This window comes from Girardinichthys multiradiatus, chromosome 23, assembly GCF_021462225.1.
Source record: "Girardinichthys multiradiatus isolate DD_20200921_A chromosome 23, DD_fGirMul_XY1, whole genome shotgun sequence".
In the NCBI taxonomy this organism is placed as follows: Eukaryota; Metazoa; Chordata; class Actinopteri; order Cyprinodontiformes; family Goodeidae; genus Girardinichthys; species Girardinichthys multiradiatus.
In genome coordinates this window covers 42,158,442-42,446,799 of record NC_061815.1, presented here as the reverse complement: position 1 = coordinate 42,446,799, position 288,358 = coordinate 42,158,442, and the positions used below count along the sequence as shown (strand labels likewise).

The following is a 288,358-nucleotide window of genomic DNA, read 5'->3' as shown; positions in this document are numbered from 1 at the left end:
AAATCCAGGCAGCTCTGATCCTCTTCACTTCAGGAAAGTAGTGCAGACAAATGGCTACTGTTTTTGTATTGCTTCCACCATCAGCATTGCACCGTTTCACCATATTAACACTGTTTTTAACGCAATTTGGCTTCTACCTGAACCGTTTATCATTGACGCTCACACAATAAATGACCAGAGACTTCCCCTAAGACGTCATTTCCAGGCAACTTTAAACTTGCAAAATTCTTCATTGAAATATGCTTATTTTGTGTCACAATTGTCTTTGATCATGTCTTAATCATGTCCTAATATCACGTCAATTTCTGCTCATTTCCTTCAATATTAAAATGAAAACATACAGGGCAGACTATTCATATTTGTATTTGTAAAAAAAAAAACCTTATGTAATTTTCTATTTTCCATTTTCTGTTGGTCTGTCACATAAAATTCCAATACATTTTAATTAACATTGTAAGGTTTGTGGTTGTAACATGACATAATGCAAAATAGCTCAAGATTTTAATAATTGTGCAATGCCCTGTAGATTTGACTAGAAGTATATTGGACTCAATGCGCTTAGGTATCTTTTTTTAATTACAAACAATTTTGAAATGTGTGACACTGTATTCCAACAAAAACATTTAAGTCTTTTTTTTTTCTTTTAAGTTTCTACATTGCAGATTCACTTGTTCTGAATTTGAGTTTTTGCTGCATATTATAGAAAACATTATTATAATATTAAAACAAACATGTATTACAAATTGACGAATAAAAGATAAAAAACATAGTCTATTTATTATATGTACCTGCTTAATACTTCTTTGCATTAGCAATCACAGAGCCAACACACACGCATACACACAAATCTCTATTTAACCTAAAATGTATGTTTTTTGACTGTCGAGGAAAATGGACAACCTGCAAACTCTACACAGTTTAGTAAAATTAAAGAAAAACAAAACATAAAATGAATAGAACAATAATATATCATTTGTATATAAGTTCAATTGCATTACTTTCTATACAAAGTTTGATAATTTTACTGTTAGTTATAAAAGAAAACACTTTTTTACTTAATGTATCTACTAAAGCATTAAGATAACAAAACTTTAAATACCTTAAATATGATTTGTAGACACCCCTGTCTCATTTAACATTTAACATAGCCAGCACAGAATCACAAGCTTGTTATTATATGAATCATAAACTGTGTTTTGTCAACTGCATGCTTTCCATTGCTAATTTCAGAACAAGTAAACTATTAGCTGAAATTAGTTTTATTTGTGTTTTATTTGTATATAATGTCAGAAATGATTTTGAACTGCTTTTGTAAAAGTAATATTAATTTGGGCATTTTGAAACGTGAGCTTATCAGTTTTGTTGATGTTGCAATGAAAACATACCTCAAAAACATAGACAAGATCATTGTTTGAAACTCTGTTTTCTCTCTTCAGGAAAGTGACATGATTGTTAGCTTTCAAATCCCTATGCAGGACTGTGAGTAAACCGTTAAATCGGCATTACTGTCAGTCTGTGGTCGTACAGCAGAAAACAACAGACAGGCCTCAGTATTAAGTCTGACAGATGATTATTTCATATCAGCACTGCTTTCAGCTTCAGCGAGTCACCTCTAAAAGCTGCAGCTCAGAAATGACACACATCGCTTCAGCTGTTCGGAGACTAGCCAAGCAGCCTGAAGGTACAATGTGAATCTGCTCTGTCTCTGGCAACACAATGACTAAGAATCATATTAAATGAAATTAGCTGTCATTAGAGTGTCCAAAATGCCCTTGTATGGACTATAGGCAACTATGAATGCACAGAATTCCACTGTGGCCTTATTTCATTCATCACCATTTTAATTTAGCTGTCAGTAAAAGAAAATCCTGTTTATTGGCTTTTTAACCTCCTTAAAAGCTATCGTGCTGTGTTGTTTTTTGTTTTTTTAAAGATAAAGAAATGATTAAAGGTTAAATGGATAAACAAATTTAGAGATAATTATTGTGACCTGGGTGGTGCCTAATACAACATGGCATCAAGATTAAACTCCTGTGCTGGTATTGCTTTCACTCTGCACTGGTTGTCTGGACTTTAAGGAACCTATCTGACTCCTGAAGATGCCCACCACCATATGTGTGGGTGGTGTTAAAAATGCAATGCACCCAGACAGAATAGATATTGTGTCCTTCAAAAAACTAATCAGTAAAAAAAGTCAAACATGAATGTTGAGATGTTTAGACTCCAGGATGCTAGAACAACTTCCTAAGGATAGCACCCTATTCATTTATTGACACCGTGGTAAAATATTTAAAATAAATGTATCTTTTAACGCGGCAGCATTAACTCACACTGAAAATTTAGAAAAAGCCGACCTTTAATTTGAGTCAGGTTAAGAAATATATATACATGTCCAGGCTCCTCTCTTATGTCTATTGTCTTTAGTGGATCCCACAGGTTATCTACAGTTATTTAGTTCTGGTGGCTGAGCTTTCCTGTGTTTTGTGCATTTAAGGTTTTTTTCACTCTCCATCTGGCAAGATAATATTTAAACAAAAAACGACATCACTGAGGTTAGCAACATGTTTCAATTTGCCATCAAATATATAATTTTTTTAATGTGCATTGCACTAATAAACATTAAACATGCTGAGAAATAAGTTCTACTGAGTTGGCTCTCCACCCATCTTTGTATGCTTACCAGTCCACTGTTTTGGGATAAAACAGTGGATTTGTCTTGGATTTGTAGTAACAGCAGTGGACATTTGGAATTATCTCATGGGCCAAATCTGTCCCACAGGCCTGATCTCGACACCCATTTCAGACTTGTAACTGAATGGATTTTACTTGTATTTCAAAGGCGTTCAATTAAGTTCAGTTTATCTATATAGATTAAACTTATAATAAATCACCTTAAGACATTTTACATGACCTGCAATTTATATACAGAAATATACAATCAATTCAATCCAGTTGAATAGACCAGTTTGTCAGCTGTAGGGTCACATTTTAAAAGTGGGAGGTGGACCTTTATGTTTGGGCCAAAAATGTTAAGAAAAAAAATGTGTGGATTCCTGTCTGTTTACATTCCTTACAGTAGGTGGTGATAATATCCAGTAATGCGAGTTGACACATAATGTTTCACACAACAGAAGATGACATGCAACGTTTGTTTACATATGCTACTTAAGCATGACAAAACTCAGGTATGATGCAGAATATATGGGATACCTTTTTCCTGAGAAACAAAGTGATAAGTACTGGATGCATGACCCCTTCATTATCAGCACAAAACTGTCATGTTGTCAAGCAATGAAGAGGGTCAGCTAGTAAGACTACCAAAAGGCCACATGCTGAAATCTGCATAGATCCTCTCAGACTGGGTGCTGCACTCCAGTAAGCATAAGTATCCTTTCTTGTCACTTGAGTTGTAAACTCCTCCTACCATTCAGCACTATGTTTATTTAGGAGTGTAACTTCTTAACTCTGGCTAAGCTGAAGACAAAACACAGAAACAGACTAGACACAGAGTGTTACCTCGGAGTGCCATTGTCTACCATAACTCCAGACTTTGAGGCTCTTATGAGAAATATTTTCTCCAAATTCAGGCTTATGATGTTAGTGTATTATACCCAAAATTTACAGAGTGCTGCTTAAGATTTTCCAAAGCACCTTTTTAATAGTATGCAGCTGCTGGGAGGTGATCAACAGAATTTTGATTTTATACACTTTATACACTTCATGCACTTTGTATGAAAAAAGCATCATAGTTTGTTAAACATTGCTCTTACTTAATGTTCTGATTGTTATGTCAGACTTATGATTATTGCTTGCATAAGTAACAGAATTTTAAAAATGCGGAGAAATTTCTTTGTCTTAGCTTATCAATACAAGGTGTTGGTGGGTTTCTGAGTCATTGACTTTGCAGAAAATTCTTTCCTGAAGCAAGCCTGTCATGGCATTAGACAAAACATACCACTTTCTGTGGGAGATAACCTGGCTAAAGGTTTTTTGTTTTATTAAAACTATGACAAACACTAAAACATGAATATGATATAAGATTACAAAGCACTCTTGCTGATTATCAGGAAAATATAAAATGAGGAAAAACTAAAAACATTTACAAAGGACTATATTAATTGATATCAACCATGCTTCCCATGTGTTTCATCACTGTTTTTGTGAACTTCCTTTTCTTTCAGATGGTTTAATATGCATTTGCTTCAATTCCATAAAGAAAACTTTCACCAACTCTACAGTCAACCTACCTTTTGCCTCACTGCCAGAGGCAATGTCCTATTAGCTTTTTTTCAGGAATCCAGTGAGACGTTCTGCCTAGGCTCTGCATAGTTGAAAGTTATTGTTATTCACTGTGTTTGGTGAGACCTGCACATATGGATACTGAGGTGCATCTGTATATGTACCTTTTAAAAAAGGTATGAAAATAAAATAAGAGTATGAGGCATCTTTGAAATAAGATGCCACAAACAATTTGCTGTAGATATTCCTTTGAGTTCTGACTTTGCACAGAGACTTTTTTTAAACTACAGAAAAGTGAGGCACATACTTTCAGATGTGCTTTCTGTAAGGTGAACCTCCAGAGACAGAAATACAACCAAACACCCAAATTTGTGTAAATGTTAAAGGCTTGCTGGAAAAACAGTTGTTGTACACATTATACACGCAAGTTTCAGGGCCCGAAATTTGATGGTTCAGGATATCTTTTAAAAACAGTATTTTATATTCAAAACCACCGACAAGACACTGTATAATGTACCTTGTAAAGGACAGCATTACATGGTCCCCAAAGAACCAATGACAGTCTTTTTGTTGACAATGTCAGTAAAAATATTTCAGTTTGACATTGTTATATAAACAAGGGCAAAAAGATAGACATACTGTATCAGCTTCAGTTACCAGATATCTATATTTGTATCTGCAGTCACACTGTTTCCTATGTTTCCATGTTGGCTGTTGGATTTAAGTATTAAGAAGTAAAAGGGACTTTGTGGAATATCAAGTCCAGTCAGATTTTTTGAAGTAGTAGTAGTAGAAAGTGCATGTGTATCGGGATAAGCCTGGGTAGGAGCAGAACTTCAGTGTTCTACTCCTTCAGGATAGGTAGATGTGTTTGCCATGATATCATCTCTCTCTCTCTTTCATTTTTAAGAATGAAATTCTTAGAAAGAAATTCCAGTGACCCATGGGTGCACCCACGTGTTCAGATAATAATCACTCAAATTAATTAAAACAAGCCTCAGTTTCCCTTTCAGTTACATGCATGCCAAGGTGACTGAAAATTCATCAGCACAGAGATCATGCTGTTGTTTGAGATAAAATACTCTTACTGAATCAATGCTGGAATATTAAGAGTTGCAGCTGGGTTGATTGTGCAGCAGTGGCACCCATAAACAGTAAACATGGCATGTGAGATCTGCAGTGCTTACACAGTGAAATTTTGAAAAGATTTAAAAAAACCTGTGGCAACCTGGCTGATGTGGTGGTAAGATTCTGCATGCTTCAGTGTCAAATGTGTGGTAAGGCAATGCTTCTTATGACTTGTGATGGTGTCTTCCTATGCCATCAAGATGAAATATAGATACTTACATAACTTTGTAAAATTAAATCTATTGTTATTAAACACATTTTTCTTAAATGAGTAAAAGCAACATTTCTCATAATTTTTATATCTTGCATAATTTTTTTGATTTTCACATGTTTTCACACAAGGCACTCTGTTTGAGGTCTTTCTTTAAGTGCATCGATATGTGTCCTTATTTGACTCAGATGTTTTATCAGAGGTTACAAATCCATGACATCATCATATTTCCAAATTTTCTAACAGCATAGTAATCTCAGCATATGCTACATTTCTTTTAAAAGAATCCTCTCTCACTCATTATTTTTTGACAAACACTAATCATTTTTATAATCCTAGGTGACCAAATCAGGAAAGTGTCATCTGATTTTAGGCAGACAGTGAAAAAAGGTCATGTTTCATTTTACCAATCCTCTAATCCATGCAGGGTTGCTGGGGAACTGGTGCCTATCTCCAGCGGCCATTAGGTGAGTGGCGGGGTACACCCTGGACAGATCACCAATCCATGACAGGGCAACACGGATACATCCAAGCCAAACAATCACACATGTACACACTCTTTACGTAAGGGCAATTTAGAGAAATCAACAGTAGGAGTGCACGGAGTAATCGGAGTGAACCACCGAATGCACAGGGAGAATATTCAAAATCCATGCAGAAAGAGCCAAGGCCAGGAATTGAACACAGGACCTTCATGCTCCAGGGCAGTTCCGACCATGTCTTCACGAGGACGGATCAGAAAATCAAAAGAAGGCTTTGGTGGAGGGGCTGGCAAGCTAGACTGCTTGGTGGGCCGTGGTGCACCATGCGGGGGTGCGGGTGGCCAGCGGGCTGGGGTTTGGGGATGGAGTTGGCGGGGTGCCCGGTAACTGGGACCGCCGTGGCCTTCTTCCACTGCTTCCTTCTGTGGTTCTGGCCCATGGTTGGGCACCGGGCTGCGGTTGGCGGTCGGGTGGGTGGGGCGGCGGAGCATGTCTTGTGACTGCACCGGGGCAGCTGGCGAGTTGTGCTTGGCCTGGAGCGGTTGGCCTGCAGGGCCCAGGTACCCGGCTGGTGCATGTATCCCTCTCGTGGACTGGTGGGCTGGGGCTGCTGGCGCTGTCTGGGGGGGTTGGGCGGGCTTGGAGGTGTGCTGCCCTGCTGGCTGTCATGTCCGGGAGGGGATCGGGGTCGGGGCGGGGGCTGGCGTGGAAGGGCCGCAGTCTGTGGGCTGGAGGGGTTGTGTCCACTTCTAGGGTGTGGGGTCACCGGCGTTTGGATTGGTTGGGCGGCGATGGTGGAGCTGAGCTGGATAGTGTTTCTCCCTGGGCGGTCGTTGCAGTGATGTAGTGTTTTTTATGGCTGAGGGGGGCGTGGTGGGGGACAGTGGCCCTGGGTGCCTGCCGCTGGCCTCTTGGTGGATGAGTTTGTCCCGTCATGGTGCGCGGTCGGGGGTCCTGTTGTGGGTGTGGTGCTCGGTGGGGTCTGCCCTGTTGCGCCAGTGGGCCGGGGTGTCGTTGTGCGGGGCCCTTGCCTTGCCGTTGAGGCATGCTGTGTGGTGGGGGAGCGAGGTGCGGCGGGGGTTCTTAGAGTGGGGCTGTGTGTGGAGCGTGCACTGTGCGGGTGTGGCTTCATCGGCTTCTCGGCAATGGCCCCAGGAGGGAAGGGGACCACCTCCTGGATCCGGGGGCTGGTTGCCCTTAGGGGGTACCGGCGCCTGGACCTGGGAGTATAGAATATGCATGGGGAGTGTGAGTGAGTGTATGACGTCCATTGTTGCTTGTCTTCACGTTGGGTGCGAGTGATTTTATGTGTACAGGTCCTTCTCAAAATATTAGCATATTGTGATAAAGTTCATTATTTTCCATAATGTCATGATGAAAATTTAACATTCATATATTTTAGATTCATTGCACACTAACTGAAATATTTCAGGTCTTTTATTGTCTTAATACAGATGATTTTGGCATACAGCTCATGAAAACCCAAAATTCCTATCTCACAAAATTAGCATATCATTAAAAGGGCCTCTAAACGAGCTATGAACCTAATCATCTGAATCAACGAGTTAACTCTAAACACCTGCAAAAGATTCCTGAGGCCTTTAAAACTCCCAGCCTGGTTCATCACTCAAAACCCCAATCATGGGTAAGACTGCCGACCTGACTGCTGTCCAGAAGGCCACTATTGACACCCTCAAGCAAGAGGGTAAGACACAGAAATAAATTTCTGAACGAATAGGCTGTTCCCAGAGTGCTGTATCAAGGCACCTCAGTGGGAAGTCTGTGGGAAGAAAAAAGTGTGGCAGAAAACGCTGCACAACGAGAAGAGGTGACCGGACCCTGAGGAAGATTGTGGAGAAGGGCCGATTCCAGACCTTGGGGGACCTGCGGAAGCAGTGGACTGAGTCTGGAGTAGAAACATCCAGAGCCACCGTGCACAGGCGTGTGCAGGAAATGGGCTACAGGTGCCGCATTCCCCAGGTCAAGCCACTTTTGGACCAGAAACAGCAGCAGAAGCGCCTGACCTGGGCTTCAGAGAAGCAGCACTGGACTGTTGTTCAGTGGTCCAAAGTACTTTTTTCAGATGAAAGCAAATTCTGCATGTCATTCGGAAATCAAGGTGCCAGAGTCTGGAGGAAGACTGGGGAGAAGGAAATGCCAAAATGCCAGAAGTCCAGTGTCAAGTACCCACAGTCAGTGATGGTCTGGGGTGCCGTGTCAGCTGCTGGTGTTGGTCCACTGTGTTTTATCAAGGGCAGGGTCAATGCAGCTAGCTATCAGGAGATTTTGGAGCACTTCATGCTTCCATCTGCTGAAAAGCTTTATGGAGATGAAGATTTCATTTTTCAGCACGACCCGGCACCTTCTCACAGTGCCAAAACCACTGGTAAATGGTTTACTGACCATGGTATCACTGTGCTCAATTGATCTGCCAACTCTCCTGACCTGAACCCAATAGAGAATCTGTGGGATATTGTGAAGAGAACATTGAGAGACTCAAGACCCAACACTCTGGACGAGCTAAAGGCCGCTATCGAAGCATCCTGGGCCTCCATAAGACCTCAGCAGTGCCACAGGCTGATTGCCTCCATGCCACGCCGCATTGAAGCAGTCATTTCTGCAAAATAATTCCCGACCAAGTATTGAGTGCATAACTGTACATGATTATTTGAAGGTTGACGTTTTTTGTCCCCTCCTTGAACCGTCACCTTAACGTGGTGGAGGGGTTTGAGTGCTCAAATGATCCTAGAGGCTATGTTGTCTGGGGCCTAAATGCCCCTGGTAGGGTCTCCCATGGCAAACAGGCTCTATCTAGGTGATGGGTCAGACAAAGAATGGTTCAAGAACCCCTCATGAAGAACAAAATATCGAGGCACGTGACGTCGCCCGGTACGGCGGAGCCGGGGTCCCACCCTGGAGCCAGGCCTGGGGCCGGGACTCGTCGGAGAGCGCCTGGTGGCCGGGTTGCTCCTCGCGGGACCCGGCCGGGCCAAGCCCGAACGAGAGACGCGAGGCCATCCCCCAGTGGGCCCACCACCTGCAGGGGGAACCGTGAGGGACCGGTGCAAAGAGGATTGGGTGGCGGACGAAGGTGGAGACCTCACCGGCCCGATCCCCGGATGCTTAGGCTGGCTCTAGGGACGTGGAATGTTACCTCGCTGGGGGGGAAGGAGCCTGAGCTTGTGCGGGAGGTCGAGAGATATCGACTAGAAATAGTCGGGCTCGCCTCCACGCACAGCGTGGGCTCTGGAACCCATCTCCTTGAGAGGGGCTGGACTCTCTTCTACTCTGGAGTGGCCCACGGGGAGAGGCGGCGGGCTGGTGTGGGTTTGCTTGTTGCCCCCCAGCTCAGCCGTCTCGTGTTGGGGTTTACCCCAATGGATGAGAGGGTTGTATCCCTGCGCCTTTGGGTTGGGGAGAGGTCTCTGTCTATCATTTCAGCCTACGGGCCGAGTGGTAGTGCAGAGTACCCTGCCTTCTTGGCGTCCCTGTCGGGGGTGGTGGATAGTGCCCCTCCCGGGGACTCCATTATTCTGCTGGGGACTTCAACGCCCACGTGGGGAACGACAGTGACACCTGGAGAGGCGTGATCGGGAGGAATGGCCTCCCCGATCTGAATCCGAGTGGTGTTTTGTTATTGGACTTCTGTGCTAGTCACGGATTGTCCATAACGAACACCATGTTCAAACATAAGGGTGTCCATCAGTGCACTTGGCACCAGGACACCCTAGGCAGGAGGTCGATGATCGACTTTGTTGTCGTATCATCAGACCTTCGGCCGCATGTTTTGGACACTCGGGTGAAGAGAGGGGCTGAGCTGTCCACTGATCATCACCTGGTGGTGAGTTGGATGCGCTGGAGGAGGAGAAAGCCAGACATACTTGGCAGGCCCAAGCGCATAGTGAGGGTCTGCTGGGAACGCCTGGCGGAGCCCTCGGCCAGGGATGTATTCAACTCCCACCTCCGGGAGAGCTTTGACCAGATCCCGGGGGATGTTGGAGACATAGAGTCCGAGTGGACCATGTTCTCTGCATCTATTGTCGATGCTGCTGCCCATAGCTGCGGCCGTAAGGTCTGCGGTGCCTGTTGTGGCGGCAATCCCAGAACCCGGTGGTGGACACCGGCAGTAAGGGATGCTGTTAAGCTGAAGAAGGAGTCTTATCGGCTGTGGTTGGCTTGTGGGACTCCTGAGGCGGCTGACGGGTACCGTGAGGCCAAGCGTGCTGCGGCCCGGGCTGTGGCAGAGGCAAAAACTCGGGCCTGGGAAGAGTTCGGTGTGGCCATGGAGAAGGACTACCGGTTGGCCTCGAAGCGATTCTGGCAAACCGTCCGGCGCCTCAGGAGGGGGAAGCAGTGCTTTGCCAACACTGTTTATAGTGGGGGCGGGAGACTGCTGACCTCGACTGAGGACATTATCGGGCGGTGGAAGGAGTACTTCGAGGATCTCCTCAATCCTGCCATAACGCATTCCGTGGTGGAAACAGAGGCTGGGGACTCGGGGTTGGACTCTTTCATCACCCAGGCTGAAGTCACAGAGGTGGTTAAAAAGCTCCGCGGTGGCAAGACTTCGGGGGTGGATGAGTTCCGCCCTGAGTACCTCAAGTGTCTGGATGTTGTAGGGCTGTCATGGTTGACACGCCTCTTCAACATTGCGTGGCGGTCGGGGACAGTGCCTCTGGACTGGCAGACTGGGGTGGTGGTCCCCCTTTATAAGAAGGGGGACCGGAGGGTGTGTTCCAACTACAGGGGGATCACACTCCTCAGCCTCCCTGGTAAGGCCTACGCCAGGGTATTGGAGAGGAGAGTCCGACCGATAGTCGAACCTCGGCTTCAGGAGGAACAGTGTGGTTTTCGTCCCAGCCGTGGAACACTGGACCAGCTCTATACCCTCTACAGGGTGCTCGAGGGTTCATGGGAGTTTGCCCAACCGGTTCACATGTGTTTTGTGGACTTGGAGAAGGCATTCGACTGTGTCCCTCGTGATGCCCTGTGGGGGGTGCTCCAGGAGTATGGAATCGGGTGCCCTTTATTAGGGGCCATCCGGTCCCTGTACGAGCGGAGCAGGAGTTTGGTCCGCATTGCCGGCACTAAGTCGGACCTGTTCCCAGTGCATGTTGGACTCAGGCAGGGCTGCCCTTTGTCGCCGGTCCTGTTCATAACTTTTATGGACAGGATTTTTAGACGCAGCCAAGGGCCGGAGGGGGTCTGGTTTGGGGACCAGTGAATTTCGTCTCTTCTTTTTGCGGATGACGTGGTCCTGCTGGCCCCCTCTAGCCAAGACCTACAGCATGCGCTGTGGCGGTTCGCAGCCGAGTGTGAAGCGGCTGGGATGAGGATCAGCTCCTCCAAGTCCGAGGCCATGGTACTCGACCGGAAAAGGGTGGCTTGTCCTCTTCAGGTTGGAGGGGAGTTCCTGCCTCAAGTGAAGGAGTTTAAGTATCTCGGGGTCTTGTTCACGAGTGAGGGAAGAATGGAGCGGGAGATCGACAGACGGATCGGTGCGGCTGCCACAGTAATGGGGACGCTGTGCCGGTCCATTGTGGTGAAGAGAGAGCTGAGCCGAAAAGCAAAGCTCTCAATTTACTGGTCGGTCTACGTTCCTACCCTCACCTATGGCCATGAAGTTTGGGTCATGACCGAAAGAACGAGATCACGGATACAAGCGGCTGAAATGAGCTTCCTCCGTAGGGTGGCCGGGCACTCCCTTAGAGATAGGGTGAGGAGCTCGGCCATCCGCGAGGAGCTCGGAGTAGAGCCGCTGCTCCTCCACATCGAGAGGAGCCAGTTGAGGTGGCTCGGGCATCTATACCGGATGCCTCCTGGACGCCTTCCTCGGGAGGTGTTCCAGGCATGTCCAACCGGGAGGAGGCCCAGGGGACGGCCCAGGACACGCTGGAGGGACTATGTCTCTCGGCTGGCCTGGGAACGCCTTGGGCTCCCCCTGGAGGAGCTGGAGGAGGTGTCTGGAGAGAGGGACGTCTGGGCGTCTTTGCTGAGTCTGCTGCCCCCGCGACCCGGTCCTGGATAAGCGGAAGACGACGGACGGACGAACGGACGTTTTTCGTATTAAAAACACTTTTCCTTTATTGGTCGGATAAAATATGCTAATTTTGTGAGATAGGAATTTTGGGTTTTCATGAGCTGTATGTCACAATCATCCGTATTAAGATAATAAAAGACCTGAAATATTTCAGTTAGTGTGCAATGAATCTAAAATATATGAATGTAAAATTTTCATCATGACATTATGGAAAATAATTAACTTTATCACAATATGCTAATATTTTGAGAAAGACCTGTATATAGGCCCACTGACTGATTACAAGGATATAGATACCTGTGATGCTAATTACATTGATTTAACATGTCCCTTTGGTCTCATTATTTTCAGGGGTACCATCATTTTTGTCCAGGCCTGTTTCATGAGTTTATTTTTTTAAATAATTCTGCTGAAGCATGTTTGGAAAGCAATGTCTGACTTTCATTTGTTCATTTTCATATTATTTTTATTCATTATTACCTTTGTCAGATTCAAGTTATTTCTGTGATCATTGTGGGTTTTTCTTTCATTAACCGAGGGGTACCAACAATTTTGTCCACATGTGTACGTTTTTGGTATTCCGCTACAGAAAATGAATCACAAAATAAGCTTCAGTCATCATTTTAACTGTTAGGAAATATTTGCCAGGGTTCTGTCCCCGAGAGCCTCAGCCCTATTTTACCCGTACAACAACTTGTAGAAAAGTATGAGTTCTGCTGGCATGAAGGTGTATGGTACCACAGGGCGAAAATGGAAAGAAATCAGCAATGGATGCCTAAAACCAATAGTTGCTGCCCAGCAATGTGTGAAGCATTATTGAGCCCCAAACTATCTGATGTCCATCATTCTAAAGACAGAAAGATTATTCACAACTGAACAACCCTTTGGGACAGCTGCCACTGTTCCCTGAAGTGGATGTCCCAGCAAAACTTAGATCAGACTATGCAATTGTTGCAGAAATAGACAACAACTCAGTCTTAGATTCTACAGGCCTGTTAGCTTGTTAAATGTTAAATTCACGACAAGTATAACTTGTTTGGAAGGGTTGAAGACTCTTTTCTCTAGAAAGAACAACTTAGGTTTGGAAAGTCGTGTATAAATTAAAAACAAGACAAGAACAATGTATTTTGTATAGACCAAAGTAGAGAAATTTGGCCATATTGTACAACACCATGTTTCATGAAAACCTATCATAGCATATCAGTAAAATACCTCATAGCAAGTATTGGGCATGGTGATGGAGGGTTGATGATAAGAGGTTGTTTTGAAGCCACAGGATCTGACAACTTGAAGTGTGTAAAAATTATTCCACATCAAGGTGAAATCTCAATTTAGTCACCGTTTTAACTCATAGAAAACCATTTTGCCATTCTGCTTTAAGACTGTATCACAACCTTTGAATTTCTTGGAAAATAGACCACTGCTTCTGGCGCAGGCCAATAAAAACAGGCCCCACAAATCACTTGGGGCTCATCATCACCTGAACTTTGTTTGTCTTTGCCTGCTACCTCTGTGACTCCTACAACATAATGAAGAGTTTGAGGTTTCATGCTGTTTTTTTTACCTTTCATGAAACGAACACTGTTACACCTCATTACCTCTTCTTCTCCCTGCTGAGGTTTGTCCTACTATGAAAGAGAAGGAGAGTGATAGAGGGCGTCTGTGCACAGGGAGTAATTAGAAACTTGAATAAATGATAGACACCTCACTAGAATCCTGACGTGTGTTTAACAAAAATAGAAAAATCCATTACAGTCTGGGCCTTCGGGGGATAAAGTTTTGACACTTAACAATCATTATCTAAGAGGGAACAGTCTGAAGTTCCAACTTTGTTTCACTGGGTGGTTGTGCACTGTGGTAACATTATGGTGTGTCGTTTGTGTCTAAACATAGCTATTGTTTTCTACAATTAAAAGGAGAAAGATGGAATTGGGAGAGTAAATTAAGGTGCAGGCAAACATGCAAGGACATATGGACAATTAGTTAACTTTATCTCAAGGAAATAAATGCTGCAGCTAGAACCTTGTTCCGTCCTTATAATTCTCTGGTGACTCATTGCAGATAGAAATCCCCTCCTCTTTTCTTTTTAAGTTATACTTTGCAGACATATTATGTAAATTCACTACTACACAAGCACATCTTTAGCTGTGAAAATCCTCATTAACCAACTCATCTTTAATTTTTTTCTGATCATTTACCAAAGATTGACAAAGGGATATGAGAGTATTTGTCCAGTAGAAGTATGAGCAGTAATCACTTGCAACTATGGTGCAATCCATCACTTCAAAATGTAGTTCTTTCCATGTCTTCTCAATTTTGCCAGGTTTCTGTTATATTGTCCCCTCCTCTATGCTTTCAGAATGATAATGTGGTCTATAAGTTATATAGCAGCTGTTTATAAAGCCTAAAAGAAAGTTGTAAAAAAATCCTGTCTTCACTGACTAACTTCTATAATGCTGCTTAGTTTACATACTAAAACTTACGCTATGCTATTCAGTTAAATTACAATACAATAAAGATTAGATATGGTGCATGGGATTGTGTTAAGCACAATGGTTACATGAACAGAAAGTCAGTGACTGTCAAATAAAAGTGCAGTTTATCCTAAAGTACTGTACAGTAAATCATAAGAGTCCAAGTCTGGGGACAGTGGGGTTCAGTTGAAAAATTCAGTTGAAAACTAGCCCCTAGCTTGTGTCTGTCTGGTAGTGATGTTTCTTTGCTTTTTACTTCTTTCCAGATTAGTAAACATTATTATTCAGTGATTTTGTAATTTTGTAATTTTATACATTTAAAGAAATAATACAAAGGGAAAAATTTACTTGTATGTTGACAAAAAGGCAATTTAAAGAACCAAGAAATTATTTCTGAATGAATGTATGGCACCCTCCTCCCTGCTTGTTGGCACCACCGGTGGAGATGTGTAATTAGCCTTAAAATAAATTATTCTTTTATAACAGTAGCATGACCTAACATTAGGTATACAAGGTATGTAGGTAAATATACAAAAACCCAACTTTTAACATACATTTATTGAGCAGAAAAATCCATCTGATATCATTGGTCCCTTTACCAGTTCATGTCAAAACGTAACTAAAGCATATTATATACAGGAACATCTAAAAAGGTTAAAATATTGTGAAAAGTTAAATATCTTTTGTCACTTCTTTCAGAAAGTGAAACTCATTTATTTTATAGATTCATTACACATAGAGTGAAATATTTCAAGCCTTTATGTTTTCTAATACTGATGATTCTGGCTTAAGATGATGAAAACTCCAAAATTTAGGGTGTCACAAAATTTGAATATTACATAAGTGCAATTTAAAAAATTATATTTTAAACATAAATGCCAGGCATTTGAAAAAAATTTCATTTCTATGCACTCAGTATTTGGTTTGGCCTCCTTTTGCATGAATTATTGCATCAGAGTGGAGTGGCATGGAGGCGATCAGCCTGTGGTTCTACTGAGGTGAAATAGAAGCCCAGGTAGCCTTGATAGCGGCCTACAGGTCATCTGCATGTTGGGTCTGGTGTCTCTCATCTACCTCTTGACAATACTCCATATATTCACGGCAACACCATGGTAATTGAACTAAGGTTTGGTACCTGTGACTGTGAAAACTACACATTGGACTTAAAGCAATGTGGACTCAAGCCTCTCCATTCTTCCTCCAGACTCTGTGCCCTTGATTTCCAAATGAAATACAAACTTTACTTTCTTCTGAATAGAGGAGTTTGGATCACTGAGCAACAGTCCATTTCTTTTTCTCCTTAGTCCAGGTGAGATGCTTGTAGCCCATGTATGGGATTCATATGTGTGTATTGGCTCTTGATGCGCTGAAACCTTTGCAGGTGTTTTGAGTGAATTAGCTGATTAGGGTGTGACACTGTAAGTTTCCAATATCAAACTTTTTCAGAATATTCTAATTTTCTGAGGCAGCAAATTGTGAATTTTCATCATCTGTAAGTCATAATCATCAACATCTCAAGAAATAAAGGCTTGGAATATTTCACCCTATATGTAAAAAATCTGTATAACTTTCTAAAATGAGTGACAAAGTACATTTAACTTTTTCACCATATTCTAATTTTTTGAGATACCTGTACCTGTATACTTTACTGACTGCCTAATAAAATCCCAGCAGCCACTTTATTAGATACAACTTGCTAGTGGAGCCATTTTTGCCTTCATAACTGCCTTAAGTCTTTGTTTCATAGACTCAGCAAGGGGCCATTTTGGTCCTTATTGAAACGATAACATCAGGCTGTTGCTGCAGATTGTTTGGCAACACTAGAACGATGCAAATCTGATGTTCCATCACATCTTAAGGTTCTCTATTGGATTGAGATCTGGTCTCTGTTGAGGCCATTTGACTAATTGTCATGTTCAAGAAACCAGTTTGAAATTATTTAAGTTGTGTGATAAAATGTGTTGTCGTGCTGGAAGAAGACATTGGTAGATGGGAACACTGTGGACATAAAGGAATGGACATGGTCGTCAACAATGCGGTGGGCTGTATTGTAAAGCATGGTCAGTTGATGCTGTGTAGATTTCACTACATAGAACAAGAGTTTATATGGATCAAAAAGAAAGAAAAAAGATTTAAACTCCAGGTCTGAACAGCTGCCAACAGGGACTATGCCTTGCAGGGCTATAAATAAGAGTTTTATGTTCTTTTATTGAAAAGTACTGCCTATATAAAGTCTCTGCTTGGTGTATACTGAGGAGCCTGTCACTATGACTACAGAGGTTGGACTTAAAATTAGATCTGCATGGGGTGTTTAAATTGCATGAACCTTCGTTGAGAGGAGCAGAGAGGGAGGTCTGAAAGATGAGAAGGTATGTCATGTCCTCTGGGAGTCCATATGAGTCATTCTTTACCAGCAAACAAAGCTGCAAGTTAATAATGAGGAATAAAGGGCATGAGGCCCATTTCACAAAGAGGACAAAACTACTAACACTTCTGGTTCTGAAAGTATGCAATTTGATGGTCAGCCTGAGATCATGTAATTGTGAAGGATAAACCTTTCTAATTTGTGAAATCATTAACTTCCTAACTAAAACATGTCAGACACACATTAAGTGGATATCACATTACAAAAATGTGTGTACTCACGTTTGCGCGATACTGTATATTCCCCTTTGGTTCTTCTGTCAATTATTTATATATATCGACAATTCATAATACATGTCGTTTCAAAGCACTTTCAATCAAATTCAATCGAATCATACAGATTTCAAGTCAGGTACATACATTCCAATTAATCCTATACCTATCCAACAGTGCAGTCGGATTCAGTTTATTATTTAAATTGGTTAAAAAAGGTTTTCTATTCAAGGAAACCCAGCAGATTGCATCAAGTCAGTGACTTTCAGCATTCACTCCTCCTAGATGAGCATGTAGCAATCCCTCATAGTGAGCATGCATGTAGCGACAGTGGAATGGAAAACCTCCTTTTAACAGGAAGAAACCTCCAGCAGAACCAGGCCCAGTGTGCATTGCCATCTGCCATGGCCGACTGGGGTTTTGAGAGAACAGAGCAGAGACAAAAAAAGAACACAGAAGGACTGATCCAGGAGTATTTTCTATGGGAAAGAAGTGACACATTAATGGTTGTAGCTTATTCAGTGGCTTTATCTAGGAGAGAAAAACAGCTAAGCCGAAAACTGAGCCAGTTTTTGTCGGGGTTCTGGGGATTTCTGTCCTGTTAGTTGTCATTAACCATTCAGTCACTAGGTGGAGCCAAGGACCTTGGTGAGGTGGGCACAGGTGTTTCCCATTGGTAATCTTCTCTGGAGCTTTAAAAGGGAGTTGCAGCCTGCACTTCTTTGCCTGACTGTTTGCCTTAAGTGGTAACTAGTCTGGCCCTCCTGAGAATTACTCTTGTTGTGATCTTCCTAGAAGTTTAAGCTTTCTTGTACTCACCTTCTGTGTGATCCTCCTAGGTTCCCGGCATCTTGCTTTCTGGCCCTGGAAGAGGACCCCGGTTCCGATCCAGTCCTCGGTACCTTTCTGGCTGATTCCGCGGATCCACTAAGACTGGCTGCCCTCCAAGCTCCAGAACTTCCGAACACCAGCAAACGAACCTGCCCACTCTCCAACGTGAGTCGAACAAACACCGCACTCAATTCCACTAACCATTCCTTGGTTTAAGGACCTCTGTGACGTAACGGAGAACTTACCACATCCATTCGGAGAGATCCACCTGCCCCGTTCCCTCCTGTGGCGGATTCCTAAACCTTCACTCTGTAAGCAATAAACTCCGTTAATAAATCCTCACTATTTTCATGAAGTCATCCAAACTCACCACTCTCTCTTCCTGTGCAGTTGATCCCCGCCACTTTCAAGCCCAGATCCAGACGACCTGTTTTCGTGTCAAAATAAACTAACTTAAGAACTGTATCACATTCTCCTGAGTCTTTCTGCATGTGGGTCAGAGCCATTAATGTTAAGATGACAGCTTTAAAGTCTAGAGTACATACATGCAACATACAGTTGGTCACAGTAAAAGCTCAGCCAGTAGAAGAGACACGGTTAAACACTGAAAGACAGGGCTATGTGTATCATCTGATTAAGGTGAGCATTAAGTTGTTGGCGCCAGAAGCTTGGCCGATGGCGCCTCCAGGAAGGTGCCACAGCTAAACACAGAGACAGGTCAAATGTAGCTTCTAGAAAGAGGAAAAAACAAAGTGAGAGAACATGGAGTTAAAAGCTGAAATAACAGCAAATATCGCATAATTGGAGAGTAGTATGATAATGAAAGTGGTCATTATGTCCTCCAGCAGCCTAAACCTATAGCAGCATAACTAACATAATTTAAAAATATTACTGTCTGTTTGAATTAGGATTTTTACAATTATGATAGTTTTATAAATGATGCAGTGATTGTTGTTGTAAATTAGAGCTGCACAATCTACATCTATGGGTGTAACTGTATCACACACTGGTGGCATTCAGTGCTCCTCCAGTTTGGAGGAGGAAAGCAGGATTTAGAGATGGAAATTAGGAGGCCTTTGATAATGATACTAAATATTTGTTATTGTTTACAACTAAAGTTTTGAATTGATATTGTGTTGTTTTAATATTGAGATATTATTACGCCTTACTTAGTTTGTCTACAGAAACTAAGAGCACATTAGTGAATTAACAACAACAAACTAGAATCAAAATATACCTGAACTAAATGTTTACAAGAAGTATTATGTGTATAATGGTTTAGTCATAATTTCACTCTAAAACAGGATTCACTCTATTTTACAATGAATAATCATAAAACTCCTTGCAAATAAACAACTTTTGGAATGATGTTGCAGTGTTTGGTCATGAAACTAAAGCATGTCTGATGAGAGAGATTTGAAAAGGCAGCACAGTAGACACACAAAGTACACTTCTACCACCATAGCCAGTGCAATTGGAATAATTGGCAATTATCTTTATTTAGCCATTGTTTATGGCCACACTTGGCATTTGACGTTTTGTTCTTTAGCGTTCCAGTTTACACGTGTGCAGCCATCTATCAAACACCAGCAGCTAATGCTGAGCCCTATCTTGCTGCAGCAGGGGCCTGGCATCACAGGATGAAGGCTGGCTTTGGGTTCATAGTGTGTTTTGTCTAAAGGGTCAGCGACTTGGAATTGCTTCATTCAGTGCACAAAACAATTGTTATCGACAGCCTACAGATGAACTCAGCTCTCACTGCACACACTGAGGAGAAAGGGAGGGAAAATATACCAAGAAAAGAATCAAATTAAAAGGGGCTATCAAATGGAGGGAAAGGGGCTATTTTTAATTAATGTGGATAATAAATGCAAAATCACTTTCAGAAAAATGTGAGTCTCATATTCCCACTGAAACAATAACCAGCCTTCTCTTTTTGTGATTCTACAGCTAATCAATCATCATTTTGCCTGAAACAACGCTTCTGCATGTACAGTTCCAGACATATCCATCCTGGTCTTGTTTCTTTAATTAAATCTGACTTTAATATCTACACTCACATCAGACTCACTCCAGAGGCTGTACATCACCAGCGGGCTCACCATGGGTGAAATTAGACCGTCAGTCTTATTTAACAGCTTCTGCCTCCTTCGGGCTTGCTGTGCAATCAGTCCATGCAGCCTGCTCACACAATATTTGCTTTCTGGAAGGAAAGATAGTTTATATTATTTAAATATTAAATCAAGTAGTATGGAAAGGGAGGTCTCTTATAATTCTGGATTTTCTCAAAGGCAAATAATGGAGGAAGTCATGGTAAAGAAAATCTTTGGACTTGGAAATAAAACCTATAAGTTCAGCGTAAGCTACTAGAAGTTTTAAACCACTGATAAATTTATGCTTTTGAAAACTAATTTTTTATTGTCTTCTTAAGTTGTCTTCATGAGAAATTCTCTAAACTTTATGAAGATCGTTCAAATTTAAAGAAAAAGAGATTCACTCAAGACTTTGGCCCAATATTCTCAAGATCTTGAAAATACATATGTGTTGGTAGAACTTAGAGATATGTATTTCAGTGTTTCTTGTGTTGACAGTGTTGACATTCAAGCCAGGTTCAAATATTATTGGCTGTACTTAGAGATGGACGTTTCAATCCATTAAGAGTCAGCAGCTATAGATGTAGCCAATATGCAGATTGTATCTGTTGACCCTGGCAGGCTGATTTGCAGGGTAATTTTTTTATTGACACTTATGTGACCCCCCTACCCCCCACACCTCCTTCCATTCCCATCTGTTCCTTGGGCAAGTGCCCATATTGCCCAAATATTAAAAAGCCACAGTAGCTTTACAGCTGTTATTAGCTTCCCAACCTGAATTGAAATTAACTGAACTGAACTTCCCATTCAGGGCAGCGGCAAACATGTAACCTATAATATACTTTTTTTTTTTTCTATAAACCTTTTGTTTTATCTCATAACGCACTGAGAAAGATCTCCAGACGTCCCTCACTTGCAAACCACCATAGTGGAGTGGTCATAGTAAGTGCAGAAAACACTACCAGGTATCATTTTTAAGTAACTTACTATAATTCTGTGTTGTACATTCTCTGCTCTCAACAGCCCTTCTTCTCTCTGAGCCAGAAAAAATAAAAAAGAGATCTCAAGACACATTTTTGTATCAGTGCAGACATTTCCCAATTAAATCTGTTTTAATATAACATATAGCTTTTCCGGCTTCCCCCCTCAGATCTCCCACACCAACTAAATATTTGATCATCTTTCTTTATCTAAAAAATTTTCTATTTTTAAACAGTCTGAGATATTTCTTATTGTTTTAGCCACTGACCAGTACTGTGACTACAGGTAGCGATGCATGTCTTAATGAGCTTTAAATGCACTGTGATCATCCAACACCCAATTGTCTGTTGTTGCAAAGAGAAGTGCTCTAAACAAATATGTCAACTACACCAAGAAGAGGTCACCTTCTGGATAAGAACTGACTGAAAGTGTTAAGATTAAACCACAAGAATGGCAATGCCACAGAAAGTGACATCAGGAGCTCAAAAAAGGCCTGCGAATTTACTGTTTACAGTATATAAAGAGATAAATATATTTTTGCTTGTTCATTGTTCTTTATTGACTCAATCATGATGCATGATTGCCAGCTCTCTCAGGCATGAATAGAGCGAAGCCTGAACAGTCGAGTCACAGATTTCCCATTCCTGCAGTTCCATTAAATTGACAATCTTCAATCCCCTGGGGCCCAATCAATATTTATCCCTAATAGGTCAGAGCATTGATCTGGCCTGAAAAGATTTTCCATAGCTCTATGGACCTTCAGTGCTGAGAGAAATAAACATTCTTATGGACACCGCTTACACATACATTTTACACTAAAAGAGACAAAGTACAATGGTATGTGTGATGCAGGTATAATCTAGTGAGTTTCAGTACACTAAATGTGAAGCTTACAGCGAGGATTTAGTTTGATTAATCAGACTTCATGTCATCAGTAGAAAATGAAGGTTTTGACCTTGGTTAGATGTTTAAACGACATTTTGTGAAGCAACAAACAGAATTTGTATGATGTATCCTTTATTTAGCTAACTCATTTTGGTTATCAATTGGTTACGTGATGCTTCATTCTTTGTGGGGTTGGGGACAAAAACTATTGCAGGTCCTGCTGCGATCTAGTCATCCTTTCTGCAGCCTTATTTTGAACAAATGTCTTGTCGCAAACCTTTTGCAATGACTTTAGGGAATTTTGTTTAACGAAGTTCCACTTCAGCATCTGAATCAAAATGATAAGCAAACTCCCTTACTTTGAAAATAAACACTTCTTTACTTCAAACATTTTTGTACAAGGATCAAGTCAAAGTTTATTTTTAGAGCAAACAACTGAAGCAGGATGAGTCAAAGTCTTAACATCTAATAAAATATTAAATAAAACACCTAATAATTGAAGCACAGATGTCAAAATCCGCATCTTGCACAAACATTTTCAAACTCATAATCTAGTCAAGGCCACATGTCCTCACCCTTATATTCCCACTCTTAATAAAGATGAGGCCACTCTTCAAAATGGGATAGTGAAGTTAGATGAGTGCTGATCTTCATACCTCTTCATAACTTTCTGGCATAAAGTTGTCGATGTCTACAGTCAAAGCACTTGTGGCACTAGTCACCTTTATTCATTAGTAACTGCTCAGGAAGAAGGGGAGAGAAAGAGACGCTGAAGACATGCAGCATATGGCCCAGGGCCCGGAACCAAACCCGGGACAGCTGCGTTGAGGACAGTAGCTTCAATATGATCATTTTCATCTTGCCACTCAACCCTGGGAAAAGGATAATAAGAGAAGTAAAAAAATATCCAATGCTCACTGGAGAACAACTGCAGTACAGAGCAATATTTTAGGGTCACCAAGTCCCCACCTATTAGATGCCATTTACATGCCAGCTGTTTTTTGGAATTCGTGCCATTAATAAGCCTTTTCTGTTCCGCCATCCCACCTAATAGACTAAGTTCTGTCATATTAGCAACATGGGTTGAACTAACTATTAAATGCAAGACAGGACATAATTGTGGTTCACATGATTGGATGAAGAAAAAACATTTCTTAACATGAGACCTTCCCACAACTGAATAGATGAGAGAATATGCTAGTGCAAAAATAGATTAATTTGTTCTAAGGCTGTTTACACATCTTTATCAGTGGTTTTAGTAGGCAGGTTTTTTTTTTTTTATCAGTTTTTGATGATTGGGTTTTAGAACTAGATATTAGACATCAGTGTGATACATCTGCCATATCTTACTGATTGATTAAAATGAACCTTGCTGACTGGCCGATTTGTTTCCCATAAATATACCAGATGTTTAGAGACAGTATCTGTCCTCTGCTTCTACCAGAGTGAAAATACATACAAGGGCATGTTGGACATGCAAGCTCACTGAGCCAAGAAACCATCTGGTTCCCTTTGATCCACATCGAAATGCACCAATCTGTTTACACAGATGTACCAGGGTCCAAATCAGATGTAAAACCAAAACAAGTCAGGGTCATTTCATGGGAAAAACCGAGTGGACAAAAGTGGCTGCTCCAGGACTGATTGCAGTCCTGAAGATGGCAGCTCATAACTGCAAGTGCTGGACCAAAAGTTCCCAGATTCAGTGGGAAAACTTTACGGAAATATGGAGCTTGACAGATATATGATGGGAGCTTCCCTTCTCTCTGAAATCATGCCAAATCTACATGCGTGCAAGAAAAATGTTTGAATCATTATTAATGTTTTTGTGTTACACAGAAGGACAAAGCAGTACTGAATTAAGAACAAAATGTATTTAGCTTCTGCAATAAATCATAATCTATTATCAGAGTTGCATCTAAAAATAGTTTGAAACTATGGTATTAGACAGCTTTTAAAAAGAATGAACTTAGACAGTTCATACATAGACCATAAAAGTGTTTAAGTGAAACACCAGAAATAGGAGCATGATTCTTTGAATTCTAGGTTACTGCATCCTCCAAAGCAATGAAAGTACAGCGAAACCTGTGTCTGGAGTGAAAAAAACAGTGTCACCTCACATGCCATATGAATTTAAGTACTCATCCAGGCTCCTAAAGGAAAACTAAGACAAAATAAGCAATCTGCCATGCTGCTGATTGATTACTGTTCTAATCCTCACATGGAAATAAGCTATTATTCATCGCTGAACAAACAGGATAACAAATACGAGTGGCAAAAACTGGACTTTGTCCAAACAGTGGCAGAATTTTCCCAGTAGAATGACAGCCAGTTGAGGTGGTTCCAGCATCTGGTAGGGATTCCTTTTAGACGACTCCCAGGGGAGGTGTTTTGAATATATCCCGCTGAGAGGAGCCCTCAGGGCACAGCATGGGAATGCCTCTGTGGCTATATGGAGGCAAGGCAATGTGGCTAAGAAGACAGACGTTTGGGAATCTTTGCTCACAAATTTGCCTTACAGACCCTAGATCCAAGTTTATAACAAAAGGTATCCATACAATTTTCTCACAATGAAAAATTTAGTCCACAATGGATAATAATTGCACATTGTGAGCATGGCAGTTAGACAAAATCTTTTTTCATTAGCTTATTTCTGTGATGCATCCATTCATCCATCACTTTCTTTCAGTTTGTTGTGTTCGCAGACTATAGTTCAAAGTCTGCCCACTATATATAGTTACCGTAAATTTATTGTGATCTTTATTATTTATTCTGGGCTGGGTCATGGAGGTAAGAGTCTGAACAAATATTCACAAACTTGTTCTACCAAAAGCTTTCCCAGATGGGTATAAAAGCATTTGAAGCCACGAGATGTAATCACCCCAGCACATCCTTAGTGGGCCTTAAGGCCTCCTCTCAGTGCTACTTCACCATGTGATAGAGAGATTTAGTAATTTATATTTTATGAATTTGAATCAGACTGTCTTGTATAATAGTTGCACTGATTTGGATTGTGGGTCATTTGAATTTGACTCATGGTAAATCATAATTGGACTGTACTGGATTAGATTAAATTAATTCAAATGAACTGAACTGAGATGCAAAAAAAAAAAAATTTCGCAATGGATCAAATTCAATCTAGGGCATTTAGAATAAATGACTTATAAATAAGACTATTTCAGAAAAATGCCTTGAGATTGAGTTTTGTTTTAAATAGTTGTGGTACAAATTAAACAGAACTGAATTTAAAAAATATATTGTAGTAACGATGATTAAATAAAGATAAACAGCTACAAAACCTCACTTATAATTTTAATGAGCACATTTAGCACACAACCAAAGCCGTGTAAAAGTGAAAGGCTGTAGAACGATGCTAAACACAGACATTTTCATCGAAAAAAGAGCCAAACTAGAAGACACAGTCTACAACAGAAGGCGATGCGAATCAGTAGCAAAATGCTAGGCATGCTATATTTAGAAAGGTATTCATTTGTGACGTTTTTACACGATTTGTAATTTCACAACAGAAAACTAGTCAGTTTAGGTTGACGACCATTACTTTGAAAGTTTGCAGTGGTAACATACTAATTTCCATTTTTAGATAATAGTTTGAACAGTGCTCTGGGAGATGTACAAAACTTGGGATATTGTTTTTTTCCTTTAATCTCAGTATTAATCCAGAACAGCTGGATTAATACTGAGATTAAATGAAAAAAAAAAAACAACAACTTTAATTTTCCTTCAATTTCATAGATATTCATACATTTTGTTGGTCTACATCGGGTTGCACGGTGGGGCAGTTGGTAGCAAAGTTGTCTAGTAGCAAAAAGGCTCTGGTTTAAATATAAACTTCTAGGCCCAGTTTTATAGCGTGCAGTGTACAAGCATCTGTTACATATTAACCATTCTGCTACCTGTGTTCAAATTGGTGTAGATTCTTTCACTACTCTTCAACTAAAGTTGCTTACCACTGAGACACTAAACACTATTGATGGGAAAGGAGTGTTTTCACACCAGAGTTAAGCTGTAACATTAAGTCCTTGTCATACATCTGTTTTCCTAAATTGTTCTATCCAATAAAATCAGAAAGCTGTGCTACTAACTCTCAGTTTTCCTGCAGACTGTGACTCACAGTTGATGGTGGAGCTGCAGTGATATTTATGGTTCGGGCCGAGGCAGAACCAGATGGAGAAATTTAAGGTTGGCCTGTTCGATCAATTGACTTTAGTCTGAACCAACGTTATACTATCTGCGTCATCAGGATATATATTTGTTGTGCTGTCTTTTTCCTGTGGGATTGCCCTTAACAAACTTTTCTGGATCCTTTGTGTGTGTGTGCCTTTGTTCGTGGTGATCAAAGCTGGTGCGTTTCTGGGTTTATTCACTCTGGATAACTGCTTGCATTCATCTGTTTGTAGAAAGAAATGTGTACAGTACCTCCTTTATTTTGCAGGCACTGCAGAATCCTGTCACATGTTCCCAGCAAATCTAGGAATACATGATGTTTTTCTATCCATTTTATGTGAAACAGCGAGCGAGTCATATTCTGATATTTAAGTTGAATTAAAGCTATAAATGCATTAAAACAACAAGAGAAAAGTAGGTCAACCATACATCAGCAATGGTACATCTACAGCTAAAGTTTGATTATCAGCTGATGATACAAATCTGCTGCACATGATAAACAAAACACGCCTGCCGGCTCCATAGGGTTTTGTACACACAAAATCCTCTTGGACAGCCAGAAAAGCAAAAATGTTCTAGTTTTAGCGGCTCTGGGACTTGTGTTGAATAAATCAAGAAGGTATGGATCAATGTGGAATACCTCTATTGACCTGCATCTTAGAAGGGCTGCCCAGAAGCTACACAACTGTATCCAGTTGAGGGTGAATTGAGGATTAAATTGTACCAAAACCTTGATTTGTTCAACCAGCTTCTTATGATTGAAACAGAAACTTAAATTGTCAAACAAGGTCAAGGTGAACACTTAACATCAATTAAAACATTTTTTAGACAATGCGGAACTCTGCCGGGTTGCATTTAATAATGATGTGAACAAAATGAAAATGAAAAAAAGATCATGCAGTTTGTTTTTTTTTAACTTTATTTTTCTCACAACTTTACACACAAACTCTTATTAAGCTGGTTGTGTTAAAATTAAATACAATTTTTTTTTAAAGTACTGGTTTTCAATCATATCTTAAGTAAAAACTCTTATGTTCTCCTTTTTAAATTTAGATATATGGTGATCAGCTACATTTCTGAATAATTTTGATCTACAGGTGCAAAAAATTATTTAAAAGTTAAACAATGAAATGCCCAATATTTTAACAAGCACACGAGATTTTGATTTACTTTTTTGATTAACTCATGTACCAAAAGTACCAATACCACCCACCCAGTAAAACTAATTTAAAAAGACATTCTCTTTTTGACGGCGAAGACAAAGACTAGGGTAAAGGGGAAAAAAGACAACCACTGTCATCAATGAGAACTTGGCAAAGACCCCGTGGCCAAACTCCTAAATTAAAATGAATTCTATTAGTGAACAATTATTATTAGGTAACAATTTTCAAGCATGTCACTTACTTTATCAAAATAAAAAATAAAAGCTGGACCACAATATCTAAATACATAAAATTTATATTTTAATGATGTCTTAATCATACCTGATATTACATGTCCACAAACAAAGCTCCTTTAGTGGAATATTCAAATGATGTGTTAACTAAGCTTAAGCGGCTCCTTGTTTATTTGTTATTGTCTGTCTCCATCTAGTGGACGGTTTTAAAAACAAATAATCTTTTCTCCGATTGGCCTAATTTGCGATGTGCTTTTCTCTGATTGGTTCTTAAAGGCACACTGTGAATTTGCAGTTTCCGTATGGAAACAAAAAATACTGAACAATTTTCTGCCATTACCTTAGTAAAATATGTTGCTATAATTATTTTATTCAAACAATATTTATGTATAAGCCTATTATAAAATATGGGATTATCAGCTAAAAACACCATTGAATTGAGTTTAGGAATAGTTCATAAACGAGGAGGAGTTCTTGTTTCTGGTCGGAAAAGAAAGGCGAAAGGAGTTTGGGACATCGAAGTTGTTCTGAGAGCTTCCTCCTGAGGCTGTTTTGACAAAATGAGCGGATTTAGAACATTTCTGGGCTCAACATTTATCTTCCTGCTGGTGGAGTACTGCCTGGTTGGTTGTGATATAACTGACGGAAACGCGGAACATCAGAAGAGGGAGCACTCTCTGACGAAGCCTTACCAAGGTAGGAAGAGCTAGCTAACCGAATGGCCAGATTGTTTCCTTCTCTCACCATGTTTCAGGTTTCCTGTGATCTCACCTGCTCAAAAAGAAACAGTTGTAACATGTTACATCTGCCATAGGTGCATCACAATAGATACGAGAGAATAGAAACAAAGAAAGAGCTCAAAACAGCACGAAGTAAATCTTTTGTAGCACAATTTGAATATTTACACCAGTGTTTTTTTTTTTTTGGACCCCGTAGTAAACTTTCTGAACAAAGGCTTAAATCATAGCAATCCACCGTGTATAGAAATGCAGTCTTGTGTCATGCTCACGGTATGTAATGATATAAATTCAGGTGTATTTCCTTGTTATTTCCCATTTTGACTATATGTTGACAAAATGGAGTGTAAGATTGTGAAAGCAAAATGTTATCTTCCTCCAAACAAATTACTCATGAAAAACATTCATTTTCTATCACCTCTTGAGTGGACTACCGCGATTATCTATATTTTTGACTTGGACACTCGTCTCTTCGTCGCTTGCAGTTAATTAGTCCAGAATATTTCCCATAAAAAAAATAATTTTTTTTAAATTATTTTCAAACTTCTTGTTTTTTTTCTCGTTTTTATCGCTTTCCTCAAACTTAAAGATTTGTCTCACCAGTTATTGCATCAAAACAGTCCTACTAAACAGCAGGATGATGCGTAACTACTTCCTAAATCACTGGATAGACATTTATGTCAACAGAATCTCAACAAAACGTTTGTCCCTGGTGAACAATATACAATAGTACATATTAAGTCATTACTACTTTTTCTCAACATGCATTTTTTGTGTGAATTTTTGATTTGAGCTAAACTGGAAAATTAAATTTAGCCAGACAGTAATTTAATCTTTCTTTTATCTTTGTGGCACAAGTCTGTATGATGTCGGTAAAGGTTATCAAAAGAAAGTATTTTGTCCTGTATAATAATTTAAATATTATTGTAATTTTTATCCTACTTTAGCATTTAACAATAAAAAAAAAAAAAAAAAAAAAGTAAATGAGCTGTGCCTTTTTAAATTTGCCTCACAATCAGGGCAGTTTTATACTTTTTAATTGTTTTTAATGTGCTTAAGAAGACGGTAACGGAACTACTTCTCTACATTTCACCTCTCATCTAAAAGGCTTAAAAGTGACTACAGCATGACAGCAGAAAAAAGACACTAGAGCCTAAAGAATGAAAGGAAAGAATGAAAGGTTGAAAGAAGAAAGGTTGCTGAGCATGAATAGCGACTTTACAACTGACTTGCATCATTTACTGTTGGTGCCTGAAGCCAATGCGTGGAATGCCTCATACTGCAGGAATCTAGTCTGCATACGTGTCAGATTGTGCAGACATGCATCAAAATGCAGTTTAAACACAGGATGTTTGTTTTATAGACACAAGGAAGTGCTGTTATAGAAATACACCTAAATCCTTTGTAGTGTTTGCTTTTTTGATAAGGTAAGTTTATGTAATTTTGTCTGTGTATGTACGTTTCATTTCTCATATCTGGTACTTTAATTTTCACAAAACAATATTTACTAAATCAGTCCTTTTAAAGTTTTATGAAATAAATGGTTTGTATTGTTTGTTGCAGTTCTGTGACAAACAATACAAAACCTTGTAAATGTACCAAGGTTTTGTGCAGGTTGACTGGAAACAATAGCAATTAGCTAATATTTACTTTTTGAGGGTTTTTCTTTTTTGTGTGCATTGCTTTTATACATTTCCTGAATTCAAATGTCTAATTGTTGCATCTTCCTTGATTCCCAACTTTTTCATATTTTACCTTATAAGACGATGCTTAAATCTTTAAACAGTCTGCAAAGGTAACAGCGAAGAAGTGACGCTTGTTGGACAAGAACTAAAAGTACATCAAGAGTTTAACTCTTCCATTAAAACTGTCATTAATAAGACAAGTTAGTTGTGCAATTTGATAGGTTGCTGCTGTGGCACTTTATTACTGGATCCTTTAAGAAGTACTTTGAAATAATGTAGCATTCATGTTTCATGTTTCATTTGTTGAAGTGAGGTTTTATTGACTTAATTCTGCAATCTGTGATGAACTGAAGCCAGTAGTGTAGAAGTTGAACTTTGCTATGAACAAAGGAACAAAAATACTTATATTATATAAAGTACAGATCCTTCTCAAAATATTAGCATATTGTGATAAAGTTCATAATTTTCCATAATGTCATGATGAAAATTTAACATTCCTATATTTTAGATTCATTGCACACTAACTGAAATATTTCAGGTCTTTTATTGTCTTAATACGGATGATTTTGGCATACAGCTCATGAAAACCCAAAATTCCTATCTCACAAAATTAGCATATTTTATCCGACCAATAAAAGAAAAGTGTTTTTAATACAAAAAACGTCAACCTTCAAATAATCATGTACAGTTATGTACTCAATACTTGGTCGGGAATCCTTTTGCAGAAATGACTGCTTCAATGCGGCGTGGCATGGAGGCAATCAGCCTGTGGCACTGCTGAGGTCTTATGGAGGCCCAGGATGCTTCGATAGCGGCCTTTAGCTCATCCAGAGTGTTGGGTCTTGAGTCTCTCAACGTTCTCTTCACAATATCCCACAGATTCTCTATGGGGTTCAGGTCAGGAGAGTTGGCAGGGCAATTGAGCACAGTGATACCATGGTCAGTAAACCATTTACCAGTGGTTTTGGCACTGTGAGCAGGTGCCAGGTCGTGCTGAAAAATGAAATCTTCATCTCCATAAAGCTTTTCAGCAGATGGAAGCATGAAGTGCTCCAAAATCTCCTGATAGCTAGCTGCATTGACCCTGCCCTTGATAAAACACAGTGGACCAACACCAGCAGCTGACACGGCACCCCAGACCATCACTGACTGTGGGTACTTGACACTGGACTTCTGGCATTTTGGCATTTCCTTCTCCCCAGTCTTCCTCCAGACTCTGGCACCTTGATTTCCGAATGACATGCAGAATTTGCTTTCATCCGAAAAAAGTACTTTGGACCACTGAGCAACAGTCCAGTGCTGCTTCTCTGTAGCCCAGGTCAGGCGCTTCTGCCGCTGTTTCTGGTTCAAAAGTGGCTTGACCTGGAGAATGCGGCACCTGTAGCCCATTTCCTGCACACGCCTGTGCACGGTGGCTCTGGATGTTTCTACTCCAGACTCAGTCCACTGCTTCCGCAGGTCCCCCAAGGTCTGGAATCGGCCCTTCTCCACAATCTTCCTCAGGGTCCGGTCACCTCTTCTCGTTGTGCAGCGTTTTCTGCCACACTTTTTCCTTCCCACAGACTTCCCACTGAGGTGCCTTGATACAGCACTCTGGGAACAGCCTATTCGTTCAGAAATTTCTTTCTGTGTCTTAACCTCTTGCTTGAGGGTGTCAATAGTGGCCTTCTGGACAGCAGTCAGGTCGGCAGTCGTAAGACTGCCTCCATGATTGGGGTTTTGAGTGATGAACCAGGCTGGGAGTTTTAAAGGCCTCAGGAATCTTTTGCAGGTGTTTAGAGTTAACTCGTTGATTCAGATGATTAGGTTCATAGCTCGTTTAGAGACCCTTTTAATGATATGCTAATTTTGAGAGATAGGAATTTTGGGTTTTCATGAGCTGTATGCCAAAATCATCCGTATTAAGACAATAAAATACCTGAAATATTTCAGTTAGTGTGCAATGAATCTAAAATATATGAATGTTAAATTTTCATCATGACATTATGGAAAATAATGAACTTTATCACAATATGCTAATATTTTGAGAAGGACCTGTATGTGTTTAAAAAATGCAGGTCATGTTGGCTTTTTACCATCTAGATTCATCCATAAATGTCATCAAAACATGAAATTAAAGTGCTGTAGGAGCAGCTTGTGTTCAGCCCACAATGCCATGATATCTAGCAGGTTAAAAAAATACATTATTGTTAGTTGGAAAACTCTAACTTTTGGCTCTATAAACATTATTGTTTTTGGAGGCACCTTCAGCAGTGGCTGATTTGTATTTATTTTTCCCGTGTTTTTCTTGAAGGTGTTGGCAGTCAGTGGGATTTCTGGGGAAGCACGCTGGTCACAAGCTCTTATGTCCGACTGACTCCAGATGAAAGAAGCAAGCAGGGATCCATATGGAATACTGTGGTGAGGAACATTTTAAAGTATGCTGTCTGAAATGAATTTTGTTTTACCCCATGGCTCTGATCAGTAGGAGTCACGAAAAACAAAACTCCAACCAACCAGAACAATAAGTGCATTTCAACACAAACATTTTTTATATGAATTAATTGATCATATCTGTTCATGTTGCCGGACTGTAAATGTTTTGTGAATATAACCTTAAACTAATTGAATCTTACATTAAGTAACGCTATGTCTGCTCCTCATTGACCAAGTATAAATTCAGTACAAGAATGTTTAATCAATCCACCTCATTATCTGTCAAATGTTTCTGTTCAAAACATGAATTCTTTCACTTCCTGTTGAACAATCTTCATCATATATTTAGATCACATTCCTCAAACTGCAGGGAGACCAGAGATATTAACAGCCTATCCTGGTAGATAAAACTATCTCCTAACTGGAGCTGTCTCAAACCTACAGAAGTACCATTATAATGACTAAAGAGACAGGTTTACAATTAACTGTAAATATACCTCAACAGATCAATGTATATTTACAGTTAACTAATCATGGATTATTTTAAAATGCTGTCTGAATTTGCAACTTGCTAAAAAAGAATTAAGCTTCAAAGACTTAGACAACTTCATTTTTGCGTGTAACAATTTGAGGTAATAAACGTTCATATTTTGGATCCTCAGGAGCACCTTTGGCATGGCAGGAGGTGGTTTTGGCTAAATCTAAAAAAGGCCTATCAAGGATATTTTTTAAATTTCAATTCAATTCAAAGATACTTTATTGATCCCCGAGGGGAAATTAGAATTCCAGTACAACCCATCCAAACATACATCATGACACAAGACAATGGGGGGACGGGTCACCGAGGCTTTGCTGCCCACTCACAGGCGCTGCCCTTGCTAGATGAGGAAAGAAGCCACATTAGGTAAGTAGAGGAAAAAAAAATCATATTTCACACTTTATCCTTAGCAGGATACAGCACAAAGAAGCAACAAATTTGCAAAACAACATCATGCCGGGAACGGTGAAGGTGGTGTGAGGGGTTGCACTGTCCTTGATGGTACGTTGGAATGTTCATCAACCGGCCACAAAGTTCTGAGCAGGTCCACAGATGTCCTCAGGGAAGGGAGGGGGCAGAGGGAGCAGAGCGTCATGTTTACATAACTTCCAGGAGAAGTTGAAGATAGCCAGCCATCAAGGCCGTGCAGGGGAGCCAGATTCAGAAAAACAATAATTATTTGGATCAGGCTGACTCTTAATTTTCCGTCAGCCTTGAGAGTCTCACTGGTGCTTCTCAAAGGCGAATCCAAACAGCCAAATTCTTGGTCTTTCGCCAGATCCGAGCGAACAACTTTCTCCAAGATTTATCCCATTTCACCCCTGAGTCCAGGAACCGCAACCTGTCTGCGATCCTGTGTAAGGATCACATCCAGTCTGCGATTCAGCTCACGTAACATCTCAGTCTGAGTGTTGATCGCTCTGAATATCCCATCACACATGCCAGGCAGCCTTATAATTGCCAGAACAGCTGCTGACGTTTTCCGAATTTTTCGACATGCCAGGTAACCGCAGAAATCCTGATATCAAACATCCACTAATATACACATCTTCCACATCCTCAACTGACATTATTGACAAACACACAATCCCCCACTTCTGCCAGGAGTCCATCGTGTATCCAGAGAAAAACGTCCCGTCCGGACAAGTTGGGCTCTCCTTCACCCTGTCTTCGCCTCGAGAAAATTTGATCAATTGCATTGAGAGACCAGCCGACCAAATTCATAACTCAGAATTGGAAGATTTGCAAAAAGAAGACAAGACACAGAGCTGAAGCAGGGCAGATATGGGAGGGGTGCGGGAGACAGAGAAAAAGCGTCCTCCTCCACCAGAGTAGAAAGAAAAGGAACTTGCTGAAAGCAATGTTATTGTCATTGAACGGTCAGAGCTGCATATTCGTTCTCACTTCAGTGTTTATATAAATTTCTTGCAGCCTTGTTATCTGAAGGACTGGGAGATGCATGTGCAGTTTAAAGTTCACGGATCAGGGAAGAAAAATCTCCATGGCGACGGCATCGCTGTCTGGTACACGAAGGATAGGCTGCATCCAGGTAAATTTAAATCTTACCTGTCTCTGCTGAGGTCCTCCGGAAGAAAACCACAGTTGAGCTTGCTTTATTTTCTTTTTGTCATTGTTGCAAGCATGTTTGGATTTAGCACTACAGAAATCCACGAATTATACGAACTGGAAAAACAACATTGATTTTGTGCTGCAAGCTTTAAACATATATGTTCGCTTATTCCAAAGAAGTCTTGAGATCATAAATAAACTATTTTATTTGCTGTAGTTTTGGAGAAGAAACCTGATTAGACTAACAAGGTCACACTGCTAACCATTACTTTAGGAATAATACATTTGTCTTTGAACATGCAAGAGGTTTATTACTGCATTTGATTATTAAATTCATAGATTGATCTTTAACTAAACGTGCCTGATATATAAACTTGCTTTAGCATTGATATTTTTGGAAAATCACCTTTTAAAAATGCAATAAAAATAAGCTCTTAAAATGTAATGGAGGGATAAATTATGGACAACAAAACAAAGAAGGTTTATCCATCCATCCGTTGTCTATGCCCATTTATCCCTGCAGGATCCCGAAGGGGCCGGTGCTTATCGCCAGCGTTCATTGGGCAGGAGGCGGGGTAGACATTTGTCTTGGTCATTTAAATTGAACTCCATTGTTAGGAACAAAATTAAAAGGGTAAAACTATACTTGAAGTGTTTTTACTAAAAGAAGCTGGTTTAAGGTGTGTAAAACATGTTAAGATTTTCACAGTATAAACTTTAAATTAAAAAATGTTTAGGAAGTTAAAGATCAGCAAATTGGAAGTGTGGTAAAATACAGAGACTTGATTATAAATCATTAATGATTAGCTTAGATGTAGCAATCTAAGTCCAGATTGTCTGTTTCCATCTGTTCATTGAATGATCCTCGCTTCCATTGGGAGTCCATCATGTCCTGGTGTTTGTTTTTATTGTCTCATAGTTCATAGTTGCTGTTTATGCAGTGTCTCTCGTTGTCTGCTCATGTCTCGCCTCATCTCTGCCTCCATCCTAGGGCCTGTGTTTGGAAACCAAGATCAGTTTCACGGCCTGGCTATTTTTTTGGATACCTTCCGCAATGACCTCCATGGAATGGATGTAAGTGTGTAGAGCCTGGCTCCAGTGGATTGATCCGCTTGTTTCTTTGCAGGACCTGTGTTTTCCAACAATGCTCACTTCCACGGGCTGGCCGTTTTTATAGATACTTACTCTAATGATGATTCGACAGATGTGAGTGCTTCCTGTCCGCATGCTCTTAGTCTCGTCTCAGGGCTGATTTTGATTTCTTTATTGTAAAGCAGCATGTTGTCAGAATTTGGAGCATGTCTGCATTTAAAACTCACAGTAAGTTTTTTTTATTTTACTTTACACAGGAAATTAACTGGTGTAGTTCAATTAAAGTACATGTGAAAATCTACCACTGCAGCTGCTTTTTGTTATGACTGTGGAACGAAATTAGCTCTGAAACCATTAGCTTAGTTCTGCATGCTGAAGTCAATTTTCAGTGCTGGAAAAGCACATTTTATAGGTTAAGAAGTGCCTGAAGTGTTGATTTGTTTCATATGCGCATGTTTTTTTGCACTCATTTGTTTCTCTTTTTTTTTTTTTTTTTTTTAGTAGTTTGACTGGATAAACGTTACTATTATTATTATTTTTTTTTTTCATCATTTGCTTCACACCAGCGCTCCTTCCCTTTCATCTCGGCCATGGTAAACAACGGCACAGTGAGTTATGATCATGGGAAAGATGGCCGCTCATCGGAGCTGGGAGGCTGCTCAGCTGACATCAGAAACAGAGATTTTGAGACATACCTCGCTATTCGCTACTCCAGAGGAAGACTGACTGTAAGTAGTGAAACTTAGTGGGGTTTTTCTAAAAGCGTCATAATTTGCATTGTAGCTAAATTGTGAAGTGATGGGCTGCCATTTAAACAGTAGGAGGTCTCTCTAGGTTTCTACAGGACCAGAGAAGTTCTTTCCTATAAACTCTAGTTTTGATGCCATTGACCTTCAAATAAACGGAGATATTTTGTAGATAAAAATAACATCATCTTGAATAGTTATTTTCCTAATTGTTTTCTATATGACTTTATCACTCACATCCTTGTGGAGACATGTTGGCCCATTATTTTTATTTTTTAAATGGTTTCTGTTTGTTGAGGACTGTAGACATTTGTTTCTGCACAGATTCTCAAATGACTTTAGATCTGACCTTGGTCCAACACATCAAATGGCTGAATGCCTCCTCAGCATACAGTGTCAGTGCTGCTGATGACCTAATTATTCGATGTAGATGTGTTAAAGAAGAGATGCATTTAGAAGTAGCAGAAAACATGAGCTTGAAACCCCTGTTTGAGCATATTTTGACATGCAGAGGAGTTCATGGCTGACTTATTGAGTGCAAGATGCCTGGGTTGTTTGGCTGCAAAGCAAGTGAGTCAAAGTTGTTTTGTCATGTGCTTTCTTTAAAGAGCAAAGGCTATTTCTCTGTCCTGTCTGAACAAACCTTATGTGATTAAAACTAAACAGCTTTAGGTTTGGATTTTGGTAAATTAATCTACCATGTCTGGGTTAAGCATAGAGAACTGCCCCTTCATTTTCTCCAGGTCATTTCTGTGCAATTTGCCTTTTTCTTTCTGTAAGTCAGTAAACGGTTTCATAAAGTGAAGACACTCTGGGGCTTTTTCAGAATAGTTCTCTTAAATTGGCTTCCCTTTAAACACAGAAGCAGCATTGTACTTGTATAAGGCTCCCGCAAGAATACCAGTGTAATGCCAAAGTTGATGTTCAATGTCCTTACATAAAAACATCCTCAAAAGCAGCTTTTCATTCTGACCTCATTGAGTTTCAAAGCATAGTCTCTATTCACGCATCATGGAGAACATCTTAGAACCACCTCTTTTTCTGTACCTAAACAATTTTCCTGTTATGACCTCTTTTTGTCTGCAGGTGATGGTAGACGTGGATGACAAGAACGAGTGGAAAGAGTGCATCGACATTGGAGGTGTTCGTCTCCCTACTGGATATTTCTTTGGAGCATCAGCAGCAACTGGAGATCTCTCAGGTCAGAACTGGGAAGTGTGACAACAAAGATGAAAATAAGTCTGGCTTACTTCACTTTTAAAGCAATGCTGTGGTACTTTCATGGATTTATTCTGGATGCCTTTTATTGAAATTGCATATTTATATTTTAAAGGTAACAGTCTGTCATAGTGTATACTCGTTTGTTCCAGATAACCATGACATCATTTCTATGAAGCTCTACCAGCTGATGGTGGACCACACCCAAGAGGAAGAAAACTTGGACTGGACTAAAATCGAGCCTAGTGTCAGCTTTTTCAGGTCCCCCAAAGGTATATTAGGATTTCAGAGTAAGAAGAAAAAAACAATTTATACCAGTTTTAAAAATAAAAATCGTTGTTTACACTTGTTTTCCAATTACCCGTTCAGCTGAATCCCAGCTACAGACTTTCATGAAGGACCATTAACAGTTCTAACAAATTCTGACTATCTTACTATACATGAAAGTAACACAAAAGTTATGTTTTGAACTAAATGACTGCTGACCTGTCCACTACATAATGGTTTTGCACTAATCAAATAATGACTGTTACTGATCATAGTTTTCTCAAAGAACCCAATGGCATCAAAACATTTATGCAGTGTTGGAAATGGTATTATTGGAGTATTTTTCTTGGTATTAATATTTAGTCTGAAATGGTAGCTTTGTGACACCTGTGGTATTGGTGCTTTACAATAGGTAGATATTTAAGAACTGCTTCCAAATTCTTTAACTTTACTTCAAATCTATGGATAGATGATCAATAGTTTGGGGTTTCAACAGGAGAATGATCTCACAAACACACATTAAAACTGGTTTCCCATCCTTAAAAGCAGGCTAGCATTAAGAGTCTTTTACCCTGCGTAAAATAGGTTGTATGTTCCACAATTACTCCTCTGTAAAAAACAAAGTTTCATTAAATCTTTAAAAATCATAAAATGGTGATATTCATGGCAGAAACATCTGACCAGAACAATCTAGAGGGTGAGGAAAAATTCAAACTGGAATCATTTGAAAACACAAACGTTAAAAGTAATTACTCGAGATTTTTGATATGAAAGTCAAAACGATAAATAAAACCTGAAGAATAAAAGTAAAACCAGTAATAACATAGAAGTAGAAGAAATTCAAACTAACAGTAGGACAGCACAAAGAAAGTATGTTGAAATCGTTCATTTCCCCTCTTCTGCAGACAACATTGATGATCCAACTGGAAACTTCCGTGGTACGGCCCTCACAGGTTGGAAGGTGTTCCTGCTCCTCCTGTGCGCTCTGCTGGGAATTATCGTGTGCGCAGTGGTGGGAGCTGTGGTTTTCCAGAAGAGACAAGAGAGAAACAAGAGGTTCTACTGAGCAGAAAGCTGAACCTCGTCACAGAGGCACAGCTTTGTTGTGGAATGAACTATTCCTAGATGACAGAACGAGCACATTCAATGTGAACTTTTTACTGAAGATTGTACAAATGTTTATACCTTTTTAAAGTACTACATTACAAGTGAATCTTGGTAGTAAGAAGGTGGAGGACAAGTGGTGACATCATCAGTGACCTTAAATGCTGATTTTTGTGTCCTTGTTCTTTTACTGCAGGATAAGCTAGATATAAACTGGGAATTCTGTCTTTAAAAGGTTGTTTCCACCAGCCTGTTGGTTATTCTAGTGTCTCTAGCCCCTTTGAGCCACCTGTGCTGCAGAAATGAATGGTGAAATCAGGATTTAGGTTTTTTTTTTCCTTTTGTCTTCCAACCATTTATACTTATTTTTGCAAACAATAGCTGTACCAGACAAGAAAACTTGCTAATTTAAAATACCGAAGGAAATTAATCTTGTAAAATTGATTGACCTGCAACCCTGATCAAGTTGAGAAGAACAAGTTCTATTTGTTATCAGGTTTTTTTTTTGTTTTACTGCCGTTCTCGTTCTAAGAACCAGAAAATCGGAATCTTAAAGTTTTGAGATTACGTTTTGTTTCATGCGTATCTGAGTTACAACAAACATTTTTGGCTGTCTGGTATTCTGATGGGTTTTCTTCTTTTGTCGCTCAAAGTATCAAAGGTGGAGGTTGTTTTGATAAGGTCTGCACTTAGTTGATTTTTTTTGTTTGTCTTTTTTCTGTTTGTTTCAAACCAATGTCAGACAGATATACAGTTAGGGCAGCACCTAATAACGCTGTAGGCGGCGTCTTAAGAAGAAATTAATCTTGAAAAAATGTAATCTGGAAAGAAACCATAAAAATAGATAAATATCTTACTTTGAAAGTGTTGTTTATGTTTGATCAAAACCTTTAGACATCAAAAATCCTTAGAGCTGATGTCAGTTTGCAATAATCACAATCATCTCATCATTTGATCTCTTTACTTTGCCTGTACTAATAGATATACAATAAATAGGATGTGTGTGTGTGTGTGTGTGTGTGTGTGTGCTTTGAAGCTATTTGAGTTAATATATATGACCATGTGTTGGCTGTGATTTACTTATTTTTTTAATCTAAATTGTTTTTTTTCTTCAGTATCGATGAAAAGAAACTTTTATTTTGAGAGTTTTGAATTCTTTTGAGTTTAAGAAAGTTGGATTGGTGTAAAACGTTTCAAGATTAGGTGTTAGGAGGCCACATACTGGACTCAATTTTGAGTTATATTTGTCTTTTAATTTTTTCCTATTTGTCTTTTTGTTGTGGTTGTCTGCAGTCAGCAATGCTAAATTCTTATTGGTGGATTCATTAATTAAAAAAAAACATTCACTGTCAAAAGTGATCTCCACAGTGTTATGAACTTCCAGCTAAAGATATCAGAGACTTAGGATTTATTATTATATTTCTGAAAGCTGAAGCTCATGATCTCTACATGTTCTGCTTTTCCTGCCACTTCAGCCGGGCTTGTGATGAAACTTGAAGCAGCTGCACTCATCAGAAATAATGCAAATAATGAATAAAAATGTTAAGTGTTTCTTGTGTGTTCATTTTGAAAAAAATAACTGTTCTCAAGTTAAATTGGGATAATTGCAATTTTCGTTTTTGTGTTTCTGTCCTGGTAGCTTAGGTAAACCGTAGTTTCCCTGTAGAGTCACTTGGGAGAAATACTTGATTTGTAAACTGTGCAAACCTGTTTGTGTAAAACGTAATTTGTAAACTTAAAAACATTTTGTTCTGAACTTCTCATACTTACAAAGGTGTGTTCAAATATCAAGACTACCTGCAAAGGAGTTTTTAATACATTTTGTTTTTTCTTTGTAGATTGTTACTGCAGAGTGACAAAACCCTGCCTCTCCTCAGTGCAGTCATTTTCTACTGAGGAGTACCGTGAAAAACCACAGAAAGTCACTTGTACTGAAAATAATAGGAAGTGAAGAAAATAAAAGCTCCCAATTATGAACATACAAAATAATAACGTGAATAAAAGAAAACCACAACAGAACCAATCTTGTGGATGGAGCTTCGGTCAAATGTACTTAAAATCTTTACACCCCCATTACACATCCCCATACTTTGGTAGCTTTACGGGTCAGCGAAGAAAACCAGTCTTTATGTATTAAAAACTTTTTCATGATCACTAATTTTCAGCTGAGTTTTAAATACCTAGTGTAATGGGTGATATGAAATGTACAACGATATGAAGAAGTATTTGCCTCCTTTACTGTTATTTTTCCTTTTTGGATCAGTGGGAAGCCTTCCCAGCCCAGGAGTGGCTGCCCAACCAAAATTACTCAAATAAGTAAATCAGCAACTCACCCCGGGGTTTACAACAGAATCCTAAACAAAGCACAGCAGACCTCACTTGCCTCAGTTAAGCAGATGGTTGTTAATTCAACAATAAACAAGAGACAGGGCAGAACTGGTCTATGAAGTTCCAAGGCAACCACTGCGGACCAAAAAGAATACAAAGGCCGGTCTTGCATTTACAAAAACAACTTGATGATCCCCAAGACTTTAGTAAAAATATTCTGTGGTCTCATGAGTCAAACGTGGAACTTTGTAATGCTCCCGATACATAAGCTGTAAAGCTTATAGCATCATACTAACAATAAAATATGGTGGTCTTAGTATGAGAGTTTGAGACCTCTTTGCTCCTTCAGGACCTGAACAGCTTGCTGTAATTGATGGAATGAAGAATTTTGCTCTTCAGCTGAGAATCTTGATAGTGAATGTATGTTTTTGACCTTAAGCTCAAGCACACTTTGTTTATGCAGCAGGACAATAATCAAAAACACACATGCAAGTCCAACCCTCAATGCTTAAAGTAAAGGTTTTCCAGTGGTTTAGCATGCTGTGAAATGACCTTAAACCGGTAGTTCATTCTCAACACCCCTGTAATGTGGCCCAATTAAAACGTTTTTGCAAGGAAATGTTTGCCAAACGTATTGGACGGCGATTTGAAGACTGATTGCTACTTATTGCAAATGTTTAAAGGCGGTTTCTGCAGCCAAGGGGAACACAACCAGTTATCAGGTGTACGAGGCAATTTCTTTTTCACATAAGGCCACTTTGGTTCGGGTAGCTTTTTCCCCTTAATGAGTGAAAAATTTGAAAACCTCATTCTGCTTTCACTCCGGTTATCTTTGTCTGATCTTATTTGATGGTCTGAAACTTTAAAGTGTGACAAACATGCACAAACCTGGCGCCTCTTTTACAGGCTATATTATCGCACAGCTTGTGTCAAACAAAAACTAATAGGTCAACAATAGTGTTTGAGAGTTGAATGTCTTCATTGGCTTCCATCAAAAATGCATTGACAGGGACCCCAAAACGGATACTTGAGTGTGTATTAAAGCATCTATTGTTATGGTTAAAATATATCATGCATTTTGGTGCATATATAAAATCTATATAAAATCATCTATACTGTAATAAAGGTTGCATCTTGGAATATTCTGAAGGCATATTTAAATACCACAAGAAGTCTTGCAGCACAATAGCTTTATAACAAATAGACTAATACAGTATTCCTTTACTAAAATGGAACTAGGGATTATTTAAAACATATTTAAATGGACTATGCTTATTTAAAAATGTCTTAAAAGCAAGGAGTGTCAGAGTCTGGTTCTCCTGTCTGCCTGCTGCTAACCCGTTCTCACCACTAGGTGCCGCAAGCTGGGAGACACCGGAGGGATGCAACAGGTGCGGGTCGTTATTCCATCAGCCGGGGAACTTTAAGAGGATGGATTGCCAGCACTTCTTTGCCTGAGCGTTTTGTCTTCTGCGGTATTACAATCTGGCCTGTTCTTGTCTAGAGAATTCTAGAAGATTGATTTCCGAGGAATCTTTGTGCTTAATCGCTTCCTTCTCTGCCTTCTCCAGGTGCTGTTTTCAGACCTGAACTTAGTTAAAACCTGAACCTTCAACTCGCTGTTTTGGAACTGTTTCCTAACTTGCTCTAAACCCAGCCCTGGACCCTCTGGAGCTCCTGCCTGCAACACAACCCCTGTCCACCTCCAGGCTCTAAATCCTCTCCCAGGCGGGTTACATGGCTCAACTAAGCACGCAGACTATTTCAAACCAAATTTTGAGCTTCGGTTCTCTTAGCTGTTCTCTCTCTCTCTGTGCAGTGTGTGGGGTCCCAGTTCCTGAGCTGTTCTAGGCCAGTTTGCTCGCTTTGCAATAAAACCAACTAAAACTGCTCTGTCGTTGAATGTCTGCATGTGGGTCAGATCGGGCCTTAAAACTATGACGGGTCCTATTTCAAATCCAGTTACTTTTAATCAATTCATTTTAGTCACAACAGTTACAGTAGATTCAGATTCAATACAATCACAGTTAAATTTAATCATGTTAAAAGACAGTTTCAAAGAACAATTTCCATCCAACAAGTAAAAAGCCAACATTAAATCATTTCCACTGAGCTGTTTTTCCCTCCATGCTGGTGTTCTTTAACATAATCTCTTAAGAGCCTGTGCAAAACTGACTTGTGATGCAATGTTTATTCACTTTGTTTATGCTCTAATGGTACAATAACTGATATTAGATATATTTAGATGTAAACTGCACAGATACTTCAAGTTCCTTCCATTTATGAACACTTTGAGTTCATTTTATTTATTTATTTTTTTGCTGTATTTTACCCACCAGATGGCAGGGTTGTATTTAAATTTAATCATTTTGAAAACCTAAAAATCAGACATGCTCTCTTTCTGTTTGTAACTCTAATAAGCCAGTAGTCCAAAGGTAATCTTTCTTTGACAATTGCACTCTCTTTTTCCACTTATAATGCTTGACTAGCTCTTATCCTACATAAACAGTTTATTTTACGGACACTCCTGTGGATGTAGCAGAGTAATTGTTGGAGAAGAGCTCAAGGCTGAACATTATGCGGCATTTATTTAACCCTGTCAGAGCAGTAAGACAGACACATTGATTGTAAATGTAGCTTTTCAGCTCATTACTGTTTCCTCTCACATACCCTCTTCTGACCTGGGGTACTCGCATGCCAGTATCTGCATTCTCCATTACTGCATTCAAAACTCTAAAGGTGTATTGAAGCACTTGATTGAATTTCTATAATGTAGCCTAGTACTCGTAGACTAATAATCCATCCTGTAATTCGTCAGTTATATATATATTCTGCTGTTCATGGGAGAAAGAGAGGGATGGAGACAACACTTTAAAAAGTCCATGGTTTATGCGTCCCACGTTCATACCTGGAAGCCATGATTGACTGGAAGCCTGACTGACAGACCAAGCTTTAGCCTCAGGTCGACGGCTTAAACCTTCCCACCTGAGCCACAGTGACATTTTAGTCCCAGCACAAAGGAGACACATGCTACATCCATAGCTTTAACTCTCATTTTCCATTTTTCATGAGTCTCTGAAACTAGGAGTAATGTAATCAAAGTATATTTTGTAAATATTAGTCATTTCTGTTACATGTCTGCTGGACTGTGTGTTTTTCCCTCCCTCCCCTCCTTGTGTCTCCTGTCTCTCACAGGTTCAGACTGCAGGGTGATGCCAATTTGCCTTGATTGCCTTGAGGGAGCCGATCAGGCAGCTCTACATAAACTGCTCACCTGTAGGGCTGGGGGTGTGGCTTCATCTGGCTGGCTTTTTGGCACATGCTTTGTTCTCCAGCATTGTTTCAAGGTTTGTGGTGGGAGTTTGTGGGCTAAGTAAGTTTGGGGTACCCTGTACATTTCCATCGTGTAGTATTTTTCCCTTTTATACACACTAGGTAAGTAGGTTGGTGCCACCCATGTAATGTTTTTGGCTTGTTTTGTTAGTCTAGAATAGCAGAGCTTTCTTTTCCTTTATTTCTTCTGGCTTAGTTTAGGTTGTTCAACCCTTTTGGGGTCTGTTTTTTGAAAAGAGGAAAATAAATCCTATTGTACCACGCTACCAGACTCTGACAATTTATTATGGTTGTCATGTGTGTTCTCCCTCCTTCAACTTGAGGGAGGGGGGGCGTAACAAGTGGGGGCTCGTCCGGGATATTAAATAATTCCTGAGCTGAGGACAACCACAACCACAGGTTTTTGTGATTGTTTGAAAATGAGCTTTGACTTAAAGGAGTTCATTCAGGCTCCTTGCCGTGAGAAGGTGGAGTTATGTCGTAAGAAGGACTTGTTGGCCATTGCAGACCATTTTGATATTTCTCTGAAGTAGCATGTTGTTAAACAGGAAATTAAGAGTATTGTTTTGCAAAAACTGGTTGAGCTGAAAATCCTAGGGGACTCAAGTGAAACTGTTCTGGATGTTTGTGATCGTAACAATCTCTTAAAGGGAAGTTATGTCTATGGTTTGTTCTTTTTCAGAAACCCATTCATTGATCTGGTCACTCCTTATTTTTTATGTTTTCATCTTCTGAAGCACTTTGAATTGTTTGTTGCTGAAATGTGCTATTCAAATAAACTTGCCTTGATTTAATTCTGAAACGGATTCAATGCTATAAGTGCAAAACACTTTTTTCTTTTACTTAAACTTGAGACCCTTTTGCTCTTCCAGTATTTTTTTAAAAATTATTATTTGATTTAAGTTGTGCAAAATCTGCTAGAGATGCAGATTGATGTTAACACATGACTTTTAAGTGGTGCTATTTGCTGTGAACTCAGCTCTATGCCCTGTAGTGCTCTACAAAACATTCAATTTTGTCCTTAGCGGATAGAGCAGAAATCTTCTCTTTATTAATACATGGTTTAATAATTCAGTGGGAGTCCACTCTGACTGAGCCAAGCGATTGTTGATGATTTGAAAAAATCTATTTGGGGAAATTTTTAAGGCAGAAGAAAGTGGAACTCAGTGTCACTGGACGTTTTCTGAAGGACTATTGAATGTTTCTTTAAAAACTATTTTCTTAAAGGTATTGGAAGTCACCTATACACCTCAAAGTAAAATAAATTATTTCTAAACCTTGACTGGCATTTTATAAAACCTCTGACTCCATGGTGTCAACATATTTTGACCTGATAAATATGCGATTGTGTTAGTAATGTCTTGACTTCGCTGGAAATATCCTATTCTACTTGCAATAATGTCACAATTGACTGCAGCTTTTGTTGACACTACCCCAGAGCCAGCCCATGGCACAACCTCCCATAAATATAAAAATTTTGAAACTGGCCATAAATCTAAATATTTTTATTTGTTTATTGAGAATGAGAAATTAATTAGAAATAATAACCTTTATAGCCTTTATAGCCAGAGTAGTCAACTACTCTGCTGTGAAACAAAATAAGCATATTTGCCCTATGACAAGCTAGAGTGCCAGTTGGTCATCATGGACTTTGTGGGCTGGTGTGAATGCAACCACCTGTGCTTTAACACCAGTAAGACGAAGGAGATGGTGATCGAGTCCAGGAGAAGGACACCACCTCAGTCACCAGTAAACATCCAGGGGGAGGACATTGAGTCAGTGGAGAGTTTTATGTCCATGATGGAAGCTCACATCCATCATGGACATAACCTCTTACCCACTACATCGTACTGTAGAGGTGCTGAGCAACTCCTTTTGTGGCCAATTGAGACACCCTCAGTGAACCATGTAGCGCTACCGCACGTTCTTCATCCCCACTGCTGTCTGATTTTTCAATTCTACCGTATAACAACTAGTGCAACAACCTCTGTATTTGTCAGTACCTGAAATCATTGTCACTTTAGCACAATCATCTCCGCTACTTATTGTACATACAATATTTTATTTTATTCTATTGTTACTGCACGGTGGCACAGTTGGTAGCACTGTTGCCCTGTAGCAAGAAGGTCCTGGGTTTGAATCCTGGTCGGGGATCTTTCTGCATGGAGTTTGCATATTCTCCCTGTGCATGCGTGGGTTCTCACCGGGTACTCCGGCTTCCTCCCACAGTCCAAAGACATGACTGTTAGGTTAATTGGTCACTCTAAATTGCCCTTAGGTGTATGAATGAGTTTGTGCTTGGTTGTCTGTGTGTTGCCCTGCGATGGACTGGCGATCTGTCCAGGGTGTACCCTGCCTCTCGCCCATAGACTGCTGGAAATAGGCACCAGCTTCCCTGTGACCCACTATGGAATAAGCGGTAGAAAATGACTGACTGACTGATTATTGTTACTACTTGTTTTTGCGCATTTAGCTTGTTTTTCTTTGATTTCACATTTCCCTAACTATCTGCAACCTACTTGTGTGTACTAAGAGCTTTTGTGACAAGTTATGAGATCAATAAAGTCTATATTTTCTTAGACTTTTCAGTCCAAGTATGCCACCATGGATAGTTGGACTGATCTCACATTAAATGTCATTGTAAAGTCAATTGTGTACATTTAAAAAGATATTGTTTATTATTGAGAGCAAAATGTACTAGAGTCAAATTTCTTGTTTGTCAGTACCATCTTGGCAATAAAGCTCACTCTGATTCTGATTTTTAGTTCATCTAAATTTTAGATATTTATAGTTGATGTTGGTACTATGTGAGCGCTTGAAACCGGAGTCAAATTCCTCGTTTATGCTTCTACTATAATTTTTTTTTTTAATGGAAGGAATTGGCAAGTTTTAACTTGTATATGTACATATGATAATCTTCATTGTTTGATTGTTGTGTTAACATAGTTACAATCTGATGCTACAAGTTTAATCTCTTCTTTGTGTTTGAGCTCAGCTTGTTCACAAATACATCTCAGCAAATACCAACCAATTATCCGTGATTGCTTTTAAGCTCACTCAATTAAACATGGCTCCCTCTCCCAGATTCCACTAATAACACTAATAAGCAGGTGGTCATATTGGTAGGCATGATCAGTGTAAGACCACAAATAACTTTACTACATCTAAAACTCCTGGATGCAGCAGGTCCCATATTACTTAGACATGTGGACTGGAAAGATTAGAGATGAAAATTTATTGTCATGTGCATTAGAAGGTAATTTATGTAGAAAAACTATCTACCTGTGCTATGATTTTATGAAACCAACAATATAATGATGGCAGAACATTTTTTTTGAAAGAGAAGCAACAAAAATAAATGTGGTTTCAAGGTACATTTCTGGCTGTGGAGAAAGAAACTAGTTCATGCTTATTTTTACCAGTTGAGAACAAGCTCTATCATTTACCAGGCCTCAACTCTGTGTTAATATAGCATCTTCAGGGTTTCTAATTAAACTTCAAATGTTATTCAACATTGTACATGTACTGGCACTCCACTAATGAACTAAAACACAGCGTTAAGATCTGGTCTATGGGCACTAGCGTAATGATGAAGTGTATCCCAATTTCAAAATTTCAGAATCAACTTAATGGGTTGTTTTAACAGGCCTGTGCCGAACCTAATGACATCGTGAGGAGGTATTCAGCATTGTGGTCTTGGTGAGACATGTAAAGGTTAAAGAACAACTTCTTTATGGAATCAATCAGACATTCTTTGCACATATGCAACTGGTTCAAAATACCGCAAAACAATTTTTAACTGGTGGATTTAGAGCCTCCTGGTTGACTTCCGAATACATTTTAAAATCCTGTTGTATGTTTTTAAATGTCTGAACAGGTTTGCCCCCTCTTATCTCTCTGATCTGCTGCAGTCATATGTCCCACAGCACTCTCCCTGAGGTCAGCCGATCAGATGCTTTTACTGATCCCATGCACATGATACGAGCTCAGGTGACGGAGCCTTCTCTGTTAGCAGGTCTAAAACAGTGGAATGATTTATCACAACATGTCAGACGGGCTGCCTTTTCTTATCAAGTAACTCTATTTGGTAACAATTTTTTAGATAAAGGTTTTGAGACCAACTCTTGCAACATTTGAGAGCACCTCAGGTGGTGAGTAGACATGTTTGACTGTGCGAAAAGTGAATGTACCTTGAAGGCAGACTCTCTCAGTATGGAAGAATGTGTGGCCTTGGCCTCTTTGTGCCCTGAAGAAAACATGTTTGTATGCTCTGTTATAGGTCTTCAACTAAGAAAAGTCCAGGCATGTAGAGAGATAGGAACTATCCTTTGTGTTTCCAGAAATTGTCAGACTGCCATACTATTTATAAGTGAAAATAAGTCAGCGCTTGAATGTTGAATGACTTCATCAAGATACGTGAGGGTAAACAAGCCAGGTTCAACAAATTGATTTCAGTAAGGGTAAAAAAAAAAGTTTAGCAATAAATGATCTGAGGATCAATAAAGCAACCCCCATCTTTAGAACTTTGTAGATGTTGACAACCTTTCTACACCTCTTGATCAGAGGATGCCCATTATTCACTTGCAAACAATTGTGACATTTGTTGGAATCCACACTGAAACTGTCTTGTTCAAATTCTACCATAGATAATTGTTTTGTAAGATTTATATTTGATGTCTAAGCTGGCCACTTTAGAATGTCCCCTGATCTTTTTTTTCTCAAGCATGCTTTGATAGACTTGAAGGTATGTTTGGAATCATAGTCTTCCTAGAAAGTCTGAATATTACTAAGGTTTATTTTGTCAAAAGAAGACATCAAGTCCCTAATAAAATATTTCTTCGGAATCCAAAATACAAGGTATACAATCAAGATTGCCAGTTTCTGCTACAGAAAAACATACCATTGGTCAGTGCTTGACCAATGGAATGCTAATTCTTTAGTCATAGGCCTGTCAGACATACCACTGGTCCTATGTCCAAACAGATCCATTCTGTAGAAGGCTGTAATCTTATTTGAATTCCTCCTGGCATGTTTTGGTTGATGTTTTCATGTTCCTTGTGGTCAGCAGTGTAGTGCATCTTGGATTCCATTAATGAAGTCCTTGCGTGTTTATTGTGTTTTCCCACCTATAGTCCATTACTTTGTTCTGAAACAGTTGATGAGTTAGTTAACTTGTAACATTTTCTCGTGGTTAGGTTTCTTTTCACACAGAAAATATTAATGTGTTTCTTGGTACTATACAGAAAAAAAATTGTACCGAATGATTTTAAAAATTCTGTCTTTTAATAACTAATACTCACATATTTCCACATTATTTTTTTATTTATCTCTGTAGGAGAATGTGAATTAAACCACAAGTAATATTGTTTTACTCATTTAACAAAAGGTATAAACAAAAGTGTTTTTTCTAGCTGTGGAAAAAATTAGGACACCTTAAGCGCTAATAGGTAGTGTTACCCCCTTCAGTGAGATGCTACTTGTGCCCATCTACCAGTCTCTGACTTCGGTTTCAGGAATGTAACCCTACTCCTTACTTTCACCTTTGAGATATATCATCTCCAAGATGCAAATGAGATGAATATGTATTTGCTGTATTGTACAGTATGATGTCAGTATCCATAGCCTAAATGGTCATCAACACCCATCTGTCTGTGAAGAACTTTGCTGGTGTGCTGCTATCTCCTCTCTATGTTCCGAATGCAGCAGGTTTTAGTGGTTGTCGCATTCCAGGCTGGTGCTTGAAAACACGGAACGATGGATTGATCTCCTAAGAAATGTGCTCCCAAGTCACCTAGGGAAGTGGGGGCCTAAGGGGCCGTTATGGGGGGCCTCAGAAAGGTTGGAGATGATGATTTAAAAAAAAACACTTCGTATTCTCAACAGTTTGTTAAATGTTATTCCGTGAGATTATAATTGTTAACATATTTTAATAATATTCTTACATCAAATAAATGTATTGATTATTGAATAGTTAATAAAAGACATTTTAAAACGTTGATGTTTCTGTGGGTTTTGCAAAAGGGGGTCCCCACCCAAAAGAGTTTGGGAACCCCTGACCTAGGGCATCAATAAATGGGTTAAAACATTAGATTTTCTGACAGGAGGCTTGTCCAGAACTAAAATATTATAATTCATAAATTTAAGTTTGTAGTCTAACCTTTCTTACTTACAAATAAATGTGCCTTGCTTTCTTTGTTTACACTGTGATCCTGGGACCAAATCTACCTTTCAACAGTCCTCTATTCTCCTCAACAAGCTTTTTTTCTCCATTTTGTTTTGGCCGTTTCACCAAATCAAACCACTTTATACATGAAGGCAATCACAGTAAAATGCTGACGGGTGAGTGTCCACATCAATATTAAATAGATAAAGTAGGAAAATTACAAGCATGGCGAGAATAATAATGAGCATGTAAATACAATACCAAATATTTTGATGTTGTGACAATTAATTTAATTTTGATAAGTTTCATCATCATGACTTAAACATTTCTTAATCCAGTCTAATTTCTATGATCAGTTTATTTCTCTCCATTGATTATTAGGATCACATTTGTTTTTTGTTGTACTTTTTTGTAACAATCAACCACAGCTCCTTGCTAAGATAAAAGTTTCCTCTTTGCTCAGAGTCGCTTTCACCAGGTAGCTGAATCACTCTTAAGCTAAGACTCCATGCCAGGAATTTTGAGGCTAAATCAGGAGCTCTCTGAGAAGACTCTGAGAATCTTTGAGAATACGGGCCCTGAGCTTTGACTCCTATTGAGGACTTTCTATTTCTCAATTCTCAGCTGGTCCTTGGAGGATTTGTTGGTATGTTTTTGGTTATTGTCATGTAGCAAGACTATGATGTCCTATGATGAAATTTTAAAGGTATTGCAGAATTCTCTTAGCATCATACAATTTGCTTTTTGGGTGACCTATCTCGATACCAAGACCTTGGTATCAAGATCGGTCAAGATGCTGGCAGTGTCGTGAAGCGACATCTTTGGTTTTGTTGTGGTCTTGTGTTTTCTATTACTTTGGAATTTCTCTAAGTTCTTTTAGTAGTTTATTTTCTATTATTTGTTATGGTTTTCTCGTACTCGTACTCGTCGTCTTCCACTTATCCGGGACCGGGTCGCGGGGGCAGCAGACTCAGCAGAGATGCCCAGACGTCCCTCTCTCCAGACACCTCCTCCAGCTCCTCCAGGGGGAGCCCAAGGCGTTCCCAGGCCAGCCGAGAGACATAGTCCCTCCAGCGTGTCGTGGGCCGTCCCCTGGGCCTCCTCCCAGTGGGACGTGCCTGGAACACCTTCCGAGGAAGGTGTCCAGGAGGCATCCGGTATAGATGCCCGAGCCACCTCAACTGGCTCCTCTCGATGTGGAGGAGCAGCGGCTCTACTCCGAGCCCCTCCCAGATGGCCGAGCTCCTCACCCTATCTCTAAGGGAGTGCCCGGCCACCCTACGGAGGAAGCTCATTTCAGCCGCTTGTATCCGGGATCTCGTTCTTTCGGTCATGACCCAAAGTTCATGGCCATAGGTGAGGGTAGGAACATAGACCGACCGGTAAATTGAGAGCTTTGCTTTTCGGCTCAGCTCTCTCTTCACCACAACGGACCGGCACAGCGCCCCCATTATTGTGGCAGCCGCACCGATCCATCTGTCAATCTCCCGCTCCATTCTTCCCTCACTCGTGAACAAGACCCCGAGATACTTAAACTCCTCCACTTGAGGCAGGAACTCCCCTCCAACCTGAAGAGGACAAGCCACCCTTTTCCGGTCGAGTACCATGGCCTCAGACTTGGAGGAGCTGATCCTCATCCCAGCCGCTTCACACTCGGCTGCGAACCGCCACAGCGCATGCTGTAGGTCTTGGCTAGAGGGGGCCAGCAGGACCACGTCATCCGCAAAAAGAAGAGACAAAATCCACTGGTCCCCAAACCAGACCCCCTCCGGCCCTTGGCTGCATCTAGAAATCCTGTCCATAAAAGTTATGAACATGACCGGTGACAAAGGGCAGCCCTGCCGGAGTCCACCATGCACTGGGAACAGGTCCAACTTAGTGCCGGCAATGCAGACCAAACTCCTGCTCCGCTCGTACAGGGACCGGATGGCCCCTAATAAAGGGCCCCCGATTCCATACTCCTGGAGCACCCCCCACAGGGCATCACGAGGGACACAGTCAAATGCCTTCTCCAGGTCCACAAAACACATGTGAACCGGTTGGGCAAACTCCCATGAACCCTCGAGCACCCTGTAGAGGGTATAGTGTCCAGTGTTCCACGGCCAGGATGAAAACCACACTGCTCCTCCTGAAGCCGAGGTTCGACTATCAGTCGGACTCTCCTCTCCAATACCCTGGCGTAGGCCTTACCAGGGAGGCTGAGGAGTGTGATCCCCCAGTAGTTGGAACACACCCTCCGGTCCCCCTTCTTATGAAGGGGGACCACCACCCAAGTCTGCCAGTCCAGAGGCACTGTCCCCGACTGCCATGCAATGTTGAAGAGGCGTGTCAACCATGACAGCCCTACAACATCCAGAGACTTGAGGTACTCAGGGCGGATCTCATCCACCCCCGAAGCCTTGCCACCACGGAGCTTTTTAACCACCTTGGTGACTTCAGCCTGGGTGATGAAAGAGTCCAACCCCGAGTACCCAGCCTCTGTTTCCACCACGGAATGCGTGGTGGCAGGATTGAGGAGATCCTCGAAGTACTCCTTCCACTGCCCGATAATGTCCTCAGTCGAGGTCAGCAGTTTCCCGCCCCCACTATAAACAGTGTTGGCGAAGCACTGCTTTCCCCTCCTGAGGCGCTGGACGGTTAGCCAGAATCGCTTCGAGGCCAACCGGTAGTCCTTCTCCATGGCCTCACCGAACTCCTCCCAGGCCCGAGTTTTTGCCTCTGCCACAGCCCGGGCCGCAGCATGCTTGGCCTCACGGTACCCGTCGGCCGCCTCAGGAGTCCCACAAGCCAACCACAGCCGATAGGACTCCTTCTTCAGCTTGACAGCATCCCTTACTGCCGGTGTCCACCACCGGGTTCTGGGATTGCCGCCGCAACAGGCACCGCAGACCTTACGGTCGCAGCTACGGGCAGCAGGATTGACAATAGATGCGGAGAACATGGTCCACTCGGACTCTATGTCTCCAACATCCCCCGGGATCTGGTCGAAGCTCTCCCGGAGGTGGGAGTTGAATACATCCCTGGCCGAGGGCTCCGCCAGGCGTTCCCAGCAGACCCTCACTATGCGCTTGGGCCTGCCAAGTCTGTCCGGCTTTCTCCTCCTCCAGCGGATCCAACTCACCACCAGGTGGTGATCAGTGGACAGCTCAGCCCCTCTCTTCACCCGAGTGTCCAAAACATGCGGCCGAAGGTCTGATGATACGACAACAAAGTCGATCATCGACCTCCTGCCTAGGGTGTCCTGGTGCCAAGTGCACTGATGGACACCCTTATGTTTGAACATGGTGTTCGTTATGGACAGTCCGTGACTAGCACAGAAGTCTAATAACAAAACACCACTCGGATTCAGATCGGGGAGGCCATTCCTCCCGATCACGCCTCTCCAGGTGTCACTGTCGTTCCCAACGTGGGCGTTGAAGTCCCCCAGCAGAATAATGGTGTCCCCGGGAGGGGCACTATCCAGTACCCCCGACAGGGACGCCAAGAAAGCCGGGTACTCTGCACTACCACTTGGCCCGTAGGCTGAAATGATAGTCAGAGACCTCTCCCCAACCCGAAGGTGCAGGGATACGACCCTCTCATCCACAGGGGTAAACCCCAACACGAGACAGCTGAGCTGGGGGGCAACAAGCAAACCCACACCAGCCCGCCGCCTCTCCCCGTGGGCCACTCCAGAGTAGAAGAGAGTCCAGCCCCTCTCAAGGAGATGGGTTCCAGAGCCCACGCTGTGCGTGGAGGCGAGCCCGACTATTTCTAGTCGATATCTCTCGACCTCCCGCACAAGCTCAGGCTCCTTCCCCCCCAGCGAGGTGACATTCCACGTCCCTAGAGCCAGCCTAAGCATCCGGGGATCGGGCCGGTGAGGTCTCCACCTTCGTCCGCCACCCAATCCTCTTTGCACCGGTCCCTCACGGTTCCCCCTGCAGGTGGTGGGCCCACTGGGGGATGGCCTCGCGTCTCTCGTTCGGGCTTGGCCTGGCCGGGTCCCGCGAGGAGCAACCCGGCCACCAGGCGCTCTCCGACGAGTCCCAAGGCCTGGCTCCAGGGTGGGACCCCGGCTCCGCCGTACCGGGCGACGTCACGTGCCTCGATATTTTGTTCTTCTTATGACTATTATTATATTCGTTGTATTCTATTTCCCTTGTCTTTCTTGTAGTTTCTAGTTTAGTTTCCCTTTTAGTATATCTGTGTTTATTTATGTTTAAATATTTGTTCACCTGCGCTCTTTGTTTACTAGTTTATTTTCTCTGTTCCTTCTTGTCCTGGTTCCATTTCTGTGGTTTAGGTTTTATTTACGGTCAGGGTTTCTTTATGGGTTCTTTGTTAATTATTAGGTTTTGGTGTTTCTTCTATTCCCTGTAGTTTCTCGGCTTACTTGAGTTAATGATTATTCTGGGTTCTTATGTCTTTTTTGGTTTATTATCTTCGTCCATAGTTTTGCTTAGTTCTGTTTCCTTAAGCTTTGTTATTTATAGTTTTGTTTTTGTAGTCAGGTTCTTTTGGTAATGTTCTTATCTAGCTTCCCTCGTGTTTCGTTTTGTTTCTAGCCTTGTCACCATAGCAACTATTCACATTCCCTCAGTTCTCTACTACCTGGTCCACACCTGAATTCTATCTCATCTGATTACCTGCCTCAGTTTCTCATTGGTCCATACTCTACTTCCCTCTGTTCATAAGCTCTCTGTTTTTGTTTGTTCCTCGCTGGTTCCTTCTGTTCTCCACCCATGTCTATGTGCTTTTTGTACCATGTTCCTGCTAAGCCCATTTTGTAAGTTGTGGACTTTTCGTCTTTAAGAACCTGCAATGTTTTGCTTCGTTTTGGAAGAACCTTGGAAATAAAGCTGAAGACTCCTTTAAACATGCTACTGCCTAGCTCTTGTCTGCACATTGGTCACTCTAAACCACAGAACGTGACAGGCAGTTGTTTTGAATATCATCTACCTGTAGCCTAATTTCTGTGCTGTAGACTGGCTAATTTCAAGTTATTTTAAAACCTTCTTTAAATCCTTTACCAAACTCACGGGCTGTTAAAATTTTCTTTCCAAAGGCCCCAGATAATTCTTTTAATGTTACCATTATGTCCACTCTCACTTTAACAGTCAGCGACACATCAAACTAAATATCAGAAGGTTATAAAAAAAATAATAAATAAATAATAAATAATAAATAAAAAAGGTTTAAATAGACATTGTGTCTATTTAAACACTGTGCGATGAGCTAATCCCTCCCTTCTACTTCCCTTTTCTGAGAGGATTGTTCAATCCAGCTCTCCATCCAACGGGTCTGGACATCCCTAAACCTGAAAGGTCTCATTAAGCAAGTTTATTGAATGATCTGTTTAAGCTGGTGTCAGGAGATGACATGCCTAACCTCTAACAGCCTACATCCAGAAATCACCCCATTTTTCAGCTGGTGGTTTGGACAATTCAGATATTCAAATTGGAGCCACAGTCCTTTCAGGGCACATGGGTTGATTCTCTTTTAAATGCAGATTATCAGCAGGGCTGTGTCTCTGGTCCTCTGATTCATCTTTCTCCGTCTGATCTTGCTTGCTCAAGTTCATCCTTTCTTATTCATACATCACAAATGATTATCAGTACTTTTCTTACACATATAGTTGATTAACAAAATCCAGTAGCACTTATTATTATAAAAAATCAAACCATATTGCATTTCTATTCACCAATCATAAATGTAAAAATAAAAATTCCATCCACAATCTTTGATATATGGTTAACATGATTTTCAAAAAAATCATCCGTCATTCTCTTTTTCATGACATCTTATCCATGCAGTATGATCATTATTCATTTGATACACCAAAGATTAATATCTCGTTTCATCATATGTATTGGTTTTAGTCTCAATCATAGTGATACACTTCTGCAAAAGAAAAGAGAATTAATAGCATCACTCTGAATGGACCTCCCAGACTTCACAGCTTCAGAATGTGAATATTTACTGATTTATATTTCATTGATTTGATTGATACAGAGGATCTTTGTTTCTGCTGCTTGGAACAGGAATCTCACAATTTAATATCTCATGATCATAAATGATGATTGGAATGTAGATGGAGCTTAACTTTTCTGCACAACTCCTTCTTTACCACAACACAACAGAGCTGATGAGGCTCCAATCCATCTATTCATCTCACCCTCCATCCCATCATGGCTATTGAAAAATACACCAAGACACTTGAACTTCAACACAAAATAATAGAATAAAATAAAAATATCCTTTATTTTCCCACTGTGGGGAAATTCAGGCATAGCAGCAGCAAAATGAAAGGCAAATGGAAGCCTGGAGATACACACAAAAGGAAAGAAAAGTTTAAAAACAAAAAAGTTATGTACAATTTACAACATGAGAAAGAATACTGTACGGTTATTAGAAATAGCATACTAAATTAAAATAAATGTGCCACTGAGCAGGGTGATTAAATTTGAGGGGAGCAGTCAACCCTTTTCACCTGTAAAAACTTGAAGGTCGTAGCTTGAGGACGCTAAAAAAAAAAAAATAGAAATCTGTAAGCAGATGAGACCTTGAGGTTTTCAATCCAGACACCCTCCTGCATACATCTTCGCCTTGAGATTCTGTCTATGAATACTACCACCAGGATTGGTGATGAAGGGCGGTCCTGGCAGATTCCAACCAGCACTGGAAACAAGCCAGACTTTGTCTTGAGAATCCGGACACAGCTTTTGTTAATCTCGGCACTACATAGTCCTGCAGTGGCCCACACCTTCCAGGTAAGTTAAAGGGGAAGACAATAGATGGATAAAGGTTGATATCTCTGTTCAGTAACCTGCAGGTTATTATTTTTAGATTTTTTAAAAGACACACAATGAAAAGGTTTTTTAAAAGAATATTTAAATGTGAATTTCATTGTAAATGTAATTTTTCAAAATTAGTAAAATGACTTTGAATGCTGTTATAGGTCTTCAAAAACTGTATCTACTCTTTTTCCTATGTGTTTTCTTTTCTTATGTTTTCACTATGTAAATTTCATTATTTTGAATTGTCTTGGGGCTGAGATGTGTTACAAAAATAAACCTGCCTTGCCTTGCCTTACTAAAGTTGGTATCAGCATGTCAGAGCTTTGTCAAAATCAGCAATCTGCCAAAAAACCTACAATAGATGCATTTCTAATATTGGTCAGTGTTGAGTCAGTTCATCCTTAACAAGAGCTAGTTCTTAACTCAGTTCAGCCAGGTAAAAAATCTGTTGTTTCATGTTCATAGTTCACCACCAAAATATTTTTAACCAAGTTCACAGCTGCATTAGTTCTCATTCATTTATGATAATTCGCATGAAAAAAGATGAAAAAAAAAAAAAAAACATATCGGTCATTGTGTCATTTACAAAATAACTTTGAATTATACTATCACTGCCACCCCTCATGTTTCCCATCTTTATAACTAAAAATATGCAACATTGATCATATTATTGGAGTCATGAATGAAATAACTGAACTGAGGCAGATATTACATGTATGGCACAAAACAAACTTTAAATGGGCAATAGTTTTTGTTTTATTTATCAATTTATTTTTCTTTTAATTTTAATTTTATTAAATTAGGTCATCCCTTACATGTCATGTTCCTACTTAAAAGTGGTAATCTTTTCAAATCAGCTTCTGCAAATGGAAGGAGATGGACAAGTATAAATAAATGCTAGATTTCATCTGTCTGTATCATCACATGATGTCAAGTGGATCATCAACTAATTTAATGTAAATCGGTTCTATAATTTTATCGACCATGATTCTCATTTTGTGGTAAACTGACATCTCACCTACATGGAAAAAAATAGTACATCATTATTCAGTCATAGTCAACAATAAAATTCATTTCTTAAAGAAATGAATATTTCTTTATATTGAATATTGAATGAATTTTTCTTTAACATGTTTCACTATTCCCACATATTTAATGTCTAATCTAATATTTATATCTCTTATAAAAAAAGTTATTTAATAACACTTAAAGAAAATATCTTGATTGGATTATATTAAACATTTATTACAACAGATTAGGTTATTTATTTTTTAATTTAAGTATTTAAAATTTTGACAAGATGAATGTAGGACCCACATTCAAATAACATGGGATCTACGTAAGGTTCTCTACTTCCACTACTTTTCCTTTAAAAAAGTTGCACATCTATCTATAAATCATTTATTTGTTATTGCCTTAATGCTGTGATTAATGTGTTTGGGCAGTCCCCATGGCTGCAGGTGATAAAAACAAGTTGAAAGAAAATGAGATTGTCCCTACACTGCATTAAGTTGCCCTAACAGATGCTGCTAAGGAATGAAGGTGGGGTCATGCTCTGCATTTAAACTGTCGACATAACTCTATGGAACAACGTTTCTTTCATCACTCTTATTTATGAGAACCAGAGGAAGAGACACAAGAGGAGGTGTGTAAGGCCCATCTTTCCAACATATACTACATTGTGAAGACCCACTGCTCCTTATAAGAAGTGCTGTTTTTGAGTTAGGGGTTAGGTTTAGGGCTAAGACGTGAATATTGTGTTTATAGGTAAGGTTTAGGGTTAGGTACAGGTCCTTCTCAAAATATTAGCATATTGTGATAAAGTTCATAATTTTCCATAATGTCATGATGAAAATTTAACATTCATATATTTTAGATTCATTGCACACTAACTGAAATATTTCAGGTATTTTATTGTCTTAATACGGATGATTTTGGCATACAACTCATGAAAACCCAAAATTCCTATCTCACAAAATTAGCATATCATTAAAAGGGTCTCTAAACGAGCTATGAACCTAATCATCTGAATCAACGAGTTAACTCTAAACACCTGCAAAAGATTCCTGAGGCCTTTAAAACTCCCAGCCTGGTTCATCACTCAAAACCCCAATCATGGGTAAGACTGCCGACCTGACTGCTGTCCAGAAGGCCACTATTGACACCCTCAAGCAAGAGGGTAAGACACAGAAAGAAATTTCTGAACGAATAGGCTGTTCCCAGAGTGCTGTATCAAGGCCCCTCAGTGGGAAGTCTGTGGGAAGGAAAAAGTGTGGCAGAAAACGCTGAACAACGAGAAGAGGTGACCGGACCCTGAGGAAGATTGTGGAGAAGGGCCGATTCCAGACCTTGGGGGACCTGCGGAAGCAGTGGACTGAGTCTGGAGTAGAAACATCCAGAGCCACCGTGCACAGGCGTGTGCAGGAAATGGGCTACAGGTGCCGCATTCCCCAGGTCAAGCCACTTTTGAACCAGAAACAGCGGAAGAAGCGCCTGACCTGGGCTACAGAGAAGCAGCACTGGACTGTTGCTCAGTGGTCCAAAGTACTTTTTTTGGGTGAAAGCAAATTCTGCATGTCATTCGGAAATCAAGGTGCCAGAGTCTGGAGGAAGACTGGGGAGAAGGAAATGCCAAAATGCCAGAAGTCCAGTGTCAAGTACCCACAGTCAGTGATGGTCTGGGGTGCCGTGTCAGCTGCTGGTGTTAGTCCACTGTGTTTTATCAAGGGCAGGGTCAATGCAGCTAGCTATCAGGAGATTTTGGAGCACTTCATGCTTCCATCTGCTGAAAAGCTTTATGGAGATGAAGATTTCATTTTTCAGCACGACCTGGCACCTTCTCACAGTGCCAAAACCACTGGTAAATGGTTTACTGACCATGGTATCACTGTGCTCAATTGATCTGCCAACTCTCCTGACCTGAACCCAATAGAGAATCTGTGGGATATTGTGAAGAGAACGTTGAGAGACTCAAGACCCAACACTCTGGATGTGCTAAAGGCCGCTATCGAAGCATCCTGGGCCTCCATAAGACCTCAGCAGTGCCACAGGCTGATTGCCTCCATGCCACGCCGCATTGAATCAGTCATTTCTGCAAAAGGATTCCCGACCAAGTATTGAGTGCATAACTGTACATGATTATTTGAAGGTTGACGTTTTTTGTATTAAAAACACTTTTCTTTTATTGGTCGGATGAAATATGCTAATTTTGTGAGATAGGAATTTTGGGTTTTCATGAGCTGTATGACAAAATCATCCATATTAAGACAATAAAAGACCTGAAATATTTCAGTTAGTGTGCAATGAATCTAAAATATATGAATGTTAAATTTTTATCATGACATTATGGAAAATAATGAACTTCATCACAATATGCTAATATTTTGAGAAGGACCTGTATAGACTGGTAATGGCCCTTGTACAGGTAAGTCCTTGTAAACAACTTTGCAATGACTTGGATATTTTTGATAATTTACAATGGTGATACAGAGTCGGCCAACAGTAAGGATTAAAATTATACACCATTACATTTAATTATACTCTAATATAGTATCCTATCTAGTTATAAAAATCACAAACTCTGAAGGCCTCAGGACTGTCTTCCTTCAGCAAAATGTAGCCTGCTGCTACCCTTACTCCAATCCTGGATTGTTTTCTTTTTCAGGCATAGAATAAATAGGTTTTATTTATTTGTTTATACTGAGGGAACATTACTAAAAATGTGATACAATAGGAGAAAAAGACAGATGAGTTTTGGTCCAGATATTTGTTTTGTAGTTTCTCATTTTACAGCCCAATTTTATCAAACCAATAACGCCCACCATGCACCTCAGATGGCATTTTTCAAGTCTGACAAAAGCGGGTATGGACCAAAGTTATAGCTTTAAAGAATAACCAAATGAAGATGACAGAACTTTGGAAAACTGGCACTCAGAATAACCAAAGAAAATTTGCAGTCATTCTCTTTCTGATTTGTTCCAAAGAAACAGAAGAAAAAATGGCTAGAAATGTTAAAAAGTTAAAGCAAAGAAGAAAAAAAAATCACATATTTCATGTTTTATTTATTGTGATAATCCTGGATTTAGTATTTGAAACATTTAGTTTAATTCTCCGTCTTTTCTTTTATTCTTTTCTGCTATTATATATTTAAATTCTTTCAGTTTGGTTTACTATTTCAACTTCCATTGTGTTCTCCTCCGCCTTTTGTGTGTCCACTCTCTCTTTATCTCTCTTTATTTCCATAACTTTCTAATTTCCTATAACCATAACAACAAAGGCAACAACAACAATAATAACATTCATAATAATAATGCCTTTATGTGGCCAAGAAGGTCCCACCTAATTGCAATTACTAGTCAAGACCACATTATAAACATTATCTAAAACAGTTTTAAGTGTAAAAGATTATAAAGTTAAAAGAGAAAAAATTAAAACAAAGCCTTCCCAGCTGTTAATATCTATTATTGTAATAATATATTTCTTTTTTCTGTTCATTTTGTTTTCCTTTTGGTCTTTTCCAACTTTATTTTTACACCCAACCACCCATCTTGTCCCATCACCCCGTACCATCGAGTCTTCCTTGGGACCCCCCCGTTTCTCGGCATCTTGTTTTTCACACGGTCTGTGTCTCATGTTTAAACAAAAGGTGATTGTCTAGCAAACCACCCTGTGACTGACGGATGACACATGCTACTAACAGGTGAAGCTGAATAAACAAGACCCAACAATCACAATCAAACGTTAAAGACGGTGCTGACCAATCAACACCTGACTACCCTGTCAGGCTGAAGTTCTCATGTGGTGATGGATTGCCTTGCGGCTGATTGGCTGTCTTGCTCTGTAACTGTTGAACATGTATTTAAACCCCAAATGATGTATCTTAGGATCAGCTAATTAAAGTTTTTCACACAACATGTGAAGAACACAACAAATCTTTCTCAGAGTGGAAACAATCGCATCTTTTCTTAAAGAGTAAACATTGACATAAACTAATTTTTTTGGGGTTGATAGCATATCTTCGATATACTGTATAAGTTCACTGTGTTATTGCATAAAGACTTAAAGGGAATGGTTTGGTCCTCTTTCTAATGCAAAGTAAAAAATCTGCCCTTTCATTTAATCTTGATCCAGTTTTGACTTCAAATCATTCTGAATTTAAATGTATTTTTTCCCACATGTATTGTGCTTCGCTCATTTTGCAAAAAGAGGTTAGATATTTCATTTAACTCCAAAATTAAATGTATTATTTTTTTGTTCTTAAATTATTTTGTATGCCATGTTCAGAAATGCTTAAGAAAATTGTGGAGCAGGACTTATTGACACTATTGCTGTTTTTAGTTTGTCCTATACCCTTTTGGCAATAGGGTAATTCTTCATGTTTAAAAAACAAACAAAAAAAAAAAAACATTTGACAAGGTTTGAGCGTACACAGAGAAGTATCTTCGACCATACTTCTTTGAAAAACCTGCAGTTTCACCAGAGTCCATAAGATCTCTTCACTTCAGTTCAGCCCACATGTTTTAGGGTTTATGTTTGAGGACTGAGATGGCCATGGAAAAATGTTGATTTTGTGTCTTATGAACTTTTACTGTGTTGATTACGTCATTTGGTTTGGATCATTATCCTAGATCAGCAATGATAATATATTTTCAGTTTTCTGGTAGAGGCAACCAAATTGCTGTTGAAAATGTCATGGTGATCTTATATATGTTTGATAGGTTAGGAGTTTATAACAAGGTTCCCAGGGCCCACAGGGCTTCAACATTATTTACAAGTGGCCATGAAGTTTCTATATTTAGTTTGTTGCTCAGCAGACCCATCTAGTGTTTTTATTGCTGAAAAGCTCAGTCTTAGTCCCATCTGAACAAAGCATTGTGTAACAGTACAATTTAACAAATACCATGTTTAGGTTTGATGGTAGGACAGAAATAACTTTTTCCTGCATGGCATTCATTTCAAACTTAGTTGATAATATTTGTTATCAGGACTCTTTTCTGCAGTTCTCCAGCAGCAAGTGTTGGAATTCCTTTCACATCCCTCGTTAGCCTGCTGACGGTCTGTGGTCAATAAAAACTTGTGTCCTTGCCCAGCCTTGAGGCCAGAAGCTAAAGAAATGGGCCTTTGTTTCACATCACATTTATAGCTCAGGGAAACTAAAACCAGGAGTCACTAATTAAGTGTACCCAAAGCTGATGAACTTAAAAAAGGTAAAGTATAAATAAAGAAATGCTTTAGTTACATTTATTTTAAAAGAATTGCTAGGGGCACCATATTTATTTAAAAACAACATTTTCTTAACATGGGATTATTTCCCATCTGAATAAATGTAATTAAATTTCAAGTTTTTTTTTTCTTATATTTTTAAGCTTGATATTATGCTACTGGCATTAAAGATGAATTTGTTCATCTTTAATTTACACGAGTTTAATTTTAATTTACGGCTATTTACACATCACGTTTCAAGGAATTTTCATGATCCACATGCGGAATCATGCACAGGATGCAGACAGTAAGCTCAAGCAGTTTATTTACAATGATTTTCAAATAATAAAATATGCAGAGGGAAGAGGTTTCTGAGTCCCTGGTTTGGCGGCATCTGGAAACAAAGAGGAAACATTAGATGGGTGAGGAATAATAATAATGGGAATAAATACTGTATGAGCTGGAGATGGTAAATGAAGTTGGCTTACTTTTGTGGAGTGGGAGGAAGGCGTGATGGGAGGGATGATAATCCTGGTAGTGGGCTTGGAGAGGAGACGTCTGGATGAGGTTGTGTGTTCCAGGAAGATTCTTGTTCAGAGTGGAGTTATGTTGAAAAGAGACCCAAATTGGGAATGAACTGAACGGTGGAGAGCAGGCAGACGAAGGCTGGAGATAAAAGAGCAACGGGTGACAACCGTGGCGGGGGTGAGGTGCTGATGAAGATCATAAGAAGGTTTGACAGGGAAATCAGGAGTTGGTGTAGGAAAACCAATGGAGACTTTAACAGTAGGAGGTGTAACAAGAAACATAGATGGCTTGACTCTATCTCATAGATTGCTCATCAGGCCAAGTCTGGTTGTCCTTGAATCTTTAGCCATCAAATGAGGAATTTCCAGACAGGTGTGCCATCTGCTGTAGACCAGCCATGACCCCAACAGAGATCATCTGTTCAGAAAAAGAACTCACAAACAGAACCCACACACCAGGATAATGACACATTACCCAGGGTGCTAATGTGGCTAGCGCTGTACAGTGATGGCAAATTATTTTAACCCCTAACTGATTTCATCTGTTTTTTCTTTAATCACAATTAATATCAGAAAGAAAAAAAGATTTTAATTGTTCATTTTATTTATTAAAGGAAGAAAGCAAGCATAACCTCTCTGTTTAAGGTCATGCCAGAAATTCTCAATCATATTTTAACCCAGACTTTGACTAGGCCCTTCCAAAACCTTCTTTTTTGTTGTTTTAGGCAATTCAGAAGTGGACTTCGTTATTCTGCATACACCAAACACCATTGGGTTTAAGATCACCAACTGATGGCCAGAGATTTTCCTTTGAGATTTTCTACATGAGTGTGCGTGGTTGTTTGTCTTGTGTGTTTCTGTGTTGGCCTGCGATGAACTGGCGACCTGTCCAGGGTGTACCCTGCCTCTCACCCGTAGACTGCTGGAGATAGGGACTAACTCCCCCGTGACTAACTCCCCCGTGACCCACTATGGAATAAGCGATATAGAAGATGAATGAATGTATTTTTTAAATTAATTTTTATTTTATTATATTTATATTGAACCAGTTTAGCACAACATATTAACATGCTATCAAACTGGATTTGACTGTGTAATGTTTACAGTATGCACCCAGTCTTTTAGTCCTGGCAAAGACTGAAACATGGAAAACCATATGGCATCAACAAGTTTTAGTTTGCTGCCATGCTGATGGTACAAATTGTATTTCTTTGCATGAAAATCTGTTTTTGACATATTGAATGATCCAAGTTTATCATTTTAAATTGGAAAATCATTCATCTTGCAAGCATGTTTGTTATTTGTTACTTCCACTGGATTTTAAATTATGTCTGAGGACTGGCTAAATTGGAAGATAAGTTGTGAAAATATATTTACACATGTCGAAGTAATTCCCCATTTGTTTCATCATATTTTAATTTGTTATTGAAACATTTATGTTATTGAATTTTCATATGTAAGTAGAAGAAGCTTCCACAATTTTTGCTTTAAGAATACATTTTTCAAGGATGACACTTCAAAAACGGAAACAGCTCTTACACAGGGATCCCACAAGTAGATTCAAGGTGCTAAATCAAATATCAAGCAGTGCAAAAAAGGACATTTTTATCTACTGAGTGTAACCTAATAAATGTTAATCAATCATGGAATTGAAGCTGGACTTTTTGTCTGCAGAAAAACCTAGTAACTCTTGCTTCTGTGTTGCTCTTTATATATTTACTAAACATAATATCAAACTTAACTAGTGTACTTGTCAAAAGAAAGATAAATCATTCATTGCTGATGTCTTGGCTCAAAGTGTAGTATTTATGCTTTATTTTCAGATCTGTTATGTGTTTACTGGAACTTTGATAGCCCGCAGGTAGGAGAGAATTCCAGCTTAAAATCCTCCGACTGCCCTGCTTGTGAGTGTTTCTGGTTGCCCAGAGCAATGCAATTATTGAATAAAGTTTACTTTGATCTTTCAAAAAACAGATTATGTGGGAAACATTTTTCTTGCAGAACTGCCATCGGGTACACTTTAAGCGGAAAAACAACCTCGAGGAAGGCTAGTTTAACTTTGCAGCTTCCAGTGTGAATCTGATTGTATTTGCATTAAACCTGGATAAGCCATGATGACTTAACTTAAATACTATTGAAGTAAGGAACATTAAAAAAGTGAGTTAAAAAGAAATGCTTATGATTTTCTGCAGGTGAGGATCACTATATTTAAACAGAATGTGATGATGTTCCTCCAAAGGTTAAAGCATTGTTGTTGTCCACATGTGAACCACTCTGTGAACCTCACTGAAAACACATTAGCCTTTTGTGGAGAAAATAAATAGTTTATTCAGTTCTAACAGGGAGATTTTACTGTTCTGTTGAGGAGGAACCGAAAAGCTTCATTTGATTGTGCAAACAGGGTGCATGAAGTGTGCATGCATAGAGCACAGATTTTGTCAGGTCAAAATGAACTTATTCTGGTAGAGGGGTCATCACATCTTACAACATGTAGGTTTAGAAATTAGCAGCATCTTCTCCTATAATTTACTGAAGTGTGTAGTTTGAGGATTCCTGTCATTCAAACGTAGTTAACATTTTACATTTTCATCCTGTTTGTTTTGTCCAAAAAAACCCTCCAAATGACAGTTGGGTAACGATAGGTAAAGGGGGTACTTCTCATATTATAATCTCTAATTTGCTACAATGAAACACACATCCCACTTAGTTTATAAAAGAGCCATTCTATTAAATAGTCCCTTCTTTGTTTACACAGAACTGAGACAACCTGTGTAAAAGCTTTTAAAGGGATACTTCACTTTTTTTCAATGAGAGTATGTGACACTGTTATGAATAGAAACTGTCTTGCCACAGATTGTAGTTAATATCTACTTGCCATCTACTGATCAAAGCAGGACAACCCAAAACCAAATAATCTAAAATATTATAAACCTGAAAAAGCCACATGGCTGTTAAAAGTGTATATGTAGCTTTACTGGTATGAGACTGTGTTCCAGTAAGATGGTATGGTGTTTCTACACACTCAAAACTCAAATGTTGTACAATTAATACCAATTTCTGCCAGTTCCATGTACAGTACTACAATATAAAATGATGCAAGAACAGCATGAAAAATATATTTTTTAAATTTTACAGCTGTAAGCAGTCATTAACTATTGACAGAAACATTATGCCATTTGTGAGAGAGCAGTCACGTAAGTAATGGTTTTACAAATTTGAAGTAAGGACAACATGATCAGAGTAAATGATTAGGACATATAGCTTGGCTACCAGTGTGGTGATGTGGTTAAAGGGGGTAGTGACTTTCGGCACAGCAGGGTGGGGGTTTGTTGTTATCAGATACTGTATACCTGGAACTCTTAATGCCTCTGTGTTATATGTTATTACATGGGAATTTATGGTACTGCTGAGATCAAAAGCTCACAGTAGATTTGGGTAACAACTGTTTTACAATAAATTGTGGATCTGGTTGATTGGGCTTACTAAACTGTGGACAACTGTCAGTCTATGGAGCTAAATTGGGGCCATTAAGTTTGTTCAAACGAAAACAATTTTACGAAAATAAAAGTTTGCTCAAAAGAAAAAAAATTTAATCTGAAAAATAAAGGTTTGTTCAAAAGAAAAAAAATGGAACCTGAAAAATAAAAGTTTATTCAAAAGAAAAACATTTGAACCTGAAAAATTAATTTGAACCTCTCCCCAAAAAATGTGAAAACTGGAAAAAAAGTTTTGCAACTGAAAAAAAAACTGCAGTGACACTGGAAAAAAAAAGTTCAAAACTACTTTTCAGATTCAAATTTTTTTTTTCGAACTTACAGATTTTTCTTCGGTTTCAAACTTCTGGCCCTATTTTGGCGTGGGGGGCGGGGCCTCAGATCACGGGGGTGTGGAATCATGACTGACAGCTCAACACAGCGGCTGAACAACATATTCCCAGCTGTTGCATTCAGGGACCGTGGGAACTGGGATTATCTGTAATACATCATCAATATATGTGATTGGTTTTAATGATAACATGCTTCATCGATAGAAGCAGCTTACGTGAAAACACGACACGCATCTCAGAGGAGAAAATATGATCTTGACTGATTTGCACAGCATTTTAAGTTCGTGTTGGAGATTTCCCATGCTCTCAACATAAAGCAAACGAATCGCTAAGCGGCGGGAATGAAACCAGATGCAAAACGAGCCGGTATTTTCCGAATACCCTTGCATAATTAAGCCTGGGCTTTTTTTCTGAACTCCGCTCTTCATTGTCAGCTCAGCTGGCCGCCCTGCAGCGCATGTTCATGTGTTACAGATCAGCTGTTCGCCAGTGTGCAGCAGAGCTGATCTGCCTGACTGGAGCAGAGGAGAGGTTTGTCTAAGCTACCCTGTTGGCGGTCAGACCTCTCAGAGTTTCTCTGATCCTTGGTCCCCAGAAGCAATCACACTCTATCTAACACTGACTCTTAAATGAACAACTCTCAAACAGTTTCTAACTTTCAACTCCTTTAATCTAAATTAGGCAGAGGAATGATTACAGAGATCAGCGCCGAGGCTCGTCGTGTCTGTGAAAGGATGACGAAGAGCCCCGAAAGATGGTCACATGTAGTTTTATATCTGGCACTCCAATGCAATGGATGTTTCCTCCCTCAGTGTTTATCAGTAGACTATGTGTCACCATTGTGGTGTCTATCTGGTATGTTGTGTAGTAGCTGGTGTCCATCCTTAATCTAAGTGTGCTGTGGCTTTCTAATCAAACCAGTTACAGCCTGCTCCACCATCAAACCAAGTGCCCCAGCCACAGGTCATTCATGACAAACCTTGTGCCATTTATCTTTGTAATGTGTGTCGATGAGCATTCTTGTCCTATTCTAACAAAAAGGAAACATTAGAACTTATACTTTATATCATTATGGTATAAGTGGGAAAAACAGCTATGAGTCATATAAATAAAGGTTATCCCTAACAGGTTGATATGGCAATGTTTAGGGCACAATGGTCCAGCAAAGTATCAGCGCCCCAGAAACTGTCGCCCCCTGCGTATTTGATGTCGCGCTCACGTCTGTGCAGGGCGGTGAGCAGGTGATTCAGCTCGTGGGCCCATTAAAAACTAACCCTTGTCCCTACACACAAGCGCGCGTGCACACACACACACACATATATATATATATATATATATATATATATATATATATATATATATATATATATATATATATATATATATATATATATATATATATATATATATGTCTGCGCATCTCTCTGCTGGATGCCAGACACAAACGGAGATTTATATATATATATATATATATATATATATATATATAAAACGGTGGTGAAGTGAACCACCGTCCCACTAAGCCAGCGGTCCACCAGAGATTTCCCTGGTTGACCCGTATGCCAGTTTGCCCCTGGCTGTGAAAATACCGGCTCGTTTTGCATCTGGTTTCATACCGCCGCTTAGTCTGGTAGTTCTTTTGCTAGATGTTGTGAGCATGGGAAATCTCCAACAAGGACTTAATATGCTGTGCAAATCTGTCAAGATAATTTTTTCTTCTCTGAGATGCGCATTGTGTATTCATGTGAGCTGCTTCTATAGATGAAGCATGTTATCTTTCAAAACCAATCACATATATATAGAATATCGATGATGTATTACAGATAATTCCAGTTCCCACGGTCCCTGAATGCAACAGCTGGGAATATGTTGTTCAGCCGCAGTGTTGAGCTGTCAGTCATGATTCCGCACCCCCGTGATCTGAGGCCCCGCCCCCCACGCCAAAACAGGGCCAGAAGTTGGAAGCCGAAAAGAAATCTGCAAGTTCGAAAAAAAAAGTTGAATCTGAAAAGTAGTTTTGAATTTGTTTTTTTCCAGTTTCAGATCAGTTTTTTTTCAGTTGCAAAACTTTTTTTTCCAGTTTACACATTTTTTGGGGGGAGGTTCAAAATAATTTTTCAGGTTCAAATTTTTTTCTTCTGAACAAACTTTATGGCCCCAATTTAGCTCCATAGTAGTCAGCCTCGTCTGAGTTCTTTGACCCTCCTTAAACTAAGTAATCCTTATTCTTATCATCTCAGACCTCTTCCACACTCTGTTCTTCCTGTCTGCAATCCAGTTGCCTGCCTTATTCTTTCTTTTCATCTCTATCCTCCTCACACCTGGTCATATTCTCATATTAACCCTACATTTAAAAATAAATTAGGAATTTTACACAGGCCTGTGCAGACTAAGATATGCGCTGTGGATAGAAAAAGGTTTTACATGGAAAATTAGTTTGTAAAAAAGCTTTTTACATATCTGTGCTTTGTCAGACTTTATCATAAACATCTCAATGAAACTGAAAATGGGTGTTCTCAACTTTCACTGAAAAGTGTGAACATGACATTGTAGCAAATACAGATATTGTGTTTATAACCCTATATATATATTGTATTTTTGAGTTTCCGAATGGTCGGTCACTGGTCATTTTTGATCCAGATAAAAATCATCTGATTGTACTTCTTGGTGCATCTCTACAATGAATTATTTTGATATTTTGGACACAAAATTACAAAAGAATATCTTTATTTTTCCCTATTCTGAGTACTGGTTAATAGTGATAGTAACCAGTATCTGATACTAGTGAATCAACCAAATTTCTCCTGATCAGCTCTCACCGGTGATCAGCAGGTAAAATACTAAACTATCATAATTTAGTCAGTCAGTCATCTTCTATACCGCTTCTTCCATAGTGAGTCAAGGTAAAGCAAAGTAAATCCAAATATGCCAAAATAGGAATGAGTAAGAGAATTCGAAGCGAAATATTAACTTGTTAATCTGACTCATCTGTGATTCTATACATATGTTTGTATTCAAGTTTTTACCAAACCGTTCAGATGAAATTTTATTATGAAGCATATGAGGAGCTGGAAGAAAAACTGATCACCCAAACTAATGTTGAGTGACGAAAGGCTTTCTCATTTTATTATTTCCCATCATTCCTGATAAACAGGGCAGCCTTTAGAGAAAGACAATTAAAAGCAACAGAATGTAATAAGCAAGAATTTATTAATCTGTTATCTGCTCACAAAGACAATCGTAGTTTCTTTAAGTGTATTTTTTATTTGTTCCGACATGGATTAGATCTGCAGCTTACAGTCAGTGCTAATTATCTACAGATCTATAAATACAATTTCATATCAGCTAACAAGGCAATTAATGACATTTTTGAAAAAGGATTACATTCTTGATCTCCCCTAAAACCAGCGATGAAGCTGTGCAAGTGTGTTTATATCTTGGTATCGAAACATCGATATCGTAAATCCTACAGTGTCAGTTATTTCATCAGGGGCACACTGATTATTAAACTGGGACTTGCCACATCTCTCCAGTACACATGCTGGTAGAACCAACATCAGTAAACCATATTAATAATAATGAAACTGTCAGCAGTTGTGCTGTGGAGTATTAAGAGTGACAGAAAAACGGCCTCTGGAAAATCTAGGATGAGTTCTTAACCCTATGATGTCTGTTTCCCATGCAATGGTCTAGTGACCTTTTTACAGATCAATAATAACGCCAACTGTTTTCATCCCTTGTTCTGTTGTGCTACCTATTTTATTCACCTTAACTAGTCTTCAGACAATAAAAATGATAAACCGGGGCAAACCGTGGAGACGTCATTAGTTTTCCTTTAAGGAAACTTATCTTTGCTGTAGAAAGGATCAGTCTGAAAAAAGGAGGAAAATCTGGGAGATTAAACGAGCCTTTCAAAGAAAACAGAAAGAGGAGCTTAGTGCTGATATGGCCCAGAAGAAACATGTGGAAACATACTGAGAAGATCAAGGAACACATGTGAAATCACTTTCTTTCACAATGTCAAACAGACAGCTCTGATTACTTAGCAGGTTTGGACAAACCTATTATGTCTGAATAAGCAGTGTTGCCAAAATACTTACTGTAGATATTGTCTCCAAGCTCTGGGGATCAGAACCAACTTGTCAACATATAAGCCCTTCTCTGCAGGGCATCAACAAAGAACAATGAGGCTCATTTTCTCTGAGAAAAGCTGATTATTCTTGTTTCAGCAGGGCTGTAATCAGGGATTGGTTCTTGCAATTTAGGAAGCAGCTCTAATGTGACATTCCAACTTAAAATGAAATTGTAAATCATGCTGACAAGCTGTAATATCAAAGTAGAAATTGCTTTGTTCAGTGTCAGAGGTTAGTAAATACTCAGGCTGGTTCCCAGATCATTTAAGTCTCTCAATTGCTGGATCTTAAAGACACAAATAGAGCAGCAAAAACAAGCTGGGTATGGACAGTACAGACCATCATAATGTCAGAATACATGTCCTTTAGATAAAGTAAGAAATGTTTTTCCCCCACTACCAGATATTTACATTTGTTTTATTTATTTATTTAACTGGGATACTCAGTTTCCTCGGTGATGACAGAACCACCAATAAAACTCACAAACTAGATGCAGAAGCATACAAACAAAAGATTTCTGGTAATCTACTTCAATTCACTTCCATGGTAGAACATTTGTGTTTTCCTATTTTCTTTTTTCAGTTAGCGTCATTAGCGTCTGGCTAATTTTAACATTGCTCTTTCAATTTTATATTTAATTGTAAGTGGAAGAAAACATCCAGGTTAAGACTGTGCTGCTCTTATGGACCCACTTCAGGGCAACAGAAGGTTCTTCTGAGTGGTCTGGGACACTATTCCATACTGCTTAACAAATTCAACTAAATGTCTCCCACATCACTTCTATTAATTTTTGCCTTGATGATGAAATCTGAACCTTATTTTTCAAGCTGAGCAAGCCACGTCTGGGAATAAATCTGTCCACTCGTGATGGGATCATCCAGGACCCATGCTGGCTGTTTGACTTCATTCCAGTATTTCTAGATTCACACAACTAGATGTAAATCATCTTACATAATCCCCAAATTGTATCATTTTCACTTGCTTTAATTAAATTACTATCTTGCTAATTTCCAAAGTGGATGCTTATTATAAAGGTAAACTATTTGGCTAGTCATTTGTAAGTAACATGATATAAGTAACCTGATATAATAATTGTTCGGCTCCAGTATATTGTTTCTAGAGACGCATCAATCTGAATTTTGTGGTTGTCTCTATTTTTGTAAATTGCTGTACTGCTAACATAATTTGGCTACTTATGATTTCTTTTTAAGACCTATGATTAACAACATACAAAAAATCTAGTCTTCAAGTCGTGAGCAGTCATTAATTACTTGTTTTAGCATGAGAAGTGCCATAATGCTACATGTGCGAGGGCAATCCCTGTAAAATATGTTTTTACATTAAAAAGAAGGTTAAATGGATTTGAAATGTACTTTCTAAATTGTTTTTAGCATATTATATCAGCGATTAGTGCAGTTAGCAGGTAACATTACAAAAATAGCCATCCTTCTGTGTGTTCCCTTGATGATGTAGATTCTTGCCTGAACGCAGATTTCCATGTCCAACATGTGTTTCAAAAGACAGAGGTCGAAATCTCAGAAGGTTACTAGGGATTTACTGCATTTCATTCATTGCTTCGTGTTATCTGCAAAACCTTTTCCTCTCTTTTGCTCTCTTGCAGCTGGAATCATCTGCAGACATGTTCAACATGTTGGAGAAAACAATTTCCCTTTTAAATAGCTTCTTCCAGCTTTGTGCCTCATCTGACTTGATTTTAAACACAGCACTGATACTGAGATAGAAAACTTTGAGTTTTATTTTCTCAGTAACAACTTCCATGTGGGAATTGGGAGAGTGTTGTGAGTGGGATCTTGTAGTGCTTGTAGTGCACTGATTGGAAAAAAGGTTTCATTTTTGAGTTTCTAACCACCAGTGAGAGCTGGTCAAACTTGAAACTAGCCAATTGTGGTCAGCAGCCTTTTTGCTGTTGCATCTCTAATTGTATCTTGTGGGATCTGTAGTTTGTTCACTTACAAAAAGGTAGACAGGGACAGCAATCTATTCTCAGATTAAAATGACCAGGAGCTTGTTGTTATGCCCCAGCCATGGGATGAACATGGCCTGAACTATACCCAATAAAAGATGCTAGTAGAAAACTCTGCATCTTTAAATACAGCATTAACCTATTCTCAGTATGGCCCATGAAGGAGTAGTCACAGCTGCAATGCCCATGATGTCATGCTGCCACTAACAAGGCTGCTCTCCAGCCAAACCTCATTCTCATTTACCCATGTCAGCCCAGTTGCCAAGACTGCTACTACTCTATAGAAACGTGGATACAGAGTTTACTATGATCTGAACAACCAAAAGTTAGGTATGATCTGCTGTTCGAGTATCCAGTAATCATGCTAAAGGGGGAATTATCTACCTTCAACCTCTCTCTCTGAGCTTCTGCAGAAAAGCAATCTGAGCCAGAGATGCCCCAGAAAAGACTCTAATCAAGTCGAGTGAAGCACCTTCCTTCCTCCCTGTCAGAGAGGAGATGACAAGAATCGCAGTATCGCAGAATCACATATTCCAACGTGCCAGTCCAGGTAGCGGGAGCTACACCCAACCATGTTTCTTTGTTCCTGCCCACCACGTGGCTAGGACGTAACAACCTAAATATATTTTTTTATCTCTGCTAAAGCCCGGTGTTGTGATTATGAATATGCATATAGTATTTAATATATATATATTTTTTTAATACTTTAATATTTTGTTAAATAATATTTCGGTCTGTTAAGGGTTGTCTTGTGAATACCAGCCCAGTAAGGCGGTGGTATCAGGACAAAATTGAAAGGGATGAGCCAAGCTTTGACATTATTGAACAGCAAAACCCTGTACACACATGGAATGAATTCACACAATTTCTTAAAATACAAGAATTTATTAACAAAAATAAGTCAACTCAAAGTCAAACATATTTCAATCAACAAACTCTTTCCCATGCTAAAACAATCCAACTAAACTACCAAGCAGAATTAAAGAATAAGGAAGACTAATGGACTATGTACAATATAAACAAGTTGATTAAAGATGATTGGAAATCATGACCAAAAAGAGTGATGCAACATTACCATGCAATGTTTATGTTTGAGAACCAAGGATTATCTTGAAGAATCTGGAGATGAAGTTAAGTTAGTCTTGGAACTAACTTAAGCAATAATCAGCAAGCGTTTAGACAACCATTCAAAATGCAAGATCAGATAAAATATTATTTTAATAAAATGTTTTAAAGAATGATCTGCTGAATAAAACCAACCTTCTGTATGACTAATTCTCAACGGTGTCTCATTAGCTGCCTTTATTTATTGAAATAATATTTGAAGAAATATTATTAAGAGAGTATTTTGGAAAAGAACCAAATCTTTCTGGAGAAATGGGGCTTAATAGTGTTTACTTAGTTATCAAATTTAGTAAAATGTATGGCTTGTACACCAAGCCAGCCACAGAAAGCATTACCAATGACAAGAGGAAGGTGAGATGCATAATTTCTATTTAAAATTTTTATTTCGGCCAGAATCAGAAGCACTACACTGAGTTCCTCCACCATTATTGCTTTGAAAAGAATTGTATAGGGTGACTTCAGACACAAACTTTGAACTCACAGCTGTGTCGGATAACCTTGTCTCTAGTTTTGATTTAAGAATGACCAGAGCCAACTTAGTGGTGACTCATATTTGCTGGTTTCCTTAAATCCTACACAATAATGACACTGAAATTTTAATTTGTGATGTTTAATTATTCATCTCAGCTTGTTTCACCTAACATTAAGATTTTACAGGTACAAAAATATATTTATGTCCCTAAATGTTAAACCTAAATATAGTTTATTTTATTTACCACTACTGTACTTCCACGTACACCATTAACCACTTCTTGGAAAGCTAACAACAAAGATGGTTCAACCATAGCTCCTTTTTTCTACACAGCCAGAACATTTTTTTAAATGGTTCATGAAAAAACAACCAAAGCCGAAAGGGACTGTTTCACTATGTACCACATCAAACCTTATCTACTGAGTATACACTATTGATTGTGTGTGTAGAGAGTTTTGGTTCTCCGCTATCAAAGTTGTTTGTTTGACTGTAAATAATACAGTGAGACTGACTGAAATATACAAAGGAAGTGATATACACACTTACACACCTCTGTTTGACTCCTTCATTGTGGGATGTTATAATTTAGATCAACCTAGGCACATGTTTTAAATGCACATCCTTTGGAAACACAGGATTTCAGTGAGGTTTATGTGTGGACTTAGACTGGGCCAGTCCAACACTTTCATTATTATCTTTTTCAGTCATTCAGATGGAGATTTGCTGCTTTGTAATCTTTGTTGTGGTAATGAGTTGGTATATGCCAAGACAGAGAACTGTACATTTGGCTCTACCTAATGACTACAGTGTTCCCAGGTCTTTTTGGCTGTAAAAGAAGCCCAAATAATCATCTGTCCCATTGTCATTGGTTCAGAGGTCTTCTGGGAAATTCACATGCAACTTTGCAAACCTCAGTGATGTTGCAATATATATATATATTTTTTTTAAATATAAATTATGTTTTTGACTCTAGCTGTTCCAAACAAGCTATACTTGTTTTCTTTCTTTTTCTAATTGTGTCGTCAGAAATCTTAACATTTACAAAGCTAACTTGTAGAGTCTGATATGGATCCTGATTTATTTTTTTGTAATTTCTCTTAGTATTGTACAGAGTAAACTTTGGATACCATCATTGCACTAGAGTTTGCTTATAAATAATCTTTCTGTTTTTGTTTTTTACATCTTCTAATCATCACTTAATGTCTGCTAATTAAACATAGTCACAATGGAAATAGTGTGTGTTTACTGTGCCAGATAAAAGAGTGCTAGGCTTGTTTGGTCCAAGATGCCCTGATCCATGAATGCTTAGGGTGTGCTTATTCTTAGGATGAAAACATGTTTAACAAAGTGATTTCATTGTTACTCATTATGCACACCAAAAATTATGAGTTGTTGTTCAGGTTTCACAATTACTAAGCTACTCAGATGCAGTCTATCACAACTGTCATTCAGCATCAATAGGGCTATGCACTGCTGGCTGACAAAATGTTAAATCTGTAGGGTAAATGAATAATATTGAAGTTCTGTGTCTTGGTTTTTATAAACTTTAAAAAACAGCATCACCTGCCACTTTATGATAGTGTTGTGTTTATGTGGAATAAAAGTGATTAATACCCGTTCACATGCACAAACTCTGTTGAGCTTCATGGAATAGGGAGTTCATGAGTCTGATAAAAGGCTCATTTTCAAGGAGGAACTATATTGTGCTTCCTTACACTCTAGCAAACAGTTGATCTAACAGGGTTATAAAATATGAACCAATATTCTCACTGAACAGACAGAACTGCCAATAAAACTGTCAAGAGAGGCTTTTGAATATGCAGCACATTGATATGCTTATGTGTACTGAGTGTGTGTTGGCAGTGTTATTGTCTTCAGGAGGGCTGGTCATGCTTCACCAACATTACATCATCGCTAAATCCCTTGGTCATTCTCCAACTGCATGATATCAGGTCAGTGTTCAGTTGCATGCTGATTATGAGTCCATGTTTGTTTTTACACACTCTGGGGACACAATTATATTGATACATTTGCACTGGGGGAGAAGTTCTCCTTTTGGGTGCAAGAGAAGCTTTCCTCATAAATAAAATATTAAGGTGAGGATTTTCTTGTTGTGTCCTCTGAAATGATGAACGTGCATATATAAGTTGGAAACAGTAAGCAATAAGGGTTCACAATGTTCCATTATATAGCCTTAAAAAGGGAAATCAAAATATAAAGGAATAGACCAAACATCAACATTACAATTTGATGGCTAATTTACGTCTGCCCATATGTAGTGACAGAGGGAAAGAAAAGCTTCTGAGGAAGTGTTCTCCAGGAGGATCCTTTGGTGAGTCAGTGAGAAATATCACTGAGGTCTGTTGTTAAGAAATTATCATATAATATAGAAGGTGTGATTTTTTTTCAGTAGTTCAATTCAAAGTGAATCCCCTATTTAGACTCATTACGCACAGAGAGATATATTTCAGATGTTTATTTCTAGAAAAAAATTATGAATATGGCTTATAGCCAATGAAAACACACAATTCTGTTTCTCAAAAGACCAAGATTTCACATGTAAGCAGCTCAAATACTGTGCCCCCTAACATTTTCTTCATATTCTGGGACATTAATTTACAAATTAAATGCAGAAAGAAGAACCACAATGCAATAATCTAGTCTTTAATCTACTCTACCGTTCCACAGCACAGACAAAAACCACACTGTTCCTTCTGAACATTAGGTCTAGCAGTCGGTTACAGTCTCTTTTTTAATATCCTGGAGTACACATTCCTAGGGAGGCTGAAGGATCCCTCAATGGTTGGAGCATACTCCTAGATACAGATTCCTAATATTTGGCAAATGGTAAATGGACTGAACTTATATAGCGCTTTTCCAGTCATACAGACCACTCAAAGCGCTTTACACTAGCGCCACATTCACCCAATCGCACCCACTAACGCTCACACATTCATACACCGATACGCAGATCGGTAGGCAACTTGAGGTTAAGTGCCTTGCCCAGGGGCACATCGACATATGGCAGGAGGAAGCTGGAATCGAACCCACAACCTTCTGATTGCAAGACAACTACTCTTCCTACTGAACCACTCCCATTCTGCCAATCCACAGGTGTTGTACCAGTCCTCAACGAGACAGTTTCTTTGGACTAATCTCACCCGTTTTCCTTTTCTAAGCCATTTAACGGTGTCGCTTAACTTCCAACAAGTTCTTATAATAATCTAATAATCTATATTTGTACATTCCAAATAAATATGTGCTCTGCATTTAACCCATCTAACCACTAGACTACCACTCCTCTTTATTTAAAACCTCTCCTAATTCTTGCCATACCTGTGTCTTATTGCATTCTTTTTTTTGCTAGGAATGAAAAACATGATATCAACCCAGTTATAAGCATGCATCTTTAAGAAAGATGCCAGATTGCAACTTGGATACATTTTTTAATTCAACAACGTTTTGCCTCAAGACACCTAAACACATGGAATAAAAATTGTACTACGGTTCAAATCTTTTGAGGCTCTCTTTGAGCTCTTTCTGAAAACTCAGATCTTCCTATTGTGTTTCACAGTATTCACAGAAAGTGGATTTTTACTGGAATTAACAGGCTTAAATTACACATATGCACAGAACCAGATTCCTAACTATACAAGGGTACAAAAAAGTACCACTGGGTATCTAAAGGTGGTTAGTTTATATGCATTAATAAAGGTTGCATCTACACAACAGAAAAGTGATTCCAGCAACTGATTTAAATGTTCCTCATCATATAACCACTGGGAATAAGATAAATGTTGCTGTACACAGAGATTCATATCATTTACAGGAGTGTTAGATACCTGATAAACCAGTTAATGTGTCAAACCTTTCCCTATCTGCTTAGAAACATGTTGTTCCGTGCAGCCATGCAGTCACAGAATCAAGTTGGGGGAGAAGCACTCATTGGGCTAAGTGTGTTGTCATAAATGCAAATCGCACAACTGACAGTTCAAAGAAGGTATTTAACAATTTAAGAGAATGAGAAGAAAGATTGTGCCTTGACAACTTAGGAAAGGTAGGTTTAAGAACAGCCAAAGCCTTAAGTTTAAAATAAAATGAAAGAAAGCCTTCAAAGCATACTATTCCTTGGCCTAAGGTTCAAGTCACAGTGGGCTCTCTGCAGTGAGCAAAAAAACCGAACAGCAAACAAATCCGGCACTCCCAGAACATAAATGTATTCATTATGAACATACCAATGCTGTCATCAGATTCCCCCAAAACACAGATATCTGTTTGATAAACTCTGATTCCTGCCAGAATTGTAAAATCTAAAAATCACTTAGAACATGAAATAAAAAAAACATGAAGACTAAAACATCCCAAAAATCAACACAGCATGTCCCAATCGAAAGAAATTCTACTAACAATGTGAAACTGATTTATTGACATCTGTCAGTTTGAAAATTGTTACACAGCAGCTTCTAAGACTCTGGGACTTTTTTAGTCACTATGAGTGCCATTATCCACAGCTGGAGAAAACATGGAATCGTGTGTAACCTTTCTCAGGAGTGGCTGCAATATCAAGATTACTCCAGGAGCACACTGAGAACCCACCCAGGAGGTCACAAAAGATCCCACGACATTTACAGAATTACAGGCCTAACTTATCTCACTTAAAGTTAGGGGTCATGATTAAACAATAAGAAATAGACTGGGCAAAGTGGTGTTGAGGACTAAAGGACTAATGTCTCACCTTCTTCCTGTTCTAGAACTGATCTCCTCCTGACACTAAAAGGCAACCAAATACACCCTATTGTTTTCCAGGACAGTACATTTAAAAAAAAGTAACAGTCAAAACAAATGGAGGTGGCCTAGTCAAAGTCAGAACTTAAATCTGGTTGAGATCCCCACATCAGACCACACACATCCTGCACACAATTTGTTTCAGACTTTTTCCTTCAGGTCGGCACTAAAGAGCGCTATTTGCAAAAACCCGCCGCCACAGAGGCAGTTTCTTTCTCTTGGCTGTCTCTCTGATGAACACTAAACATTTAGAGTGCCCAGATCAATACCATGCATATTTGCACTAATTCAACCACCTCGTTCTCTTGTAAAAACACTGTACATGTACATATTTACAAAAATATTTTTATATTTCTTTTATATTTCTCAAAAGACCTCCACATTGAGAGCAAAGTAGAACTGAAGCTAAATTCCTTATTTGTGTGCACAAACCTGGCAAATAAAGCTGATTTGTATTCTGAAATGCTGTAGCATGACCTTAAACAGGCTGTTGAAACTTCCTGTGAGGCTGAATTCAAACAATTATTCGGAGAAGAGTGAGCCAAGCGATGTAAAAGAGTCCCCAGTTACAGCAAATGTTTCATGGCAGTGGTTAGGTTAACAGAGCAATTACTGTCTAACATGGAGCCATCTTCATTTCAACATTTTATTCTTAATGAACCAGGTCATCAGTTGAAAACTGTCTTTTGTATTTACTTTGGTGATCTTTGCCTAAAATGTTTGATCTGGAAAATTTTAGGGTGTAATCACACCAAGTCAAACCAAAGTCCTTTGGTCCACTTGTTTGGTCCAGACCAAAAGCAAACTTTATTTTTTTTATTTGGTGCGGTTTGTTTTCACATTGTACTTTTTGCAAGTGAACTATTACTTGTAAACAAAGCCACGCGGGTGACGATCATTGTTCCCATTGGACAGAAATGACGGGGGCGGGACAGAGCACAGACCCGGAAATTGAGAAAAACAGCTGTAGACGTGCTGCATGCAGCTCCTCTGTTCTGCATATTTGTGCCGTTATTACAGCTGCAATATTATTGTGAGAGTGAAGAGCAGCTCATTCAACGCAGACTTTGAGATGTTCCATTTATAATGTTGGAACCCCGTCGGAGAATGCGTGCAGAACGCCGACGTTCTCTACGTGCCTTGTCCCACAACAAGCCAGTAGCGTTGCGAAGCAACACACAGCTTATCTGGTATGATTACCTTACAACACACACCTTTGCTACCGGCTACGGTGGGTTTTTATGTCCAAAGAGACGTAAGCTTTTTGTAGTTGGTTCGGATCGGGGCCGGTTTGTATTCAGACCATAAGCAAACCGCACCAGAGTCCATTTGGAAGCGGACCAAGACCACCTCAAAAAGTGGGTCTCGGTCCAGTTGTTTGGTCCAGACCAGGGTTCGTTTGAGTGTATTCACACCTGTGGCGATTGCTCTAAGACTGCAAGGGAAGCTCAGCTTCCCCTAAAATGTAAAAAATAAGTGATCAAATATATACTGTTGTGTGTTGTTGAAGTATCCCTTTAACGGGGTCTTCTGCGCGTTCGTTTATTCACCATAACCTAGAGGAATTCACAACACATTAGAATAAATCACACGGAGACAGCTGTATGTCATTCAAATACCCGGGCCCAGGGGAAGAGAGCTCATGTGGACAGAACACACCGAAACTTCTTCTGCTCCCCCTCACTGGGCTCATTTCTTTTATTAAAACACACACACAAATGGGCAGCGCCCTTGTTTACAATATTTTCTACACATAGTCACGTACACACTTTTCCGGCTTACCATATTTAGACAGGTATTGTCCACCAGCTGCATCCCGTATCTACTGATATAAGCAGGGAGTAACACTTATCACCAATTTTCACACACATGCAGTTCTCAGTAATTTTCCACTTTTCTCTCCTGTGAGAAATACTTCTGCAGGCCACATAATGTCTTATACTAACACATGTTACACATTTTATTTCCCACACTGGTTATGAACATAAAAATAATGTACACACATAATATATCTCCACAATTTCCCCCTTTTGAAGTCTCCTAAGACTTCACCACTACTTGAAGATGCTTCATAAAAGATTCGAACAGTCATTACAACCTGTGGAGCAGAAGGAAATGTTTGTCATCATGCTTTTTGACCCTGCCTCCAATGCCATGCCATGTGCCCAGGGACTATTGCCTGTCCGGCCTTTGTAGTCCCAAGGATGCTTACAACCTTCTAAGTCTTGACAGGGAGTATTGACCCCTCTAACTGGAGGGTGTCTATCCGTGCTTTATTCCATAGTCTGTCCAAATATGCCAATGTAATATTCTACCATCCTTCTGCTCCCTAGACAGTAATACATATCAGACGCCCTGTCAATTAGTCTTACGGGTTAATCTTCGTCCTCCTCCTCGTTAGCATCAACCGCAAGCAAAGGCATCATATTGGAAGGAGGAGGAGGTGCGGTTTTCCCTTCAATGGTTGTAGTAATAAAGCGAACAATCAAAGATCTTATAAATGGTACACAGCAACATCCACAGGTAACCATAATAGCTACAAAAACAGCAATGGATATAAACAATGACATAATCAACCCTTTCCAGTGTCCAAACATGCCCGTCATCCAGTCATCTAACGGATTGTCTATTCCTGAGAGCTCATGTGTTTTTAACCCTTCTAAAGGTTTAGAGACGGAACCATCAGGTGCAGTGTTGTTGGGAATAAAAGTGCAACACATATCCCCCAACATATCCCTGCTAACAACATATCTAATGCACAGCCATGAGGGAGGTTGGTGCCAATTGTTCAGACAGGCCTTCTACTGCATCCCCTTGTTAGGTTAGCTAGACGTAAAACATTGTAATGGATGTAGTTGATGCGGTCAACATTCTTATTTGGGCTCACCGGAAAAAAGGCTGCAATTATTGGGATATTTTCAAAACCTGCTGAGACTTGATCCGCGAGTTTATATTCATTTGGCACTCCCCGAGGTACTCCTATGGCATCAATGTAAGTGGGGGAGCCTTGACTCAGGTCAAAGGTTCCTGTGCTCCTTTTCATGACGTGCCTTCTTCTTCTACGTGTTAACGCCCTGGTCTTATCATGTGTGGTCGTGGCAGATGTTATATTAGGTCCTATCAGGACCAGTGGTGCCTGTAGCCTAACTATGGCACACAATCCTACAGTCTCTTGTGGGATATTAGTGAGCAGTCTATGGTCTCCGCAATAATAGTAGAGTCCTGATTTTGCCCAGGGACCTATCACTGAGCCTGGCACCGTGATGTTACACCAATCGCGAGGAATGTGTCCTACATTTGCCTGTGGTGTTGTGGAAGTGAAGTTAAAGCAAGTGTATGTGCCATTTCTTTGTTGAGGGGTAAATGGTCCTGTTTTAGTGTTATTGGGAGGAAAAATGCTAGCTAGTGTGGTGCAGTTAGCTGGTGTGGCCTCCTTAGTTAGTTGTATCATACAATTGTAACCCCACGTGTCCTCTGGATACAGAGGGGCGGGATGTGTGGTAAGATGTGGTCGGGCCGAGGCACAGGCCACACACTCAGCTTTGCTTTGTTCTTTTGCTGTTTGAGCGATCCATTTAAGCCATAAGTTATCATCTGAATATCCCGTAGCCATCTGAATAATGGTTGTAGGGTGGAATAATCTATTTTGATGGTTTTACCGTGGTCAGTGGTGGTGTTTTTATTGAAATTAACTTTAATCAGTCCCTGAGGGTCATACCCCATATACCATCCTGTGTTGAAGTGAATACCTAGAGCCAGATATACTACTTCGTTCCATTGATGGGATTCTTCCAACAAACCCCGTTGTAGATCCTTTATGGTCAGTAATAAGGGGATCTTAACGCCTTCGCCTTTCCCTGGGAGCACTCCACGGGTCAGAAAGAATTTTTCAGAGTGAGCTTTTTGTTGTGTGTTCAAGGAAGATTTGGTGGGGATCCAGGTGCGTCCGCTCCATTTTATAACCGCTCCCCACGTCCCTCTGCATAAAGGAGGATTACCAGACTTTGTTACCCTATTGGTGGTGTTATCCGGGCAATAAACTGAGGTTTGTTCGTTGGCGCATAAGTAAAAGTCTACTTTTGTGAAATGAGTGAACTCGTCGCCACAATTTATGACGTTGCCGAGGTCAATTTGGAAGGTGGTAGTCGATCCTAGGGTGTAAGTTAACTCAATTCCGCCAAAATCTCCAAGGCACTTGTCTGTGGGAGGAGGGGACACGCTCCGCCTGGATATTTTATTTTGATGATGACTGGTACATGTTTGGAAAGGCAGTTCACAATACAAACCTAGAATCAATGTGACAATGAAAAATGATAAAACACCTATACCTCCCGTGACCCAACCCTTAAAGGGCCTGGGTTCTAGATTTTTACCTCCCATTCTTTTCAAAGGTACCTGCAAAGGAAGATAAAGATTAACAATATGGTGAAACACAAAAGACCTCTGTTTTTTGAAAAGTTCAGAGTGTTCAGTTCAGTTCTTCGGTGGGAGAGCAGCTATGACCACCAGTGAAAGAGAGGAAAGCTCAATCACATCCGCCTCTTCTGTGTGATGTCCTGGTCTTCACTCACAGGTGTAGACTGACCTGGAGCTAAGTGGTCTCACCAGGGTATTATTCTGCCCCTATTGGTGGGACCACTGATCTGACGGTGCACCTAAGGTGTAGACTAACCTTTAGGTGTAAATGAACGCTTTCTCACCCTAGGGGATTATTCTGCCCCTTGAATTGGGTGAGAAGGGTCTTCTGTGGGCCGGTGTTGTCCCTCAGGTTCTGCTGGACCTCTGGCAGCGATCTCTGTGGTGCCTCTGCTGCTGCACACTGGCTCCAATGATACCACGTGTCTCCTTTGCCCTTGACCCTCACCGCATGTGAGGTTCTCTCTGTGACCTGGAATGGACCCGTCCACCTGGGCTCTGACCACTTCCGTTTGATGACTTTCAGAAGGATCCACTCCGCGTCTGAGGTGGTGGCTCGGGCCTCGGTTGGTTGGGCGGCCACCTGTTTTGAGAATGCTGCAATCAAGCTGTGGAGAGATCTATAGTAATCACGGTGAGACATAGATTGTTCACATTCAGTCAGAAAAGGTAACCTGGTTTTTGGGCCTGGAAAAGGTCTTCCAGTCTGCAGTTCATGGGGCATCAACCCATGTCTTTGGCTGACTGAGCTTCTTAGTGACATCAAAGCTAAAGGTAATGCTGTCACCCAATTCATTTTAGTCTGTGCACAGATCTTAGCCAATTTGGTTTTGATTGTCTGGTTCATCCTTTCCACCTTCCCTTGAGATTGGGGGTCGTGCACTGTTCCAAAGGAATGTCTCATTCCCAAAAACCTTTCAACCAAACTGTGCCTGGGGATGTAGTGATTAATCAGACACTTCACCACTGTTTTGCTGTCTTCCTTTTTTGCTGACCAGGCCTCTGGCCAACCGGTGAATGCATCCACACACACCAAAAGATATCTGAACCCATTCACTCTCTCAGTCATGTCTGTGTAGTCTATGATGATTTCCTTACCTGCTACCGGGTCCACAGGGAACTTATCTGGTGCAGGCTTCAGAGTGGGTCTCACATTGAATTGTTGGCAGGTGCTACACGAGCTTATCCAATGACCTACCATCTGTTTCAGGTATGGATGCCACCAGTGCTCAAGACTCTTCATCATTAGTGCAGTTCCCGCATGTCCCGGTCCATGTGCTTCTTCCAGCGCTGCTGTGGTCAACCCTGGGAGTAGGATGGGACGTCCATCTGGACTTCTCCATAGTTCATCCTGGTCTTTTCTTCACCCTCTTGCCTTCCAGACTGATTTCTCTTCCGGTGAGGCCCCCTTTTGCAGTCTACTCACCTCCTCCAGAGTCGGTTCAGGTGTCCATTCAACTTCAGAGTTCATCAAGATGTGTATGGGCAGATATCCAGCTTTGGTTTTGGCTGCTTGGTCTGCAGCTTGATTTCCTTGAGCCACCCTAGTGTAGCTGTTATCATGTCCTTTGCATTTTATGACCGCTACTTCTTGGGGAAGTAGTAAGGCCTCAGCTAATCTTCTCATTTCTTGCTCATGTTTAATAGGTTTTTGTCCTGCTGTTCTAAACCCTGTTCTCATCCATTGCTTTAGTTCCACATGCGCTGCTCCCGTGACATAAGCTGAGTCTGTGTAGATTTTCACTTTTTGTCCTTCCCCTAGCTCTAGGGCTGCTATTACTACTAGCACCTCTGCTCTCTGTGCTGATTGGGTGTCTGTCAGCCCTTCTGCCATAAGAGTCACAAAGTTCGTTCCTGTGTCTTCCACCACCGCATAGGCTGCTTTCAGACCCTCTGTGTCATGTCTAAAACAACAGCCATCTGTGTACAGGTTTCTTGCTTCTGTCAGTGGTTCTCCTTGTAGGTCTGGTCTGATTTTCTCACTTACCTCAACTTTTTTGGCGCATACGTGGGGCTCTCCTTCTGTCATTCTATCTGCCATGTTGATCCCTTCATGGCTGTAGATGATATTTGGCGCCTCCAGCACCTTACTCAATCTCTGTTGTCTCAATGGTGAGAGTGTGAAAGTTTTGGAATTGACAAATGCCACTACCCCATGTGATGTTAAAAATGTGTAGTGGATGTCCCATCACCACCATTATTTTTGCCAACCCTGCTGCATTTCTGGTACATTCATGGTGTCTTTGTTCCATGTTGTCAAGCATCACGCTAATATACATTAGCACTGTTCTTACTCCCCCTTTTTTCTGGATTAGCACTCCGTTTGCAGTGTGTGCTGTTACAGAAACATCCAGGTGAAAGGGTAATGTGTAGTCTGGATGTGCCAAGTGAGCAGCTTGGGAAAGGCTGGTTTTAAGAGCAATAAATGCTTCCTCTTCTTCTGTTGTCCATTTTAGAGGCGCCGTCAAATGGCGCATGCCCTGTTTCTTCACTAAGTCGCGGAGTGGGGCAGTTAGATCAGTGTATCCTGGAATAAATGACCTGCTGTATCCGGTGAGTCCCAAGAAGGAAAGCATGTCCTTCACCCGCACCGGTTTTGGATGAGAAAGGACCGCAGATTGATGTGAAGGGGACATTCCTGTCCCGGGCTGAGAGATTACCCTGCCCAAGAAATCCACCTGTTTCCGGCAAATTTGTAGTTTGGCTTTGCTGACCTTGTACCCAGCTTTTGCTAGGTGTGAGAGCACCACAGCCGTGGCCTCCAAGCATTCAGAAACAGTTGGTGTCACCAAAAGAATGTCATCCACATATTGAATCAATGTGTGTTTGGTGGGAGTGGACAATCTTGGAGGGAGTCCTTAAGGACCTGATTAAATATCCCGGGTGACAGAGCAAAACCCTGCGGCAAACATGTGTACCGGTATCTGTAGGATTTGTATGTGAAGGCAAAGATGTCTCTGCGTTCTTCTGCTAGAGGCAGGCAGAAGAAGGCATTGGCAAGGTTGATGCAGGTGAACCATGCATGTTCGGGGTTTAGATTGGTAAGAGCAACATAAGGATTGGGCACTGGAACTGTAGGAGTGGAAAGTGCTGCATTTACAGCTCTCAAGTCGTGGGCCATTCTCCATTTCCCAGTGCCCTTCTTTTCTACTGGTAAGATGGGTGTGTTCCAAGAAGAGCCGTCAGCTGGTTCCAGCACCCCAGCGTTCCACAACCCCTCTATGGTGTCAGAAATACCACTTTCGGCTGCTGGTTTGTGAGGGTACTGGGATTTCCAAATGGGTTGGTCAGTGTTAAGCTGGAAAGTGATGGGAGAGCACTGAATGAGTCCCACGTCCGTGGGGCCCTCAGCCCAAAGTGAAGATGGCATGCTCCGAACTACAGCTGCAGCCATTGGATGATCTGTTTTTTCTCTCCCATGATGTCTTTCAAGTTGCACATGTCCCAAGGTGCCAATGTCTGTGGACATGTTAGTAATGCGGTAGGTGTTACATGAGGGGGAATAAGATAGATTGGGTATGGATAAAGAATGCCAGTCAGTGAGAGCTAGGGAGCGTTTTAACACTCCTCCCAGTTCGCGGGCTTTGTGAGCAGGGTGGAGCGCTAGCGAAACATGGGGTACAACATCAGACCACATTTTAAACCAGTTCTCCTGTTCTGTAGACAGCTGCACAGAGGCTACGACACCTTCAGGGGCTACATAAATGTCTGCGGTGGCGATCTCCCAGGAAGTCCCCTCCAGCTCCTCAGCAAAGCTTTCCTGATAACACTCACAGTTATTCCTGTCATAGAAGAGGGTGACATGTGGCGGGTCAGGGAGAGAGACGTAAGGCGCCAGGGTCGAGATCCAAGATTTCCACCGAAGGAAAGACGAGAGGATGCCTCCGCCCACTGTGGTTTCTGGATGCAGGAGGACCCAATATATGTCAGCCATAGGGTCGGCCAGGGGTTGTATGAGATACTGTCCATGAGAGAGGCGGGAATTGTTGCCACAGGCTAGTTGAGTTCCATTGGGCAGATGCACAGACAGTCCATCAGGTCCACATAAAATGGTGGCTCCCATTTTAATCAACATGTCTCTGCCCAATAAGTTGACAGGGTTGTCCGCTGACACCAAGTAGCTGTGGTTCAAAGTCTGTCCCCCTATCTCGGTTTTTAGGGGTTTGGTGTAAGGTAGGACCTGTTTAGCCCCAGAAAACCCCATGACAGTGGTAGTCCTTGTGGAGAGGGTGGTAGGAGGGGCTCGATGAATAGTTGAGCATGTGGCCCCAGTGTCCACCAAAAAAGGAAGAGTTTGTCCATACACTGTCACAGACAGTAAGGGGTCCTCAGTCCCTCTGTCCGGGGGGTTCTGTGGGGGCCCTCATTAGTGGTCTGGCCCAAAGCTGGGTTCATCCCTGGCTGGCAGCTGAAGTGAAGGTTGCTGCTGTTGACCTCCACGTGGTGGACCACCCCGTCCTCGATACGGGCGTCGCCCTGAGCCTCCTCTGGGTCCATATCCACGCCCATATGCCTCAAGGTTGTACGGACAGTCTCGGCTCCAATGACCCTGCTCCTCACAGTAGTAGCAAACGTCAGCACCCCCCCATCGCCTTGGTGGTCCTCCACGGAATCCACGGCCCCTTGGCCCGCCCCTGCCCCTGAACCGGCCTGGTTGGGCATGATAAGGACCAGAGGTTGCAGACCTCGGTGCAATCGTGTCCTGATGGCCAGGAAAGGGAGGAGTCTGGGGGCGCTGAGAAACCACACCTTCATACATTAGTTTGGGAGTTTTGTTGTCTTTCTTCTTTTCTCCTGCTTTCTGCTTTGCTTCGGCTAACTGCATTTTTAGCAATTGGGTCTGCAGGGTCTTAAGTTCCTCCTCATCTTTCTTATGGTCCTCTCTTATTTTGAACAGGTGATGGATCGGATGGCGATCCCAAGTTCCAGTGTCCGCTCCAGCCATGTCAGGATTGTCGTCCATACTGGATTTTACCTGTTGGGGCAGTCCCTTAAGGACAGCATCTCTGAACCAGTCTTGTTGTGCCCCCTCATTGGCCGGATTAGTTCCTGTCTTAGTTTGCCACATGGATTTGCACTGGTCCAGGTATTCCCTGGGGTTAATTTTAGGGTCCCATTCAAACTTAGGAATGGTGCGTCCCCTGGTTACAGGGTATGCTGTTCTCAATGCATCACCTAGCCAGTGGACATGCTGGGTGAAGAGGTCAAATGCAAGGCCAATTGTCTTAGAAACTTAGTTAGAAGTTCTGCAGCTATGAGGTTGAACCAAGATCCCGATTTGGTTCATTACCCACCCTTCTACTGTGTTGCTCCGCATGTGAAAACACTAGTTACATATGGAATTTTGTCCAATTTTCACAGAATTGGAAAGGTTTGATCAAAGAAAATCTTCATAAATGTAACTATCACTCTTACAGACCCTTTGTAACATTCAGATTTGCTTTGACCTTCAAAAATAGTTAAAACTACTCGCGTTAAGGAAAATTTCAGTGTCTTCTGCAGCAAGCTTGGAATGCTGCAAATAAAGGGCATTAAGCAAGCTTGGTCCAAGACAAGCCTCTGAAGCTACCAGATTAATTTCAGTTGTTGCTGTCATAATTTAGGCACTGCTGTCACATAGTAATAACACTAAATGGTTGCATTGTTTTCCGTCACACCGTATTTCTGTTTTCCACTGGTCTTGACTGCCTAATTTTTGTAACTAGTTTGTTACGACTGAGACAAAAGCAAGATGAGTTTTTAATCATCACGGCTTGTTTTAGGCTACAGCTACACAGACACACAACTTACAGCACAGACCAAAAGTTTGGACACCTTCTCATTCAAAGAGTTTTATTTATTTTCATGACTATGAATATTGTAGCTTTACACTGAAGGCATCAAAACTATGAATTAACACATGTGGAATAATATACTGAACAAAAAAGTGTGAAACAATTGAAAATATGTCTTATATTCTAGGTTCTTCAAAGTAGCCACCTTTTGCTTTGATTACTGCTCCGCACACTCTTGGCATTCTGTTGATGAGCTTCAAGAGGTAGTCACCTGAAATGGTTTTCCAACAGTCTTGAAGGAGTTCCCAGAGCACTTGTTGGCCCTTTTGCCTTCACTCTACGGTCCAGCTCACCCCAAACCATCTCGATTGGGTTCAGGTCTGGTGACTGTGGAAGCCAGGTCATCTGGCGCAGCACCCATCACTCTCCTTCTTGGTCAAATAGCCCTTACACAGCCTGGAGGTGTGTTTGGGGTCATTGTCTTGTTGAAAAATAAATGATGGTCCAACTAAACGCAAACCGGATGGAATAGCATGCCGCTGCAAGATGCTGTGGTAGCCATGCTGGTTCAGTATGCCTTCAATTTTGAATAAATCCCAAACAGTGTCACCAGCAAAGAACCTGCACACCATCACACCTCCTCCTCCATGCTTCACGGTGGGAACCAGGCATGCAGAGTCCATCTGTTCACCTCTTCTGCGCCGCATAAAGACACGGTGGTTGGAACCAAAGATCTCAAACTTTGACTCATCACACCAAAGCACAGATTTCCACTGGTCTAATGTCCATTCCTTGTGTTCTTTAGCCCAAACAAGTGTCTTCTGCTTGTTGCCTGTCCTCAGCAGTGGTTTCCTAGCAGCTATTTTACCATGAAGGCCTGATTCACACAGTCTCCTCTTAACAGTTGTTCTGGAGATGTGTCTGCTGCTAGAACTCTGTGTGGCATTGACCTGTTCTCTAATCTGAGCTGCTGTGTACTGTATCCACCTCCTGCACAACACAACTGATGGTCCCAACCCCATTTATAAGGGTTGAAATCCCACTTATTAAACCTGACAGGGCACCCCTGTGAAGTGAAAACCATTTCAGGTGACTACCTCTTGAAGCTCATCAACAGAATGCCAAGAATGTGTGGAGCAGTAATCAAAGCAAAAGGTGGCTACTTTGAAGAACCTAGAATATAAGACATATTTTCAGTTGTTTCACACTTTTTGGTTCAGTATATAATTCCACATGTGTTAATTCATAGTTTTGATGCCTTCAGTGTGAAGCTACAATATTCATAGTCATGAAAATAAAGAAAACTCTTTGAATGAGAAGGTGTCCAAACTTTTGGTGTGTACTGTACATATAGCTACTATAATGTGTTAATGGAACAGATTATGTTAATTAAAGAGGAAACATGCTATCCTAACTTGTGAGCAACTCCAGATAGTATAGAAAAATACTGATCTGTGAATCCATACAGTGATAATTGAATGATTATGTATTCATTATTCATGCTCCTCGAATCCTGAGGTCATGGTTCTCAAAGGGGAAAAGGTGAACCGCTCCCTTCATGCGGGGGCTCTGTCAGTGGAGGAGTTTAATTATCTTGGTGTTTCATTCGCGGGGTGACAGTAAGAGGGAGTAGAAGATGAACTGATGGTTTGTGGCCTCATCTACTGCAATATGGGCTCTAGTCTGTCATTGTGAAAAAAATCTGATCCTTGAACTTTGGTACATATATGGCAGGAGTCTGAAAGCCGTCTGCATGTGGATTCTCAATCAGATTGGGACATGTGTTGTGAATTGGCGCTATATAAATAAACTGAATTGAATTGATTAAGTGAGCACTTGCAGTTTTCTCAGAGATCCTTTATGCAGAAAACGTTGGATTGAGGAAGTCAACACAGTTTATGCCTCTGCAGCCACGAAGTCGGTCATGGCAGATGGCCGCTCTCACTGAGCCTGCTTCTGCTGGAGGTTTCTTCCTGTTAAAAGGGAGTTTTTCCTCTCCACTGTCGCTACATGCATGCTCAGTATGAGGGATTGCTGCAAAGTCAACACCAGTGACTGTCCACTGTCTCTACATGCTCATCCAGGAGGAGGGAATGCTGCAAGTCACTGACTGGATGCAATCTGCTGGGTTTTCTTAGATAGAAAACCTTTTTATCCAATTTGAATAAATAACTGAATCTGACTGCACTGTTCAATGGTTAGGACTAATTGGAATGTATGTACCTAACTTTTGTGAAGTGCCTTTAGACAACATGTGTTGTGAATTGGCGCTATATAAAAAAAATTAATTGAATTGAATATATGTTCCACTCTTCACCTATGGCTAGAGCATAAAGATCCTGACCTGTTTGTTAATGTGAGCTTCCGTAGGGATACTGTTAATAATGCTCAAAGTTTAAGTCTTCAGGAGTGTGCATTATTTATACTTATCTGAATATTATTAGCCTTTGTTGGTTGGAGACCAGTTTTTAACAACAGAACAGCACTTAGTCTTCCTACATAATATTTCACAATGTTTGAGCATACAGAGAGAGAGAGAAATGTTTGACTATTCCTCTCACTGGACAAACTCTCTAGATCGTCCAGAGTCTTTGGTCCTCCATGATGCTGTTTTTGTTTCAGCTCACCTCATGCATGTTCCACAAGATTTAAGTGTGGGCACAGAGATGACTAAGGAAGAAGGTTGGTTTTATGTTTGGGGAACCATTTGGTGTTGATTTAGCCTTGTGTTTTCAAACAAAGACCCAGTGATGACCAAGGTTTTCTGGCGGAGGTCACCAGATTTTTATTTAACACATTCTGATATTTCAAATAATTTATTTTGGCTTGCTTTCCTACAAGGGCCTATGGAATAAAAACTGGCCCATGACATCACAGATCGTCCACCATACACAACAGTGAGCAAAACATTGTTTTCCACTGACAGTCCTATTCAATAAGTTAGAATATTATTGAAAAGTTAATTCAGTTCACAAGTTCAGTTCACACTGATTTATTTCTGGTAATTATAACGATTTTCTGTTTACATCTAATGAAAACACAACATTGAATTTCAGAGAAGATTGTTACACCATCTTCATACCGCGGTAAACAGGAAGTGATGGATTACTAAAAATTCCTAGACTCTTTGATAGGCTTTAAAAAATGTTATATTGGTTAAAAATGTTATGGTTACATACATTTTATAGATATTAGTGGTGGCAAATTTTTTAAATAAAATGTTTTAAACTATTTTTTTTCAATAATTTCATTGGACTTTGCCGGTTACTAACAAAAGAGAAAAAAACCTGCAATGCTGCAGTGTTTTTACAGAAAAGTGCCATTAAATATGTTATCTTTTGTATGCATATTTGACACTTTAGATTTGATTTTTGCTGATATTCTACTCGAGTTTATTTATTTTTTTGTGGAAAATTTGGTCAAAACTTTCCTTAACAGTCCCTTGTCCTATAAATTTGCACTGGACTATAAGCTGAAGTCAGAATTAGGCCCTAAAATTGGTTGTAAGTTGGCAAAACAAACAATCTGAGACCTGTAATTGTAGTTTAAGAAGTAGGATACATTGTGAGGAGAAGTGGTTTTAATGTTGGTAAATGACTTTCATAAATATTTTTTTTAAACAGTGTGTGTAAGTGTGTGTGGGGGGGGGGGGGGGGGGGGGGGGGGGGATTATATTGGTATGCGCATAGATCAAGTGGGCAGATGGTGCTGAAGCAGGAGGTACAGGACTGCCCAGAACTGCTGTGTGTATGTGTGTATGAGTATAAATGTCTGTCAGTGTACACCTTATGTTTGAAGTTTCCATGTGTGGAAACACAGTAGGTTCCAGGAAGCAAAGAGCAAATTCTCAGCAGTTCTGCTTCACTGACACTCATGACACTCTGTCCATTCATCCATCTGTCTATTTCTCTCTGTATATAGCTACATGTCAAAGCGGCAGTTAAAAATTTTCTTTCAGGTTTTCAGAGGGACTAATGTTGTCAGTCAACCATGATCTACTTTGCTTTAGGGTTCTCCTGTAAGATAGATGTCTGCTCTGGTCTGTTCTCTCCTGGAGAAGTCCTGCAGGTGTATGAAAACAATATTTACTGCTAACATTCTTTGTCTGTGTTCCAGGTGGAACACTAATGGCTTTACCTCTTAGCAATCAAACTCTAAGCATTGAAATGTTTCGTTATTGACAAACAACAGTTTATCAGAATAAGGTTAATATCTTTAACAATTAAAAATGGTAAATCCCTCATGAATTCATGACCCAGTAGTACCAGCAGATGACAAACTTTAGCATGATATTGATCCACGACAAATCTTGCATGTTTCATTTCACAGTATTAAGGTGTGGAAGATTTTAAAAATTATGGCTTTAAAACCACAAACAATTTCTGTCAGATTGTTGCAAAAGACTTTTAATTTGAAATTCCTGAGTGGTGGAAACTGTCTCCAGCTGTATGGAGTATAAAGAAACACTGCATTGCCCATTCCTCCACTATTTGCTGCACCCTGCATGTCAGCTGGTTCAAAAAAGGGTTTCCCATACAGACAGTCATGACATGGTAAGAAAGGGGGTGTCAGCTATTTTTAAACTGCAATCGACAAACTGCAAACTGTCTCTGTGAAGCAGCCAACTACAGGCCAGTGACCCAAGCAGAGAGCGTCACTTATTACCTAGCTAATATCAAGTTTTTACAGTCCTGTTACTCTATGTGAAGCAAAACTGCAAATTGATATATTTGTGTAATAAACCCTTTTACTACTAAATCTAAAAGTTTTTTCTTCCAAATCTTTGTTTTGGTCTACGCATAGAAATAAAAAGAACTTCAAAATGTTTTATATAGCCGAGCAGTTATCAAAATGTACTAATCAATATGTTAAAATATTAAAAGCTATTTGTTCATGGCACACATGTTTATTTAAAATTGTTGTGTTAATACTATGATATCATGAAACCTTGGTAATTTTACACAGTTATATAAAGAGAATATCATATTGGCCTATGCCTAAGATAAGGTATATTTTGGTTTTCTCTTGTTCAAATGTTTGGTTGCTTTTTGTTTGGTTGATATTTGTCTATTTGGTTTCATCCTCCATCACACCATCAACATAAGCCTGGTGTCCATATAGCACATTATTCATGTGGGCACTTGTTTAGTTAATCCTTTGTTTAATCCAAATCTATTTTTTGTGGGTTACTTGATGAATTGTTTCAGCCCCACAAAGGATGATTAAACCCAAATGTTTAACTAAACAAGCCTTAACGATTTATGAGGGAGTGGATTTTACATTCCAGTGTTTGAGCCAGGATTTTTTGTAAACGTTCTATATTAACAAATATAAGAACTCAAATCCAGGTGGCTCAGGCATAGGCTGGTGATGGGCTGAAGAGGAGAAAATGTCTTTCTTTCTCGTGGAGGAGCACAAGGCCACAGCAAGGACAAGATAACGCCTGAAAGAGAGCCTTTGTTTGATACTACACAGACTGAAAAGAAGCTGTGGAAGTGACACAATCTCTCTGAAGGCTATAAGTGTCAAACTTTATCTGTAAAAGTTTAACAACTGAAAAGCATTGATATTTTAGCATGAACTACATGAAATTAGTTGGCATTAAAAGTACTAACTGTATGTTGGAAAAGGAAAGTGTTTTGCTGTTTCAGATTCTAACATTACAAATATGTTTTTCCGTTTTTGAAGTTTGCTTTACATTTGTGTGATGGGCTTACCCAGAATTTACGTTATTAGGATTCATTTGCGATGGATGCATGCCATCCACCAAATAGGCAGTTCACTCAGGGGATTTAGAGGCAGCTCCAAATTCACAAGATTCCTGTTTTTAAATTATGTATATAAAAATCCAGCACTTTAGCAGAGATATTTGCTTTCAAATAATGTCTTCGTTTTAGTTCAAATTCTGGTTTTATCAATAATTGTGCATGAATTATTTATTTTAAAATGAAAACAGCATTTTTACTTTTTTGCCCTTTTTACAAGCTCTTTTTTCCCTTTTGCTTTAATTTCACCCTCTGTTGCTGCCTGTCCCTCAGAGGCAGAGGCAGAACGATTAGGATCTTTCTGGACAGCTCAGATGAATGTCAAGTAAAAAATTCAAACATTTTACCTTTAGTACATATTCCTGTCATATTTGCCTGTACATGAACCTGTAAATCCAAATCCCACAGGTGTTGCTATGTCTAAATATTTGTGATTCAGGTTTATATTGTTATTATATGTAGTAACCACACTGTTTTACTTATACCCCCTTCTTCTGCAACATTATTCCCATCACTTCTTATTCATCAAGGAAAACATACTTACTTTCTTACAACATTTGTAATCCAAAACAACTATTAAAAACTGTCAAAAAAGGGCATTTCATAAAGCAGAACCCCTATGACTATCATTTTAAGACAAGAACACAATTTACAGTAATATAAAGGTATTAAATTGTAATAATAATAATAATATTAATGATTATTTAAATCTGATATTCATCTATTATCTTTTACATCAAGTTTTTAACTGTTTCATGTTTGGACATTCAGGGCTTCTTGTTGAGGTAGACCCAGGTGCGTTTTTCCACAGTAACAGTGTTTATGCAGGTCTTGATGTACCATCGAACAATGTGTGTGAACACCTGCAGGTCAGGATTAGTCTCCTGCTGGTCCTGTCAAAGATGTCCTGCAGCTGCTGGGAGGCATCATTGGGTTTTAACAGTTTTTGTGAAGGGAAGAGCAGTTTTCAGGGAATTACATGATTCCACATATTATGCCATAATAACAGATGAGAACAAATACCAATTTAAATGTTTAAGATTATTACTGTCTCTGGTTCATTCATGAGCTGGTAAAGGGGAGACATATTGGATTTACTGACACAGATTATGTCTGCAAAAGGAATTTCAAGGACGATTCCAGACATCGTGAAACCCTTGGAGCTTTAGCCATCTCTTTGCATAGAATTTAGTTTTGGTGGTGGACCTGTGATGTGGGGGTGACAAATCACTTCTGAAGCAAACATTCCCACACGCTGTTTTTGTGCACAGGAACTCTCACAGACTGAACCCAGTTTTCTGCACTACCACTCAAGTGGAAGCATCTCAACTTTTTTGACACTGTGATTCAGGTTCATAGCTTATTGTCTGGAGCATGCAGACATGCTTGGTTTATGCAGTTGCAAAAAGAAATGCAACCTGACAGTAAGCTGAGGTGGAAAGAGCCACTGATGTACAATGGAGTTCAGGTTCTATGAGCAAAACACTACAGCTACTTGATTTGATTCTTAAAACTCTTTCAAGATTTTTAGAGGAAATTGGACAGAAAGAATCTGTTGCAGCAAATTCAGACCAAAAAGTTGATGATCTTGCTTGTGATATTTGGAAAACACCATGACCTTTCACCTAAAGGACTGCAAAACCCTTCATTATGTGTGTCAGACTGTATTAGTCTGACTGAATGTCTGAAAGTGAGCTTTCCAAATTCAAATACTGACACTAATGGACTAATGCTAGCTGCAGCTTTGTTGCTCGATTTATGAATAACATTAAGAGAACTTGAGTTTCTGCAGAATCCAGCCAACAATTTAATATCACTATCACGGTAGCTGGGAGCTCTATTTTGATTCAACAGAAAAGACACTTTATCGACACAGGACCCAGCTATCCATTTTCTAATGAAACCGTTTGAAATCTGTCCAGCAGAGATCTTTCACAATGTCAGCGTGTTGCTTAAGATTCTTATAACCCTGCCAATCATATCATGGCCTCTGGAGGGGCATTTCTCAACTACAAATTGAAAGGAAGCAGGACTGAGGGCCTTGATGTCAACTCAAGGCTTGAATAACTTTGCTTGTTAAAGAAGCCTGCCAGACTGTTTGGATTACGATGAAATAGTATCCATCTTCAATGACAAGCCCCAGCTTGTTTGCCCTGTCATTTAGGATGTATTAAGGATATGTTATTACAATCGCAAAGGGACGCCTATTTTTTTGTTTATTTTTTTATTTTGCTTTATTTTATTTATTGGACAGTTTTGTACCAGGTTATGGGTGTGTACAGTAATGGTGATAAAATCCTTGCAATGCTGGTTGTGGATCTTTGGATTATTTTCTGTTAGTGCTTGTGATATTGTTATTTTATTGTGCTTCTTTTGATTCATGTGGAGGTGTATGACATTTAATTAAGATGAAGAATGCTAATTTACTGTGACAAGACCACAGCAATGTTTCTCACAATGTGCTCTGTTCATGCAGGATAAACAAGGCCATTTTACCCTGTCGCCGCTTGCATAATTCTTATCAGGCTGTCTGGGTAGGCATCAGGTGAGGTGGGGGCAACTGCTGTAAACCAAAGTTTCACCTGAAAGGTCTGATCCTTTTACAACCTTTAACAAGTAGGCAAAGTGTAGAAGTGGTGGACATGAAACCTGCTGAGGGGACTCAACTACTAATTTTACTTTAAAAAATCCCTATTTATTGCTTTCCTACTTTGGCTCCGAGGATTTGTTTTTATATAATAATAATAATAATAATAATAATACACAGAGTGTATATTTTAGATTCAACATCATAAGACAGATCAGACCTTTACCTTTGTTGAGTTTTCATCAAGGTGTTTATCACCATTTACACAGTGAAATACATTTTAAAACACAAAAAGACACAACGCTACCAAGAACGTCTCACTGTTGTCTGGAGGTATTTAGGTTTACATTTTTTGGATGTTTATCTATCTGCATCTCGTGGGAGTTTTCAGTTGAACTGCCACAGGATCAAAAACATGCACCTGAATCTATCAACATCCACTGAAGCTTGAATGGGAAAGACCGGACACCTTGATAATGTGGTTAAATAAATTTACTTAATTGAGAAATGTCTCAGGTTAAAAAAGACACCCCTTAATGATTACATGGCATTTTGCTTGAAAAACATTAAATTAAACTTGTTATTTTGGGATTTTGTTGGGTTTTTTCTCCTTTTCAATTCAATATAATTTCAGTTTTATTTATATAGCGCCAATTCACAACACATGTTGTCTCAAGGCACTTCACAACAGTCAGGTACATACATTCCTATTAATCCTAACAATTGAACAGTGCAGTCAGATTCAGTTATTTATTCAAATTGGATAAAAAGTTTTTCTATCTAAGGAAACCCAGCAGATTGCATCCAGTCAGTGACTTGCAGCATTCCCTCCTCCCGGATGAGCATGTAGAGACAGTGGACAGTCACTGGCGTGGACTTTGCAGCAATCCCTCATACTGAGCATGCATGTAGCCCACCAGTTGTCTCCTAACTGTGTCCAGACCCAGAATACCTGAATTCCTTGCTCCCTGTGTCAGGTGAGAGGACAAAGAGGTGAACTTGTTGACAGACATATTCAAAACTGTGCAGCCTTAGTCCATTAATTTGCCTGCAAACTGGTTGGGATGACTTGTGGTGACAGCCATCCTTTCACTAAACATCAATCTAAATGTGACAGGGTGGAACATGAGGAGGACACAGCCAAACTGAAGAACTCGAACGTTTACACAGAGATCCGCTTGAGTGAAAACTAGCTTCCCCTTGCGAACTAGTCTTGACAAAGGCTCAATTTTAGCTCCAGGTTTTTTCAAATGCTCTAATTAAACCATTTTAAAATTGCCTTGTTGTTCTTTTAAATTTAGCCATGAAACCAAAAATTTGCCGTTAGGTCTAAATCACATCATATTATGGAAAAAAAAAACTAACCAGATAAAAAATTGACACTATCAAAATGACCAATTATTAAATTTATTACATTTATAGCCAAAAGAAAAATATTATTCATAATTTTCCAGTTTTGTAACCCAGAAGAAAATGCTTGTTTTTCCTATATCTGAAAAATGAATCAACAAGCATTAGGTTGATTAGGTTGCTTACTGATTAATAGGGAATGCAAATTAAGTGTAAACAGGATAATTTAACTTGTTCAAGTATGTTTTTTTTTATGTTCCCCCTCTCCTATCACACATCGTTGCTGTGGAGAATGTGGTGCAAGATTTGCTTTATCAGTCGAAAAAAACTGCTCTTATCTGCATATTATATCACAGGAGGGTGCAAACTGAACCTCTTTTTACAACAGCAGAAAGCTCACTTTGACTAAAATGGTCTTAACGCCCATTTTCAAACTTCCCTCCGTCAAACTCTTTGCCTGTGAGATGATGTTTATTGACATTTGAATGTGTCTGTTTTCAGGCAGATGCTATAAAGTTCAGCAGGTTTTGATGAGCTGGCTCTTCTTATTCTGTACACACACTTCTATCCCTGTTCAAAAATTGACCCGAATGCAGAGAAAACATTGGTGTTATTTTGTGGTCTCAGAAATTCAAGCAATAAATGTTGTGCTTCGGCACATGTCATTTTGTACATGTCATACATCATGAATAATGCACTGGCAAAGAATCAAGAGTTTACAACATTCCTTTAGTGATAGCACACAAGATGTTTTTTTTTTATCTTCACATCACAACTGAACACATGTGGTTTACCATAATCTGAAGCTGCAGCGCCCCAAGCAAAATAAACTACTAAGACAAGAAGTGAACAAACATTGATTATGTCTTACTGAGGCTCCTGGCAGTGGGTTTGATATGTTGGGCAATCAGGTAACATGCTGTCTTGAAGACGGTGCATTGAAAGCAAACAAACCTGGCAGGTTTTAAGGATTTCAGGTACTGTGGCTGAAGCCAGATTGTCATCAGCAGACAGATAAGTTCTAATATATATATTATGTGGTAAAGGTGTCAGGACAACCAAACAATAAAATGCAACATGCTATAGTGACAACTGAAATCTTTATTGATATTAATTGACTGATATTGCTAAAAACCTCTTAGAAAAACAATCTTAAAAAATTTTAAATATACACCTGCCTTTATTTGACTGAATGCATCTTGGACACTATCATCTGCGTCAGGTGAGTTATGAGTATGTACTGTGGCCAGACTCCATCCAACAGGCTGAAATTGTTTTTGGCATGCAAAATGTGAAACCATGACAATTAAAAATAACCAACAAAAGCTGTGCTTAAAATACTTATCTGCAATAATATTATTTTGCCTGCTGATGTGATGGTATTTTTCATTCCCTAGAAGTCAATGTATTTTGAAAACACTACTTTTTTAGGTCTCTCTGTCCAGATTTTTGCACAATGGATTTTGAATTATCTACTGACAACCGTGAGTAATGCCCACCAGAACATCTGAAGATGGGATGCATCCAATGGGCCAGAAAATTTCCAGGTTTGGTTTAAACCATCAGAGAACAAAATTAATGAATCGGTGAGTTCAGCAATGCAAAAATCCCCTGGATTCTCAAAAAAAAAATAACGGAGGTGGATGAATGCAAGATACATTTTCTGGGTAAAGAATGATCCCTTGAAATATCCAGCAAGTGAAGAACACACTCCAGGAGACAGGCATATCAATGTCAAAGTCTACCATAAAGAGAAGACTTCATGAATGCAAAAACAAAGTTTTTATCACAAAATGCAACGCTAGATTGCACTTAAAATGCCAGTGCAGTGCTGTAACTGCATACCTTGGACCAAAATCAACCTCTACCCAACTGATGGGACAAAAAAGTGTGAAGAAACTATGTAAGTTGTTCTGATTCAAACCATGATTTGTCACGATTTGTTATGTTTCCAATCATACCATATCCTGTGGACAATGTGCTGGCTTGGACATCCATGACTGAATGTAGCAGTGGATCCCTGGTGTTGATAGAGCATGTTGCAGAGGACAGAAGCAGCTGGTTTACAGAGATTTACTGTCAGCTCAAAGCTAGGCAAATTTAACCAAACCGATTCTGCGTCTTTTTATTATACAAATGGACAATGACCCAAAAAATATAGTGAAAAGCAACCCAGCAGTTAAATAAAACAAAGTTATGTTCAAAGGATGCAAAGGATGTTCTCCAAAAGCTCAGGCACCTGATGTCAACCCAATGAGGCACCAATTTAATTTGCATAAGACTAAACTTCAGACAGCAACACCCTAAAACATACATTGGGGTCACCGCCTGTATATACCAGCTTGTTGCTGAAAAGCGCTATATAAATAAACTTGACTTGACTTGACCATATGCCTGGCAGAGCAATGGAAAGAATGAAACAGTTGTCCAGTTTCGTTTAAAATGATTTCCTGCAAAGGACTTTTAGAAAAGTATTAGAGATGAACATTTTGTTTTCAATCATTTTAATTTGTTAAACACATTTAAGCCCCTGAAATATTTTCGGTATAAACGTCACTGTAGTTCCAAACAATTTTATTTTTTTATTGGATGCACAAAATAAAACCAAAGGTCTTTACTTCAAAGTATTCAAGTATTTCACTTCAAAAAATGTTTGGGGATTTAATTTATAAAGAATTATGAAAAGTGGATCACTGTCCAAATACAGCATGGACCTGTAATGGAAACCAGGGGTTACATTACTTCTGCAGCAAAAATATGCAAATAATCAAAAAGGAAATTCACAGCATTCTTCAAACAGACCCAATAAATATGTTTTCACGCATATTATAGACTCATTAGTTTGCCCTTGTGAAACTGTAGTTATGAGGCATACATCTGACATTTACTCAGTGTTGGTGACATTTTGTTGCATGGTAAGTCAGTCAGAACATAATAACCAGCTGACTAACCCCCACTGTAGATGCAAACGTTGAGCAGTATGGATTGAGCAGCGTGATAGAGCAGCAGCAGGTTGTATAAGGTGGATTGCAGCTTTCATTTCCTCCAGGCTGTCCTGCGCTCAGCTCAGGTTCACCTGCTGCCGGTGGCTTTGTGCCCACCTTCTGTTGGTGTTTATTTCTAGATCCTACCTCCTCCCTTGTTTTCCCCTGATCATCTGTCTTCCTCTCTTCTCCTTTATCACCCTCTCTACCTCACTGTCCACCTCTTTGTAGCCCACAATTTCAATCTTCATGACACATCTTTGTTTTACCTCTTATCTTTCTCTTATCAACTCTTGCTCCCCTCTGTGTCCCAATTAGCATTTTCTCTTTGTTTATCCCAGCTCCCCCAATCAATTTCCTAACATTTCTCAATGTCACTCTTTTTTCATCAGCATGTAATTCCTGGGTTGTTTACCATCTTTTGTTTCCCATGAGATATGTTGCTCTTCTGCCCTCAGTTGCTCTCCAGATCCGTACTTTTCAACATTGTCTATATATTTTTTTATAAAACCATCTTCATTTAAGCTACTTTCATTTTTTATTTATTCAGTGGTCTTCCCCCCTTCATAGGCCTTTGTCTCACTATTTCCAACGATTTTCTTTAAATTGCAGCAATTTAAGTGCAACTCTAAAGATAAACATAACGCAAAGATAAATGCAAATTTTCAGTGCCTGGATCATAGAATAATCATTGTAAAGTGTTAGATTAATTGACCTTGGAAGGAATTTAAACACATTTATTCAGCATCTTTACCTTTTTTTATGGATCTTTCTTCTTCTCAGCTACATTAAATAGTTGGGCTTTTGCTTTGCCTCACTTACCTACTGATGAGAGATGGTAAAGGTGGGAGAATGTTTTTATCTGGTTTGTGGATAACCATGACATTATCAAAACCAGGTCCACACCAAGGCAGAACAACATGCAAGAACTTTGTGCACGTCAGTGTGGCAGAAATAATTTCCGCATTTAAATGGTAAAGCCTGTGCTGAAAGTTTATTCTTTGTGGAATCTGCTCACTCCTGAATAAAATGTTTGAAGCCACTGGAGGGAGTTGGGCCATGAATATGAAAATGGAAGCTCTGTCATATCAACATCCTCAAGGCTGCTCAAGCCCTGTTCCTTCTTACTTTATATATTTCCACTGGAACAGATTATTAGTCACTTTAGGAATGTCTGTTATGCCTATGCTGATGACATTCAGCTAAACTATTCTGTATTTTCAGGGCGACTGTCCTTCATAAAACAGTTATTTGGTTAGTTGACACAAGTCAAGTATTGATAAAAATACATTTTAATCAATACTTGCATGAAATGGTAAAGACCTTGATTATTGTCTTTGTTAATAAGGGGTGCAAATTTGACTTAAGTCGATCGGATGCAGTTGCAGTTGCAAGATTTTTTTAGCTGGTACAAACAGAAAACACAAAATTACCTAAGTTTTGGCCTCCCTGTACTTGTTTTTTTAGCTGTAGAACTCTGTTTAAATGTTTGTTCTAACTTTTAGGGCCTTTATAAAGCAATTTCTGAAGGTAACTGATGATGCAACACTATCTGCTTCTTTACCTTTACCCTCATTTCCTCACTAACAAACATGAAGGTAATTGGAACCCTTGCCATGTTGTCTTACTGCTTTTCTTGATCATTAGTTTCAGATTGTTTTAAAGTGATTTTATTGTATTTTCTATTCCTGAGGATCAGGAATTGTTTAAATTCCATGATGGACATCTATGGTCTCTTCTTCACTTGGCTAGGGTTTTGTGGAGAAGTAATTTTTTGCTATTTAAATCTATGGTCCATGTGACCTCCTTTTCTGCACTTCCAAATCACAAAGTTTTCCAAAGTATTGTCACTTCTATTTTCTCCCTCTTCTTTCACAACATTTTAAACTACTTCTTGTCACAGCTGTTGTTCCCTTTCATCGATGTGAAGACATCTGGTGGCTGAGTTGAAGACTGAAACCAAAAACACTTCAATGCATTTGACCTTTTTAATCCAAGAAGGTTGAAGCACAAGACTTTTAAAGCTGTGAAGAAAGGCATCATCTTGTGTAGATGTTTTATTTTTTTCTGGGTCTCTTTATTTCAGAAACGTTACCATGGAGATCTTAAGGGAAAAGAAAATCTTTAAATACCCATTGTGGATAAAATGACCAAAATGCTTGTTTTCATTCTGAATCTATATTAGCATTGGTAAACAGCAGAAACCTTAACAAATAAATGTACCAATAGATAATTTACAGAATATTTTAGAATGTTTTAAATCAACCTTCATTTTTATCATTTTGTTTCTGTCCCCTCTTATTTCAGGTCAGTCACTACTTTGTTTTGATTAGTTAACACAAAATTAATTAGCAAATGTAATACCTCCGAATGCTGAGTCTTGTTCCGCTGTTTTTGTATTATTATTTAGTAGCAACTATTGATTTATTTTTCCTTTTTTGTTTTCTAAACAAATGGACTTACTTTTTAGATCTCAGAAAAAACTAATGCATTGGACAGTTCTTTAGCGGAAATCACAGCAACCTTTTTAAGTTCATGACTCAAATCCAATGCTTTCAGTCCTGTTGTTTTAAACAGGACTCAATATAGACACGGAAAAACATTTTTAGTCCATTGGGGCATTGAGTAATACACTAATACACATTATTAGTCTATTTGTCACATAAAATCTTTTCTGTGAATCATAAAAGATTTGAAATAATTTCCTTGAACATTGAGATCTACTTCAATTTGATGACCTAGTAAACATAATCAGTGGTCATTGTCAATGGATATTTAGGTTTTCAGGTCTTTATTAGAACAAAATTACCTAATTGCTTCTTGAGACAGACATGATACACAGATTAGCTATGTCCCCCACAAACCACATTGTTCTACCCCTTATTCCTAACCATTGATGGCCCTGAGCTAGGACTTAAAGACCTGTGTACACTGTTCACCTGCAGCGTTTACACAACAGTAACACAAAAGCCAGATGAGTCTGCAGCAGTTACAGACAAACAGTGAATGACCCCTTCCTTTATTAGGCTGAGATGGTTTTAATCTTGATAATACCCACAATCCTGCAAAAGATGTCTGTGTGCGGCATCCATTAAAAGTTTACTTCTGTTAAAAAAAACAGTTGTCAGTGTTGTTCCTGCTAACAGAAAGAGTCTTTTTTTTTTTGTCAGATAAACAGTAACGACATCAACAACATAATATGGCTTTTCAATATTTTGTTTTATAAACCGAAAAAAAAATCCTTCAATAAATGAAACCAGTTATTGCCAAAATTAATTTGAGTGAAGCCTCCTTTATCAAAAGGAGAGCGGAAAGTATTAGGAAGAGATGCTTGAATTTATATGGAAGGGGGGTGGAGGAGATGATGATTTCCTTATCATAAATCCGATAAGAATATTAATTCATGTTCTTATTTCCCAAGTCACTATTTATTTTTATTAGGTAGACATGATAATTTGCTTCTCAAGAAAATTAGTTAAACCGCAAATTTAATGGTAGCAGCTCAGTGCATTTGGGCATCCAGAAGTGGTGGAAACAACCTGAAGTTAAAACCGAGCTTCAGAATGGGGATGACAGGACTTAGGTGACCTCAAGAATTAAGGCAGGTCTCTAAGACAAAATGGTGTATCTCCCCCAGAAGATATACCTAATAAAATGGTCAGTAACAACATATTTGCAAATGGCTGCCAAGATTTGTATAAATATTTTATAGCAATGCAATAAGAATTTCTTTTAGCACAACTACACACACAAAGACGCACACACACAATCATAGACGGCGATATGTACACAGCCACACAAGTAGATATATTTGGCTGTGGCCCAAAGGCCTGAGCCCACAGGCAAGAAAAGTGGGAGGCCCACAATCTGGGCACATGGAGGGAGTATGCATGGGTGTGTGTGTAAGAGAGAGTGTGTGTAAAGAGGAGGGACAGCAAGAAGTGGGTGGAGTAGATGGAGATCCTGAGGGAGGTGTTGAGGGATCTCAGTAGCTCTTCGTTGCAGCACCTTTGAAGGAACTGCGGTTGAGTTAAGACTAATTCCAACAACTTCACATGAGTAGTTTTTTTTTTCAATGGACTGCACAGACTAGCTCTGGGAGTACGCTGGTTGTCACCATGCCATCAGAGGTTTCTTTAAGTTCCTGAAGCATTCGCAGAGGACAATATACCTCTGGAAGAGTCACCTAACTGGACCTCAGGTAAGTTTTCCGCTGCACTCTATTTCACTCTACTGGTTATTGTGAAGGAGGCCATGACTATTTTGTTTTAATGTAATACTAAACACTTTACTGGAAGATGTATGAACGATTCATCCACTGTGCAACAGGAGCGAAACTTTTTTAATGTCACTCATAAACCAAATATGTTCAATTTTCTTCTGGAATCTTTTTTTTTGCGTTATTTTTCTGCATTTAAAAATGGACCTGTAAGTTCACAGTGAATGATTTGGTGTGTTTTGATGACTGCAAATATAAAAGACTCAAAATAGTTATCTTTCTGTCAAAGAAACGAAATAAGTTTCCTTGGAAGTCAACTTTAAACCTGACATGAAAAGAATAAAGCGCTGCAACATGACGCATGCATGTAAGCGCACGCAGACAGGTTTCTGTCATTTAAAAATTCTCCTTCTTATTTTTTCATTTTTTAGCTTTCACATAATTTACTTTGTAAGAAACTGTACTGCTCAATCGCATCGTGCATGTTCACAAATCTTTTGCAGGACAGGAGAAAATGAACCTTTTTTTCAGATCAGGAGGTGGTTTGGCCTTGAGGTGAAAGTGTATTCTGTCACTTTCCTGCAAGGTCTGCTTGCATTGCACACACACCCAATTGATAGCGGTCTTTGTGATAAATCGACACTAAGATAACCTTCAAGTAATGGCAAGTTTATTTCTTTAATAACCAATGTTCCTAATTAGAAAGAAAAAAAAAAACTAGTTAATATTTTGAAAGCAAATGGTTCTTTTTTGTAAAAACATGTTAAATGTGACAAATTTCAGATATTTGGTTGTGTTCATCATTTAAAGAATTATAGTAAATCAAACTTTTAATCGAAGATTCCTTATCTTTGTTTAAATTCTGGATTGTGGAGCTTAGTTTTTCTGCAAGTGTTTAAATATTATAACTAACGTTGGTCAAACCACAGAGTTTGTACAGAGTGTGTACGCATATAAAGGATTAAACGAGCCTAATACCGAGCCGGCCATCCACAGTGCCATCTTGGCTCTTCTGCTAAGCCGATGACTTATATAAAATATTGATTGCATTTGTCATGTGAATTGGATCTGTTAGTCTTGTGAAGTGCCACAATGTCATTTGTTGTGAATAAGTACTATTTAAAAAAATGTATCAAAGAAATCTGGCCTTAATAGCCTCACACGTAATTTCATTGAGAAACTGAAGCTTGTTGATGGCTGATAAGGTGGTTGTTAGGACTTATTGAGAAGAAGTCCAGATGTTGCTTGAAGGATGAACAGAGCTGCCAGCAGTAAAATGAGAGATGGGCCATCAGGAATTAAATGAACCTGCTGAAATCCTGATCTATGTTTCTGTCTCAGTGAACACTATTTTAAATGCCAAATGAAACCGACAACAGTTAAAACTAGATTTGAACAAAATTTCCAAGCAGACTCCTGTCAAACCCACTCACCTCCTGCTGTCAGAATTGTCTGAATGAATGACAGGAAAACCAGCTGGGAGTCCTTCTGTGGCTTTTCTGGACCCATTCTGTAATTATGGCCTTCGCTGTGAGACTGGGCGTTGGTGATTGCTTGTGTGGAGGGTCTGTTTAACTTAAAGGGACATCCTCGACCTTTCCACTCAACCTCTAACCCTTCACTTGACACAACATAGCCCTGCAGACAGCCGTCTATTTCACACAGGGATAAAACTGTATCGCCAGAAATGATACCCCCTACCTATGTTGCTTCAGTTTGGGCAGTCAGATATTATGCAAACCTCATTGAACTGCAGCCTAACAGATTTGGTGTTCTCTCATTTAAACTGAAACTGATCCAACTGCAATACCACATTGGGTTCGGGGTGAGATTCAAATCTCAAGTTATTTATGACATGTTTAACCAATTGCTTTCAGAGAACCAAAGGATCATCGCTATATGTAGGGCTGTACAACATCAAGAAAACATGACATTGCAATTACTATGTAGATTTCTATGGACTAACATTTCCCTCACTCTGCTCTTTATTTTTTTATCATTATTATATTCCCGCCACATCACATTGAGTTTTATCATCCTGGTCTTTAAGATCGAGATCAGGTGTGGGCAGTAAAACACTGTGAGACTCCACCCAGATGGCCAAACATAGTATTGGCAAGCAGATTTTGAATGCATGCCCCTTGGAATGTTGCATCCAAACATTTATTTTGCAGTTGTCATGACTATTGCAAATTGATCTATTTTGCTCTCTAATAAGGTTTCATGTTTTTATAGAACGACCAGAACAACAATTTTAAAAGGGAAATTAATTTAGTCAAAGCAGCTGTAAAAGGCCATTCTTGTGAGGTAACCTTTTAATATCATTACATTTTTGCTTAGCAAAGGGTTTTGAAACCCAATGTGCTGTTTTTATTGTGTTTAATAAAACACTGGAGAGTTGTGGGTCTCTAGTGGGTTGCTGTGGTTTAGCGAAGGAGCATTCATGTAAAGATTACAAAGTTTTGAATTCGATTCAATTTCTGCACTATGTATTCAAGTGTCCTCGGCTAAGACACTGAACAACACATTGTGAACCAGTCTGTGGAAACAGTTTGTGAATGTGAGTGTTTTTGTGTGAATGTGACAGTAAGAGTAGAAAAGCCAATATCAGTTGGGAAATATAAACTGAATCTGGTTGCATTATGCTATAATGCTCAAGACAGAAATAGTGTTTTTGGCAGTCTTCCAGGATATAGAGAAGAAACTAACTGGTTTTGAAATGATTACATCCTATAATTGGCATGTGCAAAGCTTCAGCACAAGGTTCCATTTGGTCAGAATGAAACATTTGATGACCTACTCCACTGGTTTATGGCTCCTCTTCTGTGTAAAGGTACCAGTAACCATTTTAAATGCAGTATGATACTATCATTGTTTGCAGTCCTGTTTAAATCAATTATATGGATGAATAAAAAAATATATTAAAATAAATGACTGCCTTTTGAATACTGAGATTGAAAACATTAAAAGCAAAACTTTTAGGTTGCATATTTTTAAATATTGTAAAGAACTGAGAAAATGCAACAGTTATACAAAAATCTTACCTGTTCATTTTTATGTTAACAGCCATAATATTACATTTTAAAGGCAGTACTGTTGTAATTTTAAAAAAGTTGCGCAGTTTGTGTCTGTGGTTGAAACACATTTCACGGACAAGGTAACGGTTTGCTAACCCACTGTTAAAAGGCAGTCATTCCTTTCTACAGTCAACACAAGCTGCTCAAGAGGCAAAATTACAATCAGCTTTATTGTCCAAGATTGTGAGCACAAACAAGAAATTTCACTTCAGTTTCACATGCTCATGGTGTATGTACATTGTGGATAAGGCGAGCCTAGTACTGAGACGGCCATCCACGGCATCATCTTCAATGACTTGATGCAACTGGCGGGGATCCTTTGGCAACTTTTTACCAATTATAAGCTGAATATAACTGCGTTGTATTATAACTGGGTTGCACGGTGGCACAGTTGGTAACACTGTTGCCTTGCAGCAAGAAGGTCCTTGGTTTGAGTCCCAGCCAGGGTCTTTCTGCATGGAGATTGCATGTTCTCCCTGTGCATGTGTGGGTTCTCTCCGGGTTCTCCGGCTTCCTCCCACAGTCCAAAAACATGACTATTAGGTCAATTGGTCACTCTAAATTGCCCTTAGGTGTATGAATGAGTGTGTGTGTGGTTGTTTGTGTGTGTTGCCCTGCGATGGACTGGCGACCTGTCCAGGGTGTACCCCGCCTCCTGCCCATAGACTGCTGGAGATAGGCACCAGCTCCCCCGTGACCCACTAGGCGGTTGAAAATCACTGACTGATTGTATTATAACAATTGGATCAAATAGGTATGTAATTGAAATTTAACCTGCCTATATGATTAGACTGTATTTGATTATAGATATCTTTATATGAATTGCATCTGTTAGCCTTGCAAGGTGGCTTGATGTTACTTGTTGTGAATAGGAGCTATATAATAAAATTGAATCAAATTAAATTAAATTAATTGAAAGAAATCTAGACTCATAAATTAATTTTTTTCTTTGTTACTTGAAAACATCACCAGTTGAAGTTGGCCTTACCTATCTTGACTCTGCATATAATGAAGTGCTTTATATTGGACCAGTTTCCTCATTCTTCACAAATTATTTGAATTTCCTTTCTCTCAACTCTTATTTAGTGTGAAAATATTAAGAAAATGAATCACTCCTGCAATCTAGCATATTTAAGGAATTTATTTACATCGTATTTGGTAGCTAAACGTGTTTAATCCACAATGTGCAAATATAGGTGATAGTGTTAACTGTAAATGGGTGTCCAAATAAAACTGCTTTGTGCCTCAAACAAACTTACACAGGCTCAGGTGATCATGCCAAAGAACAATGAGTCCAGGGATGTGAAACTAGTGGTCCTTTGATTCAGATGTGTCTCTGCTCTAACACACCAGAATAAAATTGTTAAATAACCTACTCAGCATACTCATGTCCAACAAATACCTGTTAATGATTCAATATTTGTCAGGTGTGTTTGAAAAGGGCACACATCAAGAACTTGCAGAAAATGGGAAGCTGGGGACTGAAAAGTTTGACTGGTTGCAAAATAATTATTTTTTCTATTCAATTTGGGTTATTCTGGCCAGTCATCAGCATCTAATTAAATGATGAGGTTATAGGAAAATGGGCACACAAGATTTGTTTTTTAATCATTTGCATTGACTGCCATTTAACAGTTAGTACAACAGAGCCAAAAATAACTTAGTTTTTGTGTTGATAGCATATGCTTAACATTTTATATTGAAAAGCAGACTTAACGTTGAAATTCATCATGTTTGTTTCTCCACAGATTTTGTTTGACTCATATTTGATGTATGACCTGCAAAATGTTATTGAGCCATCCTGATAACATGATGAAGCACCTGACAGGCTTTTACTACCTGAACTATTTTCCTGAAATTTTTAATTTTACAGTTCATAAGATTTTGTGTCTACAGTAACACTCTGTGGCTCTTTTATGCAGACTTTACAACAGCAGAAGACAATTGTAGGCACTGCAGTTCAAAATAAGGCTCAACCAAACTTCAAGGAAAAACAACACCTTTATATGAAAACTACAAGCATTAAATTAAGTTAGAACGTTGATCATGAGTTGATAGGATGCTTCAATCTCCTGCTGTCTATGTTGAGTACTTCTGGACCAGAGAGGAGACTTATTTCAGTACAACCTCAAAGCTCAAGTTAAAACTTTGCTTACTGTGGGTGTGAGAGGGTTAAATTGAAGGGCACACCCTGCTTTACCCCAGACAGCAGTTAGCATCATAACCTCACCCAAACATAATCCAAGAAGTCTGATCTTACTTCAAGTCTTACAAAGGGATTAGCTGTGAAAGTAAAGCAAAATAAGTTGCCGCTTCTGAGGTTTTGCAATCATCATAAAGGGTTTAATTTTTGCGGTTGTGGGGATAAAAAGTCTCTTCTACATCTTTAGAATATGATTAATTAAAGGAAAACAGAAGAAAAGATGGACCAATTAAGAATGTATCTTCAAAGCATCTTTATGATACAATGATTAATACATGTATGACAGCAGAATGAATCCTACTGCCAACTGGAGACATTTGTTCAGAGGTCAGAGTCGTTAAGAACTGATAATAAGCTCGAAAATAGTAATAAAGTGAGAACAGAGTGCTGGGAGGCATTTCCCTCCAATAACAAGATGGAGAGACTAGTCCAGTTCTAAGACTCCAGACCAGCTGTCCAGGCCAACCTGGCCTTGTGTCATAAAGTAATTGCCACCTAAACCTAATAATGGGTTGTGCAACTCTTGGCACAAACAACTGCCTTCAATTGTTGGCAATAACTAGCCAACAGTCTTTTGCATCCCTGTGAAGGAGTTTTGTCCATTGTTCTTTACAGGAATTGTTTTATTTAGCCACAATGGAATATTTTTAAGCATGAACAACCTGTTTAAGGTCATATTAAAGCATCTTAATTGGATTTAAGACTAGACTTTGTCCAGGCCACTCCAAAAACCTACATTTTGTTTTTCTGAGCAATTCAGAGGTAGGCGTGCCGATGTGTTTCAGATCATTGGCATGCTGCAATTTTTAACCAGCTGCTAGAGAGCCGAATTCTTGGTTCCGTATATGTAGGCAAGTCTTTTAGGTCCATCAAACCATCAAAGCTTCTCCAAACCATCACACAACCACCACCATGTTTGACGGTCAGAATCATATTATTTTTCAAAAATGCTGAGCTGGTTAAGCGCCAGATGTAATGGGATGCCTTTGAATTTTAAAATTACATACTATTTTCTCCGAGGTCTTGGGGAGCACAGATCTTTTGGGCAAATGTGAGAGAGAACTTTGTGTCCTTTTTGGTCAGCAGTGTTTATTGCCCAGGAACCCTCCATTTTTGCCCAGTCTCTGAATCATGAACAGTGATCTTAACAGAGGCAAATGGAACCTGCAGTGCTTTAGATATTGTTCTTGGTTCTTGTAAACCCAAAGTCTCAGATATGGCTTTATACGCTTTTCCAGTGAGATAAGTGTCAATTACTTTGTTTTTTAATCTATTCTTAAATGTCTTTAAATCGTGTGGTGTTTTTTTTAAATAAACCTTTTAGCCTACTTTATGTTATCATATGGGTTCTGTTTAAATTATTTCTTGATTGTACAGGTTTAGCAGTGGCCAATGATATATAATAATAAATGAACTCCTCACTTGACAGGTGTTTTATATACTTACTCAGGTTATTTTTGCTAATATTTCAATATGTTTGGTGATCTTAAACAATTAACCAAAAAGAAAATGAAATCTGTAAGAGGACAGATTCTTTTTTTTACTGCACAGTATGTTGTGAAACAGGGATAACTGTGAGGCAGAGGAATATACTTTGTATCAGGTCCTGCCACACAGGATCCAAGCTATTTTAAAGAAGGCAGGGTGTTCAATTGCCCTCTAAAAAACTGAAGCTAAACCTTTATGGAGGAATTTAGACAAACTATAACATATTCTTTTCAAATGAAGATTTTTTTTTCATGGCAACATGTTATAAAAACTGGGTGCAAAATGAGATTTATTTTATCCCAACCAGCAACATATTTAATCAACAAAAGTTTTAACATTTGGCTAGCAATTATTCCTTGTATTATCTATCTATTGGTTGTTGGTTACCCATTCCCCAAATCCCTTGTTTAGACACTAGGGAACTTGAACATTACCTATAATGCTGATGATCTGCATGTTTATTTTATGAACAATCTTTAATCTGAATGGAACCACGTGCCATAAAACCTCAATGTAACAGTTAATTGTCAGAAGTGACAGTTTGTGGTCATTTCTCTCTGTGATTCTCAATGGAAGCATTGCCCATACTTTGTTGTCACCAGAACATGCCGTTTTCTCATGCTGATAAAAAAGTGAACACTTAATAAACTGACACCAGATGGAAGCTCCCCATCCGTCATGGCCTAATGCTCCAGCACAGACTCATCACTGTCACAGATTGTACTAGTGTAAAACTTAAAGGTGTTTTTATTATATTACCTACAAAGTTAATTGAACTTGGCAACCATGCAAATTAATCTAAAAGTACTTAAAGTAATACAGAAGAAGACATGTTCATGACTGGGCAAAAACCAGTAAAGGATGATGCATAAAATAAACCTTATTTTTTCAAAAATGTAAACCAGAAACATTTTGTATAGTTCCTAGCACATTAAAAATCAACTGCAAGCAGTTACTCTGAAAATGTTTAATATTTAACAGCAGTTACTGTTATAGAAGAGGCAGTCAATATATCCTGCATCTGGCACTCAGAAATATTCTGTGTTAAATGGCAAACAACAAATACAATACTTTCCAAAAGTATTGATACTTTTTAAAATTTGCAATGTAATGTTAAAAACAAATAAAAACTTGAGAATTTGTTTGTATTTAGCAACCACCATGTCTGATGGAGGGGGGGTTCTGGATGAGTCATGACTTGCTTTTAACAATAGCTTTCTTCTTGCTGCTCTTCCAAAGAAGCCAGATTTTCTGAACAGTTGTCCTATTGACAGATGCTCTCACCTGACCTGAATGTTGGCCTTCTGGCTATTTATCTGATTAATGATCTAATTGGTTTGCCTGTCAGTTTGGGTGGACGGCCAGGTTTGTAGTTCTCCCATAAGGTTTTCATTCATGCATTGAACAGTGCTCTGTAAAATATTCAAATCTTTGAACATTGTTTCATAATCTAACCCTGCTTTAAATTTCACCAGCCTTATGTGTTCCTTGGTCTTCAATATGCTGTTTGTTCACTAATGTTTTCTAACAAACCTCTGAGGCCTTCGCAGAACAGCTGTATTTATACCTAGATTAAATAGCACACACATTGGCTCTATTTCCTAACTAGGGGACTTCCTAAGGCACATGGGTAAAAATACAAATGCATGCCTCACTTCTAGATTTTGTTTTAGAAAAAAATAATAAAACCGAGAATTAATTTTCTTCCGCTTCACTATAATGTGTTTGTGTTGACCTATCACAGGGTTGGCCAACCCCAGTCATCAGTAGCTGCTGTTCTTCATGTTTTAGATCTGTCTCTGCTCGAACACAGCTCAATTAAAGACTGAAGTAAGTCATCAGCATATCATCATGTTCTGCAAAGTGCATTGAATCAGGAGAACATCTAAAACACCCAGGACACCAGTTCCGGACTGGAGTTAGCCACTCCTGGTTTGTCATAGAAGATTAAACTAAATTACAGACTGAAGTTGGTTGTAATGTCAGAAAATGTGAAACAAATTACTATTTTGAAAGGCATTGTGTAGTGCAAATGAAAACCCAGATGTTAGGTCATATAGTATTAATAGTATGCTAAAGTGCTGTAGCAGTATACAGTAAGTGGTGTTAAGGCAGTTAGGCAATAATGATAATGTATCACAGCACTGACAACTGCCATGCAAATTAGGAAAAATAAACTGGTATGATTAAATCTTATCTAGCCAACCTCGCGTCTTAGTTAAGTGTATGTATCCAGTACTTTTTTACACAAAGGCTAGAATGAAGTCGATTGTTGTGTACAAAAACAGTGCCTAAAACCGAGCTAGATGGGGTTTTTTTAAAGTTGGGAGACAGAGTAGGCATAATTCTTCCTGAAAGAGGATGTTCCACAGATTAATCTTAATTTGACTTTATGGGAGTACACATCAGTCCTGTTTTTCTTCCTTTTTTTATTCTTTTAAAACACCCACATCCAAAACAGCACCTTGATGTGATTATTAAAATTTTGTGTTACAGCCAAGTCGTCCTCTCTTCTTTCTTCTGAAGGATGGGGTGTAATCCCTTTACAAAAACGCACAAGCTTTATTTGATGAACACAATCACAGAGGCAACACGAGGAGGCATAATGCTGCATAGTTTTCAGGCACAAAAGGAAAACCATGAAGTTATTTTATGCATCAAGCATTTCAGCACAAATTAGTGATGAAGAACTTTAGTACACATACAGAGATAATGATAGGTGTATGCAGCTCACTCCTCACCCCCACCTTATAGTTTTGTTAAATATTCCCTCTAGGTTTACAATGGCAGACATGCAGCTGCAGATATGCTGGCTTCAACTCTTTAAAGTGGTGGTTTTCACACAGGAAACCGATACTTTTGCAATGACTATCCAGAATCTCTGTGCAGCAGACAGCAAGATTAAATTGATCACCTGTTTTTCTACATATATCCTACTCTAACGCACTATACAAGTTTTGCTATCAATATTAAAATACAATAAGATGATTGTGTCCACCTGTACGTCTGAGGCCATGGTACTGGAAAACAAAAAGAAAGTGCAATTTGTCCTTCAGAATGGAGGTGAATGACGTATTTAAATCTTCTAGCTGTCTGGTATCGAAGAATTATTTATCTTTAGCATATTACGATCCTTAGAATGGATCAGAATAATTAGACAAAAACAGAGCTTGATGACAAAGAGGTTTATTTCATCAACATGCAAATGCCAGGTAAAAACTAATAAATTATTTCTACAAAAAACCTGAACATATTTTATTTTTAACTCCTCTAAACATCTAGTAAATATCCTGTCTTTATATTTTAAAGTATTCTCAAAACATCAAACCAGTAAATATGTTTCTGCTCTTCTAATACAGGTTGGCCAAGCACAGACTTCCTAAACGTGCACATCAAATGCACAAGGTTTACACTTATTAGGATGATAAAACAGAAGTATTCACCTTAGACTATAAACCAACTATTCTTCTGTGTTAGATTCTTAGTAGCGTGACATCAATTATTATTTCAACTTGTACTCCTCCATTACTCTATGCGTCAATTGGAAGAGCTGAAGTCTCTTGGTCTTTTCGCTATGAGCCATGGCAGGACAGAGCTGGAGTTGAATAAACAGATCAGGGCTTGATCCGTAGTAATGAGTGCATACCACTGATCTATCACAGTGAACAACAAGCTCTATCTTCTGGTCCATCTGCCTCCCAGCACTTACTGAAAGTTGTGAGATTTGGATAATTCTCAAACCTTGCTGGAGGGACTTGATAAATAGATCTAAAATCAGCAACAGACAGTTCATTGATGGATGGGTTTTTGGGTTGATGGACTCTTGTGGTTCTAAGGAACTCAGTTTGTCCATAATGGAAACAGTTCCCCTCTTTGTGTAAATAATTTGAAATGGTTATTTGTTATGTATGATTAAGTGGTCTCAATGTAAACATACATTGGACACAGACTTATAAACATTTCTGACTTGATGGGTGCATAGTAGTGCTGTACAATTAGAATGTCTTTTACCTTGGCTTTTATTGTAGGAGTTTGAATGTTCTATGCATTTATATATGCTTTTTCTCAGGCCCCTCCACCAGTCCAAAAGTATGTATTTTTTTCACTATTTTCTTGTTCTGATTTTTTCTTATGTGTATGAGGATGGTGTCACATGGCTGGTGGTCTAGTAGGTCTATGTGTTGGCCTTAGAAAAAGTTGATACAGAAAACAGATAAATAGATGGATGTCCTGGATAATTTTTATTAAAGTAAGGTTATTCACTAAAGCTTAGTTTTGTTTAGCAAAATAACTGTTGACTGAAGTCTTAAATGGCTGCCCATACAGTGGTGGGATGTTCTAAAGCAGTTTAAAAAACATTGTTGATGGACCTAACAAGGTTAATTCTGCATATTTACGAACTCCTATGTAGGTGATAAAGCTTAGTCAATAGGAGTTTGTTATGCAAGACAAGTTTGAATTCTAATATTCCTCAAAGAAAAGAAGGCCTAGTTTCAGTGAGTAACTTTGAAAATGAATTTTCCTAATTTTTGAAGAAAAAAAAAGTGCAAGTTGAGACACATCCTAGTTAAAAGCAAATCCATGGATCCTTACAGTAGAACTAGAGACCAATGTAATGTAGCCCGGGATAACTGTATGCCATGTGTCTGGGTCCTAAGACAACAACCTCTGAAATTAGAAGCAGAATAATAAAACCCCTCCAGCTTTTTAAGTCATAATACATGCTCCTTTAACTGGCTGAGTGTTGTTAATTGGCTTCAGAAATAAGCATTAGATTAGCATTGTTTGCAAAGCCATTGATGCTATTTAAATACTTCAAAAAGTTAATGAAAGCTGTGCTTGCAGTAAAATCATGTTTTTCAAAACATTTAGGGTTACATAATATTACTTTTTTTTTAAAGTTGCACAAGGATAGAGGCAGATTGCAAGATCTACCACCATACATACCTGTAATTAACTTTTTCTATATCTACACATGGGACGTGAGATAAGATAAAAAATATTCAACCTTCTAGTAATAATTCACTATGTTGACACAACAAGAACATCCAGGAGCTTTTAAACTTCAGAGAACTTGCCTTCAATGTAATTTAACAGTGTGTGAGTTTGATGTAGGTTTCAACACAGCAGAAAGTACAAACTCATCATGCTCTCACTGACAGACATAGGTTGTTGATGGGGTGAAGAAAAGCTGCAGAAACCGCTCCTCATCTATGCTGGAAGGCATGGGGGGTGGTGTCGAAATGTGACCCAGCAAGCAGGAGCCGAACATGTGGCTGCAGGTCGTTTGCTGGAGTACACTACAGGAGGGAGGTGTTGGTCTGTTTGTTAGCTGAACTAAGAGTAACATCCTGAAAGCCTCTGCACTGCATCACTGTATGTTCTGATAAAAGATTTTTGGAACAAACAAGAAAAGATGTGATCGTCACTGACAAGCTTGAAACTAATCCAACCATTTTAGAAAATAAACTCAATTGTTTTGTTTTTATCAAGCTTTGTGGTTTTAAAGATTGTGAACAGTCTACGAGGCTTACACACTTCTCCCTTGCAGTTTACAGAGCAAACATCTATTAACCAGCCTTGTATGCCAAAGCATACAGGACTGATTTGCTGGATTCATCACATGTTTGATATAAGGTACTTAGACTTGAACAATATGATGTTTGTAGTCAGACAGTAATCCATCCTCATCTCCTTCTTAATTCGTCCTCCTCTGGTTGGTCATTAAAGGATTTACATTTGTTTTGGCATGAGCTGAACAAATATTTGTATTTCTGCTGTGAGATATGTTGCCAAAGAGCATTTGTTGTTCTGCATTGTCATCAGGCAAATTAAATTACAAGAAGTTTTGAACCACTGGTGATTTAATGTATGTGTTAAAATGCAGTTTTAGTCTAAGATCTGTTCGTAGATTGATTGAGAGATAGATCATCTTGCATGCACTGCTCTGTGAATGTCTATCAGTACACATTAAGTAATGATAATTTCAACAATAATCATAAAAATACCTTTAGTTTTCTAATCTTGTGAAAGCTAAAACATTTTATAATTTATGGTTTTCTGGTTTTCAAGGCTTGTTTTGACTGAGCCCTAGTTTCCTCCTGTTAGTTTTTCTTAGTTTTCTCTTGAATATGGTGTTGGCGGTATTTATTACCTAATGCCATAAATTCTTCATTACATATTACAGTGCATCACCATCTACCTAAAAATACTTTTCTTATTGTCTTAATACTTTGTATATTTAAGGGCTTATAGTATATTTTCAGTGCATATTTATTAGATAAGGCTTAATTGCTCTTTTTTTACTTCCACATGATAGCATCACTCAGCAAATTAGGTCAACATTAGATAAAAGGATAATAATACAGAGTCAGCATGTAAAGTCTGTCTGCCCTCTCTCCCACGGTCCTGGATCCAGATGAGGGTAACATCTGTCTGTTTTGGCTGTTTCATGTTTTCTGTCTTCTGGCTTCGCTGCTGATTGGGTGGGGGTGTTGTTGCCTATATTTGGTGGTCATTGGGCGAGAGGCGGGGTACAGCCTGGGCATCAACAGTCCATCACAAGGAAACACGTTAAGACTATGATGCTTCTACCTTTGTGGTTTACAGATTTTATTTAAAGAAACTGGTATGCCTCATTACTTTTTTTTAAACACTAGAAAAACAGATGCTCTGCCTTCGATAGCATAAACGTAAAGCTTCAAACCTTGTCTCTCTATAGAAGTATCATTTTTTAAAAACTTGTTGGATTTGTTTCATGCCTCTGTGAACAATTTAATGTTGAATAGTAGGCAAAACATGTTTGCAACAGTATTTTTGTAATGGTTTATCGTTATTCAGTCTGTATGTTTTGTTTTTCGTTTTGCTGCATTTTAGGGAAATCAGTCCTGAAAGCTCAAGGAGATCTGTTCCTCTTTATTCCGTCATTTTAAATTATTTGGATTTCATTTGTTCAAACTGTAATAATGATGTTATGGTGTTTCTGAAGACAAAATTCTTCTAAACCTATAATTAGTACACTGGACATTTCTTAATACATCTTTATGACAATCCCGTTAATCTATATCCTTTAGAAGGAGCACAATGTGACATTTGATAAAAAGGACACATTATAAATTAATAGTAGGACACTTAATGCTGGCAGGCAAATGAGAAAAATTGAAAATATCTACAATATGCATATTGAAAAAGTTCAGTGCTGTGCACCAGACATTTTTTTTCTATGTTTAATTTCAATTCATTTTAGTTTATTCCCACATTCACAACACATGTCATCTCAAGGCACATTACAAAGTTAAGTAATTGAGTCGTACAGATTCCAAGTTAAATACAGACATTCCAGTTGATCCTTGTTTTCAAGCAATGCAGCCAAATTAAGTTTATTATCCATGTTGATTAAAAAGTTTTCTAATCCAGCAGATTGCATCAAGTCACGGTCTATAGGATACTCTAAACAGATTTTGAAATCCATGTGGCACCCTGACGGTTATAATCTAAATACCTGTCACCAAACGAATGTCCAACATACCTGGCACGCATTCTGAAACAACCAGCGCCAGTCAAACACCTGCATGCTCAGCGTATTGTGTATAAGAGCACTGTTTTCAGATCCTACATGGATAGTGGGTTTAAAATATCACACAGGTATTCATAAACATTCTTTGTTTGCGTCCTTTGCATTTATTTATATAACTGGATGCTTCAATTTTCTTAGAATAGTGTCAGATAGCGTTTTCTTTTAACCAAGAATCCAGTGCAGTTGTGTTTCATTTTTCTGATGTTAGAAAATCTCGTATCTGCTCTGTGTATTGTTTTCGATCTTAACCGATAATATACAAATTATGAACAAGAAGTGTTGTAAATTTCCAAAATAAATTTTTTTACGGCTAAACTCAAACTCTTTTCTGCTCGTATGGTGTTCTGCTGTTATGATGTTTTGTGATTTTTTATTTTTATTTTTGTTGAGAAACTATGGAGTATGGACTACTTTCAGACCTGGGATCATGGTAATACTGCACCACTGAGCCTGGAATCTGAATTTGATTAGAAAATACTCCAAAAGACTCATTCAACTTATGTACATCTGTAGATCTCCTTTCATCTTTTTCTTAAAATTTTCTCTTTCTTCTGAATTGGTCAATTGAATAAGTGCTGTCAAAACAAATATATATAGATAGTTTTTTATGCAAGTAAAAATTAACTACACGCTGTGTAAAATCATGATCACTAACCAGCAGTTCATTCTACCTCAGAAAAAACATTATTCTCGCATCAATCATTAAAAAAACCCAAAGACGATTATTTAAGCACATTGCACCTAGGTCAATATAAGCTATTCTGTTGGTGTTCCATTTCTAACATTTCACGAGCAGGGGTCGAGCCAGGATCTTCCGTTGAACATGATAAGAATGCAGCAGTTTGATGATTCATGTCAGCTATTACCAGTACAGCCAGTACAGATCACAACTGTTCAAATTAAGATACCTGCTTAACCCTCTCTGTCATCTGCATGAGACCAAGTCATCAGAAAACAAATTCCTCTGCCAAAGCACAAGCTTAGAGGAAATCACTTTGAAGACTATTTGCTTACAGTGTTTGGTCTCCAAAGGAATAATAGCGAGTAAGGGATCTGGCTGCTGTCTGAAACAGCTCGGAGGCCCTGGAACAGTTCTGTTTTACTTGTTGTACAGTGTTTTTGGTAGGGGCAAGTTAGGACGAGTCAGACATGCCACAGGCCTCCTCTCTGCTGTTGTGTGAATGTGTACCATGTTTACATAATAATCTGGTTATTTCTTATGACTACAAGTGTATTATCCCTTGTTCCTCATTTAAAGTTTCATACATCTCATTTTATTCCTTCTCACAGGTCTGAGATCAGACAACGAGGTACTGAAGATGGAAACATCATGTAAAAAACTCCGTTTTTTAGTCACATTTCTCCTTGTGGCAAGGTGTCATGGAGCAATGGAAAAAGGAAAAGACACGTCTCTGTTAAGCTTCACACACCCTCTTTACAATGCTACCATCTATGAAAACTCTGCCCCACGGATGTATGTTGAGATGCCTGTAAAGATGGGTATTCAGCTGACAGACCCCCTATGGAACATCACATATAACATCGTTGCAGGTGACGATGATGATTTGTTTCAAGAAGAGGCTCTCTCAGTTGGGGATTTCTGCTTCCTCAGGATCAAAACCCGCAGCAGCAACTCAGCTCTGCTAAACAGGGAAGTAAGAGATAGCTATACTCTCACAGTGGAAGCAACAGAAAGCACTTTTGAGTTACAGGCAAAGACAAAGGTATTTGTTCAAGTGCTCGACACAAATGACTTAAAGCCTCTTTTCTACCCCGCATCGTACAATGTGAACATCATGGAGGACACTCCTCTTAAGTCGAGTGTGGTCAAAGTCAGTGCTACAGATGCTGACATTGGGAGCAACGCTGAGTTTTTTTACTCCTTCACTAGCAGAGCTCATCCATTTTCTGTCAATCCCTTCACAGGCGTGGTCACCCTTGTCAAGAAGCTCAATCACACTCGGATGCAGAGGTATGACCTCACAGTGTTAGCAGAAGACAGAACGAAAAAGATGTCAGGCATTCAAAAATTTGGAAATACTGCTCGTGTCACAGTAAACATACAAGAGATGCCCAAGAAGTCTCCAGTTATCACACCTCTCCCAAAACCCAAAGTGTCTGCAGATGGAAATGTAGACATAAGCATCCGCGTTGAAGCAGGAGTCAAGCCTGTGGTATCCCTTCATATTGTTACTGGGGATCCCCACCAGTATTTTGAGATAATCCCTTCGGGTGTGCAAAACACTGACTTCCAAGTGATTTCTACAAAGAGGATTGTTTGGTCTCAAAGTTCTTTTGGGCTGAATCTGTCCCTTCAAGCTAAAGATATGAGCTCTCCAAGCTTTCTCTCTCCAATTACAAAAATCCACATTCCAGCTGATCATTATAGGCCTTTAAACTTTCTAGAGGACACATACATTGTCACCTTAAGTGAGTTTTCCCCTCCTAAAACTCACGTAGTTAAAGTCTCTGTCATCTCATTTCATGAAAATGTTACATTTAACATCAAAAATAATCCAGACAGCTCCAATTTTAAAATCAATTCCAGAACTGGAGTTATCATAACAACAGGGAAATTTGACTATGAAAGAAAAAATCGATACGAATTTGATGTGTTGGCCAATCAGGGTGAAGCAGAGACTCATATTGTGGTCAAGATTGCTGATGAAAATGATAACAGTCCACAGTTCAGACAAACATCTTATCAGGCTACAGTGGATGAAAACACACCCGTCGGCAGCAGCGTTCTCAAAGTTGTTGCTTCAGATATTGACCAAGGCAAAAATGGCTTTGTTACCTATTCTTTTGCAAGTTCAGGCCATTTACCTTTCACCATAGATGCTTTCACAGGCATTATCTCAACCTCTGAAACACTAGACTATGAGCTGATGAAACGGCGGTATCACCTGAGAGTCTGGGCTTCAGACAGCGGCAGTCCCTTTAGTCAGGTCAGCGAATGCCCTGTGACAATAACCCTGAACAACTTGAATGATAACATCCCTCTGTTTGAGAGAGTCGGCTGCAACATCACCATACCACTGGATTTAACAGTGGGAAAAACAATTGTTGAGGTTTCGGCCATTGATTTAGATGAGTTGCAGCAGCTCCAGTACTTCATAGAGTCAGGGAATGAGCCCCAAATCTTTGACATTGATCCTGTTTCTGGAACAATCATTCTTAAAAAGCAAATCCCACCACAGGAGGGCTCATTCACTCTGAGAGTTGTTGCTACAGATGGAAAGCATCACTCTGAAGCCTCAGTTGTAAGAGTAACGGTCACAAACAAAGGTGACCATGCAACTGTAAGCTGCTTGGAAACAGGCATTTTTAAACAGATGACTGATAAACTCATAGAGTCAATAAAGCCAGTTTTAATCAATCAGGAAGAGGAGTCTTTCTCAGATATCCACATCACTAACAGACATTCTCCCAAAATTGTTATGAGCGTTCCCAGTTCTATCAATGTTGCTGAGAATTATCAACTTAATTCCACCATTCTTCAGTTCAAGGCCACAGACATAGACTCTGGCTTTAACAGTAAGTTGGTGTATGCAATATCAACAGGAAATGAAGATGGCTGCTTCGCAATTAACATGTTTTCTGGGGACCTTCGTTTAATTTGCCCCCTGGATAGAGAAACCAAAGAGTTCTACATTCTGAACATCACAGTTTATGATTTGGGAACACCGCAAACATCTGCGTGGAAACTCCTTGCTGTCAACATCATGGATGTCAATGACAACCCGCCTGTTTTTGATCAGCCTAGATATGTGATTCGTGTTCCTGAAAATACTGAGGAAGACTCTGTTATCTTCACAGCTCTAGCAGTAGATGTTGACACAGATTTGAATGGAAATGTCCTATACTCCTTATTGACTCCCACTGACACGTTCAGAGTTGATGAGCTGACCGGAGAGGTGATTGTGACGGGTCCGTTGGATCGAGAAAACTCTCTAAGACATGATCTCTGGATCAAAGCCAGTGATCAAGCCAGATCCGGTCCTCAGTTGTTCTCCACCATTAACCTGGTGGTAATTTTGGAGGATATTAATGACAACCCACCTACATTTGTACCAAAAGTCTATCACATAAAGGTTGCAGAGGATGTTCCTTTGGGAACGTTGCTTGTTTGGGTGGAGAGTGTTGACCTAGATCTGGGTAGTGGAGGTCTTGTGACATACAACCTGAAGAACACAGAGGGTGGGATCTTCCACCTGGATTCGTCTACTGGAGCTTTGACCCTTGAACGCGAGCTGGACTTTGAAAGGCGGCCAGCTTACAATCTCACAGTTCGAGCCGTGGACCATGGCCTTCCTCGCTCATTGTCATCGTCCTGCTTTGTGGAGATTGAGGTTCTGGATGTCAATGAAAACCTCCACAAACCAGTGTTCACAGAGTTTGTGTATGACGCCACAGTGATGGAGGATGCCGCAGTGGCCACATCCGTTGTAATGGTTTCTGCTTCAGACAAAGATGTGGGTCGAGATGGAGTGGTCAGATACCACATCAGTGATGGCTCTGGACTTGGAGTTTTCTCAATTGACGAAGAAACAGGTACAGAAAATATAGTTTTCTTCCACTGTTTTAATGATATTGTATAGTTTAAAATATAAATTGAGTTTGAGCCTCAACTGTATAATAGATCAACTAGAAGTCGGCTATGTAGAGACCCTTGTTCTTATCGTCAGTTTTTAGCATCAGTTTAAAAGGCAACAATGTAAAGTATGCTATAATGCTTTACAAAAAATTTATAAGTAAGGGAATCCAATTTCTAAATAGTTTCTACAACCAGAGGTAATGCACATTTAAATACAGTTGGGCATGACTAAACATTAAATTAAACTTTTTTTTTTTTTCAGTTTGATGCAAGGTTATAGGTACAAACTAATTTATGTCTACAGGGAAACATACCAGACAGAAATGACAAAACCTAACATGAATAACACAACTGACATATCTATGTAAATTTAAATTTTTTTTAGAGGTAGGCTTGTCAAATAAATAAAGCCTTAAGGATAAACTGCAGATATTGACTTTTTATACAATTTTAAGTGCACTTAGAATTAAATCCATCAATATAGTCTGCCAAGTTTTTTTCGTGTAAAAGTATAAGGTGTTTAGCCAGCATCTATTATTTTCCAAGGCAGTTGTTCACTTAGCAGCTGTGTTTACTGTGTACACAACACATCTGTGTCATCTTCATACAGTGTGATGGAAGATGAGTGTTTTTAAGTGCCAGCTAACATTTTAATGTTATCTGTTAATAATTTCTGTTAATTTTTCCAGGTTTTCCACTCTGTAGCAATGATAAGATTAATAATTAACAAGACCAACCTCTCCATCAGAAAATGTTATTTCTTTTTTATTAAAATTTATTAAGTAATTACCAATTTATGATCAAATCAGAACTACCAGAGGTGGTCATTTTGACTCGTGAAATCTTTGTAGATATGTTTTTCTCTGTAATAAGACATTTCTGGCTTTCTGGAAATTTCTGGCTTTCTGGAAAATATTTTTTGCTTCATTAAAATATCGTATTGGAACATTCTTCTGCTAAATACAGTATGTTGGTTTTGTTCAGATGCACAACTGTAAATATGCAAAATTAGTGGTTTTATAATTAATGCAAACCAATTAACCAAAACACCAAAGATTAATTTTGAATTTTTTGATTGTCATAGCAACACTCACAGCACAGAAATTTATATTGATTCTGGGCATAAAAATAACCCCTTTGGCGATTAATCTTGTATTTTATGCTGCAATAATTTAAGAAATCTTAAAGAGACCCATTTGAAGGAAAGTAAAGCATTATACAAGGTTGAACATTTTCAGGGAGTAAGCTTTCCCCCTGTTGTCACTTGTTCATCCATTAGCATGCCATATTTGGTTTTAACCCATTAAATAATCAGAAGAGTCCATAAATCAGTTTAAGGTGTGAAATTATTTGACAGTTCACCTGCAGGCTGAGCTCCATGTGACTGCCTGTTCGTGAAATATCAAGTTAAATGATTGAAATCTCTAGGAGAGCATCTAAATTGTGATTGCAGAGAGAATGTTTCTGTGACAGTTGATGTGAAATGAAAAGTTGGATATATTTATCAGCGTTAGTTTCCAAATAGGTCGTAGGTCAGAGTCAGAAATAATCACAAACGGCAAATCCCATTTGCAGGTCATCAGTAGAATCTTGTGTGTTTAGGATTGAATTTCGATCTCTGATGGTTGTAAAACACAAAGGATCTTTAATTCACTGTTTCCTCATATTGTTTTTGAATTTATGATAAGCTCAGACATGTTTATTGTACAGTGTAGTGTTTCCTATAGGTATTTTTCCATCATTGTGGAAGCTACCTGGTGACACCGCAGCATATCCGCACTGCATTCCATTAACCTGCTGCTACACTTAAGGTTCAGATAAAAACAGAATAAATGGAGTTCTCTGTCATGGTGGCAGTGATGAATTATTACCAGATTGTTTTGCAGCAAATTTTTTAAGTTCTCCCCCTGAGTGGAGTTAGTTTAGACTGCTGTTTGTGTTATGCTCAATAACACAAACTTTGATGGACGGTATAAAATTAGTAGTGTTTTGCAAAAAGTGTAGCCCACATAAGAGAGCTCGAAATGCCAAAATCCTTCTTCCCTTTTTCTCAATGACAAATATTGAATGAATTATAATATATTAAATCCATTCATGTTCCTCAGGTGTGATTCGTACGGTGGAAAATCTGGACCGAGAGATGGTGCAGCATTACTGGCTCTCTGTCTATGCCACAGATCTGGGAACCGAGCCTCTGATCTCCTGGACCCATGTTTTCTTGGAGGTCCTGGACATTAATGACAATGCTCCAGAGCTTTCCCAGCCGGTGTATTTTGCATCCATCCAAGAGAACATGGATAAAGTAACCTCTGTAATCCAGGTGTTGGCTACAGATGTGGACAGGTCCTCTGAGGGGAAGCTTTCCTACCAGATGCTGGAATCTCATAGGACGTATTTTGATGTGGATCCAAAAACAGGTACAGGCAACACAGGATGTTTAGTACAAATAAAGTTTAGTACAAAGTTTAAGTATCTGTCCAACTGACACAAATAAATATCCTTTTTGTTCAGGAATTTAAAAAGAATGTTTTATAATGTCTTCTGTAACTCCAAGGGAACCTTTATTATGAAATAAGAGTGGTGATGCCAGCTGGGTTGACATAAATAACTGTCAATAAGGCTGTGTTACACACTGGACATGATAGGAAGTGTTTGATTCACACAATGGACTCCAAGTCTGTACATCTCAATCACTGAAAGTTGCTTGTTTAAAAGACAGTGACCAGAAACAAATCAGGCAATAGCAAACTTAGACAAATTAAAAAAAAATCTGGCATCTTGTAGTATCATTTTAGCAGTACCAACTCTCAGTAGTTGTTTTTTGTATGACCTTATCAGTCTCTCCTAACATTGTGGAAGAATCTATGCCTGCACTTCATTACAGGTCTGCTTCTGAAAATCTGAACAGTAATGCAAACATTCTTCTCCACAACTCTTTAAAGGTCCCACCACAGAATATTAGTCAGCCTAGACCTGACTGGACCAATACAATGCCTTGATTTTTTAAACATTTTCATGCATTCTGTTGTGGATCTCATTTTGTGCTTCGGTTCATTGACGTGTTGATGACACATTTTGACCCAAGTTTAGTTCTCTAGACTCTAGAATAAATGGGTGTAAAGACAAGTTTATGGTCAACTTCAAAGTGTCGAAGTCCTTTACCTGCAGGACAAGGCAACATCATCAACCCTTAACCACCATCAATAATAGATTGAAAAGGTGTTTGTACTGACATGTTGTTTGGTCTTTTTTGTCCAACTGTTCCTTAAGTGGTGTGGTTCATTCAAATACAACTTTACAAATCAATGTCGTGTTGATATATTCTTTTTATAGAGAAGGTCTTGTCTTTAACCCTTTTAACAAGCTGTTCTTGTTTTCTAATTTTTATTTTTCCTGTCATAAATACATGTGGGTGAATGAGAGGAACCCAAGTTGCGCTGTGAGGTTACAGGGAACAGAGATAAAGAAGGTGGAGGAATTTAAGTGCTTGGGTAAACAGTCCAGAGCAATGTTGGGTGTGGAAAAGGTAAAGACACGTCTCCATGCAGGTTGGAAAAGGTGGAGAAATGTGTCAGGTGTGTTGTGTGACAAAAGAGGATCAGAGAGAATGAAAGACAAGGTGTACAAGATGGTGAGACTAGCGACGTTGTATGGTTTAGATACAGTGGCACCGAGAAAGAGACAGGAGGCAGAGATTGAGGTAGCAGAGATGAAGACGCTGAGGTTCTCTTACAGAGTGACAATGATGGGTAGGATCAGCAAAGAGTACATCAAATTCAGTTCAATTCAATTCAATTCAAAAATACTTTATTAATCCCAAAAGGAAATTAAATGTTCAGAAGGACATTGTTCTGATCAGAAGGACAGCTCATGTTGATGTGTTGAAATAAAAACAGAGAGCGCAGTCTGAAATGGTTTGGAAATGTACAGAGGAGGGACAATGAGTACATTCGTAGAAGGAAGCTAAGGCTTGAAGGCAGGAGGCCTAGAGGAAGACCAAATAGGAGATTTATAGAAAAAAGAAGATCCATTCATAGGAAGACTGACAGCTGTCTTAAATGTTGAATAGTTAATACTCCCTCCAGAATCAATTTTAATTTGTTTGGAAAGAGTCTTTAACCTTCCCCAGATTGATGGACAGCAACAGTTGCTTCTCTATGGCTATTGCTGATGTCTGTCTGGCTTGGCATTTTGTTAACACACACATGCATGGTCCAGAGCAGCAAACTGCCAAAACCCATCCTTTATTCAAGTGGTCCCACTGATGATGTCCAGTTAATCAACTGGATTTCATAAGTAGTACCTGGCTGGTACTCCTATGAGAACATCAAGAGTGTAATTAATTTCTCAAACAATATTTGTCTAGCTTGGCTTTGTTTTGCTTAATAACTAATTCAGTTTCGTTTTCATTTTCTTTCTTTTTATTGCGCCTTTATTTAACAAGGAAAGGTCAGTCAGTCAGTCATTTTCTACCGCTTATTCCATAATGGGTCGCGGGGGAGCTGGTGCCTATCTCCAGCAGTCTATGGGCGAGAGACGGGGTACACCCTGGACAGGTCGCCAGTCCATCGCAGGGCAACACACAAACAACCATGCACACACTCATTCATACACCTAAGGGCAATTTAAAGTGAACAACTAACCTAACAGGCATGTATTTGGACTGTGGGAGGAAGCCAGAGTACCCGGTGAGAACCCACGCATGCACGGGGAGAACATGCACACTCCATGCAGAAAGAACCCCGGCCAGGAATAGAACCCAGGACCTTCTTGCTGCAAGGCAACAGTGCTACCAACTGGGCCACCGTACAGCCCAAGGAAATATATCCTCGCCAAGACAGGCAGCAGCATGTCGTAGCAACATATCGCCAACATACAAAAATGTGCTCATCAAATTGAGCTCATTTTATAGTGCCCTGATATGTACACTCTAGAATCAGAATCAGAATCAGAATCAGAATCAGAATCAGAATCAGAATCAGAATCAGAATCAGAATCAGAATCAGAAAAGCTTTATTGCCAAGTACTTTTTTGGACATACAAGGAATTTGTATGTGCACAGTTTTAAGTGAGTGAGAGTAAATGTAGAGCAGTATAGGATGCCAGAGCGGTACAACAGTACAGGGGATCATTGTGCAAGTAAAGCAGGAGTCCAAGCTGAGCGTTAATGTAACGCATAGAGTTGCAGGTTACAGGTGTCCTGTCAGCAAAAAAGGGGGGGGTGTGGGGGAAAGGGAGAGTGTCAGGGTGGTTTCCGGGCTTTGTTAACAAGGCTGGTGGCAGATGGGAAAAAACTGTTCTTGTGGTGTGAGGTTTTGGTTCGGATGGACCGCAGCCTCCTGCCAGAGGGGAGAGTCTCAAAGAGTCTGTGACCGGGGTGGGAGGGATCAGCCAGAATCTTCCCTGCCCGCTTCAGGGTCCTGGAGGTGTACAGTTCCTGGAGCGACAGTAGACTGCAGCCAATCACCTTCTCAGCAAGCTATCTAAGCAAATTATCTAAGCAAACCCAACAGATTGCATCGAGTCAGTGACTTACAGCATTCACTCCTCCTGGATGAGCATGTAGCAACCGTGGCGAGTTGCTTGTATTTTGGCTTTAATTTTCCAGCAATCCTTCGTACCTAGCATGGATGTGGTGACAGTGGAAAGGAAAACTCCCGTTTAACAGGAAGAAACGTCGAGCAGAACCAGGCTCTGTGTGAGCAGCCATCTGCCACAACCGACGGGGAGAGAGCAGTGCATATATACATAAAAAGAACATCGCGGCACTGATCCAAGGGTACTTTCTATGTGCTTCCCTGTACAAAACTTATACTTTTAGCTCTGAATGTATTCTTGTGAGCTGCCATATGAATATTTATTTTCTATAAACTTTGGTAGTTTATTTTCATTGGCTGTGTATTCTTAAAGTTAATTTTTTTCCATTTTGTCTCTTAGATAGATATAGAGATTTATGTTTTTTCAAATTATAAAATAAAAATGAAATGTGTATCTTAATGTTTTTGCAAGCTAACTCACAACAGGCAGGTTTACAGCAACTGTGGCATAATGGATCAGGTTTTAGTGTGTTATTCATCCATTACACATGCAGATAAAACAGGAATATAGGCCTCATGCTTTCTTATGATTGATTTACATCTTTATTAAACCTCGATTTGTGCTTAAAAGACGTGTATGATCACTTTTCTCTTTCCCTTGCTGCTTTGGCACATCCCCAAGGCCAGTTATACATTTTAATTTAGGGATAACAGTGCAGCTCTGAAGAGTGATGGCAGTTTTATTTTTCACAAGAAGAGTTACTGAAAACTTTCTGTTTGTACATGTCTGAGCAGCACCTACCTACCTGCGTAGGTGTGTCACAAAAAGAGCAAAGCTAAAGTTAAAACATTCAGGCAAATATACTAGAAGTCACACCAAAACTTACTCTTGTATGATTTTGCTAAAGAAGTAAATATTGTTAAAAAGGGGCTGTAAACCCACTGTATCTACAAACACTGTTGACTGTTACAACCAAATTACCTGGTGAGGACTTTGATGTTCAGGTGAAGGAGAGCACCATGAGCTCTAACATTACAAGTCACTACAAGTCCTGTCCTCCTCTTATTATCTGCTGTGCTGTTTGTCCACACCCCAAGGCTAATACTGAAGGATTACAGAAAGAGTGGGCCAGTTGTGTCGAGAGGGAGACAGGCCAAGCTGTCGGTGTCGAAACAGTCCCGTTGTGTCATATAAAAAGAGCCCTTTCTGTCTGAACGCAGCTGTATTTGAGATTCATTTACTCATGAACATGAGAGCAGAATGGAGTGTTTCTTGGTTGAAAGCGTTCATTGTGTTTATGTGTATTTTTTTATCCTGAGGATTTCCTAATGTCAACTCTTGGCTGAGATCATTTTACTGGACCTGACACAAACTCTGTGGAAAAGCCACTGAACTCAAACCGTAACTTTAGCATCCAAATCGAAGTCTTGCAATCATACTCTCAAAAGTGTACACACCCCTTATTAAAATGGCAGGTTTATGGAAAGTAAAAATTAAGTCTTTGTTGTTGACCCACTGTGCCATGCAACACGTTTTTTCAATTAGTTTTCTCACTGGAATCATTACTATTAGATTAAACTTTATATGAAATGGTCAAACCAATAACTGATTGTATTACAAGCATTGTCTTCTTATGTTTTTTTATTAGCAACAATAGACTCACGAGCCCTGTAACACACATACAACTCATAAAGGAAAGATTAAGGTGGAACAAAATAAGATGCTGCTAGTCTATTCATAAATGCTTAAAATAGACATTTCTGTCACTTTAGCTGTTGTGCAAAAATTAAAAAAATGCACAATAATACTGCAGGCTGCCCAGATACTTGCAATGGAGTGACTAAGGAGTTTTCAAAGAACTGGATGTAGCAAACTCTGTCTTATGATGCCTGTATTTTGTAAAAACAAAAAACACACCAAAAAAAACCGGAAACATGTAATTGTTTATTTATTGACCATCCGTAACTCAGTATACTGCAGGATTAACTAACTTATCAACAGTTTAGATGTTTGGTGAAGAAAACTACATTCTTTTTAAGGTTATATCTATCTAAGAGACAAAATGATACAATTAAAACTTTGGTAGTTCATTTTGATTGGCTGAGTATTTACAAAATTTTGATATGCAATGTTGTAGAAATAATTGTTAACTTGGCACCTTAGTTTAAACAAATTTCTGGTGTAATTATAAAAAGAGGTTGAGTATATTGGGTTAAAGTCAGAAGTGTATTTCGGTAGGCTTGTAACATAGAAGAAAGATGAAGAACATCACACCTTTTTATTGGTTGCAAAACCCACTCTTTTTTAGAAGGAATTTTTAAGCCTACTTTGCAATGAAAATGTTTTGGAAATCTCATTAATTGGTAAATACTTTACATTAATGAGTTTAGAGAGGTTAAAATTTTCTATGGATGGAATGAAGCTTAGTTTTGTTGGCGTCAGGCAAACATAATCACAAGTCACATTAGATCAATTGAATGGTTAGACTACTCTTGACTGTTCATTTGCAATCACAAAGCTTTTTTTTTATGAGACTACAGCATTGTGACATGGAATGTTACTTAAAAATGAAAACAATAAAAATACCTTCTGATTACATGTATAGATCTGAATAAGCCATATAAAAGAAGACAGATTCAGTCACTGTAAGCAAAATAAATGTTCTGTTGAAACAAGATCTTTAGAACATGATCCGCCTTGTCTTATTTTCACAGATAACCTATTACTAAAGTGTGTGGTAAGTTGTGCAGAAACATCTCATGTCTTGACAGGATGAAAATGAGTCACATCTAATGCTTTTGAATAGGAAGTACACTTTATGCTGCAGCATTGTCTGTTAGTTTCAGCCAAGCATGACTCTTAGTGTCAGCCAGGACTGATTTGTGCTTTGATAAAGAAACAATTATCATACGTTAAATTTTAATAATCAGAGCTGTCGCTACCTAAGAAGATCACTTTATATTTATGCCATGTTTCATTATTTGATAAAACAGTTGTGTGCTGGCAAGACCAGACAACTAGGGAATGTACCCATTTCAATAACATTCTGAAATGGCAAAGTTTTAAAGTTTTTATGGTCCTTACATTGATAAGAGTTGAAAATGTATGGTTTTTTTGGATCTGCCATTTGATATTTAGGCAGGCATAAGGGTATATCTCTCATCCTATGCTTTCCTGTTGTCAGTACCCCCATGAAAAGACCCATAAAGCAATGCCAACTGTGGCTTCATGGTCCAAAAACTATTTAGGTCAATATGCAGGCAACACTTCAGTGTCCCTTTAGACTGCAGTTTAATGTTATTTAAACTTGTATTCTTCATTCTGTTGCCACAAAACTTTGTTAACAGACGTGCATTAAGCTAATGACGACAACAGTTCATACCTTCTTAGGATGGCTACTCAGTAAATGTGTGGTATACAGTCAATACTTCCACTATGCATCTTTACGGTATATTCTTCACCACAAAACAAATATAGATTAACACGTACATAAAGTAAGCACCACTTTAATTTTTTATAAGTTTGAAAGTGGACAATTATTATTTTTTTAACTGCTGCATTTTTATTAGGACATCGAGCAAATTAAAGTGTGGATGGTGTCAAAAAAAAAACCCAATATATATATATGTATATATGCATGCATATATATGTATATATGCATGCATATATACATGCATGGACTCCAAATTTATATTGTGAGGAATTTAATTTATCCCTTAAAGTTTTGACAATAATATATAAACCAACAATGTGAATCACCTTAAACGTTTCAATTTAGCCTGTGTTTAGACCCATTATTTCAGAGGGAACACATATTTTTTATTGTAGTTGAAAGATAGTCTTCTTTCAAGTAGATTGCCCTTCTGCCCTATCCTATTATGGTGCTACTGCTACAGCTGCACAAGGATGCTTCTTTGGCAGAAATCCCCCTATAGGAGAGGTTTCTGTGCCTCTGTCACTTTCAGCCTTGTTGTTAAGTAGGAAAAGCAATCAGAATTTCATCAGCTTATCAGTTTAACAAAATTACACAGGCGAATGGGTTTTCTATACAGAGCTCTGCACACCACTGAGCCAACTATGCTCTGCAATAATTTGAACCCACTGCAGCATTTTATACAGATACCTTGTTGGATGCAGTGTGGAGGAAACATGCAAAGTCCATAGTTTGCATGCAAACAAGGCATTTTTCACAGATCATTGTAAGCAACACACTGGGACTCTAAATCCAGAGGTTTTTTGATCAACACTGCAACAATAATAAAATTATATTTTAAACACAAGTGAGTCACTTCTAACTAATTTTCTCCTCAAGAGTCTTTGACAGCCTTTATGGTATAATTTGCAATTAAACTGAAGCCTAAAAACTTACATTTGCCTTCAATCTAAGTGCAACCAGCACAGATTAGCCTGGTCACAATTTGGAGGTGTGCATGCTTCTCTCCATTGAGGAGCCCAGAACTTGCCAGGTTCTATGTGCGGAGGCCAATAAAAAATAAAAATAAAGGCTGCAACACAACATTGGGTGCGTCAAGATTTATTTGTATCTAAACAGCATTATCAAAAAAGCAAAACAACGGTGGGCATAAAACAAACTATCAAATAACTAATTTCAATCACATACACACACAAAAAGAAGCAAATACAAAACAAAAGAGAGAGGCACTCAGATATAAGAAATATTAAGATATTAAGAAATAAATAAGGTAAACTGGCCTATTTAAAAGAAATGCAACATTTCAAATGTTAAACAAAAAATGTAAAACTGCTGTTAAACTACAAAAGTTTCATTAATATATAAAATAAAAGGTAATTTGAGGAATCAACATTTCTGAATAGATTTTGCAACTAGAATCAAATTATTTATCATAAATTCTACATGTTTGATGCAAGCCAGTCCAACCATCATAATGTTGTCTGTTTTAAATAACAATGATTCTCCAATAATGCACAAAAATACCTCTTCAAGAATGTGCAGAGACCATTAACATATTGGCTGATTTTTACTGTTGTGGTGGGACCCTATTAAGCCATTGTAAAGATAATCTTTAAAAAAAAAACAAAAAAAACATGGTTTTCTCAAACATCTTCATGTACAGCATTGTCTTTTGTGAAAATGCTGCGGTAAAAAAAAATTGAGAAAGAACATAGTATCTCTCTGCTCTAGATGACACCCAAACATATCTGTAAAAATGTGGCTGTAGAGACAGTAAGCTCAGATGAAGGCCAAGATACAAACAAAGGATCTTTTATAATTTAAAAACCTAAATTCCCATGCTTTTGAGGTTTCCACTGATATTTCACAGTGTGCTTCTCAGATTATAGTATAAGAACATTCTGAACTGTCATGAGATGGCTTACTTGATCTACAAAACGTTTAAATAACCTATTCCCTGATCTGGGTCTATCTGTCTATGTGAAAGACAGGCCTTTAAAATTATATCTTATATCCAGATTGTCCAAAGAGATTTGAATCTGATGAGGAACTAGCGTTAGATTCTTCTGATCACCTTGTTTAGAAATAATTCCTCACAGTTAACACATTGGGTATTTTACCTTCTTCCATGTTTGGAAGTTGGGAAAGCATTTTCTGTTTCCAAATGATGTAACACCTGTGTACTTCTGATATTTAGACAATGCAAAAAGTCTAAAAAGTCCACATTGTGCTTGTGAATTAACCTTGACAAAGTTTGTTTGTGGAAAATGAGTTCGGTGAATGTGTGTCTTCTGAAATAACTCATGAAAACTAGAGATCAGATAATAGTCAAGCAATGAATGTGTTATTGCTCAGGGATAGTGGCTCAGCATTGTTCTTTTTGAATTGCTCTCTCCTGCAGGCAGCAACGATTCCTACCTGTATCTCTTTTCAGACACTTGTTAAAACGCATGACTGGATTTGCATACTTTGTTATTGAAAGATTTCTGCCTTCTCAGCTTAACAGTTTCCCATTTCAAGCCAAAATGAGTGAATTTACATATTTACTCTGTAGTCTTAAATCGCTGAAATGACTTATTGATAATTCTAAAATGTTGTTCAGAAATATAAAAACAGATTTTTATGGAGCTAAGTGAATATATACAGGTATTAAAAAGATAAAAAAGAAGGGAAGCAGCAGTTTTGGATTAGCAGATCAGTTGTGAACACAGAGAAAGATGAGGAAACAAACTGACATGTCAGACTGCACTGTTTATCTTAAGGTGGCTTTGACAGGCCTTCAGCACTGCTGAGTGAAAACAGGCAATGTGGGTGAGATGAGGTTTTACCCCCAATTCCCATGTTTATCCAACTGACAGAAACATACTTTCTCATGTGGCCCACCTGTCCCGGTGATGTCCTCTCTACATGGCTTGTTTTCACTGTCGTAAAAGCATGGAACAACACTCCGCAGGATCTTTCACTCCACTTATGACCCCTTAGCTCTGCCTACACATAAAAGCCCCTACACCTCATTAGACGCTGTCTAACCAAACATTTTGGGGGACTCTGAGAACAGCTGCTGTACAGACATTTCTTCTGTTTGCATGAGATATTCAAACCGCTGGGTGCTGCAATGATGTCCCTGTGCAAACAGTGCATTGCTAAGGTTTTATTCTTGAATATTTTAAGAACATGGTGGAAAACTAGCACTGCACATCAAGCTGATGGTGACATCATCATGCTTTGAGGATGCATTTCTTTAGCGGGGACAAGGAAGTTGGTAAAAGTTTAGCGGATTCTAATATCTGAACGTCAAACTGTTATTTTTGGGATGTACACCGAATCGGGTACGGAATTAGAAAGAAATTGTGACTTTGTGTAGACTACTGGTAACAAAGAGCTTAAAGATCCAATGTGAAGTTGATTTTTTTGGTGTGTGTGTTTTTTTTCCTTTTATCTATCCTTTTGCAGTATTGTGGTTTTCCATATGGTACAATAAATGTTAATCCAGAAACATTAAAAGTTGCCTTTTGTGGAAATTTTAGTCTGGAAAGGTTGATTAGAAACCCTGTAAAGAAAACATACTAATAAAAACTACAATCCTGAAAGAAAACACACGCCTGATATTATGCTTTACAAACAGATGTCAAACGACATGTAAAACTAATGTGGGATTTAACAGGCTTTATCCATAGCTTTTTGTGCATGTCATGCCTATTTAAAGAGTGGACAGAAATGATTAACCATCAATAATCTCTATTCTCCTAAAAATTGTTCTGAAAATTGGAAAAAGGTTTGAACCCTGCTTTTGTCTCTTCTGTTGCATTATCAGTAGGGAGTAAGAAGCAGAAATTCTGAGACTCCTCTAACCTCAGAAGATTTAACAGGGAAACAGTTTCTGGAGCAGTTCAGATAGATTTTCTTGATGGATTAAAGTTCTCACTGTGTTTCCTGCCAAAGGTATTTGGGCTGTGTCCTGCAACGATTTCACATTTTCTGTCTGCTTGGCGTCTCTTATCAGTTGATTTACTAAACACCTCAGAGAACCGGTGAAAATGAAAACCATTTGTTTGGCTCTTTGCATCGTGTCTTTCTGTGAAAGAGATACTTTTCCCCCCTCATATTAAAGAGATGAGATTTTGCACAGGTCCTTTTTTTTTAGGTACAGTGCAGCCTCAAATCAATCTTAAACAAATATCAATATAATGTCATTTCTGGGGAGAGAGGTCAGAAGAATGCTGTGGTCAAGTTAAATTTCAAGTCTGGCAGTCAGAACAATTTCATAATTAAGAAGACATTTCACATAATTGCATTTCCCTTTGCTCTTGCTTAAGTGTTGCATCTTCTTTTAAATACCTCACACCTGACCCTGATGATTCCACTCAGAGCACTAGTGTCTCAGCTCAGGGTGGCTGACAGCTGATTTATCTGATTGAAATGAGACCCATTAAACTCTGAACTATGATACAAAGACCACCTCAAATTAACCTTTTAACATTTGATGATATTGCAGTTTTCATGTTGTGTCAGTTATCACCAGCTGTTGAAGCTCCAGTCATTATATTGCAGAAATTATACTAGCTTAAACTTAGACCACTTGGTCTCTGGATGTCTTGCTTTTAATGTGCTACAGTGATCTGTAGAGATCAGCAGAGTCTATAGACTACGGTAAACATAGAGATATAAGCTAAGGTGCCAGCAGTTCATGAACAGACCACAACTTTTAAGATATTCTGTGTGGGACCACTTTCCAAATATCAATCGAACGGAGGCCATATTTAAACAATGCAGATACTGCATGTCATAGTGACTGGGATCATCTGTAGGAAAATTGATACCTATCAACTGTCTTTGTACTGTGTGTTTTATGTAACAATTATTTAGAAAATTTAAATAAAATAAAACAAAAATAATACAAGTTTTCCGTTTTACAACATTATAGAGTCACAAGCTTCCAGACAAAGTGGTTACAAATGCTTTGCAATCATTCATATATAGAAGGGCATATCCGGTTTTGATGATATTACTCAAATGTCTCCTTTTGTCTCAAATGAGGGTGATTAGCTTTTTTGCTGGCTCTAAAATATATAATTGACATTTAAACTTAAACATATTGTTATTCTACAAATAAAGTTGAAACCACATAAACATGAACTCACTGTATAAGAAAATATAGTAGCCATAAAACAAATCGTGTTTGTTCAGGTGTCATCAGCTCTGTTTTTCTGCCCTGGGTGAGACACAAATGCACACATATATCTTCCACCTGTCTTTGTTTATCTACCAGTAATTAGCACTCTCACTTCTCTGTACTAACACAAACCACATTGCTTGTGTCTGTGTTTGCAGGTGTTATCAGCACACATTCTGCCTTGAACCGCGAGGATAAACCCGAGCACAGCATCGAGGTCAGACTCCCGCATTTTCACTATCGTCAAACGTACACTGTAAATCAGAGGGGAAAAAACAAATCCAGCTAGTCTGTAATGCATCGAAATTTGAGAGAATCAATCAATCCATAACACGCCATGTTCTGCAGGCTGTTAAAGGCAATCTGCTGCCTGTTTAACCTCATATTTTTACTCCCACTTGTACAGAAAAGCAGCAGCCTTGTGTGTAGAAAACATGCCATCATGTTGGGATGTTTTAATCTGCTGTAGGGAGGTGTGACAGCAACAGCAAGGTGTCCTTTTAAAGCTACTAAATATTTAGCAACACACTCAGAAATCCATCAGGGGGTACAATTTCTACTTACAGGAGCAGCAGATGTTCAAGTTAACTTTTCTTGATTGGAAAAACCTTTTCTTTTAGTATTGATCAATAGCTTCTGAGTGACTCAAGCTATAAATACAATCTTTTGCCTCCTAAATTAGAAATCCTCCTTTTTTGGAGTTTACACAACAGATTATTGAGTTAGCCAAGGTTTATTCATTGAGCTTTTATTTTGAGCAAAGAATGAGGTGCTGAAATCCATTATTGCTGCTAGATGATCAGTATTGTTACCAATAAATAACAAGTAACCATTTAACATTTAAATGTCTTGTAAATGTTCCCATATTTCTGTTTAATTTATGATTAGCACAGCCCCTAACTTACATTTAACTGTATACAAGTTGTTGTCTGTCAATTACACATGCAAGCATAATTATACTATGCATTGTAAATATAAAAACAGAAACAGCTGAGCACATAGAAATAGCTTACATTCATAATAAACATTTAAACATTTTCTAAACATTTCAAATTTGAATAAATGTGAAAACATTAAACTCTGCTCTTTTTCACTCTCAGGTAATCGTATCAGACAACGGGTCTCCATCATTGCAGTCAACCGCCACTGTTGTCATCCAGGTCCTGGACGCCAACGACAACCGGCCAAAGTTCACAGACAAACTTTTCCAGGTCAAGTTGCTGAAACAGCACAAACATGATGGTAAACAAGAGGTATGCAGGGTGGTCGCGCGAGATGACGATGAGGGCTCCAATGCTGCCATCACCTACAAACTGCAGGATGGCGCCGATGAGCAGTTTCAGATCGACCCGCTGACAGGAGTGGTGACATCTCATGGAGATTTCTGGCCAGGGAACTACAGCATTCTCACAGTAGGTATCCCATGTTATTAGTATGGTTAGGAACTTTTCAACCTTTTAATTATCAGAGTTTAAATTTCAGAGTACAAATGTTTTATAAATACAAATATGGTCTAGTAACTAATTACCTGACATCAAATTAACCCCCTTCACTCTGATACCACTAAACAGATTTCATTGCAAAACTCACAGAATTAGTAAATATATGTTTTATACATTTAGATTTTTATTTGTAAAAACACAATTAAAAACCTTGTATTATTTCCTTTCGCTTCAATTGTTACAATAAAATATGAGATGCGTAGTCTGCAGTACCAATCTGGGAATCATCAGGTCCAAGTTAGGAAAACTACGATCTTTTTCCAACTGTTGCTCAGTCAACACTCAAACTACTAGCAACAGAGGCTACTGAATTTCTCAGTGTTTAATGCATTCAAACAATGTAGCAGCAATTTATCTAACAATGATTAAAGTCTGTGTATAACAGATGTAATGAGATGCTAAGATGTGCAAGGAGTGTTTTAGGTGATTTTTCTGGTATTGAACTGAGATCGTGCATAATTACATAAGCATAACACCATTGAACGTACTCTGTCATCACTCTGTATCGTCAAGGTAGGATCATTGTTTACCTAGCTGCTAAGCAGAAAACATCAAAAAGGTGTTGTATTTTTCACTTTAACTAAAAGGACACCTAAAAAAGTGGAACTATTTACAGCATTGATTCTAGATTCTTTCAAAATTCTGACTGATAGAGTAATCAGAATGATTATTTGCAATTAACAACTAATCGATTGTTACTTTGTTTAGTTGTAAAGCTATAAAAAATGTTGACTTCCACTCCATGTTCAGTGTTGATAAACCATTTCAAGGTCTGGATAAGTATGGCAACTGAATAAAGATCCCGGAAGTACATTTTCTTCATTACAGAAACAGAAATATAGCAAATTACTTAATTTCAAATTAATTTTGTCAAACTTCCAGGCTGCTGTAATTTTACCATACTATGACCGAAAGATAATTTGTTTCTTAACATAAGATGGGATTTTTCCCCTAGAATTATCAAATACCAGCATATGCAGGTGACATATTTTTGAGTGAGTTAGGTCAGATTAAAGCAGGAACATCTGACGTCTTAAGCAGGAACATCTACTGTAAACCAGGCACAAGAAAACAACCTTTATCATGAAAAGTAATCTAATCTTGGCATTAAGGTAAATAAATGCAGATGTCTCCATAAGGACACAGTAATTTCTCATCACTCTTCAGATCTTTCCCAGTTTTCTGTGATCTATTAAAATCCAGGTCATCATCCCAATATTCATGTTTTCTTTTCCAGTATACACATGGGAGTCGATCACTTCTAACAATTTTCAGTATAAAAAAGTGTTTTCCATTATTTTCTAGATCAAAGCCACCGATCAGGGCAGCCCCTCACTCTCGTCTACAACTCGTCTTGACATTGAGTGGGTCCACCGTCCACCACTGTCCAGCAAACCAATTACATTCGATGAGCCTCACTTCAACTTTGCCGTCATGGAGACGGAGCTTGTCACTCACATGGTGGGCATCATCATGATGGAGACACATTGGCCGTTGCTGTGGTTCGACATTGTAGGTGAGTGAACATATTTAAATTCTCAGCAGAGTATCGATCAGAGCAGCAGAAAAACAGAATAGACTTTGAGCTCTAACGAAGAGTAAGCATCTCAGAAATGAGGGTAATGATCTTTAAAAGAAGACAAACAAGGTTTAAAAATACTATTAATATTTATTTCTACAGGCAGCTAAATTTGACGAGAAAGAATAGAAAACAAACCACATGAAGCTCCTGAAACGAGGATACACCGATTACCTAGTAATGACTCCTCATAGATCACAGCGAGTCTTTCTGGCTCTTGCTCTGCTTGATGTTAAGCTGCTGCAGCTGGACGGAAATTGTATTTGACATTCAGTGTATAGCAACTTCTGCCGAAGTGCTGATTTGTGGAGCTGCGGTTTGTGCTGCAGAAAACAAACAGCTCACAATCATCATCCATCTTTATTAACTGCCATATAAATCAGTATAGGGTATTTTCTAAAGTTCAGCAAATTGCTGTAATGCTAAGTAATGTTGGAACCAACGTGTGAAAGGGAGAAAATCAGCTCTTACTTCACTGTTTCCAGGAGTTATTATAGTACTGTTGTTATTATTATTTTTTTTCTGTCTAGTTCGAAACTTTTGGGATTTCCAGAGTTGTGCACTGAAATTATATTTAATACAGAAAACTTAATATGGAACCCCTGGAAATTAAGGCTCATTCTGCTTCATTTTGTTGAACATTCAACAGCCACAACTATACACTTAGAAACTATTTTTCTGTGTCATGTGTCTGTGCTCAGATACAAGAGCTTAAAGACTCTAATAATTCTAAATAAAATCTAATTCAATGCACGGTTTGTGTTGTTTAATTATACTTTTTATTTTACGAGGTTAAGATGTATTTTACAATTGCAAAAACATGTAATTTCTTTTTATTTCCAAAATAATGCACAATGGTCACACATAAATACAAAAATACAATTATGGGTATTCAAGTGAATCCCAAACTCATAGCAACTCTAGCAATCTTGTCAGTACAAGACATCATGTTTTTTTGTTTTTTTTTACTGGAGATGCCTCTTCAGTGTCTCTTTCAGCAGGATAATGATGCAAAAACATTTGGAAATAGATCACCAGACAAAAAAAATAAAATACTTTCTTCCATAGTCATGGCAGAATTAAAGAGTTGTTTGGGTTAAGACGGTAGAGGTAGATGGTATAGGTCTTTGTGTTCAGCTGTATCACCAGGTAGTTTCTCACTGTGAGGGAAAATCAGCAGCAATCATTGTCTCATCAACTGCCAGGTCACTAAAGGTGGGAAATATTCATGTTTCCTTCTCCTTCTACTTCTTCTCTTCTCTTCTCTTCTCTTCTCTTCTCTTCTCTTCTCTTCTCTTCTCTTCTCTTCTCTTCTCTTCTCTTCTCTTCTCTTCTCTTCTCTTCTCTTCTCTTCTCTTCTCTTCTCTTCTCTTCTCTTCTCTTCTCTTCTCTTCTCTTCTCTTCTCTTCTCTTCTTCTCTTCTCTTCTCTTCTCTTCTATTCTCTTCTCTTCTCTTCTGTCCTTTGCCTCTCACTCCATTCTGCCTTGAACATTGCTGTCATTTCCTCTCAGAAAATGAAAGGTGTGAAAATATTCCTAGCTGAGGAGGAAAAGAGCCAACCGGATGTCTCCGGAAGTGTTTCTGAGAGTCGTTTTCTTTGAGCCTCACAGGAAGACATTTCAGTGTTTGCCAGTGCTTTCCTGCCAAGCGAGGCAGCATGTGACTAGAAAAGGCTGAAAGCTCCTCCTGTTCAGTTTGCTGTTTAAACCTCAACCAGTGCCAGAACTCAGCAGATAACAACAAAGACTCCATGCTTCCCACAGAGGAAACTCTGCTGTCTGTGAGCTGCTGACATTTGCAACTGACATTTATTATGTCACAAAGAGGACCCCTAACCGTGAGGAATGATACCTATGGACAACAGCACTAGAAATAGATAAATATGCATGATATTTATTCATCCTATTGGTTCATTTTAGATAAGTTTTTCTTATTATTGAAGACAGAGACCGTTACTCTAAAAAAATATAATTCAAATAATTAATGACGCCCATTTATTTTTATGTAATGGTCTATTTAGTTTTGTTCTGCACCTTTACTTTGTGTTGGTGAAGTAACCTTGCTGATCTGTATAAAACAGACAGTAATTCTTACTTTTGCAACACATTTTTAGGTGTCTAAAATCCATTCAAAAACATCTCTTATTTAAACATCCTGTTTAGATTAGAGAATATGCTTCGCAAAAAAACTAAAGAAAACTTTGCTTGAACAGTTCTCTCATTGTTGTAACAGTGCTTTTTGGCAATACACCATTGGGAAGTCTGTTTAATTATTTTTAAAAAGTCCCCAATTATTAGGAAACTGTATTTGTGGAATGAGTAATAGAGTTGAGTATGTGGTTAAAATACTTGCTAAAATAATCTCTACCGATGCCAACAACTTATTCTGCTAATTTTTTATTTATTTTTTTGACAAAACATGCTAGCAATTGAACAATTTATTAATTTAACAAATATGAGCCTTAGCGGTTTGTGTTAGAACCATCACAACCACAACAACCTGCCATCTCCTCTTCATGCCGGTTATCAGCTCAGTCATTCTACAATCAGTGTTTGTCCCAAGCCAGTGAATATTGTTGTGTTGGTCAAAGGGGTTGAGGTCAGGACTGCAGGTTGACCATTTTATTCTCTCCTTCCCCAATTCATCAGGTAGTCTCTGAAAAACTTGGAGGATATAGTTAGTTTGGTACCATAGAGTGGAGATACCAGATGCCACTGGTTGCAGAATCTCATCTCAATGTCAGTATTGAGATTTCTTCCAGTGATGAGAAGTTTTGGTTTTTTTGGTGAGAAGATGCTCCCCCACTTCAACAAAAGCTGTCTGGCATTGGTAGAAAATGCATTTTCAATACAAATGTGGGAGTATTCAAGGGAACATAAACAGGCGTTTCAGTGGTATAAGATTTATTGCTAAGAAAACAATGTTACAACTAAGTGATAAGTAAAAAAACACAAATTGCCTTCCATGTTTTGGTGAGCTTATATTACTCAGTGTCGTCCACATTGGGCAGCCACATCCTGGGATGACGTGTGTTAACACAATGAAGTCCCCTTGTGGGACCCTGGAGTTACTCACACCACACTTTACAACTTCTTGACGGCTTGGCTTCGACTTGGCCAAGTAGCATTGGGGGTTTGCCCTGTCCATTCGGTTAGACAATTGGCTTTTTTTATTTATTATTTATCATTTAAAGCAATATTAACAAACGGCAACATAAAAAATAACAGTTGGCAAGTACTACTGTCAATATATGGAGTCAACATTTAATCTGAGTTTTCAGACTGAATTAACCATGAAACTACAACAAAAATTCAAGCTTTCTGAATCCTCCTTACCATTCTATAGACTAACATTAAATTAGTTTTTCTGTTTCTAATGTCTACAATTTTTTTTTTTTTTTTTGAAACGTTGCAATTGAATTACAAATATGAGTTGGAATTTGTTGTTGTTTTAGTTAGTGTTAGTTTGTTGATTTTATTACATAAAGGTAACTTGAATGATGAGATGATAAAAGGTAAAAACTGTTTTGTTGTGGTGGCCAGAATCTGCAGCAGCTTTGACAGTTTGGTTTTGAAAGTCAGAGCTTAGGTGGTTGTTGTGTTACTGGACATTTGTGCATTATCATCTTATTACCTCTGGAATTATCACTTTTGGCCTGTCATCCGTCAAATCAACCAGTTCCCCCACCTCCACCCTCCTCTTAAATTGACGTTTGTGCCACTATCACAACATGACAGGACAGGCTGTCAAATTTCTGTTTTATTTCACTGCGTTCTGATTGCTCTGCAGTCGTGTATCTCTGGCCTTCATCTCGGCGCTGGCATACGAGGGCTGTTGTGTCAGAGGATTCCTTTCCCAGGCTGATATAATCCAGTATTTATTGCCCTATTTTGCCTTTCTCCTCTCCAACGGCAGAACACTGATTTTTATCTCTGTTCCGTCGCAGCCTGATAACTCACAGGGACAATGAAGGTTTCCTTAGTTGTCAAAATAACTCAAACCAGGGGCATTTTTAGAACATTGAAACAATGGGGCTGTAGTCCAAGCTCTAAATAGTTTCATTTTCATAAGATAGCGTCCCAGTTTATAATTCATTTAAAATAATAAAGGACATGTACCAAGTCTCTGCCTAGGCCTGCATTTGTTCTAATGTAAGTCATTGTGAAAAAAGGTTTTGAAAATTATTACTTGCTTTTAATATTTGTTAGTTGTTGAAGTGAAAGATGAAGAGAGGCAGAGTTTAAGATTGATAAAAAGAAAACATTTTACTGAAGCAGATAATGACATATTTTGAGATATTTGGAAAAAAAAAAAGTCTGCTCAGTCAGTCTGACAAAAGTTGGTCTTAAGCTCAGAGGAACTGTGTTTACTGTGGGTCAAAAGAATGTGCTTTTTGTCCTCATCTATATAAATGACTATTTTAAATTTTACTCTCTCATCAAAGGATTCTATTCTTGAGGGCCAGTGCTCATACTTCAATTTCAAAAAAGGAAACTGGTATAAAGTTTCTTTAATTAAATGCTAAGATCCTAAAAACACATTTATTTATTTTAATTATACTGACAGCTTTCCAAACATTTGATACCAATTTTCCCTTCTTTCATGAACCTGTTATGTTTTGCTGTCATCTTTTTAGCCTTTCATTCCACTATGAAGAAACTATTTTCATTTGTCCTGCCAAAAATAATAAATAAAATATTTTACAAAAAAGTCTGTTGTTCTCCAATGAGCATGTGAGCCATTAATGCAGTCTTTAACAGTAAACACCCTCTGTACAGAAAAAAGTCTTAACTTTTACTGTTTAAAATGCACTGCCCCTTTCTTGTACTCTTATCTTTTGTTCAGTATCAGTAAATATTACAGTTATTAATTACGGTATAAAACGACATGCATTGTCTTGTCTTGAATAAAACTGTGTCCTTGTTTTATTAGTTTAGTTTATACAATATTACATATTACATGTTACAGTTTGAGATGGCTAAAAACCTTTGTGCTGAGGTTTTTTGCAATCTCAAACTGTATCCTGCTAAGGATATAGTGTGAAATATGATTTTTTTTTTCCCTCTACTTACCTAATGTGGCCTCTTTTCACTGGAATTCTAATTTCCCCTCGGGGATCAATAAAGTACCTTTGAATTTGAATTGAATTGAATTGAATTGTATTATTCAGAAAAATAAAACAGTAATTGATGGCACACTTGTCATTAATTGTTGTTGTTTATTGCACCTTTAAACAACCTAGAGCTGCATGTTTTGGTCAGCAATACAAATATGAAAGAGAAGAGGGAGGCAAACGTTTGCCTCTTCTCCTCCATCTTACTGGCACCAGTTGAAGTAATAGATTTCCTGTTTATTGAGCAACGCATTTTTCTGTCCACTTGTAGACCTGCACTGGCTGCAGCAATTAGGTAACATGAAAAGCCTTTTAATCTGTTTAGCAACTTTAGGGTTAAATGCTTTTATTGTGATTGAACAGAAGGACCAGATATTTTCACATCATGATGCACATCCAACTCATAGAGAGGGCTCCAGCTCTTTTCTGTCACGGTCAGGCCATTTAACTTTAACTGTAGCTGAGGTGAAAGTCCCTCTGCTCTCCGTCCTTCATTATGACCCTGATGATGCTCATTAGTGAACCTTTATGTCATTCTTGCTGGGTGAATAAGTCATTAGCTGTAACTTATGATGAGTCCATTCTGCACAGCATTCGGGTTTTATCGCTAACTTCAGCCTGGTTTATGCTGCTCTACTTCCATCTGTTGCTGGGTACACACACACACCTGGCTCCCACTCCCCGCTTGGATCCATGGCTGCTCTGAAATGAGTCGTCTCCCCTATTGTCGCCCTGTTCAAGGCACTCAGTGTAACTTTCCAGGGAATTAGCGAGGCAGGCCGACAGCTCTGGATTGAACTGACAAATTGCCAATACAGCCCTGCCTGTGTGCATAGTTGCGCAGTTGCGGAATTCAATAGAAACAAATCTGACTGTTCTTAAATAAAAATGTAAAATCTAAAGTCATTTTGGGGCGTAATGCATATTTTTGACCGACATGTACTTCCAAACGTCTTGAGATCCGGGGCAACTCAGAAAACATCCGGACCTGGAGCCCCGCCTGACTCCAATACCACCCGTGGTTGTGTTAAAAACAAATGGTCTGTGACACAAAATGGAATTGCAAGCACGGATGGTGACATAGCTGTTTGTGGACGGATGTGGGCCTCTGCTAGGTTCACTGGACTGGGATACCTGCTGGGTGTGCTGTGGTCAATATGAGGGTCAGGATCTGCAGAGACAGAAACAGGATTAGTTTAATGTTGACAGACTCTTTAGGGGCGGAGGTCACAACCATAAAGTAAAAATCATTCCATCACTTTATGTTTTGGGGTGGATTTTCAGCCACATTCCTCTGCAGTTCTTGGAGATAAATCCAGAGAAATGCATTCCAGATGAAGACATGGATCAGGTGTTTAAAAACAGACCTGTCCTGATCCTGACATCTTGGCCAGCTTTTGGATTCATTGGGGTTGTTAGATGTTTAACATCATGGGAAGTATACATATATTAATCTTTGATTTATTTCTGATTGTGTTGTTTCAGCATAGGTTGCTTCAGCTTTTCAGGGCTGTAAAGAAAATTTAAATTTAAACAGGACAAGGAAACAGAGCGGAATTGAAACCAACAACCTTATTTGCTCTTTAAACTGATTTTGGTCAGTTTAAAGAGCAGTAAGTCAGAAACTTTGTTGTTAAACCTTAAAATTCAATATCAATTGGAACTCCTATCTGGTTTTACTGAATCGAAATAATTAGAATCTGAATGAGATCTGTGTTTGCTTGAAATTTACTTAAGCTGTACAATAAATTACATTTACTCTTTTTCACTCATAATGAACTATCTGGTTAATGGATGTCAGAAACTGTAATGGGATGCTGACAACCTAACCTTTGAAACATCTTTAGTCCTTTATGAACTCTGAAGACTTTTAATTCAAAAACTGATCGATCTTTGATTCTGACACTCAGCTGGACTCCAAGCCCCTTTTAAAGAAAACAACTGATCCAATGAGAGAAAATTATGTTCTCACAGCAGGAGAGTCGATCTGATTCCTTGTTTACGAATCGAGGGTAACATGGCGATGTTCCTCCTCCTCTCTTGTGCTGAGTCGTTCAGGCAGTTCAGGAAACCTAGAGCAGACCCTGAAGCAGACAGATAACAGGTTTAGAAATTAAACCCACCGGCTTTTTGTCACAGAGGAATTACAGGAGGAGGATGCAGTTGAAAAGGTTGTTTGTCTCCTGGTTATTTTGGCTCAATCTCCTCGACTTACCCTGCAGGGAAGATCTAATGCAAACTTAGCTGTTCTGGTGGGCTGTTTGATTTTTTCAGACCCCAGAAAGAGATTTTTAGTGGACTGAAGAGCATCCTGTGGTTAATCCATGATTTTCAGTATTTTAAAAAAAGCCTATAACAACTAATAGATGTGAGCCTAACGTTGAGTCTACTCAAGCACAAACTAAGAACTAACCTTTGATAAGGAGATTGAATCTTCTTTAATGTCAATGAACTTTTAGGCTATTTTTAAACACTTTAAACCTATGGATAAAAAAAAACAGGAACTGTTCAGTGATAAGTTTAAGGATTAGGTTAATTTGCTTTAAATGTATACTACCAGTTTATGTAGACCAGCAGAGACAACAGACAATGTTGGAGTTAGATACAATCTTTTTTGATGTTATGAGCTCTGGGCCTTTTGAAGGAATGTCCTAAATGGACAGACAGAGATTCTCTGCTGTCCTTGCTGTCCTTTCCATTTTCACATGCAAACCTTTACAGTGGCTTGCAATGGCTTCAACTTTCTCACTTGTTGTCACCTTACAAACTCAAACTTTATTGTATTCCATTGGGATTTATATAATGGACCACTACAGTGTGTTGAAGTAAACAGGTCATGGCCATCAACATGAGAAATAATGAGAGAAGAGTTAAAAGGCCTAATGTAACTTGGTATGAGCTGCAAAGATTCACAGATCTGGTGGGGAAATATGTAAAAAGAACAACTATTAGTTGTACACTCCATGAATTCGGCCCTCATGAAGAGGGGCAAGAAGAATGACATTATTATTACTTCTTAGTGTGAATCATCTTACTTAGTGGTGTTGCAGCTTCTGGGACATTTCATAAAAGGTGTGATTATAACAGATCTTGTTACTTTATTTCACTAATATGCTTTGAAGGTAAACCAGAATGAACCAAAAATTTTTTTAGGCTTCATAGCAACGGTGGTGGATATTTATGGTATGGGCATCCCAATTTTCAGGTTTTTTTTCTTATTGTTTCAGTATATTGCTTTGTCATTTCATTTCAGTAATATGTACTACTTTGTGCAGATCTATCACATAAAATAAGATTAAAAATCATTTCAGTTACAGGTTGGAAAATATGTAAAAGCAGTGGGGTGATTACTTTTGCAAGGCACTGTATCTAACGTACTTTGTCAGGACACTGTAGGACAGCTCCTTGATTTAAAAAAATGTATCTGAAATGTAATGTTTTTTTGAACCATTCATCCTTATTCTTTTTCTCTTATCTACAATTTTAAGAGAATTTAATAACTTTAACAGAAATAGCTTAAATCTGCTGGTCAGACTAGGAAACCTTCAATACACACATTTTGTTTTCTATTAATATTTAAATTAACTTTTTGTCCTGGTGTGAGATATGCGTTGTCTTCATTGTGTCCTGTCTGTATTTCAATCTGCTGAGGTAAATCTGAGAATTATCTACGAGATGACCGATGGGCTTGAAGCTGCTCAGCTTAAACATTTAGAGGATTAATGGAAGGGTAGATGAATACAAATGTGAGTGAGAATCCTGCTCTGCTCATTTTCCTTCCTTTGAATCATTCTTGAAGCTCACACGGTAGTGAAAGATGCTTTTTGTATGGCTGGCTCGAGGAGCATATCCCCCAACCATGGCAGTAACATCAATTTTGGCTGGAGTGGACCAGTAAAGTGAAAATTGCCTCCACAAAACATATTCTTCTTTGTTGGCTGAGTTTACAGGTTGTGATATGCAGATGTGTGTCCAGTCTTGAATGGCTTTCACAAACAAACCAAACAGTTGGTCTGGTTTCAGGTTCTAGATGGTTTCAGCTTGATTATCTTGTTGTAACTGAAAAATACACCTCTGTGAGGTCCAAATATGGTTGAGTCTGGGTCAAACAAGACTTTGACCAAGTGTGATTGATGATAGTTGTGAGAATAAAGAGGAAAAGGAAGATTGTTTTCATACAAAACTAAAATGATTGTTGTCTTCATACCGGCATGATATAAATTACAAATGTTGATATAATAAACACCATCTGGCTGAGTAGCCGTGAGGTTTTCTCTCTCTCATATGTGCACATATGAGAGAGAGAAAGATGAAGCAAGACAAATCAAGGGGGGTGCAGGGTGAAGAGGGAGGGGTAGAGCAAAAAAGAAGATAAGAGGTAGAGAGGTGATGGAGGAAATTAAGAGGAGAGATGAAAGCAGATGGTGGGAGTGAGTCAGAAAAACTGGAGATTAAAATCACAGTATGTTTGATTTTTACGAGATCTATGACAAAGAAAATAAGCCCACGTACAGATAAGTCCGGGAACATCTGGGATTAAAACCGAACAGCAAATACTGTGATACAAATTAAAATAAAACTCTTTTATACACCTGATGGTGACTAAAGTGGCAGAAACAAGAGCAGAAACAGGTGGAGAAGATTTTTGGTTTTTACCACTGTCCATTAAAATGCACTGGTTTTTTTAAAGCATTTGTTAACATTACATTGCTTCACAACACGCAGCCCAAGATGACCAGTAATCACTCAACACATTCTGAAACTCATTAGATTCAGTCAGATGGGCATACTACAGAGCTGTGTCATTTGCTGTTACAGATTTCAGGTCAGTTTTGCCAAAACTATCAGGCAAGAAATAGTCTTTCAGTCCGATGGGGTGTTACAGTTGGTGAGCCCTAGATCAGTGCTTTAATGCATCCCATTTACAACAGTTAAAGCTACAGTTTGATGCAGGAACTATGCAGAATGACTTACAGAGACTTCTTTTTCTCTCTTATTTGATAAGTAACTGTTAGCCGTGCAGCTGAGCTCTGGGTACTTCATTGGCTCTGATTGGAGGATAGCAACTTTTAGACCACTAATATTCTCAGGTGGGGCTGACAGTGCCCAACAATTCCAATTTATAGAACTGTCCTTTTGACTGCGATTGACCATAAGATGTCAATTTTTCCAATCTGTACCAGTTAACAAAGGCTTTCCTAAGCCACCCACCAACCCACATTTTGTGGCTGTGGGGCTTGTAGACATTTATATGAAAAATATTCAGTTTACAAAGCTCTTGCTTTAATAAAATATTTGATGATTGCTGTTAATCATGCTTGTAGAGTTCATCAATGCTGCCACATTACCTCCAATAAGTCATTAAGACCTTATTTATTTTGAGTAGTGTTGACAAAATTGTTTTTCAGAAGATTATTGGCATGTTTCAGATGTTTGGAGTGATAAATTGTAGAGTGCTGGACATGGCTGACCAGAAACAAAGAGTGTTGTTAAATTCAAGTTACACAACTCAGAAGTCTACATTTCTTTTAGATTTCTCCTTGTCCTGTCTTTGGTGGTATTTAGACACAGCAGCTGTGACCTTTAAATGACTTTTAAGAGGCAGGGTGTGCAAAGGAAATCTTTGGAAAATTGCTACCTGCTCTGTTTTACTGTAACCCTACAGCATGAAATATCACAGCAAGGGGTATTTTTTAAAAGTTTAAAACCTCAGTGATAGGATCAGGAGCTCCATCATCAGGAGGGCAGCTCAGGGTCTGTTTCAAAAGCAGTTGGAGTTGTCCTACTGGGAGTAGACCTAAAGTTTGCTGCAATATATTACTTCTGGCCAGGAAATATGTTAGGACCACCCAGATTGGGCTGGACAGTGTAACTGGGGGAGATTTTTGGGTATCCCTCCTAGGCTGATGAGTTGTGCAACATGATCTCCGATAAGCGGAAAACAATGGATGATTGTGAAACTTGCTTGCTAAAAAAAACCTTCACTGCAATAAAACATTTTTTATCAGTTGAAATATGTTTTAGCCCAGTATAAGATTAAACTTTTAATGTAAAAAAAATTGTCTTTTTTACCTCTCAAGCAAAAAAGATTAGATTGGAGTTATCTAATGTTATGTTCAGTTATGGTTAAGACCAACTAGAACAAAGATTTATTGTGCCTTTTTTGAAATCACAAATATTATATCACCATGTAAATCTTTCTGCAGTAGTTGATTAAAACATGAGTGCTTATTTTTTAACTTTTATTCTATGAATCCTTAACTTCCAACATAAAATCTAAGGGAGCTACAATGTCATTCTGAGACTGAAATTGGCTGCATTAAAGTCCTGTGTTGTTCAAGCAGAAGCTGCTGCATTTAAAGTGTTTATTATGTGAGTAGCTGTTTATGGCTTACAGAAAGAGAAACGACAAGACAAACTGTTTAAACAGATCACTCATTTGCATATTTGTTTTAACGCTGCATGCCTTTACTCACATGCTTCTGCAACTTAAAAATATAGCATATTAACAGTTTAAGATTGCTTAAGCATCTGATAAGCGTTAATCTGTTAATAAACTGGACTTTCTGGATTGTTTCTCATGTCTAAACAAGTTTTAACTTTGGGAACTCTCAACAACCAATGCTTTCAGTTTACACCAGTATGATCCATCTGTTGAGTAAAGGCATTTTTAAAAACTCATAAGATAAGACCTTTAAAAGAAATCTTTCACTAATGTATGCGGTGTTGAAACTTCACTCAAATAATTTAAAAACTGTTAATTTTTGTCGTTATCAACAGAGCATCTAAAACTACATTACTTTCCCAAAGATCATTCAGTAGAATGTCTGTAACAAAAACTAAATAAATTCAAAGTTAACTTTTTACAAATAAACAGCAGGCTGGTTTCTCACCTCAGTATGTAGAGAAAATTGTAGGAAAATGTTAAGGACTTCTGCTTCTTCAAACTTATAATTTTATGACAACCCATCTGCTGAGGTTTTCTTATTAAACAGTCAATTCTTTATTTAGTTTAACCAGTATAAGACCTGTATAAGACTGCCAGTAAAATATTTTCTGCAAATGGGCTCATATTTATTACCACTGACTGAAATGAGTTAAATGTGCAAGATGAATTAGATGCAGAAGCATCATCCCTAAATGTTTGTTCTGACTCAGACTGATGTTGAAGGAGTTATAGCAGTTTAAAAGAGAGATATTATTTATAGCTCCAATCGAGAAGCCTGCAATTTGTCAGATACCAAGGGATAATGACATAAGCTTAATTCCTGCAGTCTGTCAGATATTGTGTCTTGAAGTTGGCTTTAATCATATCCGCTCATAATTTATCATCAGAATCTCCAAAAACATCTCATATGTCCCCTAGTGTCATTTTTATGTTTATTTCATAGCTTGACTATGTCTAAACCATGACTGAGGCCAACATAGGACCTGCACCAGAACAGTAGTGTTTCACCGGGAAACCATAGACCATCCTCAGATTAATCTTAGATACATTGGACAGAAAGGCAGACAGATAGAAAATCTTCCTTAGTTCCACCGTGTTTCTTTGTAAACTCTCTTTGACCACCTCCTCCAGGGTATCAAGCTTTGATCAGACCACAGCCTGTTTTGAATTTGTTTAGTCTGCTGGAATGCTTGGATAAAGTATATATAAAACTGAAGCATTCAGCTGCTTACATTTAAGAACCTGAGCCTTAACTGAAAGTAAAGCTGTTTCAACCCTTGTTTGTAGATTATTGTCCAGTTGAAACCTAGCATAAAAGATCTTAAGATAAAGAGTGGTTTCAAGTCCTATTATTGGTTCTTTTTTCTTAGCCGGCGATGAAGACAAAGACTTTGACATCCAGAGGAACTCAGGAACAATCACAATCGCCAGAAAGCTCAATGCAGCTCGGCACTCCAACTACAACCTGACGGTGGAGGTCACAGATGGGCACCATAGCGCCACTACACAGGTTAGAAAATGAATGAGAAGCAAATGACAAACAGCAAAGTGTTAAAACAAATTTAAAACAAATTAAAGTATTTTAAAAACATAAATAAAAACTGCCAGGTAACATTGAAGGTCCTTATCAATCTCAGCCTGCATAATAAAATCTGTCATTTTGATTCTGTTTGTGCTGTGATGTGCTCTGATCAAAGACATCTGGAACATTTTGTTGTATGACGGCTGAATTTATCTGTATCGTCTGCTCTTCCTGCTTTAAAAAAAGCAAAAAAAAATGTTTCTCCCCTACACGTGTAACAAGAAATGACAGTCAAACAGAATGATGCAAGCAACTAAAACTGAATAAAAGTGTCTTTGTTTGATTGATAGGATTATTCTTATAGCTACAGTTGTGCAAACCAACATAACTAAGTTTAAATATAACTAGATATCTTCATTTCATTCTCAAAAACTTTGGAATGTTTATTTGCAACTCTGCATTTAGATGCTGCACGTGATGTGTTTCTGAAGCCCTGTCTTCCATGTTTTATCTTCTTAAATTTTTTGAATCCCACCTCCAACCTGCAGGCCTACATCCGTGTGCTGGACATGAACGAACACCGGCCCGTCTTCCTGAAGTTGCTGTACGAGGTGAGAGCTGATATTTAATCATACCGTGAGTAAATCTTTCAGAAGGCATGCATGAGAGAAAATGAAGGGGATGTTCAGATGCAACCAGATGTCAAAACTAGCAGAGACATGTCAGCAGTCTATAATAATAGTTCTTTAAGAAAGTATAGAGTTTGGATAGTCAGTGGTGTTAATACGTCTTCTAAACAATACAGGTAAAAGTAAACACGTAAGAAAACCAAGATTCATAACCTGTTATTTTTTAAAAAGCATAATGTGGATTGTGATATTTTCGGCTGAAATTCTTGTCTACACTTTATCCAGAATTCCTATGACCTGTCTGGCTAGATGTTCTTACAGAAACCTGAAACGTTTGCAGTCCTGCTTTACAGTACAGGATCTTTGTGAATAGAGCCAGAAAGAGGTCAAAGGCTGAAAAAAAACACTTTTTACAAAAGCCATTAGAAATAAAATAAAAATAACAAAGTGAGGCATACTCAGTGGAGCAGTTTTTCATTTAAATAGCTACATAACAACTGTAGAGATTTCTCTTAATGAGGGACTCCCCTGAAAATATGTTTTAAGGATATTTTGGGGTTTGATAGATGTGTATAATTGGCGGCTTTTTGTTATGCAGTTTGTACATGTCAAAAACATGTATAAAGGTTTTGCTTCTGTGCTTTTTCAATATGCAGTTTAACAAAATAAGACAGATTGCTCCATTTAAGTGAGGCCTAAGAAAGCATTTGTTTAGTGAATTTGTGATGTTTCTTGAGTTAAACTGCAAATATAGGAGTAGCATTAGCATACAGTATATGAATTACCTAGCTGTGACTTTAAGAGGGTAGATGAAGGTTTTAACTCACTATATTCACCTTTGTTACCTTTATCATTTGTATAACACCTTTGTTATCATCTGGAGATGAGCTGACTTTTTCAGCTTGAGATTGTTTTACCTCTTCAGCCCTAACCTCTTCTCACCTTACTTCTTTATAAGAACCATCCAGAATCAAAACACAGTGAGTGTTCACAGACTGCTCTGTGATCCTCTATTCTTGTGTTTAAGGTGAGGGTCCCTGAAGACACGTCCCCGTGGAAGGACATCCTGCAGATCAGCGCTCAGGACAATGACACCAACAGCAAGCTGGTGTTCTCCATCCACAGCAGCCTTCATCCAGACAGCACCAAGTTCTTTCACCTGGACCCGAAGAGTGGCGTTCTGGTGATGAAGGATGAACTGGACTTCGAGATGATCTCTGTTCATACGCTCATCATTATGGTAATCATTTCATGCATAATTACAGAAAAACTATAAAAAATAAAAAAATAGAACAGATGGTAGACTTGTGGGCTTTAATTGCTAAAATTTATGATTTTATATTTAGTCATTTTCTACCGCTTATTCCATAGTGGGTCACGGGGTAGCTGGTGCCTATCTCCAGCAGTCTATGGGCGAGAGGCAGGGTACACCCTGGACAGGTCGCCAGTCCATCGCAGGGCGACACACATACAACCATACACACACTCATTCATACACCTAAGGGCAATTTAGAGTTACCAATTAACCTAACAGGCATGTTTTTTTTTTGGACTGTGGGAGGAAGCCAGAGTAAACGGTGAGAACCCACGCATGCACGGGGAGAACATGCAAACTCCATGCAGAAAGACCCCAGATCAGGAATTGAACCCAGGACCTTCTTGCTGCAAGGCAACAGTGCTACCAACTGCACCACCGTGCAGCCAATTTTATATTTATTTTGTTATAATTTAATTAGCTTTATTTCTAACAAAATACATGCTATTATAAGTTTAAAAACTCATAAAACAGCTAGTGTAGTTCAAAGTGTATTTGTTTTAATGGAAATGAAGAAATTATAGAGGCCATCTGTTGACTGATCAGCTGCATGGTTTAATCATAAATATATATAAACCACAGACACTGCATCATGCAACACTTTAGTGATTTTAAAACACACTTTTCATAACCTTGTCATCCCTACTCATAATTTTATGGATAGTTCTTTTCAGCAATTATTCATAATTCAAGGTGTTCTAAAAGTACAAATATTAAGGGGTTTTATTATTATTATTTAAATATTTTTTATTAGAATGTTTCAACGGGAAAAAAAACCAAAAAACATTAGAATCTCTTGAAATATGCTCAACAGCAGCAATTATTTATTTATTTTTAAAGTAAAACTTGTTTTCAATAAAATATACTATCAGTGTTAACCCCTTACCCGAAACATGTAAATACTAAACATTTTGGTTAAAAGAATTGCAAGACTTAAGACCTATACTGCAAAAGTAGTAAAACAAAGGCAAAAACAATGATTGATAACCTATTAATTATATTTATATTTATATAAAAACCATGCTACATTTGGTTTGAGAATGTTGCAGTCTTTTATCTCCTCACATGCTGCAATATTCATTGTCCTCTTCAGGTGCGTGACCAAGAGATTCCAGTGAAGAGGAACTTTGCAAAGGTGGTGATTCATGTAGAGGACTGTAACGACCACGCTCCAGTTTTCCTCAGCCCCCGTTATGAAGTCAGAATCTCTAATCTGGCCCCCTCTGGCTCTGAGGTTGTCCGAGTCAAGGCTCTAGACAAGGACATAGGGAGCAATGCAGACATCAGCTACTCGCTGCACTCCGGTGAGCTGCCCGGCTTATTTTTATATTTTATCTTTTACCTGAACACTTCCTCACATTCATTTAGTTATAGAAACTCACTCCTGGGAGCTGCCTCAGTCACCTCTGCAGTCTTTAAATGTCTCACACTTGGCTGTTTGGGATTGTGGTAGATCACTCATGATCACAGATCCTGGGAATGTGTGAGACAGAGAATGATGCTCAACAACAGCTGCTGCAATCGAACACTTTGTTGACTCAGTGTTTTTTTTTTCAGCAAACAACAGCCATCTTTGTAATTGTTTTATCTGAGATTCAAGCTTGTGAAGTAAAAAATTACCAGTGGTGTGAAATAAATGTCACTGCTCCCAGAATAGTTTTTAATGTTTATAAGACAACAGGAGAATCAATGGGATAATACTGTTGTCACTGATCGCCTAAAAGAATTAACCAAAGTAAATATCTTTTTCTGTATGTTTATTTGTGTGAAAAGAAGAATTACTCATTTAAAAACATACAACATACAAATCTCAAACATCTCAGTTGAGTGTGGAACTGTAACAGATTAAGAGGTTTTTTGGATGTTTAACACATTATTACCTACCTCCCTGTAGGTAATACTGACAACACCTTCTCCATCGATCCTGAGCTGGGCTCCATTAGTGTTTCCAAACCTCTGGACCTTCAGCCTCAGGACCATTTCCACCTAACGGTAAAAGCCACTGATCTGGGCTACCCTCAACGTTCTGACCTCTGCTCTGTTCACGTCCACATTCGCATTTCGGATCAAACTCCACCTGTTTTCCCTGCGGATGAATACTTAACAGAGGTCAGTGAATTAAGTGCTCCTGGCACTCCAGTGGTCACCATCTCAGCCTCCAGCCCAGCTGCTGTGTATTATGGGATAGAGAGTGGAAACTTAAATGACTTGTTTTCCATCAACCCCTACACTGGATTAATTTTCACCCAAAGATATCTTGATTTTGAAACCTGGGAGTCCTACAAGCTGAAAGTTACAGCCTCCACAACAGCTGGAGGCATGTCCAAGACTGTGGTCCATATTTATGTGATGGATGAAAATGATAACGCTCCTGTCTTTCAGCAGAGAGAGTACCTGGGTCAAATCAGTGAATCAGCTCATATAAATAGCATGGTGATGGGAAAAAGAAACACACCACTGGTTGTTCAGGCATCCGATGCAGATCGAGATTCAAATTCTCTGCTGACGTATCTGATCCTTGAACCTGAGGCTCTGAAAGTTTTCAAGATTGACACAAGTATGGGTACCATCTCTTTAATTTCCCCGGTTGACTTTGAAGCCAACGCTGAATATCACCTCACAGTCCAGGTGAAAGACTCAGGGGAACCATCACTGTATGCAGCAGAGCCTGCCAAGGTCACTGTACGCGTCCTGGACCTTAATGACTGCGGGCCACAATTCAACGCCTCTGTGTATGAATCATCCATCATCTTCCCAGCCGTCAGAGATACTGAGGTTGTACATGTCGTGGCCCATGACGCAGATTCCACAGTCTCATATAGCATCACTGAGGGAAATCTTCACAATGCCTTCTCAATTGATCCCTATACAGGAGTCATCACTGTGACCAATGTGTCTGAGTTCAGGTCATTTTACCAGCTGACGGTCAGAGCTTCAGACGGCCTCTTTAAAGATTCAGCCACTGTCAAGATAAATGCAACTATACTGATCCCAAGTGATCTAGAATTTCAGCAGAAGGTTTACTCAGCAAACATTGTAGAAAGCCTAAATACAGTGAAAACCTTGGCAGCACTGAAAGTCTCAGGATGCTATCTAAATGAGCCTCTTTTATACTCTGTCATCAACCCCATGGGTAGGTTTACTATTTCCCAGATGTCAGGGGTTCTTGAAACCACAGGCATTCCTTTTGACAGAGAGGAACAAGATATTTATGACATAGTGGTAAAAGTACATGACACCAGAACTCCACCCAGAACAGCCACTGCTCAGGTCAGAGTTTTTATAGACGATATAAATGACAATTCTCCACAGTTTCTAAATTTGCCTTTTTCAATGATGATTTCTGAAGACTCAGAGCCAGGAGATGTTTTGTACCAAGCAACTGCTATTGACAAAGATCTGGGAGAAAATGGATCCATCATGTATTCTCTAGAGGAGGATTTCGACCTCTTCAGAATAGATCCAGATGTGGGGGATATATCCCTTCATAGACCTCTTGACTTTGAAGCCCTGAATAAATACATGTTGACTGTTGTGGCTTCAGATGAGGGAGAACCCAGTCATAGCACCACTGCTCGGCTCACTATTCAAGTAAGGAACAGAACCAATCCTGTTTTTCAAACTCAACTTTATCCACTTAGAGTTCCTGAAAATGTTCCCCCATTCACCACAATTCTGCGCGTTCAGGCCAGAAACCCAGAGGGGTATCGACTCATCTACAATCTGGAGGAGGAAAATGCTTCAAAGCATTTTCACATCGATTTTAAGACAGGAGTGCTGACCATAACCAACCCTCTGGACTATGAGAGCCAGACCATGCATGTATTGACAGTTCGAGCTACTGACTCTGTGACTGGAGCCTTCTCAGAAGCATCCATTGAAATAGTGGTGGAGGATGTGAATGATAACGCACCAGTTTTCCCACAGCTGACTTACAGTGTGAACATTGCTGAAGGGCTTCCACTAAGCACCTCTGTGATCCAGCTCAGTGCTACAGACAAAGACTCTGGTACAAATCAAGACTTGACCTACCAGATAGTTAAAACCAAAGGGAATGAAACTGATTTCTTTGAGATAAATCCTAGAACTGGACTGATCGTAACAAAACAAGTTCTGGATTATGAAGACATTAAACACTTTAATTTGAAAATCAAAGCCATCGACAATGGGACTGTTCCTCTCAGTAGTGAGGTGGTGGTTTTTGTAAATGTCATTGATGTCAACGACAATCCCCCTGACTTTGTTAGTTCTCAGTATGAAGCTACTTTAGATGAAATGGCCAAATGTGGCCACATTGTCATTAAAATTCAAGCTTCAGATCCTGATTCTGAAGACCTCAATAATCTCAAGTACAAGATCATTTCAGGCAACAAGGACCGATACTTCAACATTAATGAATCCTCAGGGATCATCTCCTTTTCCAACGTCTGTAAGAGAAATCTAGATCCTCACTACAGTCTGACTGTGGCTGTATCTGATGGAGTTTTTCAGAAAACTGCCCCAGTTAATATTGACATGATAAACAGCAACAGGCACAGTCCCTACTTTAAACAGACCATCTATGAGGCAGAGCTGGCTGAAAATGCAGAGGCGGGAACTCGTGTGATCCGGCTGGCGGCTATTGATCCCGACGATGGGCCATATGGAACCATTGACTACACCATCATTAACAAACTGGCTGATGATAAATTTGCCATCCATCAAGACGGTCAGATTGTTACGACTCAACCGCTGGATAGAGAAAACCCCACCCAGAAAGTCATAGCAATAAAAGTAATGGCTAAGGATGGTGGTGGAAAAGTGGCCTTTTGCACAGTCAAAATTATTCTCACAGATGAGAATGACAATGTTCCTCAATTCAAAGCCTCAGAATACCAAGTTTCAATTCAGTCCACTGTAAACAAAGGCTCCCCCGTCATTCAGATTGTGGCTTATGATGCAGATGATGGTAAAAATGCAGATGTGACCTACAGTGTGGATGAAGCTGAGGAAGTTGTAGAAGACATCATCGAGATCAACCCTTTCACGGGAGAGGTCAATGTTAAGGAGAGTCTGGTGGGGATGGAAAACAAGATCTTTAACTTTAAAGTAAAAGCTCGTGACGGCAGCCTCCCTTTTCATAACTCCACTGTCCCTTTTCAACTGAAGGTGGTTCCTCCAGAGGTTCCTCTGCCAAAATTCTCAGAACCTCTCTACAGTTTTTCTGCTGCAGAGGATTTTCCCATTGGGTCAGAGATTGGTTCTGTGAGGGCCGACTCTGACATGCCTCTCATTTACAGCTTGGTCAATGGGAACACTGTGGAAAGTAATAAAGACAAAGTGTTTAGCCTGGACCAAGAGAGTGGAACTTTGCTGCTACAGAAGACCATAGACCATGAAAAGACAAAATGGTACCAGATAGATGTGATCGCTCAAGGGAACCATAACGGGACAGATGTTGCATCACTGGTCTCTGTAAGCATCCAGGTCCAGGATGTCAACGATAACCAGCCCATGTTTGATGCAAGCCCATACAGGGCCTTCCTGGCTGAAAATATGCCTGCTGGAACCACTGTTATTCAGGTGAGACAAACCACGATTTCTTTTACAATTTTACTATTTTAATGTATTGAATGAGTTTAACATCAAGGTTCAAGAAAATACAACATTTCTTGTCTTTTAAACAAAAAGCCTAATCTTGCCTCTAGTGCAGGAAGCTCTGATCTGCATTTCTACTGCTTATACATTGGTCCAATATAAGGGGCCAATCAATACATTCAAAGTGTAAAAGGAATACTGAGGAAATTGTTATTACCATGAGGTTCTAGGAAACAGCTTTACCTTCAAAAAAGCTTTTTACAAGACATCCAACTCTTTCTGTAACTTCAACAATTGTTTAAATTGGGTCTGATGTTTTACTTTTAAGTTTTGGTAACCAATCAGTGTAGCTGTCTTTGGAAGTGATTGGATCCAAGTACAATGACATATTTGTTGTTTTTTTTTCTCCATTCATTGTCAGCAGCTTGATGTCTTAGCATTTTCTCTAAGCCCTTCTTCAGCATCTCACATTGTATGTATCATAAAATGGCACAACAGATTTTTTCACAAAATATTCTGACCTCTAGGTGACAGCCAATGATCCAGACACAGACACCAATGGACTGGTCACCTACAGCTTGGAGACACTACCTGATGGCAACCAGCTTGACATCAATGAGGTGTTCGCCATTGAAGGAGAGAGCGGCTGGATCACCACGCTACAGGAAACAGACTGCGAGGCTGTTAGAGTCTACAGGTTCAATGTGGTCGCCACAGACCATGGAGGGGACGTCAAGCTTTCGTCCAGTGTCCTTGTGGAGGTGATGGTGACAGATGAGAATGACAACCCGCCTAAGTTCACGGAAGAAGTATACCATGGCTCGGTGGTGGAGAATACCACCCCGTTGGAACCAATTGTCTCTATGACGACCACAGATGCTGATGTGTCTCTGGAGAACCGCTTGGTGACATGTTACATCACAGGTTTGTATGTCTGACTCACAACTTGCTTTGCCAATAGGTTTCTGTGTGTTACTGCACCCTGGAATGTGGTTATCTGCACAAGCAAGCGTAAATGTTTTCATCAGTGAAATAATTTTTCCCTCTGAAGATCTGCTGCACTGTGGGATTTATCAACACCTTAATAAGGCGAATGAAATCTGTGTTTATCATGCTCAACTGAGTCACATTATTCCACCTCCAATTAATCCCAAAGTGGAGCAGCGTGACAACACAGGAATACCAATTGGATGCCCTGTGGTTAACAACACTAACAAAGCCTTGAATTAATACAAATCCCAGGCTGTTAAGCTGCTCTGAAGGAGCTCTCTGACACAGTTAGGGGTCGGCTCAGGCTGACACAGGGATGTCACAGAGAAATTTGTAAATTTATTTGAGATTTGTCTTATTCAGATTGAACAAGAATATTATTTTCTGTTGGTTTCTGATTCTGAGGCTAATGTTTGTTTTCATGTATAGCTGCAGAAATCGTGTTTTTTTTTCTGTCATTCATACAGTGCACATACTAAACCTAAATGATAAGAGAACAAATCTGGAAAGATTTGCTAATTCTCACAACGTTAGCCTTTTGCATTAGAGAAAAACAGTCGATCGAGATCAGCACAATAAACTTTCAGCTAATACTTGTGCTGATCCCGTTAAACAGCGTTAACAGCTGCTTTTTCTGGTTTATCATAATTCATTGTTTAAATCAGTCAGCTTAGTGTAAGGTTTTACTATTGTTTGGGGCAGAACAATCTCATACGATATAGGCCCTGTTAACATCAACAATCCATTAAAAATGGGATTGTTTTACCGTTACATTACGTTTTTTTTTTTTTACTCAACAACATGCGCATGCATACAAACTCATTGTGAACTCATTGTGAGTACTACAAAAATACTGGATTTGTTTTTACAATTGTTGTTAAAAGTTATTAGGTCCCCCCCCCCCCCCCCCCCCCCCGCTGCAAAAAAGAAATTTAACACATGTTCCTGTAAAAACTGTTTGTCTTATGATCTGTTTCAGAAAACTTCGTTTCTGATACTCCCGTTCTGATTTTAAAATGTAGCTCCTGGTGGCTACTCTATAATGTCAACATTATAAATGCAGTCAACGTTAATTAAGCTAGGGGCAAGTAATGCTGGTGTTTGTGCAACAGCATCCAATTAATGTTTTACCTCTCCTCTGCCAAATCAAACTGGTGGTACAGCTTAACAATACCTAAATGACAGCTAGAGACAGTTTCTTTCATGAGTTTAACCTTTTGTGTTTTAAGAAACCTTTAGGTTAAGCTTCGCCTGCATTCATCACCTGTCAGAAAATGCGTTTATCTAAATTTGAGGCAACAGAGAGAAAACTAGGACTGTTAGTGTAATGGGAAAAATCCCTCTCAAACAATATTAAGAGGACAGCAACAGATGTGAAATAATTGGAGAAACACAAAATATTTTCTGCTGCAATGACAGTTGAGCCAGCAGATTTAAAAACAAGACTCATCTCCTTTGTTCCTCATGCAGATGGAGACCCATTGGGCCAGTTTGCCATCATCCAGGAGGACGATGACCAGTGGGGTCTGATTGTAAAGGAGAGTCTGGACCGAGAGGCCAAAGGCCGATACAAGCTGCAGGTGACTGCCACTGACGGGAAGTTTGAGGCTCCAGTTACTGTCGATGTTCACGTGTTGGACATCAATGACAACAGTCCAGTTTGTGAACAGGTGAGTTATGTCACAGCATCACTGACAAAAAGCCATGGCTTCTCAGATACTCTGAAGATCCTCAGAGCAAATGAGCTTCACTGCTAGAGTTTGTAAAAGCAGCTCGACTCTCTTGGTTTGATTTACCTCATGGGAAGATTCAAAGATAATTTTCCTTTTTTACTCTAAAACTATTGTTTTTCTTTTCCATTTCTTTTGGAAAGATTGTAAAGCTTTCTAAGTGTTGTGTATTTATTAGAGATCTACTAGGAAATCAGCTGTTAACCAAAATCTGAGGATTTTCAGCTTGATTGCCCGTAGCAGCTGGTCAAATTTTCAAAAATGTTGTAATATGCCAAATGTTGTATCTTTTTCTCTTTACCAGTTTAGCATAATTAACTGCTACCAGGTTGTGCTTACAATTCTCTTGTTTAGTTGCTCAAAAATATAATTAAAAGGAAAATTATATTTTTTACATGCTGAAAAATATCTTGACTCGCAGATTTTTTTTAAGGATCTCCATTCGCAAGGGGATACAAAGACAGAGTGCTGTTTTTTATATTGCTACCTGCATTAAATGCATTAAATGCTAATAAAAGATGCCAAGGACAATGTAAAAGGTGAACTCTAAGCTTTGGTTTTGTTTTAAAATAATATTTATAATATTAATAAAACTTTTAAGTCCTGATTTTACATTGACTGTTCTGTCACAGAAGTTGAGGTGCGTTTCCTAAGCCCCTAATACAGGTAAAATGTATTCTCACAGAGAAGACTCACACGGTGCTTTACAACATGAAATACTATATGCACATGTACATTTTAAACATGACAAGAATGTGCAAAGCAGTTTGTAGAGATTTAGAAGTGCCTGTGAAAATAAATTTTTAAGCTGCGCAGTAAAAATATCAGAAGTGGTTGAAGCTAATAAATTTTGCGAAAGCACGTCACAATTCCACAGATTCGGAGGCTCTATCACCTTGCGTTTTAAATCTGGTATGAGTGACCTCCAGTAATCCCTGATCAGCTGACCTCAGGGAACTACTAGAAGCATGCAAGTAAGGCAAGTCAGACAGATATACCGGAGCCAGAAAGCTGTTCAAATATAGTTCTTCAAGAAAACCCTGAAATTCATATTTGCAGGTCCAAGCTTTATAAAATCCCAATATACCCACCACATTTTGATAGGTATATCTCTTTAAATATTAAAAAATCACCCACTCATTAATTGTTAAAGCCCAGTCATTCTGATTGATTAATGCATCATTCAGTTGCCAGCCTGGACAGGTGAAGTGCAGCTGGAGGGCCTGATTCTTTCTGTCTCATCCTTTGTCTCCAGCTGGTTTACACAGAGGGGGTGATGGAGAACTCACAGCCCAGGATGTTTGTGCTGAAAGTTTCAGCTTTGGATCCAGACATGGGAGCAAATGGCGAGATCTCGTACACGCTGCATGGTCCAGACGCTGACAAGTTCCATCTGGATCCGAGAACAGGTATGATGGTGTCTGTTTGGGGTGAAAACAGCCACTCTCACTCTGTGAAAGTCTGGGATGGTGATAATATCAACAATTTGCAGCTGCAATGAGCTGACAGGTGCCAAAACCATCTTTATTGTCCAGCAGCTCACTGACATCCGTTCCTTTCTTTCTGCCATAACATCTATTCTCTCTGTCAGCTAAAGTTTGTACTCCTGATTTTACAGATGGACCACACTATTTTCATTTTGTCATGTCCTTCTGAGAGCAATCATCTCTTTCACTGGAACCTCATTATGTTTTTAAATAATAAGAAAATATATTTGTGGGCAGGAGTTTGCATTTTAAGACGTGTCAACTGAGATTTTACATTGCACTATTACCTAAATTGTGAAAAACCCTTGCAGTGAAAACATACCAATGTTACTGCAGATTGTCATACAATAATTGACTTGATGTCCTTCAGAATAAAATATGTGTTTATATAAAACCATGATGTTGTTAGGAGTTGAAGTGTTTGTGAATCCACCTTCCCTCAGGTGAGCTGTTCACTTTGGCCGTGTTGGACCGGGAGACGCATGCAGAGTTTAACCTGGTGGCAAAGGCAACTGACGGTGGCGGTCGATCCTGTCAGGTTGACATCCTGCTTATGATCCAGGATATGAACGACAACCCGCCCCTCTTCTCCTCTAGCCACTACGAGGTCACCATGTTCGACAACACTACAGTTCGCACGCCAATTGCCGTCATATACGCCAAGGACTTGGACACAGGTGAGCAGTTGCTAACATTTAAAAATAAGCTGGAGATTTACAGCTTAGTAAAAACAATGCATTGTTTGTCTCAGGTCCCAACATGCTAAGGTAAAACCTTTGGCCTGGTGTCACAAGCTTGGTTTTGTTACTCTAAACTGTGCATGTGTAGAAATGCGTTGGGTTTTTTTATCCCAAACAGTGAAACACTAATCCATTCTCAACAGAGTTCATTCTTCTTAAACTGCTCCTTGATACATTTTCTGTGTTATTCCAGCTGTGTGCACGCAGAGTTAACCCTTAACTTCGAAGGCATTTCAGAAATAATTTTTATATGTTTAGGTTTTCTTACACTTGCATAATCCAAATTTCTTAATAAAACATCTAACTTTAACCAGAGCAGTAAGTAGTTTTAAATATACTGAAACGTTCATTTAACAGGTTGACTGTGGCATTGTGGGTAGCTTAGTCATCTTGCAATCTGAAAGTTGTGGATTCGATTCAAGTTTCCTCCTGCCACATGCCAACGTGCCCCTGGGCAAGGCACTTCACCTCAAGTTGCCTGCCAATTTGTGCACCGGTGTATTAATGTGTGCATGTTAGTGAGTGTGACTGGGTTAATGTGACTCCAGTGCAAAGCATTTTGAATGGTGTGCATATAAAATTGTTATAGAAATTCATTCAAACATGTTTAAATTAACAATTCATATTACCAACCTTAAAAGGAAGCTTGAGCTCCATGGTCAACCACAAAGTAGTGTTTTGTTACACTGGTGGATGCTTTCAAGGCAACTGGTGCATGAGACACTGAATGTCTCCGGTAATATAGACGATCTGAGCCCTCACAAATTGTTTGCTTTGTTTCCATCAAACTTTAATTGAATTTCTAATACCATTTCTCAATTTAAAGAAGGATTTAGCCACAACTATTTGGTATAAAAATAAAACTGTCCATTTGTCATCCATGTGAATTAGTTGTGTTTGTGAAGAAGTGGAAAGCAGGGATGTAATCGTACATATATTTGTGCCAAACTGTCATTGTTTCAGTATTTCATTTCAATTGAAAGAAAATAGTTAAGAGCCAAAGGATCTCAATAAGCACCTTTTGAAACACCTTGTAGTGCATAAGCAATGCTCTTAAATACATGTCTAAGGTTTAGTAAACACCACCTGATGTTTAAAATGTGTGACACTAAATGCGTTGTAATTATTAAACAGTTTCACTTTCTTTTATTTTAATTTTGTGAAAAACTTTGTAGTTCTCTATTTATATATATATATTTTTTTTGTATGAAATTAAGTGACACTACTTGCCATTTTTAGTTTCAGTATTTTTATATCAAGCTTCCAGTGGACACCATGCCAAAGCAGCTCTGATTAGGTGGTGGCCAAGAGAATATTCGGGTTATCTGCACCAAGGCACTACAAGGTTTTAGGAAGTATACAGTTTCAAAACCTTTTCCATCATTTTGTACCTACGGCTCAAAGTGCTAATGAGATGGCAGAAGTGTCAGAGTGACTGGAGTCTGGAGTTTTCTCCAGCTGTTTGAAGAATAGAGTAAAACAGCAGTGCTCCTCCTCTTCCTCACCTGTTACTAAGCACTGCTGGTGAGCTGGATGGAAGAAGGTTACTACACTTCACTTAAAAGAAAGAAAATTCGTCTAAATGTTTAAAGACTGTCATGGTGTGAAAAGTAAATAAAAGTTGTTGGTGGCATCATGATGTGGGAAGGCCACCATCCACTCATATCAAGGTAACATGGGTGAAAAACCACTAGCAGCTTATGTATTAAGTAGCCAACAGTGTTTATTCTATGTTTTTGCTTAGTATCAAAATACTGTTTATGTTGTTTTATTGTTTTATATAATTACCAGATATTTGGCATATAAAGACAAAACTCTGTAGGGAAACTGAAGAAAAGGTTTTCTTCTTGCAGCAGAGCTCAGTCTGCACACGTGTGTTTGTCTGTTTGCAGTTTAAGTGGTGAAGGGTTGATGGTTAAAGTTTGACTCACTGGCCGGACACATATGTTAAAAACAGTCTGCTGCTGTATCCCTATGCTTCTGTAAGAATTTGATTTATTTTCTTAACAAGGAAGATCAGCAAATGTTTCAGATCCAGCTCTTTTGGCTTTTAAAGAACAAATCTTAACTCATGAATAAAATATAGTGTATTTTCCTGTCATGGATACTGAGAAACAAACTGCCATTGTCTTGTGCATTCAGTAAGACCACAATCACATCTCTCTTATCCAGATAATGATATTCACAGGAGTTTTATTGATTCTGTTAGGTGCCTTGACAGAAAATGAGCAGAAGGTCAGTGAAGAGTTTGCATGTTCTCCCCGTGCATACGTGGGTTCTCACCAGGTACTCCGGCTTCCTCCAAAAGTCCAAAGACATGCCTGTTAGGTTAATTGGTAACTCTAAATTGCCCTTAGGTGTGTGAATGAGTGTGTGCATGGTTTTTTGAGTGTTGCCCTGCGATGGACTGGCGACCTGTCCAGGGGGTACCCCACCTCTCGCCCATAGACTGCTGGAGATAGGCACCAACTTCCCGCAACCCACTATGGAAGAAGCAGTATAGAAAATAACTGACTGACTTGAGGGCCATTTTTTTAAAGCAAACAATTTCCATCATTCATCTGGTCAGAGCAACCAGCAAATAATTCATCTTGGGTTTTATTCCTATTTAAAACAAATGAAAATGAGCTCTTTAATTAAGTGGTTATTATGTTTTTGAAAAAAATGATTACAATTAAAAACTTTTTGTAAGAAATGTTTCTATACACAGAGGTGAACTTTAAATGGTTTTCTCTTAAATGTGTTTCTGTTCTTCATGTTTAACCTCTAACACTTCAAAATTCCTGGTTTTTAGGAATAAACTCGGAGGTGAAGTACTCCTTGCTGGCTGGAGATGGTGGTTACTTCTCTCTGGAGGAGTTCTCTGGAGTCCTGCGGCTGGAGCGACCTCTTACCTCTGACACCCCACCAACTTTTGAGTTGAAGGTTAAAGTCACCGACCGCGGCCTGCCTCGCCACCTGTACTCTGTTGCCATGGTTACAGTGGATGTGGTTTCCCTGGACGACTACCAGCCAGTGTTCCTGAGCTCAGAGTACTCTGCAACGCTCCCAGAATCACTGGCGGTTGGGTCTGAGGTGCTGAGCGTGTCGGCGCTCACCAGAGATGGGGGTGGTCCGGATCCCATCAGGTACCGCATCATCTCAGGAAACCAGGATGGGCGGTTCCAGCTGGACTCACAGACAGGTCAGAACAGATGATTTTTTCCCCCACCGATTTAAAAACTGAGTTTTCTGAGGTGACTTTAAAATATATACAGTGGTTTGTGAGGACTGTTCTGTGTGTGTTTTCAAAGTTTCCATAACCTGTCAAAACTGAAATGGTCCAAAAATAGAGCATCTCATAAAAATGCTAAAACAAAAAAAAAGAGATAACAACAAAAAATATATGTAGAGTTGACACCTATTTAAAAAGGAATCTTTCTATATATTTTAGCTTTTAATCATTTATTTTTTATGTATAAATAGGTTTTGTTAAAAACAAGAAACATAGTTTATTAGAGAATGAAAACCTTAAAAATGGTAATAGGGTCATTATATATAAATAAATAAATAAATCTACTGAAAATAAGATAATTTAATATTTGTTGTAAGAATTGTTTCCAATTTATTTATTTTTGTTTATAAATGGTCACGTGCTGGTTCCACTTCCTTATTCTTGTCTTTGTATTTTATTTTGTTTAATAATTAATAATAAATTTTACAGATTAAAAGTTTTGTTAAATGCACCGATTGCTTTAGAGGTGGCTAACTGCAGGGTTGTGTCAGACAATCTTCCCATTTGTGTTCTGTCCTGTAGTTTTCTTTATGCAGAAGGTGAAAAGGCTAAATATTTGTTTGCTTGCAGAATGCTGCATGTTTTCATTTGCTTGTTTGTAAACAGTGATTTTGAAATCTGTATAATTTGAACAAAAGAATCCAACTGTTTCCAGACTATAAAACTCAAACAGTCTTTGCTGAGTGGAACAATTGACTATTTTCTACTATGAGAACCTTCTGGCACACATTATGAGTATCTAAAATACATCAGCATCATAATTAAAGAAGTACCAACTTTGTATTCTGCATAGAACTTATTCTTTTCGTATTAGTACAACAGAGACAAACCAGGGAATTGAATCTAGAAGCTGAACCTTTTTAACCAGAGAAAAACGTTTTGATTTAATTTTCTCCAAGGCGTCTGGAGGCCTTATCTCTTTTCATTAAAAGTGTCAATGGATTATAGCAATTAGGACTTTTTTTAAAATAAATTAATAAATATTCTACCTTTATTAATATGCAAAAGTGATCATTCGGGGGGAAATTATGAATGAGATATATATAATAATATATATAAAAGTCTTATGTATAATTAAAAGTTCAAAACACTCCAAGTTTTCTCTGAAAAACGTCCAGTTTTCTTTTTCATGGCTTTCAGTTTCTCCATCATGATTTAGGACTAAACGTCTGAAATCAGTCCATTAGTCCATCCATCCTCCTCATGTTTTACATATACCATAATTGCCTAAGTCCTATTTGTAGAAATATGACAATTATGTTATGAGGCTAACGATATGTAAAAGGTTAGTTTCCTGTAAAGTTGGAGAGAACGTTTGGTGTGTTTTTAATCTCCCAGTCCTCTATTGAACTTAAAACCTTTGGAGCTTCAGAAAAGTTTGTACTTCAGATTGACTAGCAGCCTGCGGCAAAGTTGTACAGAATCCTAAACTAAATTCAGTAACATAGTAACATTTGTTTGGAGAAATAACAGGTCAAAGTATCTCAAAATGCTCATCCAGTATCCAACATCTGACACAATGGTGGTCAGTGGATTACTGGAGGTCCAGGAGGACTGAACACGCTCTTCTCTATGCATGACCCGTTATTTCTCCAAAACTCTACAGTAGCTACGAAGATAATCTTTAAGATAGAGCTAGTGTTGGCTGGCTTGACCGCTTATTTCTGACTGTCGGCCCACTTGACCGCAGTTACCTGCTGAGTGGGGCTCACTCCGGACTCAGTATAAATGATGAGACTGAACAAGCTGTTCCCAAAGAAGACTTTTTTTCTTCAGCCTCTAGGAACCAGTAAACCCCAGACCTTAAATGGCTGTGCCTATTCTCATAGAATCTAGGGTTATGTAACCCCAGATTTGTAAGAGAGAAGCTTCGAGTGCGTAAATACGCAGTCAGAGGCAACCTGCGCAAATGAACAGGGAGGATACATCAGGGCGGAGGCTGACATGACAAACCTGCTGCTGTGGACAGTGATGACACATCTTAACAAACTGTAACAGTCCAGAAAAGCAGGAGCAAAACACAACAGAAGGAAAAACATCATCAGCTGGATCATAATGACGCAGCACAACAACCTCCTGCGTGCTTCAAGTGGCCAGAGCAGAGGGCATCTGTTCGTTACACGGGAAAACGCGCAGTGCCAGGCCAGCCGTGGTTCTCACTGAGTCCACAGGAGGATCCACCGTCAGGAGTGGACGACTTCCCTCACAGTCCGTGGCCGAAGACGCTCCTTTGTGGTTTTGCTCCTGTTCGGCTGAACCCGCAGCCTCTGGATCGGGTCACAGTTCCTCCTGCAACCCATGGAGGAGCCGCAGGATCAGCGGAAAATAAAACATACTTTTAAATAATCAAATTTGACCTTATATTAAATATTTAGATTTTCTTGTTGTCATATTGTTGAACAGTATAGAATTAATTAAAGCATAATTTAAAGCTTTTAAAACAACTAAGTTTTAACTGAGTTAAAAACAATTAAATATCAGTTTCTATATTGGGTTCATATATTTGTACATCCGACTCTAGAGGATTCAGGGCTTCACCAGTCATGGACCTCACCGCACGTCACTGAACTGATATCTAATATAGTCCGGGAAATACTAAATATGTTCATGTTACAGGCTATTATATCATAAATAATCTCAACAACAATTTATTAAGAACAGTCATTAGGCCTACATTGATACACGAACCGGTAGAATAATGATAAACAGGGCTGTTTTCATTGTAAATCTGATTTGTCATATGTAATATTTTTTTATTAAAAAATAAAATAAAACATTGTCTTCCGTTTTGTCGTTATGTTGCTGAACAGTTTTTGCAGAACTTCTGCTGACAAAACAACCGGTGTTTCCTTTTTTTTCATATTGTCTTTAGTAAAAGAAAAAGTAAAATAGAAGTTCTTCATTCATTAAAAACGGTTTCGTGCGTTCTGGTGTCTGGAGAGATTATGTGACAGCCGTTCCTGACTGGCGATGCATTCAGAAAACGAAACAATGACCCTGACAGGCTGCAAGAAGTCCTGATTATTTTTTTATTCTATTATTTCAAAGATGTTCACACGAACAGAGAAGGTCTTTGCTGTTCTTTTCATCTCCACATAGCGACCTGCATCTGTGCGCACTGCGCGGTGCTGTTGCAAACGGCAGCTGCTTTTGGATCACGCATGGATGACAGACTAATAATGAACGCAGCTATTTGCAGTTTTAGTGAGATACTAACACTACAGGTGTTATAGAAACATATTGGCATCAAGTCTTCCCAGAATTTGACAAGTTTGCACTGAATCGTCCAGAATTGCACATTCATTGAGGCAACTGGACAGGGGTGTTTTCTGCGCTTCCGATTTCATTGCGCGTGTAAGTATATCACGCTTCACGTGTTTTTGCGGATGCTGTCAGGTTTCAAGAGGCACAAACGTTTTGTTTGTGACTCTGTCTGTCTCTAGACAGCGAGAGCGCCAGAGAGGGAGAGAGAGAGATCCGTCACCGCCTCTCAGCACAATCGGGTCAAGCCCACGTGAATTTTTGTTGGGTCCAGATCACGCCCGGCCAGGGCCGTAAAGTGTGTGTCGATGTGTGTGTGTGTGTGTGTGTCAACCCAGACATCCTCCAACAGAAGTTCACCCAGCTCAACTTAATCAACTTTAATCAAATATGATTAAATTGTGTTCACAGGAAGTGTTGGACCACATGTTCACGTTTTGATGTGATGCTTTGTAATTGTTGCTGCTTGACACAAATGAGGAATGAAGCCTACATCGCCACCTGTTGGCTGCACTGATTAATCTGCTTCAAACCTGAAGATTTTTGCAGTAACCGACTAAATAACTAAAAACATAAACATGTTTATGTATGTACTATATATCTATTACTATTATTTTCACCATTATGACAGAGAAGAAAAACAAAAGTGCACCTTCAGCAAAACGTAAATGTTTGTCTTTGTTTTTGAACAACATTACATCCAACAAATCCACGATTTTCGCTTCTGTCCCTCTATCCCATATATTCTCAATATTCCAAATACTGTGCAACTTCTACAGTGGTGGCTAAACGTTTTGCTGTTACAAAAATGGACAGAAACAAAAAATCCTCTCTCTCATTCAGCTGTGCGCAAAAACAACTCAAGAAAATATATTTTATATTAATTTATTTATCCTGTTTGAAAGTGACAAACTAATCCATCCTCACTATCAGCAGAATTCACAACAAAGCTGTAAAATATTCTTTATGGCTCAGTAGTTGGTGGTAAAATTGACATTAAAAACATGACCAAATGCTGAGAACATAAATGTACAGAAGCAGACTCTTGAAGTCGTTCTGAGACCCCACCTGTCTGTAGTATTTTATCTCAACCATCTGCATAGAATTAAGGTGTTCTGAAAGTGGCAGTGCCTGAGCCAGGCGCTAGCTATGGCATGCTTCTCCCTACAAGAATGCCGGATCAAAGATTTGTCCAAAACAATTTCATGCAACAGAGGTTTCATGTCGCTGCACCCTTATGTTTGATAGTGAAAGATGGCATTCTTATACAAAACTATTAAAAATGACTCCATTATCTTTACAAATGTTGTGTAATCAGCAATAGTGCAGACAAGTTAAGAACTCTCCTCAATTGTATTTTCTCAAAACCTGTTTGACAATTCTTAATGGATATGCCAAAAACAAGTTTAAAAACAGATTCCAAAGATTGTTCATAAAAATAACGCCGTTAGTATTAACTGGACCTTACTTCAGATTTTCAAGGTAAGTGAGTCACAGCTGTTTACATTGCTGTACCTAAAGTCTGCCATCAGATAGTTTCACCATCATCTACATCACTTAACATATGAACAGAAGAGTAAGTCATCAACAGCAAATGTCTTAACAATCTAATATTTGCCAAACAACCACTGAGGCATTAAAATGTCCCAGAACAGCAGAAATATTGCTACCATTTTCCAGGTCATGCCACCCCAGTAAAATGTCATATCACACAATGAATGTAATGATGTTACAACAACTATAAGTGCCCCAGAGTGCACAAAATTCCTACACTTCAGTCCACTTGGCAGCAGTATTGCATATTTTACTTGGGTTACAAGCTGCTTTTAAACCCCTATCATAAGAAAAGTATTTATTTTCATTTACAGCAACTTGTAAGGTTGGGTCATCAAGGTCATTGTAAAAACGTGTCAAGCTAAAAAAAAAGTGCCCCTTCCATCAATTCTAGGGTTTTAAGGTCTACTAGGTCTTAAAACTATTAAAATGATTAAACTTTAAATCTTTGTAATGCCATTAATTCACAGCCTTTCACACCTCCAACTCATTTCCACTCCTGCAAAAAATGACTACTTGCATCCACCCCCACCAACAACTCAGATAAAGGACCTGATGGCCCTCCTGCCTAAAGTCCTGCACTGACCAACTGGTCCCCATCTTCTCTCAGATCTTAAACAAGTCTCTGGAGCTGTGTGAGATTCCCTCCTGCTTCAAGCAATCCACCATCATTCTAGTCCCCAAGAAACACATCATCATAAGATTAAATGACTCAGGCATGTTGCCCTGACATCTGTGGTCACAAAATCCTTTGAACAACTGCTGTTAAAGTATCTGAAGGACATTACATGCCCTCTGCTGGCCCCCCTGAAGTTTGCTTAACGGGCAAACAGGTTGGTGCAGTCAAGTTGGGACTACACTTCATTCTGCTCCACCTCGACCACCAGGATGTATGTCAGGATCCTGTGTGTGGACTTTAGCTCAACCTTAAACACCATCAACCCAGACATCCTCCACCAGAAGTTCACCCAGCTCAAAGAGTCGGCCCCCACCTGTCAGTGGATCACCAGCTTCCTGAAGGACCAGTAGCAGGTGAGGCTGGGTTTCTAGGAACCACCCTTTCTAGGAACCTGAGATGGTCCTCACACAGACACTGCTCAGAAGAAGGCCCAGCTGAGACTGTACTTCCTGAGGCAACTCAAGGAGTACAACCTCCCACAGACGCTGCTGGTCATCTTCTACGCTATCTCTGAAGAGCCTTCACAAACTGTTTAGACTTTTACCTCCAGGTTGGTGCCACAGAGACAGTTTTTAACCCCATTGTGTTCATTGTTTTCTCTATGATGAACACAATGAACACCTTACAGCCTGAGTTGTCAGCCACTCTACTGTGAAACACTAAGCGTATTTGCACAATCGCCCTTTTTTCTATTTCTTCATAAAAAATGGCTGTACATACACATACATGTACACACTGTTCCTTTTATCTTTTATTTAGTTCCTATAAAATGTATATATTTATACTTGATGTATATATGCTGTGAGCATGTGAAAGTCATATTTCTTGTTTCTGCACACAATCTTGGCCAGTAAAGCTGATTCTGATTTTGAATAAATGGCATAAATGTAGTCTCCTCTAACTATTTGCTAAATTGTTATAGATATAATTTACCCCATTTCTTTCTGGAAATATTATGATATTGTTTATAGGCCATATTGCCTGCTTCTTCAGTCCACTCCTTTATTATCAATTCAACAATAAAGCATCTTCATTGAAATGTATGTTATATAAATAACCCTAGGTTTTCAACAATGTAACTCATCTGCCAGTTTTCAGAATGCTGTATACAAAACACAGAATCCCGCAGAGCATTTTTCCATCATCTTCTGCAACCTCTGTGCTCCTCCCAGATTTCACTCAGTGTTACTTCCAGCTGTGAGCGTGAATCTCCTGCTGTAAAATCCATGTTGGAACAGCAGTAGAGAAGATTCAGATCAAACTGCCTGCATTTTCCCCAGAACATCTAGTGTTATTAGATGTGAAAATAGCTAACAACCCTGAAACCACTGTAATACGTGCAATTTAAGTGATGAAACATCATTCAGAACCATAATCCAATCACGGGCTGGTGAAAAGTACTCTAGATAATTTATATATATATTTTTAAATGAGTTATGAATCATTTTCACAACAAGCATGCATCTCCAAGTAGACTGTAAAGGGCAGAGAAGTGAACTGTAAATCTCACATGTGGCGTGGATCAGAGAGTGTCTTTCCAATACTTGACAGCCAGCAGGTTGTCTTGTCTAATGCAGGAGCCAGATGGATGTGGTCTACCCCTCATGGCAGCTTGATATGTTGCTGAATCATAATGAAGGACTCGATAGTCAACAAATCTCTCTGTGGTTTAAAGTTACAAGGTGTCATCAAGAAGGATAAACTTGTCATGTAGGAAATAGATGAGTTTGAAATACGCAACATAGTTCTGTTGATTTTGCTCGGTACCTTTCAGTTCGTTGTTTTTGCTCAACATGAAGCACAAAGATTTAATTCATGAGATTTTACAGAAAACACTGTTTCTTTGTTTTAGAGGTAAAACACACACTTGGAATTGTTGATGCTCACCAATATAAATTCACACCATCCTGTAACATCGCTTTTAATGAGCCACTCCTCCTTAACAAGATCATCTGCTGTCTTTACATCAAATCATCACATTTGAAACGTTTTCATGTTACTGCCACAATTTTCCATGTATTATTTGTTAGATTGTTTTATGGTAGACCAACACAAAGTTGTGCATAACTGTGAATTGAAAGAAAATTTTAAACATACTTTTAACAATAAAAAGTGTAGTTTGTGGTATGCATTGGCATTCTGCCCCTTTACTCTGATACTACTGCACATAATTTAGTGCATCCATTTGCCTTCAGAAGGGAACTAATTAGTAAATTAACCTCAGTATACATGAAGCTGTTCTGTGGAGGCCTTAGAGGTTTGATAGAGAACATTAGTGAACAGCAGACAGGTCAGGGAGAAAATTGTGGAGCTAATGTAGTCTATGGCACTACTGTAAACCTACCAAGAGATCAGTGTCCACCTAAATTGACAGGACAGACAAGAAAAGGATTAATGAGAGACCCAACTAAAAGGCTCATAATAACTCTGGATGGAGGAGTTGCAGTGATTCATAACTCAGATTGCAAAATCTGTTGAGTGGACCACTATTGGTCATGCACACTGCACATCTGGCCTTTATGGAATAGTGCCGAGAACAAAGTCGGTGTTGAAACAAAGTATTGGGAAGTTTAATTCTCAGTTTATTACAAGGTGCTTTAGTCAGATGAGAAGAAATGTTAACTTTTTGGCCCATATGTGGCAGAAAATTAACCCTGTAAATGAGCATGAACACATTGTTCCCATGGTCTAAGATGATGGTGGCAGCATCATGCTGTGGGGAGGCTTTCCTTTAGCAGCAACAGGGAAGCTAGTCAGATTTGCGATAATGAGAATGTTGCTAAATAAAGGTTAATACTGGAAGAAAACCTGTAAGAAATTACATAAAAGACTTAGGACTGATGCAAGCCTTTTTGCAATGACAAGCCAAATTTCAGTCTGCAGATGTTCAAATATTACAAAATATTTGCAGCTGTAATTGAAGTGAAAGCAGTTTCTACAAAGCAATAACTCATGGGTGCCTATATACAAATGTTTGCCACTCTTTTAGGATTATTTATAATAAAAAGCAAAAACAGAAAAGTATATATTTTCCTTTCATTATCCTGTAAACTGACAATAAATTACATTGAAATTAGTGGTTGTAATGCAACACAATGTGGAGAATTTCATAGGAAATACTTTAACAGGGCACTATATGCAGTTGTCGAACAAATAGTATTTTAAATGAGAATATACTAAACAGACTGATCCATATATTCCTAATCTTTTTCTTTGCGACACCCACACACCATCATCACAGAAAGATTTGTAACAACTTGACAAGTCTCTTAATCCTCTGCTGTTTGTGACAGCACAGAAAATGTAAAACACATTTGTCCTAATCTGTTTTGTGCAATGTGTTCCAGTTGAAGCAAAATATTTTTTATTGTTTTTAACTAATAACAAATTAGTTCTCTGTAGCTACTAACAGGTTTTAACAGCATAGAGGTCTGCTTGTGTTCACAATAAATTGTGTGAGAAGTAGAAGCATTCAAGCTGACAATGACAGAAACCCTCGCCCAGTTCCTCCTCTGTGGGAAGTCATGCCACGCTGTGTGGAATGAGCTCAGACTGCTCGGAGCAAAACAATGAAACAAGTCCTCACTGATGGAAACTTGGCAGCAGGAAGAAAAAGCTGCTGCTGTATATTTCTATCAAAGCTTTACTACTGTGCAGGGTTATAACAGGCACTGCCACAAGAAATCTAACACATTAGCATAATTACTGTACCTGCACAAACAGCTCTGCTGCAGTGAGACAGATCCATGAAAACTCCAGAGGCAGGCTGGAAAACTGTGGCTTCTAGTAAGATCCCTAAACCTCACTTTAGAAAATGCTTAACATCAGTGTGTTAGCTGTGGGTTTAAGCTATGCGATTCCTCTCATTGTATTCTCTCCACAAGTTACCAGTGAGCTGCCAGTTAATCCATTTCAAACAATTAACAAAAGTATAAAGCCCTCTCTTTCACTTTGTGGGAAATTATATGTTTATTTTATATGTACCTGAACACATGGCAATTATACATTCTTACCTGTTCATAGATTACAGCTCAGCATTTGACAAAATATTACCCCATAAAATAACCAAAAGCTGAAGGAACTGGAGTTCAGCTCTACCTAATGGCCACCAGATCCTGCGCAGAAGGTCAATTTAAAATACTGCATCTCCAGTTTCACAATTCCTGGAGCATCCCAAGGTTGCGTCTTGAATCCACTTCTGTATTCCTCTTGTGCCTATGACTGCATTCAACACCATTGCGAAATTTGCTGATGACAGAGTGGGGGTAGGTCTGATATCAATCAACAATCCAATCACAAACATCACTGAAATTTCAATATGTACCATGTCACAATTACTAAGGACTGTTTGGATGAAATATCTGGTAAGCTATTGTATTTCAGGTGGCATGTATTCAAACTCTGCTTGCCAACAATATATTTGGCTACTTGAATGGACTTTCATTGTTTCACTGACTTAAGAGATTTGAAAGTACTACCCACTATTTCTGTCTTATCAGCTTATATGCAGCATATGTTCTCACACATGGAAACTGACTTACAGTTATTCTAATAAATTTTGTGAATAAATAAGCTGTGGAGAAGCCCTGGGATAATAAAAGTGAACAAGATGTACAGTATATTATTGATAGAAAGGGAGAACAGGATCCCAGCTTGCTTTTTCACAGTTGGACTGTAAGACAAAAAAAAAAACACACAAAAAAAAACAAATGAATAAATAACACGCCTCAGATCAATTTGACTAAAACTGGCTGCAGAAATCCCCTTTATCTCAGAAAAATAAATAAAGTGAGACCTGCGTTCTGTGTGCGGGGCACAAATAATTTACTCTCTGAAACATGGAGGTGTTCGGTTTAAGAGGATGATTGCTTATGCTGGATCATATTTTTCTTTCATCTTAATGAAGTGTCTTTTGGCAGACCGGTTGGCAGCCCGAGAAAACTGGGAGTGCGAGCTTGTGTGATCCCACAAAACATTTATTACATTTTTTTATTTATTTTTGTGAACATCTGTAGAGTAAACTGGAGTTAATAAGCGAATAAGAATGTTCTGGAATTAGACTTGCATGCTTTAATTCTGATTTTTGTGCATGGTTTTGCATTAAACGTTTTTATTGATACTGCTCCAAGAAAGACTAAAAAGGTTTTGGTTATTTTTTGAAAAAGAGAAGAGAAAAAGTTTGTCTAAAATGTTTCAGGCTCTTTGTCATAGTTAAAACTTAAAGTGTTTTAATTTGGAAGTTGTTTTTTATTTGTTGACACTAAAACACATACTAAAGACTAATACAAATGACAAATATAGGTATTTTAGTTTGCTCTGCTCCCATACCTCATATGTCAAGTTCCTATATCAGATATTTGATACCAATGACACACATAGCCCTGTCTTTCAGTGTTTAACCCTATTTTTCTCCTAGACATAGCTATTGACTGAGCTTTTACTGTGACTAACTGAATGTGCTCTCTTTCATACTCTAAACATGAAAACTGGCTCAGAGTTTATCTGTTTTTTCGTCCAAGATGAAACCACTAAAGGAGCTACATTCATTAACATTTACTTTCCCTTCCCATAGAAAGTACTCCTGGATCAGTGCTTCTGTGTTTTTTTTTCCTTCTCTGCTCTGTTCTCTCAAACCCCCAGTCGGTCGTGGCAGATGGCCGCTCACACTGAGCCTGGTTCTGCTGGAGGTTTCTTCCTGTCAAAAAGATGATGGTGTGTTTGTGCTTCACTGTGCGTGCAGAAATACTCACACTTGCCTGCTGCCATTCCTGACCAAGCTCTGCATTATTGCTAGCTCAATTCTTTAGTTGAATCCTCTTTAGGAGAGACTCCTAATGGTACTTGCTGTATTCTTGAGCACCTGACGCTTTCTTTACAGCACCATTCTCTTTGAAGTTCTTGATGATTTGATTAAAGGTTGTTTTGGGTGAAATCATAAGCAACATAGCAACATTATTCTTGGTTGAAGCCTTTCTTATGAAATGCAATGATGATAGTACATGTTTTCTTGGAGGTAGCCATCAAAGACAAAAAAATGGTTTTAAGCAAAAGTTGTTTTTTTAAGCAGCATTCTTCTCTTCTGTTTCCATCAGAGTTATATCAATGGCCTTGCCATAATTAACATTTTTCCTCAAGCTAAAGACAATAGAAATTATGCAAGCATGTCATTTTGTGGCAGCGATAAAACACAGCACAAATTTGTATTTTTTGGTGTGTATTTACATTAGTTTTGTTTAACTTCTATTAACGTTGTAACTAATTGCAATTAAACTAAACACTCTGATTTTGGGAAACTAGACTTGATGCAAAATGCTGCTGTAAAACTATAGCAGTGAAGTAGTAAAGACAGGTTTTTGTTATTCTCAGAACTATTAGCATCTGTATTGAAATTGGCCTAAGTTTATAGAGAGGGAACTTGAAAGTGCTGCAGGGCCCTTGTTATATTCCCATATAGGTGTTCTTATATGCTTCATGTACCATAACTGACTTAGTAGGGCAAATATATACACTTTAACAACAGAAACATTTGTTTTTGTTTTGTTTTGGCAGCTTATTCTTGACACACAATCTGGGAAGAACTTATTTCTTGTGTGGTTTGATTGGTCAGAAATTTGAAGTGGTTACTATATTTGTGTATGCTGCAGTGGTTGCGCACCATGAGGACATTCTCAGGAGATTTGCATTTAAGAAAAATGTCTTGGCCAGAAATAACCTTTTTCTTGTTTCTGCCACCTTGACAAATGCCTCTATTCTCACGACATTTGCACATGCCTTTATGTGATGTTCATAGAAACACTTTATTTGATCTTTGTGGTTTTAGATTATTTAAATGTGATCAAGAATGCGGCCATAAAGCAACCTATTACACTATTGGGCAGTTGGTCTAGTACCACATTTGTTTTTGTGGGCTATTAGACCAGTTAGTGATTAACTAAACATTGCTATAAAACAGAAATCAACATATAGACTGCTATTTGTTAATCTAAGGATTGTCTGGTTTGGTCTAATTCTTTCAGCAACAAAAAAATCTGTATCTTTTGCCTCTTAATTCAGACATACCATTTGTATTGAGGAAATATTCAGAAGTAGAATCAGAATCAGCTTTATTGCCAAGTTCGTACATACAAGAAACAAGGAATTTAACTCCGGTACACTTTGCTCTCTGGGTTTCTTTTTTGTTTTCTTGTGTTATAAGATATATTCTGCATATATCCTTATGTCCATAAATACATATATACAATATACACATATACAAAGGTGGATTTGCAACTTCAGTATGAGGTTGTTTGGTACTCTATTAAATGTTCATCAGAGAAACAGCCTGGGGGAAGAAACTGTCTCTGTGGCAACTGGTTTTAGTGAACAGTACTCTGTAGCGGCGGCCTGAAGGTAAAGCTCTGAACAGTTTATGTGCAGGGTGTGTGGGGTCTGCAGAGATTTTTCCAGCTCTTTTCCTGACCCTTGACCTGTATAAGTCCTGGATGGAGGGAAGGTCAGCCCTGATTATTCTCTCTGCAGTCCTGATTATTCGTTGCAGTCTGGACCTGTCCTGTTTGGTGGATGAACCAAACCACACTGAGATGGATGAAGACAGGACAGACTGAATGATGGCTGTGTAGAAGATGACCAGCAGCTCCTGTGGAAGATTGTCCTTCTTGAGTTGCCTCAGGAAGTACAGTCTCTGCTGGGCCTTCTTTCGAACAGTGTCTGTGTGTGAAGACCATCTCAGGTCCTCAGAGATGGTGGTTCCTAAGAACCTGAAGTGGTCCACAGCTGATACGGTGTTGTTGAGGATGGTGAGGGGGATGTATGGGGGTGGTGTTCTCTGAAAGTCCACCACCATTTCCACAGTCTTGAGTGGGTTGAGTTCCAGGTAGTTCTGACAACACCAGTGTATCAGCCGATCCACCTGCTGTCTGCATGCAGACTCATCACTGTCCTGGATCAGTCCAATGACAGTGGTGTCATCTGCAAACTTCAGGAGTTTTACGGACAAGTCCGCTGAGGTGCAGTCATTTGTGTACAGAGAGAAGAGGAGTGGGGATAGAACACACCCCTGGGGGCCACCAGTACTTATTGATCTGATTCGGGAGAAGAGGCTCCCCAGTCTCACCTGCTGCTGTCTGCCCGTCAGGAAGCTGTTGATCCACTGACAGGTGGAGGCCGGAACGTTGAGCTGGGTGAGCTTCTGGTGGAGGATGTCCGGTATGATGGTGTTGAAGGCTGAGCTGAAGTCTACAAACTGCTGTGAGCTTCTTCCTTGTCCCTGCGTAGAAGAGATATATCATTTAAAACTTAAAAAACAACAACACAGTCTTCACATCCTTCCTAAATGCTTGTCTTGCTGCCATAAACTGATATTTTACATCAGGATGACATCGAGCACACAAAGACAGCAGGCAGGCAGCTGTTGAGAGATTTATGTCTCCTTAAATGTTAAACTAACAGCTTCACTGAGCTCAGATATGTCACATGATGCCACACACAGTATGTGTTTGACTTATGGAGAATATTTCCTTCCAAAGCATATTCCCCACACCACAAGAACACCCAAATGTCTGCCACTATATATATAATATTGACTCTGCATTTCAGTATTATGTACAGTCAAGCAGAGCTTAGTTTATATAGGAGGCTGTGATGACAGTTCAGATGTGCAACGTAAAAGTAATGATGGGGAAACAGACAAGAGGAAGGTCACTGAGATAGCTGAACATGTAAAAAAAGACAGATTTCTTAAAATCATCTCATGCAGCAACTTCAAGTTCAAAATAAGCTTTATAACAAAACAGTGTATAATTTCTCTCCTGATCCTGAATTCATTCCCATCAGTGGTGGAAATTGCATCCCAGAGTTCTTTAGCTGCCCACACTTCAATATGCAAACACCACAAACTAGGCTATCTGTTTTTGTCACAAAAACTCAGTTTGCTTGTGGAAGAGAGAAAAGGGGAAGAATCAGTATGGACAATGCCTTTAACTCATCCGTCTTAATTGCATCCAACCTGCTGAAACAGCTCATTTTCTTTAGACTAGGAGGAGCTAATTCACATAAATTAGATTTGTAAAAAAAAGAACCAATTTCAAATGATTCTCAACATGTTTTAAAATCTAATAAACTTCTACCACTCCAGATAACTACTTAAAATAATAAAGCAGTGGATGATGTGCTTTGCATTTGACTTGTTCACACATTGTCAGTTCTTAGAAGTGCTTTGGTTACTTTTGGCTTTTGTCATGTTGGGGTTTAGAAACCTGAAGTGTCCATATTTGGGCAATTTGGAAGAAGATTTTGTTAATGTAGCCCTATGCTGTTTTGCAATTATGCAGGGGTCATTTCACTCTTCTTGGACAACTCTGCTTGGGACTTCTTAACATAGGCAGTGATGATTGTATTTGCAAATGAGCATTAAGCACGTATTCCTTACTTTGGTCTGCTACATGATCTGAAAAAGTTTGCTTAGGTTTAAAACATACAGCAAACTTTTATTTTCTTATCACATTTAATTGTTTAAAGTTACATGGATGCAATTAAAGGATGCAAGACAGCACAGTGACAGTCAGTACCCGATCAGACATTGGATTCTTGTCATACTGGTGACTCCTAGAAGACTTAGTATTTATGTTGTCATCTTACAGGTCTTGTCACCCTCATTGCCCCACTGGATTTCGAAGTGTCCCGGGAGTACTACCTGTCTGTGGAGGGAAGTCGTGGCAAGTCTTCCCTCAGTGACATCACAACGGTGATCATCAACGTGACGGATATGAACGACAACGCGCCGGTGTTCAAACAGGGTGTTTACAGCACTGAGATATTGGAGGATCTGACGCCTGGAAGTCTGATTATGAAAGTAAGAACTAAATGCAACAGAATCCAGCCTGGTCATGCAGGTGATACCATACAAGCAGAGAGTAATGCAAATATCTCAATATACTGCAATGCTAATATTATCGAATTGGAATTCTGAAATCAAGAAATCACTGGACAGGTTTAATTTAATAGATTTACTTAAAACATAAGAGTTTTAAGTGCCTTGTTCTAAAACACCAGTAAAATACAAGTAATAATAATTATAATGTTGAAATGTTCATTTATTTCCATAATTTAGTTTGATAAGTGAAACATTATATAGATTAATTACACACAGACTGATGTTTTCAAACCTTTTTGTTTGTAAATTATGATGATTTTCTACTTACAGCTAATGAAAACTATAGAATACTTCACACCAATAAAAACATTTTTAATACAAAAATGTGGTCTTAATGAAAGGTATGTTTAATTGTTTTCATTAAGACCCATTATACCCCTAATATTTAAAATAAATTACTTTTAATCTGACAAACGAGCCTTATTGGAACACATATTCCAATTTACTAAACATGACTGTATGTACTGGTATGTGGTAACATAGAAGAGAACTGTTATTTGTCTCACCACAAATTTTTTACAGGCTTTCTGCATGTTTCCATATGTTCAATTAAGGACATTTGTTGACCTTGATCATTTAAATTTGGTATGTATTATTTATCATTTACATTTAAATTGTAGGACCTACATGAACAATAAGTAAGGCTATAGTTTTATGAATTTTATTTATTTATACCTCGGTGTTCACCTGGACAACAGACTAGAGTGGAGATGCAACTGTTCAGCCATCTACAAGAAGGGACAGAGCAGACTGTACTTCTTGAGGAAGTTTAGGTCTTTCAGTGTTTGCAGCAAGATCCCGCAGATATTCTGTAAGTCTGTTGTGGAGTGTGTAATCTCTTCTGCCATCAAGGGGTAGCAGCATCAGAGCCAGGGATTTGGAAAAAGCTCAACAAGCTGATAAAGAAGGCTGGCTCTGTTCTGGGGACTCCTCTGGAACCTCTGGAGATCATTGTGCAAAGAAAGATTCTTCATAAAATGAAGAACATTATGGAGAACGCTGAGCATCTTCTTCATGAGACTGTCCCACAACAACAGAGTGTCTTCAGTCAGATGCTTCTTCAGATATGCTGTAAGACGGAGCGCTACAGGAGATCCTTCCTGCCAACAGCCATCAGCATCTACAACGGCCCTTTGAAGAAACCTTCATAATGATCTACAACAACATTTAATTTCCCTTTGGGATTAATAAAGTATTTTTCAATTGAATTGGATTGAATTAAGTTACTCAACTAATTGAGCAAGGGAAATATAAATACTTTAACTTAAGTTGTTATTTTTCAACCCTAGCTCACAAGTGTAGTGCTTTTACATCTAGGCTACCTAACGTAATGCCTTCTTCATGGAGATTATTATAGGCCAACCACTGAAATCACTGTTTTGAAGAAAAAATGTATAAGATTTGCATTTTTGCATGGATAATGTGATAAGAAATATTTTATTGTTATTGTCTAAATACACAATAAACCAGTTTCAACAGAACTGGCTAAAAGTAAAACAAAATAAGTGGAAGCTGCAAGATGCAGTAAATAGACGTACAAAGACCTCGTATGGAAATATGGAGGTCTTTGAAGCTCGTATGGAAATATTTTAGACTTGTTAAGGCCTAAAATTATTTCAGTTTCAGTTTATTTATTTATATAGTGCCAATTCACAACATTATTGTCTCGAGGCACTTCACAACAGTCAGGTACACACATTCTAATTAATCCTAACCATTGAACAGTGCAGTCAGATTCAGTTATTTATTCAAATTGGATAAAAAGTTTTTCTATCTAAGGAAACCCAGCAGATTCCATCCAGTCAGTGACTTGCAACATTCACTCCTCCTGAATGAGCATGTAGAGACAGTGGACAGTAACTGACGTTGACTTTGCAGCAATCCCTCATACTGAGCATGCATGTAGTGACAGTGGAGAGGAAAAACTCCCTTTTAACAGGAAGAAACCTCCAGCAGAACCAGGCTCAGTGTGAGCGGCCATCTGCCACGACCGACTGGGGGTTTGAGAGAACAGAGCAGAGACACAAAGAGAACAAAGAAGCACTGATCCAGGATTACTTTCTATGGGAAGGAAAAGTAAATGTTAATGGATGTAGCTCCTTTAGTCATTTCACCTAGAAAGAAAGAACAGATAAACTCTGAGCCAGTTTTCAAGGTTAGAGTCTGAAAGAGAGCACATAGAGTTAGTCACAGTAAAAGCTCAGTCAATTGCCATGTCTAGGAGAGAGAAAGGGTTAAACACTAAAAGACAGGGCTATGTGGATCATTGGTAGAGGGTGAGCATTAAGTTGTTGCCAGCAGAAGCTTGGACGATGCCCCTCTCCAGAAAGGTGTCACCTGTAGACACAGAGTCAGGCCAGGTGTAGCTTCTAGGAAGAGAAAAGAGGGAGAACAAAGTTAAAAGCTGAAATAACAGCAAATAATACAAAATTGGAGAGTAGTGTGAGAATGTAGCGAAGAGGGTGAAAGTGATCATTATGTCCTCCAGCAGCCTAAGCCTATAGCAGCATAACTGCAGAGATAGCTCAGGATAACTTATCCCTCTCTAACTATAAGCTTTATCAAAAAGGAAAGTTTTAAGCCTAGCCTTAAAACTAAACAGTTTGTCCATCTAGAGCCCACTGATGGACATTTTTATACTAAAAACCACAAGGATTTGGATACCTCTCTCTGTCAGGCAGATTATAACCATTGGAAAAGAGAGGGGTCATACAGGTAGCAGAAATGGAGGGTGTGTTTGCACCTCAACCATAACTGAGCCGGTTTAGGCTAGACCTGACTCCCCCTTACTCCATCCAACAGGGAGGGCAGAAGACGGAGGTAAAAAATAAGGAAGATAGTTCAGGATAACCTAAGCCACTCTAACTATAAGCTTTATCAAAAAGGAAGGTTTTAAGCCTAGCCTTAAAAGTAGACAGGGTGTCTCCCTTACAGACTAAAGCTGGGAGCTGGTTCCACAGGAGAGGAGCCTGATAACTAAAGGATTTACCTCCCATTCTACTTCTAGAGACTCTAGGAACCACCAGTAAACTTGCAGTCTGAGAATGAAGTGCTCTGTTAGGAACGTATGGAACAATCATATCTCTGATGTATGATGGAGCTAGATCATTAAGGGCTTTATATGTGAGGAGGAGAATTTTAAATTCTATTCTGGATTTAACAGGGAGCCAATGAAGGGAAGCTAAAATAGGAGAAATATGATCTCTTTTTAATTTTCATCAGAACTCTTGCTGCAGCATTTTGAATCAGCTTAAAGCTTTTAACTGCATTTTGTGGACATCCTGATAGTAAAGAATTACAATAGTCCAGCCTTGAAGTAACAAATGCATGGACTAGATTTTTAGCTCCTGGATAGGATATTTCTAATTTTGGCAATGTTCCGGAGGTGAAAGAAGGAAATCCTAGAAACCTGTTTAATATGTGATTTACATGACATGTCCTGGTCAAAAATAACACCAAGGTTTTTTACTTTATTATCGGAAGTCAATTTAATGCCATCCTGGTTAAGTGATTGACTAAGCAGTTTCTTTTTTAAAGACTCTGGTCCAAAGACGACAACTTCTGTCTTATCTGACTTTAGAAGCAGAAAATGTAAAGTCATCCAAGTTGTTATGTCTTCAAGACATGCTTGTAGTCTGTCTAACTGGTTGGGCTCACCAGGATTTATGGATAAGTAAAGCTGAGTATCATCAGTGTAACAGTGAAAATTTATCCCATGCTGCCTAATAATTTGACCTATTGGAAGCATATATATAGTATAGAGAATTGGCCCAAGTACTGAACCCTGTGGTACTCCACAATTAGCCCTGGAGTTTAAAGATGATTTATCATTTACATGAATGAACTGGAATCTGTTAGATAAATAAGATTTAAATCAGCCTAGCGCTGTTCCCCTGATCCCTGAATTCAGATTTTTAGATTTAAGACTTTTTAACACCATGCAGAAAACTAGGCAGTAAAAGCACAATGTACTGTTACTGAAGCAAATATTAGATTTATTACATAATTTATGACACGTACAGATGATTGCGAACCAAATAAAAACATATCTAAAATGTAGATTGGAATCTTTAAAATTTCTGAAAATACACATAAATGTACAAACAAGTCAGTGAGTATAAGAAAAAAGTGATCAGCTAATATTTAATTCCAGTGCAAGCAAATGTAATGATGGACACACAAACACACACACACACAGTAACAGCATTCAGGTGAGAATGGTGCACCAGATAACATGGCAATAACACAACACAGCGACTCATTGGTTACAAGGCTGTCATCTTAGAAGAATTAGAACAGAAAATGCATTAAACAAAAGCTTGCATCCAGTCTAAGTTTTAACAAGAAAGCATTGGCTAAAAATGTTTAAAAGTTGCATGAAATTACGAAATATCACAAAAAGACGTCCGTCACAATTTGAAACTTTGCAAAAAAGTAATAAGAAGGTATTGACTTGTAGAAATAAAACTGAGTCCATGATGTGCACCTTACACTGATTTTTCTCGTGTGCATGTAAATGTTTTCAGCTGTGAGACAAAATTAGAAATCGACAAAATTGTAAAAGTTATGCTTTGGATGTGCAGAAAACAAGTAAGACAAAACAGGTCATAGTGATAGATGTTAGTCTTTTCCTGTTTTAATTTCCTTCAGACCAGGAGAAAAAATTGTGGATTAATATTAATATATTTATTTACTCAAACAAATCTAAACAGCAAGTTGGATTATGTATTTAGTCTCAATCTGTTTAGATAAACATCATAGTTGGTTCATACATTTTATGCACTGATAATTTGTTGGATGCAGTTGTTCAAACTCAGTTGACTTTTTTTAAATGTCTCATTATAACATAAAAAAAAAAAAATATTGTATTTGCTTCCTCAGTCATGTTTCCATCACTTCTTTTATCTTTACCTTCCCACCAGGTAACAGCCACAGACCTGGATGGCCCGAACAATAATCTACTCCGGTACTCAATCGTAAGTGGAGATCTGCAGCAGCAGTTCTTCATCCACCCTCGCAGTGGCGAAATTTCTATCAGCACAGCACTGGACAGAGAGGAGGTGAGTTTGTCTTGAATCAAATAAAACACCAACAAATGAGATAAAAATCCTAGCTTAAAAAGCATTTTATTAAACCCTGATTCCTCCTTTGCAGATCCCTCATTACTCTCTGACGGTGCAGGCAGCTGATGAGGGCAGCCCCCCTCTGTCATCAGCAGTCCTCGTCACCATTACTGTTGTGGATGTCAACGACAACCCACCTGTCTTCTCTCAGGTCAACCACAATCTAGTGCTGCAGGTATGACAATCTGAATGTTTCACATTAAATTTCTGCTTTGCTACAGACACACAGCAAACATTCAGTCGTTTACTGTGGGACATGGCTTTTTTGATGTTTATCCAGCTAACTGCTGCATCCTGAAAGATGTGTCCGCCTAGATACTCCATCGTCTACTGTATGTCATGGTAATCCTCATGCTTTAAGATAATCAGTTTCCAATTTTTTTTTTGTGTCATTTTTGGCGTGGGCCACCACATGCTACCGTACATTTTGTTCAGATGATGCATCCAGTTTGCTGCAGGCATGAAAGGACAAGTTCAGCCTACGCTTTGCATTCAGCGCTGCTCTGCAAAAGTTTTTTTGTTTTATTTTGTTGCAAGAAGTTCTCCAGTGCAGCACAGAAGTTTAAGGACTTGAAAGAGAAACAAATAGTGAATGCATATTAGGATGATACAAATCTTCTTAATTTATTAAGTCATGAGTTTTAGTTGTACCTTTTGCAGGCCTGAATAGGAAAAAGTTTTTTTTTTATATATACTTTACATTAATTTGACCTCTGCAGGATACCATGTGCAAGTCTAGACAGTTTTTGCTTCTGTGTTTTGATTCGTTACAGCTGCTGTTTTGTGCCCAGAGACCATCCACGCCTGTAGTTAAAAAAAAGAAAAATGACTGCTCACCCTGCGGCACATACAAAGCACTGCTTCGACAAACTGTCAACAACCGACACGTCAGGAGACAAATAAAACATTCAAGCCAGAACACACAGGAATAACTCGCCGCCTCCTACAAATAACCACCGGTGTCCTGAAGAGAGACGGTTGCATTCATGTGTGATATTTGACGACTAGGTGTAAAAACAGGCACAGTGTGACTATGAGGATAAGCATACAATGCAGCTCTTCTTACTAAAAGCTTGCTGAATTCTCCATTCACCCTGTTTACCTAGAGAAAAGGGAGCAGAAGGTATTCCCAGAAAGCTGCCCAAAAAAGCCTTATATGGCTGTAAATCTCCACCTGATCTTCGCCTGACAGTCTTACATGGAGATATTATGACTAGATATAATCAAATGGAATTAGAAATCACGAATTTATTTTGTTAATCTGGCTCTGCACATCTGTTTTGTTTACTTCAAGAGTTGGAATTCATCCTTACTGTATTGATCATTAAAAACAAGACTTCAGGGTGCGGCTCGTGGCATAGCAGTAGAGCATACAACTCATGTAGGGAGGCTTCGGTCCTTGACGCAGATGTCTTGACCCGGCAAGACCTTTCCTCCATGTCTTCTACCTCGCCTCACCCCATTTCAAGACTGTGCATTTTGAAATAAAGGCCACTAGTCCCGCAAAAAATAGTTTAAAGGGAAAACCAGAGATTTGTTTCTGAACATTGGAGACAAAAAGCAGAGGGGACAGCCATCATGATTGTGGCTATGTTCCACTCTTTCACTTTAAAACCTCTCATTACACAGGCATGTCTGCTGAGGTGGAAAAGCTTTTAACAGGCAATAACTTACACTTTAGCTCCTGAGAAAGCCTGTATTTCAGAATGTTTTAGGTGTCCACGTGACTGTGTTTGTTTATGAATATGCTCCTGGCTACCTGTGAAAGAAATTCAGCCACACTGGTTGTTGCTTACTTACGGTGTTTTTTCTGCCAGCTCTCCATCACTCTGACTGCTGCAGACTGGGCAGCTTTGTAAAATCCAGTCACAGTTTAACTTGGTTATGTGACCAAACTTTGCCAAACTTTGTGTGGCGATGAATCCAAACTCTTTGAAATGGTCCCACATCTGCTAAAATCACCACAGCCAGCTCTGCCTGATGAAGGAGCTCTGATTGCAGTGAGCAGATGGATACAGCTGTAGACGGTCAGAGGAGGTGTTAATTTTTACAGATAGGTGCTGCAGGTCGACAGCAACCTGGGTTTCTTCTTTGACAGTTAATCACAGTTTTTTGTTTGACTACTTGTCACCCTTAGATGTCTGCTTTTACGAGAGGCACATCTGTTGTGGTGAAGTGAAGCTGCCACATTTGACAGGAGTTGAGTTTGAAGTCTTCACTAAAACCAACGGATTAACAAGTTATTCATTCGGTTCCCAGAACCTCCACAAAGGAAGCTGTGGCAGATATAAATCAGGATAAATTCTACATCACTGTGAAAAATCATCTTTGCTGAGCAGTGACACTTGAAGACTTTAAATTGTTCTGCTCAGTACCATTTGCAGTTTTTGCACATCCAGCTAGGTGGGGTACTGGACTAAGGTTTACTAAACCCAATTGAAGTTACGTATTTTTTACCGGAACCACATTCTCTCTATTAGTGTGCATTCCTTATTTTAAGTACTTTCCTAGAGAATAACCTTTGCAGAGAAACTTTGTGTCCAATTACAGTCTGTCTTTAACTTCAGTTGAGCCTTGGGGTTTTGGATGAATTTTACATTTTTTACTTTAAGTCCTTAATGAAATGTCCTGAGGTGAAAATGTAGGCAATAATAAAAGCTGTTGAATTTTCTGAATGCTAAAGAAAAGGAGTTCCAGTGAGAGGAGAGAATGAAAGATTTCATTCCCATAAATACAGTTTCAATATTCATTTTCCTTTCTTTTTCTGTTTTATTTTAAACCAATTTATTTGAACATTTTAATACTATAGATCATATAGTAATATGCTGATTGTATTGTGATAACCATGCTGAGCAGCATTTTGAAACTTCAAGTAAGTATTTGGACACAATTAGCACTTCACATAGTAGTGTTATGGGGACTTCAGCGTAGTTCACCTCTAACTTTTGAAATAACTCTATAAATCATATTTTTTATATTTAGGGGGCTGCACGGTGGCGCCATTGGTAGCACTGTTGCCTTGCAGTAAGAAGGTCCTGGGTTTGACTCCTGGCCGGGGGTCTTTGTGCATTGAGTTTGCATGTCCTCCCGGTGCATGCATGAGTTCTCTCCAGTTACTCCGACTTCCTCCCGCAGCCCAAAAACATGACTGTTAGGTTTGCTCTCTCAATTACCCTTAGGTGTGAATGGGTGTGTGCATGGTTGTTTATCCTATGTGTTTCTGTGTTGTCCTCCGATGGGCTGGGGACCTATCCAGGGCGTACCCCAACTCTCGCCCATAGATTGCTGGAGATAGGCAGCAGCTCCTCTGCGACCCTGTACAGAAGAAGTGGGTATAGAAAATGGATGGATAGACATTTGTCAGATTAACAAAGTACAACTTCACATTTAACTTTTAAACTGTAACTCTTTAGAAGATGCAATTTATAAACTGATTTGTTTTTATTCAGAATTGGAGAAGCTGTAAGAGAGGACACATTTTGACAGGAACTGTTCCTGAGAACCTGTTGGAATGTGTTTGGCAGTGTCTGTGCCTCTCTCCTGATGGCAGGGTCATGACCAGTGTGTTGCAGAGATAGCAGGGTTGAGAGGGGATCTTCGACATTTTCTTTCTGCGACACTGTCTGCAGATTTCCTAGATGTCACTAATGTTGATCCATCGGGACCTGAAGCATCTGGCTTCACCTCAGTGTATGCTTGAACATGGCCCCCTGGAGTCCCCAATGAGGTGTTTGATGTAGTGTTGTCCTCTTGTACACCATGAGAGGGCTCTAACTATTCAATTTAGAAGGACTCATCATATCTGAAACTCAGCAAATGATGGTGGTGTTGTCTGCAAGTTTTACAGCAAGGGCCTTTACACTCATCCCTGGGGGTATCATTATTAATGTGCTGTCTGTGTTCCTCTGTCCTAAATAGATCCTACTGCATTTTATGTGGATTTGATTTGTCTTTAAGCAAACTGTACCATGTGGGCTCATACAGGTAACAAAATATGTTTCTCTGCTGCTTAATAAAACCTCAGATATAGGGAGGGAGGCAAGGCTTACAGAGTCACAACTGCTCAACGCAGTTTATTCTTAAATTAATTAGGTTTTTGTGTCAACATGTTGTCACTGTGGAGCAGCGATGTTAACTCCTGTGTTCACCTAAGGTTGGAGTGCAAGTCCTTTAACACATTCAACATCACTCCATCACAGTCTGTTGAAAATGAAAAAAAAGTTGAAAAAAAGCTTAATTAAAACTAAAATCTTCTGCAGGAGGGCGAGTCCTTTAACACATTCAACATCACTCCATCACAGTCTGTTGAAAATGAAAAAAAAGTTGAAAAAAAGCTTAATTAAAACTAAAATCTTCTGCAGGAGGGCAAGTCCTTTAACACATTCAACATCACTCCATCACAGTCTGTTGAAAATGAAAAAAAAGTTGAAAAAAAGCTTAATTAAAACTAAAATCTTCTGCAGGAGGGCGAGTCCTTTAACACATTCAACATCACTCCATCACAGTCTGTTGAAAATGAAAACAAGGTTGAAAAAAAGCTTAATTAAAACTAAAATCTTCTGCAGGAGGGCGAGTCCTTTGGCAGCAGCATCCTCCAGCTTGTTGTGACGGATAGAGACACTCCAAAGAACGGCCCGCCTTTCTCCTTTCACATCATCAGTGGCAACAATGACCGGCATTTCCATGTTGACCAGGGCGGTCTGGTGTCACTTTCTGCACCTCTCAGGAAGAAGAACAAGCCCTACCATCAGCTAAAGATCCAGGTAATAAAGGCCTTCCGTACATCTGTTTTTACTCCAATACTTGACTTTACACTTCTGTCTATTGCCTTCCTGTTTGCAGTATTTTTACCCAGTGGACTGGAAACAAATAAACTGTCATTTATTTTAAATTGTTCATGTCACTTCTGACATTCAAATCTCTGTTTTCACTCCATGAGTGACACTACAAAAAAAAGATAAATTGTAATCCTGCTGTTAAAACCTGCTTGGTTTCCCTCAGTGCCTCAGCTGCTGTCAGAAAGTTTGAAATTTGCTCTGGAAAATCTTAGGAGAAAATAACAGATTCAGACTCACAGTCAGCTACAAATCAGATGGTGGATGTCTCCTATCTGTATCTAGTGATCTGACTTAATTTGTGTTCCTTTAATCAGAGATGGAAACATGGCAAATTTATATTTATTTATATTTATTTCTGTTCATTCTGGTGATTTTAGCTTACAGCAAATGAAAACCCAGTACTTAGCTTCACAAAACAGCTAGAATATTAGATTAGACTAATTAAAAGTCCTTATTTTAGCTTTAATACAGAAATGTTGACCATCTGGAAGGTATGTTCATGTACTTTACAGTATACAGTATATGCACACTGTATATGGTCGGAGCTCCTTTTGCATGAATTACTGCATCAGTACGGCATGTCATAGAGGCAGTCAGCCTGTGGCTCTGCTGAGGTGTAATGAAGCCCAAGTTGCTTTGATAGTACCCATATGCTTGTCTGCATTGGTGGCTCTTTTCTTTTTCTTGACAATACTCCGCAGTTTCTCTATGGGGTTAAGACCAGACCAGTTTGACAGTGTTTTCCAGTAGTCCTGTGATTTTCATCCTTGCCAAAGTAAGTGGCTTCTGTCATTGTCCCTAATGCAGGACTGGCATAGTAAGGAATGCAATAGATGTAGCCCATGTCCTGGCATATCTTTGCATGTGGTGGCTCTTGGAGCACTGACTCCAGCTGCAGCTCATGCGTTGTGAATCTCCCCCAAAATCCTATAAGGCGTTTGCTTCACAATGATTTCAGGGTTGTGGTTATCCTCATTGCTGTTTCTTCATCTTTTTTCTAACACTTTCTTTTCCTTGCACTCATTTATACATTTTATAAGATTGGCTAAAGTAGTCTGTGAACAGCCACGTTATATAGTAACGATCTTTACGGGTTTTCTGGTTTCTGGTCAACTGTTAAGTCAGCAGTCTTCCCCATGAGTTTTGAACATTTTAAATGTATCTCTCTTTATATAATGAATCTATTTAAAATGAGTTTCACTTTCTAACTGAACTACTAAAATACATTGACTTCTGACATTGTAATTTATTCTTAGGCACATGTATTTTCAGGTACCTTAACACTTTCAAATTCAGCACTTTCATGCTAGATTTTAGTCTTTAGAGATTCATCATTGAAAAGAAAGAAAGATTATTCAACAAAATCAACTTAGAGGGAAAGAAACTCATCAAACATCATTAAAAGTGTCAAACCCCTTTTTAAAAGTATTTAAACACTATTTAAACAGTCTTGTGAATGGGTTTCCCACTGAATATTTTGTGTTTTTCTTCAGGTAACTGACAGCGGTCACCCTCCACTGTCTTCTATCTGTGTGCTCAACATCAACGTCACTGAGCAGAGCAAGTATCCTCCCACTGTCGTCCCCCTGGAGGTTTTCATTACTACCGCCGGAGGGCTGTTCGCGAACCGGGTTATCGGCAGACTCCACGCGTCAGACCAAGACCCTCAGGATGTCTTGACCTACAAGCTGGTTCCACAAAAGCCAGAAGCGAACAGGTTCTCTGTGGACCTGACGGATGGTAAAATCTGGGCAGATGATAACCTGGAGTTGGGCTCGTATACGCTGAACATCAGTGTGAGCGACGGGAAGTTCACTGTCTGGACAGAGGTTAAAGTTCATATGTGGGCAGCCAGTCAGAGAGCTCTGGACTCTGGTCTGACTCTGCAGCTGGTTGGAATGTCACCTGAGGAGTTCCTCGGAGATCACTGGAGAGGCCTCCAGCGCAAAATGGCAGAGTCTCTCAGCCTACCTAAACAGGAACTTTATCTGGCCAGTCTGCAGCAGCGCCCTGACACCAAGGCACTCGAGGTCCTGCTGGTCCGGAGGTCTGAGGAAGGACTCATCCAGTCTCTGTCAGCTAGCAAATTGCAAGGTGAGATGTCAGCAGAATCACTTTTTTATAAACGCTGTGATCACAACAGTGCATCCAGTCTGAATGTGAATACTTCGATACAGGTATTATAGCAGATATGGAGGACGCTCTGGTCTTCCGAATTTCCAAGGTGAGCCATGATGGATGTGTGGGAGCCAGCTGTCCGCCACGAGGCTGCAGGAATGCCGTGCTGCTGTCAGGAGCGAGACTGAGCCATTTCACCACAGCTAGAGCTGGTTACATCACACCACAGCACACCTGGGAGAGCGTCTGCTCCTGTAACGGTACTTCAGTCTGTCTCAGTGTCAGTGTGTATCTGAGCTTCAGAGAGCCAGCGATCAGAGTGTGTACTTATGAAAGATTGGCTTCTGTCGCTCTGAAGATCTGAGCCTGCTGCCTCAGAGTTCACACAAACATTTACAGTTGTTCCAGTTCAAAACAGCAGATTCACATAAGGCGACTGTGGCTCAGTAGGAAGAGTAGTCATCTTGCAATCAGAATGTTGTGGCCATATGTTGATGTGCACTTAACCTCAAGTTGCCTACTGATCGGTGTATGAATGTGTGAGCGTTAGTGAGTGCAATTGGGTGAATGTGGCTCTAGTGTTAAGCGCTTTGAGTGGTCTGTATGACTGGCTATATAAGTTCAGACCATTTACCAGAACAGAATGAGCTCCAGCAATCTAATTACAACTCTGTAAATACTCACAAAGAGAGTATAGAGAGTCCTTGGAGTCATCCAAATGTGGCGGTGAAAATGAAACTGAGAAAAATAAGAGGGAGACAGTTTTATCTTACTTTCAAAATTGTGTCCACAAAACTTAAATAGTGTTTATGTTAAAATGTAATCAAAAGAACAAATTCAATCATATCACTAGTAACTGTGGATATTTGTTCTTTTAAGGGGTGACTGTGAGGACAATGGTAGGGGTTCGTCCTGTAACCAGTGGGTCGCAAGTTCAAAACCCCTGCTCTGTCTGTCTCAGTTGTTGTGTCCTTGGGCAAGACACTTCACCCACCTTGCCTGCTGATGGTGGTCAGAAGGCCCTGTGGCGTCGATTGTATGGCAGCCTCACTTCTGTCAGTCTGTCCCAGGGCAGTTGTGGCTATAATGCAGCTCACCACTGTCAGTGTGTGAATGTGTGTATGAATGGGTGGATGACTGTAGTGTAAAGTGCTTTGAACTCTCTGGGGACTTGATAAAGTGCTATACAAGTGCAGGCCATTTACCATTACCATTTCTGTCCATCTTGAGTTTTGGGCTACCACATATCAAGCAATAAAACGTGCTTTGAAAGCTTCTTTTTGGACTGTAAATGATGCTGCTGTTAAATTAGCTAAATAAAATGATGACAAAATGGTAACCTTAATAGCATGTTGAGCTTAGGCTTAGGCAACAGGAAAGCACACAGACAGTCAGCAGGGCTCCTGAATTCTCAGACCGTTTGAACCGTCTCCATCCCTTTAAAGATGTTTTAATGAAACGGCCTCTTGTTTGACCTAATTAGGTCTGCATTGGCATTATACTCACTGTACAGCTTTATCAAATAGATTCACCACCAGGATCTTTGCAATGGTGACTGTGACACTGAGGTTCAACAGGTTTATGGCTGTGACAATTTCATTCGCTATTAAAAGGAGGTCAAAATGTATTTCATTTGGTGATAAAACAATGAAAAACAAATTTTAGAATAACACAAAGGTAAAGAAATATCATAATGTGAGCCTTGATGCCAAAATATTGTCCTCTCTCTCTCTAACACACACACACACACACACAAAGTGTGCTGCTGTGTCAATGCCGGTTTGTCTTCATGAAATGCTGGCAGGAATCTCTCTTCTGCACCCTGCCAACATCTTCCTGCCAGAGTGAAGAGCTCTGTTGACACAGAACCTAACAGCCTGCCTAGTGCTTCTATTACACACACCCAAACACCAATAAAGTGTGAGTGTGTCTCACAAGAACACTTCTAGATGTGAAGCCTTGATTCTAACCACTTCTTCAATTTGATGACCGTTGCAAATCCTGTGCTACCGGTGCTTTAAATGATCCGTTCCTGATATAAAGTACAGTTGAAACTACATGTTGACATACACTGTATAAAAAGACATACAAACAATCTTTTCTCACTGTCTGGCATTAAATTATACTGTATGTTTCCTGTTTTAGGTCGGTTTGGATTTCCAAAATTTGTTTTGTTTGGTAAATGCAAGAATAATGAGATACTTTTTTTTCCAGACTTTTTATTACTCTCTTCAAAATAAGATGTTTACAGTCTTTAAGAATACCTTAAAGACTTTGGGAAATCACAGATGATGATAATATGGCTTTGTAAGTTTCTCATATGTCAAATCCACAGGCACACCTGTGGATGTGTTGTAAGGCAACACCTCAGACACACTTTTTCCTTATGTGACATCATGAGGACAACAAGGTCAATGTTTCAGAGTGTCCATTACAGAACGCTGATCTGAATCCCACACAACACGTATGGGCAGAACTGAAAAGCTGTGTGAGAGCAGGTCAGCCTTTATACCTGGCCCAGCAGCACCAGTTCTGTCAGGAGGAATTGGTCAAACTTTCAACAAACCACTGTGGGAACCTTGCAAAAGCATTCTCAAAACGCATGACCCAAGTCACACTGAATAAAAGGTTATTCCACCAAATAGTAAAGAAATGTGAATTTTGAATTTGAAGAAAGTAATAAAAAAAGAAATCTCTAAACATGTTGCCGTCCATTATTTTGGTGTTTTGCCAATAGAAATAATTGTTTTAATCCTTACTATCCAAGTAAAGGAAAGGTTTAGTCTGGTTTAATGTCAGAGGAGAAAAAGGTAAGCTGTCTTTTTATGAAGTGTATGTAAAGATCTACTTTCAACTGTGTAGACATCTTGTTTTCTTCTACATCAGTGGGGTCTACGGTAAGTGGAGTTATTCAGATGGTGGGTGTGCTTGGCTTAAATAACAGGTTTACATTTGGAGTCATTGAAAATGTTTTCAGAAAAAATATATATATTCTAAAATTCATTAGCCAAAATAACACCTTAGCAAACTAGAACAACAGATTAGTAAGGAAAATAACATGAGGATTGAACAACATGAGATCTTTTGCACTTTCAGGAACAGATACAGGAAATTCATAGTCTTCCCTTGGATCTCATTTTCTACCTTCCTCCTTTTATCATCACGTCTAATAGCTCAGAGATTAGAAAACTAATTTGTCCCAGTTACAAACTGAGAAAATTGAATCTGCTGAATTAGTTTCTCTGCTCCTGTCATTATTCAACAGTGTCAGAGCAAAGTACTCTTAGGCTTTTAATGACTCAGGGTTAAGGCTTAAGATGTCTCATGCTAAAATGTCACACTCCAAACAGATTCAAGTGCAAAATAAATACATTAAGTGATAATTACCGGTAACTGAATTCACTACTGTCCTGTCTAGATATCTAGTTTATTTATTGCTTTTGGTTAATATGTTCTTTATTAACTTAACTAGCAGCGGGTAAGATCAACCAAAAGCAGCAGCTTAATTGCCTGTTTGTTCACCACTACCTTCTGGTTATGAGCACCTGTTCAGCAGTTTAAGCTTTCTATTCCCTCTTTTACAAAACAATTTTGTGATATTTCCTCTTTGAGCTGCCTCTGGCTGGTCATTAATCACAAATCGAGCCTCCCGCGTCCCAAGGTGATATGTTTTCATAAATGAAGTTTTCACGGCAGAACCAAAAGAGGCGTGGTGGGCATGACAGCTGGCTCAATGTCGAACACTATGCGTAAATGCGGTCTCAATATTTTCTCTGTATTATGATCGTTTTAAAATCAGGTGAGATGATAAGAAGCTTTCAGATGACCTTTAAGAAAACACTGAAGCAAAGATTTTTTTCTTTTATGTAAAAAACATAAAAGAAATATGAAATATTGTTTATTATGGTTGTTTTATTAGTTACTATAGTGTGGGATCTGTTCTCTGTATTTGTGCTCTTGAGTTTAGATTGAAATAACTTTAGAACCAGGTAAAGACCAGATCATTTCATTAAGTTCTGATCTGTAAAAAGCCTGGAATTGAAAATATGGTTTACTTTGTTTTACTATTTCTGTATGTCCTGTTTTCTTTCAAAACACAGCAGACAACTAAAACGTTAGTGAGATTTAATGTAAGGTGCTGTACATCCCACACATTTGGAAACATGATGCTCTCCCATCTTCAACCTGGTGTGATTAAAGTTTTATCTTAGAGTCAAGAAAATATATTTCTTTATTCAAACTTTCTTTAGATTTTAATATGAGTCTTTACAGATATTTGTTCTTATTTATCCAGTTTATGCTTTTTTGTATTTCTGTGTTTTTGTATATGTTCTTCAGGTAAAGCTGAAATGTTTACACTTCATTTTCTCTGGTGGTAAACTTTTTTATCTGATCAGAAATCAGTAAATTTCAGTCAATTTAAGGCAGATGTCACTTGATGTAGTTTGTGTACAGGCCCTGTTCCATTTTAAGCTATAACTTGTTTGGAAAAGTTTGGATATTTTGTTAAACTAGGAAAGGTTAACTGGCATATAGGAACCCTTGTAATAAACTGTGCTGTTGTGAAAAAATGGAAATTAATCAGTATATACAGTGGTAAGAAAAATAATTTCCCCCTCTAGCAGATTGCTTTTGTTACTTTTTGTCCCTTTACTTATCAGACAAAGATAACATGAGAAAAAATAAAAAGCAGTGTTAAATTTCATTTCTTAAAGGAAAAACGCTATCCAAACCAACTTGGCACTGTGTGAAAACGTAAGTGCCACCTAAACCTAATAACTGGTTTTGTCACACTTGGCGGCAAGAAATGCCAATAATTGCTTTACATTGTTAAGGGCTTTAATTCAGCTACATTGTAGGGTTTTCTTTTTCATGGTTATGTCACAACATCTCAATCAAATGACTCTAACTAAACCACTCTCACTAAGACACTCAGGGGTTGACCTGCTGGGGTGCTTTGGATCATTGTCCTGCTGAATAAACCCAAGATAAAGGTCAAACAGATGGCCAGACATTATTCAGGGTTTTCTGGTAGGGAGAAGACTTGAGAGCTCCATTAATAAAGATAAATTGTCCAGGTTCTGAAATAGCAAAGCAGTCCCAGACCATCATACTATCATCACCATGTTTGGCAATCAGCAAGGTGTTTGGTGTCTCAAATGCAGGGTTTTATGCCAAATGTAACTGAAGGAACACCTTCCAAAAATATCCAGTTTTTGTCCACAGAATATTTTCTGAAGTCTTTGGATCATCAAGAGTTTTTTTCATTTTACAAATGTGAAATGGCCCTTTATGCTCATTATGTCAGCTGTGGTTTTCACCTATGAACTCCTCCAGTTCTTATTGTTGAATCATGAACTCTGACCTTCACCGAGGCAAGTGTTATCTGCAGTTTTTTAGATTTTATTCAAGGTTCTAGATAAAATGTTGATGTGCTCTTTTTGGTGGACTTATTTTGGTGTGCTCCTCCTGGGAGGGTTCACTACTGCTCTGTGTTTCTACAGTTCACACAATGGATTTCACTGAAACTGTTTCTGTAAATTTGGGCAGGACGAACTTTCCTTACTGTGTGCTTGCACGACAGTCTTTTCAACAACTTATTTATTTCACAAGCATTTGTATTCATGACTCAGATTTGAAGATGCTCAATTACTGATTTAAATGAAGCAATGCTTTAGAAGTCAAAACCCAAAATGGTTTTATTTAGTTTTAGCTTGAAGGTTCAATATAAAACAACAGTTTTCTTAGCTGTCAAGTTGATTTTCTTTCTCTCGTGAGGTAAAAGTAAAACAGAGTAAAGGAATATTTAATGTTGTTTGACAATGTGCACAAATATAGACAAACTTCGAAAATGTACAACTCATGTGTAGCCATTCGAGTCTCATTTAATATAATGAACAATTAAATTTCTCCTCATCTGTACTATGTATGCAAACCGTTTTTCCTCACTGTTTCCATCTTTCTGTGTTTCAGAATCGGCTTTGAGGTTCAGCAGTACATCCTACCTGAAGTATCTCCACAGGATGGACGAGGACAGCCAGGATTTCAGACTCTCGCTGAGGTTTAAGACGTTTCTGGAGCAAGGCCTCATCATGTCCACTAGGGGTGCAAATGACTGGGGGGCTTTACAGGTATTTATCCCTCTGTCCTTTTTAACACAGGGCAAAAAATTTGATTTATTTGTAAGTTTGTAGTGTTTTTTACAAAGACAAAAAATCTAGATTTATTTCATTATTTCACTAGTAAATAAGGATAAAACATGGCTACATAAACTAAAAGTTGAGGTTTCCACTGACTTCTGCTCATTTTCCCGAGCTCCAGCATTCATGGTAAACTGTTCAAAGGCCAACCATGCAATGAAAAGTAACGCGTCAATGTTTATCATTCCTACAGGAGATTTACACCTCATTGTCTTCGGTTTTGAAATGTCACAAAAGCAGAAGAAGACAAAATGAGAAACACACTAGAAGTAATACAATAACAGTGCAAGGAGGCAGCGGCTCATTATTTGCATTCATTTGAAAAAAAAAAGTATTTGTTGTGCTCGCCCTTGAGCTCGGAGGTAATTTATTCGGCTCTTCCAGTTTTGCCACCGCAGAGAGATTAAATCTCTTCCTAATTTCCGGATGCTGTTAGTGTAATGTTGTTGTTTGACACTAATTTACAGGCAGAAAGATAAAATCGAGGAGCTGCTGATTTAATCAAAGAGAGTTCTCCGTAGGGAACACCAACAGTGAGAGGGATTGTTTGATTTCAAAATGTCTCCAGCCCAGAATCCCAAATACTCCACTTGAGCTTTTCAAAGAGTGGCCTAACTGCTTATATTGTATTTCAGTGTGTGGTTGTATTACGCTTTTTCAAATATTTTTTTATCTAACCTGTTTATCCTTTTATTAGTTTATTCCAGTGTAGCAAGATGCTTTGCATCACACCCAACTATGTTAACATGATTTAACGTAGCTTTATGTTGCACCATTGACATTTAAACAAAAATGCCTTCTTTTACTATAAAATGCCAGATTGAGACTTTTAAACGAAGCTGCTTTCAAGAAAGTTTCCGTCTTGCTTTTCCTGCAGTAGACCATGATGGTTATTACACTTACAGTTCTAATTACATATTTACATATGATATATAAAAAACAGCTTTCTTTCTGTCTCTCCTTCTGACATTAATTCAGACTATACCTTTCTTGTATAAGGTCACTTAGGAATTCCAAAATTGCTCTTATTTGTGAAGTGCCAGAATAATAAAAGAAAACATTTTTTGGAGCTATTTTTCAAATTCTTTTTTTTTTTTCAAATTCAGTAGTTTACATAGATGTAATGAGTATTTGGTATAGTTGCCTTTGTGTGATTGAAGTCACATTGTAACTAATTTGATGCTATTCTTAGGGTCAATGTCCATTTGGAAGTTGCATCCAAGCATTGACTTCCTGTCTGGTTTTTTTAGATTAATATTTCCACAGAATGTTCTTTCCTCATTATGCCATCAATTTTGTGAGGAACACCAGTTGGTTCTCTGAGTGCCCTTTCAGGCAATGTCAGTGCAGAACTTGTTTCACCGTATCTAATGACACTCTCCTTTGAGCTTATGCCAGGATCTTCACAAGGTCCTTTGCTTTTGTTATGGGTCTGATGCGCATGTCTCATTTTAAAACACCCTCACCTGTTTGGACACAGAAGCCATCTCCTTCATAAACTGTATGATGGCTGGATATTCCCATGCAATTTATAGTTGCATGTATTTGTTTGAAATATAAACATGGCACCTTCAAGTATCTGGAAATTCAACCAATAGATCAAGCAGTCCACAATGCTCTTCCTGAAGATGGCCATTATGGCTAAGCACACGATTTTCTATGATATCACACAAAGAAGCAGAAGGTTACACCTTAACATATATCCACAGGTAAGACTCCAGTTAGGGTAAATGAAGTGAATCATTTAATAAGCTTATACACTCACAGGCCACTTTATTAGGGACACCTTGCTGGTACCGGGTTGGACCCCTTTTTGCCTTTAGAACTGCCTTAATCCTCCGTGGGATAGATTCAACAAGGTACTGGAAACATTCCTCAGAGATTTTGGTCCATATTGACATGATAGCATCACACAGATGCTGCAGATTTGTCGGCTGCGCATCCATGATGCGAATCTCCCGTTCCACCACATCCCAAAGTTGCTCTATTGGATTGAGATTTGGTGACTGTGGAGGCCATTTGAGTCCAGTGAACTTATTGTCATGTTCAACAAACCAGTCTGAGATTATTTGTGCTTTATGACATGGTGCGTTATCCTGCTGGAAGTAACCATCAGAAGATGGGTAAACTGTGGTCATAAAGGGATGGACATGGTCAGCAACAATACTCAGGTAGGCTGTGGCATTGACACGATGCTCAATTGGTACTAAGGGGCCCAAAGTGTGCCAAGAAAATATCCCCCACACCATTACACTACCACCACCAGCCTGAACCGTTGCTACAAGGCAGGATGGATCCATGCTTTCATGTTGTTGACGTCAAATTCTGACCCTACCATCCGAATGTCGCAGCAGAAATCGAGACTCATCAGACCAGGCAACGTTTTTCCGATCTTCTATTGTCCAATTTTGGTGAGCCTGTGCGAATTGTAGCCTCAGTTTCCTGTTCTTAGCTGACAGGAGTGGCATCCATTGTGGTCTTCTGCTCCTGTAGCCCATCTGCCTCAAGGTTCGACGTGTTGTGCGTTCAGAGATGCTCTTCTGCATGCCTTGGTTGTAATGAGTGGTTATTTGAGTTACTGTTGCCTTTCTATCAGCTCGAACCAATCTGGCCATTCTCCTCTGACCTCTGGCATCAACAAGGCATTTGCAGCCACAGAACCGCCGCTCACTGGATATTTTCTCTTTTTCGGACCATTCTCTGTGAACCCTAGAGATGGTAGTGCATGAAAATCCCAGTAGATCAGCAGTTTCTGTAATACTCGGACCAGCCCGTCTGGTGCCAACAACCATGCCATGTACAAAGACACTTAAATCACCTTTCTTCCCTATTCTGATGCTCGGTTTCAACTGCAGCAGATCGTCTTGACCATGTCTACATGCCTAAATGCAATGAGTTGCTGCCATGTGATTGGCTGATTAGAAATTTGCGTTAATAAGCAGTTGGACAGGTGTACCTAATAAAGTGGCCGGTGAGTGTAAAGCCAAACATTATCATCTGGGCTTTCCCAAATTGTTTAACGGCATAGTAGTGTACGAAATCTTCTGAATTTGAAGAAAGTATAAAAAGTTGTTTAAACTTTTTTTTTTCATAATGCTAATCGACTTAAAAAAAGAAATAAAAGGTTATGTGTTTTTTATCCGGTTTTTAACTTTAAATATGTATAACTGGGGTTTTTTTCGTTTTGTTTTTTGTTTTTGTTATGCAACTCTAGTCCCAAGCTAAACTACACTTTAGTTTATATATTTTTTTTATTTAGTTTATAATGTTAGGGATTCTGGAGTGGTAGCTTGTGAAACCCGTGTGTCATGATTCCCCCGTGCTAGGTATTTGAGTTTGAGTTTCTTTATGGATCTGTTTACCCCCTGTTGTTTTCTAGTTGCTGTTAATTACTTATTTCCTGTTTTCTTGTACATTTAGAGTTCTGTTAGATTCCTTCCAATGTTTAGATGTTCCTGCTCATTAGCCTCCCCCCTTCCGCTGCTCAACATCTCTCCTGATTAGTCTCTGCAGTTCATTGGTAATTTCTCTACCCTGCCTCAGTATTTAAACTCTCTGGTCTTCATTGCTTGACTGGATCCTACTGTTTGTCCAGCCTGTGGGTATGCCTTCTCCATTTCCGTTGTCTCCATGTCACTGTTTGTCTTGCTGCTACATGCCTTTAACTCTGCATGTTCCGTGTCCATTTTTCCATGTATGTTTCTGTTTTTAAATGTTTACTGCTTGCACTTTGGCCCTGTACAATCTGAGCTTTATATGACACTATGTTTCCCTTTTTCCCTTTAAACCCCCACTGAGGAATCCAACTGCACTTCCGGAGTCAATAAAAACCTCAGCAAGATTTATCGATATGTTTCTGTGGGATTGTCGATGGAAGGAAAGATTCATTTTTACCTGACAAACAGACCTCAGTTTGTGAGAATTAAGGGTTGTGTGTCTAACCAGGTAGTTAGCAACACAGAAGCACCACAAGGGACTGTGCTCTCACTGTTACTTTTCACTCTGTACACCCCAGACTTCCAGTAGAAGAAAGACTCCTTTCACCTGCAGAAATACTCGGATGATTCTGCAGTCGTGGGGTGGATCAGAGATGGACAAGAAGCTGAGTACAGGGAGCTGGTGGACCGCTGTGTGACAGGGTGTAGTAACAATCATCTTGAATGTGAATGAAACAAAAGAGATGATTGTAGATTTTAAGAGAAACAGGAATAGTTCAAACACTATTTCCTTCATGGGAGAAGAAGTGGAGGTGGTGGAGGAGTATAAATACCTCGGTGTTCACCTGGACAACAGACTAGAGTGGAGATGCAACTGTGAAGCCATCTACAAGAAGGGACAGAGCAGACTGTACTTCTTAAGGAAGCTTAGGTCTTTCGGTGTTTGCACCAAGATGCTGCATATCTTCTTTAAGTCTGTTGTGAAGAGTGTGATCTCTTCTGCCATCATCTGCTGGGGAAGCAGCATCAGAGCCAGGGACTTAAAACAGCTTAACAAGCTGATAAAGAAGGCTGGTTCTGTTCTGGGGACTCCTCTGGAACCTCTGGTGATCATTGTGCATAGAAAGATTCTTCATAAAATAAGACACATTATGGAGAACCCTGAGCATCCTCTTCATGAGTTAACAACAGAGTGTCTTCAGTCAGAGGCTTCTTCAGATCTGCTGTAAGACAGACCGCTACAGGAGATCCTTCCTTCCCACAGCCATCAGCATCTAGAACGGCTCTTTGAAAAAACCTGCATAATATGAGCTACAACAACATTTAATGTCCCTTTGGGATGAATCAAGTATTTATAAATTCAATTGAATAGAATGTTTGTGCTCCAGTAAAAGGTCTACTGTATGGAACTAAATACACACAGTGAAAGACAATAACAATTTGTTGTGGTCTTTGAGAGACATGAATAATTCTGTCAATGGATACAAATTTATTTGATTTGTGCCTGGAGCTCTGCAAGAAATTTTACGTTGCTGGCGCTTTTCAATATTGAGACAACCATCGGCTATTTGGTTGAATATTTGTTTATTCTGATTCTTGGAAAACTTCAGAAGCCAAATTCTGTGTTTTCCAAGGTCCAAACAAATGTGTGCTGATAACAATGTTTATTGACTGCATGAATAAAAAAAACTGCTCTAGACTGAAATTTTAAGCAAGGTGAAAAACTTTGTTCTCTTATTACTTTGAACTGTAGTCAGAACCCATTTTATTTTTCTTCATTTCCACTGCAACATGAGCTACAAATTGTTTCAGTGGGTTTAAGTTCACACTAAAGCATTAATTTTAGTGCTGCTGTTTGTTTTCTTTGCCACACAGTTTACTCTAGCATAAATCAGCACCTTTGAATGGAAAACTGGGCTGGTTCAATGAAAATCAGCAGCAGCAAACTGTGAAGGTGACTTGTCAACTGTTTATATGAAGTGACAGCTTAGACCTGACAGCAGAGCAGTTAACACATTCGACAGTGAATAAGGTGGTGGATATGTGCTGATGTGGAATCAGTAGATGAACACTCACTCATTGTGCTCACTGCAGTAATACAAACTGACTTGTTTTATTTTGGGGTTTTATCTTGGCAGGTGAGCAGGAAGGGATTCTTGCTCAAACACTTGTGACATTTCACAAAATGGCTTATTTATCAAATTTCAGGAAAGTGAGTCTACCTTTGGATCTCAGCCAGTTGATCAGCACAACCTCTCTAATAACTTTTTAACTATTTATCTAAAGCGTCATTAAATGTGCATTTATGCATCCATATATGTATATAGGGTTGAATAGTATCAGTTCATTCTGCCTTTATAAAACATCATTGCAAAACAATTTATATATAGGTATTGTTCACATTATGAAATAAAGCTTAATATTAAAAAATGATAACCCGACTAACTAAAAATGTAGCTTTTAAATTATAATTTGTATTTATCAAGGAAACAAACAAAGTAATCAAGCCTCATCCTTAATAAGCATCATTAATTAACTGTGACTAACCACATTTCTTGAAAAGCAGAGCTCAGTTTCATTAGCCCCACCCAGGCTTGTTTTCTACCAGACCCGAACAATCAAGAAATGACTTATATAGAATTTGTCTGACAACATTAGGTGAGCTAAAAATCTAAAATACTATGAAATTAAAGAACAGATGGCCAACTCTCTCATTGGACATTGAAATTACTTTGAGAGTACATTCAAGAAAAAGAAAGAAACTAGGCAAACATGGCCTCTGGGAGAGTTTCAAGTCAAAAATCCCTGCTCATAGAGGCTCATAACCATTTATCAATTAAACATCTTGATGATCCCCATCTTGATGATCATTGTCAGTACACCTGGAACCTTATGCAAGTAAGTGTTCCATTACATCTGTTTTAAAAAACAAGAACATTAAAACCACAGTAAAACATGGTGGTGGTAGTGATTGTCTGCAATTACTTCTGCTGACCTGGATGACTTGCTGTAATTGATGAAACCATGAATTCTGATCTCTACCAGAACATCCGGAAAGAGACGTTCCAGCCATCAGTTTGTGGCCTCGCTGCTGAGCCAGGCAGCAAAATGGACAGTTGATCCATCTCTGGATAGTTCAATAATGGTTATGGAGTGGCCTAGGCAAAGTGTGGACTTTAATGTGATTGATATGCTGCAGCATGACACTAAATAGGGTATTAATGCAAAAAAAATAAAATAAAAACTCCAGCGTACCTGAATTAAAAAGAATTCACAAAGAAGAGTGAACTTCTTCGTCTTTCCATAGTTACGTAAAACAAACGTATTGTGAGATATCAATAATGCTAAATGAGAGTTGTTGCCACCAAAATGTAATCATTTCAAATGATGCCTTTTATATTCAAAGGCATTCCTTTAGGTTATTTTTGTCTGATAGTAAAATTTGTAATAAATAGTCCCTCCAGGACACGCTGGAGGGACTATGTCTCTCGGCTGGCCTGGGAACGCCTTGGGCTCCCCCTGGAGGAGCTGGAGGAGGGGTCTGGGGAGAGGGACGTCTGGGCATCTCTGCTGAGTCTGCGGCCCCCGCAATAAAGCGGAAGACGACAAGTACGAGTAAAATTAGTTTGTTTATTTGAAACATTTAGATATGACAAAAAAAAGCAAAAACTGAACAAATATGTAAACTAGAAAATATTTTTTCACAGTACTGTATAGTATTTCTGCTCTTGTTACCTATTGCATATAACCAGCATTCAGACTGCCTACCAAACTTTGCCCTGCAGCATTAAGGCTACTTGCAGGATACTTGTAGCATTTGTGAGTGTGATTTATGAATTCATGGAGCAATAAATGGAGAGCCAGAGAACTTTAGTCCCAGTGGAGTTTGGTTTTATAGGGTGCACATTTTAGACAGGCTCTGTTGATACAGTAAGATCCCTGATGCATCAAACTGTGAACTCTTTGCTTAATTAACCATCATGAATAAATCACACTAAGCTGGTACAACAGATAAGGCAACTGACACATGTTTCAGATGTTCCTCTGTCAGAGCATCTTCCTATACCCTGGCTTTACCAAGGGTAAGCCAAGGGTAAAGCAATCCTCACTCCTCTCCTCATTCATACGTGTGGGGTATTCTGCTGGTTCAGCCCTGAGAATTTATTCCTGTTTTCTTGATCCAGCCAAATGGATATGAAACAAACTTTAGTTTGGGACAAAAGGAAAAATAGCATCACCCTGCTTAAAAGTAAGTAAGTAAACAAAACTTACTAAAACAGACAACTTGAACAGTTGCTATAATTAATGTATTGAGAGTCAATTGTACTGGTGTAAATAATGCATCACAGCCTTCAGTGCACGATAGCAGTTTGCAAAATACACACTTCTTTATATTTAATACAGAAGATGCGGAAAGGGAGTCTGTTGCATAAAGAAAACATGAACAGATAAAAGGTGCTGGAAAAGCTGCTGGCTTGTTATTTTTTAGCACGCTGAGCATGCAGAAACACTACAGTTTATGGAGATAGAATGCTGAGCACATTTGTTTGACTCTATGTGCAGTGTGTCGAACAGAGGGAAAATGAGCAGCAGCTCAGCAAAACATTGTCTTTTAAAACAAAAGACAGAAACATGAGTAGCTTCTTAAGTTTTCATTAAGAGGTTCCACTAACCACACCTAAGGACTAGAATGTGTTCTAATGTTTCCCCCACATTAGAACACATTTTTCAAGTGATTTCTAACAAAAAAGATGTTTTCGCCTGTTTTTTTTGTTTGTTTTTTTCAAAATCAGAGATGTTGACTCATTTTAGATAACCTACAGGGCTGCATGGTGGCACAATTTGTAGCACTATTGCCTTGCAGTAAGAACGTTCTGGGTTCAAAACAAACCAAAATCATGGAGTTTGCATGTTCTCAGTCTAAAAACATGACTGTTGGGTAAATGAGTATGAGTGTGTGTGCATGGTTGTCTGTCCAGTGTGTCTCTGTGATGGACTGACAACCTGTCCAGGGTGTACCCTGCCTCTCTGCCAGAGATAGGGACCCTTAATTAATGAAATCGTAATTTGAAAACTGCAGTTTCTATTTAATGAGGTTTTCTTTGCCCGATCTTAACATTTGTTTAAATGTCTAACACAAGTATGTGAGACAAAGAACAAGAAATTTGAAAGGGTTGTCAGGTTTAATCAACCTAGAATACTTATAACATCACAAAAAGAAGAGAAAGACAAAGAATTAGTTTCTTACTCGCTGCGAGGAGAACAGACAGAGATGTGCTTCAGTTACAAATCTCCTACTGCTCTGAAAACACATCTGTCCGATCCTCTCTTTTTATTATCTTTAGGGTGGTCCCTAGTTACATGAATGTTGCTGCTCTAAAGGGTGGGATAAGCTGCAATGTAAACAGGTCATATACACCATTATCTTGTAACAGCACCCTTCCACAGTCTCCATCATCTTAAGATCTGTGTGTCCTTTGTTCAGCACAATCAGCCATCATCTTTATGACATCCTCAACTGTGACTGCTTCCTTCCCGGCTCCACCTTTCATCCTTGCCTGCACACATCTCATCACATCCTTACTCACACATACATGAAAGGGTATAAAGATCAAATAGTAAAGTTAAAGACAAGGAAAAATATAAGATAAATCTATATACAATTATTCCAACATACTTTTGCAAAGCATTGTATATCAGAGCTGTCCTGCAGGTTGATACCCTAAATGAACATTGATTACATAAAGCTGGGAAACTACATATAAAGGTGTTTTTTTTATGATTTTTGGAGAATCTGTAGGTTAACACATTACTGAGTCATTCTCTGATTTAAGGACAGAATACCTAATTTATTGACATAACATTAGCAGCTCTTTGTCTTTACTGTTCTTGATATTCCTACTGTGCTGGTGAAGATTCTTAGTCATCCCACTGTGTCTAAAATTCACATTTCACTTTTTTTTCATTTTTTTATTAAATTTGATGAATTTCTAAAGCATGAATTTTATTAATTAAATTTTGTTTTTCATTTTACTTCCCCAGCTGATCAGAGGAGAGCTGCACTTCAGGTACAAATGTGGAAACACGTCCCCAAGCACACTGCTGGTGAGATTTCATCCAGTGTCAGACAGCCGCTGGCATAACGCCCTGCTGGAGGTCAACTCCAGCTCCCTGAAACTGACTCTAGACCAGCAGCATCCAGCTTCCATCAGCCTGGCAGAGCCATGCCGGATGATGCAAACCCATGGTGCTTTGCTATTTGCACCTGTATCTCAGGACTTCACTCAAGATTTCAGCCAGGACCCACATCATTTCATTGGCTGTCTGGAGGGCCTGGAGCTCAACAAGGAGCCAATCGTAGTGGGTGATGCAGCAGAGTTTAAAGGATCAGGAAGCAGGAGGGTGTTTGGGGTGTATCAGTGCTGCAACATCGCAGGAGGTTGTGACAATAAACCGTGTGAGAATGGAGGAGACTGCAAGGAGGACGCTGCTGGAGGTGAGTAAATGAGTAAATGAGCCCGACTTTCCCGAAATTCGCTTTGATTTTAATTATTACATTAACAAGCCAAATAGGTTTGTCTCCAATATTTACTGTAACTAAAGCAATAGACTTACAGACATAGCAACACCCTTAGTTAGCATCAAACTGTCTACAAAAACATAGTTCTGTTAAACACACAAACCTATTTAATGTAAAACCTTGCTCACTTACTAGCATTGCACTGTATTTAATACGCTATGCTTTAAAACTGAAACCGTCTCTCAAAGTACAACTCAATAAACTAGAAAGTTAGGTCTTATTTCTAATTATGAAGCTCTACACAAGGATGATACAGTTTTCTCTCGGTTTTAGATTAATATTTACATTTGGAAATGTTTCCATGCAAAAAAGGAATGTTACATAGAAGAATACTTGATAAATACTTGAAAAAATTATAAAATGCTTACTTTCAAGCTGTGAAAGGGAGCCATTCTCCAGAGTAACATTTTAAAAAAGCACAGAGAGATATATTGTTGCATGGAAGAGTGCGGACCTGTTGAAAGCTTTTGTTTGGTATTTCTGGTATTTTCAGTGAGCAAATTAAGACTTTGACCAATGACTTGGTATCCAGCAAGGAAGGTTGTCAATTTATTTTACATTAGTTTTAGCTTTAGATATTTTTAAGATCAAACATCAAAATCTGATGTCTGTCATAAACATTGAGTTAACAATAAAACTATGTGTCAGCTAAATCACTTTAAAGACCCACAGGTTTTTAAATCCTTTCAAAGATTTTTGATTTAAACAGAGATACAAAGAACTGGAATACCTAAACAAACATACAGAATAATCACATAATGATAGGGTTTTCCTTCTTCTCTTCTTTGGACCATCATAACTGGCTGGATCACACGTCAAAGCAGCAGATGGTAAAGGGGACCTTTTGCACACTATTCTCCATATGGTTGAAGAAGACTATAAAATTATCCTTTTGTTAAAAATGAATTTAAACTGCAAAAACCATAAGGCATGACATTTTAGCACTATAGAATCTGTTTTCGAACTATAAGTGTCACTTATAGCTCTGTACTTATCTGTTCATCAGAAATGAGAACATGGCTAGACCTCCAAATAAGACATACAGTGCCTTGCAAAAGTACTCGGCCCTCTTGAACTTTTAAACCTCTTGCCACATTTCAGGCTTCAAACATAAAGATATAAAATTCAAATTTTTTGTGAAGAACCAACAAGTGGGACACAATCATGAAGTGGAATGAAATTTATTGGATGTGTCAAACGTTTTTAACAAATAAAAAACTGAAAAGTGGGGCGTGCAATATTATTCGGCCCCTTTACTTTCAGTGCAGCAAACTCACTCCAGAAGTTCAGTGAGGATCTCTGAATGATCCAATGTTGTCCCAAATGACTGATGATGATAAAAATAATCCACCTGTGTGTAATTAAGTCTCCGTGTAAATGCACCTGCTCTGTGATAGTCTCAGGGTTCTGTTCAAAGCGCAGAGAGCATCATGAAGACCAAGGAACACACCAGGCAGGTCCGAGATACTGTTGTGGAGACGTTTAAAGCCGGATTTGGAAACAAAAAGATTTCCCAAGTTTTAAACATCCCAAGGAGCACTGTGCAAGCAATCATATTGAAATGGAAGGAGTATCAGACCACTGCAAATCTACCAAGACCCGGCCGTCCCTCTAAACTTTCATCTCGAACAAGGAGAAGATTGATCAGAGATGCAGCCAAGAGGCCCATGATCACTCTGGATGAACTGCAGAGATCTACAGCTGAGGTGGGAGAGTCTGTCCATAGGACAACAATCAGTTGTACACTGCACAAATCTGGCCTTTATGGAAGAGTGGCAAGAAGAAAGCCATTTCTCAAAGATTTCCATAAAAAGTCTCATTTAAAGTTTGCAACAAGCCACCTGGGAGACACACCAAACATGTGGAAGAAGGTGCTCTGGTCAGATGAAACCAAAATCGAACTGTTTGGCTACAATGCAAACGATATGTTTGGCGTAAAAGCAACACAGCGCATCACCCTGAACACACCATCCCCACTGTCAAACATGGTGGTGGCAGCATCATGGTTTGGGCCTGCTTTTCGTCAGCAGGGACAGGGAATATGGTCAAAATTGGTGGGAAGATGGATGGGGCCAAATACAGGACCATTCTGGAAGAAAACCTGTTGGAGTCTGCAAGAGACCTGAGACTGGGACGGAGATTTATCTTCCAACAAGACAATGATCCAAAACATAAAGCCAAATCTACAATGGAATAATTCACAAATAAACGTATCCAGGTGTTGGAATGGCCAAGTCAAAGTCCAGATCTGAATCCAATCGTGAATCTGTGGAAAGAGCTGAAGACTGCTGTTCATGAACGCTCTCCATCCAACCTCACTGAGCTTGAGCTGTTTTGTAAGGAAGAATGGACAAGAATTTCAGTCTCTCGATGTGCAAAACTGATAGAGACAAACCCCAAGCGCTAAAAAGTATTAACACAAGGAGGCTGAACAATATTGCACGCCCCACTTTTCAGTTTTTTATTTGTCAAAAACGTTTGACACATCCAATAAATTTCATTCCACTTCACGATTGTGTCCCACTTGTTGTTGATTCTTCACTAAACATTTGAATTTTATATCTTTATGTTTGAAGCCTGAAATGTGGCAAAAGGTTGAAAAGTTCAAGGGTGCCGAATTCTTTCGCAAGGTACTGTAGCTACAAGGATTAAGTCCTGAGCTCTAATAAAGCTGTAAACAGAAAGTATCAAAATTCCCCTTCTTATTAAGTTATGATCAAAGAGCTCTGTAATTTGAAATAATTTTCATGTCAGTTTACTGCATATTTTACTACTTTTTTCGACATTGTGCATAAAATGAAGTCAATTACTGAGGGAATACTATCCATCAGCCATTAAATTAGATTTTATTCAAGTTAATGACAACATGCAGTTATTGATAAAACTGATTTACGCAGTGCTATGAAATGTATTTCACCCTTATAGATTTCTTAAGCTTTTGCTTTTTGACTTTCAAATGTTTCTGATTAACAAACATAGCCTGAGTAAGTACAAAATGCACATTCTGGTGAAGCCATAGCATATCAATTGGATTGAAACCCAGTTTGACTGAGCTACTTGAATACTTTTATTTTGTAATTTGTTTAGTTTTTCTAATTATTATTATTTATTTTTTTGGCTGGTGGTGGGTTAGCCATTTGGGGATGTGGACTTTTCTGGTCCTTTATATCATTGTCTTTCTGCATAATTTAAGAGTGATTGAGTTTAAGATTACATCCTAATGGTCAGACATTCTCCTTCAGCATTTTCTTCTAGTATTTGTTTTTTTTTCTAGATTTATGGGCAATTGAATTATGGCAGGTACTCCAGGTCATGAAGCAGCAAATAAGTCCCAGATTATCCCCATACCAACACTATATTTGATTGTTGGTATGATGTTCTTTAGCAGAAACGCTGTTAGTTTTACACTTAGATTTACCAGGACACACACCTTCCAAAAAGTTCCACCTTTGTCTTGTAAGTCCACTAAATGTTTTCCCAAAAAATCTTGACAATCGTTACAATGTTTTCATTAAATGTGAAAGGCTTTTATGTTCCTTTTGGTCATCTGTAGTTAAATTATCTGAGCTTAACTGAGACGAGAGAGACCTGCAGTGCTTTAGATGTTGCCCTGGGTTCTTTTGTGACCTCCTTGATGAGCTTAGATCTTAAAAAGTGTAGATCAGGGCGTTATTACTTTTACAGATTTTTACTTGGATAGCTTTTTTTTGTAAAGCATGAAATCATCATTTGAAAACAACTTCTTGTATTTATTGATGTTATTTTTGCTTTGCCTGATGTTTGCAGCAACAGAAGGCCTTTGTCTCACAGCAATGTATGTTGTTCCAGGAGCATCAATATATGAGCAACAAACAAGGAAACTACAAAACATAGATTTATACATAAAAATTTTTATTTTTGCAGATTACAAGTTTTATCTTTGTAACTTTAAAGGTTCTTTATTTACAAAGCTTTTGACATTTATCATAAAAAACATTGTAAGGTCATGTGTCAGAACTAACAAAACGGCACTGTAGAGAGGAGTATAATGCATAGCCCAATAAACTACAAGTCAACAGTGAGCAATTGACTTGGGCTGCATTCACTGTAAACTGTCAAACCACCACTTCTCCCCTTAGGTCTGTGTTGTCAAAATAAATTATAGTACACAAACAGGTCTGCAGACAAACAATTGACGATCTTTCAAGATATAGATGGATTACATTGTTTCTTTTCAAAAGACTTTATTTTCATTTTAAGCCCAGGGTTTTCCAGCATGCACAGATGTGGCTTTGTAGTTTAGCAGCTGGACAGACTGGAGAGAACATGGACCTTTACACAGAACCATAAATGCACCTTCTAATTGTCAAATCGCACAGGATCCTACGCAATCCATGCAATTTTGCAGATGTCATTTTCATATTATAGTTTTTGAAACATTTAATGTTTTTGGCAGACTTCTTTTAAGATATTTAACCTCTCAGTTATTTTTTGTGAGGTGTCAGTCCACCCCAGTTTTAGGTTATTACAAATTAGACAGATGGTACTAATAAATTCATTGGACACCAAAGTGTCTGAAAAGCTACAATTTTAATAGCTTGTTTTGATTAACATATTCATCTAAAATCTTGATTTATTCTTTTATAAAACAGCAGCAGATAAGCACACATGTACTTAGCACATAAAAGAAGCTTTTAAATATTCTCATGAGCATCACAGTGAAATCGTGGCCCTGCATCTGAATTTTATCGTATAACTTGTATATGAAACAGAAAGCAAAGTTGTTTCAAATACAGATTTCTGTGCTTTGGAAGAAAGATCTAAACAAAAACCCTATAGCTGTTACCAAAGACCCACCACTGGGGGGGCGCTAGTGTGCAGTCGTAGGATGTAGACGTGTTGGTTAGCTCTCTCCGCCTCAACCTTAAATAAAATACAAATACCACGATAAAAGCACCAAAAAGCTGGCATATTTGACGTTGCATCCTTGGTTTAAATATTGAGCATCATGTCGCCGTCAAAGAGAAGGCCACAAACGCAGGGAAAAACAAGACTATCGACAGATACATTGGCAATGCTAACGCTGGTGGCGCTGATGCTCACAGCGGCCCTTCCGGCGGGGCTATGGGCAAACCAAGAGACGGTGCACCCGACGACAAGACCCACATGTTCGAGATGTGCCAGGAAATATGTAAGAGTATGTCAGCATCGGTTCTGGAGAAGCTAGATGAATGATTTGATGCCTTTGAAGCTAAGTTCCAGTCTGTCCTCGCTGTACAAGCCGACTTGCGGAACCGTATGGCTGGCCAAGAGCTAGTAACCAATGCATTCGAGGAGCAGCTGGGGGAACTTGAAACGAAATATGTGGAGCTAACAAGGCTTGTGACCCAGCAACAAACCAGGTTGTTGGACCTGGAGGCTCGCTCCAGAAGGCACAACATAAAAATTGTTGGCATAAAAGAAAACTCAGAAGCAGGGAGACCAATGGAGTTTGTCTCTAAGATCATTCCTGAACTGCTGGGTGAACAACACTTTCCACATCCACTCAAGGTCGACCGTGCGCACCGCTCTCTGTGGCCCAAGCCTGCTGCAGGGGAGAAGCCACACACTATCATAGCACGAATACATAATTTTCAGGCGAAGGAGCTGATTCTACGTCTCGCAGAGACGCAATCAATGGAATACAGGGGGAACAAAGTTTTGATCTTTCCAGAATACACTAGTGAAGTAATGAGCCAACACCGTGCCTTCCGGAATGTGAAGCAAGCCCTGAGAGGGGATGGAATGAAGTTCCAGCTGCGGTACCCGGCCTGGTTGTCCAACAAGACAATGATCCAAAACATAAAGCCAAATCTACAATGGAATAATTCACAAATAAACGTATCCAGGTGTTGGAATGGCCAAGTCAAAGTCCAGATCTGAATCCAATCGTGAATCTGTGGAAAGAGCTGAAGACTGCTGTTCACGAACGCTCTCCATCCAACCTCACTGAGCTTGAGCTGTTTTGTAAGGAAGAATGGACAAGAATTTCAGTCTCTCGATGTGCAAAACTGATAGAGACAAACCCCAAGCGCTAAAAAGTATTAACACAAGGAGGCTGAACAATATTGCACGCCCCACTTTTCAGTTTTTTATTTGTCAAAAACGTTTGACACATCCAATAAATTTCATTCCACTTCACGATTGTGTCCCACTTGTTGATTCTTCACAAAAAATTTGAATTTTATATCTTTATGTTTGAAGCCTGAAATGTGGCAAAAGGTTGAAAAGTTCAAGGGTGCCGAATACTTTCGCAAGGCACTGTAGCTACAAGGATTAAGTCCTGAGCTCTAATAAAGCTGTAAACAGAAAGTATCAAAATTCCCCTTCTTATTAAGTTATGATCAAAGAGCTCTGTAATTTGAAATAATTTTCATGTCAGTTTACTGCATATTTTACTACTTTTTTCGACATTGTGCATAAAATGAAGTCAATTACTGAGGGAATACTATCCATCAGCCATTAAATTAGATTTTATTCAAGTTAATGACAACATGCAGTTATTGATAAAACTGATTTACGCAGTGCTATGAAATGTATTTCACCCTTATAGATTTCTTAAGCTTTTGCTTTTTGACTTTCAAATGTTTCTGATTAACAAACATAGCCTGAGTAAGTACAAAATGCACATTCTGGTGAAGCCATAGCATATCAATTGGATTGAAACCCAGTTTGACTGAGCTACTTGAATACTTTTATTTTGTAATTTGTTTAGTTTTTCTAATTATTATTATTTATTTTTTTGGCTGGTGGTGGGTTAGCCATTTGGGGATGTGGACTTTTCTGGTCCTTTATATCATTGTCTTTCTGCATAATTTAAGAGTGATTGAGTTTAAGATTACATCCTAATGGTCAGACATTCTCCTTCAGCATTTTCTTCTAGTATTTGTTTTTTTTCTAGATTTATGGGCAATTGAATTATGGCAGGTACTCCAGGTCATGAAGCAGCAAATAAGTCCCAGATTATCCCCATACCAACACTATATTTGATTGTTGGTATGGTGTTCTTTAGCAGAAACGCTGTTAGTTTTACACTTAGATTTACCAGGACACACACCTTCCAAAAAGTTCCACCTTTGTCTTGTAAGTCCACTAAATGTTTTCCCAAAAAATCTTGACAATCGTTACAATGTTTTCATTAAATGTGAAAGGCTTTTATGTTCCTTTTGGTCATCTGTAGTTAAATTATCTGAGCTTAACTGAGACGAGAGAGACCTGCAGTGCTTTAGATGTTGCCCTGGGTTATTTTGTGACCTCCTTGATGAGCTTAGATCTTAAAAAGTGTAGATCAGGGCGTTATTACTTTTACAGATTTTTACTTGGATAGCTTTTTTTTTGTAAAGCATGAAATCATCATTTGAAAACAACTTCTTGTATTTATTGATGTTATCTTTGCTTTGCCTGATGTTTGCAGCAACAGAAGGCCTTTGTCTCACAGCAATGTATGTTGTTCCAGGAGCATCAATATATGAGCAACAAACAAGGAAACTACAAAACATAGATTTATACATAAAATTTTTTATTTTTGCAGATTACAAGTTTTATCTTTGTAACTTTAAAGGTTCTTTATTTACAAAGCTTTTGACATTTATCATACAAAACATTGTAAGGTCATGTGTCAGAACTAACAAAACGGCACTGTAGAGAGGAGTATAATGCATAGCCCAATAAACTACAAGTCAACAGTGAGCAATTGACTTGGGCTGCATTCACTGTAAACTGTCAAACCACCACTTCTCCCCTTAGGTCTGTGTTGTCAAAATAAATTATAGTACACAAACAGGTCTGCAGACAAACAATTGACGATCTTTCAAGATATAGATGGATTACATTGTTTCTTTTCAAAATACTTTATTTTCATTTTAAGCCCAGGGTTTTCCAGCATGCACAGATGTGGCTTTGTAGTTTAGCAGCTGGACAGACTGGAGAGAACATGGACCTTTACACAGAACCATAAATGCACCTTCTAATTGTCAAATCGCACAGGATCCTACGCAATCCATGCAATTTTGCAGATGTCATTTTCATATTATAGTTTTTGAAACATTTAATGTTTTTGGCAGACTTCTTTTAAGATATTTAACCTCTCAGTTATTTTTTGTGAGGTGTCAGTCCACCCCAGTTTTAGGTTATTACAAATTAGACAGATGGTACTAATAAATTCATTGGACACCAAAGTGTCTGAAAAGCTACAATTTTAATAGCTTGTTTCGATTAACATATTCATCTAAAATCTTGATTTATTCTTTTATAAAACAGCAGCAGATAAGCACACATGTACTTAGCACATAAAAGAAGCTTTTAAATATTCTCATGAGCATCACAGTGAAATCGTGGCCCTGCATCTGAATTTTATCGTATAACTTGTATATGAAACAGAAAGCAAAGTTGTTTCAAATACAGATTTCTGTGCTTTGGAAGAAAGATCTAAACAAAAACCCTATAGCTGTTACCAAAGACCCACCACTGGGGGGGCGCTAGTGTGCAGTCGTAGGATGTAGACGTGTTGGTTAGCTCTCTCCGCCTCAACCTTAAATAAAATACAAATACCACGATAAAAGCACCAAAAAGCTGGCATATTTGACGTTGCATCCTTGGTTTAAATATTGAGCATAATGTCGCCGTCAAAGAGAAGGCCACAAACGCAGGGAAAAACAAGACTATCGACAGATACATTGGCAATGCTAACGCTGGTGGCGCTGATGCTCACAGCGGCCCTTCCGGCGGGGCTATGGGCAAACCAAGAGACGGTGCTCCCGACGACAAGACCCACATGTTCGAGATGTGCCAGGAAATATGTAAGAGTATGTCAGCATCGGTTCTGGAGAAGCTAGATGAATGATTTGATGCCTTTGAAGCTAAGTTCCAGTCTGTCCTCGCTGTACAAGCCGACTTGCGGAACCGTATGGCTGGCCAAGAGCTAGCAACCAATGCATTCGAGGAGCAGCTGGGGGAACTTGAAACGAAATATGTGGAGCTAACAAGGCTTGTGACCCAGCAACAAACCAGGTTGTTGGACCTGGAGGCTCGCTCCAGAAGGCACAACATAAAAATTGTTGGCATAAAAGAAAACTCAGAAGCAGGGAGACCAATGGAGTTTGTCTCTAAGATCATTCCTGAACTGCTGGGTGAACAACACTTTCCACATCCACTCAAGGTCGACCGTGCGCACCGCTCTCTGTGGCCCAAGCCTGCTGCAGGGGAGAAGCCACACACTATCATAGCACGAATACATAATTTTCAGGCGAAGGAGCTGATTCTACGTCTTGCAGAGACGCAATCAATGGAATACAGGGGGAACAAAGTTTTGATCTTTCCAGAATACACTAGTGAAGTAATGAGCCAACACCGTGCCTTCCGGAATGTGAAGCAAGCCCTGAGAGGGGATGGAATGAAGTTCCAGCTGCGGTACCCGGCCTGGTTGTCCAACAAGACAATGATCCAAAACATAAAGCCAAATCTACAATGGAATAATTCACAAATAAACGTATCCAGGTGTTGGAATGGCCAAGTCAAAGTCCAGATCTGAATCCAATCGTGAATCTGTGGAAAGAGCTGAAGACTGCTGTTCACGAACGCTCTCCATCCAACCTCACTGAGCTTGAGCTGTTTTGTAAGGAAGAATGGACAAGAATTTCAGTCTCTCGATGTGCAAAACTGATAGAGACATACCCCAAGCGCTAAAAAGTATTAACACAAGGAGGCTGAACAATATTGCACGCCCCACTTTTCAGTTTTTTATTTGTCAAAAACGTTTGACACATCCAATAAATTTCATTCCACTTCACGATTGTGTCCCACTTGTTGTTGATTCTTCACAAAAAATTTGAATTTTATATCTTTATGTTTGAAGCCTGAAATGTGGCAAAAGGTTGAAAAGTTCAAGGGTGCCGAATACTTTCGCAAGGCACTGTAGCTACAAGGATTAAGTCCTGAGCTCTAATAAAGCTGTAAACAGAAAGTATCAAAATTCCCCTTCTTATTAAGTTATGATCAAAGAGCTCTGTAATTTGAAATAATTTTCATGTCAGTTTACTGCATATTTTACTACTTTTTTCGACATTGTGCATAAAATGAAGTCAATTACTGAGGGAATACTATCCATCAGCCATTAAATTAGATTTTATTCAAGTTAATGACAACATGCAGTTATTGATAAAACTGATTTACGCAGTGCTATGAAATGTATTTCACCCTTATAGATTTCTTAAGCTTTTGCTTTTTGACTTTCAAATGTTTCTGATTAACAAACATAGCCTGAGTAAGTACAAAATGCACATTCTGGTGAAGCCATAGCATATCAATTGGATTGAAACCCAGTTTGACTGAGCTACTTGAATACTTTTATTTTGTAATTTGTTTAGTTTTTCTAATTATTATTATTTATTTTTTTGGCTGGTGGTGGGTTAGCCATTTGGGGATGTGGACTTTTCTGGTCCTTTATATCATTGTCTTTCTGCATAATTTAAGAGTGATTGAGTTTAAGATTACATCCTAATGGTCAGACATTCTCCTTCAGCATTTTCTTCTAGTATTTGTTTTTTTTTCTAGATTTATGGGCAATTGAATTATGGCAGGTACTCCAGGTCATGAAGCAGCAAATAAGTCCCAGATTATCCCCATACCAACACTATATTTGATTGTTGGTATGATGTTCTTTAGCAGAAACGCTGTTAGTTTTACACTTAGATTTACCAGGACACACACCTTCCAAAAAGTTCCACCTTTGTCTTGTAAGTCCACTAAATGTTTTCCCAAAAAATCTTGACAATCGTTACAATGTTTTCATTAAATGTGAAAGGCTTTTATGTTCCTTTTGGTCATCTGTAGTTAAATTATCTGAGCTTAACTGAGACGAGAGAGACCTGCAGTGCTTTAGATGTTGCCCTGGGTTCTTTTGTGACCTCCTTGATGAGCTTAGATCTTAAAAAGTGTAGATCAGGGCATTATTACTTTTACAGATTTTTACTTGGATAGCTTTTTTTTGTAAAGCATGAAATCATCATTTGAAAACAACTTCTTGTATTTATTGATGTTATTTTTGCTTTGCCTGATGTTTGCAGCAACAGAAGGCCTTTGTCTCACAGCAATGTATGTTGTTCCAGGAGCATCAATATATGAGCAACAAACAAGGAAACTACAAAACATAGATTTATACATAAAATTTTTTATTTTTGCAGATTACAAGTTTTATCTTTGTAACTTTAAAGGTTCTTTATTTACAAAGCTTTTGACATTTATCATAAAAAACATTGTAAGGTCATGTGTCAGAACTAACAAAACGGCACTGTAGAGAGGAGTATAATGCATAGCCCAATAAACTACAAGTCAACAGTGAGCAATTGACTTGAGCTGCATTCACTGTAAACTGTCAAACCACCACTTCTCCCCTTAGGTCTGTGTTGTCAAAATAAATTATAGTACACAAACAGGTCTGCAGACAAACAATTGACGATCTTTCAAGATATAGATGGATTACATTGTTTCTTTTCAAAAGACTTTATTTTCATTTTAAGCCCAGGGTTTTCCAGCATGCACAGATGTGGCTTTGTAGTTTAGCAGCTGGACAGACTGGAGAGAACATGGACCTTTACACAGAACCATAAATGCACCTTCTAATTGTCAGATCGCACAGGATCCTACGCAATCCATGCAATTTTGCAGATGTCATTTTCATATTATAGTTTTTGAAACATTTAATGTTTTTGGCAGACTTCTTTTAAGATATTTAACCTCTCAGTTATTTTTTGTGAGGTGTCAGTCCACCCCAGTTTTAGGTTATTACAAATTAGACAGATGGTACTAATAAATTCATTGGACACCAAAGTGTCTGAAAAGCTACAATTTTAATAGCTTGTTTCGATTAACATATTCATCTAAAATCTTGATTTATTCTTTTATAAAACAGCAGCAGATAAGCACACATGTACTTAGCACATAAAAGAAGCTTTTAAATATTCTCATGAGCATCACAGTGAAATCGTGGCCCTGCATCTGAATTTTATCGTATAACTTGTATATGAAACAGAAAGCAAAGTTGTTTCAAATACAGATTTCTGTGCTTTGGAAGAAAGATCTAAACAAAAACCCTATAGCTGTTACCAAAGACCCACCACTGGGGGGGCGCTAGTGTGCAGTCGTAGGATGTAGACGTGTTGGTTAGCTCTCTCCGCCTCAACCTTAAATAAAATACAAATACCACGATAAAAGCACCAAAAAGCTGGCATATTTGACGTTGCATCCTTGGTTTAAATATTGAGCATAATGTCGCCGTCAAAGAGAAGGCCACAAACGCAGGGAAAAACAAGACTATCAACAGATACATTGGCAATGCTAACGCTGGTGGCGCTGATGCTCACAGCGGCCCTTCCGGCGGAGCTATGGGCAAACCAAGAGACGGTGCTCCCGACGACAAGACCCACATGTTTGAGATGTGCCAGGAAATATGTAAGAGTATGTCAGCATCGGTTCTGGAGAAGCTAGATGAATGATTTGATGCCTTTGAAGCTAAGTTCCAGTCTGTCCTCGCTGTACAAGCCGACTTGCGGAACCGTATGGCTGGCCAAGAGCTAGCAACCAATGCATTCGAGGAGCAGCTTGGGGAACTTGAAACGAAATATGTGGAGCTAACAAGGCTTGTGACCCAGCGACAAACCAGGTTGTTGGACCTGGAGGCTCGCTCCAGAAGGCACAACATAAAAATTGTTGGCATAAAAGAAAACTCAGAAGCAGGGAGACCAATGGAGTTTGTCTCTAAGATCATTCCTGAACTGCTGGGTGAACAACACTTTCCACATCCACTCAAGGTCGACCGTGCGCACCGCTCTCTGTGGCCCAAGCCTGCTGCGGGGGAGAAGCCACACACTATCATAGCACGAATACATAATTTTCAGGCGAAGGAGCTGATTCTACGTCTCGCAGAGACGCAATCAATGGAATACAGGGGGAACAAAGTTTTGATCTTTCCAGAATACACTAGTGAAGTAATGAGCCAACACCGTGCCTTCCGGAATGTGAAGCAAGCCCTGAGAGGGGATGGAATGAAGTTCCAGCTGCGGTACCCGGCCTGGTTACAGGTGCAATGGCAGGACGGGAGTGATCCTGAGGTTTTCAGCGACCCGGCTCAGGCTGTGGTGGCTCACCTGAGGAAGAAACGAAGCATGACAGAAAAGGAATAGTGTGCACTGTGGTCCCTCTATTTTTACTCTCTCTGCCTTTAAAGGTGAGCTGGCTCTACTGTTGCTGTGTGCGTCATGCAGCGGATTATCTGATGATCTATATTTAGTGATGTAAAGACGTCCTGTCTGCATGCTAGTTATTTTGGACTGGGTCAGCTCTTTCAGAAGATTCATTTTAAGAGTATCTAGTAGAGTTGTACAGTATAATTCACTGATCCAATGGCTGTTGTGGTTTAGGACGCTGTGAATTGATTGAGTTTGGTCCACTATTTGTCCGGCAGCCCATGTTTTGTTAAAAAGGGGGAGAAATGCGTCATGTTCGGGAGACGCAAGTGGGAGGGGGGGAACGTTTTCGGGGGTGTGTTGTTTGTTTTGTTTCACCCAGATGCGTATGCCTCATTTTTCTGTATCATTTTTCTCTGTCTCGCTATATCGAGGCTGCTTGTTTGACAATTTGTCTGTTTAATGACCGATGCTGGCACTGGTAGGCGGACAGAGGGGAGAAATCTGCAACTGATCACATGGAATGTAAAAGGGCTTGGTAGTGCATTAAAGAGGGGGAAAGTTTTTAAGCATCTGAAATCCTGCAGACATTATCTTTTTACAAGAGACCCATATCAAGAAAGAGGCACAACATAGACTGAAGTGTAGCTGGGTAACTCAAATATACCAATCACCATTCACTTCACATGCTCGGGGTGTAGTGATATTATTTAGAAAAAAATATTCCATTTCAGACATCTTCTGTACAGTGACCCCCTGGGCAGATACATAATGGTAACTGGCACTATAAATTCACAACCTTTAACTCTCCTTAATGTATACGGTCCAAACACAGATGAACCAAACGTTTTTAGGAAAATCTTTGACGTGCTTCTGATGACGATGAAGTATCAGACTCCACCTTGTGGAAAGCATTAAAGACCGTTTTGCGTGGCGATATAATTTCCTACACTTCGGCCCTTAAAAAAGAAAGAGGGAAACGCCTACATGAAATCAATAATGTTCTCCCCAATCTGCAAAAGAAATGTCAAAATTCCAAATCATCTGATGACTACAGGGAAATTCTGAAAGTTAAATATGAATACAATGAAATTGTGAGCAGCCAGGTTAGCAACCTGCTTTGGAAATTATGACTAAAAAATTTGGAGCTTGGAGATAAGCCTGGAAAGTTGCTAGCACAACAACTCAAGGGCGCCCACGCTCCAAGGTCAATCTATAGCATCAAATCTAAAACTGGCACCCTCATAATCAACCTTGCCAACATTAATCGCAGATTCAGGGAGTTTTACTCCGAGCTATATTCCTCTGAGAATAAAGCAACTCCATCTATTGATTTTAATCGATTTTAATGATTTTTTTTAAATGCTTCTGCTGCCTAAACAGAATGAACCTGACAGGGACTACATTGAGTGTGATTTAACGCTTTAAGAAGTCAAGGATGCAGTGGGGTCCCTTCATTCTGGCAAAGCTGCTGGTCCTGACGGCTTTGGCTCGGATTTCTATAAGAACGTTTGTGACATTCTAGCACTACTCTTGTTTAGGATGATGTCTGCTTCAAAAAAGGATGGTAAACTCCCCAAAACTCTTTATGAAGCCAACATCTCTCTCTTTCCAAAAAAGGGGAGGGATGAAACTGATCCAGCTAATTTTAGGCCGATTGCACTACAAAATTTCGATCGCAAACTAATCACAAAAATTCTGGCCACCAGACTGAATAAATGTTTAGCATCTATTATCCATCCTGATCAGACGGGGTTCATACCCGGCAGACTGTCATTTTTTAATGTAAGACGATTACTTAACTCTATTTACCATGATCATAAAAACGCCAAAGGAGCCTCAATTTTGGCCATTGATGCACATAAAGCCTTCGACCAGGTGGAGTGGCCTTATATGTTTGAGTCATTGCGCAGGTTCGGTTTTGGTGAGACTTTCATTTCCTGGGTGAAACTGATGTCAAAAACCAGTGTGCTCTGTCCTGACAAATAATGACCGGTCAGCCCCATTTCGCTTACAGCGCTCGGTGCAGCAGGGTTGCCCTCTGTCACCAGCGCTTTTTGCCATTGTCCTGGAGCCTCTGCCTGTGGCCATAAGAGAGCACCCACATATTGAGGGGCTACGAGTCAGAAGTGTTGAAACGCTCATTAGCTTATACGCCGATGATGTGATACTGTATCTACATGACATGGTAAAATCTGTTCCCTTCTGTCAGAGTTAGACACACTGATAAACTCAGAGAAGGTCTGCAATGAACACACAAGAGAGTCAAAGTTATTTTTGGCTGGCCAGGGAGAAACAGTTCATTCTCTCAAAGGAGCTGCCCTGTGTCACAGCCTTTTATTAAGGAAAGAAAAACACTCATGTTACAGAATCGTGGATGTGGCAACACACAGTTTCACAAATACAAGTTTTACTGAATAAAACTGGTTCTGTCCATATACTGATACAGCCCACATGTCCACATCTGGCATCCAAGGACATCAGGATTAGCTGGGGTGCCAATGGACTGCTTCCCAGAACTCCACACACACACAAGTTCCTGTTCAGTCTGCATAGCAACCACCCAAATGTAACTCTAAGACAAGATGACAATTCTGTTAATAGTTCATAAAAGTAAAGATTAAAAAACATATGTGAAAAGTATTCAAACCACTTCTATCAAAGTTCACCCAACTAAATAAATGAAAATGTCTTTTAATAACAAATCATAAGGATAAAGAACCTTTTAAAACTAAGTAATGATAATTCATGTACAAATCTTCCAACATCTCCTTAGCTTGATTACATCTTTCAGTAAAATATCCGGGTATCCTATCAATTGGTCAAAAAGTGAGTTAATGCCTCTTTCCAATACCTATGTGTCAGGATTTCTACAAATGGAAAGACTTCGCAGAGGCTCTAAAGATGACTTAAAGCGTTGCTGGAATCCCTTCCTAGAACACTTTGCAAAGGCCAGACTAAATTGAACGGATGAATCATATAATCTCTTTCTCCCCTCCGCCACCTATTAGGGTGTGTATATACCTGTATGTGTATGAATGCGTATACATATGTTGGCTCTGAGCGTGCATTGTTAATTGCAATGTTCAATCTATTCTGATGTGCATCTGGGTGTTGAAATTTGAAAACTTAAAATAAAATAAAAAATAAAGAAAACCACCACCCACAATGTTGTTTCTCTAGTTGGCTTTCTTTTCAAGTCTCAGAACTATATCATGTTTTATTATTTTCTTTGTACAACCCATGAAGCGCCTCTGTGGCTCTGTAGACACTGTTTGGAAGGTATTACTTCGCTCTGGATTTTATTCATCATCATGTCAAATTGCATTTAAGTTATGCATCAGTTACAGAAGAAAGCTGCAATGAGAAACAACCACTGCCTTTATTTCCCAATAGATTTTTCAAGGAAAGGGCAATGTAATCAGACAGGTGTTAAAAACAACACAGACTGTCAAGGTTTGTTTTTTCTCTGCATATTTCTCTACCAAAGACAGCAGGGAAGTAAATAAAAGACAAATGAGATCTTGGTGAATGTTTTCCTACCTTGAGGCCTTTTTTAGGTTATGGTTATGAAAACAACACAAGTTACCTAATTTACACTAAATACTTCAAAATTATATTCTAATAGTTTTTTTGAGGGGCCACAATATTGTGATGCAGTTCACACTGATGACTTACTGTAAGGTCTCCAGATGGCATGGTGACCTGTCCCAGGTGTGCCCCGCTTCTCACATAAAGACTGCTGGGAAAAGTCCATAGAGTTGTATAATATAAGGAAATCATACAATTTCAATATTGTTAAATATTTAAATATGTTAAATACTGATGATACAGATACAATAAATATGTATTTTCCTCTTTCCTCTCCCACAGGTGGCATGCATTAATTTATATATAGCCTATAATTATTGCATTACAATCATTCTTTTGCAATATTAATACCACATACACTAATGGTGGTTAGATGGGGAGGACACTGGCATTGTGTGTTTGCCAGGTGCCATTGTGTGTCCCTCCTCGGCTAGTGCAATGCTAATCTGCTGCGGAGTTGTTGAGCCTTAATAACAGCAACGTCCCTGATTGTCCTCTGGACACTTCCCTATGTCCATAGAAGCTCCATGCCGGGTGTCCATGCTGGTCATCTGGTCAGCTAAGTGCTCTGTTGCACAGCGCTCACGTCATCAGAGAGCTGCAAATCTTGGGCCTTGTAGTCGTGACACCTGTTTCTCTCCGGGCGCAGGATAAAATGTGTGGAGTGGATTTTAATCTTCTCAGGTTAAATAAAAGATAGATGGTGGTGTCTCGTTTTAAAATGAAACTTCAATGTGCAATCTTTAATAATAAAACATGCCTCATTCAGGAGCACATCCAGGATGAGGATTTGGATATTATGTGCCTTATAGAGTATTATTTTTATTATTAGTAGTATTATGCAACATTGGTATACACTGATAAGAAATAATATTATTGGCATCAATCTGTGTAAAAATGTCAACTATATCATGTATTAAACTACATTCTTCAGTGGAAATGCATTTCACAAAGAGAGACACAACTCGGCTGTTTCATTACCAAAACACTGGTTTGGCTTTTTGGTTATAAAATCCAGATAGGCTCCTGCTTGCTGCAACTTCTATTGTGACACTGTGAGTTTTTATAAGATTTTATGTTGCTTTTAGTTGCACATTTGCAACTTGTAATTCTGTTTACCGCATCCTCGTGTTTACTTAACTAAAAGTAAAAATGCATTGCATATTGGTTTTGACGGGATTTTTTTCTTGTTTCATAGTCCTTGTTTCTATATATATATATAAAAATACATTGTGGATATTTTGCATTCATGTTAATATTTGTCATTGTAAACACATTTATTATTTTAATGACCAGTATTTTACTTTGAGGGCTGCTTTTTCTCGTTTCAACATCAAACACACTTCTGTTGTTTCCAGGGTGAATCACATTGACCTTTGCTGCGAATAATTTCTGCCTGTTGGGGACGCTCTATGTGGCTTTGATCAGTCGCTCTTGTCTCAGATGTCTAACTACATTTTATTTTATTCTGCAGAGCCCCACTGCACATGTGCAGGAAGCTTCCACGGCACCCGCTGCGAGCTGGTCCACAACCCTTGCCTTTCACAGCCATGCACCCATGGCAGGGTATGCATACCAAAGGCTCGAGGTTACATGTGTAATTGCTCACTGGAAAACACTGAAGCAAGGTAGAGACATACACACTTATCACATTCATTATATTTTACTACCTGAAACATTGCTTATTTGTACTGTTTTAAGCTTTTACATGATGACTGAAGAGGTTTTTGATTGAAAGGCAGTGGGTCAATACCCACTAATCACCATTAAGACATAATTATGTTTGCCACCACTTGGGAAGTGATCAAGATTAAAACACACCAATAAGACATTGCTGTAATCTTTCCATGGGTTCCATGACTGGCACAGAAGTAGAAATGACCGAATAGTTGCAGCCCTACAAATAAACAAGAAGAACTTGAGTAATAAAACCAATTACCGGCAATCGCATCACTCCCACATGAATTGCGGTCAGAGTGTGCACACAAAATTGTAATTACATACTTAGAGGTATTCTCATGGGTCCAACAAGGCCTAGAAAATAATAAAATAGGAAGAAAAAAAACGCACCAACCACATTGTCAAAAACAGCTTCAAAGTGCACGCCTGCCTTTCGAGAAATGTGTAAGCAATCAGACTTTCATGTTCTAATGAACAAACACACACTTCCACACAAACTTGTTCTTCTCACAACCAGATACTTGCATTCCTCTCACACCACCAACGGCCGTCAAACAAAATTACTGGGGCATTTGCATAAGACATTAAATCCGTCTGTGAAATTGCATTGCCCCTCACGGTTATTGAGAGCCAGCCACGTTGCAGGTAGCGTTCCGACTGAGTAAGTGAAAAATTACTGTGTGTTGTAATTGCAGGAATTGGAAATATTATGTATGACTTGTTAAATGTAGAAAGATGTTTTATAATATTTATACATATCATAATGAAAATGAGTCAGTTAAGTGCACAGCAGCACAGAGAAACATTACAAACATATATCTATTAATGTAACGTCAGATAGCCCATAAATTCTGGCTGTATCAAAAACTGAATAAATGTTTACTTTTTATTTATTTTAAAGAGCTGCTTGGAAATGATTTCAGTGTAGCACATCAAGTGTATTTAGCATCTGGGAAATGGGCAGATTAAACCCAGCACCAGGCTGTTTTATGCAAAACAAATGATAGGTCGTGTAGTAAGGTGGTAGTACTCAGCAATCAGAGCTCTGCCAGTCCTTGGGGAGGTATTTCTCACATGAACCGGGAAGATGAAGGGCTACAGTAAAGCTTTTAGTGTCATTAGTCAAGTATAGCCTTTACTCCCTGGCCAAGGTGCCAGCCTTTGTGCTACTCTTTGCTGTAGCGCTCTTGTTCAGAGACATCTTTAATTCTTTAATTTTAAATAAACAGTCTAATTCCTTGGTAGTTTCAAAATAAAAAATACAACATTTGGGCTATTTCTTATTACAATACCTTACAATCTTCATTTGTAAAGCACTTTAAAATAACCCAAGGTTTACAAAGTGCTGTACATATTGCAAATAAAACATAGAGGACACAGACAGGGTCAACACAGACATGTTAGAATATACTTCGAAAAATTAAGATAAGATAAAGAAAAAGAAAATAATAGCCAACCTATCAGGCAGTATATAACACTTTTGCAAATAAGTGTGTTTTAAGAAGGTTTATAAACTCGCAGATCGATGAGGCGTCTAACATGACGGCAGCTCGTTCCACATCTTGAGAGCAGCTACAAAAAAAGCGCGGTCTCCTCTAAGGTTACACTATATTTATTAGTAAACTAACAAATAAAAATTGATTCACTTAGCTGCATTTATTTATAACATATTTTAAAATTGGGATTTCAGATAATCTGTTAGAACAAGGTTAGATTCATCATTTATCTTTTCAAATCCATTAAGAAAAACAGAAAACTGTTACTGTTGACACGATTCTGTTGAACCTCTGTTAAATACCTTATATATCACAAAGTACATTTGAGTTTGTCAAAATACATCTAACTGAATATGGTAGTGGTCCATACAGTGAGAAGAATTTCAGCATTTTTGTATTTCTGCATGAATTATCCTGTATTTTAGTGTTGTTGTTTAAGTCATCCAGGGTGTGGTAAATTTAAGTGTTTGAATTGAACACAGCTGACCCAGAAAAGAAGTTCAGTTGCCTTTTATTCAACTACTTAGAATAACAATTACTACACATGCACCCAAGTGGTGCAAACTTGTAGATTCTGTCCTCTGTGGTCTGTTAAATCTATCTTGTCTGAATGTTTTAGATGCCACAACGAGATTGAGGTCTGCTTGCCTAGTTTCTGTCCTGGAAGCTTTGAGTGTAAAGTCACCAATGGCTCCATCTATTGTGATCCGCTGCCACTGGTCAGTTTTATGGAGATCTTTATGGACCTTTATGGTACAGTTTGGTACTGGTCATAGTAATTTCTCATCCATTGTAAGTCATACTTATCTTCTCCTATCTTCTGTCAGGTATCTCCAGAGTTTGGCTATGTGGAAATCATACAGATTTGTGCCAGTGTGCTGGGAATAATGTTCCTTATTGGAATATTTGTTTGCGTCAGGAAATGTTATGTGAAGCAGAAGAAGAAAAAGCCTGTGTGTGTCCAGGACTCAAGTGGGTAAGCATGGTATATTCATTTTTTTTAATAGAGTGAGGTGTGGTGGATCTAAATTAATTTGAATATTATCAAATGCTATTTTAGTAATTCAGTTTAGAAAGTAAAACTCATAATGCATAGATTTATTGCACTCAGAGTAATATATTTGAAGTGTTTATTTTTGCCAGTTTTTATTATTATGACACCATGGCTTATGAGAACCCACATTTTGTTTCAGAAAGGTTTTTCAGAAAATAAATAAGAATATTACATAAGATTGTTTTACAGAAAAATTATGCCATGGCATACACAATTATACAGGTCCTTCTCAAAATATTGGCATGTTGTGATGAAGTTCATTATTTTCCATAATGTCATGATGAAAATTTAACATTCATATATTTTAGATTCATTGCACACTAACTGAAATATTTCAGGTCTTTTATTGTCTTAATACGGATGATTGTGGCATACAGCTCATGAAAACCCAAAATTCCTATCTCACAAAATTAGCATATCATTAAAAGGGTCTCTAAACGAGCTATGAACCAAATCATCTGAATCAACAAGTTAACTCTAAACACCTGCAAAAGATTCCTGAGGCTTTTAAAACTCCCAGCCTGGTTCATCACTCAAAACCCCAATCATGGGTAAGACTGCCGACCTGACTGCTGTCCAGAAGGCCACTATTGACACCCTCAAGCAAGAGGGTAAGACACAGAAAGAAATTTCTGAACGAATAGGCTGTTCCCAGAGTGCTGTATCAATGCACCTCAGTGGGAAGTCTGTGGGAAGGAAAAAGTGTGGCAGAAAACGCTGCACAACGAGAAGAGGTGACCGGACCCTGAGGAAGATTGTGGAGAAGGGCCGATTCCAGACCTTGGGGGACCTGCGGAAGCAGTGGACTGAGTCTGGAGTAGAAACATCCAGAGCCACCGTGCACAGGCGTGTGCAGGAAATGGGCTACAGGTGCCGCATTCCCCAGGTCAAGCCACTTTTGAACCAGAAACAGCGGCAGAAGCGCCTGACCTGGGCTACAGAGAAGCAGCACTGGACTGTTGCTCAGTGGTCCAAAGTACTTTTTTCGGATGAAAGCAAATTCTGCATGTCATTCGGAAATCAAGGTGCCAGAGTCTGGAGGAAGACTGGGGAGAAGGAAATGCCAAAATGCCAGAAGTCCAGTGTCAAGTACCCACAGTCAGTGATGGTCTGGGGTGCCGTGTCAGCTGCTGGTGTTGGTCCACTGTGTTTTATCAAGGGCAGGGTCAATGCAGCTAGCTATCAGGAGATTTTGGAGCACTTCATGCTTCCATCTGCTGAAAAGCTTTATGGAGATGAAGATTTCATTTTTCAGCACGACCTGGCACCTGCTCACAGTGCCAAAACCACTGGTAAATGGTTTACTGACCATGGTATCACTGTGTTCAATTGGCCTGCCAACTCTCCTGACCTGAACCCCATAGAGAATCTGTGGGATATTGTGAAGAGAACGTTGAGAGACTCATGACCCAACACTCTGGATGAGCTAAAGGCCGCTATCGAAGCATCCTGGGCCTCTATAAGACCTCAGCAGTGCCACAGGCTGATTGCCTCCATGCCACGCCGCATTGAAGCAGTCATTTCTGCAAAAGGATTCCCGACCAAGTATTGAGTGCATAACTGTACATGATTATTTGAAGGTTGACGTTTTTTGTATTAAAAACACTTTTCTTTTATTGGTCGGATGAAATATGCTAATTTTGTGAGATAGGAATTTTGGGTTTTCATGAGCTGTATGCCACAATCATCCGTATTAAGACAATAAAAGACCTGAAATATTTCAGTTAGTGTGCAATGAATCTAAAATATATGAATGTTAAATTTTCATCATTACATTATGGAAAATAATGAACTTTATCACAATATGCTAATATTTTGAGAAGGACCTGTAGAGAGGACTGTTAACTGGACATTTGTCCAGTAGACAAACTCCACATTGAAGATATGCCACAGAAGGTTTCTGCTAAATAACCGGGAGGATAGTAATTGATTGCTGTGTCCAAGCACTTTGATGGAAAGTTTAGTGGAAGGAAAAAAGGTGGTAGAAAAAGGAGCACAAATAACAAGGGTGACTTCCGAAGATTGATCATTGCGAAGATTGTAATGAAAAGCCTATTAAAGAGCTTAAGGGTGGAGATTCATCTTAGTGCTGCTAAGGCTGATTTACCTTATGCCACATTGCATCGATGCTGTAATTCCTGCAGAAGGAACCGTGACGAAGTATTCAGTGCAAATACAGTACAGTAAATTGACAAACTTTACAGTTGAACATTTTTTCTTATTTCAATGTTGTTTCATAAGCTGTAAGCCATTATGAAATATCAGACATATTTTTTAAATGTATCACTCAGTGTGTAATGAATCTATCTATATAAGAGCTAGACTTTTTACAGCAGAGAAAACCCAAACTATGAGAATATTTGGCCTGCACCAAAAGTAAAACCCCAAACATCCAGACCAAAAGAGGAAAACACCATTTAACATGTTTTCAGGCCACCACAGGTTTAAACACCTACATAGAACTACATGCTGACAGCATCTTTATTGGTTTCCAACAGGTATTTCCAGCCCAGTCTGGCTAAGAGCCTCAAAGCAGAATGCCACAACATTAACCCTGTTGAGGTCAGCTCAGTGGTCAGCTCCAGCAACAACTTGGATCACACACCATTCAGATCCCTGAGACCCCACAGCCAAATTGGTTCAGGAGGTGGATCCCCAAAGACACAGCGGCCAGTTGTGTGCAGCGTGGCCCCCAACCTTCCTGTCAGAGCGCCGTCAAGCTCTGACAATGACTCCATCAGGAAGAGCCACTGGGACATGGATTATGAAGGTGTGTAGTTTGTTTTAAACATACAATCAGATGAACAGTCTTGGATATTAAATCACTTTTTAACTTTAGCATTCCCCCCCAGAAGATGAAATTAGTTTTAATGAAGAAATAAAAAGAAGTAAATACAAAAAAAGATTCATAGAACAATGAAATAAAATATTGTTTCTATCCAGTATGGCCAGTATTAATAGTGTTAATATTTATTAACTTATAAGATTACCAAATGTTTGCTAAAGGCTTTAAGGTAATAATATACAACAAATGTGGATTCGTCTGTGAAGTCTGTAGGTTAATTTATTGAAAAGAGTTTAAATTAATCTATAAAAACCAGAACATGTATAATTTTCCTCAAATTCAAGCATTTTAAATTCTTTCTAAAATTCTCCAAAAACAAGAATATCGTTTTAACTTCAAAACACATTATATTTCTAGTTTTTCTAATCAGTCAGGACTACCATTTTTTAACATTTTTAGGTAAAAAAACAAAAACAAATTATGTTGCTGCAGCAACTATCGAAAGTGAAAGCAAAACAAATAATACACACTAAAAGCCAAAAATGAAAAAACATTTTTGGTGAAGATGATGACAGCTTTTAAACTGTAAACATGGCATTGAACAAAAATGACAAAATGAAGATTGCAGCAACACAAAATTAGTCTTTGAAATGGACCAATTACAGTATTGACAGCTAAGTAAGGGCAAGTGAAATGATTTGTTGTAAACAAACATTTAACTGATGCAGAGTGAATCATCACTGGATACACTATTATCAGCAAAAAACACAGATTAGACTCAGAAAGATGAAACATTTCTACACAAAGTCAAAAGTATCAGCAATACTAAATTACTTTTCTTCCACTGCTGTTTATTTTCCACCTTTTCTTTTTGAAATTGTTTCACTCTCATTTTTCATCCTTTGTTTCCCCTTAGTTTCTTCCTGTATTTTATGTCTCAAACTGTTTTATATTATACACCATCCTTTCCTCAGCCTCACTGATTTTCACCTCATTCTCTACCCTTTCTAGAGGTAAAATATTGTCAGTCAGTCAGTCATTTTCTACCGCTTATTCCATAGTGGGTCGCGGGGGAGCTGGTGCTTATCTCCAGCAGTCTATGGGCGAGAGGCAGGGTACACCCTGGACAGGTCGCCAGTCCATCGCAGGGCAACACACAAACAACCATGCACAAACTCATTCATACACCTAAGGACAATTTAGAGTGACCAATTAACCTAACAGGCATGTCTTTGGACTGTGGGTAAAATATTGTATTTAGTGGAAATGAAGACTGAGAAGTTTGAGATGCCAGAAAGTTAACATTATTGCTGATTTCTCTTCATTAATCAGTAAAATTGTTCATCTTCTCAACGTGTTCTCTACATGTTCTCTCTAATTTTAAGAATGTAAGCAAAAGCCATGTACCTCATACAGCTACAGATATGTTCTAGAGACATACAAAGAGAGGGAGATCAGGTGTTCATCATGCCATTGCCCCCGAGGGAACACCAGGATGGCAGGTCATTTATCTGCTCAACCTCATCGCTGAAAATAAAGGACAAATGAAGGACTACTTCACATGTTATTTAAATCGTTTTTAGAAGGATACACCATCTGAATCCTCCATTCTGTGCATCTGATTTTGTGTTACATTTTCTCTGAATATTGGCCTCACCAGTCTAAGAGTTTACTAGAAATTGATTTCAAGATTGTTTACAAGTGTTTACCGAAAAAGTCACAAGTTAAATAGACGTGGTCCAAGGTGTCAGTGAAGCAATCACAAGGCCATGTCAATGTTTCAACTGTTATCAGCTGATTCAAGACTAACAAAACCAGAAACCAGTATCTTTCATCCATGTTTTTCACTGGTCTAAAGATTATCATCAATTTCAGTGGAACTAACATAGGCTTTTAAAACTCCAGGTTTGACCATTTATGAACAATTAAATAAAACAAATAAAAAACTGACATATAGCAAATTTTTATAAACATCAAATAAAAACTCATGCTCGTACTCGGAGAGACCTATCAGGGGCATTTAAGCTCCGGACAACATAGCCTCTGGGATCGTTCGAGTGCTCAAACCCCTCCACCATGGTAAGGTTCAGAAATTATTTTAGATTGGCTTTTATTTTCCAATCTACCTGAGGTCAAAAGAGAAAGGTTATCTAATTAGTGCTAATCATTGTCTAAAATCATTTGAGAATAATTTATGAATGCCATCAATGCTATAAAAATCTGAGCGAAATCTTCTTTTTTATGGCTGTTAGTTTAATAATCCTTAACAATTTTTTTATTATCTTGGTGCAAAAAACAAAAGGTTGGCCAAATGTTTTTTGTTTTTTTTTCCCCTTCACAAAAAAAACAATTTGGAAGATTTAAAAAGCGACAACATGAAGATATTTTATTGTGAATGAAATTCTGACAGCCTGATAAGCTTTGGCAAAATTTCAGTTTCTTGGCAGCGTTAAAAAGTAATAACATGCCATATTTATTTCACAAATATTACTATTACTACTTTAAATAATGTAAGTTATCTAACAGAAACATCCCAAATATGATTTCTTTTTTTTTAAAGAAACGTTTTTAACATCTACGTGGTTTGGCAGTTTACTCTGCATCAGTGCACTAAATTTTGCTGTATTTTAAAATATGTGGCTCCTGGTTGTGGACTTGGCTTGCGATTACTCTTGTAAAGAACATCCACATCAGAAACGACAGGAACTTAAATAAAAAGCTGAAGGTGTCAATACTGAGGTTTCCAGCTGAAATGTAATAATGTTGAAGGAAGATGAAAAGGATTCTCCAGGTGCTTTTCTTAGAAGCTATTTTTTTGTTCAGCCTGCCTTTAAGTAAAATGTGGGGACTTTATTCCAAGCCTTCCTTTGATACATTTCTTCTCCCTGCTCTGCCTTTCAAACCCACTCGAAGGTACTGTGGTAAAGGATTTGACATGCTTGTCAAACCTATGGGCGTGTGGTTGCACATTGACTCAAGGTGTTTCATAATAGCAATATTTAATGTCAATAAGTGAAAATTCAGTTTAATTTATAGAGTGCTCCAATCAGAGGAAATTTGCAACTTTCCAATATTCATCACTGTGTGTCTTTTTAAAGATTTAGTTTTTGTAGCCTACGGTAGGAATGTGTATAATCACTATAATAATTACTATAATTACCTTTATATTATAATAAAATTAATGCCTTGTAAAAAGTACTTAATTGTTTCAGGACAAATTCTGATGTTATCTACTTCTCTCTCCTGTCCCCAGTCTACCCAGCAGACCCTGACTATTATGGACGCCCAACAGTCCGGGAGTTCCCCCAGTTTGACATTGTGGAGGATGCGTACTCCACCTCTAATGTGGACTCTCGGAGAAACTCCCGTTTTGGGGGCTTCCCATTCCCACTAGATCGCTGTGATCGGAGGGCACCACTGCCACCATGCTATAGCAACCAGAACCTAGATGACTTTTTGGGTCCAGACGGTCTTCCTCTTCCAAGTTCTCAGTGCCCAAACGAGTACACTGCCATCAGCTACTATCCCACTCAGCACACCCGGAGCCTCGACAATGTCTCTTCAGGCTATAAGAGACTCAGCATGCGTCTAAGTGTGGCTATGCCATCCTATGCTGAACAGACCAGCTCGCCACCAGGACCAAACCCTGCCCAGCCTCAAACACGACCCACGGGGCAATACCACCGCAACTATGATAGGTCAAGTATAGTGGAGAGTGATTATGGGAGCTGTGAAGAGGTCATGTTTTAGGACAAAATCTACCATTTTACACAGAGATCTCCTTCATTGCTAAAGATTATGTTGGCTTCATAAACTGATTACACAAAGCAAAAGTACTCCACCTCAGCCGCTCTTCCAGTTTAAGACAGCTTTGTGTACAAGTACACATCTTAGTTGGAAGTCTACTTCAGCTGAGCTCTGATTCCTCAATCCAATCATCTTTTCTTTCCACCCTGATGGACATCAAAGAACCGTTGCAAATGACAGTTCAGATGTCTCTGATTTGTTTGACTTCTGCAAGCAATACTGTTTTACTGTCCCAGAATAGATGGAGGTAGTTCAAGACTGCTCAATTACCTCTGCAGGAGAAGCTGATTAGAAGTTCATCTTTTAAATCAAGAAAAACTGCTGCAACCAGAAAATATTAACAGTGTTACTGACTTGACTCTGCACTCTTTGGAAAACAAAATACGATTTTTTTTTAACTAACAGGAGAGACTCTGCCTCCCCACAGACAAGACTATGTTTGAAACAAATGTGTAGCTATCATGCATTTCCCTACATTTCTGACTAGACAGCCACTCTGTACAAGACAGTTAATTAATGCCTGCTCTCTGTCTTGAACTGAACAAGTAAATCATGTGTTACATTAATCATAATTGAATCTGTACTCCTGATCTTTTTCAAACTGCAAGGATGCCAACAAAAAAAGGTTTAAAAGTATTAAACAAGACATTCAGAACTTTAAATGCAGGATAAGCATTTAAATGTTTTACTCATGTATTGTTTACATCTTTCCTGAGTGGGGCTGGATCCCCATTTAAACAAGTAGTTTGGTGATGTTATTTGTGATGTAGTATTTTTAAATGTGTTACACTGTACTCAACACAGGGATGATTCAGCATCTTGTCTATAAACATTTCCTCCTGGATTCTAATGAGTGCTGAATGGATTTTGGTTCAAAGTTTGGGATTAACCGCTGCTCAGCAATGTTTCCACTCTTGATGTTCATGGGAACGCTTCATATGGAAGATTTGCTGCAGCAAAGAAAAGCCAATTCAGCCATTTTAAATGGTAGAAAAATATAACACTGATTAATAAAATTCCTGTTTCGGTCTACAGCTACCTTTGCTGCATACAGCACTTAGAAAAAATGTAAAGTTGACGTTTGTTGCAGCAAAAAGCAATTTTAAATTTTTTACTAAAATATTTAAGATAAACTTCAAATTGCAATGCAGTTTGATTATTGTATTAGGTCCAAATTTCAATTTCCACACTCTCTGTCCCTGACCTTAGGTGGTTTAAAGATTCAAAAAAATCATAACTATTGCAATAGATACATGCTGTATTTTAAGTAATTTCAGTGGTTCTGAATAAATAATATTTTTTCATTAGTTAAGCCCATCCTAATCCTCATTAGTTCAGCCCTTCTGTCCAGCTCTGCTATTATTCTGAAGAACCTTAACTCCCTTCATGAAGTGTAATGAAGACGCACAGCTAACTTGTATCGGTTAATCACAAAGGACAGCTGCATGCATAACATACAAGTAGACAGTGAGTTTTGAAAAACAGACCCGTGTGAAAGAGGAAGTTATTCAGGTTAATGAATTTTTAATCTTAGAGCTCAAACTGATTCATTCAAAGCTGTATACAGTAACTTATGACGTACCATCAGTGCTTTGGAGCTTTTTGGAGTTTTTAACTAAAATCTCACCTTCTTTCCAAATTTATGATTTAACAAGCATTATCTGATGCATCCTTGACTAGCTGCTTCTTTGTAAAAGCTAATCAACCTACATGTATTTAAATTAATTGACCATTTTGGATAATGTCTATTGTATTGAAGAGCTGAATAAAACTCTAAAGCCTAATTTTCTGTTATAAGCAAGACCACATAGGACTCAATCTTCTTACAAAGCAAAACCATTGATTTATGCAACTTTCTGCATAAAGGTGGACAGGAGGGCTTAAATGATTAATTATCATTCTTCCTTTCTAATAGTGAGTTACCTGTTACATGAATCTCCTGTTCTTTTGACATTTAAACATAGCCACACACTGGATGATGTACATCCTGTCACTGATGGTTTAGCTGAAAAAATTCATCCTGGACAAAACAAAGTCTTATAAACAAGCACTAACATGTAAATAAAATTATAGTTTTGTGCTGTTTTTGTGCAGGATACAAACCGCTTGAATGTGTGTTAGATATGTTTTTTTTTATTCAATTATAGTTTATTTTTGTATTATGTGGGCATCCCCATGTTTCTGTTGTTTCTCTGAGAGATTTTATTAAAATGTGCTCCACTTCTTTCTTGTTTCCAAAAGTGAATAAATACAACTTCTAGAAACACCAACGATATCAGACTTCATGCTGCTCTGTGTTCTGTTTGTCTCAAAATTAGCAAGATTTAAAACATATTAAAATGTCTCAGTGGTGAAATGGAGTTTAGATGAAAATTCAACTTGGAAGACTCACCTCCACTTCAGGCTTCGTATAACTACTCCACTACGTTCTCTGCTCCAACCAATCAGCTTCTGGTTCGCATTCCTCTTCAGTCAATCATCCCTCAATGCTTTGCTTTAAAAGACCTTCATATGCAGAATCTCCAGCTCTTCAGCTGAGCTTCGACCCTCCTCCACCACGCCTCCACCATCGGGCTTCAAGCTCTTTCTGACTCCCTTATCTCCTCAGGCCTCCACTCCACCACCAGTATCAGGATCCCAGGTGGAAGACTTCTCTAATTCTAACCCTAAGATGTTCATTCAAGCTCTTGTCATTATCAGCATCCAAGTCCAGCGCCTAAATGTTTAACTGTAGTAATGATGAACAGCATATATCACAAAGCAATGTAAATTAAGAGCTCTCTGCCAACTAAAATGTCTTGGTGACCTACACTGTCGTGTCTTGTGCTGCTATTGGTTCAGATAGGTTTAGGGCCTTAAACCAACTCTTTCTTTAACATATAGAACCCCAAAGTGAACTGTTCACTGCTGCTGTGCTATGTTCGTGAGTAGGACTTGCCTTATAGGCATTGAACTTAAGTGTCAACATAAAACTTTTAATTTTATAAATCTGCCATTGTTGAACATAACTCAGACTAAATCTTCGTTTTACACAACAAAATTTATTACTGTTCACTGCCTTAGTTAATCTCTGCTTTAGCGTTATATCAATTGCCTTTCCATTAGAGATATGTGTGATGTTAATTTAATTCAGTTGTAATGACAAATACAGCAATTCTACAGCTTCCTCTTTGCATTAGGACTGATAAATGTAATCATCACTAATGAATTTCACCCACATCTTGCAGAAGGTGGATGTTAACTTTTAATTTCCATCTAAAATACTCACCTGAGAGATGGTGATAAAAAAAAAAAACTCTAGTTAAATTCTGTGAAATTAACAATTATCAATAAATGTTTTATATTATTTCAATCATTTAATGTGTAAAAATTGTATTGATGCAAATCAAAACACTTTCGATTTTCATTTGGGAGAAAATGAAAGTCAAAGCCTAGCATATTTCTTAGAAGGCAAATTTTATGTAGTTATCTGGTCTAAAATAGCCCTTCAACACTTACTTTCAGCACACAGAGTGCACAAACCAGAGAGGCATGGAGGTTTACAGGAAACAATAATCATTGTACACACAGACTGGATTTCTGTTTGCTCACTAATCAATTAACTAATTAATTGAAGATGTTAATATATATGACTTAAATTCTTTTAAAAATAAGCTTCTTTCTAAAATCTATAGAACATTATTTACACAATATATATATATATATATATATATATATATATATATCGGGGTTTTGGATTCTGCGAGTGTTTCTTTTTGTTTGCACTTTATTTTCAGTTTCCGGATGGTGCTGGAGTTCTCAGGTGGGTGACAGGTGCAACTGATCTGCTGATTGCATTGGAGGAGTATTTAAGCAGGAGGCTGCCAGCACTTCGATGCCAGAGTGTTTGCCTTCAGTGGTAACAAGCTCAGCCACCTCTAAGCTATGCTTTGTTTCTGGTCTCTAAGCTAACGTTGTTTACGTTCCTTTGCAGGCAGAAATCTGAACCTTTTGATCATTCTTTGTTGAAAATTAACTTTGGTCCCAGAGGTTTCTGGACAATCAAGATTACCTATGTTGGGTGGATTTCGTTCCCAAGGATCAAGCTGGCAGCTTCCTGTTATCCTCCGTCACCTGAACCAAGGCAGAAGCGTACCCTGTCCACCCTCCAACACAAGTACCTGAACATTGAACTAACTCCTGAACTCACCAGTACTCACTCTTCAGCTCCAGTGAAACCATCTGGATTACTCCGCTTCGCACACCTGGGTCCCGACTCCCTCTACCCCTGGCGACCTGACGGCATTTGTTTAGTAAGCCATTTTCCTGATTACAGAAATTACCTTACGTTATTTTTCGCAACATATCAGTTCCCTGTTTCACCAGTTCTCTTCCCCTCTCTTCATACAGTTGGGGAATTTACCCATTCATGTCCCAGATTCACTGGCTGTACATAAACACCTTTCACTTATTCAGTTGTTTCCTCTGAGTGTTCTTCTGCATGTGGGTCAGATCTATTTTGAAGATTATGACAATCTATATATAGATATACACTCTTTTAATATTGGAGAGAGGTATGAATGAGGACTTCATGCAACCTGCAGTAGTTGTCAGTCAAACTACCTAAAGGATTAAAATTCCCAGTTGTCAAAGGTCACTTTCAGTTTTCTGTGAATACATAAAGAGCAATGTTCTTTTTTCACTCTGTTTCTTCATACATGATCAAAGCATGTACTATCCTGTTAGTCTGAACATGGTTAAACCTTACTACTTTTTTTTTTTTTTTTTGCTCTCATTCATGTTTGACAGAAGTGAAGTCGTTCACCTCAGGCTAAAATGCTTCCTCATATCCTCAACGTTTTGTCACTTGAATCGGGTGCTACCATGCTTATAAGAAAGGTTTCCCCCCTCTACTAAGGAGTAAAGAAGGGAAGAAAAAGTCCATCTCTGTAAAGTTCCCTCAAATCCATGAGGTTGTTTCTTGCAGGTTTCAGTGACTCACCTTATGTCCAAGATTAAAGCACTGAAGTGCTCTCATTCTTAGTGCAATTTAGACAGAATTGGATCCACTGCTTTTTGCTCACATTGCAGTCAGAGGTGGTGAGGAGGTCAAAGGCAGTCTTTAATGTGGTCCTTTTGCAACAAATTTTATTGGAATTTTTTTTTTGGTAACTCCACAGGTATCAAGCCTCACATTTTAATAGACCAGACTTCACAATTTTAACCTCACATTAAAATGTTGGTTTGCTGATTTTTTTTTTACATTTAATTCAGTTTAGTTTAACATGGTTGTCTTTTACTTTTTACAGTATGAAAATGTTTTGATGTTGAAATATATCATAAGGGTGACCTGTACCCACAAATCATGGTTCAAAGACATTCAGTTCATTTTCAGTTTAAGAGACGTAAAAAGCGATTAGTAAAGAACTGAGATTTCATTAGATGTTTTTATAAATCGAGAAGGGTATAGCCACTGGATGGATGGACAGATGGAAGGATAGATTAAAAAATAATTAAACCATTTAAACATTTATTTGTTTTAATAAGACTGTGAAGACATTTAAGAATAAAAAAAATACATTTGGGATTGTTTTGATATTTGGACAATTTATTGTACCAGATGTACTTGAATGGATCATAAAAACGCTGCTGTTGGGAAATCTCCTCTGGTCAGAGGGACCAATCATGATGGATCACATCTCCTGTACTATGCAGGGGTTAAATGCTGCAGGCAGCTGCATTTGGACTTTTGCAAATTTTTCTCCAGTACTGTTGATGTTTGCAATAAACTTGTAGTTTCAGGTGAGTAATACAGTTAGGTGTAGAGCAGTTTTGGTTCGGTCCAGCTTTCTTTATCTCTGTGGTTGCATTAGAAACCTTAATGCTCCCATATAGCAATAGTAATATCTGGGAGTCCTCTCTGCTGTCTAAGGTCTGTGTGGATCACATAAAACCCAAACAACAAGCCAGCACAGACATTTCGTGAAACAGGGTTCGATAACTCCTCCTGCACTTTTTATAACACAAATCAGTGTATTTTTGTGTAGTTACAGCCTCCATAATTTCTGTTCTTGGAGATAAAACAAAATGTGCAAAAGGAATCTCAGCCATTTTTAAACTCCCTTAAATCAATGTTTCATTAAACCTGTGAGCCGCAAATATAAATGTCATTTTTTTTCTGGGTCCTTTTGCATAAATTACCACCACCTACCATGCCATGGCGTGGAGGTGATTTGCCTGTGGCACTACTGAGGTGTTAATGAAGCCCATGTTACCTTAATTGCAGCCTTCAGCATGTTTCCATTGCAGGGGTGTTGTTTGCTTCATCTTCCTCTTGACAATACTCCCTAGATTTACTTTGGGGTTAAGATTAGCCTTGTTTGCTGGCCAGTTGGTCACAGTCATACCATAGACTTTAAAGAAGGTATTGGTAACTTTGGCAGTGTAAACAGGCACCAAGTCCTGCTAGAAAATGAAATCAGCATCTATAAAGCTTGGGAGGAATGGTTTAATTTGGACCTGCTTTACAGCAATGAGAATATCAATTATTTCATTTATTAGCAGTTTGCATACAGAAACCAGAGATAAAAAGTGGTGGTCAGCCATTTTCAGGAGCATTTGGCAGCAATTTAAACAGTGAATTAAGGTCAGCAGACAGAGAAGATGCCTCATTGATACATTACACAACATTATCTGTAATGTCCCACATCTCAGCTAATTGCACAAAATGCACCTGGTTTCATGCCAGGACACATCCTTGTAGCTTTTCCTAATATTTCAGGTTTTTTGCAAATCAAGTGGTTTATGCTGGCTTAGGAGGTATGGCTTTGTCCTGTAACCAGTGGGCTGCCTGTTTGAACCCCAGCTCTGTCCATTTCTGTCTTTGTGTCCTTGGGCAAGACACTTCTCCTGCCTTGCCTACTGATGGTGGTCAGAGGGCTCTGTGGTTTTTTCATTGGGAATAGTCCTCAGTCTCCTACTGAATGGGAATATTTCTACAGAAAAAAGATAATTGCCTTGATGATTAGGCCTTCTGCTCTTTTTTGCGGTGGTATTTATTCTAAATCTTCTTAATGACTGGTTAGATTGATATTTAACCCATAATAAGCATAGAACCATCAGACTTTTATGAGAATATCAGAGATTACAAAAAGGTATTCATTTGCTTGTATATTTTTGTACTGAAATTTAGAAAAAGATATGAATTTCTCTGATGCACTCTATTAGAGCTAACCGTCCTGATTGCTCCCACCTGGTTGCCAAAATATGTTATGCTGCAAGACCAGAAGGTCTAAGAATGTTTATATTATCCAGGCTGCTTTTTTAATTACATGCAGTAATTTTCCATGTTTCTGCGGATAAATTGTTTACTGAGAACTAACCTTACAGAATAAAAATGTTCTTCTCAGACTCAGATTAATTCCAGAGGCAAAAAGCATTGTTGGTACTTAAAATACCTTAAAACAGCTGAAACTTAAATGCCAACAGATGATGAGGTGTGATAATTTAAAGGTTACAGTGGTTGTATGTGGAGGAGGGGAGGATGGTCTTCAGCTCATGTTGAGTGCAGCCATACTGTAATTACTGACGTGTGTCATTTCTTTTTATGTTCTCACTTTATGTCTTTGCTGTCAAAGGAACCTGAGGCATAAATGAGCCATGACCCCTGTTCATGTCTGCTCGCTTTCTGTCAAGTACAGCATGCACAGACTCACACACAACCTATTACAGATGCTTCGAGTAGTCATGGATATATTGTACATAAACATATCGATATATATGGTACAGTGAGCAGTGCATTTTTATTTACTTGTGCATTCCACAAATCTGGCCCGGATGGTAGTAAGAAGAAAACATTTTCTAAGAGAAAGTGTTAAGAAGTCATCTAGGGGACATAGCAAAAACAGAAGAAGGTGCCCTGGTCAGATAAGACCCAAAATGTAACTTTTCGACCAGCTTGCAAAATGCTACATGCAGGAGTAAACTAACACCCTGAAGAACAGATCTGCATGGTGAAACATGGTGGTGGCAGCATCATGTTGTGGGGCTACTTCCCTTCACCAAGGACAGGGGAAATGGTACAAGTTGATGACACCCTGGAAGAAATCTTACTGGTGGTTACAAAACCATGAGATTGGGGTTGAAGTCTTCAAGCAGGAAAACAACAATAAATACCCACCTAGAGTTACAATGCAGCGGTTAAGATCAAACCACTTTCATGTGTTAGAATAATTAGGCAACGCTTAAAATGTATATCCACAGACACTCTCCCTTCAGTATGACTAAGCTTGAACTATTTTCCAAAGAACAATAGGCAAATAATTCTGTCTCTAGATGTACAAAGCTTGTAGAGACCCCAAAAAGCTGCTGTAATCGCAGTGAAATGTTGTTCTATAACCTATTTATAATCAGGAGAACAAGAGCAAAAGTGTTCAACGTGTTCAGAGATGTCCGCTCCCACTGTGATAACAGCCGGCTCGCAGTTAGTGCAGCGGTTGTTAAAGGTTTTACCAACTCACACTCAGGTGTTTAGATTCAGGTGTTAACAGATACACAAATGTTCTATATTGAGCCGCATTTACCACACCGCTTGCATCCTGCAGGTATAGAAGCAAGCAGGGTGTTATCTTGTATTCTCTTCATCCTTCTTTCTTTCCTCCACTCTATTCTCCTTCGCTCCCCTTTTCCTTTTTGCCGCCCTTTCTCTCTTTCATTCATCCTTTTTGTCCTTTTCATTTCTTCTCCGTGTTCGTAACAATTGAAATAATCCCAAATCAGTTTCTACTAAAGTTTCTTTTAAAAAAATAGGTTTCGCCAATACATTCGATGGTATTTGTCATCAATATACTTTATTTAGTGTTATTTTTTTATATCTATGAACAGAAAAGTTATTTTAAACATCTTAAATGGCTAATTAGGGAGTGAGAATAAAATTACAAAATAATAAAACATGAATATTTTAAAGAAAACAAGCCTATAAGCCATCAGGAATACATATAAGGGTAAATAAAAAGCATGTTCAGTTATATACAGTGGAGACGGTGGAGACCTTTGAGCTTCATCGTGACGGCTACAGCTCTGTGCTTCACACTGTCACAGTTCCTAGGTGACAGAAGTTACGCTGAGATAAGGGCGGGAACAGCTGATGGAGCGTAGACCGTCCAAATTCACAGCCGATCACTTCCGGCCTTTGCGTTTTTGCTGCCATCAAAGAACCTGGCCTACGTAGGCCGGTCCTTCGGAGGATGCTGCCTCTGAATTTGGACCCAGCCATTTTCTCCTTTAGCTTGCAGCACCTACTCTCCGACACAGATTCCTGAGGCCTTTAAAACTCCCAGCCCGGTTCATCACTCAAAACCCCAATCACGGGTAAGACTGCCGACCTGACTGCTGTCCAGAAGGCTTGACACCCTCAAGCAAGAGGGTAAGACACAGAAAGAAATTTCTGAACGAATAGGCTGTTCCCAGAGTGCTGTATCAAGGCACCTCAGTGGGAAGTCTGTGGGAAGGAAAAAGTGTGGCAGAAAACGCTGCACAACGAGAAGAGGTGACCAGACCCTGAGGAAGATTGTGGAGAAGGGCCGATTCCAGACCTTGGGGGACCTGCGGAAGCAGTGGACTGAGTCTGGAGTAGAAACATCCAGAGCCACCGTGCACAGGCGTGTGCAGGAAATGGGCTACAGGTGCCGCATTCTCCAGGTCAAGCCACTTTTGAACCAGAAACTGCGGCAGAAGCGCCTGACCTGGGCTACAGAGAAGCAGCACTGGACTGTTGCTCAGTGGTCCAAAGTACTTTTTTCGGATGAAAGCAAATTCTGCATGTCATTCGGAAATCAAGGTGCCAGAGTCTGGAGGAAGACTGGGGAGAAGGAAATGCCAAAATGCCAGAAGTCCAGTGTCAAGTACCCACAGTCAGTGATGGTCTGGGGTGTCGTGTCAGCTGCTGGTGTTGGTCCACTGTGTTTTATCAAGGGCAGGGTCAATGCAGCTAGCTATCAGGAGATTTTGGAGCACTTCATGCTTCCATCTGCTGAAAAGCTTTATGGAGATGAAGATTTCATTTTTCAGCACGACCTGGCACCTGCTCACAGTGCCAAAACCACTGGTAAATGGTTTACTGACCATGGTATCACTGTGCTCAATTGGCCTGCCAACTCTCCTGACCTGAACCCCATAGAGAATCTGTGGGATATTGTGAAGAGAACGTTGAGAGACTCAAGACCCAACACTCTGGATGAGCTAAAGGCCGCTATCGAAGCATCCTGGGCCTCCATAAGACCTCAGCAGTGCCACAGGCTGATTGCCTCCATGCCACGCCGCATTGAAGCAGTCATTTCTGCAAAAGGATTCCCGACCAAGTATTGAGTGCATAACTGTACATGATTATTTGAAGGTTGACGTTTTTTGTATTAAAAACACTTTTCTTTTATTGGTCGGATGAAATATGCTAATTTTGTGAGATAGGAATTTTGGGTTTTCATGAGCTGTATGCCAAAATCATCTGTATTAAGACAATAAAAGACCTGAAATATTTCAGTTAGTGTGCAATGAATCTAAAATATAGGAATGTTAAATTTTCATCATGACATTATGGAAAATAATGAACTTTATCACAATATGCTAATATTTTGAGAAGGACCTGTATATGAGGTCTTTGCAAACTGAATCATATACACTGATGGTATTCATGTGGACCAAATGACCTTCAAATTGGACCATTTACGGTAGGCGCAATCAAAGAGGAAGGGCAACCCTAAAACCACCTTCATCCTAATTTGCACTGCCACCTCCCTTCAAAATAATGAAGTAAAAGTCTTAATTTACAATTTAATGCAATCCTAACAGTGTTTGCCTGGAAAAATTAAGGGAAATTTAGAGATATTTGGGGGCAGAGAAGGTTGTACGGTAAACAAAATAGAAACAGAACAACAGGCATTGTAAAGACAACTAATCACTGCTTTAATTTTAACTGAGAATTAGCTGCATAACTCTCCAATCCTGGCTCCATCTTGAGATGGAGCCAGGATTGGAAGAAGTTAAATGAAATTCAGAATCAAATATGCTGTAATTTGTGAGTCATTTGAGATTTAAGTTAGACTCCTTCAGACAGCTGCAGCAATTATGTACACTTGTCTCCCAGCTACAAAGTTCAAAGGTGTAAGTTAAAACAGAGGCATATCACTCTACTTGTAAAGTCTTTAATTTCATAAAAACATAAGCTCATATTGTTACGCGTTCCTGTCAGGCCTCGTTACATCCGTGTCTGTAGGATGTCCATGGAAAGCACAGCAGATCACTTGTATCCAGCACGGCAGATATGATCCTGCTGGTTTGTGTGTGTTTTAATGTTCATCATAATTACAAGTGTGTTGCAATTCGTGTCAAACTGTGTGTATGTGTGTGAAGGGTATTTGATGTGACATCAAACAGCTTCAATTATTTCAGCACCTCAGGTGTCGTCCTCGTTATCCACTTACAACAAGCACTGTATGTGACGGTGTGTGTGTGTGTGTGTGTGTGTGTGTGCGTGCTCAGAGAGATGAGTTAACAATGTCACTTCTGTTACACACATAAAGAGATAACCCTAAGAGTTCATTTTTAAAGAATGTGAGCTTATTCAGGCAAAAAATGACCAGAAGCTCTAGAGGTGTATTTCTTTAAAAAAAAACTTTAATAGAGTTCATTAGCAGCATGAATTTTTGTTTTGACATAACTTTTAATAAGCCACTGAATTTTAAATTTGGAAATATATTTTCATATCAAAATATAAAGTCTCGTTTGCAGCTCACATATAACAAATCCATAAATAACCTTGCAATTCATTTTGCAGCTCATACTTTAAGATTTTGTATCCTAAAAGGTTAAACAGAACTCAAAGGAATACTTTCCATGAACTGCCAGGCTACTTTCAGGATGCGGTCTTTTATTAGGCAACTTGTAACCTTGCACTTTCCAGAACATACAGGTTGCTTTCCAAGAATCTACATGTCATGTTGTGGCCACAACAGGTTACTCAATGGAACTTACAGGTCCCTTCAAAAAAATGTTTCACTTGTTTTTCCATCACAGATTACCTTTACTTGCCAGTCTTATTAATGAAGTGGCTTCTAACCTGTTACTTTCCTGGGCCTCTATTCACAAAGAATCCAAAATCTAAAAGTAAAAAAAATCTCAGAATTTCTTGAATTTTAAGATTTTTCTTAGAATTTTACCTCGGTATGGTAAAAGTTATTCACTAAGCTCCTTAGGTCTTAAGAGAGCTCCTAAGGTGAAAACCTGTGAAGAGTAGTGAGGAGAGCTTTTTTGAGGCCAAGAGTCTTAAGCAAAGAAGAAAAAGGAGAGATATTCTTCATACAATGAACAACAGTGAATTAATAAAATGCTACTGGCACGATGGTGTAGGGATCCACCCCCTAAACAGTCAAGTAAATGAGCACATAAACTTCAATGACAATCATACAATTATTAATATAAAGATAAGATTAACCTTATCATCATTCAAGGGGGAAATTAAATAGTTTCAGCAGGAGGACACGATTAAGGGTCACCTTTGGTAAGGTAATATTAGGAAGGATAAACAAATAATAGAAACATTAATGAATAACCATGAATATTAAGTGAAAAGATTTACAAACAAAATAATACAGAACAATTTCAACATTATTTACAGACTGTAGAATGCTTTCAAAAATAAAATTTAAATAAAAAAATTACACTCACCGGCCACTTTATTGTCATGTTCAAGAAACCAGTCTGAGATGATTCGTGCTTTATGACATGGCGCGTTATCCTGCTGGAAGTAACCATCAGAAGATGGGTACACTGTGGTCATAAAGGGACGGACATGGTCAGCAACAATACTCAGGTAGGCTGTGGCATTAACACGATGCTCAATTAGTATTAAGGGGCCCAAAGTGTGCCAAGAAAATATCCCCTACACCATTACATCACCACCACTCGCCTGAACCGTTGATATAAGACAGGATGGATCCATGCTTTCATGTTGTTGATGTCAAATTCTGACCCAACCATCTGAATGTCGCAGCAGAAATCGAGACTCATCAAACCAGGCAACGTTTTTCCAATCTTCTATTGTCCAATTTTGGTGAGCCGGAGTGAATTGTAGCCTCAGTTTCCTGTTCTTAGCTGACAGGAGTGGCACCTGTTGTGGTCTTCTGCTCCTGTAGCCCATCCGCCTCAAGGTTCGACGTGTTGTGCGTTCAGAGATGCTCTTCTGCATGCCTTGGTTGTAACGAGTGGTTATTTGAGTTACTGTTGCCTTTCTATCAGCTCGAACCAGTCTGGCCATTCTCCTCTGACCTCTGGCATCAACAAGGCATTTGCACCCACAGAACCGCCGCTCACTGGATATTTTCTCTTTTTCGGACCATTCTTTGTAAACCCTAGAGATGGTAGTGTGTGACAATCCCAGTAGATCAGACGTTTCTGAAATACTCAAACCAGCCCATCTGGCACCAACAACCATGCCATGTACAAAGACACTTAAATCACCTTTCTTCCCCATTCTGATGCTTGGTTTGAACTGCAGCAGATCTTGACCATGTCTACATGCCTACATGCATTGAGTTGCTGCCATGTGATTGGCTGATTAGAAATTTACGTTAATAAGCAGTTGGACAGGTCTACCTAATAAAGTGTCTGGTGAGTGTATATATACATAAAACACACTTTTAGAGAAAGTAAAATAATCTAAACAGTATATACACAGAAGGAAGATGTAAATAAGATGAATAAGTATTTGTTGTATTGTACATGATGTCAGCAGCCATCAACACTCCTCTCTTCTTCTCCACCAGCTGTGCCAACAGCAGGCTCTGCTACTCTGACCTACTCTGCCAGGAATCTTTAGGCTAAATTAGGAGCTCTCTGAGAGGACTAAGAATCTCTGTGAATATGGGTCAATTTTTTACAAGTTACTTTATGCAACTTACAGGTCACTTTCCTGGGACTTTTGGAGTGCCTTCCGAAAATTTACCCGTTGTCTCCCAGAATCTACAGTTTATTTGTATTTTGTATAAGGTGACTCATAATCTGGTACTTTTCAGATATTCTAGGTTACTTTTATGAAACCTATAGGTTTCTTTCTTAATCTTACAGGTTACTTTCTAAAGCTGTGAAAGATCACCTGTAGGTTATGTTAACCTGTAAGCTGAAGACAAAAATTGTGTTCAAAATAACTTGTCAGCTCTAGTGTGCATCGTAAATTCTTAGAAAGCAACCTGTATGTTCCAGGAAATGACGTTCCAAGAAACTAACCTTTAAATTAAAAATGATAGGGTATTACCATGCCTTGCAATATTATTTATACTTTTTGCACGTCAAATTTGGATACTACAGCTACACATTTCTTTGCATTTCATTTGAATTTCATCTGACAGATCTGCATCTCATTGTGGCTATTTGTTTGAGGTATCTGTCCTAATGGAAGGTAAATTTCTGCCTCTTACAAACAGCATCCCCACAGGATGATGCTGCCATCATCATGTTTCATAGTGGGAATAGTGTCTTGAGGGTAATGTGCAGTGTTACTTCTTTTCCAAGCATAGTATTTTCCATGTAGGCCAAACAGTTCAAATTTGGTCTCATCTGACCAGAGTAGCTTGCTTCACATGTTTGTTGTGTTCCCTACATGACTTTTGGCAAACTGCAAACAGCAGATTTCTAATGGACTTTTTCAACAATAACTTTCTCTTTGCCTTCTTATAAGCCAGACTTGTAGAATCTGCAATTAATAGTTGTCTGATTAATAGATTCTCCCACATGAGCTGTGAATATCTGCAGCATTTCCAGTGTTCTCCATAGGCCTCACTGATTACTGCTTTCCTTGTCCAGCCTGTCTGTTTACCTGGATGGCCTAGTTTTGTTGGTGTGGCTGTTGTGCTATAATCTTTTTATTTGTAAAAGAAAGATTTAATAGTGGTCTGTAAGAAGCTTGGAAAATTGTTTTATGGCGTAACCCTGCTCTAAATTTTATTTACTTTACTAAACTGACTACTTCTAATAGTAGTTGTTTGCAATACATTTTCTTTAGGGGTATTCAAGTAAAGAGGGCTGATTAAAAGTACACACTACTTCAGATTTTCAGTTACATAAACTTAACAATATTGTGTATTATTTTCCTACCCCTTAACAATTATGTTATTTCTTTTGTTAGTATATCATATAAAATCCTAATAAAATATGTTAAAGTTTGTGGTTGTAATGTGAAAATTTCAATGGGTACGAATCCTTTTGCATGGCACTCTACTGCATTCCAACGGGAGCATTCCACAGAGAGGCTAAGAATATTTTGATAATCACTGTGAACTTTAATTTTGTACAGAAGTCAATTGAACCGGGAATCGGTTTAGTGGTAGACTCATCTGTGCATCTAGTCTGAATGTTTGCAGCAGCAGGATGTATGTTTATGAAGGAATATGTTGCCAATTGCAACAGTTTCTAGACAACAATGCAAGCCCACAGCACAGAGGAATTTTATCAGGCTTTTCCAGTAAACATGAAAATAATGACTTGTTCCACTGAGACCCCAGACCTTGAATGATTTATGCTCCCCGGTGTTCTTGACAAATATGGCAGCCCGTTGTGGGCCGCAGCTGTTTGAGATCTGTTGTCTGTCAATGGAAATTACTTCAGATTCCATTTATTTGTGTGGAAAAAAAGACAGCATGAAAAAGGAGAGACTCTAATCCTTAAATACAGCAAAAATACAGGAGCTAAGAATAAAAAGATTCAGCCACTGACCGTTTTTTTAAGGGATATTATTTGGCTTCCACCTGATTCTAAAATGAATATAAACACTCAGACTGTAATGCATACACTCAGGGTTTAAAGGACATATTAGAAAAATAACACATATATTTAGGCAGAATTAGTTACAGGTTAAGATTTTGAGCGGCATGTAATTTAATCTAGCCCAGTCCTAGTCTACAATATAGAAATTGGGTAATGCGGATCCAATAAATATTATCTACCAGCTGGAGGTCATTCATTGCTAAGTGCACAATAGTATAATGCAAATACAGTCAACTTAATTTGAAATCAAAATCTGTCTAAAGTGTAACCTGCCTCTCACCCAATAACCAATAACAACTGAAACCAGTCCTCCTAAGGATAAATGGGTATAGATGATGGATGGATGGATGGATGGATGGATGGATGGATGGAACAACATGTAAATCTTTAGACTAAATTTAACCCATTTTTAATATAGACAACCATGGACACTTTATATGTTAAGATTCATTTTCAATTGAAAAAGGCTCAATAAATAAAATAATAAAATATTTAAATAATCCTCACAACATCACATTTCAAAGATTGCAAAGATCAGTATATGAAAAAAATAAAACAACTCACAGTACCCTAAGTTCAGACTAAAAATTAAAAACCTTTAAAAGCTGGATCTGAACAACAGCTAAACTGTTATGGCAGGTTTTTATTAATGATGTTACAGAAACCAGAAAACATTTCTGACCTGAATCATGCGTGTTGGCTGAAATTTAAACTGATTTGACAGAACTATACAGTCTGAATGGATGGTAACCAAACACACAACAAAACAAACCATGATTTATTGATTTAAGTTATAAGGCAAAGCAACAGGATATTTGGAATGACTGTGTAAATCACCTAATCCAAAACTGATCAAACAGGCCTGGCTGGGCATCACAAAGGACAAAATACAGTCTTTGATGTCAATGAGATCTAGACTTCAAAGGATTCTCTACAAATTATTAACAATTAAAATTTTATTTATGGGTATGCTTACTACATCAATTGCATTTCAGCCCATAAAATAGAGTTGTTCATGTTAAATATCTGTGATTCCCTAAGTCCTTCTTCTGAATAACTAACTTCATAATGTGTTGGTAAATTGGTTGATATAAATTTTGAAGTATTTCTGTATACAGCAGATCATAGAAATTATACTGGGACAAGGTCAAAGTAAAAGGTAGCATTAGGCATGAATTGTTTATATTGTTAGCTGCTCTCTGCGATCTCATGGAGCATTAAAGCACATGTCAGCTTGATCATCAGCATCACAGCACACTGCTTTACCTTAGGTACATTCTCACAGCTCATCCCATCATTTTGAGCAACAGCAGAGAGTTGTTTTAAAGAAAACCTTCTAAAGAAAGCCTTCTGTCTACTACTCGCTCAGAACCAAACAGTAGGAATGCAGAGTTAGAGAGGAACAGGTGTGTTTTTCAGCTGATAAGGCAGGTGTTTTCTTTGGGGACCAAAACAATGCTTAAAAGGGAATAAATATAATGGACTCAGCATTTGTCAGATGGATAAAATACTACTCTGGAGAAAAGATCATCTGGAGGAAAGATCATCTATGATGACTGCTAAAATGGGCTGTTTTCCTGAAATATAGTGAGATTTTCTTACTAATTTGTGAAAAAGACAAACTACCATATGGCCCATATAGCTTGAAAAGGAGCTGAGAACTACAGGTAGTTACTGCCACAGACGGAGGAGTTTTAGTATCTCCGAGTGTTATTCATGAGTGGGGGTTGAAAATGAAGATCAGGAGGCAGAATGGGGCAGGATCTGGAGAGGCTTTCAGTTAAAAGAGAAATCTACAAACACCTCCCCTGTCATAATGAACAGGCCAAAATAACATGATTGTAATGTTAATAAGGGTGGCTGGATAGAACCTTAGCAATTGGGTGAAGAGCTTGGTGCTCCTTTGCCACTTAAAAAGGCAACAGGTTTTGTTGGTTTGCAGCACATGAAAAGGTGCCGAATGCCTGGATACTCTCCAATGGAGGTTTTTAAGATGTAGGGGGGGCTTCACCAGGAAGAGAAATCAGCCCAGTGTTTGTTAGAGATATCACGTTTCATTGGTGGCTTGGGAATTCCTTGGTTTTCACAATATGCAAAACCCAGCCTTGGATACTCGTTACATGATGAACGGTCACCCATGGCAAAAACATACAGGTCCTTCTCAAAATATTAGCATATTGTGATAAAGTTCATTATTTTCCATAATGTAATGATGAAAATTTAACATTCATATATTTTAGATTCATTGCACACTAACTGAAATATTTCAGGTCTTTTATTGTCTTAATACGGATGATTTTGGCATACAGCTCATGAAAACCCAAAATTCCTATCTCACAAAATTAGCATATTTCATCCGACCAATAAAAGAAAAGTGTTTTTAATACAAAAAACGTCAACCTTTAAATAATCATGTACAATTATGCACTCAATACTTGGTCGGGAATCCTTTTGCAGAAATGACTGCTTCAATGCGGCGTGGCATGGAGGCAATCAGCCTGTGGCACTGCTGAGGTCTTATGGAGGCCCCGGATGCTTCGATAGCGGCCCTTAGCTCATCCAGAGTGTTGGGTCTTGAGACTCTCAACGTTCTCTTCACAATATCCGACAGATTCTCTATGGGGTTCAGGTCAGGAGAGTTGGCAGGCCAATTGAGCACAGTGATACCATGGTCAGTAAACCATTTACCAGTGGTTTTGGCACTGTGAGCAGGTGCCAGGTCGTGCTGAAAAATGAAATCTTCATCTCCATAAAGCTTTTCAGCAGATGGAAGCATGAAGTGCTCCAAAATCTCCTGATAGCTAGCTGCATTGACCCTGCCCTTGATAAAACACAGTGGACCAACACCAGCAGCTGACACGGCACCCCAGACCATCACTGACTGTGGGTACTTGACACTGGACTTCTGGCATTTTGGCATTTCCTTCTCCCCAGTCTTCCTCCAGACTCTGGCACCTTGATTTCCGAATGACATGCAAAATTTGCTTTCATTCGAAAAAAGTACTTTGGACCACTGAGCAACAGTCCAGTGCTGCTTCTCTGTAGCCCGGGTCAGGCGCTTCTGCCGCTGTTTCTGGTTCAAAAGTGGCTTGTCCTGGGGAATGTGGCACCTGTAGCCCATTTCCTGCACACGCCTGTGCACGGTGGTTCTGGATGTTTCTACTCCAGACTCAGTCCACTGCTTCCGCAGGTCCCCCAAGGTCTGGAATCGGCCCTTCTCCACAATCTTCCTCAGAGTCCGGTCACCTCTTCTCGTTGTGCAGCGTTTTCTGCCACACTTTTTCCTTCCCACAGACTTCCCACTGAGGTGCCTTGATACAGCACTCTGGGAACAGCCTATTCATTCAGAAATTTCTTTCTGTGTCTTACCCTCTTGCTTGAGGGTGTCAATAGTGGCCTTCTGGACAGCAGTCAGGTCGGCAGTCTTACCCATGATTGGGGTTTTGAGTGATGAACCAGGCTGGGAGTTTTAAAGGCCTCAGGAATCTTTTGCAGGTGTTTAGAGTTAACTCGTTGATTCAGATGATTAGGTTCATAGCTTGTTTAGAGATCCTTTTAATGATATGCTAATTTTGTGAGATAGGAATTTTGGGTTTTCATGAGCTGTATGCCAAAATCATCCGTATTAAGACAATAAAAGACCTGAAATATTTCAGTTAGTGTGCAATGAATCTAAAATATATGAATGTTAAATTTTCATTATGACATTATGGAAAATAATGAACTTTATCACAATATGCTAATATTTTGAGAAGGACCTGTATTATGGAGCATAGTGGGTTTTATGGGGCAAATGCTGTGCATGAACATGCTCAAATGAAAAATGGTGCTGCAGCATAGGTAGGGTATGTAATGCTTACCCTAGCAAAAATAAATTTTCAACATCAAGGCATGTCTACCTAATATATTTTGGACATTTAGGAATGATTTTAACTCTTTAAAGCAACATGGAAACTATAGAGTTTAGCGTAGCTCTATAACAATTACTCAACAGCGCTCCCTTCTGGGCATGCACAGCAGTTAATGTAACAATTAAAATGGACTCACAAAGGCAGCCTCTAATGCTGCTTTTAAGCTGACTCAGACTGGATGCGGTAAATTAAAAAGATGGCTTGGTTGCATTAGGACAGAGAGCCACAGCATAACTAAAGTTATTTTTGGAAATTTTATTTGAAATAACGTTTGAGGACAGAAATGTGGCTTCATTTTCAATGTAAAAAAACTCTCTTTATATCAGAGTATTCCTCACAGAAGGGCCATACTGCTTAATAGGGTTTAATATGTACAGGTTCTTGTATAATGATTACTTTTAGTGAAAGGTTTTCTGGATGGCCGCAAGCTGTTTTCTGTACTGGGATGAATTCCCTGGTCATTATATTTGATATCCAGAGGGAAAACATAGCACATGTAAGAGGAAGATTTGTATTTATATGGAGCTCTGCAGGTTATAATTCTATCAGCTGTACATCTCATCAATCTCTCTCTCAACGGGTCTTCCCTCGTTTTCTAAGACAGCATCATGCGATTGGGGGTTGTAGAGTGATGTCAGGGAACCCATTTTTTTGATATTGTTTGATTAATTACAACACAGTTATATTTTGCCACAGTTTAGATTGGTGTATGCGTGCATATTATTATGCACGCATACACTCAAATGGACTTATAGGCAGAAGGAGCCCAAAAGACATCAGATACAGCACGGTACATTGCCCAGCCACACTTACTTTTTGTATGAAAAAACCATTAGCTAACCACCTTTACTAGTGTTTTCAATAAAAATGTTTTGTCAGTGCACATTTTAAAGTACAGTAAATTACATAAAACTCGAGCTCAATCCATCCTTCAAACAATCAATTTACAATTTACCAGCAAAGTTGTAAACTAGCTTAAATTTAAGATCCCTCCCACTATGGCTTGCATGGCTCCAAAGCACCAACTCTCCCATTGTGAAAAGCTGCAGGTCCTTCTTGCATATGTTGCAGGAAGCTACTTGAGGATTTGGTCCTTGTTTCAGCCATGTTTAGTATCTAGCGTTTTTCAGCAAACGGCAACTGCCTGGCATGCTGTTTCTCTCGCTCACCAGAAACATGCGCAACCAGCAAGGCACAATAACATACACAAAGTAGATCTGCTTCATAGCAATGCCAGAGGACACCGCCGGTCCAGTGGCTGGTCCTTTCATCAGCTGATGTCTACTGCTCACATGGTGGTATTACAAAAAGGAGCAAACCCACTCTGAGCGGCAGCAATGCTTTCTGAGACTTCGCTAAAGCAAAGATATTCGCTCTCTATTTTGTGCCTTTAACATAAATATATCAAATAGAATCCCTCATGAGGACCAAAATATCGAGGCACGTGACGTCGCCCGGTACGGCGGAGCCAAGTTCCCACCCTGGAGCCAGGCCTGGGGTCGGGACTCGTCGGAGAGCGCCTGGTGGCCGGGTTGCTCCTCACGGGACCCGGCCGGGCCAAGCCTGAACGAGAGACGCGAGGCCATCCCCCAGTGGGCCCAACACCTGCAGGGGGAACCGTGAGGGACCGGTGCAAAGAGGATTGGGTGGCGGACGAAGGTGGAGACCTCAGCGGCCTGATCCCCGGATGCTTAGGCTGGCTCTAGGGATGTGGAATGTCACCTCACTGGGGGGGAAGGAGCCTGAGCTTGTGCGGAAGGTCGAGAGATATCAACTAGAAATAGTCGGGCTCGCCTCCACGCACAGCGTGGGCTCTGGAACCCATCTCCTTGAGAGGGGTTGGACTCTCTTCTACTCTGGAGTGGCCCACGGGGAGAGGGCTGGTGTGGGTTTGCTTGTGGCCCCCCAGCTCAGCCGTCTCGTGTTGGGGTTTACCCCAGTGGATGAGAGGGTCGTATCCCTGCGCCTTCGGGTTGGGGAGAAGTCTCTGACTATCATTTCAGCCTACGGGCCGAGTGGTAGTGCAGAGTACCCAGCCTTCTTGGCGTACCTGTCGGGGATGCTGGATAGGGCCCCTCCCGGGGACTCCATTATTCTGCTGGGGGACTTCAACGCCCACGTGGGGAACGACAGTGACACCTGGAGAGGCGTGATCGGGAGGAATGGCCTCCCCAATCTGAATCCGAGTGGTGTTTTGTTATTGGACTTCTGTGCTAGTCACGGATTGTCCATAACAAACACCATGTTCAAACATAAGGGTGTCCATCAGTGCACTTGGCACCAAGACACCCTAGGCAGGAGGTCGATGATCGACTTTGTTGTCGTATCATCAGACCTTCGGCCGCATGTTTTGGACACTCGTGTGAAGAGAGGGGCTGAGCTGTCCACTGATCACCACCTGGTGGTGAGTTGGATCCGCTGGAGGAGGAGAAAGCCGGACAGACTTGGCAGGCCCAAGCGCATAGTGAGGGTCTGCTGGGAACGCCTGGCAGAGCCCTCGGCCAGGGATGTATTCAACTCCCACCTCCGGGAGAGCTTCGACCAGATCCCGGGGGATGTTGGAGACATAGAGTCCGAGTGGACCATGTTCTCCGCATCTATTGTCGATGCTGCTGCCCGTAGCTGCGGCCGTAAGGTCTGCGGTGCCTGTCGCGGCGGCAATCCCAGAACCCGGTGGTGGACACCGGCAGTAAGGGATGCTGTCAAGCTGAAGAAGGAGTCCTATCGGCTGTGGTTGGCTTGTGGGACTCCTGAGGCGGCTGACGGGTACCATGAGGCCAAGCGTGCTGCGGCCCGGGCTGTGGAAGAGGCAAAAACACGGGCCTGGGAGGAGTTCGGTGAGGCCATGGAGAAGGACTACCGGTTGGCCTCGAAGCGATTCTGGCAAACCGTCCGGCACCTCAGGAGGGGGAAGCAGTGCTTCGCCAACACTGTTTATAGTGAGGGTGGGAGACCTCAACTAAGGACATTATCAGGCGGTGGAAGGAGTACTTTGAGGATCTCCTCAATCCTGCCATCACGCATTCCGTGGTGGAAACAGAGGCTGGGGACTCGGGGTTGGACTCTTTCATCACCCAGGCTGAAGTCACCGAGGTGGTTAAAAAGCTCCACGGTGGCAAGGCTTCGGGGTTGGATGAGATCCGCCCTGAGTACCTCAAGTCTCTGGATGTTGTAGGGCTGTCATGGTTGACACGCCTCTTCAACATTGTGTAGCGGTCGGGGACAGTGCCTCTGGACTGGCAGACTGGGGTGGTGGTCCCCCTTCATAAGAAGGGGGACAGGAGGGTGTGTTCCAACTACAGGGGGATCACACTCCTCAGCCTCCCTGGTAAGGCCTACGCCAGGGTATTGGAGAGGAGAGTCCGACCGATAGTCGAACCTCGGCTTCAGGAGGAGCAGTGTGGTTTTCGTCCCGGCCGTGGAACACTGGACCAGCTCTATACCCTCTGCAGGGTGCTCGTGGGTTCATGGGAGTTTGCCCAACCGGTTCACATGAGTTTGTGGACCTGGAGAAGGCATACGACTGTGTCCCTCGTGATGCCCTGTGGGGAGTGCTCCAGGAGTATGGAATCGGGGGCCCTTTATTAGGGGCCATCCGGTCCCTGTACGAGCGGAGCAGGAGTTTGGTCCGCATTGCTGGCACTAAGTCGGACCTGTTCCCGATGCATGTTGGACTCCGGCAGGGCTGCCCTTTGTCACCGGTCCTGTTCATTACTTTTATGGACAGGATTTATAGATGCAGCCAAGGGCTGGAGGGGGTCTGGTTTGGGGACCAGTGGATTTCGTCTCTTCCTTTTGCGGATGACGTGGTCCTGCGTGCCCCCTCTAGCCAAGACCTACAGCATGCGCTGTGTCGGTTCGCAGCCGAGTGTGAAGCGGCTGGGATGAGGATCAGCTCCTCCAAGTCCGAGGCCATGGTACTCGACCGGAAAAGGGTGGCTTGTCCTGTTCAGGTTGGAGGGGAGTTCCTGCCTCAAGTAGAGGAGTTTAAGTATCTCAGGGTCTTGTTCACGAGTGAGGGAAGAATGGAGCGGGAGATCGACAGACGGATTGGTGCGGCTGCCACAGTAATGGGGGCACTGTGCCGATCCGTTGTGAAGAGAGAGCTGAGCCGAAAAGCAAAGCTCTCAATTTACCGGTCGGTCTACGTTCCTACCCTCACCTATGGCCATGAACTTTGGGTCATGACCGAAAGAACGTGATCCCGGATACAAGCGGCTGAAATGAGCTTCCTCCGTAGGTTGGCCGGGCACTCCCTTAGAGATAGGGTGAGGAGTAGAGCTGCTGCTCCTCCACATCGAGAGGAGCCAGTTGAGGTGCCTCGGGCATCTATACCGGATGCCTCCTGGACGCCTTCCTCGGGAGGTGTTCCAGGCACGTCCCACCGGGAGGAGGCCCAGGGGACGGCCCAGGACACGCTGGAGGGATCCGAGCACCAAAGAAACAATCTTTCATTAATAAATTCTTTAACCGTCTTCTTATTGTTTCTCCGTTATGTGAGTCTTTCCAGGTTGAAATGAAGTTTAAACGAAAATTCAACATGGAAGACTCAACACCTGCCACATCCAATCACTCCACGCTGGCTGCTCCAATCAACAGCAGGTCCGCACTCCTCCTCGGCCAATCATCTCCCAAGGCATCACTTTTAAAGACCCTTTGCATGGAAAACCCCGTTATTCTGCTGAGCTTCGACCCTCCTCCACCCCTTCTCCACCATAGGCTCCGAACTCCTTCCATACCAAGGCCACCATCAGGATCGAATCCAAGGCGGGAAGACATACCTAATCATAATCCTAAGATGTTTATACTTCATCCTCAGCGTTTACGTCTTCCTAAGGGGTCCGAGCAGCAAAGAAATAATCTTTCATTAATAAATTCTTTAACGGTCTTCTTGTTGTTTCTCCGTTATGTGAGTCTTTCCAGGTTAAAATGTCACTTCAGTGACATCAGACAATTATAAGCCCAACATTCATGTCTTTCCAGCTATTTATCATGTTGGCAATTCCTCTCATCCAGCTTGGAGTTTGACTTGTTCTGGTTAAAAGTTTGTAATCTGTTGTTTTCTACTGATGAGGGGAGATGATGCTTGTGGCTTTTAAACTGTTCGATGAACTTTTTTTTAATTTGTTGAGCCTATTTATAAGAATTTGTCTTACTCTTTGTGATCTATTGCTAGTTACCTCCACCAAGGAGTGTAAGTGTTTGTCTGTTTGCAAAATATCTAAAAACGTTATGAACAGATTTGGAAGAAATTTTCAGACAGGGCGCGTGTTAGGACAAGGAACAGATGATTAGACTTTGGTGGTGATGTGGAGCACCATCTGTGTCCAGGATTTTTTGAATGATTCTTTATGTAACCCAGTCCAAAATAAAGGTGTTTTGGACTGAATTAAGTTCATGAAAGAAGTAATAATTTAGACTGTGTTAAAAATGTTGTCTTACATATGTTAAAATTGTTATAAATAAGTTTAAAAAACGGTGCTTGTAAGTACTTAAATAGTATGGTATAAGAAGTTAAAGAATTTACAAATATGTAGTTAAACACCTTTTTATAAAAATGTAATCTTCATTATACTTTGTTTTGAAGAGCTCATGTTTATAAGAGGAAGTGGTGTAGAGCCAAACAAATTTACCAGTCCGTGATTGGTCAAGGACCAGGAAGTACAACGGGACCAGGAAGTAATCTACACCATGAGAGAGAGCTTGACCGTGCTGAAAAAAAGAAACATGGCAAAGTTATTAAAAACGGGTGTTTGCTGATATTTTAGACTTTTCAACTTGATAGTCTGTGTACAGAATTCTACCCTTTTGTTTGAAGCTACTGTGATTATTTCAACCTGGAATTTGCTGTACAGTAGTCGTGAGTTTTTATTTATTGCTCGCTAATGCATTAGCATTCATTAACAAAGTGGATGGACTTGGGAGTACTGTAAGCTAAATCGGCTAGCAAAAGAAGACTTAGCTCATGTTTCTGTCATGGGAGCTTCCAGAGTTAAGCCTAATGCATAGAGATGAGCTTACAGTGATAGTGTATATGACTGTGCTGGAAAACTTCACTGGCCTTCTTCACTGGACTTTCCTGCTGCCTGCTGATTCCCGTGGACCGAGAGACTGGTAAAGGAGCTGACCACATCCTGCACCATCATCTTCTTCCTGACTGGGACTAAGGACAGGTGAAATTCTACGAGGGTTCAAGATTTTCTTTTTGGAGCAAGGTATCACAGTTCACGCTTCACCATCATATCAGGCCTGCAACGTGGGGTTTATTTTCTCGGACTATATTTTAGTTAATTATTTGCCGGCTTAGGTGGACATTGAAGTCCATCTTTAGTTTACATAGGTTTTGGAAAGATTGAAATATTGCTATAATTCTGTGAATTTTTTATGGTGTTTAATATATGTTTCAGAAGTTTAAACTTTATTCCAGTGTGTGTTTGATTATTTCTGGTAAAATAGTATTTGAATAAGGAATAGTGTTTGGATATTTCATTGCATGTATATTGCTTTACAGTATATTCAGAGTTTTATTCTTTCTCAGAGCCATATTGTTAGGAGAAAGAACCTAAAGTGCTAGTGTTCTGTTACTCTAATACTAATGTACCTCGGAGGCTGAGGCGGAGCCAGGCGAACCCTCGGATGCTGAGGCGCAGTCAGGCGAACCCTCGGAGGCTGAGGCGGAGCCAGGCGAACCCTCGGAGGCTGAGGTGGAGCCAGGCGAACCCTCGGAGGCTGAGGCAGAGCCAGGCTAACCCTCGGAGGCAGAAGCAGAGCCTGGCGAACCCTCAGATCTGGGTTCAGAGACCAGAACGAGGACAAACTGTTCCTTGAACCCCTCAGGAACAGGGTTCGACGGCGCTTCCTCCTCGAACCCCTCATCTCTGGGTTCAGAGGCCAGAACGAGGACAAACTGTTCCTTAAACCCCTCAGGAACAGGGTCCGGTGGCGCTTCCTCCTCGAACCCCTCGTCGCAGGGTTCAGAAGCCAGAACGAGGACAAGTTGCTCCTTGAACCCCTGGAAGGCATGCAGACTAAGAGCGGGAGCTGAGGCGTCGGCGGGACTCTCAGTGACGTGCGCAGGAGCTGAGGCGTCGCCGAGACCCTCAGTGGCGTGAGCAGGAGCTGAGGCGTCGCCGAGACCCTCAGTGGCGTGAGCAGGAGCTGAGCCGTCACCGAGACCCTCAGTGGCGTGAGCAGAGGCGTCGCCGGGGACCCCGATGACTTGAGCCGGGGCGTTCCTCTTACGACGTCCTCTGCGCCGTGTGGAGGGGGTTGAGCCTGGAAAATCAAAAAAGAAAAGAAGAAGAAGCAGAGCCCGGCAGCACTGTGGGGCTGCAAATGTTGATAAATCCATTCCGTACTGATGCCACAAAGCTGCGAGTGCCCGTTAGACGCTATTCAACGCATCAACAGGCTTGTTATTTTGGTTATGACGAGTGTACGATAATTTCCCTCAAAATACGATAATTTTATGTCTCTATTACGATAATCCTACATTTCTCACCTGGTAACACTGGTCGGCAGATTCCTCATAGCCTCCTCCTTCTGACGCTGAACCCAGCGATTCAAGGCGTCTGCCTTCTGCTTGTCCGTGGGGTCCAAGGTTGGCGGAATTCTGTTATGGCTAGCGAGATAAAGGATCCCAGAATGCAGACCAGAAGGCAGCATGTCGGTAAGTAAAAAATGTATTTAACAAACATTCACTCTAAGAAGAGGCAGGAACAAAACAACAAACGGGCAGGCAGAACAGGCAAAAAACAGACTTGGCCAGGCAGGCGAGACAGGCGTGGCGTGACTACAGGACAGGAGCATTATTTGAATAATGTTTCTCCAATGAACAACTGAACAGGAGTGTATATTCAATTCAATTCAAATTGAAAAATACTTTATTAATCCCAAAGGGAAATTAAATGTTGTTATAGCTCATATATATATATATATATATATATATATATATATGGAGAGTAAACCAGGTGGAGCTAGGAGACAGATTAGTTTGGAGCAGGTGAACCGGATAAAGATAATTAACAGAGGGAGCATGGCTGGAGCAAGAACAGAGACTCTTGAATACAAAAAAAGACTAAAACATGACCAGAACCAAGAACCAAACTTGACAAAACATGAACAAGACTAAAGCATTACCAGAAAAATAATAAACAGAAGCATGATTCAAAAACTGTGAGACAAATATAAGAAAAACCCAAAAACTAAACAACCCCAAATCATAACACAGAATTATGTAAAAAAGGAAGAAAGAAAAAAGAAAACACAAGGCAGCTGAAAATTCAACTTAAGGTTGCTTAAGATTGATGACATTACATAGGAAACACCAAATTCAGGCCTAAATAAATGACACATTAACTCAACACCAATGTAATGATAGCAAAGTGTCCAGCTCCAATTTGAGTTAAAGAAATAATTGTGTGGGGATATGTCCAGTGAGGATGAGAAATTCAGAAGAAATGCTGTCAGCACTTCTAACAAGACGCAGTCTTCATATAATTTACCATAATTTTGATGGCCACCTTGTGGCAAAAACTAATTCAGAAAATTCTGACGACAAACAACCGTGTCACGAAAACAACCAACTTCATATATAGAAACAATGCAGCGATCAAGTCCTCCACAGACATCACCAAACCTTTTATAATGGCAGAATACTCAGAAGTGAAAACTTAGGTAAAATGTCACATTTTCTTATGGGAACTTTATGCTCACAAACAACGTCTTGATGACTCACTACTAAAGCCATCAATCACAGTGTAGTATTAGCTGTGCTGTATTATTATCCCTCAGCCTTGGTTTGTTTATTTCTTTTAAGGCAAAAACCGAAGTCTCATAATCCTGGGGCAAAAAATGTGTTGAACTGAGAGGTAACAAGAAAAAAAATCCACCCACTTTGTCTGTTTACTTTCACAAAGCTCATCCTTTCTCTATGTTGCAGATAAGATGCCTCACTTCCAAACAGGGCGGTCAACAGAAGCTACATCATCGTCTAAATATGAAAGTGCATTTAGGATGCAGCACAAAAGGTTTTTTGTGTTAATAAGTGTGTTTTAAAATTATTTTTCTGTTTAAAAACTGTACAAATAACGGCCAATTCTAATTTCATTGGGTTTTATTCCTTTAGGAATGTAATGTTTTCTAGGTTTAAAATATGATGTTTAAGACCTGGAATGCTTACAAAACGCATTTCAGCCCCTTTTCTGGTACAGATCTTTTTGTTTTTTTTTTGGACAGCAGCAAGATTACTGTGATGTCAAATCATATTCATTAACTATTCAATAACCCTGTGCCATTTATATTCATTTATTCAGGTTTTTCTTTATGTTTGATTACTGAAGGGTAATTACAAACGTGTCTGGTGTCTTTAATGTTAGATAAGAAAAATAATACACATTATTAGGTACATTATAAATAATTTATGACATAAGTGATCATGAATATGCAGATTTGAACAATTGTTTTTTTCTGTTAGATGTTCTAAAATGATCATACACACATGCTTGTATTGGAATGATTCCTGGATATCAGAGAATTCCCTGCTGTGAACAAAAGAGCACGGATGTAATGCACACAGCTTAACAAAGGAAATTTGGAAATACACTTGTATCTGCACATGCATACCTGTTTCCAAGTGTGTGTTTTAAACATGAGCTCCACTTCTGTGCTTTATTGGGAATTTAGAAACTGAACAGCTATTCTTGTGCAGCACAATCATGATTATGGGCAGTAATGACCCGAGAGGAAAGAGGGAAGTTTCAAGGCTGAGAAAAAAACAACAATTTCACAGCTCCGTGCTTCTTACAGTAGAAGTGAGTTTTGGAATTTTTTGTCCAAAAATCCAATTAATTGTCCCACCGTTATAGGACTAAAGACAATGGAAACAACAGGAGAATTACCGCAGCAATTTGGCCTGCATTAAAAAAAATACCAATATATCAATAGCAGTGGCGATTGCTCTAAGACTGCAAGGGAAGCTCAGCTTCCCCTAAAATGTCAAAAAATAAGTGATCAAATATATACTGTTGTGTGTACATGTCATTGACTAAATATGCGCTACAACGCGCTCAACTTTTGTTCAGAATCAGCTTCTTATCACTGGTAACGACGTGGCTTTCCTCTCACTCATTCCGGCAGCTTCACAGTGCTTTAAACAGTGAGTTCAATAGCAAAGCAAAAATGCTGGGCTTTGTCCCGCCCATCGGACGCTCAACTTCTCTGGGGGTCTATGGGGCAGTGGGCTGGCCTCGGCTGGCCCGGATGCTCAGCTTCTGCATGATGATTGGATGATCTGTCTGAGGCTGAATCCCTTTTTGATTGACAGGGAAATGAGCGAATCAGCGATCTTGAAATTGAGCTTCCCCTCCTTGAAAGACCAGCATCCGCCACTGATCAATAAGTATACGCAGTGGTGCAGTTTAGAGAAAAAAAACCATCATTGCAGTCAGCCCTCTAAACTTTAACCATCTTTATCGGTTCCCCGTTTAGCACTGTGTCAAGAAGGTCTCCATTTCAGCTGCAGCTCTTTAGAAGCATTTGTGTGCATGGTTCTCCATCTCTGTGCACCCCTACTCTCACCTGGCAACAGCTTGGTTGGTTAAAGGAAGCTGGAGCCCATCCAGGGGACCAGTGAACCCCTGATGGGCTCCATTGACTCTGAACGAGATAAAGCAGGAATGAAAAATGAATGACTCATAGGCCCTTGATTACACACCGACTCCTTGTCCCCAAACTGCCATCTGGATGTGAGGAGAACTGTATTATAAAGTGGCGCCTCATTCTTTCAAATGAAAAAATGCATGAATTCTCCAAGCTTTCCACCATGTGTTTCTGCATAACAGTTATTCAATTAGTTCTCCATATGCTTTAGTGTCCTTGGGGGAAACAGACTTATGTTATTCCTGCTGCAAGTCGATTCCAGTCAATTCTGAATTCAAATATGGTTCTGTTAAACGGGCAGGTGTAAGGCTAGACTTTTTAAATTAATCTCAGCTCAGTGTAACCGATTTTCCGTGATACGAGAGTGGGTTACCTTTAATACTGAAATAAACTGATAGAACAATCTGCGGGCCTAAGAGCAGAAGAACCTGGTTTGTGGAGCCAAGGAATAGAGCAACAATAATAAGCCGAACACAGAAATGAAATGGAGTAGCAAATCTTATATTATTACATAATAAAAATTAAATTTGCCATGGCTTACAATCGGTTAACTGAAAATGCCCAAAACAAAGAAGAAAATAGTGCAAATGTCCCACAAGAGATGAAAACAAAAGAAAAGTGTCCATCTGGGCCTCTTATAGGAAGGACAGCCCGTGTTGCAGGTGTACCGGTTATGTTGAGTCTGTCTGAATGGTCTGTGTATGTATATGTGTGTACTTGACTCTTCTCTTCTGGTTCTGGATCCCTTCTTCAAGGTCCTTTTAGCCATCAAGTTGGATCGGAATCTTGCCTGGTCCTCAAGACTATTTTCTTGTCCACTCAAAAAAACCTGACCTAAAGATAAGGTCATACATGTACATATCAATGAATTTCTATTCTTAGATTCATCATTAAAGATTCAAAATCAACATATCTATTGAATTTATCTGTGTTTATAAGTCTTCAGTCTATCAAAGCTCTGTTTTAGTTGTACAACATTCAACATTTCAAACAAATCATGAGAACTAAATATTCAAGTACTCACATTACCTACTGTTCGTGTGAACGATGTTCTACTAGATTACAATTTCAAATAAATCTTATGAAAAGTTATCAAAACCTGGATAATCAAATAATTTCAACCACAATGAACACAAATACAAAGCTGGTTTAGAGATATCAGAGAAGTGTGCTTAATTTCTTCTTTTGCACTACAGGCCTAATAATACAAGAGAGAAGCCGCACCAAAATTTTCCTCTAACCTGCTTTAATTTACAAAGGAAACAAATAGTGTCCCCATAAATTGAGCTTACAAAACACATTTAGCAACAACACAGCTACAACTCTTCTTAGCATACGTTACAATACTGCCTACTTCCAGCTACACATTCAGTTCGCACTTATTTCACCATAGTTCTCTCATTAGCTTTAAATTCCAGCAGCCAAATCACACTAGTTGTAGCTAAACGAACACGGTTCCCACCGTTGCTCTGGATTTCAAACGGAGTTTGTTAGCTTCAGCTCCCCCACAGCTCCCAACGTGGAAGGCAAACCAGCTGATGTAACTTGTCTCACTTTGCTGAATAACTACAGGTCCTTCTCAAAATATTAGCATATTGTGATAAAGTTCATTATTTTCCATAATGTCATGATGAAAATTTAACTTTCATATATTTTTGATTCATTGCACACTAACTGAAATATTTCAGGTCTTTTATTGTCTTAATACGGATGATTTTGGCATACAGCTCATGAAAACCCAAAATTCCTATCTCACAAAATTAGCATATCATTAAAAGGGTCTCTAAACGAGCTATGAACCTAATCATCTGAATCAACGAGTTAACTCTAAACACCTGCAAAAGATTCCTGAGGCCTTTAAAACTCCCAGCCTGGTTCATCACTCAAAACCCCAATCATGGGTAAGACTGCCAACCTGACTGCTGTCCAGAAGGCCACTATTGACACCCTCGAGCAAGAGAGTAAGACACAGAAAGAAATTTCTGAACGAATAGGCTGTTCCCAGAGTGCTGTATCAAGGCACCTCAGTGGGAAGTCTGTGGGAAGGAAAACGTGTGGCAGAAAATGCTGCACAACGAGAAGAGGTGACCGGACCCTGAGGAAGATTGTGGAGAAGGGCCGATTCCAGACCTTGGGGGACCTGCGGAAGCAGTGGACTGAGTCTGGAGTAGAAACATCCAGAGCCAGGCGTGTGCAGGAAATTGGCTACAGGTGCCACATTCCCCAGGACAAGCCACTTTTGAACCAGAAACAGCGGCAGAAGCGCCTGACCTGGGCTACAGAGAAGCAGCAATGGACTGTTGCTCAGTGGTCCAAAGTACTTTTTTCGGATGAAAGCAAATTCTGCATGTCATTCGGAAATCAAGGTGCCAGAGTCTGGAGGAAGACTGGGGAGAAGGAAATGCCAAAATGCCAGAAGTCCAGTGTCAAGTACCCACAGTCAGTGATGGTCTGGGGTGCCGTGTCAGCTGCTGTTGTTGGTCCACTGTGTTTTATCAAGGGCAGGGTCAATGCAGCTAGCTATCAGGAGATTTTGGAGCACTTCATGCTTCCATCTGCTGAAAAGCTTTATGGAGATGAAGATTTCATTTTTCAGCACGGCCTGGCACCTGCTCACAGTGCCAAAACCACTGGTAAATGGTTTACTGACCATGGTATCACTGTGCTCAATTGCCCTGCCAAATCTCCTGACCTGAACCCCATAGAGAATCTGTGGGATATTGTGAAGAGAACGTTGAGAGACTCAAGACCCAACACTCTGGATGAGCTAAAGGCCGCTATCGAAGCATCCTGGGCCTCCATAAGACCTCAGCAGTGCCACAGGCCTCCATGCCACGCCGCATTGAAGCAGTCATTTCTGCAAAAGGATTCCCGACCAAGTATTGAGTGCATAACTGTACATGATTATTTGAAGGTTGACGTTTTTTGTATTAAAGAACTTTTCTTTTATTGATCGGATGAAATATGCTAATTTTGTGAGATAGGAATTTTGGATTTTCATGAGCTGTACGCCAAAATCATCTGTATTAAGACAATAAAAGACCTGAAATATTTCAGTTAGTGTGCAATGAATCTAAAATATATGAATGTTAAATTTTCATCATGACATTATGGAAAATAATGAACTTTATCACAATATGCTAATATTTTGAGAAGGACCTGTATTTCCTGAACCCACAAGTAAACTAATTACTTCTTGCTTTCTCCTTACTATAATTTTGTCTTCAGCATGTAGCTACCTTCTCCATCGTGTTTCAAGTCAGAACAAAAACAAGTAGTGCCTTGACTTCACCCCACGCTTCTGAGTGTGATTGCTGATTGGCTGCTGAACATCGTATGATCACATACACTGAACGATGCATTCATGTGCAGTAGGACATTTAAAACCTAACCATTATGAATAAACTTAAAGGACATACATTCCTATTAATTATATTTTTCCTTTCATTAGTCAGTTTTTGTTTTTTTTGTCATCTGGGCTACATCAGCTTTTTTTTATTACAAATATAGTATGAAACGAGAAAAAATTTGCATTTAAACTTTTTTTTAAACCAGAAGATAAGATTTTAAGTTTTAGTATCCCCTTAGTGTAAGACAGAAAGCGGCTCAGAAAACAGTATAGTATTTATTACCACTCTACAAATTATAGCATCAGAGTATGTAGTTATTAAATCATGTAAGCAGTCCTCATGAACAGGTTTGTTTATGATCAAAAACCTTTTATCCTATTACAGTACAACAAAATGGTGGAAAGAGCTGCCTATTTTTTTAGCTTTTGTTCATACTGAAATACAGAGGGAGCACTCTGCACACTCCCAAAGAGTATGAATCTAATTATGTAGTTCTATGTCAGCTACTGATCTAGTCATTTAAAGTGCAAACATCAGCAAATCAAATCAAACAGCCTGTCAATCAGCTTTAGTTTTAAGTGATGGCTGCAAAAATCAACAAAGAAATACTTGTCAGTTTGTCTCTGAAAAACCTTTCAGGCTAAATAAAGAGCTGGCTATGCCTCAACAATCTTATGTAATCTACCATCCCTTTTCCCAGTGTCAATCTGTTGCACATTCTGGGACACCTCATAGTGTTCCCAAATTACCAATGGGAATGCCTAGAACCAACTGAAATTTGTCGGTGTAGAGTTCAGTCATTTTTATCTGACTTTTGTTGCTCTACTTTAGCCCACCCCTCCCATATCCTGTTCTTGCAGGGAATATCCCAGAAATTCAACAGTAACAACAAATATATATTTCATTTTCTTTTCTTGTTAAGTGAATTGTTTGGAGGATGCCTAGCATTGTTTTTTTTTTTTTTTAATTGGCAACCAGTTCTTTAATGTTTGGTGTCAAATTCATGTGCATCAGCAAATTTGCCCTCTTGTTCATCTTTATCACCGAGAATAGCTGTTTGCGAATTCAAGCAACTTGGAGGCGCAGATAGGACATCGTCACATCACAGATAAAGGAGGAAAACTGTACAGGACCCACAGAGTTATATTTAGCTTTGATAGCCCGGGAACACTTAAGTTCTATACGCCCTGCCTGGATGTTTTCAAGTGGCTTATCCAAACCAAATAGATTATAAAATCCATTATCTGACAATAAATGTCTTCAGGCTCTTCCAAATTTTGTTTCAAAAGACTCAGTCCCAGTCAATGATAGCACTGAGGTCTTAAATTGCTTTAACAAGCATTTTGTATCATCTGGTTTTTGTTTGACTTTTCAGGAGCAGCCCCTGTGAATTCCTGCACAGACCCTCTAATGTTTTTTGGAGACCCTTTTAATTTTGTTCCTTTTAACGTGCAACAAGTGTATAGGGCTTTCAAAGCATTACATCACATAAACCCCCTGGACCAGACTTGATAGAGCTCTAGGGCAGTGATGTGGTTTGTAAAGAGCTTTACAGCAGTCCATTCTTGAGCTGATTAAAGCATTTAGTCTTCTCAAGATCTGAGTGGTTTAAAAGAGGCTTAACTTTAGCCAAAAGGCATAGATGATAAAAGCTCGATTTGACAACTGAATTAATTTACCTACTAAACTTAAAATCTTTTTAAAAAATCCTTCCCAGATTTTTAACAGCGTTACTGAAATTAAAATTCAGAGCACTAAGATCGGTGGTGGCATTACTACTGATGCTACTTCTGGTATGTGCTCAGTCTTTCGTTCATAGGAGAACCCACAGGTTTCATTAATCTACATATTCACTATAACTGCAGCAGATTTGGACTGAATAAGTTGAAGCATAAATGTTCCACAAACGTTTTAGAGGGCAATGTGCCAGGCGAAATGGCAGTTAGGCAAAGGGTGCCAAAACTTTCCCAAATGTGTTTTTCACTTCATAAAAAGTAAATAAAAGGAAATCTGGTCAAATAAAAGTGCTGATTTCCATTGCAGGAGTCCTTCTGCATATGACATAGCCTTTGGTTATGATATTTACCCTATGTATCATCAAAATGTACAGTTGCAAACATAACTGGAAGCTAACGGAGTAGCACGCAAGCTCGATGCCGACGGACTGCAACCAGCAAACTCTAATGTGCAATAAAATTACATCACAAGAGAAGGTGCTAGAAAGACAAGTTATGCCTTGTTAGAAAGGGGAGTGTCTCTAGTTTGTTTTGATATGAGACATGTGGGGGTGCTTCGGTGCCCGGTCCGTCGGTTGGGGAGGCGTCGGGCTCCGGCGAGGGGGTCTTGGCCTGGCGGTGTGCAGTGTTGATTGAGATGGGTCTTCGCTTTGATGGAGGGGCTGGCCAGCTTGCTTGATGCGGTGGGGTGTGCGGTGCGGGCACCTAGGGCTCCTCCAGGGTTTGGGTGTGGCGTTGGCGGGGTGCCCGGTCCTTGGCGTGCTGTGGTGGCCATCCTCCAATGCTTCCTTCTGTGGTTCTTGCCCCTGACTGCCGACCGGGCGCAGGGCTACAGTTGGCGGTTAGGTGGCAGAGCATGTCCTGTGCCCGCACTGGGGCGGCACGTCCTGTGCCCGCACAGGGGCGGCTGATGAGATGCACTTGGCCTGGAGCAGTTGGCCTGCCCGGCCCGGTTACCTGGCTGGTGCATGTTTTTCCTCTCACGGACTGATGGGCTGGGGCTGCTGACAGTGACCGAATGGTTGGGTGGGCTTGGCGGTGTGCGGCTCTGCTGACTGTTGTGTCTGGGGTGGGGATCAGGGTGGCGGGCTAGGGGGTGGCATGGGGGACAGCAGCATGTGGGGTGAGGGGTTGTGTCCTCCTCTTGGATGTGGGGTCACTGGCATCTGGATTGGCTGAGTGGCGATGGTAAAGCTGAGCTGGATAATGTTTCTACCTGGGCTATTGTTTCATTGGCAGTGATGTGGTTTGTCTGTGTGGTTGCGGGGGCCTCGAGGGCTTGCCGCTGGCCGGGAACCTCTTGCCGGGTGACTTTGTCCGGATCCGTTGTGGGCTCCGTTGTGAGCTCAGTGCTCGACGGTGTTTGCCCTTTTGCACCTGTGGGCGGGGGCTTGGACAGCATTGCATGGGGCTCTTGCCTTGCTGTCGCAGTGCGCTGTGTGGTAGGGATGGGACGTCGTGGGGGTGCTTGGAGCGGGACTGTGTGGAGCTTGCGTTGTGTGGGTGTAGTCCCGGGCGGTGGTTCTCTTTCCTCCATTCTATTCTCCTCTCCCCTTTTCCTTTTTGACCCCCTTTCTCTCTTTCTTGCTTCTTTTTCCTTTCAATTTCTGTCTCCGTGTCTGTTCTTTTTATGAATGTCAAGCAGAGCTTTAAAGCATTAGCTGTAATGCTGCACTTGTGAAAGTAAATCGGTTGGGCTTTTTCCTGGCACACAGACAACAATTCTGAGTGCTTCTCATATTGGGGTGCTATGTCTGTATCGCAATCTAAAGCCAGACTGGAACTTCTCAATTATCTAATTTTCTTCTAAAAATGGTCGTAGATGTATAAAACCTTAGATAACAAGGGCAAGTGGGAAATTGGCCTAAAATTTGATAAAATCAGAGGGTCAAGGTGGGGTTTCTTAAGAAGAGGCTTCACAACAGCATGTTTGAAGTGAGCTGGCACAATTCCTGAATTTAAACAGGAATTAAAAAAGGACAAAACAGCTAGACCTATGCTATTAAAAACTTATTTCAATAACTTTGTTGGAAGAAAATCAAGGGGTCAATTTGTAGTTTAATGTGTTGCACAATTTTGCTCAGTGAAGAAAAAGATACTGATTCGAACTGCTCAAATACAGCAGAATCAAAGATAAGCAGAGAAAACTAGATTAGTAGGAGAGACGGAACCCTGTCTAACAAATGTCACTTTTTCAAGAAAAAAAAGAAATTCTCACATGTAGTACGTGTAGCGTCTAAGAAAACAGATGTAGCTGGATGCAAGACAGAGTTAATTGTATTAAATAACACCCTAGGAGAATGGCTGCAGTGTGTTATGTAATATTTAGCATCATTGGTGTGGGCCATGTACTAGTGGGCCATTAATAAGAAATGTATGAAATCTTTTTGTGGGCCTAATACAATTGGTATGTGTGCCTTAAGCTTGACATGTATGCCCTAATCATTCTATCCATCTTGCACTCCTACAATCACTCGTGAACCAAGATATCTGACCTCCTCTGCTTTAGGCAAAGACTCACCCTTGATGCAGAGGTAGTAGACCTCTTCTTGGCTTTATTGCTCGCCAAATAGATTTCTCATTGATATTTTCCACCTCCATAAGACATTCTGATGCAAATTTCTTTCACAACTCTTGGACCACAGCTGCCACTCAGAGAAGGGTGCTTTATAAGTATCACTCAGGGCCAGAACCACCCTTTTCCTGAAAATTCTGAGCAGGGAACTCTTCTACAATCAAGACAGCATAAAAAGATGCAGGTGATTTGATTTTCCATACATTACACCAACCACATCCACCCTTTTCCTTGATTCAGCAGGTCTTGCCACAAGGAAAACAGTGGCTTCTTACTTTGCTTGAAAAAAGCAAATAAAAGACACCTGAGCATAGCTCAAAAGAGTGTGTCAAGATGCAATGCTTACTTTGAGAGCTCCCTGTGCCCCCTGGCCGAGATGGTGAGGTCTGCTTCAAATTCTGGCCAACCAAGCCATGCAAATGCATGGCCTGAACCAAGTTATGCTTGCCCCAAAGTTCATCTGCATGTCAAGCTATTTTATTTTTACCGAGATCTGCATCAAATGTGAAGTGGGCATTATGAGCTTCTGCAGAAGCATGGCTACAATGTAATATGTACGTTTATTTCTTTGAGAGGTAGATACACATCAATAAACATCAGTAACATCTAAAGATGTAAATATTTCGGTATTAGCAAAAAGCAAATTTTAACCCGTTGTCACTTAGCATTGGCAAGTTCATACATACATACAGTCACATTTAATAAATTAGAAATTAGAAATAGAATCTTATCAAAAAGTTCATTAATTTCACTACCTAAATTCACTAAGTGAAACATATTATATAGATTAATTATACACAGATTGATGTTTCCAAACTTTTTTTAGTTAATTATGTTTTCTGCTTAAATCTAATGAAAACTCAGCATTTAAGATTAGAATATTACATCAGACCCAAATAACATTTATAATACAGACATGTTTGCTTAATGAAAAGCATGTTTAATACCTGCTTAAAGGTTGTAACTTGTAACAAACAAGACTATATTCCATATTCCATTACATAATTGTAATATGTATTAGTTGAATATGACTGTACACACATACTTTCACGATCTACAGGTGTTTGGATTTTCTTTTGTGTTTGGATTTTGAATATTTCCTTCTTGTCATGTTCTTTAGGTCTTGCCATATTTATTCATTCAAGTGTATTTAGTTTTTTAGTTTATTCTTGTGTCCTGTCCTGTTGTGCTGTTGGATTCTCGTAGATCTCAGTTTATTTTACCCCCTTGGTTTGATAGTTTTGTTGTGTGTTAGTTCACATCCTCTCATGTTAATTAGTCTCCCTCCCTTTATTATTCCTCTGATTAGCCTATTGGTACCTTTGTCATTCTCCACACGTAGCTCACTGGTTGATATTACTCTTTGCTAAATTGTTCAGTTTATCTGCTCTTTTAGCATGTCTATTTGCCTACCTAGTACTACCTGTTGTTCTGCCTGTGCTTAATGACCTGTTCCCCTACAGTTGTACCTGTAAGTTTTCCTTGTTTTATTATTAAAGAAGTCTATTCACGATAGTCAGTCTCTGGAGAGAGTCATGATAACGTAGGATAAGGTACATGGTACAAAGTGCCGGTTGCTAAGTGTGTTATTATATAAAAGCTGCAGCTATAAGACGTGTAGATAAATAAACCGCATTATAATTTGCTGGACATAAAAAATAAATAATTTTTACCACCTGGAGCAAATCCCAGCATTGAAAATTTAACTAAAAACAGCAATAAACAGCAGTAGTTTTCCACATACAACTAAAAACAAATTAAATCACATGTACTGTAAAGTGCTAAAAAGTACATGCACTACATTATACATAACATTGACTGCAAAACATCAGAGTATATTACAAAGAGAGATGCAGATAGATCTCTAATATGCACATGTACATCTGTGTATATACATATTCGCCACAGGATTGCTGTACAGCATTTCTTTAAAAGATAGGCTTTGGAAAAGAAACATGTGTTGGACATTTACGTATTGAAGGCAAGATATAATACCATATCGTATTGCCCTTAACTGATTTGACAGTTTGTCCACATGTGAAGCATGTGAACGGACTGTCACATTCACCTCTGTTACAGTGCTTTCCCACCAAACTTGTGGAACCTTTTTTACCGTGCCAGAGTCCAGTTTCTGGAACCGATCACGCTGGTGTGAAACCATCCCCTGACATGGACTGGAGAACCGTATCCTAGGACAGTTAAAACTGTCGGTCTTGGCACGGTTTATCCCGACCCTGGACCAGTTTGTTTGCAGTGTGAATATGTGCCGTTTCCAGTGTATCATACAATATGACATAAGAACAATGCATTTGAGTAGAAGAAGAAAAACATAGAGCGAGATTCCAAAGATGAAAGAGTTTGAAAATATCTCATGGGGCTATGTGGGGCTATGGAGTAGTGAAGAGGTGCAGACACACAACTACATTTGAACACCAATGTAGCAACAGAAATCCAGATGATACAGATTTTTTGGTCTTCTCAATCAGCCCAATACTGGAGCAATACTGTCCCCAAAAGAATCCATTGCAACTGCATTACGTTTTTTGTCCTGTTTTTTTGTCTCCGTGTGAAAACAAATCGTGCTAACCGAAGATGTGAATTCTCTCACTTTTACTGATCCCTGGACTGATTTCTGGACCAGACAGCAGTGTGAATGTACCCTTAGGTTTTATCTTCAAGAATTTTCTTAATATAGGTGGTGCTAGTTGATGGATAATTTTCTTATACATTATATTTTAAAAACGAGAAATTTTCAGATATTTTCAGAACTTTCATAAAATTTAACATATGATTTTATTGACAATAAATTCCCTAACAGTAATTAACTCAAACAAACAAAAAAAAAAAGATTTGAACCGGTCTGATATTTTCTGTTGTCTGCTTTTCTAAGCACATCCAACTGTGCTGGTCATCATGTATCAGTTTCTTGCCTCAGTGCCTCAGGGTCTAAATAAACCTCCGAACACACGCTGACAGTGAACGTGCGCTGAAATCTATGATGGAGTTTTTTATGCACAGTGCATGGAGAGATGGAATATGTTAATGCCACATAACCTGTTCATGGCTGCTTTTGAGTGTGTGTGTGTGTGTGTGTGTGTGTTTGCATCTTGTAACTCATGCAGGAATGCGATTTTTTCTTCAGTATCAAAACACAACACACTTCACAGTTAGGTCCAGCATCTCTATGAAACACTGGTGCATTTTCATAATTAAGCGCTTAAATCTTTGGTTTTGTGTTGGTGCTTACGCACACTGAAACTCATTGTTGAAAGAGGAGACTTGAGTGATTCAAGCATCAACAAAGTGCATGTCAGATGAGAAAGAGGAGAACTCTTGGCCTGCTTAGACAAAAATCCAACGGCTTGGTGAATGTTGAATTTGATGTGGAAATGAATCATTCAGATTCTCTGCGCTTCAACTTGTCTTTCAACATCCAGTTTCTGCCTTCTTCCTCCTTTTTGAATTGGACCGTTGCCAGTTATCCAGATCCATCTGCTTGTTTAGTCCTTCACTCCCAACCCAGATGCAGTGGTGTTATTTATAGGGCTTCCAAAATTCTGTACTATTTGTGGTTCATTTGAGGAAAAGAGACAATGTTATTTTTATTATGACTTCAGTCTTTTATCTAAAACTTCACCCAGGAAAGGTTCAGAGCATTAACAAGAGGGCCTTTGATTTTAAGCACCAGAAGAGATGAAGGAAGATGATATTTTGTGATTTTAAGCAAAAGACAAAAATAGAAAAGTCACGTCAAAGACAGGATTAGGGCGAAGTTTTTGTTTTCATCAATGTAAAAACAAAAAGAAAATCCAGTGAATTTTCATTTCTCATTAATATGCAAACATCTTTTAAAAAGTTTTTTTAAAGATTCTTTTCAAAACTGTTTACAAATGTCATGTCTGAAGCCATTATCCTTTGTCAAAAAACGGAAGTTTCCAGCTGGGAGTAAGTAACCACCCCAGGTGAAGGGGTTTAAGTATCTCTGGATCTTTAGAGCATGAGAAGAGCAGAGTAGAAGACTGTAAGGGATTATGATTAGTGATTATAAATATTTCTCAAAAATTCAAATTAAAAATCATAATTAAGAAGTAATAAATTCTAACCACAAATCATGTCTTACGAATAGAAATCAGAGATACACTCTGGTGTTGTGATTATTGGGCTAACATGATAATTACAATTAGATAATTATCATTAATAATTGTTAATTATTAACCAAAACCACACTAAATGTCACTATGTTATCAACCTTTTTACAAAATGGTGTAAAACTAACCTTATTTTGGAAGGTAATCACTCTTACATAAAATTAACACAAACTCTGTCTCTTTTACAACGTGAAAACGTATTAAACCAATAGCCTCTCTTACAATCAACTATTCTGGTCAACAACGTTTCACCTAATTAAGCATGCACTATTCTACAAAAGGGGTACATTAATAACCAAAAATAAGGATGCATACTGAGGGTAGATGGAGATCAAACCAGCAGTTTATGGAGTGGGAATGAATCAAAGCCTCGGATTGACTTGGAATATGGAAAACATAATCTGTGGGAGACAATGAGTTTCCACATAGGTAGCGCCTTCGGGCACAGCTTAGCTCTTTACCTGCTAACAGAGCTACTCCAGCACACAGTCATAAACCACCCCAAAGCGGGAACTCAGTGGAAAACACAACACTGGACTCAGTTCGCAACCTCAGTCTGCTTTACAGTCCACTTTAACTTCAACTGAGTCAGGACCCAGTTGATCAAACCCACAGTGAATACGCTGACCTTTCACTTTGCTGCGCAGTCATGCTTTACCGTTCAACAATATTCAAACAGCAATCAGACAGTTCAGCATAAACTTCCATAAAACATAAAGCATGCAACATACAACTAAAAAAACACATTGGGTTAAATAAATGGTAATTGCAAATCACCCAAAGTATCCTACTTTATCCTGCCCATTCTATTTCTGCAGTACCAACAGAAAAAAGGGAGTAGCCTACTTTGGAGCAGCAAGTAGGAATGGTGGGCTCGGACTGTCATGCATTCCGTGACAAACTCAAGAACGGTAATTTTCTCCAACTTCAGCAAAAGGGGAAAATATGATGGGACGTTGACAGTCGACTGGAACAAAAACAAAGAGTAAAAGTCGTCTCCTTGGAAATCTCTGTGGGTTTTTCTTACTTGAGTAACCTGCTACAGACACACTTTAAATCGGTAAACTAAATCTCCTGGTCTTCTTATCCCAGCAAAATTTCTAGCTTTGTCAAGCTTCTCATGAGGTTGCCCAGTGATGGAGAATGGAGCAAAAACCCACCTGTGGGCTTCTGATTTTCCAGAGATGTGCTTCCGTTGCAAGGTAACCGGTCTCGGCTCCAGCTGGAAAAAGCAAAGGTGGAGCATTTTGCGAGCCCTTATAAAGCTCACCTCCTGTGATGTCAGAGCTGCAATGCCTGTTGAGCTGCATAGTACAGGTCCTTCTCAAAATATTAGCATATTGTGATAAAGTTCATTATTTTCCATAATGTCATGATGAAAATTTAACATTCATATATTTTAGATTCATTGCACACTAACTGAAATATTTCAGGTCTTTTATTGTCTTAATACGGATGATTTTGGCATACAGCTCATGAAAACCCAAAATTCCTATCTCACAAAATTAGCATATCATTAAAAGGGTCTCTAAACGAGCTATGAACCTAATCATCTGAATCAACGAGTTAACTCTAAACACCTGCAAAAGATTCCTGAGGCCTTTAAAACTCCCAGCCTGGTTCAACACTCAAAACCCCAATCATGGGTAAGACTGCCGACCTGACTGCTGTCCAGAAAGCCACTATTGACACCCTCAAGCAAGAGGGTAAGACACAGAAAGAAATTTCTGAACGAATAGGTTGTTCCCAGAGTGCTGTATCAAGGCACCTCAGTGGGAAGTCTGTGGGAAGGAAAAAGTGTGGCAGAAAACGCTGCACAACGAGAAGAGGTGACCGGACCCTGAGGAAGATTGTGGAGAAGGGCCGATTCCAGACCTTGGGGGACCTGCGGAAGCAGTGGACTGAGTCTGAAGTAGAAACATCCAGAGCCACCGTGCACAGGCGTGTGCAGGAAATGGGCTACAGGTGCCGCATTCCCCAGGTCAAGCCACTTTTGAACCAGAAACAGCGGCAGAAGCGCCTGACCTGGGCTACACAGAAGCAGCAATGGACTGTTGCTCAGTGGTCCAAAGTACTTTTTTCAGATGAAAGCAAATTCTGCATGTCATTTGGAAATCAAGGTGCCAGAGTCTGGAGGAAGACTGGGGAGAAGGAAATG

General features: G+C 39.2%; 2 protein-coding genes and 1 long non-coding RNA gene across 7 annotated transcripts; all 3 read left to right on the top strand.

The window, feature by feature from the left end:
• The first annotated feature begins 28,057 nt into the window (after positions 1-28,057).
• Positions 28,058-40,504, top strand: lman2 (lectin, mannose-binding 2). Of its 4 annotated transcripts, none has more exons than XM_047354559.1 (8): positions 28,058-28,278; positions 32,298-32,404; positions 34,389-34,506; positions 35,653-35,732; positions 36,185-36,346; positions 37,451-37,565; positions 37,735-37,872; positions 38,755-40,504. In XM_047354559.1, the coding sequence occupies exons 1-8, from the start codon at positions 28,143-28,145 to the stop codon at positions 38,913-38,915; spliced, it is 1,017 nt and encodes a 338-aa protein (XP_047210515.1). In that variant the 5' UTR covers positions 28,058-28,142; the 3' UTR covers positions 38,916-40,504. The 4 variants fall into 4 exon arrangements, with proteins under 4 accessions (XP_047210515.1, XP_047210517.1, XP_047210514.1 ...); XM_047354561.1 differs by having other exon boundaries at positions 28,059-28,278; positions 37,735-37,854; XM_047354558.1 differs by lacking the exon at positions 35,653-35,732 and adding an exon at positions 35,518-35,600 and having other exon boundaries at positions 28,059-28,278.
• A 67,012-nt stretch (positions 40,505-107,516) lies between these two features.
• fat2 (FAT atypical cadherin 2) lies at positions 107,517-246,302 on the top strand. The gene is made up of 29 exons (XM_047353683.1): positions 107,517-107,686; positions 123,339-126,602; positions 128,751-129,062; positions 140,948-141,006; positions 141,890-142,201; positions 143,597-143,807; positions 156,803-156,942; positions 157,503-157,565; positions 158,611-158,823; positions 159,992-160,202; positions 160,793-164,460; positions 165,003-165,399; positions 166,936-167,135; positions 168,451-168,604; positions 169,126-169,359; positions 172,217-172,606; positions 187,829-188,040; positions 193,044-193,181; positions 193,276-193,419; positions 197,810-198,007; positions 199,576-200,176; positions 200,260-200,460; positions 206,174-206,331; positions 215,880-216,333; positions 234,682-234,835; positions 237,003-237,102; positions 237,211-237,359; positions 239,936-240,207; positions 243,476-246,302. Exons 2-29 carry the CDS (start codon positions 123,368-123,370, stop codon positions 243,970-243,972), a joined length of 13,077 nt encoding a protein of 4,358 aa, XP_047209639.1. The 5' UTR covers positions 107,517-107,686; positions 123,339-123,367; the 3' UTR covers positions 243,973-246,302.
• Positions 246,303-269,809: 23,507 nt separating this feature from the next.
• On the top strand, positions 269,810-273,353 carry LOC124860662. 2 transcript variants are annotated; one of them, XR_007036409.1, is made up of 4 exons: positions 269,810-269,947; positions 271,254-271,401; positions 272,551-272,602; positions 272,674-273,353. It is a non-coding gene; the product is annotated as an uncharacterized LOC124860662 (long non-coding RNA). The 2 variants fall into 2 exon arrangements; XR_007036408.1 differs by lacking the exon at positions 272,551-272,602.
• The last annotated feature ends 15,005 nt before the right edge of the window (positions 273,354-288,358 follow it).

Bases quoted from the DNA above. Each gene is read 5' to 3' on its own strand.
- fat2 (XM_047353683.1), top strand. From the start codon at position 123,368: ATGGAAACATCATGTAAAAAACTCCGTTTTTTAGTCACATTTCTCCTT. The intron at 172,607-187,828 runs GTCAGAACAGAT...GTCATCTTACAG, and splicing joins CCAGCTGGACTCACAGACAG to GTCTTGTCACCCTCATTGCC. The intron at 193,420-197,809 runs GTATGACAATCT...AATCTTCTGCAG, and splicing joins ACCACAATCTAGTGCTGCAG to GAGGGCGAGTCCTTTGGCAG.
- lman2 (XM_047354558.1), top strand. From the start codon at position 28,143: ATGAGCGGATTTAGAACATTTCTGGGCTCAACATTTATCTTCCTGCTG. The intron at 32,405-34,388 runs GTGAGGAACATT...AATTTCTTGCAG, and splicing joins GATCCATATGGAATACTGTG to CCTTGTTATCTGAAGGACTG. The intron at 37,566-37,734 runs GTCAGAACTGGG...CGTTTGTTCCAG, and splicing joins AGCAACTGGAGATCTCTCAG to ATAACCATGACATCATTTCT.